Below are 288,358 nucleotides of genomic sequence, written 5' to 3'. Positions count from 1 at the left end.
AGACAAAAAACTCCAAAAATGGCCTCAGTGTTTAAGGGGTTATCAGTGTAAACCACTATTTTAAGATAAAATATATATTGCATCTCTGGCTAGTTTTGAGACTTCAGTCACGTGTGCAATACATGCTGTGTACGTCAATATTGGTTAAAAAGCTGCGGTCAGAAAGGATGTGTGTTTTTGCAACTGTATTTACTGCTTAATACAGATACAAAATGTATAATACAAATACAAAATGTATTTGCTTTAATGCAAAACTGGCTGAAAGCATTAATGAGACCATCAATGTGCAGTTTTGTGGTCTTATATTTGCATGTGAATTGTGCAACAAATTTTGCTGACAAAGTCTTTTAACCTACCAGCCATAATTTAAGCTGTAGACAGCAAAAATACTTTGTTGGGTTATAAGTACTTTTATTTATTCTTTTAAAAGCGTAAGAGCATTTTTTTTTTTTTTGTTAAAATACTCCGTAAAAGATACACACATCATGCATTTTATAGAGAATATAGGACACGATGCCCCCTGGTGGCATCATGGTAAGACTGAGCAACTCCTTTTATCATAATCTCTAAATTTGCAAACATTTATTCCCCATAATTCTGACAAATAAAATGAGATCATTCATTAAATATAATTTAGCCTAATTTTGAGCATGATTAACAATGAACTGGTAACTAAGGTTCTAATTTGAACAACAATAATAAGATTCATACTTAAAATCAGAGCTGTAATAACTATCCCAAAATTATTTTAAAGACATTCATCAGCTTTATACACAACTGAAAATCATTAATTTCCAACTCCAGTGAGCTGTTAACCGCTGCAACCGGATTGCTGAATCAGTTGGATTTCTGAATGAATCAGTTTTCAACCAAAATCCAAAGAAAGAATCAGAAATGTTATGACTTTCTTTTACAGTTTGCTTTCTCTTTTTCTTTGTGCAGCGAATGCAACCTTTTTGTGTGCAGTGAATGGGACCAATGCAACCCAGATGGAAGCCTTTTCAAGCATTGAAATCTTCAATATATGCATATATTTTGTCGTCTTTGCTCTGGGTATCGTTGGAAACGGGCTCGTCATATTTGTGACTGGCTACAAAATGAAGACGACCGTCAACTCCATTTGGTTTCTCAACTTGGCGATTGCAGACTTCATCTTCATCTTAATCATCATCCTCTACATTGTTACTGCCTTTAACAAGATGGCTTGGCACTTCGGTGACTTCTTGTGCAAGTTTGTCAGCTTTGTGACGGTGCTCAACATGTTTGCAAGTATTTTTTTGCTGACCGCTATCAGCCTGGACCGATGCCTGTCCACCTGGGTGATTGTTTGGGCTCAAAACAAACGAACTCTGGTCAAAGCCAGGATCATCTGTGCATTCGTGTGGGTTTTATCCATCCTCTGCAGCATCCCCTTTGTCATCTACCGCTATGTAAATAATAACCGGTGCATTTATTATGATGAACCCTTCAAGTCTTTGGTCGTATACAGGTTTATGGTGGGTTTTCTCATCCCCTTCCTGATCATTGCATCTTCATACATTGCTATCGGAGTGCGTGCCAAACGTCTCAAAAGGGGGAAGAAGCTCAAGCCTTTCCGGGTCATCATATCTGTGATCATGGCCTTTTTCATATGCTGGTTTCCTTTTCATGTTCAACAGCTGTCCACCGTAATTGCAATGGAGAATAAGTGGTGTGACTTTGAAAAAGTACTAAAACACATAGGACCTTTCGTAAACTGCCTGGTTCATCTCAACAGCTGTCTGAACCCCATTCTCTATGTGTTCATGTGTGAGGAGTTTAAGAAGAAGCTGAAACAGTCTCTACTCCTGGTGCTGGAGACGGCGTTTGCTGAAGAACATCTGCCTATCCGATCATCTCTCCCTTCCACTTGTTCAGGCCTCTCAGAATCACAGGGTCTCAAGATGAACGACACAACCTTCTCATCAACTGGCAGCAGCCAGGACAACAAAACATGCGTTTAGAAAATCAGTCCCAGAGATATTCATTCCTTGTATTAGTCTGAAGTGATCCGATAAAGCATTAAGAAGCTTTCCACTTTGCCGCTTTGAACCCCTCATCCCATGTCAGATAAGCAGTGATTCAAAGACTTGTTTGTTCTAAAGTCAATCCAAAGGTGTAATTCATGCACCATTAAAATGACATTTCAGGCAGGTTTCTCAGACACGCCCCTTGTTTTCCATTGGTTGGACTAACAGATAGCTCTACCCCAAACTCATGCCATTGGTTGAGTTAGTGTTGTTGCGTCTATACTGGTTGGGATGATACACATATTTTGTATTGTTTATGCTTTTTATGGGAAATCTACAGATGTTTTATTATATAAAAAAATATTTCATACATTTGTAATGCATTTCTTTTCCATTGATTTGTTTTACACAATCTTTAAGCCACGTTGTAATAGGCAACTGCTAATTTAGTATACTATTATATGTTTATATAGTACTATGTTTATTTAATCACCAAAACTTCCTCTTTCTATGCTGTCTGACCTTTATTATTAGGCATAAAACAAAGTCACAATGTTAAACTTTACCATGCTTTTACAATGACAAATAATAAGTGTTGGGTGTAATTTATTGCAAGTAAAGCAAGTCAAAAAGTAATCAGAAAAGTAATCAAGTAACTAGTAAAGTATTCATTACTTTTAAATTTACAACAGGTGATGTTCAAATAAGTAATGCAAGTTTGTTTTCCCATGTATTGACTGACAGCTCTCCTGTCCCCATGTTGTGTGTGCTGTGTGTGAACATGATGCTATTGTAGTTCTAGACTAAATGTGAACATGCATTTACTCACCTCACTTGCACAAAAACACATTCAGTATTCATCCAAATAAATAATAACAGTGAAATGCAAACTCAGAATATTATGAAAAAGTGCGTTAAATAACACAAATGTGACCCTGGATCACAAAACCAGTCTTATGTTGCACGGCTATATTTGTGGCAATAGCCAACAAAACATTGTATGGGTCAAAATTATAGATTTTTCTTTTATGCCAAAAATCATTAGGATATTAAGTAAAGATCATGTTCCATGAAGATATTTTGTAAATTTCCTACCTTAAATATATAAAACTATTATTTTTGTGAATGGATGCTGCACAATCGCCAAAAGAAATGGACAACTTTAAAGGCGATTTTCTCAATATTTAGATTTTTCTGTACCCTCAGATTCCAGATTTCTAAATAGTTGTATCTCAGCCACATATTGTCCTATCCTAACAAACAATACATCAATGGAAAGATTATGTATTCAGCTCTCAATTTAAAAGAAAATACACATAAGACTGGTCCAGGGTCACAAATATACTTTATGTATTTAATCTCACTTTAATAACCAATGTCTTTGCTGTTGACCTTAATGATCCAATTAAACCATACAAATAAGCAAAAATGATTTTCTTTCTTTCTTTCTCTCATTCTTTTTTTTCTTTTTTATCCAAGAATGGCACCACAGATGAAAGGTTTGTTTGAGCTGTGCCCTCTACTGCATGATTTTGCATTTGCACTTTTACATTTGAAAAAATAATAAAGACAAGCAAGCAAGCCCAGCCCAGGTGAGAAAAGGTAATGCAAAAGTAGCACATTACTTTTCATTAGAAGTAATTAAGAAATGCAATTATTTACTTTTTAATAGAGTTACACAATAGTGCAATGCATTACTTTAAAAAAGTAACTTTCCCCAACACTGCAAATAATAATATTTTGAAGGGCAGCTCAAACACTGACTATATTATATGGGCGATTGTAATTAATAATAAGAATAAATAAAATACAGAAGCATAAATCCATCCATCTATCCATCCGTCACCACATGATCAGAACCATTTATTTTCAGACTTGCAAAGTGAACAGAGAAACTTGGGTTTCTTGTGCAAGAGCAGTGTTTACCAACCCTGAATAAGCACTATAAATCACCAAGTCTGACGTGTGTTTGTGGAGTACCTAAAATCAACAACACATTGAGAATTGGCATTACTAAAATACAATTCCTCTTATGGCGAATACTTCTAAAACAGGTGCTGAAAGAAAATATAAACCAGACAAAAAAAGAATTGCTATCTTTCAATTGCTTGCTCAAGGAGGAATGTATACAGTATGTCTCAATGTTGTTGTTGTTGTTTTTTTGTGTTTTTTTGTTGTTGTTGTTGTTTTAGAAATACAGGTCAATAAACACTAAACTGGTACTAATATGTTAGAGTAATTAGAATTATATTCCTAGTAAGTCATGGCGACCTAGTTTATTTCCTAAGAATGAGCCGAACGCCTGAATTTCTCATTAATGAGCCGTGACAGAGTGAACTTGGACAGACTTCAGAAAGCATGATGCAATTGATTATGAAATCACAATTTCTGAGTTTCCAGTGAATATGATAAGCGAAAAGACCATCCCCTTCTCTCTTACTCTTACAAGAATATTTAACTGTGATCACGGATAAGTAAAGAAACATGTACTGACCGCTTTCCAATCAACTCACATTTCTTATTATTTACCAGGACAACAGGTATATTATTGGCCTTTTCACTTAAGTTTAAATGTTTAGCATGTTTAACAGTTTTTGCATTGTATTTTAATTCATTTACACTTTGTATTTTAGTTTTTGTTAAAAAGTGTCTTAGTTTTCTCACATTTTCTTCCTTGATGCTTTCCAAATGAATTAAGTGGATTATAATTTGTTTCTTTAACCCTATGTATTTTGAAAATTATTTAAATTCAGGCTCAAATGTTGACAATGCTCTGTTACAGATATAGTTTGGCTAAAAAGATTTTGGTTCATATTTTTTGGGTATATTTGTTTCAGCTTCTTCCACAAATATAGTCATAATGAGTAAGTACAGCTGTGGTTCTTACTAGCAGTTTAAATTAACAGAGTTTGCAATATCATGTTGAACTTCTCCACATTTCTAATGAAATATCTAGAAATACAATGTGCATGCATACTTGTCTTTGTGTGTTTCTATCCATTGTCTTTTTATATTTCAGACCAAACTATAGCCCCATCCAATATGACAACATCAACCAGCAAATGCAGTTGTCACAGTGAATTCCTTAAGGAAAATCAGTATTATCCTCCACTGTATAATATTTGTGCTTGGTGTTGTTGGGAATGGACTGGTCATCTTCATCACAGGCCTCAAAATGAAAAGCAGTGTCAATACCATCTGGTTTCTTAAGCTGTAGCAGACTTCTTATTTTCATTCTTCCTGATCTTTAATATAATTCACAAATACCGTGAGTTCGACTGGCCTTTTGATAAATTTATGTGCTTCTTGAGCAGCCTGGTGACCTTGTTGAATATGTTTGCCTGCTTCCTGCTGACAGCGATCAGTCTGGACCGCTGCCTGTCCGCCTGGGTTGTGGTGTGGTCCCGGACCAAACGAACTGTCCTGAAAGCAAGGATAATTTGCCTGCTTATTTGGTTAGCGTCAGTTGCTTGCAGCCTGCCTTTAGTCATCTCTCAGAAAACGATTTCCCTTTCAGCACAACAAACGCTATGCATTCATGACATTCAGGAACCAGAACCATATTACAAGAGGCTGGTACTGTATAATGCGAGTGATACAATGTACATAATGAGGGATAATTTACATCCAGCCTCTGCTTCGCGTCGGGGTCCAAATCACCCTGTCAGGGGTTATTTTGAGAGAACCACCGGCTGGATGTATTATCCCTTACGTATGACGTAGGCGTAGCGCAAGCTTAGTTTAGAATAGACGCCACTCGCAAAAAAAGCGTAACTCTCTCGTGAACACGTGTATGACCTTCTTTGGAAGCCAGTGATTATAGTTTAAATAGTTTAAAATATGGATTTACCAGATTAACCAGAAATTGGTAATTGTATTGTGTATTTGCATGAGTTCTGTATGTTCTTTATATGGACGCTTATGTTGTTTTTCATTGGGTTCCCATGTTTCCTTCCGGTCTTCCTGTTCCTTTCCCCTTTGTTTTGTTGTTAGTTGGTTTCTATAGTTACTCATTGGTTACTTGTTTGTTTTCACCTGAGTCTTGTTTGGTTCCTCATTTAGCCATGTATATAAGCCTTCATTTTGATACTTCTCTTGGTCTTACACTGTCATTTTATGTTTGTGGAGCTGTTATGTTGATTCATGCCTCCTGGATTGGATTGCCTTCTTTTTCTTTTCTTTTATATATATATATATATATATAAATAATAAATATATATATTTATTTATATATATATATATATATATATATATATATATATATATATATATATATATATATATATAACTTTTTCTGTAAATAAACTAAATCTGCTGCAATGGAGATCCTCTGCTCCTCTTCCCTTGCATGCACCATGATGGTATTGTTATCTAATTTTCATGGGTTTATCTACATACTGAAATGTAGGCTATTGTCTTTGCTTTGCAGATTGTTTGAATAAATCCCATGTAGAATTAACTATTTCAATAAACTTAATAAAAATGAAAGGCAACATTAAATCAAATATTAATGACTACACAGTAACAATAATTTTCTGATTTAGTTAGGCCTATTTCAACTTATTTATTGTGTGTGTGTGTGTGTGTGTGTGTGTGTGTGTGTGTGTGTGTGTGTGTGTGTGTATAAGTATACTTAATTAATGTTCAAGTATATTTTAAGTATACTTTATGTAGTAGGCTAAGTATACTAATGTCAATATACTAGTAGTAAACTTGTAAGTGTACTATTTCAATACTGCTTGGGACTAAATTTGCCTACTTTTAGTATATAAAAAGTATATATTTAAGTGCACTATAAGTGTAACAGTAGTAAACTTTAGGTGCACAACTATTTCACAACTACGTTTTTCACATCTGTAATACAAGTGAACAGTATACTAGTAGTTTGCTATTTTTATACTAGTAGTACTTTTAGTTTATGAAAGTACACTTTGAAGAATACTCTCAGTAAACAACTAGTTTAGTAGTTTTATACTCAAGTATACTTGTAAGTTTTCTTTAAGTGAACATAACATCATACTTACTATTTATATATTATTTTTTCACTTTAAGCACCTATAAAATGTTCCTTAGGTATTAATTTTATATACTTGAAACCATTAAAAACATTGAATTGTATTGTCATGCTGTCAGGGTTCTTCTCTGACATTTCTGTCAGTCTTGTCTTTATTTAATGTGTCTTTGTGTTGTGCTTGAACACATGGCTCTGTCTTTCTTTGTGTTGGCCATGTGCTCCTGTGTTCCTGCCTCCTTGTTTCCAATTACCACGCCCTCTTGTTTAGTCATTTATTAAGTCTTCATTTGTCTGAATGTGCTCTCACCTGTTCCTTGTCCAGTGTGCTCACCCTTTTCTTATGGTCTCAGCTCCTCTTTTGTGTGAATGGGTTCACCTGTTTCTCGTCTGAGTATTGTTACCTGTTCCACGTGTTTTCTGCTCCCTTTATAATGTTTGCTATTTCCCTCATGTTTGGCAGATTTGTTAAACATTATGCCTTTGTGTAGTGATGGTGAAATGAAGCTTTGTGAAGCACCGGGGCTTTCCCCTCTGTATCTTAAAATGGTTCATTACTCGAAGCTTTTCAACATGTTGCACACTAACAACATCTTGTGGTCAAAAGGTGGAAAAGCTGTCTTTCTGTCCCAGAAGACCCATACATTTTTTTGATGGTTTCATGTAATACATCACTTTGTGCTCTGTAAACCACAAAGCAATAAAATTAATCATCATAATTCATGTGTTTGTGTTGATGTAGTTCTTACACGATGTATGAACAAACAATTGTATGAATGCATTTATTTAAAAAAATATATATATATAATAATAAATGGGACAAATTAACTTCTACAGAAGCAATTCTTATGAATCTGCGTTGATCAACAAATGCAGCCTTATTCACATAAACTTCAGCCTCAGTCCTAATCTTACGAGTTCATAGGCAAGGCTCATATAGGCATATATAATCAAAATAAAATACAATTATTGTGGAATGGTGAAGTGCTTGTGAACTGGGGAGCTGATATTTTATTTTGTGGGTAATTTAAGAAATTAAAGATTTTTTATTAAGGAACAGGACTTGTTCAACAGTGTGAGGGCTAAGTCTATTTCTTTTTATTTTATTTACTACTACCGAAGGGCATGACACTCGAAACCTGCTCAAGGGGTTCGTGCTATTTTTGAATCTGAATACGAAGCAGTCACGTGACGTGACCGTAGGGTCTTCTCAATATCCTTCCTCGTTTCCTCGCTCCTCCATCCTACCGCCTGTCATCTTGAGCTAGTTACAGCGGTTGCTCCTCCTGCTTACCTGTCATCATGTCCTGTTCCCTGTCTACTGTTTGGACTGTTATCACCCCCTCTTCCTTACTATCTTGTCTCGTCTGCTGTTTTGTCAATAAACACCTGAACACTAATTCTTCATTTGAGTCTTCCCTCAGAGATCCATGACACATGCATCCTTTTTAATCATCACTTGAATGTGGGTAAGTTTAATAAATAAATTAAAAAAAGTCAACACTTTAAACAAAAAGCAGAGAAAATTGATCAAAAAAGATGCAGTATCGAGTCCATCAACACCCCCAAAGCTTCACAGTCCTACACCTCGTCCTGGGTCGACATTTCAATCTACTATTAATTGTTTCTTCTTCACCAGTGTTTTGATCCAGAGATTCTGTACTCTTTTAGAAGATGTGTAACAGTGCCCCTATCGTATAACAGTGAAAACACTGATAGCCTGAAATTTCAGTCAATGGCGGGGGAAAAGTTAAGTAGATTTTAAGTAAATTCCCAAGTACTCTACCAGTGGACTAGCCTACACACAAATTCAAGATACGTAGAATTAGGAACATATCTGTTTTCTTTATAGAACATATCTATATGACAGTATGTAAAACTATGTGAAAAAGTATTTACAGTTTTTCTGAATATCTTAAACACATTTCTTGAAACCATCACTCACTTTCTCAAAACCTTAAACACAAAACCAAATTTTCAAACCACATTCAGAGAACCTCTGACGACTGTGGAAAAATCAAACAATTGCCTCAAAGCCATTGTATCTGTGCTCAAAATTAAACAGTGCTTTCAGATCATACACACAATGATTCAATATTATAAACACTACAAATCATTCATTAGACACTACATAAAAAATTGGAGAACACAGAATCCAAAGCATGAAGTTACAGAAAAAAAAAAGTATATTATAACAAAGTAAACACATTTTGCAATTACGTAAAAAAAAGTATAGTAATGCCAACTTACAGTATAAAGTGAATAAATTGTATACTGTATGCACTGCAAGTATATTATTGTACTGAATATTGTATAGTATTGAATGTCTGTATATTCAGCACTTGCATACTGTGAAAATACAGTGATCCAAAAAAAGCCAAAAAGGTTACAGTAAAAAACTCTAAATGAAAAGCATGTTACAGTCACTCAGAAGAGTTGTGCAACTGCAGAATCAAGGTCAGTGAGAGAGATTGATTCTGCTTCAGCATCATGTCTTCATGTTGGGACTGGCCAGAGGACTTTGTCCACATCACAGGCAATATCATCTCTGCAGGCAAAGGGAAAAATCAGATCAGCAGCACCAGCTGCGGCTTATCAGCTCTGCTATTTAATGTCTTTGCCATCCGCCTTGTGTTTGTCAGATTATTTGGAGTTCCCGGTGTTCTTGTCCTGGTCCTGGCTGTCTTTGTGGTTCCTGCGTTTCGTGTCTGGATTACGGTATCTGTCTTCCTGGTTGCTCTTCCTTGACTTTCACGGAGGACTGTGTTGCCCATTTGCATCCCTGCGCTGCCAAGACAGACTATTCCCGGGCACCTCTATTCATCTGACCCACGTCATCTACTCTTATTGTTTTCTTAAATAAATACTGTTGTTTTCACACTCGCTACTGAATCCTCTTTCAAGGATTGAAAGAGACCTCTAAATCTAAATATAAATCTAAATTGTTTGTTCAAACACAATATCCGGTACTGATTGCCATGTAATGCGTGAGGACAATGCCCAAAGTTTCTTATTCAGTAGCATGAACAGTCCCCTTATACATGACAAGACAAAATATTTCTTTAAAGATGAAAATAGACAGCAGAAAAAATGTGAATTACCGTAGTTTATGTTAAATATCTTTGTCAGTTTATCCAAACATAAATGTTCTTGGTTCTTATCACGTTTTATTTAGGTTTTTTATCCCCCAAATCTCAAGAAAATAGCATTGTGGTGTGTTAGCCTAAACTGCATGGAAATACAGTATTATGTTGCACAAGAAACACCACAATGTTAAGGTAATGCATCCGAAACAGACTCAATAAAAGCCCTCACCTGTGTTTTCTCTCTTTTTTTTAGAAGCCACAAGTTTTGGACCTGAAAACTTTACCGGAGGCACAACAGATTATACCACTATCCAGCCTGATGACTCAAGCTTTCAGATTTTTTATATATGCATTTACACTGTCACCTTTATAGTGGGTTTCATTGGAAACAGGCTTGTCAAATTTTTGACTGGCTGCAGAATGAAGACGACAGTCAACTCTATTTGGTTTCTCAACTTGGCGATTGCAGACTTCATCTTCATATTATCCGTAATTCTTATGACATGTATTGACTATTTTTCATTGAACAGGTTCTTTATAGGGAAATGGGTGTGCTTTTTGATAAATGGCATTATGGTTTTGAAATTTTAGTTCAAAAGCCTGGTTATAGTGTTTAAGCAACCGAGAAAAACTGTAATAAACACTAGAATGTAATGAATAACTACTAGTATCTTTTACAGTTTTTCTCAATTGCTAAAACACAATTTCTTAAACCTCGCTCCTTTTTCTGAAAACATTAAACACAAAACCTCATCTTCAAGCACTATTTACAAAACCTCTGACTCCTCTTGCAAAATGAAACTTTCGCCTCAAAACAGTTTTACCTGTGTTCAAAATCAAACACTGCTCTCAAATCATAAACAAAGTGATCAAAATGATATACACTATCAAGCAGTCAGTAAACAATACACCAAAAAATAGAAAACACATTGTTCAAAACGTACTCGGTTACTAACGTAACCTCGGTTCTCTCTAGAAGAGGGAACGAGTACTGCGTAAGATATCTTACGCTAGGGGAAAATCCTTTTCCGCGAGATATTGAAGCCAAAAATTATCCTTAATTTTGTAATAATGCAAAACGCGTTGCAGCAGCAATGCAGACATAGGCGAGACAGCTCGCGCGCCTATTGGCTGCTCTGCGGCAACTGCAGCAGCCTATCGAGCGAGGCCTGGCGTGACGTCAGACCCAATCAGGGCACTTCGCGCCCGCTGCGTCACGTCCCGCCGAAATGGGCGTGGTCTAGGCCTATAAATATCGCTCGCAGGCAGCTATTATCTGGTTTTTCATCATCGAAGCAACCAGAGCGTGTGCATGCACGGCAAGATACGCAGTACTCGTTCCCTCTTTTAGAGAGAACCGAGGTTACGTTAGTAACCGAGTACGTTCTCTTACGAGAGGTCTCTCGTACTGCGTAAGATATCTTACGCTAGGGGACCCAATGTAAAACGCCGTGCATGCTGAGATCTGACACCAAAGACCCAAGGGCGAAAGCCCGGGGTACATATAGTGCACAATCACTCAGGGAACTCACAGGGAGTCCGGGAAGAGGGAGGGGTGCAGCCTCACTCTTCCACATATAGCAGCGTCGATGGGACGCGAATTTCATCATACAGACAGGGCGGGGTACGGCCTGAACTGATGGGGAAATGTGGGTCTTACACAGTTTGCCCAGCTTTATACTGTCGAACATTGAGCTGTGCTCAGCAGACGCAGCATTCTGAGCTGATCGCATCAGGTCAGATAATACTGGTAAATTTAGACCGACAGCAGCCTGGCCTGCAGGGCGGGAACCTCTAGGTTATAAAACCTTATAAATGTAGACGGGGAGGCCCAGCCTGCCGCCATACAAATATCTTGCAAGGCAATCCCACTTGACCAGGCCCACGAAGAGGCCATGCCTCTCGTGGAGTGCGCTCTGACACCCAATGGGCACTGCATGCCCTTGGAAGCGTATGCCAGCGCTATAGCATCAACTATCCATCTGGATAGGCTCTGTTTCGACGCGGCTAGTCCCTTAGAACGTCCGCTAAATGAAACAAAAAGCTGCTCCGTCTGTCTGAAAACAGACGAGCGAGACACATAAGCTCGTAATGCCCTGACTGGGCAAAGGAGGCTCGCGTCTTTTTCCTCATCAGGGACCGGTAGGGCTGACAGGGAGATAACCTGTGCCCTAAACGGTGTGTTGAGGGATTTTGGAACATAACCGTGCTTAGGTTTGAGTATAACTTTTGAGTCATTGGGCCCAAACTCCATGCACGCCGCGCTCACAGAGAGCGCGTGCAGATCCCCTATGCGCTTCACTGAAGCGAGAGCCAGCAAAAACACCGTCTTGAAAGACAGGTGTTTCAAATCGATTGACTGTAAAAGCTCAAATGGCGCACCTTTCATGGCTTCCAGAACCGTAGAAAGGTCCCATACGGGGACTGAGGGAGGTCTGGGAGGATTCAGTCTCTTAGCCCCTCGAAGGAAGCGGATGACTAAATCGTTCCTTCATATTGACTGACCACGCGTTGTTTCTGAGAACGCTGCTATAGCCGCCACATAAACTTTGAGCGTGGAGGGGGCCCTGCCCCCATCCAACAGCTCTTGTAGGAAGGAAAGCACCTCCGTCACACCACAGTTTGTGGGTGACACACCACGGGCTGTGCACCAGCCCGAAAACACCGACCATTTCGAAGAATAGAGTCGTCTTGTAGACGGAGCTCTAGCCTGCGTGATCGTGTTTAATACTCCTTTAGGGAGTCCAACATGTACCCGTTGATGGCCCAGACATGAAGGGACCATAGTTCCGGGTGAGGATGCCAGATCGAGCCGCGGGCCTGTGAGAGGAGATCTCTCCTCATTGGTACTGGCCACGGGGCAGTACTTGCTAACTGCATCACGACTGGGAACCAAGGTTGGTTTTTCCAGAACGGTGCTACCAGCAGTACTGAGCATCCTTCTTCCCTGATCCGTTCTATCACCTGAGGCAGGAGAGAGACGGGGGGGAAAAACATAGAGCGGGCGGCGGGGCCACACATGGGCCAGCGCGCTCCTGCTCTTGGAGAAAAATTCTTGACAGTGAGCGTTTTCTTGAGACGCAAACAGGTCCACTTCCGCTCTGCCAAAATTCTTCCACAGCAGATGGACTGTCTGTGGGTGTAGAGACCACTCGCCTGCCGGAACATTGTTCCTGGACAGTCTGTCCGGTCCTATATTCAAGATCCCTGGCACGTGCGCTGCTCTGAGCGAGCGCAGGTTGCACTGAGCCCATACCAAGAGGCGTTCTGCCAGCCTGTACAGTTTCTCGGATCTGATGCCGCCCTGGCGATTTATGTAGGACACCACAGACATGTTGTCCGAACGGACCAAGACGTGGTGACCTTTTATTTGGGGACAAAAACGCGTCAGCGCGTTGTCTACTGCCAGCTTTTCGAGGCAGTTTATGTGCAGGAGCTTCTCCCGTTCTGACCATTGGCCGAAGAACGGTCTGCCCTCGAGCAGCGCTCCCCATCCCGAGGTGGACGCGTCCGTGGACACCACTTTCACCCTCGAGGAAGTCCCCAGGCTTACACCTGATTGGTACCAGTCGTTCGCTTTCCAGGGTTTCAGAGCTGTGACGCACTTCTGATTGACCCTGAGGCGAAGCAAACCGGGTGCCCACGCTTCGCGTGGGACTCGCGCTTTCAGCCAAAAACTGCAGCGGGCGCATGCGGAGCAGGCCCAATTGGAGCACTGACGATGCTGAGGCCATGAGACCTAGCATCTTCTGAAATCTCTCTCGCGCTGTTGTGATAGTCGCGCTATCATGGATAGTGAGTCCAGTTCTGTGCCCAGGAAAGATATTTTCTGACTGGGTGACAGGGAGCTCTTCGCCCAATTGACACTCAGACCCAAATCTGTGATCGAGTAAAATGGTCGTGTGTTCTATGAGCACTGCGCGAGATTGCGCTAGAATCAGCCAATCGTCCAAATAGTTCAGCACTCGCATGCCTCTCATTCTGAGGGGTGCGAGCGCCGCATCCATGCACTTCGTAAATGTACGGGGTGCCAGGGACAAGCCGAACGACAGGACTGTGTACTGATATGCCTGGCCCTCGAAGGCGAATCTCAAATATCGCCTGTGACGTGACGCTATCTGTATTTGAAAATACGCGTCTTTCAGATCTATTGACACAAACCAATCTCCTTGGCGAATCTGCACAAGGATTTGCCTGGTCGTGAGCATCCTGAACTGTCGCTTCACAAGCACTTTGTTCAGTTGCCTTAGATCTAGTATGGGTCTGAGACCCCCGTCTTTTTTCGGTACCAGGAAGTATCTGCTGTATAGCCCTCCTTCGCTCTGAACTTGAGAGAGAGGCTCTATGGCCCCTTTGCTCAATAGCTTCGCCACTTCGGCTCGAAGTAAATGTGCTACTTCTGTTTTTACCGTGGTCTCGACGCGCGCCACATAGCGGCGAGGGCGTCGGCGAAACTGTAGCGAATAGCCTCCTTTTATAATGTTCAGCACCCACTTCGAAACCCCGGGCAGCTTTGCCCATGCGTCCGCATGAATAGCTAGGGGTTGAATACGAAGCGCGCTCCGCTCGCTCAGCGATGGAGAGGCTTCGGAGTGCTGTAACACAAGCGTCGCGCTCGTGACATTTGAGGCATGGGGCGCGCTGATAACAGCGGGCAGATTGCCCGCGCTCGACTCCTCTGCGGTGGTCAACCGCGAGGGGGAGGGCTGGGCGGTTCCCGTAGGAACTGTCATGTCTATGTGTGGATGTGGGCGCGGGACAGCGGGCACATTTACCACACTGAAAGCATCGTTCGCTTGAGTGAAGCGAATGCACGTTGGTTTCGTTTTTACAGAAACCGTGAGACATGCATAACGTGGTGTTAGTGGGCACATTCACCATGTTTGAAGCGCAATCGATCTGAGTCGATTCATGTGCGCGAGCCCTGTGTGACGGGCTGTGCTTGTGTGTAGAGATGGGCACTGGGCAGTGGGCATTCTTCTTACACATAAAGCACCATCGGCCGTGGCCGGGACACCAGAAAAATTCACACTTATGGGATTTATCTGGGTAGCCGTAAAAACGGCGTTTGTGTGCAGGCAAGCGGGTGACAGAACCGACTTGTTTACTGCAGGATACACTGGAACAGTCACATTTACTGGAACTGAACGAGCGAGAAGTTGCCATAGAAACAGAGAGCGTCAACATGCTGGCGTTTATTGCAGGCCTGCGTGCATTACAACAGGCTTGTTCACTGCAATATTGACATTTCCAGTCGCCTGAATTCCAGAGGGGAATGGGAAATGTATAGGAAAAAGGAGGTTGGTCCGTCCGCAGCGGGACCAGAAAAACTCCCCTTTTTTCCTTACGCCAGTGACGCACGGAACACCATAGAAACGGTGTTTGGGTGCAGGCGAGCGGGTTGTACAACGCGCTCGTTGGCTGCAAAATACACATCTGCAGTCGCCTTTTCAGGGAACTGACAGAGCGAGCATTGACGGCATAATTTTATCTGCCGGAGAAGGAGTCTCGGAGAAGGATGCCAGGTGAGTCCTCAGAGTCACCATAGGCAGTAACTAACTCGCAGTGAGGGCAGTCGCCGTCAGCGAGTGCGAGAGCTGCGTGATCAGGAAAAGGGGCGTCTTGAAAAAGACGCCCAGCTCTTTTAGTGCAATGGGAGTGTGTGTCGCGGCGGCGAGCACACACACATACATAAACACAGTAGCAGAGAAAGGATATAATGCCGGAAAGCGCAGCAGGAAGGCAAGGAAGGCGGCGCGGCCAGCGACTTCAGTGACTCGTCCCTCTGAAGGTGCTCTCTTTCAGACGGCGCGGCTTCTTATCCAGCTCCAGCGATGCGTGTGCTTCGCATGAAGGATGAAAAATCAGATAATAGCTGCCTGCGAGCGATATTTATAGGCCTAGACCACGCCCATTTCGGCGGGACGTGACGCAGCGGGCGCGAAGTGCCCTGATTGGGTCTGACGTCACGCCAGGCCTCGCTCGATAGGCTGATGCAGTTGCCGCAGAGCAGCCAATAGGCGCGCGAGCTGTCTCGCCTATGTCTGCATTGCTGCTGCAACGCGTTTTGCATTTTTACAAAATTAAGGATAATTTTTGGCTTCAATATCTCGCGGAAAAGGATTTTCCCCTAGCGTAAGATATCTTACGCAGTACGAGAGACCTCTCGTAAGAGAACATATAGTTCTCAAAAGATATCTATGAACTGCTATTCTGTTTGTAGACTTACCCATGACACCTTACTGTACCATCAAAAAGTTCAGGGAGAAGTACATTTTTAATCTCAAAATAAATGTCATCTTTTTCTGTCATTGTCTTTTGATGAACGGAAACATGTTCTATCATAGTACCTCAAAATTGATCAGAAATTACTCTGCTTTGCTCTTTGCATTTTTTTTTTTTTCTCCTTGTATACCCCTATTTTTACAGTACTGTACCCTGCATCTCACAAACTTGTCCTTTGTCTCTATGATACTGTAATTCTTGTTCTTTGTTGATATAAACCTGCAACCAGTCAAAATATATTGAGCAGTCAGTACTGTTAACAAATGGAAAGCACAATGTTCAGGGCCATACAATTTGTTTATTGTACACAATATAATTGTTATATTATATAATATTTATATAATTGATATAAATCAACACAAAAATGTGTTAGGGAGCACAAAATGAAGCTTCTGCCATGACCATCCCAGTTCCCTGACCTGATGAGTGGAGTGAACTGAAGAGAAGAAGCATCAACATGGATCTGGGAATCTGAATGATCTGGAGAGATTCTGTATGGAGCAATGGTCTCTGATCTCTTGTCAGGTGTTCTCCAAACTCATCAGGCATTATAGAAGAAGACTCAGAGCAGTTATCTTGGCAAAAGGAGATTGCAAAAAGGTATTTACAGTAAAAAAACTGTAAATACCTTTTTGCAATCTCCTTTTGCCAAGATAACTGCTCTGAGTCTTCAGACACATTTCGCCAGGACACATTTATCAATACTTAAGTCACTTTTTCAAAACTCTTCACACAGTGAGCACACCAGGAGTATATGTGGGCTAAACTGTGGATCATTTATCATTGCTTTGGCACAAAATGCATTCAATGACTACATCTTTCAAATTACATTAACTCTTTTCTCACTTCGACACAACAACCGCCAAAACTCTATGTACCTACAGGCCAATTTGCACATGCTTACATACTGTTTTCAAAACTGTTAAACTTATGTTCAAAACAATAACATAATACAAAACTGAATAAGACAGCAATTTGCTCCATTTCTACAGTAATATTTTAATTAAATATATTTTACAGTAAAAGAGCATCCATCCATGAAAAAGGTGCATCTATCCATGATAAAAGTGCATCTATCCATCATAAAAGTGCATCTATCCATCATAAAAGTGCATCTATCCATGATAAAAGTGCTCCACACGGCTCTGGCAGGGTTATAATAGCCTTCTCAAGCGAAGCGATGTGTTTGTGTAAGAAAAATATCCATATTAAAAACTTAAAATTAAATAACTAGCTTCCGGTAGACGGCCGTACGCATCTATTTACGGAGAAGAGTAACACTTTAGTTACATAGCCCGGCCTGGGATGCAAGATAGCCTTAATATCGCCTGGAGCAAACTTCAGACACCACTGTCTGAGATAACAGGTCCCATGTGGGAACTCTTGTACGAGCGGCAGGTCTCATCCTCCAAGCCCCACGGAGGAAAATGTACAACCAGCTGATGTCTCCCCAGGGGCCCATCACCCAGAGGAGCGTGGAAAAGCCGCAATGGCAGCCACGTACACCTTGAGTGTGACCTATGTCAAACAAGACTACATGGACTCTCATTGTAGAAGTAGAATGATATAGTTACTTACCGGTTTTCCCTCTGAAATGTGCGGATAATTGAAGCCACTGTGGATCTGTTTATATTGGGCTGAACTCTCTGCCCAGCTTCTCTCAGTGAGAGACCATGATTTATGACATGGTCAATAAGTGTGGCTCTGATTTCATTTGAAACACGTGTGTACCCTATCCTTCTACCTCTCCTCCCTCCTCTTACACCTTGCCCTCCTCTTACACCTTGCCCTCCTCTTCCTCTCTGTCCATCTCTTCTTATATTTTCTACTCTTTCTCTTTCCACTATACCATTGCCCTCCAATCTATCCATCTCTTCTCCCTCTACTCTATCTTCTCCTCTTCCTACATCCTCAGCTCTTCTTTCTCTTACTCCTACATCCTCAGCTCTTCTTTCTCTTGCTCCTACATCCTCAGCTCTTCTTTCTCTTGCTCCTACATCCTCAGCTCTTCTTTCTCTTGCTCCTACATCCTCAGCCCTTCTTTCTCTTGCTCCTACATACTCAGCCCTTCTTTCTCTTGCTCCTACATCCTCAGCTCTTCTTTCTCTTTCTCCTACATCCTCAGCTCTTCTTTCTCTTGCTCCTACATCCTCAGCGCTTCTTTCTCTTGCTCCTACATCTTGAGCGCTTCTTTCTCTTGCTCCTACATCCTCAGGTATTCTTTCTCTTGCTCCTACATCTTCAGCTATTCTTGCTCCTTCTCCTACATCTTCAGCTCTTCTTGCTCTTTCTCCATCCCCTCCTCCTCTTCTTCTCCCTCTACCATGTCCACCACCTCTTACTCTTACACCTCTTCCTTTTCCACTGCTCATTCTTCTTTTTATTGTCTTTTGTCCTCATTCATCTTCTTTGTTGTTTTTCTCTTCCCCTTTTGTAGTTGTTGTAATTAAGACAGCTGTGTGAACAATTAGGAAATTGGCTTTTTCTGGGTTGAGTGGATTACTAACTCATCAGATATCAATTTGGGGTTAATTGAGGACATAAGGTGTGCAACTGACTATTTTACAATTCACAGAGTTTTGTTTGTTGTGTTTTGGAAATGGTACAAAAATGCTTGTGATCTTTGTGAAGACCAATGAAAAAGATGCAAATGTTATAATATTGTTATAATATAATATAATATTGCAGACAGCTGGAGCACTGAACAAACACGTGAGCGGGACAACGCCCACTCACGCAAACTCACAGACATGTAAACAAACAGTTACACGAGACACAGAGGAAACGATGAATTATCAACCGTGACAGTATGAACTGCTGTGATAACATTAGCGAATTTTGTGCACAGTGTTTTGAGAAAATTATGCTTTTGATTTGTAATTTGTATGAAATGAAGGAGAATTTTCTATCTGTATAGGACAATTACAAAGTGTTAGATTGTAATTACAAATTACAAATTAGATCACTGTGTTAAATGTTTTGAGAGCAGTTACCTGAGTTTGGAGAAATGTACCAAATCAATTGAGAAAAACTGTAACTTTGCCTGTGTTTAGCGTTTTGAAACATAAATACATCACAGTGCAAAATATGTTTTAGTGAGTGAGAATGTGTTTAGAGTTTTGCAAAAAGAGTGCATGAGATTTGCAAACAGTGTTTTTTTGTTTTTTTTAACTACCTGAATTTGTTTAATTTTTTCCAGAAAAAGTGATTTATTCGACACATTGGTTTAGGCTATTGAGAATTTGGTTCAGAGAATGGGATTTAGTGTTTAGCAATTCAGAAAAACTGTAAACACAACTACAAGCCAAGTATACTTAGAATACTTAATTATACATTAAGTATATCTCGATCAAAAGATAGGTACAAGTAGGCTAAATATAATTAGACCTTTCTGTCAGTGTAAGTCAAGTATACCCACTGTAAGTGCAGCTTCAGCTCAGTTAGCACATATTACCCAAGTGGAAACACAAAGATTCAAAATTTATCACACACCAGTCAGAACCTTCAATAGATAAAATGGGCAGAGTCATTTCATTCAGTTTTGGAACAATGGATCCATAGAGACATGAAGGAAGAGGTCGAGAACACTGGAGAGAAGGAGGAGGAGGAGGATGAAGAGTAGTAGGGGGTGGAGGAAGTGGTGAAAGAAGAGGAAGAGTTTGAGGTGGAGGAGGAAGAGGAAGAGTATAAGGTGGAAGAAGTGGAGGAGGAGAAGGAAGAGTAGTAGGGAGTGAAGGAAGAGGACAAGGAAGGGCGAGGGCAAGGAGACAAGCAGTCCCGGATGAAATGTGGATTTTACCCCCACTGCCTGGCTTGGGCCAATTTAATGCTGACGAGATTCTCTAGCCTGTCCAAGACCAAAGACAGGTTTTTTTTTTTTTTATGTTTGTTTGTAAATTGTGCAAATGTATACATTTGTTGTCTTTTGTTGTGTTTAACATGTGAAAAGGTTTTAGAGGGGGAGAAACACAAGCAACATAACTAGTGTATTTTTGTAGTATTGTTTTGAATTGATATCACCAGTGTGTAAGACTATGTTGTAGTGTGTTTTTGAGGGCTTTTGTGTGATGTCTGAGGGCAAAGTTTGGTTTTTCAGCAAGATTGAATGTTTTTTGAGTGGAGAGCTTCATTTTGACCTGAAAATAGGATGTTTGGGGAAATGGGTGAGAAGTCATGGATTTGTGTTTAGAGTTTCAAGAAAAGGAGGCACAATTTCAAGAAATGTTTTACCTAAGCAATCGAGAAAAACTGTTATTCATAATGGTTTAATACCAATGTGATCAAATTATCTGAATTAGTGGAATTGTTGCTGTTTTTACATATGCCGCAGAACTGTGCCAGACCAGATGAATTGTGTTCTACCAGAAAGACTTGGGAGGCAAAATAACGTAACAAGTATGCATTTATTAACAGCCCAGCAAGCATATAAAGTTATTTGGCGTAGGCCCCGTCCGTAGCTCGCAATCCGAGGGAACGGAATAGATGAGAAGGTTATGGGAGCATGTCTATGTTCCCACAGCCCTATGTTCCCACAGCCTTATGTTCCCACAGCCCTAACCCTAACCCTAACATGCCTAAACCTACTTCTCACAGGAGGGAGACTTGTCTGAGATGTTATGGGCTATCCCTGTACCAGTACAAGCACTAAAACCTACCCTTCGTGGGGGAATTAGGCTTGATTGTTTGACATACCTAAAACCTACCCCTCACAGGAGGGAGACTTGTCTGGGATGTAATTGGGCTATCCCTGTACCAGCACAAACACTAAAACTTACCCCTCATAGGGGACTAGGGCTTAATTAGTTAACATACCTAAACCTACCCCTCACAGGAGGGAGACTTGTCTGGGATGTAACTGGGCTATCCCTGTACCAGCACAAGCACTAAAACCTACCCTTCATAGGGGACATAGTTAAATGAGAGAACATAGGACTGTGGGAACATAGGGCTGTGGGAACATATGGCTGTGGGAACATAGGGCTGTGGGAACATAGGGCCTAATTTAAAAAATGTTCAGTAAAAACAAAATTCTTAGAAAGGAACATAGGGCCGTGGGAACATAGGGCTGTGGGAACATAGGGCTGACCCCAAGGTGGGAAGTGACTGCAAATTTCATAACAACATTTCAAAATATCCTGTGGTAATTCTACGAATTGCTAATGAAATATTTCAATAAACATTTAACATATACACTTGTCTTTGTCTGCTTCTAGATATCAATGTTTCCTTTTTACTGTTAATGGAGATGATGATTTTGCAATTATACTGCCTTGATTAATGCTTGATTTGCTTTATATTGATGTAACCTAAATAGTAATAATGCTTTTGCTTTATTGCTTTATGCATGTTACCCAATTACTAATGCTGCACAGAATATGTATTGTGTGATTTCACTATTATTAAGAAAGCTACTTACTTGCATGAAATGATTTAGAGTAGAAAGCACTTATGTATTAGAAATAGTTTTTATGATAAATGGAAAATGTATTAGTTAAGGTGTATGTTATAGACGATCAAGAGAAGAAAGAAGAGAAAACGGGCTCGAAGATACTGGAAAGGAATGCACCGTAAAGAACTGAAGGCATTGGTGGAGGATTTGGCAGCACTCCATGTGATGACATCAGAAGTATAAAAGACTGAGAGAGAGACTGAACGGACGGATACTGAATAACGCAGTGTCCCTCGACGCCTGAAAGCAGCTGATTGTACCTTGATTGAAACTTATTATTGTAACTTTACTATTGTACTTTTATATAACTTTTGTTAACTTTAATAAAACTTATATTATATTATTGGCAAGTTATTGTCTACCAGAGTAGTCATTTAAGAGCCTTAATTAAGCAAGAACTGACCACAGGGAAGTCTGCTGAGCAAATTGCAAGTACTTTTTGGAATGCTTATAGTTTTGTCCAGATTCGACTTTCCTTACCTACCTGAGAATAATAAATAAATAGGTAAAAGGTGTAAAGATTAAAGGACACACCATAAAGCATTACTTCAGACCAAACATAGCCTGGTATTTTTGTTACTTTCAGATTACAGTTTTTCTTGATTGCTAACACACTATAACTGATTCAGTTGGCCCAGTTTCCCCAAACCATTAATTTCATTTCTGTTTTCACACACAATGTTGTCTGCAAAACTCCTCTAAAAAATACATGAACATACTCTAATTTTTGCAAAGGTTTAACCGTGTATAAAGTACACGGTAGCAGTACTTTAGATGAGAGAACTTTCACCATTCTATGTACAGTAAATACTGTAGCCTATGTTGTACACCCTCAAACTCGTAATTATCAAACTGATTTGTAGCCAAGTACTTTCTTACATTTAGTATTTTTACAGAACTGAGAGTCGACTGCCTAGGGGAGGGAGAGAAGTCTTAGTCAAAAGACTAAGAAACTGTTAAAATATGGCAAATATGGTCATTATCAGTGTGTTTATTTTACTGTACTGTAATTGACATATACTGTTGTATTGCAGTTCCATGTTCATGTTCAATTCTTTGGTATTTCAACTTCTCCTTTCTAGTGCTTTTCATCTACTATACGATCTCTTTACAGTGTAATGAAAATAAACTTTTCTTTAAGCTTATTGTTGAATTTCACTGTATGTTTGTTGTATACTGTAATAGACATTTCTTCAATATCTGACGCACAAAGCACCCTTTAGCGTCCATATGAGACGCATAACCCTACCACAGACCTAAACCTACCCATAACCGAAGCGTCACATATTGACGCCAAGGGTGCTTTGTGCGTCGGATATTGACGAACTTTCGAAAGCGTCAGTTAAATGACGCCTAAACCTACCCATAACCGAAGCGTCTCATATGGACGCTAAATTTAAGGGTGCTTTGTGCGTCGGATATTGAAGAATGTTTGAAAGTGACGATTTGGGGATGAGAATGCGTTGGATTTTTGTAACAGTGTTTTGAATTGATCTCACCAGTGTGTAAGTCAGTGCTGTAGTGTTTGTGTTTTTGAAAGTTTGTGTGTCATATCTGAAGGCAACGTTTGATTTTTCAGCAAGATTGAATGGTTTTGAGTGGAGAGCTTCGTTTTGACCTGAAAATAGGAAGTATGGAAATTGGGTAAGAAGTTATGGTTTTGTGTTTAGAGTTTCGAGAAAAGGAGGCATATCTTCAAGAAATGTGTTTAAGCAATTGAAAAAAAAAACTGAAATCACTGAAATATAATTGTATGATTCATTTCACCTTGGCACTTTTATTCAAAACAACTTACAGCATATACATGTTTATCAGTATTTGAATTGAAGTCTAGCACCATGCTCTGTGTTTGAGCTTCAGGAACATTCTGTGGTGCAGGAAAGGTTTTGCTGTACATGCCCACTTCATACTGTGATGCTAAATAAAGCTGTAATCATTTCATCAAGTCTGATGATGGCCACTATGAGTAAAAGCCAACCAGTAGGGGATGTACATTTGCTGTCTGGTATAAAGCCAACAATCTGTCAGCAAGACTGAGAAGATACCAATATCAAGACTCGGCTTGTCCCAGTGCATTAACAGCTCAAAAATGGGTAAGAACTGAATATGTGTATTATTTATATATTTATATTTATATGTTTTTTTAAACACCTCTCAATAGTAAATGCAAAACTGTTTAAGAGACAGTCATTACAAACAGATAGAGTGCCTGCTAAAACCAATCAGACCATCAATAAGTATATCATGCCATATAATTAAGATATAATATTAAATAATATTTAAAAAGTATTTTAAGAAAATAGTTTTTAGTCTGTATGAAAATGTATCCCATGAATATATTTGCCTCACAGTTTAAAAATTACACTTAGAGTATTGTTGAATGTACAAAATATATAATGTTCTGTTACATTTTTTGCATTTACAAAAGGGGCATTTTATTCTTCAAATGAATAAAACTGGACAAGAAATAAATAATAAATAAATAAGAACAAACATTAGATTACAGATTATAAAGGTATTAAATACATTTTGGTGCCAGCAACATTTGTCCAAACAATGTCTTCAAAATGTAGCCTATAACTGCTGGATTAACAGCAATTTATTGGGACTGAATTTGGTCTTCTTTCTTAAATATATTTGCATTCAGAATTGCATTCTGTTTGTGACTGATCTTCTTTATTGTATGTAACCACCTTTACACAGCAAAAACATAAAAAAAAAAAATATATATATATATAGTACTGCTAATAAGTGCATTTTTCAATATTATTTAATATTAAGTATGTTTTCAAAACTCAGACAGAAACTCTTTTTGTGGACTCATTGCTTTGATTTACAATTCACTCATGAACACATCCATCACAATTTGTAATATTTCACAAATCTCCCCAAAATCAAGTTAAGAAATCTAAATTGTTTCTTCAAACACAGTGGTCAATATCCGGTACTGATTCCCATACAATGCATGAGGACAAAGGCAAAAGTTTCTTATTCTGTATTATGAACAGACTCCTCATATATAAGACAAAATATTTCTTTAAATATTAAATCAAACAGCAGAAATGATGTGAAGTACTGTAGTTTGTTAAATATCTTTGTCAGTTTATCAAAAAATATTTTTTCATTTTGTATCACATTTTATTTTACACAAAATTGCATTTTTGTGTGTGAAACTGCATGGAAAAATGAAGTTGCTTATGAAATGTGTTTCAGAAATGTGTTTCTCTCTTTATTTGTTGTGTAGAAGCCACAAGTTTTGGACCTGAAAACTTGACCAGAGGCACAACAACTTATACCACTATCCAGCCTGATGACTCAAGCTTTCAGATTTTTTATATATGCCTTTACACTGTCACCTTTTTAGTGGGTTTTATTGGAAACGGGCTTGTCATATTTCTGACTGGCTGCAGAATGAAGACGACAGTCAACTCTATTTGGTTTCTCAACTTGGCGATTGCAGACTTCATCTTCATATCATTCGTAATCATTTATTTATTTTTGAACATCAAAACACCAAATCATCAAAACCTTTTTTTTGCACATGTCCTTTATGTACGTTTACTACGTGATGATTACTCTAGATCTATTTGCTAGCGTTTTTTTCCTCGTAGTTATCAGTCTGGACCGATGCCTGTGCACATGGATGGTTGTTTGGGCTCAAAATAAACGGACTGTACTTAGAGCCAGGATCATCTGCATGATCGTGTGGGTTTCATCCTTCAGCTGCTGCATCCCTTTCTTCATTGAGAATGTATTTTCTTCTATGCCTATGGTCACATATGTTGTTTGTGTGGGCTTTCTCATCCCCTTCATGATCATTGCTTCTTCACACATTGCTATTGGAGTACGAATCAAACGCCTCAAAATGGGGAAGCAGCTCAGTTCGTACAGGGTCATTTTGGCTGTTGTCCTGACTTTTTTCATTTGTTGTTTTCCATTCAATGTTTGCCGGTTTTATATCATAACGAGTGCCAGTGATGAAGTACTTCTGAAAGCAAAGATATTTAGTGTCTATCTGTTTTTTCTAAACAGCTGTTTAAACCCAATTATCTGTGTTCATGTGTGATGAGTATAAGAAGAAGCTTAAACAGTCTCTACTGCTGGTGTTGGAGACGGCGTTTGCTGAAGATCATCTGGACTTGAGGAAGGTAGAAGGACGAGCAGAACAAGACAAACCCATTTGAATTATTAGATATGTAGAAAAACTTTTCACAGTCTCTAAATGGGACATTCTACCAGAAACGTACATTTCCACTTTAAAAAATCTTGGGGAAAAAAATATATTTTTCTTAAATCTGAACGTTGAGACATATGGAGGACATGTTAAACTATGAGAAACACATATCATCCCATCTCAGCATGTTTTTATGATTAAATAAAATACATTTTTATACGCATTTCACCCCTAAAATGTCAGGCCCTGTCACAGACAAATTTGTATATGTTAGAATGGTTTCCTAATGAATTTCTTTGATACAGATAGCATTTTCTTATTGATCACATGTCCCTGATTGTATCTAACATGGTTTTATAATTCCTTTAAGAAATATAAGTAACTTTTCGGTCAACTGTAGTACACAAAATCACAGAATACCCGCAGGCACTCATATAGTTGTAAAATAACTACCTTTACATAGGAGATTTTTATAAAAACATAGTAGTGGATATATACCCCCACCTTCATCTACACAGTTAAAGAGATTAATTAATTAATATTTCCTCAAATAGTACACTTTTATCATAATTTCCTGTGTGACAGGACTGACCATGGCGTGACAGGACTGACGGTACTGTGACAGGACTGACTTTATGGATTTTGAGGATGCAGAAAAAGTTATGTTTTGTGTTCTTTATTTAAGTTTTGATTGGCATTTCTTTTTAAAATTATTATTATAATTTTAATGTTAAAGTAATATTAGACTATGGTAAAATTCAGCCAAGGACATACATAATATTGCCAAAAGTATTGGGACAGCCCTCCAAATAATTGAATTTAGGTGTTTAAATCACTTCCATGGCCACAGTTGTATAAAAATCAAGCACCTTGGCCTTCATTTTACTATTGCATGCGTTAAATACATAACATATGCAATAAATGTAATAAAAAAGAACAATAACATTAATTTGTAAGGTCGTGTCACACAGGAATGTGACAGGGCCTGATGTGACAGGGCCTGACGGTTGGCCATTGTAAACTGCCATTACTCAGCCTGCTAGCATGCTAGCATAAAAACTGTTAACATGCAAGCAAGGAATTTCAATAACCTTTTTAGACATGTTTTGGATTTAAAACATTTTCATTATTTTCTGGAATGTTTAACCGTGACAGGGCCTGACCCTTTAGCTCGTCTTCCTAAAAAAAACATACAAAAACAAGCTTAAAATCATACAATTCAATGAAACAATTCAGCCTTAATCAATGTAAGCTTCACCTGGGTCAAATGATGTCACTTCCTCTGAGTGATACCCTTAAAGGTGTATTTCACACATTTTATGTAGAGTTTTATGTAAACGTGACAGGACTGACCAAAACATGGGGACAGTTGTAAAATAGAATTTATTTGTAGAATTTATATATAATTTTATGTTTTTGATCAGTTGATGTGAATGATAACAGCTTAAACTTGTTATTGATGAGTTTTTTTTTTTTAAATAACAGTTTGTAGCATAACAAAACTATGAAAGCTGTAGCTCCAATTTGGCTGAGGACAAGGGCATGGACAGGATTTGTAATTTTCAAAAGTGTTTTTAATAAAGAAAAAAATATCTGAGAACCTAATGAATGACATATTCCTTTACAGAACAACTCACAGAAATCAACTATGAGCCAGTTTTAGAAATTTTTGGATGAAATACTTTTTTATTCACTGTAACAATTCAAGGACAGATAATGTACGTTTCTGGTAGAATGTCCCAAATGATTGTGACCACCATAACTATATGAATCTCTTACAACAACCACTGAAGAAGTCCTTATCTATCAACATATCAACAACTTATGCTTTTAACAAACATCAATTTCAAAATTCATGTTTATGGTATGACTGTATAATTTGTGTTGTAGAACCAAATGGGGAAAGTATTTCCTAATGATTAAGGGATTATGTTTTTGAAACTTTTTATAAATCCAAATATGCAACAGCTAATTTTGTTATGCTGATTTATGTTAGAACTTTATTCTGAATAAAACATCAAAAATAGGCTACATACATTTGATTGTAGTTTCCTTAAGGATTTTTATGATCTCACAGTGAGGTTCAAGATGTAGCGCGACTTTACCAGCTCACATGGTGCGTGGAAGCAGACAATAGGCTTGTTTGAGATGAACAAAATCTGCGCAGAACCGATCACCGGTGATCAGCGCGAGATGCATGCCGGTTAGAAATGTGTCCGAGTGCGGTCCGCCTGGCTCTGATGTCATGCCGACGTATGTCAAAAATCTCTCGCGAGCGCAAGGCGCACGTGTCGGATTTTGCAGTCGAGCGCAGTTGCTCTCCACCGACTGCGCTGATCAAAAGCACGATGGGAAACGACTTGCTGACGACACAGCTTAATGCTCATTGGTTTAAACAACTGTGATGTATTGTTCTCTTTTAAAATGTTTGATTTTAAAACTCTAATATCAGGTTTTATGTGTATATGTTATGTGTGAATATTCCCAAACTATCTGACAGTGCGATCTCTTTGGGTTATGCAATTTAATTTTTATAAAAAAAGAAAATAAATAAAAACACATATGTCTGTATTAAAGAAAAAAAAAATATTGATAAACATGTATTTGGAATGGAATTAAATAACAAGTACTTTGGGTGTCTTGTTCATTTTATTTATTTTCATATAAAAGCAACAGAACTTGAATTACATCCAGTTTATTAGCAACTCTGCACGAGCGTGAATCCCGCGATATCCATCTTTGATCTCGCAATGGTCAGATCCACTGCGAGAAGAGAGATCTGTCCGGCTTGCCTGCGCTTTTTTCACTCCTCCTCTCACTGCAGCCGCCTACTCTCGCATACATTTCAGGCGAGGCAAGGCGCATCTCAAACAAGCATATTTCTAACCGGCATGCATCTCGCGCTGATCACCGCTGATCGATTCTGCGCAGATTTTGCTCATCTCAAACAAGCCTAATAGGCTTGAAAAACATTTTCAAGTTACTAACATAAGTTAGTCTGCATATTTCAACACTGTCCTCTACAGTTCTATAATCATTCCTTCTTGTTAAAACCATTACACAGCTCTCTATACCATTTGATTCTGAATGGTAGGGGTGGGAGGGAAAATAATTCGGATAAATTCTTAGAATGTTTGGATTGATTGAGATTTTCAGAATAGATTCTGAGCTTAGTTTTTAATTCACATACAATTGTTTTAATTTAAATTACTGTAGTAAGTAGTGTAACGATTCATTTTAACAACGATTCGATTCGTATCGCGATCGTGGTTGTCGATATGATTCAAGGACGATATTGGTTCATTTAGAACGATACGATCCGAAACGATTCAGTGACTTGAAATCGATTCAGTGACTTTTTACCCAAAAATTCTTGTAAGGGAATCAGGTATCAGATACAGCGCGCCGGCGCATTTGCGCGTGCAATGAAAGAGTGCACGATGACAGGACATGAAATTTCGTTTTTCTGAGGTGAGAGACTTCATTTCGTTACAAGTTATGAAAATAATGATAGAATAATGACACGGACATATAGCCTGACAACATCATCTGACCGCATACTGAATCTGGAATTTTTTTTTTATTTAAAACGTAACGACGTTGCATGCTTGTAGTTTATTTTGTGCTTTATTATAGTGAAGCGATATAGGCCTAGTGCACGCTACTGCAGTATAGCGGCTGAGAGGACAGGAAAGTCCGTTTTTCTGAGGTGAGAGACTTTGCGCTGCTTGTTGTCTTTGCTGCTGCTGGCGCGTCACGTCACAGATAGGCAGACTGAATCGAGTAACGTTTAACGCCTTTATCATTAAAAGTGCTAAGAAAAAACATCCATATAAAGTCTGACGTGCTTAAATCCAATATTTCCTAGTATCGATATAATAGATTCATTACCTTTTAAAACGATGTTAGATCGATATATGTCGTCCGGAAGGCCAACTTGCCGAGCACAGATCGATGTAGTTGGATCATAGGAATATAAATCGATACATCGATGTAGTTGATGAATCGTTACACCCCTAGTAGTAAGCCATATATTGCCGAAAACTACTGTCAGGAGCAATTTGAATCATTTTGCTATTGCAAATAGTTGAAGTTGAAGGGATGCACCAAAATAAAAAATTTGGGCAGAAACCAAATTACTTATTTTTTTATTAATGTCCATTTTTAAATGAGTTATTAGACTTTTTAGATTAAATTAGGGATGGGCATTTTTCAAAAATATTGCATTCGAATATTCGGGCTCATAAAAATCGAATATTCGTTTATTTAAATGACGTTTAACGAAAATACAATATTTTTTAAGTTCATTTTTTTTTAAAGTTTGTCACCATTCCTGAACAAGCTTACGAATAGGCAATATACACAACAAGCTTACAATATATGTTAAAGTTTTATTTTAGTTGAAAACATTAAACAGTAGGCCTATGTGTAAACAAAAAATATAAAGAACAAAAGGATTTAAGCAGAGTGGGCAGTGACATTTATAGTGCTGATTGCGGTTATCACACCTGTGACATTGGCACAAGAAGTTTCCTGATCTTTCGTCCCAGAACTCACCCTCGCTGGGAAAAGATCCTCAAAAGATTTGGAGTGTACTCGTCAAGCTTTTGGAAGAATTTTGAAATCAAGGGCACAGTTGTGAGACATGCAAATTGTCACGATCCACACACGGGAAACAGGGGTTAGATCCAAAAGCAGTTTTAATAGGGAAATCCGTACTCACAAACAGTCCAGGCAGGGGTCAAAACCAAAGAAGCAATCCAAAACATAAAACAATACCAAACAGGCAACAAAGCAGAACTCAGAAGTGGTGTGATAATAGACAAGGACTCCATGACAAACACTGAAACAACCAGGGTATATATACACACAGAACTAACAATGAAACAGGGAACAATAATGACGGGGAACAGCTGAGTGCAATGAACAGTGATTGGTACAGACAAGGATTGTGGGGAATGCAGTTCATATGTGGATGACACCGTGGGGAAGAGGACCTCTAGTGGACACCAGGAATACACAAACCACTGTGACACAAATTCAGCACAGACCTGTGGAGACCCTTAAGGAGATAAAGAAGTCACAGTTTTACAGTACATATAAAATTCAATGTGCAAATAGAGCCTAAAATGAACCTTTACTAAGCACTAAATGAGAGTAAGAATTGGTTTTGGTAAGAAATGTAAAAATACCACTTAAAAGCATTCAGCTGAGTTACCTCATTTTCTTGAAACAAAGCCGGCCATCTGTTCTTGAAAGCAGCAATGAGTGAAGATCCTTGGATTACTTCTTGTCTCCTGAGCGCAAAGGTACGGTCCATTAACCGCTGCAATATTTGCTCATTGTTTTTCTTTTTGACCTCAGAGAGAATGGAGACTCTGATAGTCTCAAGATTGTCAACAGTTTCACCTGTAGGATACGATGGACAGAAGTTGACTTCAGCCTTGCAGGCTTTCTTCACTCCAAATGCCGGGTTTGTGGTGCCCTCGGGTTTGTGCTTCATTGAATTAATGGTCACTTCAGAACCACCAAGATTCTGCAACTTTGTTCGCCAATTTGCCATTTTGTACTTAAGACTGATCTTCCAGCCGCTGCAGCCTGTTACCGATCCCGGTTCTTTGAGGCAAGGGTGCTGTCTTATAAGAGCTTCAGCCACTTCACTGAACTCTGAATCTGACAGATAAACTTTGAATTTAATGATTTCTTCAGCAAGTCCGTCCAAAATTACTGATTTGAGCTTGGGATCTGGATTCAGCAAAGAGCCATTTGTTCTGTGAGCTACATTGCCTTTCCCAGTCTAATTTCTGCATCGTAAGAGAAACGGGGCACAACAAAAGTGGTTGGCCAGGAAGACTTGGCATTTGAGGCTGACCCTAGAGATGAACTATGCGTGTGTTTATATTTGAGACATGCCTCACTGCTGCTAAGCGTTGCTTGTTCTTCACTTGGAAGGGACTCTTGTACGGTTTCTGCACTGGAATACACATATTATCTTCGTTAATTTAAAATTGATCAGAAGAGGGTGCAAATGTAACGGTGGGCTGGAGTAAATGTCCAGTATCTACCTTTCAGAGAAAACCCAAAAGTTCTCAAGAAGAATAAAAGCCCACCATCTCTGTATGTTTGGAAAGTCGCACTGAAAGACAAAAATAGAGAAATCTTGATATATCAACTGCTACAACATCATAAAGGTCAATTACTTGAACTGGAAATCACTTAAAGATGTAAAATCAAAGGGTGCTCCCAAGACAAGATGTAGAGCATACTGGAAAACAGCAAAAATTAAGGAACATTATCTCTGTAAACATCAAATAAAAAAATTGGTTCCTTGTTCCTTTTTTTTTTTTTTACTCACAATCATTGGTTTATTTATATCAAAACATAATGTCTCACCATCAACATGAAGACTCCACAGTCTATACCACCAATCTGTTGGGGGATATCCTAAAAAAAGTACTAGTACCTAATGAATAACTACTAGTATCTAGTACTAGTCACAATTGGAAACATACTAGTCAGAACTGAATAGCTGATATCTGAATGACAGATCCCCATAGAAGTCAGTGGCAAAAAAAATAATTTGTTACTAGTAACAACAGAATAGTTACTAGTCACTATTGAAATAAGTACTAGTATCTAATGAACATGTACTAGTATCTATTTAATAGGTACTAGTATCTAATGAATAAGTACTAGTATATAATAAATACGTACTAGTACCAATTTACAGTTTTTCTCGATTGCTTAAACACTATAACCAGGCTTTTGAACTAAAATTTCAAAACCATAATGCCATTTATCAAAAAGCACACCCATTTCACTAAACTATAAACACAAATCTCTTCATTTCTCATTGCCTACACCATGTTGTCATGTATAAAGCACTAGTATTCAATATTGTTCACTCAAGTCAGCACAGCTTCAGCTCAGTTAGCACACAATTACCCAGGTGAAAACACTAAGAGTCAAAATTGTACACGCATCAATCAGAGCCTTCAATAGATAGATAAAGGAAGGAAGGGCAAGAAGACAAGCAGTCTCGGATGAAATTCAAGCCCACTTTAGCTGACCGTCTTTGTCCATGGTATGACTATGAGGGAGGCTTGGCTACGAGTAAGGACAAATTTGAGTTGCTTCACCGTCACCTCCATCATCAGAACCTTCAGGGAGGTGTGGTGGAAAACACAATTCTATCACTGAATAAGAGACAAACATTTCCAATTGTCTTTGATCGGGACCACAAGCAACATAACTTACCAGTTTTGAAAATGTTGTTTTGAATTTATTGCACCAGTGTGTAAGACTATGTTGTAGTGTGTGTGTGTTGTGAGGGCTTGTGTGTGATGTCTGAGGTCAAAGTTTGGTTTTTCAGCAAGAGTGAATGGTTTTGAGTGTAGAGCTTCATTTTGACCTGAAAATAGGATGTTTGGGGATCTGGGTGAGACATTATGGATTTGTGTTTACTGTTTTGAGAATACAAGGCAGCGGACTGACAATCTGTGCGTTCTGGAAAAGTCCAGAACGGCCGTCCAACCGAGGGCCGTCGGCACAAAAAAAAGTCTAATAAAGCAATATGAACAGCCAACAGCAGGGGCACTAATACGATCACTTATATGCTACGTGTAATAAAAAAAGAGTCGGCCTACTAGCCACTGACTTAATAGTTTTATAAGGCTTACCTAGGTATTGCACTTTTAAATTTGCTTGCATTATATTTGAATAGTTATAAGTTATAGTAGGCTATATAGCAGTGGTCTCCAACGTGGTGGCCGCGGGCACCTGGTATCCCGCGTGGTGCCTGTGAGTTGCCCGCTAAACACATTCTATAAATAATAGCCCCAACTTGCCAATAGCGATCCACTGTAAATCGAGGCTCCAGACGTGCCGGTGCAACTAAACATTTGCACTGTTGCCACTGAATTACCCAACTCTCTTTAATTTATACGCTGTCATTTGTGTTGCGTCTGATAAACATCAAATGGGAAACGCTCAAAAAGCGGAACGAAACTTGTTTGATCTGTGCACGGCCAAAGCAAGCAGCTGCTGATCTCGATAACGCAAACATTACACAGAGCTGCGCGATCCACTGAAGCATTTCAATTCAGCGCAGAATACTCTATCTCTATTATAAACCCACAGATGACTATGTGATTTAAGTTAGTTAAAAGACAGATGAAACAGCCCAAAAAACAGGCGAAACATTGTTCCAAGAACAAACCAGTTTAGAAAACATTTCACTCCACAACTTTACTGTAGTAAAACTGTAGTAAAACAAACTTTTTTTGGCAGAAATGTGCCTGTATATATTAATATTAAAAATGCTTTTATATATAGTCATGTTATTAAAGTTATTAAGTTGTTATTAAACGTAATGTTATTAAATGTAATGCAGTAATGTTTTTGTTTAGAAGTTATGGCAGTTTATTTATTTTGCATTTATATTAATACTAAATATTTGTTTTTGATAACACATACTATAGGTTTATAGAGAATAAAAAAAAATAAAAAAATCTATATATATTTTCATATTTTTTCAGGAATTGTTTAAAACTGTCTGAACCAGAACCAGATCTCAAGATATTTTATTATTTCGCATATTATGGTGAAAAGTAAAAAAATAAATAAAGTTAAAGGTAAAGTTAAAAAGCACCATGTTATATGTATGATACATTGATACATTTGAGTTTAACAAACAAGTAGCCCTTCTAGATTATTGTATCCCTTGAGGTAGCCCACAAAAAGGTTGGAGACCCCTGGTATATAGTAACTATATGTTTTATAATTACAAGTTTGTATAATTTGGGGTTTCTGTGGGCAGTGACATTTCATTATTTTTATTTTATTTTCAATGCAGATGTAATGGCATTGTACACATTTTTAATGTTATTTTTATTATATTTTTTATTTGAAGGCTGAGGCTTCATTAATAAACACAACCCCAATTATCATCATTGGTTTTGAGATGTTACTTGCTTGTCTGATAGGCTACAGTATGTGGCATAGTATTAGGACATCCTGGCTATCTGTCGCACACGGCTAGGGGCGAATGGCCGGATGATGGGCCTATTTGGGAGAAAGTCCAGGGCTGTTTTTTAGCCCCAGTCCGTCCCTGATACAAGGCATAGTTTCAAGAAATGTGTTTGAGAAAATTGAAAATTGAGAAAAACTGTAAAAAATGGCGCTTGTTATGTTGTCATTCCCCTTGTAGCACGCGCAAGTGACGATACTCTGTCAACCAATCAATGTTCTGCAGTGAGTCTTGCTCCACCCTTTCGGCATTTTGGTGCCATTCACAACTTTTGACTGTGGAAACGGAAATAATTGCGTACCGTACCGTACCGTACTATACTGTACTGTACCGTACCGCTCAGTGGAAACGAGCCAAAAGAGTCAAAATTGATCACACACCAGTCGGAGTCGGAGGACGACTAGGACTGTAATGCTAACGAGATTCTCTTGCCTGTCCAAGAACAAACACAGGATTTTTGTTGTTTGTGTGTAAATTGTACATACACATTTGTTGTGTTTTATGATTTAAATGGTTTTTGAGGGGGAGAACCACAAGCAACATGATTCACATATTACTGTTTTTTGTAGTATTGTTTTGAATTGATATTACCAGTGTGTAAGACTAATGTTACAGTGTGTGTGTTTTTGAGGGCTTGTGATGTCTGAGGGCAAGGTTTGGTTTTTCAGCCAGACTGAATGTTTTTGAGTGGAGAGCTTCATTTTGACCTGAAAATAGGATGTTTGGGGAAATGGGTGAGACGTTATGGATTTGTGTTTAGAGTTTCGAGAAAAGGAGCCACAATTTCAAGAAATGTTTTACCTAAGCAATCGAGAAAAACTGTAATTCATAATGGTTTAATTGCAATGTGATCAAATTATCTGAATTAGTGGAATTGTTGCGGTTTTTACATATAGCATCAATGCAATGCAGAACTGTGGTTCTTAGAAAGACTGCAAATTTCATAACCACATTTCAAAATATCCTGTGGCAATTCTACGAATTGCTAATGAAATATTTCAATAAACATTTAACATGCACACTTGTCTTTGTCTGCTTCTAGATATTAATGTTTTCTTTTTACTTCAGACCAAACATAGCCTGCTATTTTTGTTACTTTCAGATTACAGTTTTTCTTGATTCCTAACACACTATAACTGATTCATTTGGCCCAGTTTCCCCAAACCATTCATTCATTTTTAGAAACAAAGACGCGTTTCTCAAAACATTTAACACATTTCACCTGTTTTCACACACAATGTTGTCTGCAAAACTCCTCTCAAAAATACATGAAAATATTCAAATTTTTTAAGTACAAAGTACACGGTAGCAATACTTTAGATGAGAGAACTTTTACTATTCTATGTATACAGTAAATATTGTAGCCTATGTTTTTACACCCTCAAACTCGTAATTATCAAACTGATTTGTAGCCAAGTACTTTCTTACATTTAGTATTTTTACAGAACTGAGAGACGACTGCCTAGGGGAGGGAGAGAAAGTCTTAGTCAAAAGACTAAGAAACTGTTATTATGGCAAATATGGTCATTATCAGTTGTACTGCAATGCAATTTGGCACTACTGTACGACCTCTTTACAGTGTAAAGAAAATAAACTTTACTTTAAGCTTATTGTTGAATTTCACTGTATCTGCACCACTCTATGTTGTATAATGTAATAGACATTGAGCTGTAAAATGATACCTGATTTTTGTAACAGTGTTTTGAATTGATCTCACCAGTGTGTAAGTCAATGTTGTAGTGTTTGTGTTTTTTAGAGCTTGTGTGTCATATCTGAAGGCAAAGTTTTATTTTTCAGCAAGATTGAATGGTTTTGAGTGGAGAGCTTCGTTTTGACCTGAAAATAGGAAGTATGGAAATTGGGTAAGAAGTTATGGTTTTGTGTTTAGAGTTTCGAAAAAGGAGGCATAACTTCAAGAAATGTGTTTAAGCAATTGGAAAAAACTGTAATCACTGAAACATAATTGTTTGATTCATTTCACATTGGCACTGTCATTCAAAACAACTTACAGTATATAAATGTTTATCAGTTCATGTATTTGAATTGAAGTCTAGCACCATGCGCTGTGTTTGAGCTTCAGGAACATGCTGTGGCAGGAAAGGTTCTGCTGTAATAATTTCATCAATCTGCTGATAACCACTATGAGTCAGCCAATCAGTCTGTAGGGGATGTACATTTGCTGTCTAGTATAAAGCCAACAATCTGTCAACAACAAGACTGAGAAGATATACCAATATCAAGACTCGGCTTGTCCCAGTGCATTAACGGCTCAAAAATGGGTAAGAACTGAATATGTGTATTATTTATATGACATGTTTTTTTAAACACCTCTCAATATGCAAAACTGTTTAAGAGACAGTCAATAAAAACAGATAGAGTGCCTGATAAAACCAATCAGATCATCAATAAGTATATCATGCCATATAATTAAGATAGAATATTAAATAATATTTAAGTATTTTAAGAAAATAGTCTTTAGTCTATATTAAAATGTTTCCCATGAATATATTTGCCTCACAGTTTAAAAATTACACTTAGAGTATTGTTGAATGTACAAAATATAATGTTCTGTTACATTTTTGGCATTTACAAAAGGGACATTTTATTCTTCAAATGATTAAAACTGAACAAGAAATAAATAATAAATAAATAAAAACAAACATTAGGTTACAGATTATGAAGGTATTAAATACATTTTTGGTGCCAGCAGCATTTGTCCAAACAATGTCTTCAAAATGTAGCCTATAATTAACAGCATTTTATTGTGACTGAATTTGGTCTTCTTTCTTAAATATATTTGCATTCTGAATTGTGACTGATCTTCTTTATTGTATCTAACCACCTTTACACAGCAAAAACATAAAAAATATATATATAATATGTCTGAGTTTTGAAAACATACTTAATATTAAATAATATTGAAAAATGCACTTATTAGCAGTACTATATAGTACTGCTAATAAGTGCATTTTTCAATATTATTTAATATTAAGTATGTTTTCAAAACTCAGACAGTAATATTTCACAAATCTCCCCAAAATCAAGTGATGAAATCTAAATTGTTTCTTCAAACACAGTGGTCAATATCCGGTACTGATTCCCATACAATGCATGAGGACAATGCCAAAAGTTTCTTATTCAGTATTATGAACAGACTCCTCATATATAAGACAAAATATTTATTTTAAAATTAAATCAGACAGCAGAAATGATGTGAAGTACTGTAGTTTGTTAAATATCTTTGTCAGTTTATCAAAAAAAATATTTTTTCGTTTTGTATCACATTTTATTTTACACAAAATTGCATTTTTGTGTGTGAAACTGCATGGAAAAATTATGTTGCTCATGAAATGTGTTTCAGAAATGTGTTTCTCTCTTTATTTGTTGTGTAGAAGCCACAAGTTTTGGACCTGAAAACTTGACCAGAGGCACAACAACTTATACCACTATCCAGCCTGATGACTCAAGCTTTCAGATTTTTTATATATGCCTTTACACTGTCACCTTTATAGTGGGTTTTATTGGAAACGGGCTTGTCATATTTCTGACTGGCTGCAGAATGAAGACGACAGTCAACTCTATTTGGTTTCTCAACTTGGCGATTGCAGACTTCATCTTCATATCATTCGTAATCATTTATATTTTTTTGTACATCAAAACATCAAATCATCAAAACTTTTTTTTGCACATGTCCTTTATGTACGTTTACTACATGATGATTACTCTAGATCTATTTGCTAGCGTTTTTTTCCTCGTAGTTATCAGTCTGGACCGATGCCTGTGCACATGGATGGTTGTTTGGGCTCAAAATAAACGGACTGTACTTAGAGCCAGGATCATCTGCATGATCGTGTGGGTTTCATCCTTCAGCTGCTGCATCCCTTTCTTCATTGAGAATGTATTTTCTTCTATGCCTATGGTCACATATGTTGTTTGTGTGGGCTTTCTCATCCCCTTCATGATCATTGCTTCTTCACACATTGCTATTGGAGTACGAATCAAACGCCTCAAAATGGGGAAGCAGCTCAGTTCGTACAGGGTCATTTTGGCTGTTGTCCTGACTTTTTTCATTTGTTGTTTTCCATTCAATGTTTGCCGGTTTTATATCATAACGAGTGCCAGTGATGAAGTACTTCTGAAAGCAAAGATATTTAGTGACTATCTGGTTTTTCTAAACAGCTGTTTAAACCCAATTCTCTATGTGTTCATGTGTGATGAGTATAAGAAGAAGCTTAAACAGTCTCTACTGCTGGTGCTGGAGACGGCGTTTGCTGAAGATCATCTGGACTTTAGGAAGGCAGAAGGACGAGCAGAACAAGACAAACCCATTTGAATTATTAGATATGTAGAAAAACTTTTCACAGTCTCTAAATGATTGTGACCACCATAACTATATGAATATCTTACAACAACCACTGAAGAAGTCCTTATCTATCAACTTATCAACAACTTATGCTTTTAACAAACAGCAATTTAAAAATTCATGTTCATGGTACGAATGTATAATTTGTGTTGTAGAACCAAATGGGGTCTGAAGAACCTAATGATTAAGGGATTAGCCTATATATGTTTTTGAAACTTTTTATAAATCCAAATATGCAACAGCTAATTTTGTTATGCTGATTTATGTTAGAACTTTTTTCTGAATGAAACATCAAAAATAGGCTATATACATTTGATTGTAGTTTCCTTAAGGATTTTTATGATCTCACAGTGAGGTTCAAGATGTAGCGCGACTTTACCAGCTCACATGGTGCGTGGAAGCAGACAATAGGCTTGTTTGAGATGCGCCTTGCCTCGCCTGAAATGTATGCGAGAGTAGGCGGCTGCAGTGAGGGGAGGAGTGAAAAAAGCGCAGGCAAGACGGACAGTTCTCTCTTCTCGTAGTGGATCTGACACCTGCGAGATCAAAGATGGATATCGCGGGATTCACCGGATTCACGCTCGTGCACAGTGTTGCTAATAAACTGGATGGAATTTAAGTTCTGTTGCTTTTATATGAAAATAAATATAATGAACAAGACACCCAAAGTAACCTACTTATTTAATTCCATTCCAAATACATGTTTATCAATCCTTTTTCTTTAATACAGACATGTGTTGTTTTTTTCTTTTTCTTTTCTATTCTTTTTTATAAAAATTACATTGCATAACCCATAGAGATCGCACTGTTAGATAGTTTGGGAATATTCACACATAACGTATACACATAAAACATGATAGAGTTTTAAAATCAAACATTTTAAAAGAGAACAATACATCACGGTTGTTTAAACCAATGAACATTAAGCTGTGTCGTCAGCAAGTCGTTTCCCATTGTGCTTTTGATCAGCGCAGTCAGTGGAGAGCAACTGCGCTCGACTGCAGAATCCGACAGGTGCGCCTTGCGCTCGCGAGAGATTTTTGACATACGTCCGCATGACATCAGAGCAAGGCGGACCGCACTCGGACACAATAGGCTTGTTTGAGATGAGCAAAATCTGCGCAGAATCGATCTTCGGTGATCAGCGCGAGATGCATGCCGGTTAGAAATGTGTCCGAGTGCGGTCCGCCTTTGCTCTGATGTCATGCTGACGTATGTCAAAAAACTCTCGCGACCGCAAGGTAGATAGACTTGACTCTTTGGATTTTAAATCTCGATGTAGGCTATGCACACCCGCGAAAACCGGGTGTGGTGGACACACTTGCCCTATGAAAAAGTGCGGGGGACGAATTTACATTTTATAAAAAGTGGGGGGGACACGTCCCCCGCGTCCCCCGCGTAATCTACGCCCATGCTATATGGATATCAATGATCACTTATCAGTTGAGAATAATTACTTCCTCTGAACAAATGCGAGTTTAGTTGCATCAATGCAACAGAGCTAAACTGACCAATAAGGTTAACCAGCATATCCCACTGTCCACCATCATTGTAATTATTCTCAACTGATAAGTGATCATTGATATCAGTCTCTACTGCTGGTGTTGGAGACGGCATTTGCTGAAGATCATCTGGACTTTAGGAAGGTAGAAGGACGAGCAGAACAAGACAAACCCATTTGAATTATTAGATATGTAGAAAAACTTTTCACAGTCTCTAAATGATTGTGACCACCATAACTATGAATCTCTTACAACAACACTGAAGAAGTCCTTATCTATCAACATATCAACAACTTATGCTTTTAACAAACATCAATTTCAAAATTCATGTTTATGGTATGACTGTATAATTTGTGTTGTAGAACCAAATGGGGAAAGTATTTCCTAATGATTAAGGGATTATGTTTTTGAAACTTTTTATAAATCCAAATATGCAACAGCTAATTTTGTTATGCTGATTTATGTTAGAACTTTATTCTGAATAAAACATCAAAAATACATACATTTGATTGTAATTTCCTTAAGGAATTTTATGATCTCACAGTATCTTAGTAAGGTTAGATGTAGCGCGACTTTACCAGCTCACAAGGTGCGTGGAAGCAGACAATGTAAAAAGTTCAAAGGGCAATCTAGCAACGCTTGTGGTAAGGGGAACTATTTTCAAAAAAAAAATATCAATGTGTTTCGGCTTAAGAGCCTTATATGACACAATACATGAACATTTAAAGATATTTAGATTTAAATTTAATGCATAATGAAGCCGTGTAGACAAAATTTTAACAGTGTGTTTTTTTGTTTTTATTTTTAATTTTTTTGTGAGGATGGATGATGGAATCTGATGTTCTTCAACACTTGAAGTTTAAATGAAATATAGAATCAAATATTTACATTATATCAAATTACAAAAATAAAATAATATGCTAATTTAACATATAAAGAAGCAGTGTAAACAAAATAGTGTTCTGTGTTGTTGTTGTTGTTTTTTTGAGCATGGATGATGGAAGCTGATGTGTCAACAAAAAATATAGATTTGTTGCGTCATAAATGTATTGAAGGGGGTGGATTGGAATCCACTGCTGCTTCAATGTATATGTAATTAGATTTTAGATTTTACTTTGTTATAGAAGTTACCAGTGTGATTACTGAAATGTTCTTTTCATGTATTCTTTAATGTCAGTATTTGATATCTGAATGCAGCTTGCTTTTTTATCCCGGCTTCCAGAAATGAAATAGGGACATGCTTTGTGTTTGAGAAAGGTCTTCAACGTGGTAAAACATATAGGGGTCACTGAAGTCTATAGTTTAAGGGATCATTTCTCAGTTAAAGCCTATATTTTCCATTTAGACTAAAGGGTCCTATCCTGAGAGAAAGAACTTGTTATCTTGATGTCTTGAGACGAGACTCCTGTTTAGAGCCTGGCCAAATCCAACCTTGGAAAAGCTGTGTGTCGGTGTGTGTGTTAGTCTTCTTAATTACAGGTTAAGGAACCACTGGCATTATTGGAGATTGACTGAGTTGTTGTTCGGGACATGCTGGCGCCCAGTAACCCAAATCTGCGACCAGGAAGGTCACAACGTGCCTAACTTCAGGGTCCGAGTGTCAGCTGCATAATCTATGTAGATATGCTTCAGTCTATCTGTATATGTGTGGAAAATTACTGTTTATCTATTTCTTAGCCAATGAGATTGAATCATTCAACCTGTAAGCAATGACGTAGCTTAGACCTTGGTGACATTGGTGAAGGGTATAACTGCTGTGATCTATGTAACTGTAAGCGGGGCGGCCTACGAACTCCTGTGTGAGTCTTGAAGCTGACTTCTGCTGATGAAACTGCAAACTATCTTCAGTAAAACTTTTCTTCAATTTATTATAATTCTGACTCCGGGTCTTCTTTCAAACATCTGGTCCTTGGGTCCTAAACTGTTAACCCCTAACAGTATAAATAGCTGAAATGCATGCCTTACCAAAAGGTTAGTTCACCCAAAAATTGTATTTATCCCATGATTTACTCACCCTCAAGCCATCAGGTATATATGACTTTCTTCTTTCCACCGATGAAAAAAGTTATATTAAAATAATATTCTGGCTCTTCCCACCTTTGTAATAGCATTTACAGTTTTTCTTGATTGCTTAAACACCAGGCTTTTGAACTAAAATTTCAAAACCATAAAACCATTTATCAAAAAGCACACCCATTTCCCTAAACTATAAACACTATTCCACTGTTTTGACACGAGTCAGATTTGTTGAACTGTCACTGTGGATGAGGAGGGGGAGGGGAGTAGATGGGAATGGAGAAAGAGGTGAAGGAAGAGGAAAAGTAGGAGGTGGAGGAGGAGGAAGAGCAGTAGGGAGTGGAGGAAGAGGTGAAGGAAGATGATGAGGAAGGTGAAGGGGAAGGGCAAGCCCAAAGAGACAAGCATGTCTTTGTCCATGGTATGACTATGAAGGAGGCTGGGCAACAAGTACAGCCAAACTTGAGTCACTTCACCGTCGTGTCGATCATAAGACCCTTCAGGGAGAAAAACAGGTAGATGCACTTCGGACCGCTCTCTACTGTAACTTTTGAGTGCAGTACACTGTGCTGTTATAACACATACATGTACTGTAGCTGTTGCCCTATAACACTGTAATAAAAAGAAAGGCATCAAATTGCCTCACATACAGATAGAGTTTTCTGAATGCTTCCATTTTGTAAAAAGGATGTGTTACAGAGACAGTAATCAGTACTTCTATTTTTCTAGGACACAGAGAAGATGAAATGGAAGAAGCCTGCCAAATATTTCAGTTGATGCGTGCCAGCGGGGAACAGGCATGCAAGTGGATTGTATTCCCCCACTGCCTGGCTAGGGCCAACATAGCCTGTGATGCTGACAAGATTCTTTGGCCTGACCCAGACCAAAGACGGAATGCTGGGGCAGAGTATTTTATGTTTGTTTGGTGTATTGTACTGTACAGTACATTAAGGAATATAAAAATGTGCCAATGTATCTATTGGTTGTGTCTTTTGTGTTCATCATATGAAAAGGTTTGTGGGGGGGGGGGGGGGGGGGGGGGGGGGGGACCACAAGCAACATAACTTACCAGTTTTGGAAATGTTGTTTTGAATTTATTGCACCAGTGTGTAAGACTATGTTCCAATTCCTTTTAACCTCTTGATGATGCTCACTGGCTTCTTTAGTTTAGCAAACAAATCGCTCGAGTGGGTGTAAATACCACTCACTTTCATGTTTTTTTTTTTTTTGCACAACCTGCAAAAACCGCTCGAGGCCATTGCTGCTTCTGCAAACTGCTGACCAATGCTACAAACCAACACATTTGTTGACACGTTTCCTGCCTGGAGTTTTTGCGTCACTCTGCAAAGAACATCACCCGGATCGTTGGTCTGATTGGTTGAAGGACTATCCAATTGCGTGCCGAGTCATTTGAACTATGCCCGTTGATCACGCCTCTTGTGCAGTCGAAATTTACAGGGCAGACTCCCCAGACTAATGTTCGATCTTAAAAGATTGAGCTTGGTCTGGTGATAGCCAGACTAGGATGTTTGGGGAACTGGGAACTTGTTCAACGTCAACTGAACAAGACTTTATGGATTTGTGTTCACTGTTTTGAGAATACGAGGCATAGTTTAAAAAAAAATGTGTTTAAGCAATCGAGAAAAACTGTAAATATCTGGATAAACAATTAACAGGAACACTTGTCTTTGCGAGATTCTTGACAACAATGTTTCCTTTTTACTTCAGACCAAACATAGCCTCCTATGTTTGTGACTTCAGTGTAATCACTGAAACCTAATTGTATGATTCATTTCACATTGGCACTGTTATCCAAAACAATTTACATTGCATTTAAGGTATATACATTTGTATCAGTTTGTGCTTTCAAATTAAATTCTCACACCATGCTCTGTGTTTGAGCTTCAGGAACATTCTGTGGCGCAGGAACGGCTGTGCTGTAATCATTTCATCAAGTCTGCTGATGATTGCTATCAGTAACAGCAAATCAGTCTGCAGGGATGTAGTACCAGGGTTTGCTGTCTGGTATAAAACAACAATTTCTCAGCAAGACCGGGAAGATATTCCAAGATCAAGACTCAGCTTGTCCCAGTGCATTAACAGCTCAAAAATGGGTAAGAACTGAATATGTGTATTTTTTTCCCCAAACACCTCTCAGAATGTAGTAAATGCAAAACGGTTCAAGATACAGACCATACATGCAGATACAGTGCCTGCTAAAACTAAAATGAGATAATCAATTTTATAATATAATAAAACTATTCTTGATTCTGTATCTAAATGTATCCCATGAATACGTTTGCCTCACAATGTAAAAAATACATTTACAGTGTCGTTGAATGTATAAAAATAATGTTACATTTTTATAATTTATAAAAATTATATTATTATTATTATTATTATATATAATGAATAAAACTGGACAATAAACAAATCAATATATAAATCAATAAATAAATAAATAAGCACAAAAGTTAGATTACAGATTTTGGTGCAAACGCCATTGGCATTGTTTTGTATTTGAAATGTAGCCTATAACTGCTGGAATGCCAACATTTTAATGTTAGACTAAATTGCATTTGGTCTTTTTACTTAAATCTATTTGCTTTTTTTATTGTGATTGGTCTTCTTTATTGCATCTAACCCCCTTTACAGTGCAAAAAAATCTTGAATTTGTTACTGCTAATAAGTGCATTTATTTTTTATATATATTTTTTTAAATGAAGTTTTATTAACTAAGTTCGGGAGGAGCACGTTCAGATAATTAACACGAGTGGATAGCACTCAGCAATCAATGATAAGAGGGTATATATAGACTCAGCAGTCTTACCTCACCACCCCTTCTCCACACTTCTAGTTCTAAACACTTACATGCGGGGGGAGTACTCTGGGTTCGTGCTGAATTCCGAGCTCGGAGCCCTCCCTCCGGACAGCACGCCAAATACGCATTAAATCTTACTCCCTCAAAATTATATGTAAGTGTGAACTCGTGAATTTATATTTTGCATGTTTTAAAACTCAGTAAGCCGTGTGGACTCATTGTTTTGATTCACAATTTGTAGTATTGTCTCAATAAAAGTCAAGTGATTAAGTGACTGATTTCCACATTAATAACTTATTGCCACAGTAATGGCCAAAAGCATTCGTACAATTCCAAAAGTTTCTTATTTAATAGCATAGACAGAATCCTCACGACAAGACAAAACATGTTTATATTAAATATCCTTCTTACTTGTCAGTTCTTCATGAAATATAGCATTTTTTGTTCTTCAGTGGACAATGTGTATGTGTCATCTCTAGAGATGTGAAAAAATCTACTTACGTTTGGCCGAAATTCTCCCAATGAGGCTCCACCACCTCGGGGTGGAGTCTCAATTCCTAGGGCCTCAACCCCTGCCTCGATAGGATGTTTGCTCCCTGATTTAGATACCTCGGGATGTATTCTGCTCTCAGAGAGATCAGCTTCCCTTGGGCCCACAGGAGTATCTGGTGTGCCAGCTTGAATAAGGGGCGCGACCGCAGACCCCCTTGATGGTTTATGTAAGAGATCACCAATGTGTTGTCTGTGCGATCAAGAACGTGATGGCCCCTTAGGTATGGGAGGAAATGTTTCAGAGCCTGAAACACGGCCAGCATTTTAAGGCAATGTGCCATGAGAGATGATTGAGCTTGACAGATCTTGAGCTGAGCGACCACTCATGATTGCCCCCAACCTGAGAGGGATGCATCCGTCATTAGCGTAATGGGACGACAAGGAGCCCCCTGCACAGGTCCTTGGGAAAGCAAGCAAGGTTTTTTCCACATGACTAAGCCATGAAGGCAGCGCCACATGATTTTGATCATACAGAGCAGATTTTCCCTCGGGGAATACCCCTTGGCTTTGAGCCACCACTGCAAAGGTCTCATGTACAGCAGGCCAAAAGGTACCCGACACAGCTACGTTTCCGGGAGGAAGATGGGATAAGCACTTGATGGGAACTGCTGCGGCCCGAGACACAAGAGATGGCGGGATTGGCAGAGCGCCCCCCTGAGGGCACTTGTAGGGCTGAGCAAATATGGGCAGAACTCTTTACTGCCCTAGTACTTCAAAAAGCCTTTTAAAGGTATGCATGTGAATTAAACGTGGCACAATGGCCTTCATCATCACAGTATGCTAATGCCTATCTAGTACAAGGGCTTCATCAATATGCTGATTGAGGACAGTTGGGACACTCCAGGCACAGAATGGTTCTGTCGGGAGAGACAGAGTTGTTTGCACCTCAATGACACGTCTGTACCATTTGCTTCACAGGACATATGCTTTCAACTACATACTGTTTATTTACTAGTGTGTTCTAATATGTAACTATGCCATGTTTGGTCTCATCTGACAGCCTATAAACTGAAATGAATGGTGTTGAACTTAATAGAGATATTAAAGTATACTAATGTTCAATCTAGGTACTATTGGTTAAACATGCATTGAGGAGAATATGTTAATGTTCTTCTCCCCCTCTTGATCACTACCCATTTGCCTCATCTTTTGGTTTCCTGTCGGTTGGGTTTGGTGTTGGTATTCCACTCATGTTTAACAATGCTTTGCTCAGGGTATAAGAAGGAAAGGTAACTGTTGATATAGGAGAAAGGCTTTAACCCCGCCACTCCCGCACACCGGTGCGTAACCTCATATTACAAGAAAGGCTTTTACAGCCTCTTCTGCACAAGTGCATTATTTGTTACAACTAAGTTTCTATACAGTATGTTGTTCCATTCTACTGTCTGTATATTTAAACATGTAACTTAATAAATAACTTTGCCTGCTTTAAAGGTTTTGAGAATCTTTCCTTTTATCACTGATTATGTTGAAAGCTAAAGTGATTATAACTTTCGTTATCTAAAGGTTAAAAGGTTAAATCCTACATTTTCCTATTAGTTCTAAGAAAGACCTTTACCTTTAAAGAATAAGAGGTTAAAGAATAACAACAACTTTAAATGGAGTCAGATTAATTATATCGGAGTCAGATAAATATTTGAATTATACACGTCATTCTTCAACTGCCTTTTGTTCCGATTATTGGTTCAAAATAGTAGCGTAAGCTTCCAGCCTTACACACTGTATAATGAGGTGGAAACTCTCTTCCCCCAGAGGGGTCTGCCCTCAGAAGCATGACACTGATGGCATCAGGACTTTTTCTTTGACGAAGCCCCCTTAGCGACAATAACAATCCTCAGATCTGTTTTGCCCTTCAAAGGCTTTGCCTGAGAGCGCTGCCCCACATCCCAAACTTTTTACGGGGGGAGTACGGGTCTCCTGCTCCGGAGAGATAAATCTGCTGCTTGACGCAGTTCGCTGATTACGTCAGTGCTGACCTTCTCACGGTCACCCAGGTCTTTAAGCAGGTCAGCCTGGTATGCCTGCAAGATAGACATTGTGTGCAGATTGGACTAGTTGCACATGCTTCCAGAGGCGTAGTCTCTCGGAAGGGAACAACTCAGGCCTTTTCGGGTCATAGCTGTGGTCCTGGTCTTTTTCGTATCTTGGCTTCAGTCGTTTGTTTTTTTACTTTTATATAGCATTTGCAGCTGAAAATAGGTGGCTTGAAAGTGTTTCAAGGATATTTTTAATAATTGCAGCAATAGCTGAACACCTGATTATGTTGAACAGCTGTCTGAACCCCATCCTATATATGTTCATGTCTAAGGAATATAAGCAAAAGCTTAAACAGTGTCTACTGCTGGAGACGGCATATACTGAGGAGCATCTGAACTTCAGGGTCAAAAAGCAGACAAAAGGCACCAGCACCTCCACACCTAACAGATGCCAGGACACACAAGACTTTGAGAAAATCACTCAAAATGTGCTTTGCAACATAATCATTATATGCCACTTCTATGTACCTTTAGCTATTTTGTTCCCTTTATTCTGAATAAAAGCATGTAAAAAAGCTTTGAATGGGACTCTGGTATTAAAAATACTGCATAAATGTTTCCCAATAGTTTCATTAATGTGCTATCTCAGGATATTACGCATGCAAATAGGTGATAGACAAACACTGAGCATTGAAATAGCTAAGGGTAAAGAACTGTCATAAAGAATTCATTCAATTTATTCAATAAACACATCAAATTCACTTTCAGTACTGTAGATTTATTCGAAACCCATGTTATTTTTTTTTTGTATTTAAAGAAAAAAAAATTACAAAATCATTTACTCACATATTTTATGCTAAAGTTCAGCTCAGTTCAACATGTTGGTTACAACTATTTCACTCTCATTGAAGGCTTCCTGCCTTGACATTTTTGTTTAATTCCTTTAACAGATTTTCTTCAGATGCACTAGGGATGCATGTGAACTAACGTTCATACATTTCCTTAAGGATTTTTATGCTCTCGCTGTATCTCAGCTGGTTCTTGCTAGACGCCTCCTTCCACCTAAAACACACAAGAAACAAATGATAAAGAACATATGCATAATTTCATTTGTAAATACCCATCCCCCATAAAAGAAAAGAAGTGGAAATGAATGAATGATGAGAAGTTATACTTTTGTCTAATTTTCTTCCAGCGTTTGATGTGACTGAAGATAAGAGTTGAGGTGCCTGCTGCAGTGTCTATGGACTGAAAAAGAAAAAGATCTTGCAAATACCAAAATCACAAATGGATATGGCCACATGAAGCACACAATTTAGCAACATTACAGTATTGCAAACTTTAAATAGGACCTGGTATGCCCTTATACAAAGTCTTGATTTTGTTTTGGGGGTCTACAAGAATAGGTTTTCATGGGTGCATGTTAAAAAAAAAAACATTTTACATTGTTGCAGCACCTCTCTACTTAGTCTGTCAGTAATGTTCTGGGGGTGCGTTTCCCAAAAGCATCGTTAGCAAACTACGGTTGGAAGTTCCGTCGTTATCAGCATAGTTCAACGAGTCGGAACTACTGTTTCCCGAAAACATAGTTCCAACGAACAATCGCAAACAGCATCGCAGAGTCGTGTGGTTGGAACAACAGTTCTCGACCTGTGGTTAGAAGCATAGTTTCTTGTTTGCATGACATGTGGACTCAATAAATACTTATCTTGAGCCAAATAAGCAAGCTGACATTCAGTACAATCTGTATATTTTATTTAGAATACATACAAATGTCATTTGTGTCTTTTAGTTTAATTGATTTAAAGCGTCATTTTTGAATAGTGCACATGCGAACGGTGCTCTACTACGTAAGAACGAGCCTATGATTGAATCTGGAAATAAAGCAAAATAACTGAGAAAATTTTGAATTAGTCCTCAGGTGCCATGTCCATAATTTAGAGCAAAACATCTAGGTTAATTCGATCTCAAACAGATTCATTAAAAGTAGTTATTACTCCACCACATGTGTAACATCATTAACCAACGTGGTTGAACGACCAATTTGCAACAATACGGTTTCGGGAAACAGTTGTGACTTGCTAGTTGATTTCTTCAACGATGCATCGTACTATGGTAGTTAAGCAGTGAGTTGCGTCGTTGTACGGGAAACTAGGGCTGGGACAATATATCGATGTGGTTAATCAATTTTTTTCCGAATGCATCGCAAATCGATTCTGAGCTTAGTTTTTAACAGCACGCTCAAATGCTCACGTCACGCCCCTTACCATAACCACAAGTTTCACCACACTACTAACGCAACTCAACTAGGCATCAACCGCATTATTTTGCGTATGCCTTGGGTGGGAATTATTTAATTGAGGAATCTCAAGACTACAATTGAGGTGTTTCAGGGAGTTCAGAATATAGAGAATAACTCCCTTTGGAGTGACTTTGTGCTTTATGATTTTGCAGAATTTCTTCATGCTCAAACAGCAACATTACACACTAAAGATACCTGAAAATGTAAAAAAGCATAATAGGTCCTCTTTAAATTATGAATTCCGTCATTAACGTGATGAATAACCAATCAATTCAGTATGCAAACAGGTTTACTTATCACATTCCTAACAAAGATTGGTAAAGGGTTAAGCAGAAGTGCTTGAAGGCAACTTTATCTTCTGTCATTTAACAGTTCATGTCAAAAGGATTGTTTGAATGCAGATCCTCAAAGAAAGATAAGCGTTTCCTGTACACCATGTACGGCACAATAGTTGCTATAGCCCACCTGGCTCTCTGTTGGTTTCTCTACAGGTGGAATCCTGAGATTAACAGGTTCACCAGCTGAACCTACTGGACAGGAAACAGGCGGAGGAAGCCTGTACAGGTTCTGTCCTTTGCCATTCAGCATGTCAGTCATCTGAAAGAATAAGAATCAAAGAGCAGTTTCCCTCAATTGTGATGCTTGTTGTGGCATAAAGTACTCTATTTTTCAAAGAAGTGAAGCCAAGGACAATCCTTAGTGGTGAAAGGAAGCCAGGGAAATTCAATGGAAAAATATGAATTTATTTATCCACTGGGTAATTGAAGTCAGAAGGGAGAGTCAAGCCAGATGTTGCAGGATTATTTATAACAACAAACTTTGAAGTTCACAACTAAAAATGTAACTGAATATTTATCTAAGATATTATACTGCAGTGGGCCAAGACATGTTTATAATTATTCTTTTGCTCCAAGGACAACGAGGACGAAGAACGAGGTGAAGGTCAAGTTAAATACAACTCAAGCAGTCTGACATGATTTACAAATATACTGATTTTGTAAAATCAATTATAAATGCTTTTACAGGGATGCCCTTGCAGAGAAAGTCTATAGTGCAACAATAACCAGAATAAACACTAAAATAACCATATGTAAGGGTGCTTGAATCTGTTTACATCAGGGGTACTTGACTTTTCCGAGTCAGACTCTATGATAATTTAAAAAAAAAATTTTTTTGATAACTCTCACATAGTTTTTAGTCAAAGAAATACTGTTTAACAACAAATGTATCTTGACTGGAGACATTTTAATGACTATTTTTTGTCTCTAAATTAAATTTTTGGAAATTTCCCGTTTCTTGAATCGTGGCGTGGGAACTTTTTTACAAGGAACTTCATTGCCAGAATTATATAAACAAATGTTCATCCACCAAGAAAAATAGTCCCACTTCAAAAAGATGATTTAGACAAACATTTTAAACCTACACATTTCAAACACAAGTGCTCTAATAAAAATATTAACTTAAAGTAATTACATTAATGTAAGCAGGATTTTGTTTGTCATTTTCAGTGGCAAATAGCAATGTCAGAGAGAGTTTATCTTGCATTTAACTTGGAATATGCCCATCTTCAAAGTACAGTCATAGACCAAAATACAATGGTGTTATTTTGAGTAGTTCAATGATCTTAAAAGGATTTGTATTTAAAATAATTGCGAAGTGAATGCTGGGTGTGACCTCTTCCTCCCCGGAGCTGTGAGGGGGGCTGGGCGCAGTTCTCTCTCGCATAGAGGGGTTGTTTCTCATCCATGCCCGACAAATGGGATACAGCGGCGTAGTAGTGCTGAACTGAGCCAAGTCCACACTGCGGTCAAATAACTTGATAATATACGCATCTGATGGAGAAGATGAGATGTGGAGCACATAAGAAAACAGGAAATGGGTCTTATGAAATGATGATAAAAAAAAAACCCATCCAAATTAAATTAATTTCTCTAGAAATCCCTCAAGCCACCACAGAATGTTCTCTGATATGAAAACCCAACAGCGCTTCTCAGAAATGATAAAACATGTTATTTATCTTAAAGATGCAAAGTTACCAATATACATTTATCAATTTCAAATTGACCTGAATTCATCCTATATCATAATTTGCTTTTTCCCTTATTTTGTTACTTTGACTAAATATAGATACACACAATTATAAAATAAAGATAAGTGAGCAGCTGCCTGCAACAACAGCTAGTAGATCAGGCAAAATTACTTGCCAATGTAAAAACAAAATGCCCTAGTTTGGCTGTTGCTGAGTGTTAATTTCCCGAAAATGAGAGTAGTAGACAAAGCTGATCTATCAATTACTTTGTTTGTGCTGGTTGGTTTCTGCCAGACCATCATCCATCTCTTTACGCTTCTTCCTTCTGTGTTGTGGGAATCGTGATGATGGTCTGTGAATGAAAAAAGAGGCTCTTACAGGAAACTCTACCAAACCATTTAGGAATGAATACTGTTTTTTAAGTATTACTATTGTAAATATTTACAAAGCACCCTCAAATGCTGAAGAGCTTTAAGTGGTTAACACGCAGCTGGTAGTAAGGCTAGGCGACATATGTTGATTGATATATTGCAATGATTTTGCTGCCGATAGAAAACTAAAGGGTTTGTTCACACAGAAACGAAAAATTGTCATCAATTACTCTCACTGTCATGTCGTTCCAAATCCGCAAGACTTTCGTTCATCGTCAAAACACTAATTAAGATATTTTAATGAAATCTGAGAGATTTTTGTCCCTCCACTGACATTCTACGCAACTACCATATTGTAGCTTCAAAAAGTTCATTAAGAGATTATAAAACTAGTTCATATGAATTGAGTGATTTAGACCAAAAAAAAAAAAAGAGACTCAATTGCTTTATATGATGAAAAGATTGAATTTTCATCATTATCCACATGTAAACATTGATCAGCAAACATAAACAGAAGCTGAATCTCAAACATGCTGCGTAACACGAGAATGAACCTCATTGGTTCTCGCTGAATCTCAAACATGCTGTGTAACACGAGAATGAACCTCATTGGTTCTCGCTGAAGCTCAAACATGCTGCGTAACATGAGAATTAACCTCATTGGTTCTCGCTGAAGCTCAAATATGCTGCGTAACATGAGAATGAACCTCATTGGTTCTCGCTGAAGCTCAAACATGCTGCGTAACACGAGAATTAACCTCGTTGGTTCTTGCTGAAGCTCAAACATGCTGCGTAACACGAGAATTAACCTCATTGGTTCTCGCTGAAGCTCAAATATGCTGCGTAACATGAGAATGAACCTCATTGGTTCTCGCTGAAGCTCAAACATGCTGCGTAACACGAGAATTAACCTCGTTGGTTCTTGCTGAAGCTCAAACATGCTGCGTAACACGATAATTAACCTCATTGGTTCTTGCTGAATCTCAAACATGTTGCGTAACACGAGAATTAACCTCACTTGTTCTTACGGAAACTGAAACATGCTGCGTAACACGAGAATTAACCTAATTGGTTCTTGCTGAGCTCAAACATGCTGCGTAACATGAGAATGAACCTCATTGGTTCTCGCTGAAACTCAAACATGCTGCGTAACACGAGAATGAACCTCATTGGTTCTTGCTGAAGCTCAAACATGCTGCGTGACACGAGAATGAACCTCATTGGTTCTTGCTGAAGCTCAAACATGCTGCGTAACATGAGAATTAACCTCATTGGTTCTTGCTGAATCTCAAACATGTTGCGTAACACGAGAATTAACCTCACTGGTTCTTACGGAAACTGAAACATGCTGCGTAACACGAGAATTAACCTAATTGGTTCTTGCTGAGCTCAAACATGCTGCGTAACATGGGAATGAACCTCATTGGTTCTTTCTGAAGCTCAAACATGCTATGCAAAACGAGAATGAACCTCACTGGTTCTTGCTGAATCTCAAACATGCTGCGTAACACAAGAATGAACCTCATTGGTTCTTGCTGAAACTCAAACATGCTGCGTAACACGAGAATGAACCTCATTGTTCTTGCTGAAGCTCAAACATGCTGCATAACACGAGAATGAACCTCATTGGTTCTTGCTGAAGCTCAAACATGCTGTGCAAAACGAGAATGAACCTCACTGGTTCTTGCTGAATCTCAAACATGCTGCGTAACACGAGAATGAACCTCATTGGTTCTTGCTGAAGCTCAAACATGCTGCGTAACACGAGAATGAACCTCATTGGTTCTTGCTGAAGCTCAAACATGCTGTGCAAAACGAGAATGAACCTCACTGGTTCTTGCTGAATCTCAAACATGCTGCGTAACACGAGAATGAACCTCATTGGTTCTTGCTGAAGCTCAAACATGCTGCGTAACACGAGAATGAACCTCATTGGTTCTTGCTGAAGCTCAAACATGCTGTGCAAAACGAGAATGAACCTCACTGGTTCTTGCTGAATCCCACTGGTTCTTGCTGAATCTCAAACATGCTGCGTAACACGAGAATGAACCTCATTGGTTATTGCGGAAGCTGAAACATGCTGCGTAACACGAGAATTAACCTCATTGGTTATTGCTGAATATCAAACATGCTGCGTAACACTAGAATGAACCTCACTGGTTCTTGCTGAAGCTCAAACATGCTGTGTAACATGAGAATGAACCTCATTGGTTCTTGCTGAAGCTCAAACATGCTGTGTAACACAAGAATGAACCTCATTGGTTCTTGCTGAAGCTCAAACATGCTGTGTAACACGAGAATGAACCTCATTGGTTCTTGCGGAAACTCAAACATGCTGCATAACACAAGAATTAACCTCATTGGTTCTTGCTGAAGCTCAAACATGCTGCGTAACACGAGAATTAACCTCATTGGTTATTGCAGAAAACTCAAACATGCAGCGTAACAAGAATGAACCTCATTGGTTCTTGCTGAAACTCAAACATGCTGCGCAACACGAGAATGAACCTCATTGGTTATTGCGGAAAACTGAACATGCAGCGTAACAAGAATGAACCTCATTGGTTCTTGCTGAAACTCAAACATGCTGCGTAACATGAGAATGAACCTCATTGGTTCTTGCGGAAGCTCAAACATGCTGCGTAACACGATAATTAACCTCATTGGTTCTTGCTGAAGCTCAAACATGCAGCGTAACACGAGAATTAACCTCATTGGTTCTTGCTGAAGCTCAAACATGCAGCGTAACAAGAATGAACCTCAGTGGTTCTTGCGGAAGCTCAAACATGCTGCGTAACACGAGAATTAACCTCATTGGTTCTTGCGGAAGCTCAAACATGCTGCGTAACATGAGGATTAACCTCATTGGTTCTTGCGGAAACTCAAACATGCTGCGTAACACGAGAATTAACCTCATTGGTTCTTGCGGAAACTCAAACATGCTGCGTAACATGAGGATTAACCTCATTGGTTCTTGCGGAAGCTCAAACATGCTGCGTAACACGAGAATTAACCTCATAGGTTCTTGCGGAAACTCATACATGCTGCGTAACACGAGAATTAACCTCATTGTTTCTTGCGGAAGCTCAAACGTGCTGCGTAACACGAGAATGAACCTCATTGGTTCTCGCACGTCAAGCAAGCATGCTTAAGCTTCCATTTAATATAACTGATGTGTGCACTGATACATATATATGTAAATAAAAGCCTAAATTCAATCTGTTCATCATATAAAGTGATGTCTCTTCAGAAAATTTTGAATAAATAGTTCCAACATATGGATAAACAGATGGACTAGTTTTTCAATCTCTTTTTGATTAACTTTTTGAAGCGTCAAAGTGGTAGTTGCGTAGACTGTCACTGTTAAAATAACTTAATTTGTGTTTCAAAAGTGAACTTGAACAAAATGAACAAAAATGAAAGTCTTACGGGTTTACGGATTTAAAATACTAGCCAGAAGATTTTCCTTGCCTTTTTCCTGCAGAAGAAGGTGACAAATCCCTGCAAAAAAAAAAGAAAAGAAAAAAAAGTGTGCATTACATATGACTGTTAAATTAATCTTAATTAAACATTTACATATTTCTAGCTGGGAGAAGACTGTGTTTATAACAGTAACGTAAACATCCTGTATGTGCATACTTGCTCAAAGAGTCTGCCACCATTTTCCCAGAATCCTCTTCATTCTGCTCTCTATGCAGGAAAAGTAAGGAAAAAGCACAGCGGATTATACAGATGCCAATTTCCCCAAAACAACTGCTCCTTAATTTCTGAAAGCCATTTATTGCCAATATTTACACAATTTGATTTTCCTGAATAATTTATCTGAATACTTTGCAAGGTTCTCAGGGAACAAATTAAAGCATTAGTGCTGATGACCATTAATGTGATTTTCCACGAAAACATGCTAAGAAAACCCATCTCTTCCGTGAGCACTTAACCTCATTAACAAAAAAATAAAAATAAAAAAAATAAATAAATAAAAATAATAATAAATAAAAATAAAAATTAATTGTTTAATCCTCCCTTATTGGGCTTATGCTACTCTGAACAATGCCTAAATTGTTATGGCAGGGCGACTGGGTCAGAGTATCTCTGAAACAGCAAGGCTTGTGGATTGATCTCAGACACCAGTGGTGAGAATTTACAAACAGTGTCCAAGGAGAGACAAACCACAAATCGGCGACAGGGTGTTGGGTGCCCAAGGCTCATTGATGCACGAGGGCAATGAAGGCTATCCCGACTGGTCCGAGCCAACAAAACCCTCTACGGACATAATGAAACTTGAGTCGCCATTAGCTAGCACATTTTGACCCCTGTCCAATGTGGAAAGCGCCTACAATGGGCATGTGAGCGTAGGAACTGGACCTTGGAGCAGTGGAAGGTCACCTTGACCGATGAATCCCGTTTTCTCTTACATCACGTTGACGGCTGTGTATGTGTGCTGTTCACCTGGGGAAGTGATGCACCAGGATGCACTGTGGGGTGATGACAAGGAGCAGGGAGTGTAACAATGTTCTGCTGGGAAATCCTGGGTCTGGCCATTCATGTGGACGTATTTAAACATTGTTGCAAAGCATGCAGGTACATCCCTTCATGAAAATAGTGTTCCCTGCTGGAAGTGGCCTCTTTCAGCAGGATAATGCACCCTGTCACACTGCACACATTGTTCAGGAATGGTTTGAGGAATATGATGAAGGTGTTGCCCTGGCCTCCAAATTCCCCAGATCTCAATCCAAATGAGCATCTGTAATGTGCTGGACCAACAAGTTCCATCCACAGTGTCTCCACCTCGCAACCTACAGGACTTGAAAGATCTGCTGCTGACGTCTTGGTGCCAGAGATACCACAGAACACCTTCAGGGCTCTTGTAGAGTCCATGCCTCAGCGGGTCAGCACTGTTTTGCCAGCACACGGAGGACCAACAGCATATTAGGCAGGTATATATCATAATGTTTTACTTTTGGCTCATAGGTGTATCACTTTATTTGAGTATACTATATGTATGCAGGTAAAGTTGTATGTATTTATATACAATTTTATATATAGAATTGTACAATAATATAGTTAAAATTTAGCAACAATATGTTTAAGTAAAACACTGTGATGAATTTATTGATGTATTGATTGAATGATGCATAAACACTTATTGAATAAAAGTCTAGGCACTTACAATAGTCACTGATACTGTAGATCATACATCAATCATGTTCTGATTGGCTGTATTTTACATCTTGCAGCACTTAACAGACAAATTACTATACAGTACAATATTATAATGTTGCACCTGGTTAGTGGTTAAAGGACAAGTTCGGTATTTTACACTTAAAGTCCTGTTTTCAGATCGTTTCTGATGAAATACAATGGTTAAGATTGAAATTTGGACAAATGCTGCTGGCCCGAGAATTTTCGGTTTCTGTGGTAGCACCCCCCCCCCACCTCCACAATGGTTGCATAGGTGCACTGGAATAATCCTTCCTAAAACGCATTAAACTTTCGTTTACAAAGACGTGAAACTCACCGAGTGGTCAGGGGTGTTCACTGATATGCTCACACAAATATCGCTGCAAAAGATGCTTTCCAACAGGTTTTATCGTAGTTTTTCATCCAATACAAGTCAATGGAGTCAACAAGATTCTTAACCATTGTATTTCATCATAAACGATCTGAAAACAGGGCTTTAAGTGTAAAATACCGAACTTGTCCTTTAAGACACAGGTACTGTTAAAGGAAGTGCAGTTTCAGCACAGTCAGAACAAACTTTACAGCTGTGCCATTGCTCAAACACAATGCAATCACTAATGTCAAATAACAACAAAAGGACACAACAGATTTATGTGGGAGTACATCGTGTGATTATGCTATTAAGTACTGCTAGACATTCTGGAAAACTGACAGTTTACAAAAGTAGACTCATCACTAATGAGCTTTAATTGCCTAAGGTCCATTTGCAACTTCGTTGTTACAGCCTGGAGCTTTCAATGCTCAAGGCACATTAATGCACTAACCTCTCACTGTCACTCCTCTCAACCAGACCTTGCAATACTGCATCAAGGCGGTTTCGAGCCCCAGCATCTGCAAAAGAACCATTTCACCACATAAATTAAATAATTTTTTTCAGGGACACACCACGTACTAAAACAGAAATGTAACAAGAAACAATTGTTTGCAACCTCACCTGTTTTTTCAGTCTTGATTTTACAGTGAAGCATTGTGACAGAGTGATCCTCACACAACAGGGATTCTTTACCTGTAATATCATTCAGATGATTTAGTGATTTGGTACTTACTTATGACTAATATAATTGAAATGGGTTCAATTAAATGACAATGAAATTAATATAAAATCAAGTGGATGCGCTCCAATTTGATATGCTATCTTGAGGGCATATTACAAATATGAGGCACCTACATATAGGTAAGTTATATAAAAAAAATGTCCCAATCATTGGGGCATTTTTGGCACTTTTGATGTCCCAAGCCCTAGTTAATTTCAGACCCTTCTTTTTTACATCTGCAATTATTTCAATTATTATTACAATTATTTTAAACAATTATATTTGTATGTATGTATGTGTGTGTGTGTGTGTGTGTGTATATATATATATATATATATATAGTTGTTGTTTTTTTCGGTAAATCAATAGAAAAGTTTGAAAAAGGAAAATCACAGGGGTCATGAAAAAACAAAAACAAAAAAACAGTAACGTTACTATTTTGCTAATCAGCTAACAGTTAAGTTAACGTACAATGATATAAACAGCTGTCGTTAGCTAGCTAGAAAACCACTTAAATCCCTGATTAACGGCATTTAAACTCTTCACCGACTTCACAAACGCCTTAACAAAAACATAATACAGTAAATAATATAACTTGGGAAGGTAGAAATACTTTATAAACACCAAACAACACGTCATTCACCTTTCAATCCTTAGCAGAGAGACTGACGACGAGACGCTTCTGTCACAATCCGACTTTCCTCTTCCGCGCGCAATGAGATTCCCGGCTCGTCATTGGCTGCAGCGGACGAGAGTGCATCGCTCTTATTGGTTCAAATGGCTGTCGATCACAAAATACTAAACGTGATTGGTTGGTCAGCAGTTTTCGACAACAATGTAAACAACCGTGTTCGGACTGCATATCCCAGGATACAACACGGTCACACAATTCGAAAAGTAAGCGGAGATACTTTCTTGAAGCAATATCTGACTATACAACAAATTTGCAATAAGATTGTGTTTATATTCGGATATGTATTGTTTTTAAGATTTAAAATGGTGTATATCTTAACAAATACTGTGCTAAATGACCGTTTAATTATCCCTTAGTAACGTACTCACGCGACGGTTAAGATACAGTCCATGCTCGTGCAACATAAACACTGTTCTTCGAATCAAAATGCAGTTTCACTAAATTGTGTCTTTATTTAGATAGTCATGGATCCTACATGATGAAACTCCACTTGCGTGTTTTGTTTTTATTGAGTAGAACAGGTTTGCATGAAAACTATGAGATCAAGGTGGGTTGGATGTCAAATGCTGTCAGAGTATCAGATTAAACTGGTTTACATCAGGTTGATTTAAACACTTTCTCACTTTTATTAGCAGTGGAGCTGTTTTCACAAGACAGAATCCATTTCCTCCAGACCCTCCTTTGTCCAGGAGCCACTACAGCCCATCTAGATCCAGAAAAATCCCAAAGCAACAAAGAAGGCTGGTTAGAGAAGTGACTTTGCATTACACTTTGTTTTATGTTTCTTTAAGTATTTTGTGACACTTTCAATGGTTGTAGATTGCAATTGGCAGACAAATGTTTGGAATAGCATACTGCTATCTGTAGGCTATAATGTACACAGCATGTGCATTTTGAATTTGAAACAAAATTTATTTTAAAGTACAAAAATGACTATATGGTAGAGTATTACTGCTTGAAACCATTGCATAGTGACTTGTGGTTCACATACTTTTTTTAATAGTAGGCAGTATGCACTATACTGTGCACTATTCAGTTAATGGTAAACTTGATTTCTATTCAAAAGAGTCCTCATCTGAACATCAAGTCATCATGAAACGAAAGTTGCGACAGTCTTTTTTTCCCTGTTGTGACGTGTAGTGATGGGTCGATTATGAACGATTTGTTCATTTTGAACGAATCTTTAATATGACTTTGGAATTATGAGTTGTCTCAGAGAGTGATTTGTTCATTTGGTGTTGACCGCACATGCACAACATCTTATAGGTTTTGTACAGGAAACAGAAATGATTAGCCCACCTCCTGAGTCTTCGGGTTTGGGTCCAAGTCGGTCGCTCATCCCGTTACAGTCCCATAGAGGCTATGCTGTCTGTACCGGAAAGAGAAATTATTAGTTCACCTCTCGAGTCTTCGGATCTGAGTCGTTCATTCTTTCGTGACAGCTGTATTGGATACAGAAATTAGTTAATAATTTCCAAACTTCCTTACAAACAAGCGCGTGGTCAGTTTTTTGTAAACTCTTACAGTTATGTGTCTTTCTCGTATAACTGTAACAGATGCGCTTCTGGTCTCAAATTGTAGCTTTTTTATTTCTTACAGTTCATAAATTTGTGAATTTCTGTCATGATGGTTCTTTTCCATAGCATTGAATGTGGTAAAGAGTTGGGAAATGCTTTAAACTTTATTAGTGTGATGGATAAAATCACTTTGATAAAGCAAAGATACCCACATTTAATAACAACACACAGTAACTTGACAAAAGAATGAACGACAGGGTCTTCAAACCCAAATACTCAAGAGGTGAACTAATCATTTCTGTTTCTGGTACCGACTACATAGCTTCAGTTTATGGGGATGTGATGTGACAAAAGAACGAACGACTCGGATCGGGTAGTGAGGTAAACTAACAGACTTCATAGCCTGAAAACCCAGATAAGCAATGAACAAATCGTTTTCTGTTTCTTATTATTTGGCCTTGGTTGTATTGTAGTTTTTTTCTTATTCAAAATGTGATCAACAAGTAGATGTGTTGGGGGTATTTGGCCATTTTGTTCATTCTGCTGAAATGAACAAAATGACTTGGGGAAAAAAGATTTGTTCATTTTGATAAACGAGATTTAAATATAAGAGTCAGTAGTAAAATGATCCAAACTTCCCACCACTAGTAACGTGCATCAGTGCGGTGTTTTCTCAAACTAGAAAAAATGTAGGGCAGGACTTGATTTTGTCCATTGGGAATTGGATGGTGGGATGGTTGTGGTTTGCTATTGGTCGATCTCGTGAGTGACAGATTGTCCCGCCCTCACAGCAGTAAACACATTATCAGAGAAAAGAATGTCACTGCAAGAGGGAGGGGAAGTTATTTTGATTAAAGATTATGGGGGCACATTCATAAACATTTTAAAAAAATAGACTCCAAATATTCCATAAAAAAACAAGAATTGTCCATTTTGATTTCATGGTGACTTCAACAAGTGATTGGTATCTCAATGCAATGATAACTGCTAACTGCAAGTGCTGAGATTAGAAAAACATGGCTTTAACTGACTTTTTTTGCATTGCACATTGCAGGCCTTGAGTCCTGTCCGGTTTGCTGAGCCACCCAGTCTTCCAGATCCTCCTACTCGGATATCACCGTTGAGGACGGAAGACCAGGTTCTCCATGAAAGATCACGTAGTGTCCTGCTCTGCCCTCCTTCGTCTAATAAACGCCAGCTGAACTTCTCAGAGTCTTGGCCTTCTACTGACCCGAGTTGCTCCACAGACGACACTAACGCTTCTCCTTGCTCTGAAGCTCAGATGCAAGCCATGAGAAACATGGTTTCACCAGTGACAACGGGGGCAAAGGAACCCTCAGTTCTTGCAAAGTAAGAGACCTCTCTATTGGCAATATTACCATTGATTTTAAATAAACTAGTGCTGTCAAATTGATTAATCGAGATTGTTTATATAATGGTGCTTTTTCACTGCAAAAGTTTTTCAGCAACTTTAAAGCTGCTCTAAGCGATGTCAGGGGTGGATGAGGAGGAGGGAGGGTCGAGGTAGCTTACGTTTTGTTTGACAATACTTCGAACGTCAACAAGAAGTGACGTCACCCAACATCGCTTAGATCGGTCTATAATCCCACCCACTTTGAAGCGGTACTAAACTGCAGTGGAAAAGCAAACCGAGCTAAAGCGAGCTGAGTCAGTGGTGCCGAGCCGTACCATGCAGTGGAAAAGCGCCATAACACAGAAATTGTAATATTTCTCATGGAATTTGTTTTAGATTTGTCATCTTTGTTTTCAGGTTTAAAGTAGACTTTTGAAGAACAGATTTTACACCTGGTTATTCATGTGTTTTTTCACATGACTTCTTTACTATCCGTTTTGTTAAAAGTGTTCCACTTACACATGGCAACATAACTGCATCTCTGCAAATCTAATATTAATTGAATTTTTAATTCATGTTCACGTCAATGAAAGCAAGATATGAGCTGCATTTTATTTATCACTAGCTAATTTCAAGAGTGGCATCAGCACTGGAAAGATAATTTAGTGTCACTACTTTTAATGAAGACAACTGTGTGTTGAGCTTCAGGATGTGAGCTAAACTTTCAGTTTCATTTGCGGCAGTTTGCACGTCGGCTTGCTGAAGAGATTCTCAGCCATATCTGTGGCGATGCGTGTTACAGCAGCGCTGTCGCATCTGTAAACCGGAAGCCGTTATAACGCGCTCTCGCATGTTAATTTTTTACCATTTTGGGAGGAGTAAAATGTACATGTATGTGACTTCAACAAGCAGATGTATTTTGTTCAGTTTCATCTGGAATATGAAAAAGTGTCTTCCGAGGGCATTTACCTCACGATTGGATTTGAATAGGTTTCCGATATACACAACCGTTCAACAGTTTGATGTCAGTACGATTTTTTTATATAAATTATTTTATTCAGCAAGGATACATTACACTTGAAAGTGATACTAAAGACATTTATAATGTTACAAAATATTTCTGTTTCAAATAAATGCTATTCTTTTTAACTTTCAAATCAAAGAATTGTGAAAAAAATGTATGTAATCATTTCCCATAAAAATATTATGCAGTACGTAGTTTTTTTTAATGTTGATAATAATGATACAAATGTTTCTTGAGCATCAAATCATATCAGAATGATTTCTGAGGGATCATGTGATACTGAAGACTGGTGTAATGATGCTGGAAATGCAGCTTTACCACCACAGGAATAAATTACAGTTTAAAATATATTAATAATATATATTTACTGTATTTTTGATCAAATAAATGCAGCCTTGTTGAGCATAGGAGACTTCTTTCAAAAAAACATTTAAAAAATCTGGGTCACGGACCACGGTTGGTCTGTTTTAACATTATTATTATAAATGAATCGCTTTTTTACATCTGGAACTGGACTTTGGACAGTAATTTCACACACCATTTTGTATGTAGTAAACCATGCAATTGAAATGTCAACAGTAGCTTTCCTTATTAAAGGAAAACTGGTGTTCTAGAGTAATGTTGCCACATGTGGTGAGTCTGGTGACACATTAATTCTCAGATGAGCAGGTCCGGGACATTTAAAACACCCTTTTGTCTACATTTAAGAATATATTGTTGCTTGTTCATTATGTGACATCCTTCTTGCAATTAAATCCTTCAAGGTACATTGAACGCTTCCGCTTTGGAAGGCCACAGAGTCGCGAGGAAAGACAGCTTCAGGCAACAGAGGGAAGAGATGATCAGCCGTTTTGGTGGATGTCCACATCCCCTCTATCCACTTCAACACCAACACAAACATCAGAAAAACTTATCAGAGGTGTGCTGAACCCAGTTGATTAATACAGGCCTATACTACTTCGAATAATACATCTGTTTTTTTTATTAAAAAAAATGTATTGATAAAGTATTTGAGATCACACATCACACTTTTCCTTTGTGTGTGTATATCTTGTGTTTAGATCCACTTGACCTCATGAACGATGGCCCTACCAGCTCCCAGAGCCCAATCTCAAAGCCACTGCATGATGAAACCACACTGTCTCCAGCTAGACACATGCTTGACCTCAGTATGCTGGTAGGTTTTGCATAAATTTGAACAACTGATTTGCCTGAAAGAGCTGAAGTCATTTTGACCGTATGTTAAAGAGAATGCTAAACGATTTACAGTTTGTTATATTGATTATATTGATGTAGGTCTTCTATATGATGCCATTGCGGTTGAATTGTGTTTATGATGTATGTGAGAAGAAAACTAGGATATTTCCTCATGTTGCCAGATGTGGTTAGGAAGTGTGGTGGATGATTGTTGCCATCTAGTGGTGGTAGCTGGGAAATCTCCCTCCATGGGGGTTCTTCATTTAGAGCAGGATGTGACCCTGGACCACAAAACCAGTCACATGGGTACATTTTTTGAAATTGAGATTTATACCTCATCTGAAACCTGAATAAACAAGCTTTCCATTGATGTATGGTTTGTTGATAATACAAACCTATTTGGCCGAGATACAACTACTGTATTTGAAAATGTCAAGTCAAGTATATTTGTATAGCGCTTTTCACAATACAGATTGTATAAGGTTTGTTTCAAGTGGAATTTATTGATTTATAAAATTAAATTAAATATCCCCAAAATATCCCCATGTATCTGGAATCTGAGGGTGCAAAAAAAATCGAAACATTGAGAAAATCGCCTTTAAAGTTGTTCATTTATGTTCGCGAATGTGCTGCATTCACTCACAAAAATAAATGTTTTATATATTTACGGTAGGAAATTTACACAATATCTTCATAGAACATGATCTTTACTTAATATCCTAATGATTTTTGGCAGAAAAGAAAAATCGATCATTTTTAACCATACAATGTATTGTTGGCTATTGCCACAAATATACCCGTGCGACTTGTGACTGGTTTTGTGATCCAGGGTCAATTATGTGTACTGTATAAAGCTTGGGGTCAGTGAGTTTTTTTTCCCTTTTTTTCTTAAGAAATCAATACTTTTATTCAGCAAAGATCCATAAAATTGATCAAAAGTAAAGACATTTATAATGTTACAAAAGATTTCTATTTCAAATAAATGCTGTTCTTATGAACAGTTATTTTAAATTGTAATGATATTTCACAATATTACTGTTTTTACTGTTGTTTTTTTTAACAAGTGTACTGTGTGTGTGTGTGTGTGTGTGTGTGTGTGTGTGTGTGTGTGTGTGTGTGTGTGTGTGTGTGTGTGTGTGTGTGTGTGTGTGTGTGTGTGTGTGTGTGTGTGTGTGTGTGTGTGTGTGTGTGTGTGTGTGTGTGTGTGTGTGTGTGTGTGTGTGTGTGTGTGTATATATATATATATATATATACACACATACAAAACAAAATTGCACAGATCGGCAGGAACGATATTGTAATGCTTTGTGGAAAGGAAAGGAATTGGAAAGGACTCTAGAATACCTTAGCATTAAAGGAAGAAGAACTCACTCGGATAATCAAACCACCTGATATAAAGCAGTGTCTATTGAACATCAAATGTTATGTATTTATAAATTCCCCACAACAGAGAGTTGTTATGCAACCCTTGGCACACATTCCCTGTTTTGAGTTGCAAGCCGTCACTCGTGGTCTTGTCCTCAGCGATGATTTAACATGCCTGATGGAAACTATCCCAGGCTGTCCTTAAATGTCAGTAGTCAGTGGTGCCTTAGTGACTGTTTTTACTGGTGACGGTATTAGAGTTTTTGATAATCTTATGGATCTCCACCACAAAATTCTGTCCAGACATCATCTTAATTATCTGTTTTAGGCCTACATTTTAAAATATATTAAAATAGAAAGTTATTTCAAATTGTAATATTTTTCAGTATTACAGTTTTACTGTATTTTGGATCAAATAAATGCAGCCTTTTTGACTGTACCTATTTTCTATTTTAATATATTTTAAAATGTGATTTTTTCCTGTAATCTCCACCACGGTGTGCTACCAGTCATTATCTGAGTCATCGCACTGTGACCAAGAAGAACCAGAGATACTGCAGCTACAGGAGCGGGCCAACCGTTTACTGCAAAGAAGGTAAGACCCCCGCCACACATACTGTAAACACACACTCATTCACTCAAGGGGGAAATGTCATTTCACAAGCGATTAATGACCACCAACATGTTCAGTTTCCTGGACTGAATGTTCTGTGTGGAAGTCAATACAGGAGTTTCACAATCAAGTGAGCTGTATTATTTTTATTTAGCAAACATGCATTACATTGCTCAAAAGTCAAGGCACCTTTATTTATATAGCGCTTATACAATAAGCTGTAAAGCAGCTCTAAAAAAAAATGATGTCATTGTTTAGCTGAGGTCAGTTCAGTGTTGATTTAGTTCTGTTCAATAACTGTGTAAAGATCGTCAAATTATGAAATAAGTTAAATTAATCTATAAAGCAGCTCTGTAGAAAGACAAGTGACAATAAAGACATTTATAATTACAAGATTTCTATTTCAAATAAATTTTATTCTTTTGAACCTATATTGTCATAATATCAGTCAAAGGTGCCGATTCCGTGAATGGCCGAGCACCCACGGAAAAACACGAGATCTTCACCATTAATTTTATCCAATCAAAAAATCTGCTGAGATTCGGGAATCTCTGATTGGTGGATCTTACATCGGGTCCCGGCAGGTCTTAATACACACAATTCTACCATTCAATTAGGCATTTCAACATAACAACCAGACACAAAAAGCTTGTGCTTTCTGTAAAAACATTTTTACACAATAGTAAATTGCATTTACGTAATTAACTCTAAATCATCGGGTATATTAGCGAGACAGCGACTTGTGACAACACTCGTGGAAAAAAATATTTTTTGGTTTGGTTGGTAATGTATTTGCAGTCCGAGTGTTTCTCTTAAAAACACTCTGACAAAGACTGAACTCTTGAAAAACACCAAGTATAGCCCATTTATTCATGGAAAGCAGATGTGAATAAAGATGTTTATATTTGGTTGGTAATGTATTGTGATGGCAATTGACCAAATCAAAGTCCAATTGACTAGTTTAGATTTTAGACATTTAATTCTTGTGTTTTTAGCGAGCATTCTCTCAGCAGTGGCTCGGTGCCTATCAGCTCTGAGGGTTTGGGCTGCTCCGATTTCTCCTCCCCCGTGAGCACTGATGAGCCGGTCCGAAGACCAGTCGTGTCCACCTTAACTGGCTCAATCAACAGTAAGTAACAGGTGTAACACACAAAAAAAAAAACATCAACACATTTAGTATATGTCATGTAACATGCCGCACACTATCTATCCTTTTCAGAACATCTTTGTGTTGCCGATTTCAAAAACACATCCTTATCAGATTATAAGTCACCGACACTTCTTACCACAGATGCTGTAAAAAGAAGAGGTGGTTTTGTAAACATGCTCAGTTAACTAAAAAACAAACTGAAATGGTATAATTGACGTTTTGGCCTGCAAGGTGTTTATATTAGAATAATAAAATTGCATGAGATATTTTTGTTTGTTTGTTTCTGTCTCTTAAAGTAGTTTTAGAGCCCAGTTTGTGTGAGGGAATGTCTTTTCCACCAGCAGTCGGTTCTGAGGGGTCAGGTGTCCGTCGTGAAGATGACATCCTGTTTCAGTGGCGTCTAAGGAGGAAGATGGAACAGGCCAGACGATGGAGTCAGGAGGCCCCTTCCCATAATTCTCTTCTCCATATACCTCTATCACACACTATAGTAACAAACCAGGTGAATGCCTGATGCCTCAGTGCACATTAGGGTTACTTTGTTTATTTTTTATTAATATGTACCAAAAAGTCAGATCTTGCAGATCTTTATATTGCAGTTTCCTATAATATAATATGATAAGAAGTGCCATTTTAACTAATTAATATTTTTTGGGACATTTTTTGATGCTATGATATGATGCATTAATATTGTTTTCACTTTTCTTTTTTTAAATAACATGGGAATTGTTTGATTACTTGTTTTGCTGTCATAAATGCATGATTATATATGGTTGTATAAATTGCATTTAACATTGTTTTTCCTCCTAAATGGGACCCAAATAGAACCTGTGACAAACCAGTGTTAGATTTTCACTTTTTCTTTCTGCAAACTTTAATGAATACATTTTTCTTCTGTTTGCTTTCAGAAGGTACAACATAGCACTTTAGACAGCACGCCTCATCAGAGAGCAAATCTCTCATTCACTCCGGTCACCTTCGCTAGCCTCGAACCTCCAGTCCCTGAGTCTGCTCTCCCCATTTCAAGCCCCAGCATCTCCAGACTTCAGCCTGATGTCACCCGGGAGCAACCAGACCGCAATATCCAACCCAAACCCCTTCCCCAGCACTCCAGGAAGACTGTCAAAAAGAATCTTGAAACCCCTTCTGCCCAACCACAGCATCACAATCAAATCAGAACACAAGTCAGCATCCCAGAAACCACAGAAAAGCACGGCAGATCGAAGAGGTCCTCTTCTCCATCTCCTCAGACTTCTGATAGCACAGAGGACCGGTGGCCGGCAGTCACAGCAGTCAAAAGACAGACTGAAAACGAGAGACGTGAGAACAAACCTTCAAACCAAAAGAAAAAATCTGAACGGTACTTTAGATGTTTTACATAATTGTACTTAACAGACTGTGACCAAACCAGGCATAACATGGCAAGTGTTTAATAACATGTAATTGTACTATTAATGTTTAATATTAAACATTTCCTAATTATTTTCTTACATTTCTAGACATAGTGGCGAGCGAGGCAGCATTCCAATGAGGGCTAGAAATTCTAGGGGTCATGAAGGGGTCAATCGCAAGCCGGAGGAGCCGAGTGTGAAAAACAGGTGGCAGGAAGAGGGTCAAAGGTCGACACGAGGAAGACTGCCTGGAAATCAAGCACCACCACCCTCACCTATACACAATGTTCTAGGACAGGTTTGTGTGTTTGTTTTATGACACATTAAACATTTTTGAAGATAAGATTTGAAGATTGTTCATTTTGTTCAAGTCTCGATTTGATTCACAATCTCCATTCAATTCATTTCCATATCGATTAATTTAGATATTTATCAGTTGCATTACATTTTTCTCAAGGAAAACAAATTGCACATAATGCAGTTTTTATAATAATAACATTATAACAATAACTTTTAATGATTTTTTTTTTCTTAATTTTTAGAAATATATTTACTCGGTGGGTGGCATTAAAACTTATTTTCATGACAGATTTATTCAAACATGATTTAAATATTGAAGAACAGATCAAGTAAAAATATGATGTATGTGTAATAGTGTCTGTATTTAACAATGCTCCTCTCAAGAGTGTTATTCTATCTTTCCTGAGGTAAAAATCTGTCACGCCACATTCAAGATTTATTGTTTGAATTTTGAAATAAAATTGACAGAATTCGAAAGCTGAGACTTTGTTTCATATCAAAAGTATCAAAGCACAAAGCTTATTGTGATAATTGGATGGGAGGTGCGCTACAAATAATGTTTACTGAACGTTTGGTCACGCATCAACTGAAAAAAGCAGAAGACTAAAAGATTGATGCTTGGGATTTAAGAATACATATCAGTTCATCAAAATGAGAATCGATTAAAATTGAGAAATCAATATTTTCATCCAACTAGCTGTATCTCATCCTGTTTATTATACGGTCAACAATGGTAACTGTACATGATCTCTTATATTCTTGTGAAATAGACTAGCAAATAGTAAAACGCTGTTCTTGACATTGACAGGTTGTCTCTGAGGTGCTTTTTGCAGAGACAGATTCCCCAACCCTGTACAAAACTGAGAGTTCTTCAGATTCCCCAACATTTACCCCACCTCCACCCCCACAATCCCCTGTTGCCTCTTGTTCCGGTGTGCAGCAACCCTTGGAGGTCATAGATCAACTCATGCAGGATGCAGAAGGTATGACAGCTCTAAAACTGTATGACAACATGTGTTTAACTGGTCACATAAGACTAGAGTTGAGTGTTTTAGCCTGAACCTGTTATAAATAGCACCATCTAGGTGTGCTTGGAACAACAGAATTCATTAATGCTAGAACATTGTATGTCAGAAAATGACAAAATATTGTACAATTCAAATGTTTTGTTTTTTCAAATTGTTTAATGTTTTACTTTAAATATGTTAATATTATTTATTTTTCCCCTATTTATTTGACTATAAAACAGGTCAAACGTTTGGGGTTGGTACGTTTTTTTTTTTTTTTTTTTGTGTTTTTTTAAGATGTCTCTAATGCTCACAAAGACTGCATTTATTCAACCATACAATAAAACAGTAATACTGTAAAATATTGTTACAATGTCAAATATCTGTTTTCTATTATAATATATTTTATAATTAAGTCCTGTGTTGGCTAAGCTGAATTTTTATCAGCTATTACTCTTCAGTGTTGATTTGATGCTCAGGAAACATTTTTTTCTATTATCACTGTCGAAAACAGTTTTTTGCTGCTTAATATTTATTATATATGTGGAACCGTGATGTTTTTTTCAGGATTCTTTGATGGATAAAAAAGTTTAAAGGGGTCATCGAATGCCCATTTTCCACAAGTTGGTGTGATTCTTTAGGGTCTTCGTGTAAAGTTTGTAACATGCATAAATTCCTCAATGGTTGTGTAAAACAACACCCTTTTTACCTCCTCAAAAACAGCTCTGTTCACAGCGACCTGTTTCGGTGCATGTCTCTTTAAATAATAATGAGCAACTGCTCACCCCACCCCTCTCTTCCATGGGGGGTGTCCACACAAGACTGCCTTGGTGGACAGTATACAAATGGCTGAGGGGGAAATATGCTAATACGGGACAGTCCGTCAATGGTTGTGGGCGGAGCATGAGCAATATAACATCATAGTGCTCAGAAAATCCAAAGGCTTGATTATTGAGATTATTTAGGCTTTTTGAGGATTAAAAAAATAATAATAATAATTTTCATTGTATGGTGGTTATGTCCACACATGGCAAAGACACATTTATATGCAAACACAATAAAAAAGTGAATTTTGCATCCAATGACCCCTTTAAAGAATAGCATTTTTATTTGTAACAGTCTTTTCTGTCATTGTTTTACAATATATATATATAATTTTTTTCTTTTTTTTTTTCTTTACTTACTGACCAGAAACTTATGTATGGTAGTGTACATAAATATAGAAACAAATGTTTTCACTCTTCCCTTATCCTGATATCACATATCTTACATAACAGACTCAGATGGGCAGGAGTTTGAAGACGATCCTTTGTTGCAAGTCCTCAGAGACCAAAGGAAATGGGTGATGGAAAAAATTTGGTGAGAATATCTACGCTTTATCTGTTAGACACAGTGTTGGAGGTAATGCGTTACAAGTTATGTGAGTTACCTAATCAGATTACTTTTTTCAAGTAATTAGTAAAGTAACCCATTACTTTTAAATTCACAAAAGAATATCTGAGTTACTTTTTCAAACAAGTAACTCAAGTTACTTTGTTTTCTCATGTATTGACTGACAGCTCTCCTGTCCTCATGTTGAGAGAAATCATGAGTAAGTGCAGAGGAGTTGTGTGAACATGGTGATTATTGTAGCTCTAGACTAAATGTGAGCATTTACTCATCTCACTCGCACAAAAACACATTCAGTATTCCTCAAAATCAATAAAAACAGTGAAATGTGAACTCAGAACCTGCAATAACATGTTAGATTACACAAATATATACTTTATGTATTTAATCTCACTTTATTAACCGATGTATTTGCTGCTGACCTTCGATGATCCAATATGCAAAATGACTGTAGATGAACATCACATTTGTGTTTCATTATTTTGTTTTTATTGCTGAGAGTGTTGAACTTTCTCCACCTGCGTCCTATTCTTCTGCAATCCAGAATGGCAGCACAGCTGAAAGGTTGTTTGAGCTGCGCCCTCTACTGTAAAGACGTGAATTTGCATTTCCTTCAGCCTCAAGCTTATTCATTTCAACAACCTTTACATTTGCCAAAATAGATATTTTTTTAATTGAAAAACAAGCAATCCCAGCCCAGGTGAGGAAAAGTAACACAAAAGTAACGTAATGCATTACTTTGCATAACAAGTAACTTAGTAACACAATTAGTTACTTAGGGAGTAGCTCAATATTGTATCGCATTACTTTTAAGAGTAACTTTCCCCAACACTGTTTGGACATACATTTACACAAATCTGCATTAGTGAATTACTGCAACTTTAGTGACTTGATTTTTGTTTTATTTTCCAGTGAGGTTGACATGATGATCCAGCAGCTCTGAGGCACACGTTTAATATATCAAAGATGCAATTATCAGTGACAAACACATTATCATGTTTATTTTTGCTACTATTTATTAATGCTGTTTTATGTTGTGGATTCAAACATGTACGAATGTATTTCTAAATAAAGACCTTAGCAAATAAACAAGCGTTACACTATATTTATTTATATTCAAACTGTACATCACACAAATATTAGATGAACAAAATAACATAATTATTTAAATTTTAAAAATATGTACAATCCCCACAATGAGCAAGTGTGACATTATGCGAAATAATTTGGGTTTGTATGTTTGACTGTGTATGAGCTTTTGGATCAGGGGATCCGGTTAACATGCGGACTATTGCAGGCTGTGTGCTAAACCGACAGCAAGTGTGAAGAAAATGTGATACAATCTTCTTGTTGGCTTGGAATCAAGTATGTTTGGAATTAGCTGTTGATTTGAGGAGTCCACTGCCACAAGGGGGAGTGAGAGGAAGCAAGTCTGTTTTGGTCTTTTTACCATTGCATTATGTGAGAAACCGAAAAGATGAGCGCTTTAAGTGCCTTGCATTAACATGTTAAGAGAGCAAAGAATCCAAACGTGTGTGTGTGTGTGTGTGTGTGTGTGAGAGAGAGAGTGCGGACATCATGGTCCGGTGTGATTTAACAGTCTGGAATTGTCTCCTTGTGCCAGAGGTGCTGAGATGACTAGCATTCCTTCCGGTGACACGGCCGATTCCAGTGCCATGATGTCCACTCCATTTGGGATCCGGTATCGCCGGTTAAACTGACGTGTCACCATTCCTGAACCATCCTAGGATTGAACGAACACATATATCATGCTCTTAAAAGTCATGTCTCAAATGTCCAGTACAGAGTGTTTTATTGGAGGGGTAACATCTGATAATCCTAAGGCATGTTAATGCATCAGCGTTACAAAGAAACGCTGGGTGTCTTACCTTTTTTTGTTCATGTTTTCCCTCAACCACAACATAATCTCCAACCACTTTAACCAGCAGCTCCTCGGGACTGAAGTGTTTCACATCAACTTCCACAGTAAACCCGTTCTGATCACAGGTAACCTGAAAAGAAAGTGAATTTACATTTTTACCTCTACTCCATAGAGAGAGAGAAAAAATTCATCCAAATTTTGCCATTTCTTGTAATGTATGGTAAAAAAATATATTTACATTTTTTTATAGACTGTAGCTTTTTCTTTTTATTACCACTTGTCCTGTCCTGTTACTAATTCTGTATCCAATGTATTTTATATCAACTTAATTTAAAAAGTTTATTTACAATTTACTTTAGAGAGAGCAAATTTTCAACAAGTAGGCTATATTTGTCGTTTTTAGTTGTTTAAAAACATAAAATAATGAATGTATCTACAGTTAATGTAAAACACTTTAATTTATTCACTTTTATACATTTATTTAATAAAATATTCATTATTGTGTGTTTGTTGACAGTTGTAGCTAATAACAAGTCACCACAGATTTATCTTTACTGTGGAAATAGTTTCCGTGGTGAATTTTTATAAGAAACAGGATTACTCTACCTGTGCTGCTCCGGTGTGTTCGGAAACCGGGATTAATAGTTCAGTCGGGGTCCATGAGTGAGGTCCAATCGTCCCGTTCAACCGGGGGAATAACGGCGGGAGAACCCTGTCCCATGGGATGCCGCTCAACGGGAGAGGAGGCAAGTCGAAGTCCATTCTTTTGGGATGAATGTGGAAAAACAACCACCACCAAATAGACTAATACTGCTGCAGAGAAATCGGAGTGCTTGGTTATTATAATGGGAGTCTATGTTGTCGCGCAGCTCTGGAATAGTAAAGCAGGAAAGCACTTGCTCTTCAAGTTTGATCTCACTTAGGAGGTTTATAAAGGCTTAAACGCCGCCCCTTCTCGTGAGTTCTTCCTCAAATGCCATAAACAAATGCCATAAATAAGTGGATTGATGGTGCTGTCGAGATCTGAGATACTTAATCATGGAGCACCAAATGTGTTTTAAAGCTGCATGTTGTAGCCTAATGGAATGCCAATGACAGGAGTAGGATTTAACCCCTCCCCTTATTCCCATGATATCCACATTATGTAATGATTCGATGTGGAACATGATGGTCTTCATTCAAACGGTTCCCTTCTCTGTCATCACCTTGCCTGTTTTATATTAAGCAAAGAGAGACATTCAAAAACTGAATGTGCGACTATTCAATGTCAAAAGGTCGTTATGTGTGTGTGTGGCCGGCTATAAATAAGTAGGAAAGAGTGCAATCGCGCTGGTCCACATGACATAGCACGTGAGGGTCAAAAAGTAAAAAGAGGGGTATGCAATGCATTATTTTTCTATACAAGAGCGAGTATTTACATTTCCAGCAAAGTTTTCAAGCACTTTCAGTAGGCCTACAAAATAAAAAATCAGCGGTCAGTATGCTATTAATTTGTTTTCACTTTATTGCACTTTTATATTTCGCAAATAGCCTACATCACAAAAATGTTCTTTTTTATATTAATGTTTGCGTTGGGGCACCAATTGTACAATTTGGTCGTGTGGAGACATGAAAAAATCCTGACTGAAATTCTTTTAAAATGTTGAAAATTAAACAACAAAACACTGCTGTAGATAACACACATTTTTGTCTAATTAGACTTTTGACTCAAAACTTAGGCTATAGATACCTGACATATAGCCTTGTGAAAAGAAGTTAACTTTGTTTTTGTTGTTGTTTGTCTGCTTGCTTTCGTGTACCTTACGAAAATGGTTTTAGGCTATTGTAGTAAAAGTGTCCCAGACAGCAACCTAGTGTCGGCCCAGATTTGGGCCACATCTGTTAACCTACATGTGGGCTGGATCGTGGCGGACACTATGTTGCTGTCTGGGGTAGTAACCATGTTTTTTTGCCACATTGATTACTATTTGTTTTACTGTGAATACCATGGTTTATCTATGTTAATCCATGGTAAATCTATAAAACCATGGTTAGTTATGGGGTGAATTCAGCAAAAGTGGGACATCAGCTAAAATGGGACAAATAAACGTTTTGGTGTAGTGCTCTTTAAAGAAAATTGCGATCATGGTGGGTTGTCTTGAAATGTTGTCACAACAGAACTTAATTTGAATATCATCATTTGATTGGTCAAATATAAACCATAGGGCTGTGGAAACTACTCAAGTGCTGGAAAGCATGTTAAGTGTCCATACATAGTATAAGTCTAATCAAATTGTTAAGGTTTAAATTCTAATACAAACAGCATTTCAATACAATATACATTTTATTACATCTGTTCATGTGATAATTACATTTTATGCAATGATGTGCAAGTTTATTCGTTCTATTTAAAAAAAAAAAAAATCAAGTTTTGTTACTGACCCAATTTACCTTAACGTGTTAGATAAAATGGGACAGTATTCAACTAAAGTGGGACATCATATAAAATAAAAGATAATACATTGCTTAATGTGAAATGTTGTTTTGTTTTACAGAAAATGTCACAAAGCTATAGGCAGAAAGGGAAAAATGGGAAAACACAGCCATTAGGTACAAGGTGAGAGGGGAGACAGGCCAGGAACCTTGACTTTGTTTTTTGGCCAGGGCATGGTGTGTTCCAAAATCCACCCTTGAAAAAAAGAGCGAAAGGTGTTGTGAGCGCAATGTAGTCTTGCCTCTGGCAGATAGCCATTTTTGTCCGAATATTTTTTGAATATTTTCTTTGTTTTTGAAGCTTTTGAATATGCAAAAGATATGGAATTAAATGTTTTTTTCTGAAAACAAATACAAAGCAGTTTATTGCTGGTTCCTACGTATTTTTAAAAAGGAACCCAGAGCTGTGCATGAAACATCATCATCATCATCAACAAGAACACAATCCGCTAGTGTGTTTTAATAAAGTTTTTAGAAATTTGAAAAAAATTCTATAAAAAAAGGGATTGGTACAATATCCTGTTGCAAGCAATTGTATTATCCAAGCACAAACTAGATGAAAATGTGTGTCCCACTTTACCTGAAAACAGCTGTAGAATAAAAATGGGTTCTTATCATTTTTTAATCTCTGTATATTTTAAAGGGGTGGTATAATGCCCTTTTCACAAGATGTAAAATAAGTTTTTGATGTCCCCAGTGTGTATGTGAAGTTTTAGCTCAAAATACCCTACAGATATTTTTATATAGCATGTTAAAAGTGTTCATTCTTGAGGGTGAGCAAAAACGCACTGTTTTGTGTCTGTTCCTTTAATAGCAAATGAGCTGCTACTCCCGGCACAGAGGGCGGAGCTACAACAGATTGCACTGAAAATTTCTAAACCTTTTAGCCTTTTATGTTCAAAGCGGAGTCAGACAATGATGGAGAGACTCAAGAAGTGACAACATGTAGAATGCAACAGGACATTTCTGAATGGTTAGTTGATGAATTTATATAGCAATGTGTAGTTATCTTCTAGTCATTGATTAGCATATTCTGTATGATAATCTATAAATTGTGTTTCGGGGGCGGGGTTTATGTCAATTTTAGGGTTAGTGATGTCACTAACCCGGGAAGAATGTCGTGTAGTCCCTACCAGCCTTATGTTATAGTCCTTAAAAAGCAATTTCTTTAAAAGCAAATATATCCCTTTGCTTTAAACTTTGAGCGTTGTAACTTTGCAGATGTTGTTTATGCTCAAACAGCAACATTACACACTAACTAAAGTTAGAAAAGTGAAATCATAATCAACCACCCCTTTAAAAAACCACCCATATTCCTTCAAAAACCATAGTTGAAGGTACAAGAGACCTTAAGCATTTGTTTAAAACATTAATAGTGGAGGTAGAATAGATTTATTTGTATTTAATACACAGTTTACCAAAAAGTGTCCCGATTTTGCTGACCCTGTTAGTCATTTTACACAAGCTAATCTGCAATTAAATTAAACCTGAAATTATAAAGTAAATAATGTTACTTTCATTCAAGCAGCATTGAAGTAATTTAACTTGAGGCTATTCTAGAATCTGAAATTGTAGTTATTCTGCAATATTGAATGGACACTCCCGCCTGCCAGTCGTTGGCATTTTCTATCTTAGTGTTAATGAAATGTGGTTGGCAGGCATTCCTAAGAAATGCATGATGCCATATCGCTATTAGTCTGTTTATCAAGTAACACGTTGAATGCCATTACATAATACAAATCCTAAAATGTAAACACATCTATTAAAAAAAAGTCCTGAGCTAATGATGGAAAGCGTTTTGGGCCTGATACATTACGGGAGAAGTCTTTCAGTAAAAAGGCAGCAAAATCTACACATTTTGACATCTGTTGAAAAGTTTTCAATCTGTCCAGTCCAATGGATTCATATTAACAGTATTATGTCACACTAAACAGTGTCCTACTGCTGACCTCCAACAACAGAATAACTCACAGCTCATTTCTAAGGACATCTTCTTCACATGGATCTTCATCAACTGTCTAATGACCACACGTGGCCTATGAAAGGTACTTTCTGGCCCTTGGATTTAAATCATGACCAGTGTACTGGCAGGAGTGCAAGTCATTGGAGCTGAGGATAACATGTCCTTCTGCTGTTGCCATCCGCTGGTAGCAGAAGCAGAACTTTGTCCGTGCACTGGCTATAGGCGACTAAAAACAGCACCCAAGAAGATCCACGAGGGGCTTAGCGTTCGCTCAAAAGTTGGATCGAATTTCATAATAGGCGCCTGTAAGGGGTTACAAATGAGACAGAGGCTTCATGCGTCGATATTACAGAGTCTGGTATGCAGAGGGTTTAAAATGATTGCAAGCTGTGTTGATTAGTAAGCAAGAGAACAAGGGAATTCATTCATCGTGTGGATTTTGCTAGAACCCTCTTGGCCATTTGATGCTTTCATTTTCCACTCACAACAAGCTCTAAAAATGGAAAATGAGAGATAGATTTTCTTTTCAACGTTGCACTTTTTTAGGTTAAAATATATCCATTTGTATCAAGAAAAGTGTATATTTGTGCTCTTGTTAAGATTTTCATCACTGATTTCTTACCATGTGACATTTTTAAAGTACAAATATTCCATGTAGTTTCTCATATTTAATATCATGATTTATATTTGTATAATACAATTACAAAAATACTTTTAAAAGTAGTTTTAGATGGAGTTATATCACACACCAGGACATAAACAAGGTAGAAGGCCATGTTGACATATTGTTTCTAACAGTGATAATCCTATATGCTGCATGCACATAAATAAGTAAATTATGACTTATTTTTGGCTTGTTAATGCCCAAAATCTTCCACCACTGGACCAAACAAATAATACAATTTAAAAAAATAAAACTCTGCCTCTTAACTTACAAGCTTAAAAAGATTAAATAAAATAAAATAATTTAAATAGTTCATTTTCATATGATAAAGACAGTGACACTGCAGGAAATTTTCTGATTTTATTTGAAATGGTGCAAAACAATTTTTATTAATGGACAACAGAGACAACAGTGGTCAAATTAGCGAAGGAGCATCATGTCGATGGGAGGAGAATTAAAAAAAAAAAAAGGTATTTTAAAGCAGCGCCATCTGATCAGGCTGTGCCGAGCGGAATGGTGAAGGAGAGGTAGTCTCCCACCTCACCCCACCGTGCTCTGAAATGCTGGAAAATGGTGATCCACGTCGTCAGCACGGCCACCCACAGTAAAAGCCCCATAGCTGACTTCTTTACATCTGTTGAAGGCGGAAGAAGAAGCAGTATACATTACATCCTAGATGTCAAACACTGAAATGCATATACACCAGTCATGTCACAGACAGCACAGCAAACTCTATTAGTCGTGGATAACTGTATTTAACCTTATAAAAGCCTACTATATCATATCTGATACGCCTCTAAATTATCAACATGATTAAAAAACGCGTCTTTTTGCTGTGAAATCTATCGATTTTTGTAAAGTAAACATTTATATTGTTTGTAATATTTCAAGAAGAATACTGGACTGAAGCACCTTAAGTTTACTTGAATATTCATACATCATGTTTAAATTTGAGTATCAAATATGATACAACAGGTTGAGGAACATTTATTTCTCAATCATCGCATTACATGTTTTGCTCCTCACAATTAAAACTACACTTCAATCATAAAACTAAGCAATTCAATTAAACATCTTACTAAAACATATTATTGGGAGATAAGGAGTGACAACTATATGCATTTTATGCAAGTAGTCTGCTATACTGTCAGAAAGAGCTCATTGATTTACATTACAAGCCATCAGAATCTTAGCCATATAAATATCAGCAACTGTACTAAATTGCATATTTTTGCTCGGTTTGGACTTCTGAATAAAACTTAGATATTTTCCCCCTCCTATATATCATACTATATGCATAAAATATGATAAATAAACAAATGTACGCCTTTTTTTTTTTTTAAGATATTGTTATATTATACCTAATCAATTAAATGAACTGTTCCATATAAAAATATGCACAAATACAATATTTTAAAAAAAGGTATAAGGCAATTCACCTATTCCCTTGTGTAATACACATCTAACTGTCTATAAAGGGCAACTCAGCTGGCTTAAAAAAAATTGTGTTTTAATGAAATATTGTGCTATTTACATTTATGCATTTGGCAGACGCTTATATCCATTTTATCAGTTAATAAATTCACTATATAGTAGCAGTTGTTTAAAACAATGCTCACCATAATGCAGAACAATATTCACAATACAGCATGATTTCTCAAACCTTATTGCTTAAATATAGCATTATATTTAACACAAGTGATTGATGAACACAAGTAAATCCATAAAGTATTTCCTGGACTTAAAATATGCCCTTAAAAGTATGACGACGCTTGCATATAAACACACTGGAGTTTACACAAACTCGGCTCAAGAATTCCAGCGAGGGAACAGCATCTCTGGCTTGTTCATCTTTGCAATGTGAATATCCTCTGGAGGGTTTTTTTGCAAATCAAATGGCAACGAGACTCCCTCCTGACTTAAAATCTGAGTTTAGACTTTTTTTAAAGAGACATTTTAAAACAGGTTGTGGGAAGAGTTGTAAGGAAGAATATCACCCACAGCAATGCGGTAAAACACAAGTTTTGTGAAAAAGTGTGACTCATGACATGTATTGTCACATACTCACAAGATTTGAGCTGTGGTTGTTCTGTGTACGCGGGTTTTAAAAAGGCCTCTTTGAAAAACCACATCACATTAACCAGCCAGAGAAAGGGGAGGAATGCAAAACCACCTGAGGAAAAAATGAGCACATTGAAGACAACAACACTTGTACACAAAACATTGAAGCGTGTCATGATATCCCATTGTCACAGCTTACCTAGGTAGTATCTTCTGCAGAGCTGAAGCTTCTCTTCATTGGGAATCCGTTCAAGATTCATAGTTGTGATTTGTTGTGATGGTGGTGGGCTTTCTGTGAAGAAAAGAGTTCGTTGATAAATCCAGACGCGGAAATCTAAGTGAACTGGTCAATATCCTGAAACATTGCTGCCATCTGCCTATTCAAAACAGTACTGCCATAACACAGTGATTCACATGATCGCTACAGCTCAGCTAAAGGAAAATGGGGATTACTGTGAAACATCATGCATTTAAGCCCCCGTCACAGCTTTGTCATAAAACCTAATCATCTAATCATCAATACAATTAAGACACTGCTTGGAAAACAGTCAAAATGACCAGAGCAATAAGGTGGATTTTCTAACCTACACCTCAGTCAAAAACAGCTTTACTGGACAGCGAGCGAACAAAAACCGATCGCATACGTCAGACTGTCTTCTCTAAAACCTTAAACTGATCGTTTGTTTTAATGAAGGTGGGTTGATACCTTAACAGCCGAGCTCAGATGAGAAAACGGAGGGTTTAACACAACAAAGGCGAGGGGGGGAAACAACTTTTATGGTTCCGCTTCCTGATGAAAACTATGACGTGACGTCACTCTACGGCGTTGCATGATGGTTAATGGAGTTTTCTAGGACAGGCGTGAAGCGCGTGAGTGGTATTCAAATCATGGGTTATACAGTATAATCCTTTGGTCTAATAGCGTAACTGGCGAATGTTACAAAAAACACGTTTAGGTCGCATTTCACCCCAGATTCAAAAGACACAAAAACCTATATATATTTATATATTTTTTGCTTCAAAGCAATGCTTTTTGTTGTTGCTATTTTCCATTATTTTCATTACAATTCCCCATAAAATTATCTGTTCTATAATGTGTCCAGATGCTTCATTTTTTAATTGCCTTTATTCTTACAGTATTTATTTGTACAGTATTACAGTAAAAAACCATTGTTACTACAATCAAATAATATTTAAAAGCATAAATAACAGTAAATACTGACATGATGTAAATAAACACCTATTAATAATACTAATACTAAAAATACTATATTTAAATAGTATTCAATATTTAAATAGTATGTTAGTTATTTTCGCATTACAATAATGCAAATATACATAAACAATGTGCTGATTGTGAAATCAATAAAAAAAAATTTTTAATACTAGAAGTTAAAAAATACATGCATGGAAAAGGATTAACCTGATTCAACACAGGAGATGCGCACGGAGGCTCTTTTTTGTACATTTTGTCTATTCAAATGGTTAAAATCTCTGAAATGTTATAACAAATGAATGGAATTAACTATAACAATATTATTTTCCACACTAAAAGCAAGGCCTTACTTCTTCTGACCAATAGAATCATTCATTTTCCAAATAATATTTTCGCCACAATTATCTATTAAATAAGAAATAACAATTATAAATGCATTATGTGGTTTAATAAATACATAAGTAAATAAATAAAAACTTTGTATGTATCAACTTACATCCATTCTTGTATTGTATATATTGACAAACTTTTTTTTGTAATAAAACAACGATATATTAGAAATAATGTATATTCAACATTTGCCAGATGTTGTGGAAGTACACTTCATTCCCAGCCTACACTTCCCATAGTGCAGCGCGCGTCCTCCCCCCTCCCATCAGCGCTTTCCCTCTTCTCGCAGCCTGAGTTTCTGTCTATCGGTGTTGTTGTTGATGCGATGATGGCGGCAGCGGGATGCGGATCAGCAACCGCGGCTGCCGTTGTGGGCGCAGGCGGTGTGGGCGCGGCGCGGGGTCGCTTCCCCGGTCGGCCTTGGTCGTCGCGGAGCCGTTTGCGTTCGGAGAAGCGATGGCAGCTCGGCCGCTCTGGCACAGATCTAGACGAGATCTCCTCCAACGGAGGCCCGAGGCCCACCTGCCTGGTGCTCGCGCTGAACGAGGACCAGTCTCACTTGCGCCTTCTCGGGCTAGAGGCGAGCTACAAGAGCCTGGGAGAGGCTGGGTACAGCTCGAGTGGGAGCGAAGAGGTGAGTGCATGGCTCAAACTGGCGGTTTTTACTGTAGCAATCAAATGCACCAGTGCGAGCTTGTTTTTACGCGACCGTGTTTCATAGGAAGGAATAAGAATACAAGTAGCGCGAGCGCAGTGACTGCCGTATAGCGTTACATTAAAACACGGAGGGGGAGGGGACAGTTACTGTAGCATTGTAGCTCACAGCAGATTGTGGGTCAGAGATCATGCAGTTTGAATTTTTATGTATTTAATTTAATACTGTTGTAGGTGCTGCATATAAACACCACTGTATGCGTTAACTGATCCTCTTTGCACGTGCATATTGTCTTTCTATGCATACACATACATACACCAGTTGCAACACCCAGTTTACTGGACTTGATTCTTGTGACAGATTGCTGATAAGAGCATTCAGTGCTGCTGGATCACCTGCAGTGAAGAACAATGATGTTACTTTAATGCTTAGAAGGTCATTCCACGGCAGTCAATGAATATATATGTGGGTATCTTTATCAATGCATAGCTGACACAAACTTTCACTGTGTGTTACTTATGCTTTGTGGGATTTGTCTTAACACATCAGACAAAATCCAGTAAATTAATTGTATTTCTTATTTCATTTGCATCTTCTTTTTCTATTATGATGCATATTAGTCTGTCCCTAGTCAGTGTTTCCAAATTCCCCTGTGTATTAGCAACAAATTATGTAAATTCATATTGTAATTGTAAAAAATATGTAGATTTCAGTCATAATATTTATGGATAATTATATGGGTAGATTTTAGACCTTTTATATGTTGACTTTAGGTATAATATTATATTAAAAAGAAATACTTCCCAGGTTACGGTATATCTAAGGTAGGCTATGTCTTCTTACCTTCATTACCAGCAAAACCATATTCTATTAATTCCTATAATGACATCACGTCTTGTTCCGATGTGAACTTTATCACACATATATATTTAGTTAGGTGTGTCACTAGTTGACGATTTTAAATTGTGAGCCCTTTTACTATGGTTTTGTACAGTAAACAACTAATTATCAAAAACTGGACATTTGTAGCAATATAAGTGTTTTTTTCTGTAGCATCATCATAACCTTGTGCGCAAGGCTACTAAATGAACGATAAAATTGACAAAACTGTTGTGTTTTTAAAGGCATAGCTATGTCATATCAACATAAATGCCTATTAAATGTTGAAAACTGATGTATTTGATGTGGATTGATGTGTTATGTACAGGGTTTCCACGATAATGGAAAACCTGGACATATTATGAGTTGTAAAACTGTGATTTGCACACCTGTTAAATTCATGGAAATGTGTGTAGTTTTAATACTTGGCCTTGGCCAGAAATTGCTCTTTGTGGGTGCAGTGTATGAATTCTTTCTAAAAGTCCTTATCCTGTAATCTTGAACGATGAGAAAAGTCACATGAATTCATTGGTCAAGAGGCATGGGAACCCTGTATGCAGCTTTTTTCTGGTGCACTTGTTTAACCTATGCGTCATGTATCATTGGCATGGTAATGTGCTATGGTTACTTGTGTTGTGTTTCCTGAGCAGAAAGGTGCAACTGAAAAAAAAGAAGAAAAAAAAAGATGATCAAGGTCAAAGTTTTGTGGACTTTGAAGGCTTGAAGACGCTCTGACACTTATGTAGATACATATAATACATTGTCTGTGTATTAGCTTCTGTGAGGTTTACGGTTTCGGTTTTCGGTTAACAACTTCTGTAAACTTGAAGAAATGTGTGCAGATTTGACAAGTTTGCAGGGTAACTCTCTGCCAACATACTATCTTTTGTAATATTGTGTAGCCTTTAGGATGTGATATTAGTCAGTGCAGAGACATATATTTGACTATGCTGCGTGTAAACTTATCAAAAGACATATTTTTTTATGTTTCAAAGAGATGTTAAAATAACAGAGATTGTGAGTAAACAGTACTTTACCTGAGGGCTTTTTCTTAATACTAAATAATTAATCAGTTATTTTCAAGTTTACTAGGGTGGTTAACAGCAGAGTTGTTCCAGTTGCGTTGTTTCACACAACAGAATAGTTGAGTTGTTTCAGTTCAGTTCTTTCTTTGTCATTGAGCATGAACAGTGTTCTGTGAAGTGTGAAACAAGAGAGTTAGCCTGTCTTCTACAGTTCAGTGTTTAAAGTCTTGTAAGGCCTAATTCTAATAAGGCCTTAAATCTTTGTCAAACACAGAAATGGCATTACTTTGTTGTTGTGGTGTTCTGTTTCAGTACATTATTGACAAGGTGAATCTTAAACAAGACATTCGGCTATCCTATGATGCTCATTTATGCAGAAAAGTGCCACAAAACGTTTATAAATAATAACCCCTTTATAAATGCTCAGTGGTCTCTTAAAAATATGTACTACCTGTTTTAAAGCATCAGCAACATTTGGTAAAATATGCACATTTTTATATTTGTATGTCTTGTTTTTCCTTTTTGTTAAGCCTTTTTAACTGACGTTTTCATGTACACTAACGTTGATAAATTTGGGTTCTGTAAGATTTTTTAAATGTTTTTGAAAGAAGTATCTTATGCTCATTGCTCACCAAAGCTCCATTCTTTTATCAAAAATACAGTAAAACAGTAACAATTTAAAAGAACAGCATTTAAACATGTCTTTACTGTCAATTTTGATCAATTTAGTGTGCTCTTGCTAAATAAAAGTATTAGTTTCTTTAAAAAATATCCCAAACATCTTACTGACCCCAAACTTTAGAACTGTAGTGTATTTATGTGACGTGTACTATATCACAGTAAATTATGTAAAAACTAGTAAAGTGTAGACTTGAAACAAGTTACACATGTTAAATTCAAATCTCTTTTTGACTTTCAGGGAGCTGAATTCAAAGGATTTGATGTTCAAAACGAAAATAGCAGCGCCCCAGTTCGGGCTGGACGAAATCCATATAAACGTAAGTGTGGCTTCAAATGCAAATAATTCAGAAAATCCCAAAGTCTGTGTTTGTATTGTTGCTTTTTTTACCATAAAATGATCCCATATGATTTAAGTAAAAAAAATACAAAAAATTATGTACTTTTTCATCTTGTACAACAGAGCGTACTTCATTGACTCGAGAACAAACAGTGTTGGCATAGCTCATTTAAAAATATACATGTTCTTATTTCAATCTCCACTTGATAGTCTCTGGAGCTTAAGCCCTAACATGTTTGAATCACTTGACCACTGTGGAATGAATATAGCCTAATTAAATTAAATTAAATCTTGAATGGTCTGTTTCAGGTGATCGTGCTTCAGCAAAGTCGTCAAGGAGGATACGTCAAAGGCTGACTCTTCCAGTCTCTCCTTTAGTGGAAAACACAGGTTCAGAAGATCCTCAAAATGATTCATGTTCTGTTCAGCAACTACACAGTCAAGAGTCTCTAAAGGACACATCAGTAGATGATGATGGTGGTGATGGAGGATCAGAGAAGCCCACCAGGAGAAAAAGGGGGTCAACAAAACGGGAGACCCAGTCAACTCCAAGGATCACAATCAAGTTGGTGGCCAAAAAGACAGTGGTTAAAGTCCAACGTAGATCTGGTAAAAAACAGAAGGAAATCAAATCTGAAGTTACAGAGAGTGAGTGTGCCCAAATCTCAAATGCTCATGTGAAATTAAAGACGAACAAACCAGCCAGTGAAATCAATGCTGGTGAGGCAAAGAATGAGGTTTGTACCAGAAGGCGAGGAAGATCTGCTGACAAGAAATTAGAATCCCCTCCACAAACAGATCCTAAAAAAGAGACCAATGACCAAAAACTCAAGCTGAGGAAATCAACTCGAAGGTCTCAAAATCCACCTCTCAATGAAACTATGGAGCCAAAACCTGATGATAAGTCAGAACAAGAGGCATCAGAGGTAAATAAGCTTGTGATTAGGAGACAACGCAGAAGGTCCTCAAATGTTCCACAGGAATCTGGAAAACAGAGTTTAGCAGAGTCGCTTTTGGAGGTCTCAACAATTGATGAATCCAGGTCACCTTCAAAGAAGAAAAAAAAGAAAAAGAAGAAGAAAAATCGTAAAGAATCTGAAAGGAATCAGGAGCCTCATTCACCATCAGCAAAAGATCTAGGCCACTCAGCTGATGATCCTCAAAAACTCTCTTTTGACAATGACTTTGTCGGAATTCCAGGTTTGAAACTGACCAGAATACGAAACCCCAAAGCCCGGTCTCGCAAGAAACGCTGCAAGTTTGTGTGGACTCTTACACTGGTGAAAAGCAAAAGCAAAGATTCACACATCCAAGAGAATCCAAACAAAACCCAAGAAAGCAAAAGCAAAAATTCCCAAGTCCAAGATGATCTCAACGAATTGCAAGAAATCAAACCCCAAGAAGTCCAAGAGAGTCCAAGCAAAGCAGGTGAAAGCCCCAGCACAGAGGCTGAACTTGCTTCTAAATGTGATGAGGAAGTAGATGTTTCTACAGAAGCAGAATCCATATCTGCTCCTTCCAATTCCTTGGAAGCTAGCTCTTCTCAGGAGTTGCAAAACATAGAAAACACTGCCAGTGACCTATTTCCTGAAGGCCCCGAGAACCCAGTGGCCATTGAGAAGGTTGAGGAGACCCTAGAAAAGGAAAACAAGGAGGCTCTTGAAAAGTCAGAAATTGCAACAGAAGCACATCCAGATGAGGCCACTCAGACGGACCCTGAAGATCTGATAAGTAACGATACCGTTCCACCACTTCAAATCAAAGTTGTCTCCTCACCAGGTAAAAACAACAGTTTAAAGCAATCCTTTTTAATTCAGCAAGTTACAACTTCACCTGAAATAAAAGAACCTGCAAAAGTCGAAGACCATCAGCATTCAGAAAAGACTGAGAATGTGTTGGAAATTACTGCTACCACTCCTGCCCCCAAAGTAAGGAACAAGCTATGTCAAAACACTGCTCGGAAGAAACGTACAAGACGCAATCACTGGACAATTTACAGACGAAAGTGCAGGCGGAAGGGCAAATTGAATGAATCTCAAGAAAACCCTGCTTCTGAAATTGCAACTGAAACTGAATCTCAGGTGGAGGAATTGCCAGTATCGCCAACATCTGTGCCAGCACCTGTAGAATCCAAACCAAAAAGGCATTTAAGTAAAGTTGCGCAGAAAAAAGGTAAAAGGTCCATTCCACCAACTACAGAACCATTACCTGAAGCAGCTGAATCTCAGGTCATTGAACAAACTGTTGAATCACCTCCAACCAGTCCTTATCTTGGGACAGAACCCCAGCCAGAGATAAAACTTGAGACAGCATCAAATGAAACTGAAGAGGTTCTAGTTTTAGAGCCTTCCGTGAGAGATCACCCACAGGTACCTCGTCCCTCACATAGGCAAATAAAACGGGTCAAGCGTAGAAGAAAGTCTTTGATTGGACGGCGAATAAGAAATCCGAAATTGCAAAAGAAGAAGTTGGTTGAGGTTAGGGACGATAGCCCAACGATGACGGGGTCTGAAGTAGGAGAGTCTAAACTAGTTGGTATATTCTCAACAAAGTACAAGAGGAAACAGATTTCGAGTCTTCAGTCATTAGAGGGGAGACGGAAAAAAGCTAAGCTCTTATCCAAGCAGTTGGAGAACGCCAGCGGTGATCAACTTTCTGATCAGGCAGAAAAGGATTCTGTGAATGTGAAAACAGACCAAGATCAAGACATCCAACGCAGCAAAACGAAGTTCGTGAAAACCATCAGACATTTCATAATGCCAGTTGTTAGTGCCCGATCCTCTCGGGTTATCAAAACACCAAAGAGGTTCATGGATGATCTTGGTATGTCAGATCTTCCCCGCAAGAACTCCCAAAAGAAGCTTGGTCTACAACTGAAATCAAAGAAACCTGAATCCAATGAATGCAGTGAACTTGGATCTCTTCAGTCTCAGGATGAAGACGAAGTGAGTGAAACTGATCTTGATTTGTCTTCCGCTTGGGACTCAAAACCTAAATCACCTGATGATGCTGAGATCTTCAGTGAGGAGAAGCAACCTGGGAAAAGGCGATCGCTACTCAGAGATCCGGGTTTCAAATGGGGAGTGCTGGAGCCTGCTAATGACGATGTGTATACCTTTGATGAAGATCTTGACAAGGAGTTGGAGACCTTGCTATCTGCCAAAGATTTTACAGTGGACTCGTTGCTTGATCCCGTCCAAAAGAAGAAAAAATCCTCAAAATTCAAAGCGCAAACTTCAAAATTTAGGTTATACAAAAAGCATAAACTCAAACAGAGTCTCTCAAGGTGTAAAAAGACCCCAAAGGACAAAATAGGCAAAGTTGTATCATCCCCTGCCAAGACACAGAAGAAGGAGTTGGAAGAAGGGGCCAGTCTAATAAAGTCTCTTAGAGACATGAAGAAGGAGAAAGCAAAACTCAAGATTGAGGATCTCAACACCCCTGGGGTTGTTCGCAAAGTCTCCATCTGTGTCCGAGCTCTGAGTGCCAAGTTGCTGGCACAACACCAGGCAAAAGACATCCAAGAGGATGACCTGCCAGATGAGTTTTCCATTCATACAGACATCTCTCTTCCCAATAAATGCAAAGGTAGGCAAATATTTTATTTATCTAAACCTTTAATTATAAATAAATGCTGTCTACCTTAAAATACATGACACCAGAATAGACTTGTAAAACATATTCCTGGTCTCATTATAAATGAATCATCAGTTCACTTTATTCCAAAGAATTTTCTTCCAAATTTTCTTTCTAAAGTGTTCCTGTTAGTTAACAGTTAATTTAACACAGTTCATGGTTTCTACAACCATTGAGTATTTTATGTCAAATAATGCCATTTCATGTTAACTTCAACGTTTGTTAGAAAGTACTACTTGGCAGTATTTTGTTCTCAACATGTCCATACACATTTGGTCTTTTTCAGACTTTGATAAGATGCATCTCACAGAATCAGAAGGACTGGTTTCTGAGGACACTCAGAAACATGCCGTTGACATTGAGGAGAAAACTACCACCCAGCGCCCTCGCCTGACAGGAGCCAACAAGCGCATGTTCAACCTCCTCAAGAAAGCCAAGGTTCAACTCATCAAAATAGATCAGCAGAAACAGCTGAAATCATCTGGGGTAAGTCCATTTATCTAAATGTGTACCTTTCCATTAAGATTTACTGTAATCTTATCATGGGGTAATGTGGATTTTTTTCTTTTTATTCAGTAAGGATGCATTCAATTGATCAAAAATGACAGTGTCCACAAAAACATTAAGCTGCACTACTGTTTTCTACATTGATAATAATGAGAAATGCAGCAAATCTGCATATTGGAATGATTCAGCTTTGTCATCACAGGAATAAATTGCATTTTAAAATGTATTAAAGTAGAAAACGGTTATTTTAAATTGAAATAATGTTTCACAATAGTAATGTTTTTGCTGTGTACAATAAATGCATCCTTGGTGTGCAAGAGACTGCTTTCAAAAACATTAAAAATAATGACCTCAAACTTTTGAACAATAATGCATGCTTTAAGAAATTCAGCAGTTGATGCTTTTTGACCATGTGTATTATTGAAGTGCTATTAATATTGTTTTCATCTGTTTTCACACTTTGTTTGTGGTAGCTTTTGCCAGAGGGTAGAATTACTGCAACAAAGAGACAGAGACGAAAACCGAAAGAACGGCTTGAAAATGCCTGCCCCAACAAGACTGATGCGTCTCCAGAGCAGGTATCAGGTTTTTCCTTTTTTTTTTTTTTATCAAATAAGAAGAATCCTACTAAATAAACAGAGTTTTGTGTTGTTTTCAGTAAATGCACTAGAATCTTATTTGATTCTTATTTTATCTCATTATATGTATTGGTATTAAAAATATGATAGAAATTCCATGAGCAATGTTGTACATGTTCTTTTAAGATTTTACTAGGTCAGTAGGTAACTAGGTTATCACATAGTAAATATGTGCACACTAATTGTAATTATTGACATAATTTTGGCAAATATGATGCCAGTCAAACCAGTGTGATAACAGAACAGAATTTGTTGAGTGCTTTTGTTTTTATACTTTCCAAATCTCTCCATAAGGAACCTGCCAGAGGGGGGCCTCGCATTAAGCACGTATGCAGAGCTGCAGCTGTGGTTTTGGGTCAGCCTCGTGCCATGGTCCCCGACGACATCCCCCGGCTTAGTGCGCTACCCATGCACGAGAGATCGGACATATCCCCTTCACCTGCAGAAAAAGGTACCATCACTTCCTCTGCAAACTGCAAAGATTACCAATAAACCCAAGAGAGGATCTCATAATAGACTTCAGTTAGTGTAACTTTTTATAAACCATTCTTTTAGATGTGTTTCTACCGATATTTATAATTTAGGATGCTTTCTTGTTAATCTGCTGTTTACTGTTTATATGTTCAAAATACATTTCTGGTCTGTTCCAAAGCCTTGTAAGCTACAGTTAAAAAGTTAGACAGCATGGCAGTTCACTTGCACTAATTGGTTGATAGTATTTGATACCTTTTGTTAATTATGTATCAAGCCTGTGTTTTGAAATTTTTTATCACTGTTGCAGGAGTCGAGTCTCATTCTGACCCGGAAAGCCCTGTATTACAAGAACACAGGACACCAAAGTTTCGTCGCGGTAGAGGTCATTTCTTTGGGAACCGGTCCCGACGGTGTGGGGAGTGTAAAGGTTGCCTGCATGAGGAGGACTGTGGCAGGTGCATCAACTGCTTGGACAAACCCAAGTTTGGTGGCCCCAACACAAAACGGCAGTGCTGTGTGTAAGTATGTTTATGTTATTTTACCCAGACTACTTGACACTCAGTTCATAGTTTAGTCTTTTTCAGGCACTGTAGTTCATGGGAGAAACCAGCTTTTTTCCCTCACTTCTCATTTTATATTAAAGGTGCTGTATGTAATTTTATGACTGTACTGAAGCATACAAATATCATATGTTTGCAGAGATTTAGGAAACATGCTAAGTTCACATACTTGTTTCTCTGAAACACAATGCTACAGATAGTTATTCTACTTTGAAAAGTGAGTCCCGTGTCGGAATGTCTGTTTTTGTTTTGGTCTGTGTGATCTCGCCCGCTGCCAATTTGCCCAATAGTATTTCGACACCCCGGATTGCCAGTTGGCGGGAAACATAGGGTATTGTAGCCATGGAAACCAGTAAACGAACTGGGTCAGAGATCGCAGGTTCTACCTGACCTGAAAAGCCTTAGCATCCATCTAAAAAGATCTATGACCAGAGGCATATCAAAACACAGATACAGTACATTAGCTGATCAGCTTAGAGTGTAGGGTTTGTCAATTAAGCTTGTTCGTGTTGTGTGTCCTCAACCTGGCAACTCTCCAACATTTTGAATTTGGACTGCAATACCCATTTCAAACACTAGCTGTCAATATTGCATAATGCACCGTTCAAGTGGGACTCTTTACATTTTGTAAACAATTATATATATATTAGGGATGTCAATTTTCACAAATTTCCATGATCGATCGTCGTTTAAATTAACGATCAATTAATTGATTAATCGTTAGCCTTAATACTGCGATATGCGTCTACTGCAGTGGCTATGACAGCATGACAGGGTCTGCAAATGCTGCTCAAAACGCTATGTTCCTCACCAAATCAATTAGAATGGTTTTAAATATAAATAAAGGGCTAGTAGGATTGTAAAATGTTTCGATGTGATTGATAATTAAATTAATTATTTAATAATCAAATATAACTACTAATACAACGTGTCACCAACGCCGCCTCATATGCGCTTAGAATGTGTGACTGTTGTGGACGCGCTCTTCCTGGAACAACTGCACGCGCTGAATGAATCTGCTACCGTTAAACTGGAGCACTTTGCTAGCACGTTATTTATCTAAAAGAAACGCATCCTATATGAGATTAATCAGATATATTCAAAATAGACATAATATTACAAATTATATCTGCACAAAATGTGTTCCTGGAGCAACGCGACACGGCAACTAAACCCAAATAATTCACAATGTTTTATTACAATATTGTTCTCTTTATAATGTTATGTAATATTACAGTCCCAGTAGTCATTATTAGTCGTGCACTGCCGTTTGAGCTGCGCGCGCTGAAGCTGACGCTTTACTACAGAGTTAATTCTTAACCAAATGCATCCAATATGAGATCAGTCAGATATAGATAGGCCTACAGAAAATAAACGGTATTACAACTTACATTTGCACAAAACAAAAGGCTGCGAATGCACACGCAAACTTATAGTCATGATGAAGGTGTAAAATGGTCCCAAACATAACTTTGGCGCGCTCGCTTTACATGTTTCGCGGTTGAGCAGCGCGCACGCGCATGAAGACCTGCTTAATCGATGATCGATAAGTTGTATCGATTAAATGTATTATCGACAATTAATCGATCGTCGATTAATAGTTGACATCCCTAATATATATATATATATATATATATGTATGTATGTATGTATAATTGTATAATTTATTGTATATATATATTTTTTTTTTTAATTGAGGAAAAGGTTACTTTTCACTACTAGTTTTATTTTAATATTATTTATATACTTTCAGTTTTCATTTTTATTTTAGTTGAATTTTTAGCAATTTGGTTATGTGCTTTTGTTGTTTTTTGTGTGTGTTTTTTTTCATATATCTGTAGCCTTAACTTATTTTCATTTCTGTTTTAGTGGTTTTAGTACATAAACATTTTTATTTCAGTTAATTGCCAACACTTATCATTTTCATTTAGGTTGCTTTGGCAAAGTTTTTCATCTAATATGTATATCTTATTTTATTTCATCTTAATTTCAATTTACAAAAACACTTTGTAATAGTTTTAGTTTTGTTTAAAAAATAACAACATTGTCAACAACCACCATGCATACAGGTAAAATGTGTTCAAAGGAAATACCAAATTATTTGACAAAAAAGGCAATTATGGTTAACATTCTATATTAGGAATATATAATATATTAGTAATCAATGTGTTACATATCAAACCATTCTAATTAATCACAAATTACATTTCCATTAAGTGCCCACTTTCGTTACTTAATGTACAGGAATCCATCTAAAAAAGGGCATTATCAAACACATTTGTTTCAGTTTGTTAGTTTTTTTAACCTGTGTTTTACAATAAAATGTATTTGTTTAATGTCTGCCCCTGTTATAATTACATTTTCTACAACAATTTTCTTGCTTTTGTCTGATTCAAGGTCCTCATATTTTTCGAACTTGGAATCAACGCAGTCCTGTCCAAATTAAACTACTCTTTCTTATTATTATTATATTTTTTATTTTATTTTAAGATACAAGAGATGTGATCAGGTTGAAGAAAGGAAGGCCATGAGGCTAAGCGGCAAGCTCCAAAAAGGTAAGAACGTGTTTTAGAGTGAAAGCCGGCATACAAAATGAAATGCTATGTTTATTCTTTGTATGTCTGCTATAAATGTGTCATCATTTTCAGGGCATGGGAAGAAGCGCCGCTCCTCGATAAGTGTGGGTTACTCAAGTAATGAAGAAGGTGAGGGCGGCGAAGGGATCGGGCGGATGTTTCCACCCTCTCTAGGCGACAGTCCATCTGTGCGGAAACAGCCGCGGCGACACGTAAAACCACGTTCGTACTGCGACCTGTTGGATTACGACTCCGACTTCGACTGGATAGGAGCTTCAAATTCCACTTCCCCAGGCCGCAGGAGAACTCCTGGTCTTCGAAACTCGGGTTAGACCTTAGTGATCAGGAAACTACAAATGTTTTTTTTGTTTTTTTCATAACTGGTTCTGTTTTTTTTAAAAGTGGAATTGAAACCAGAATCTTAGTTATTTACTTGCATTATTGCTCTCAAAGTCACAGTTCTGTTTGTATTAAATGCACAGATTTTGTGTCATTGGACGACTTCATCGGTGAGGCTTTTGACGAGGGAGTGCGCCATCGCAGGCCTGGCTTCCACAGGGTTCCACCCATCAAACGGAAAGTTGAGAAGGTATTCATGTTGTTGATGCCGGTGGACTCTCTCAAAGAGTCCTGTCCTCATTCAGCCAAAATGTCATTGAAGCATCGAAAGCAGCGTCCATTGTTCCTTTGTTTGCAGAGCCCTCAGGAACAGACACCACCCAGTGTCCTTGCAGCCCTTGCCAATGGTTTCGCAGAGAGAGAACAGGAGCCTGCAGAACCCACACATAAGATCCGTGTTGATTTTAAGGTAGATATCTATGTTCCTTTACAAAACGGAGTATAAAAATCAAGTTCTGTTTTATTTGTAATCTACACAGATCTTCAGATATCAGCACTGAAAAGGTTTGCCACATGATGGCAGCACTGGATTCTGTTATGGAATAATCAGGGCGTGATCAAAGCATGCAGCAGAAACTATGTGGTGCTAAAATTTCCTTACTCCTTTCTTTTTCTCTCCACAGGAGGACTGTAGCGTGCAGAGCGTATGGACGACCGGAGGTCTGAGCATCCTCACATCTGTACCCCTCGTGCCCCAGTACGCCTGCCTGCTGTGTGCCAGTAAAGGCCAACATGAGGTACGTCCTGACTGCTTTTCATTTCAGCAACACATTAAGAATGTAAAAAATGTTTTAGTTTATCTTGCCACAAAACATCTTTCCAAGCGGGATTTACTGGTTTTGTGAAATCCTGGAAATAAAATCTTACGAATTTTCATGGCAACCTTATGTTGTGCAGATGCTGTACTGTCAAGTCTGCTGTGAGCCTTTCCATCGCTTCTGCTTGGACCCTTCAGAGCGTCCACTGGAGGAGAACAAGGAGAACTGGTGCTGTCGTCGCTGCAAGTTCTGCCGCGTTTGTGGCTGCAAGAATAAAGAATCCAAGGTAGTTTGAGACACTCCAAAACACGACACCAGAGGATGATAATGTTGTGTTTGTTCCAAGCGCGGTTTTGTCTTCTGTCGCTTTAAATGCTCAAGCTCTTTAATGCTGGATGGATTCTGGTTGGCTGTCAATATTTATTAATTTTTGTTCATCAGCTGGAAAAGAAAATCATTCTGAAAATGATTCCAACAATATCGTTTCTTTGTGCCATTATAGTTGTGGTGTGAACTCTTAAAACAATTTTTAGAGCTATATCTTTATCGTTATAGTTATTGCCCTTGGTGTGAATGGACCTTAACCCTAATTTAAAGGTTATAACTGAAATGGTCAGTTATAGAACTGATAAGAGTTTAAAAGAACTGTTGCAGCTGTTACTCCAGTCTTCAGTGTCACATGATCCTTCAGAAATCATTCTAATATGATGATTTGCTGCTCAAGAAATGTTTCTTATCATTATCATTGTTGAAAACCGTTGTGCTGCTTAATATTGTTGTGCAAACTGAAAAAAAATTCAGGATTGTTTGATGAATAGAAAAAAATAAACTGTTTATTTGAAAAAGAAAACTTTTATAACCTTTTAGATGTCTTTACTGTTACTTTTGGGCAATTAATACATCGTCCCTGAATAAAAGTAGTAATTTATTTGGGGGAAATAATCTTTTTGAGTTCAAAATTTTGAACAGTAGTGTACACGTGTTGTTCTCACAAGAGGAACTTGTGACATTAGTCACTTTCAATGGAAACAGATGGTCTGTAACAGCTTTGATGTCACTGGTAAATGTTTTTTGCAGCCTCTGCTGGAGTGTGAAAGGTGTCAGAATTGTTATCATCCTGCCTGTCTGGGTCCAAACTACCCCAAACCCAACAAACGTAAGAAGCCTTGGGTAAGTTGTCCACCGAGGGACTTTCCTCCACTTGCAAAACCTGCAAGGAAGTCTTCGCTTCTATGGCATTGCCTTTTCTTTAGAATGTCAGTGCAATCAAAAAAAAAAATGTGCGGCATAAGAAATATAGCACTTCAGTTAGTATCAGGGGAAATAACAAATGCAAGTATAAACATTGAAGTATAAATTTGTGTTTATATTGTATAATTCAGTTGAAAATTCTGTACAAATGTGTACACACTGTACAAAACCCTATTTGTCTGAGGAATATTTGACAGGAACATTTTGAACAAACATTTACAGTGGCCAGAACTTCAAAAAGCACCATAATAGTAGACTGTACACTATGTATTTTTTATGTATATATTTTTAGATTATTTATATAAAATGTTTATAATGACATGTTTTTATCATTTTTGGTCAAACTGTCATTGTACAGTTTCTGGATGATGTTTAAGTTTATGCAGGAAATGTTGATTGAGGGACATTTGTTTTTTTTAAGGTTTGTATGACATGCATCCGGTGCAAGAGTTGTGGTGTGACTCCAGGAAAGAGCTGGGACACTGAGTGGAATCATGACAAGGGACTTTGTCCTGACTGCACTAGGCTGTTTGATCAAGGTGAGACTTGTAGCATATTTTATATATGCCTATTAAAAATTATGTTGATAAAAAAAAAATATATATATATATATATATATATATATATATCAGCTGTTCCAGGATCTTTCAGAGTGTCTGTTAGATATTTCATCACCCATCCAGTCAGATTAGCTCAAGCTACAAAATAATGTACCGTTAATAAATACAAGTTCTTGAGGATTTTTTATTCTTGGCATAACATGATGATTTAATTTGGCCTTTGCCTAAACTCTGCAGTAGAGTTGTCAAAAGTACCAACTTCGGGATTGAAATAAAAAAAATGTGACGATACCAGCATTACTCAAGCATTTTGAGCGCTGTTGAACGGATTCCTTAACACCTCTGATTGGCTCAAGGCTGCATTTATTTGATCGAAAAAAGGGAAAAAAACTGAAATATTGTGAAATATTATTACAATTTATGATGATGGTTTTCTATTTTAGTATACTTTAAAATATAACTTATTTCTGTGATGCAAAGCTGAATTTCCAGCATCATTACTCCAATCATCAGTGTCACATGATCCTTCAGAAATAATTATTATATCGTCACCTTCCTAAAATAATTGCCTAAGTCATTTTTTCAGGTTTCTCAGAAAACACAAAAACGGAACCAATAATTGAATATCGTCACCTTCCTAAAATAATTGCCTAAGTCATTTTTTCAGGTTTCTCAGAAAACACAAAAACGGAAGCAATAATTGAATATCGTCACCTTCCTAAAATGATTGCCTAAGTAATTTTTCAGGTTTCTCAGAAAACACAAAAAAAATGAAAAATAACTTCAGAGGTTCGTTCTTCTTGATGCAGCTCCCATCTTGAAAAGCTTGTAAAATTGGCTTTTAAAATTTTTTAATTGCTTGTAAAATCTTTTGACTTAGGCCAAATAAAACAGCCTAAGTCACACTCTTGACATAGGCCATTACACTACAGGGGTAGAACTGCATGATCTGTTCAACTGAGGATGTGGGGATTTTACCAGAGGTGGCCAGCATCATGAGGAGATGACTTATGCAAAAAAATCTTTTTTGTCAAAAAATGACTTAGCCAATTATTTTAGGAAGGTGACGATATGCTGGTTTGATACTCAATGTTGTTTTATCAAAGTTATTATCAATGTTGGAAACAGTTGTGCTGCTTAATATTTTTTTGGAACCTGTGATCCCTTTTTCAGGATTCATTGATGAATAAAAAGAACAGCATTTATTCAAAATGGAAATCTTTTCTAACAGTATAAATCTTCGCTATCACTTTTTATCAATTTTACACATCCCATCCTTTTCAAAAATAGAAAGAATTAAAGAAAAAATTACTGACCCCAAACTTTTTTTTACAAAAGATTTCTATTTTTACGAATTGAGTTCCCTTTCACAACTTCTTGCGCTTGAATATTTAAATGAGCAAGGCTTAAACTTTCGTGACGGTACAGCACTGGCCTGTCATCTGTCCCGAGTGTCGTTCATTCACACTGATGTTCTCACAACATTGCAGTGTTAGGATTCATAAAAATGTTACCGGCCAACAGGTGACTGATACCGTTCCATATACTCAATTTTTACTTTCATTTTCCGCTTGACAAGTGTTAATATTAGGCCCTGGCTGTGAAGTAAATCTCAAATGGGTGGTACGATCTCATGAAACTTGTGAACGTGTATTTACAAATGGACTTAAAAAAACAACAACATTTTATCAGTCTGCCACACTGACCTTTTAATAGCTAACCTTTATGTGAAAATCACCCCATGTGACAGACACATCCACAGTATGTTTTTCTCTGTGTGTAGGTAATTACTGCACCATGTGCTTCAAGTGTTATGAAGATAATGACTACGATAGCCAGATGATGCAGTGCTCCACTTGTAACCACTGGGTCCATGCTAAATGTGAAGGTCTGACAGGTGAGTGACCTTTTTAGATCTTACCTTCTGGTAAAGGCTCGGCAGAGTGGGATGGTCACATGGTTTTATTTTATAGATTTTTTTTAATTTAGTTTTTTAACAGATTTTTTTTACATTTATTAATATTATTTATTTTAATCTTAATTTATCTCGTTTTATTTTATCTTAATTTGTTTATTTTTTATCAATCAAATGTAATACATTTGGACTTGTAATCTAAATCTGATATGTTTTTTTAATGACACTTAACCAAATTCACAAAACAGAAAGCTCCAGAGAACATCGGTTTGTAAATAAATATTTTATACTTATTTATTGTGCATTATAGGATAATTAAATGATTTATTGTGCTTTATAGGAGAATAAATATATTTTTTTATTTGTATGTGGCTGGAATATGAAAGCATTCCTACATAAAATGTGGTTTTCCAAAAAACTTGTCATGGAAAGGAAATTCCTTCCACCATCTCAGTTGTTTTTGAAAAACATACTGAGTAATGCGAACTCTTGCATGATTTCACCAACCCGAATGAAATGAATGAAGCATTCTCAGGGAGTTGCTGAGGAAAAACAATTAGACACCGATGACTCTCAATATTCAGTGAAAATACTCCACTCTGAATCATCAATGGGAAATCTTCCTCTTGCATCTGTGGCTGACTCCTCGAATGTTTGTTTTCTCACAGATGACTTGTATGAAATCTTGTCGAGTCTACCCGAGAGTGTGGTGTACTCCTGTCAGCCGTGCTTACAAGAGCAGCCCAATGGAGAGGATGTTAATGGAGCGGGGTGGAGGGAACTGCTCAACCAGGAGCTGAGGACTGGCTTAGAGAGGGTGCTGGATTGCCTGCTGAACTCCACCCTCACCAAGCACCTGGTCACCTGCAAGAAGGTGGGCATCCGATGATCTCTCCTAAACCTAGTATGCTGTACTTTTAAAGCTGCAGCAACCAGATACTGTTGATTGTTCAAACAGCAGCTAGGATTGCATAAACATTTTGATAATATGATAAAAGTAGTTCCAAAATGTTTATTATTACAAGCATGTTCCTTCCCAGGCTCAGGGTTTCCACGGTCCTGAAAGTTATTGGAATGTATAGTCTTTGACAATCAAAGAAAACTCATAATTCCCGGTGTTTCCGGTAAATAATCAAGACTCTGGCAGCCCACCAATGTGTTAATCTGTCCTGTCCAAATACAAAACAGATTGTTTCAAAGCAGGTTTACATTGATAAGACATTATTGTCATTATTCATCAGTGTAAAGTTCGTCAATGAACCAAAGTCTCACAATTAACCTAAAATACACTTTTCATTATGACATAAATGGTTTTGTCAAAGCATCTGTAAATTGAACTAAAATCAAAAGCGTGATATGGCTTAGTGCCCTTATTAAATAGCAAAAGGATGCGATTTAATTAAGTATATAGGCTGTTTTGCTCATCATGTGTTCAGCATGTGATCCAATGTTTTCCATGGCCCAGTTCACAGTGAGTGCAGAGAACTCCGTTTTTTTTATCGTGCATTTGGGAAAGCAGTGGAACCAATTATTTTCACATTCACATACTTTTCAAAAAAAATTGGACAGATGATTACAGCATTTCACTAGATTTGTTTTGAGACGCGCCGGTTATACAGAAACTGCCATTTTCTGCTAAAATGAAAGCTCAAGAATTTAACTCTTGCTAATGAGAAAATTAAGACAAAATTATGTAAAGTATACTTATTATTAAATTATTTTACACAGCTGTATTACAATAGTAATACATTACTGTCTTAGGAATAATAAAAGTATTATTATTAATATATTCAAATGGTATTACTTCCTAAAACTTTACACTTTATCACAACTCAAAAGTGGTTTGAATCCACTTTAAGGTCAATGCACTTATTATTAAGGAAGTAATAGTTAAGACTAATTACTTTGTTGGATGCTGAAAACGGGTTGGAGTTCTTAAATTTTAACTCTAGTTCACCAGATTGATGCTTTTAACATTCCAGCCCTGCCTCATGAGGCCCAATTAAGAGGAAATGTCATTATATTGTTGTATTTTGTACAAAACATTTGAAAATGTATGTGTAAACAGTTTACTCAAAGCGGGGGAATTTACAGGAAATAAACTGGATACATATAAAAAGGAACATTAATCATTGCTTGATTAGTTAGCAATTCCTAGTGCTTTGTCTTCTTTTGTAGTGTGCTGCACTGGGTTCTCCGGACACTGGAGTTGAAGTTTTGCCTGTTTGTGACCTCCGTGCAATTGGAAAGAAGTTTGATGAAGGCCTATACACATCCTTGGTCAGTTTCTCTGCTTTTCAAGTCACTTGAAAATGTGTTTGTTTTAGGTCTGAGATCAATTTGAGACCCCAAAAAAGTTGAAAGAATTCTAACCAAATGGGAATGTAGGGTTGAAAAGTACCATCATAAATTGCTTTGTTTACACTGTAGTGCTTTTACCAAATATTCAGTCCACGTTCCTTGGTTCAGTGTGGCTGTGCAGCTTCACTATGCTTTTCGAGTGTGTGGTATCCCACATTGTTCATAAACTAGGGATGTATGCGTCACTGAGCAATTACTGTAAATGTGATTTTGACATTTCAACATTTCAAAAACAAAAAAATTCCTTTCTCTTGCCTGATAATTGCTAGTATCTCTGATGGCACACATTAGCTAGTCGACCTCAAACTGAATCCTCAAATTATCAGGATCATTTTGTGTTTTGGTTTCAGAATGAACAGGATATCGAAAGGAAATATTAATTTGATTTGTGGTTTTGTTAAGCAGAAATCCTTCCACGAGGATGTGGTGAAGGTTATTCACAGTCACTTGGAGGAAGAGGATATTTTACCTGAGGACCAAAGACCCACTGCCCTCGCCCGCTCACACTATCTCACGGTCAGATTATTGTGTATTTATTTTTTATTTTCAAGTTATTTTCACTCAACCAGTCAGAGTAGCTTAGGTCATCTCATGAAAAAAAATTAAAAAAATTATTCTATTCTAAATATCAGCCTAGAAATACTCATAAGATACTTATTTTTTTGGATTCTTCAACTTGGCTTTATATTTGAATGCATTTATATAATTTCAATCCTTTTCAGATCTTAGAGGAAGTTTATGGTTGGTTCAACAGTCTGGACCCTAAAGTATGGGATCCACGCTCTAAACATCTGCCAGCGTAAGTGTCTAATAATTCTTTCCAGTCTCATTCTTTTCAGAAACATTGTATATTTTATTCATCACACTTGCCTTCCTTTCCATTCCTGCACTCTCACTTGTGCTGCAGTGGGATGCTTTCACATGCCGTGATGCCACCAAATTATGAACATGTTTATGCTCAATGGCGTGAGAGAGATGGCTGCAGCAAGGCTTTGGACGGCACCCCAAAAATAATGGGAAGACACGTGGATGTTAAATTGGGAGAAGAAGAGGATCTGTCCACACTTTTGGACCATAACCCTAAAGGTCATTTTATGGACATAAGGGCATTACGAATGAATATGAAAGGTAAATAAACACATAAAGTATAAATTTATATATAAAGTATAAAATGACAATTGTAACCATTGTTTCTGAACATATGGAAAACCTGTGTTAAAAGCATCCTAACTTTTTTTATGCTTTCTCTCAGGGAAAAAGGGTCGGACAGCTAAAACCGAGCTGGACACAGGCTGGTCGAAAGACGACGAGAGACAGTGCGTTCTGTGCCAAAAATATGGTGATGCAAAGTCCAGCGTAAGTACTTTTTTTAGACAGTAACTCACAGTATACTCCGTATTCTACCTCATAATAGCTTGTTACTACAAGATCCTAATAGGTTTTTAGGGATGTTACAATGGTAATATCATGTTTTCTAAGTGTTCTGTGTTCTTTATAGTACTATTTAATTATTGTGGTTTATGAATATAGTAATCATAGCTATCAATATGGTATGCATAAATGTAAGTATCATGGCATTGCCATCTGATAATACCGCTGTACCATGGTACTGTCGCAGTTCTTTTTGTACGGGTGCTTACAAAGTTGTAATTTTCATAATATTATAGCATAAAAGTCTTACTCTGATCTGTGAAAGATATTATTAGTGTCAGCCAAATCTATATTGCAACCCTTTGTATTATACATTTCTCTTCCCAGGATGCAGGGAGGTTGCTCTATCTTGGGCAAAATGAATGGGCTCATGTGAACTGTACCATGTGGTCTGCAGAGGTGTTTGAGGAGGATAATGGCTCACTTCTGCATGTCCACAGTGCTGTTGCACGAGGTCGTCTAATGGTATGGTATTAATCTCATTTAATTCTGGTTCAACAGATCCATTGGTGACGCTTTACACTGCCTTGAATTAATAATTAGCAAATATCATACTTAATGGATTTTAACTATATGCCATACAAATTTTATATGTAGTATTTAAACAAACAGTATACTTGCATCTGTTAAGCATAATATAATGTTTGGCTTTGCTAATGTTCCAACTTTCCTTCCACAGCGCTGTGAACGGTGTAACCGAACTGGTGCAACGGTAGGTTGCTGCCTTTCTTCATGCCAGAGCAACTACCACTTCATGTGTGCCCGCTTTCGCAACTGTGTCTTCCAGGATGATAAAAGAGTCTTCTGTTACAAGCACCGTGACCTTATAAGTGGAAAAGTAAGCTTTGTTTAATTGCGTTTAATTTAGCTAAATAGCTGCTTATTTAGTTGTGGTTTGTTATAGTAGCTTAAAATTAAGTCAAATAGAGGTCTTATGTGCACATTACACAGCTGGTTTGTGAGAACAGTTTTTATTTTTTTTCTGTATTTTACCAGGTCATCACTGGTCAAGGGTTTGAAGTTCTTCGGAGAGTTTATGTGGATTTTGAAGGGATAAGTCTCCGCAGAAAGTTTTTGACTGGATTGGAGCCGGAGTCAATTAATTTAATGATAGGTTGGTGTTTTTGTCTTTTTAAGGTTACAAAAAATAAATGTGCAATATGTAAATGTAATGCATTGTTGTACAAGGAGGTTTGAACAACGTTTTAAACATCATTTTTTTCAACTGTTAGGTTCTTTGCTAGTAGAAAAGCTTGGAAAACTGAGTGAGTTATCTGCCTGTCATGGAAAACTATTCCCTGTGGGTTATGAGTAAGTAGCTTCTTGAGATTTCTTGAGGAGTTTGCTCCTCACGTAATGGATGTATTAGACTTAGCATTTCTTTTTGCTTGCACATCAACAGAGTTTTTGTTTCTTCTACTTTTAAGATGCTCTCGCTGGTATTGGAGTACTGTAAACCCCCTTCGTCGCTGCAAATACACATTTCGTGTTACGGAGGTCCGGCCACCTGTTCAGGAAAAACCAGTGGAAGAGTCGCCTGATCAGGGAGAAAATTGCACAATTGCCCACAGTCCATGCCCGCAGTCAGGTGAGTACTGCATAATGTTACTTCCTGCAAAGTGATGTCTTGTACATTTTTGAATATTGAAATTCCAATATATATTTCCATTAGAATCTGAAGCCCTCGAAGTGGATTTGTCCTCCACAAATCCTTCCAGTGAAACAAATTCCACTTCGGTATCTGTCTTTGCCAAACCAGACCTTGGTGCCCGCCCCAAAATCCCTTCATACCCCCAAAACAGAAGACCTGCCGGAGGACTATCCAGACCCCTGCCTTCTCCTGGTAATCCAAATCAATTTAACAAAGTAGCGTTGCACATTTGAATTGTCTTCACAAAATTCATATAAAACATTTTGATCATTGATTATTTACTTCTTTTTTTTCTCTCTTTTTTTTTTCAGGAGCTGCCCCATCCAAACCTCACCACATCCTGACTATCAGTGATTTGGATGACACTCGAAGGCCACGAAGGCATAGCCCACACACCCAGAATAGCGGTACCCGCAGTCACATGACCTCCCCTACTCTTGGATCCCATGCAGGCCCAATTGCATCTAGAGCAGGTGGTTCCCACCACCTTAAAACCTCCCAGCCTACCTCCCCAGTTTTCCCCCTTGGTGCTACTGAAAACCTGCTGACCTCTTCCTCAGCTCGGCCTGTAGGTCGAAGTGCTTCCTCAGTCCGGGGTTCTGGAATATTGACGCCCCATTCTACCTCAGGACTATTTTCACAGTCCACAAGGCAAGTTGGCATTGGCAGCACCCCTTGCACCAACCGATCCCTTACATCTCCCACCCATTTCTCCACAAGACCACGGCCTTTTGATTTTAATCAGATAGACTCTGTAGAACTTCCACACAATTTTATAGCATCACCACAGGAGCATCCAGCAGAAAATGGTGCCTTGCCATTAGGTGACCCTTTGGGTACACAAAAAGGTAATCATCTAGACAGTGAGAGAGATTTCCCTTACACATCCTTCCACTTAGAGGCAGACCTGACTGAGGCACCTGAGCTGAGGACCGAGCTTGAAATTGAAGAAACAGTGCTGAATGAAGGTGTAGCTATGAACTGCAGTGCACAAATTGTAGTTGAAGGTGAAGACAACCAGGAGGACTTCTGGGAGCCAAATGAAGAGAAGTCCAAAATGTCTACGCAGAGATTGTCTTGCACTGTTGATGCTTGTAGAGAAGACTGGGGTAATAGTTCTTCTGATGAGGACATGGAGAACTACTACAACTTCACTCGCACAGTGGTTACGTGCAAGGCTCAAAGGGATGCCTCTCAGACACCTACATCTCCATCTTTGAGGCATATTTCCCAACTTGATGGTGTGGATGATGGGGCAGAGAGTGATACAAGTGTGGCTAACAATGACCAGGGTGTGAAGTTGTCAAATCAAGCCCAAAAGTCACACAAATCACTCAACTCTGTACCTCATGAACAGACAGCTAGCAATGGGCTGTGTTTGACTTTTCCAAGCCCTGTATCTGATATTTCGTCCATTAGTTGTCGGTTAGAACCAGTGTCCAACTCCGAGGCTGCTGCTGGTCAAAATTCCTTTGGTCTAACCCAAACATTGCAGTCAAACCTTGGGGTGGTTGTACACACACAAGACCCTATTACTCATTTTGTTGAAGCAAAGTCTTTAAACCCCTCATTTTCCACATATGAATTCCAATCCCCTCATTTAATTGTTGAGCCAGAGATGCCTTTAATTCTTGAGAGATGTGATCCTCTTTCACCTAATGCACATTTCACAGAGCTGGTCCCAGTCCAGGATTCTCTTGGTGACCCACAAGAATCTAAAGAATTGTACTTAGATCCTAGTAGTGGCCACTTTGTGTCCTCTATGGATGACTCTACAGTTTATCCAAACAACCACTTGCAAGAAGTTTCTCCTGACTTGAGCCAAGTTAATGGAATTCAAACTCCACTGCAACCAAATCCTGTTCCTTTCACAGAGTTGCCCAAATCTGCATCCACTTCTGAACCTTTATCCTTAGATTCCTCTGTGCAACTTCCTTTTGCAACATTCCCAAATCAGGCACCTGCTGCAAATGTTTCCTTGTACCCTGTCCAAACTCCTGAGGGTAAGACTGTCTTGCCGCCCATGGAGAGTTTCAGAACCAAATTACACCCACCTGCTGAACCAAGGCATCCTGCCCCTGCAGTTCCTGGAGGTGCAATGCCATCTGTCCCCACAAATGTACCACAGAAACCAGAGTCAATGTTGTCTGTGCCGTCAACCACTGGTGTACCCCTTGGGACTTATGGGCCAGTTTCTGGTACAGTGTCTGTCCCATTGCATCCCACTTACCCACAGCCTGTCAACTCTACAGCAGTTGGTGTAGTCTCCTCATCGTCTTCTGTATCTTCCCAACCATCAGTTCAGTGCCAAGCAATGCCTACTGCCATTCAGACAGCCTCTGCTCCAGGTGTCATCAATGGATACAACACCACGCCTATGCAAAGAGAAACTGCTCCAGGACGAACTATTTCCATCAATTTTTCAACCCCCAGATCAACAATTGAACCCCAACAACAGTTGGTTACTCAAGCATTACCAGGTCATGCTATTCTTACTGTAAAGGAAGTTGGTGGACCTAATGTGGATCCCACACCACATGTTTTACTTGTTAACCGTCTTGGTCAAATTTTTGTCAAAAACCCAGAAAGCAACACCTTCCAGCTGCCGACTCCACACTCCCCTTCATTCAACTGCGTTACCCAAATCGCCAGCCTCTTGCAAAGCAATGCCTTGTCGGCAACACTTGCAGCAGCTGGGAACTTTCCCACAGTTGCGGGTGCCACCGTTCCAACCCAAATCCACCAAATTGTGACCCCATTGGTTCAGACCTCCAATACCATTACCCAGCTACTTACCACCAGTAGTAACGGAGCAGCTTCACTACCAGCAGATGTTAAGAAACCACGTAGGAATGCCAAAGCTTCTGGAGATGGAGTGAAAAAAGCACGAAATAAGAAGGAGTCTTCCACACCTAGAAGGACAAAGTCTGCTAGCACACCTGGTCCCTCTAGCAAACAATCTATGAGTCAAGTAACAACCTCCTTAGATACATCTAATCAAGCAGAGAGTGCTCAATCTATCATCAACCAAGCCATGGCTGGCTATTATGATCCCAACAAAACCGTTTCCCATGTTCTTACTCCCTCATCACCTCGTAACACTACCGTTGTTGGGCGAACTCAGAAAACAAGTTCAGTTGTTTTACCTGAAGGTATCCTTGTTGAACCAGAGACAAAGACTTCCCCACCAGCTACACCAGATGCAGCCCCTCGACCAAAGCAGGTTCGAATGAAAAGAGTGTCCTCTCTTTCTGACCGTATTGCCACCAAGAAATCAAAATCAGACTTTCTGGACCTGGGCCGCCCTAGTGGATTGGAAGAGCCATGCAAGTCAAACTCTGTATCAGCCAGGTAAATGTAATTTACTTAAATGTAAGGATATTTTCTGTTATTTCAAACTCCGCAAGGAATATTCAATTGACTATTTTCCACTGCAGGTATGGAGTTCGCATTAAAACCCCAACCGTCAAGGGAATTCTAGACTTGGACAAGCTGAATGAAGAGCGAAGTAGTGACTCTGAGAGTGCAAGGTGAGCCTTTGAATGGAAATTGAATTTGTATTGCCCGTTTTTTGCAATTTTTAAAACAAATATGAAAAGTGTTTTTGTTCAATATCAGCAGGACCTACCCTTAATTTTGCTTTTCAAACGCTAAATGCATTGCATACAGTACATTACATTGCATTAGGGATGCACCGAAATGAAAATTCTTGGCCGAAACCGAAAAAGAGGAAACTAAGGCCGAAAACCGAAACACCGAAATAAATTATGCCAATTATTAGTACCATTGCATTTATGGCTATGACTGTGTACTAACTTTACTATAATCAAGGCATTGCATAAATTAATATTAAAGTTTCATAGAATAAATCAATTAAAATGTTATGCAAATATTTATTTAGCACATTGCAAAGTATAAAATTAAATGTTTAACTTGACCCCACTCATGTGTACATTAAATAATAATGTAAAAGCCTACTGGCCTGCAGAAAGGTTTAAAAATGAAGTGTTCTCTCATAAAAACAAAGTGCATTTAGGTCAATACTGCCATAGCCCATAATAATATCTGCAGCTATATGCTCATGGACGTGAGTTGCAAAAACCATAAACAGCTAAGGTAAACGCACACACCTCTGATAAATGACGGCTGCTCTGCACACACACGCAAGGTCTCTCGCTCCCTCTCTCTGCCGCGCGCGCGCTACGTATGCGCGCTCATGCTCGCGATTCCGGGAGATTTAAACTAATTTGCGGGCATCAGGGAGCCGCTATCAATACGCGGGAGACTCCCGGAACTTCCGGAAGACTTGGGACGTCTGTGTTTTGAAAATCGCTGTCCGTGGGTCACTCTCAGATATATTGAAATACGTCCACACCGCAGATATGTTGCTTCAGACAAGCACGTGCAGGTCGCGGTATCTGCTGTTTGCGTCATCACAACATTTCGGCCGTATTGTTTCGGTGATAAAAGTCTTTCGGCCGAAAACCGAAAATGCACTTTTGGGCCATTTTCGGCCGAAAATTTTCGGTGGCCGAATATTCGGTGCATCCCTACATTGCATGTCTGTTTAAAAATTCAATGCAAGAATACTAAATACTTTCATAGTAATAATAACAAATACCACAGTATTTATTTAACGTGGGTAATTTGTTCCACCATTTCCACTAATTTATGTCATTCGATTGAGTGGTGACTATATTATTGCAATGGAAAGAATATGTCAGACACTTAAATGGCCTGACTAATCCATTAATATGTGACCTATTATTGATTTTATTTTAGGCCTGGGCCTTGGGATCGCCTTTCATTGCCTCGAGGTGGAGACAGCAACAAGCCAGCAACTTGGGATCCTGCTAACCGTAGTGCATCTGACTGGAACAAATACTCAGGTATATTTTAATGTAATTTAAATGTAATCTTTTTTTGTTGTTGTTCTATTTTATTTAATTTTGCTCACTTTAAGGTCTTTCAATGGATCAAAGAATGAGATGTTAAAAGATATATTCTTTCTTTTTAGGGATGCTGTCCTGCTCAGATGATGAGATGCCTCCCTCAGACGGTGAAGAGAATATTCCTCCCAGCCGAGACCATCCCCACCTACGCTTTGAGATCGCTAGTGATGACGGCTTCAGTGTAGAAGCAGACAGCATTGAGGGTAGGTCGTCAAGGCTAATTTAAAGGCTATAGTCTAAAGGCTCATTAACACTGCACTGACCAACACTGTAATCAGATTACAGTACTTCACTTATAAACATATATTAGTTTATAGAAAACCAGTAAGAATTTTTTTTTTTTATATATAAATGCACTTTTTTTCTCTCCCGAAATTCCCAACAGTGGCTTGGACCACTGTTATTGAGGGGGTCCAGGAAGCCCGTGCTGTTGCTGGACTGAGGCAACTCACTTTTTCGGGGTTGAGTGGTGCTCGTATGATGGGAATGCTTCAAGATGCCGTAGTATACCTGGTGGAACAGCTCCAGGGGGCCAAATGCTGCCAGCGCCACACTTTCCGCTTCCACAAGCAGGCCAGTCAGGAGGAAGATCTGCCAGTTAACCCAAGTGGCTGTGCCCGCTCTGAAGTCCACTTAAGGTCAATTCACTGGTTTAACTGTTAAATAATATATGAAGTGGTGGTAACATAGTGATTAATAATTTAAAAAAATTTTTTTAATTGATGATGATGATTTATTATTATTTTACAAAGCGACAAACAATTTACTGACTTCTAAAGTCTCTTTTTGAAATGTCTATTCAATGCTTAACTTGTCTGCCACAATAATATAGTACTGTTACTACTTAATATTGATGATAATTTATTATTATTATTATTATTATTTAAGCGTCTTTCCCAGCAGATTGATAGTTGGTTATTTACAGTTTAATTAATTAACTTGTCAGCCGCAATACTATAGTAGTACTACCACTACTTAATAATAAAAAAAAAAACTAGCGAAAGAAACCTAAAATTCTCGGGACAGCAGCATGTGTCCAAAATTTTATCTTAACCGTTCTATTTCATCAGAAACGATCTGTAAACAGGGCTTTAAGTGTAAAATACTGAACTTGTCCTTTAATTTAAGGGCTTTTCCCAGCAAGTTGATATGTGAATATTTGCTGTTAATTTGATTAATTATTGACCTTATTGTGTAATTATCTCAATTGTTTTATAATCGATTGACAGTCCTAGTTCACAAACTACAATCCAGTTACTGGGATGAACATTGTGCCTTAAGGCGAGACACTACAGGTGAATAGGGTAAAATGTTAAAATAATTGAAACTTGAAACTTCCTCAGTTGATTACTTACACAAGTATATATATAAAAAAAAAAGTATTACAAGTTTTAGACATTTGTATGTTTAATTATGCAAATTTGCATATATTTTCGGTAAATAGATCTGAACATATGATAAAGCCAGGTGCAAAATTCTTTTTTCATTTTGTTTACACACAAGATGAAAAAAAAAAAAAATTCAGAGGGATTTCAGGATATATGCTTTCATTACCTAGGAAATCAAAGTATACTGTCCATAGCCTTACATCTTTTTGCCATATTTGTTTGATTAAAATTTCACATAAATCAGGGCAGGAATGATTTATTAACAAATCCCTCTGAAAATATCTTCAGAATATTGCTAAGTGTATAACTGGAAAGTTTGGTGTACATAGACCACTAGGCTGAGATGTTTATACTGGAGAATGACAAAAAACTCATTTTGAGAAAACGGCAGAACAAGATTTAATAGCTCTAAATGATATTTCGTCATTAGCTTTAAATCCCCCATTAGACATTCACGATTGGTTACTGATAGAAAGGAAATGCCCATATTTGGGTTACATAGCGTTGTGCAGGAGACTCAGAGCTTTACAACGATACTGGTCATGAAAAACTTCAATAAACAGACGGAACTCGGCATGACGTGTTGGAATGCTAACTTCTGGGTAAATTCGGGAGAAACTTACTGCCACAAGTAAACAAAATGTAATAAAATAAACATCTTAATGTATCTTTTCAACGTTTTCTTTATAGCAGCTTGAAAGAACACATTGAAGGAGTAAACTAGCCCAAAATCTCAAAACTGACCACTGCATGAAAAATCAATGTTTTTGCCTGCCGTGTCTCGCCTTAAATAAGGAACTTTAGAGTGCGTCAATGTAAGGGGTCTGTCCCTATATCATTAGCTTTTATAAAAGGCATTTGCTAAATGACTAATACCTAGCAACAAGGGAGTAGGTGTTTTGCTTCTTGGTTATCTTACCAATGTAAGGAGGGGGTTTAGACATAGATTTGTCTTAGAGAGTAACAAGTGATGTTATCTAGAAGCCATAGTTCCGTGACTTAATATGTGCGTGCCTAAAAAGGGATCTTTTCTGGTTGAAACTGCTCACACCCACTTGTCTGTTTCACAGGAAGTCTACCTTTGATATGTTTAACTTCCTGGCGTCACAGCACAGACAGCTTCCTGACACCGACCTGTATGATGAGGAAGAAGATGAGGTTCTTCTCAAATCCACCAGGTCAAATAAGAGTTAGAATTTTACTGAATGAAAGTTTTGTTTCTTGATATGACACAAAAGCACGTAAAAGTTACAGAAAAACCTGATAGAGGTTCACAGTAAAACATCTATATTGTTTCAGAACTACTACACTATATGCATGATGTATACTTTTTCAGTTTTTTAATTATATTTTTTTAAATTGTATTTTTAAAGTGCCCCTATAATACTATTTTAAAGATTCCTAATTTAGTTTTAGAGGTCTCCTACAATAGGTTTACATGCATTCAAGGTCAAAAACACTTTAATGTTCTCATATACACTGCATCGACTCTTTTCAAAGGGTGTCTTAAACTGTTCGATAAAGGATCTGGTCTCCCTAAACCCCTCCTTTCCGAGAGTCTACTCTGCACTGATTGGCCAATGACCCAGTCTGTTGTGATTGGTCTACTCTGCTCTGATTGGTCAGATTAAGCTAGTCTGTAGTGATTGGTCTACTTTGCTCTGATTGGTCAGATGGCCCAGTCTTTCGTGATTGGTCGACTGCTTACAGCTCATCCCAGAAGCGAAAACGGCCATTACCACAATTGAATTTCCACTCCAGATGCTTCCTCGGCGCATGATACACAGTAATACAAATAAAAAGTGGATTTGCTTTTTACAGTGCCAAAAACAGCATCTTCTTGACATGTCGACAACACAAACCAAACTAGTCCAGGCCTAAGCTACAACTACAGTGTTTAAGGGCGAGTCAAAGTAGATGCTGTTCACGGGCACCCAATGAGGACCATATTATGTGAATTTGTTACAAACCTACGCAAGTTCATGCAGAAAAGATTTGAATTACGGTCGACTCATTTCAGGCAGTTCAGCTCTTTCTTTTGGGAGACAATAATGGCATTTGTCGTGCACTTCGATCTTTGAAACTTTGCAGACCCTTTATATTTCAAAACAGCTATAAGACACACTGCATGAAAGGTAATCTCTGAAAAAGCATAATAGGGGCACTTAAAAGTATTTCAATGGGGTCACCATGAGCACTAAAATACAAATGCTGATATTTTTGCTTTTGTCTTATGGACTGAAAAATATACATTTGCTTTTGATGACTTGTTTTTTGGGGATTTTTTTGTCATGACAATGTGCCTTTCATATTCCTTTCCCCTTTTTTAATATTTCGTCGCTGATTGTAATTCCTCTTTCTTGGCTAATTGTCTCAGTATTCATATTTTTGAGCGATTTATTATGCAACTATAGCTTGTTTCACATGACGAATAAAATCATTTGCACTTTACAGACGTGCAACAAGTTTGGAGCTTCCTATGGCAATGCGCTTTAGACATCTGGAGAGGACATCCAAGGAAGCGGTTGGTGTCTATAGGTGAGTTAAAAGTTTTAACCCAATTGAGGAACTGAGTCATAGTTTCTGTTCTCTTCTTTAACCCCCACAATTTGAGCTATATCAGTAGAAAAGTTTAGTTTAGATCGAATCCACCAGTCGCAGGAAGGAGATGTTTAGGTTTTGTTTCCAGGTGATCTCCCAATAATAAACCTGTGAAAAACCCCCTGTTGACATTTTAAGAAATGCACGCCCTGGGATCTATTAGAAATATTTGTCTTCCTTTTTATCCCTGTAATGACACATTCTAAAGTCTGGGTTTAGTCTCTTTGGTTTACAAATGGGAAATGTTTTATCATCTTTGGAGTCTATTCTGCAACCCTTTGCCAGTATCTTCTTTTGCTTTGTTGTATTTGCAATGAATGAATAAAAGTTTGGATAATAAAATGTACAATATTTTCCTTCCCGGTTCCTTGGTTGTGTTGCCAGTGTTTTCATTCAAAACAAGTCACATTCACTGTAACTGTTATTGCCGTCATAGGTCTGCGATTCACGGAAGAGGCCTTTTCTGCAAGCGAAACATCGAGGCAGGGGAGATGGTCATTGAGTATTCAGGCATTGTCATTCGCTCTGTTCTAACGGACAAGCGTGAGAAGTATTACGATGGCAAGGTAAGTGGAAAAGTGCTGTTTTAAAATAGTAGTTATTAGGGATGTCCCGATCCGATGTCAAGGATCAGTGTTGGGGGCGATTTAGCATTTATTTAACTGATCGGTATCGGCTATCCTAAGCCTGATCCTTTATTTTATGTCATCTGTCATGCAGGTGTTGTGCAGTAGGTGGCAATATGCAGCTTTTAGTTGGTTTGTCAACCGCCATTAAAGGTCCTCTAAGTGATGTTGGGTGACGTCACTTCTTGTTGACGTTTAATGTATTGTCAAACAAAACTGAGGCTAGCTAGACCCTCCCTCCTCCTCATCCGCGCACTAACCCCCCAAACCCCACCCCCAAATCCTTCTTGTTGGTTATTGGCTGGAACAGTTTATGTTTAGCCCAGTTAGCCCAGGTTAGCCCAGTTTGTTTTTCTTGCCGTTTGTGGAGCCTGGGGTGTATCGCGTTTAGGCTAAAAATAGGTTCGGCGCTTATCGCGGTTCGGAAAGGAACTGCATCTTGCAGTACATTTTAAACAAGGAAATATAGCGATTTGGCATGAAACGTTGATGGAGCAGTGAATAGGTTCAGTACACCGCAAAATGACATGACAAACTCTTTTTTTTTTTTTTTTTTTTATGCCGTTTATCGCGTTTTGGAAAAGAGCTCTTCATTTGTTTATATGTCTTATTTATGTTTAGATTATTTACTTATTTGTTTTACATAAATACATCTTTTAGGATCACACTGTACTAGATTTGGGTCATATTATCAGTCTAATACCACTTCTTTCCTCTGTTCTTCCTACCAGGGCATTGGATGCTATATGTTCCGCATTGACGACTTTGACGTTGTAGATGCCACGATGCACGGCAATGCAGCACGGTTCATCAACCACTCCTGTGAACCAAACTGCTACTCTCGAGTCATCAACGTGGAGGGTCAGAAGCACATAGTCATTTTCGCCTTGCGGAAGATCTACCGTGGAGAAGAACTGACCTATGACTACAAGTTCCCTATTGAAGATGCCAGCAACAAGCTCGGCTGTAACTGTGGTGCAAAGCGCTGTCGACGTTTCTTAAACTGAGGAAGAGTGATGGAAAAGTTGCAGTGCAACTGCACAACAATGGAGCTAGACGGGTAAAAACACTGGGCCGAGGCTTGACGGGTAAAGGGGGTCCAAGCAGAGGGTTTCAAAGCTTAACAGCCACCTCTTCAATTTGAAAGTCCTTCATTTAAAAGGACCGCTAACTTTTAAACAGCTGTTGTGGAGCCATTCATGTCCTTGAATCGTGATTCCTGCCGACCCTTAGACATTCAGTCCAGTAGAGCAGATGACGCATGATTGATGATGTGTGGAAACATGATCATGGCCTTTCAAGAACATTTTCCACTGTGCTGCATCCTTTGTGGTTCACTAGATGTTTTTTCTGAATATTACTGGTTTGGAAAAGAGTCTCGGTCTCAGTCATAGCAATTTTCTTTTTAACCAGTTCATAAGCAGCGAAGTAAAACAAAAAAGCGGCACAAAGGTTGAACTTTAGCCAGAGTCGTTATATATTTTGCAGCAAAATTGTGACTACTTTTAAATTATTCCTGTAGGCTTTTTTATGCTTTTTAAAAGCTGAATAGAAATGGCCGCTGCCAAGATTTCAGGACGTTCTGTTCCCGTAACTGTTAAATTTCAACCCTTCTCCCTTTTTCTTCTTCGAGCCGACCTTAAATTGCTGGATTCTCAAGATCTGAACAGAAGTTTTCAGTGCGGACCACGTAGTTTGTGAAAGCTTAGCGGCAGTGAAGATACTCTGTAAAAACATGCATATTACTAATCAAATGATGTGAACGTATTCATTCAGATCTGTATCTATCGACTTTATTTTAGATCACACTTTTGTGTTTAACTGAGAAAGACTCACACACTGCTCAGGACAACATTGTGAACCCCTCAGTATAACCCATGGATCCACTCATCGTGCATGGCAGTCGGTAACAGACACGTTCTGTTGAAGCATCTAGTGGTCTTTTCATCCGTGTCAGATTTTTCTCTTGAAAACCCCTATAAGGCTTTTATTTTTAACCTTTTCATTTCAATAATTTATTTTTATTTTTCATTTCATTTTTATAGTCATGTCTAACACTTTCTGTTCACCAAAAACTGTATAGGTGGTTTTTAAACTTGACCTCCATGGTGCTAAAATCAAACACAAGTCCAAAAGGGGGAACGACTTCCTTCCTCTTTTTCATCTCTTGTTAGATTACTGATGCACGCTATAATGCTGCAACGATACTAAAATAGCAAAGTAAAACCAGTCATGCTTTCTAACAATGTGCCCATATATGTCTATGATGTGTTCAGATCCATTCCGAATACTCGAAGAGCAACGTTTTAGCATGTTTGTGCTTTTTATACCTCTTGAGAGCCTTGTGTCGAAACAAAATCATGCCTGGAGAGCGTAGAAGTATATTCGTGTTTCTTTTCATCGTGTTAGTAGAGGACACTACTTTAAACTAATTGTGACTAACCGCATCCTCATTGCGTCACAGCTTTTAAAGGTGTGATGACGTCGTGGATTGTTCCTGCAATAAAATCATTTTTGCCACAATTGCACATACAATTGGAGCTCTACATTTACTGCTTAAAGTGTCCTATAGATGTAGGACCGCAAAGGCGATGTATACTGGTGACTTACAGAATCTATATATATTTATAGAAGAGTTATTGAAAGTTTTTCAGCAGATGGTGGCACTCGGCACCTTAATTTTCCTTGAAAGATTTGGATTTGGTTATCTTCTTCGTGTAGGAAAAAAATCAAGCTGATGCCATCGTTCATCGAAGCGTATAAAAGATTGTTCGGACTTTAGAAGCGTTCTATTTATTCCTGTTTGTCTTTATGGGAGTTTATACCCATAGGTCTGTGCTTTTTGTATGTGACCATGGTCTTATCAGAGTTTTCTTCAGGGTTTTTTTTTCTTTCTTTTTTTTCTTCTTTTAAACCTTTTCAACATTTTCTTTCCTTTTTTTAACTTGGAACATTGAGGATGAGTTCTTGCAACGTGGCCTTTTTAAATGAGGTGATGTTTTGAGCCAGCTGTTTGTTTTATGTCTTAGTTGTTTGCTTTTATTTAACCTCCTAAACAGCAGTTTTCTTCCCCCCTAAATCACGCTATCGTCTCCTGCTTTTTACTTTGTTTTGTGTGTTTTGCTTGGAGTGGGCGTCTCCATCAAGAACCTGAAATTTAGCAGATCTCAGATTTTAATCAAACCACCCCAGACTTGCAAGGATTCTACCTCAAGCTGTTCAGACAACGTCAAGTAATACTAATGCAAAACTAGATTTGCTTGGTCTGTTCTGTCATGCAGAGTTGGCTCGTGTGCAATGAAGGATGCGAAGCACTAGTCAGGACCTCCTGTGATGATGCGTTTCCCAGAGCTTCTTGGGAAAAGAAAAATCTGTCTGTTCCTGTGTAGGTTATTTTAAAAAAAACAACAACAACGTTGTGTTGAAAGACTTAAAAAAAATAAAATAAAAAAAAAGTGTCTTTGCTACCTTGTACAAACGACCCCTAAGTTTGTAAATAGTTGTATACATATTTCTAAACCTGTTTAATTTTTCTATGCACTTTTTTATTTATAATGTTTTTGCTTAATAAAGATGTACATTGTTTGAACAAAGTTCTAGATTTATTGTGGTCTTTGAGCTGAACAGACAAAAAGCATAAAGTGCACCACTAATAACCAAAGATAATGCTTATGGCCAAATCCTGATTTTTATAAGATGGGATTAAATGAGAATAATATATAATATTATAGAATAATTAATATTATAGAAATATATAAAATATATATATATATATATATTTCAGGAATTGTAGTAGTAATGTAATAAAAAGCCAAAAACATTTAACAAAGTTGAACTAGAGTGAAAACGAGATACAAAAATTGTGCAGTAAAAAACTTTGTTTGCTCCTTTTGCCTCCATATACCCACACACATTTCTTTGTTCCAACACACATCTGTTACCTATTAAAGTAGTTTTCAGTCCAAACAACTCTGGAGGTTCACACTGTGTGCGTCTAAAATAACTGCTTTAACAACTCGTCATCAAATACTGAAGTTTAGTGTGCAAAAAATATAACGCAATCTCTTTATATATATATATATATATATAATTTTTCTTTTATATATATATACCAAAGTGTAGCATGTTAAAATGTTAACTTTTTGGGTGGCTGTTTTCGTGTGTGTCCCTTTTTCTGCACAGAGGGCGGAGCTTCAACAGCGTGTGTGTGTGTGTGTGTGTGTGTGTGTGTGTTAGCAGCTCCAATTACCTCACACAAACACCACTGGAAATTTCTAAAACTTTTAGCCTTTTATGTTCAAATCGGAGTTGGACCATGATGAAGAGACTCAAGAAGAAGTGACAACATGTTGAATGCAACAGGACATTTCTGAATGTTTAATTGATGAATTTATGTAACCAGGGAGGAGGCTCGTGTAGTCCCTACCAGCCATTTGTTGTAGTCCTTGAAAAGCGATTTCTATAAAATAAAATATCTCCCTTTGCTTTGAATTTTGAGCGTTGTAACTTTGCAGATGTTGTTTATGCTCAAACAGAAACATTACACACTAACTCAAGTTGAAAAAGTGAAATCATAATCAACCACCCCTTTAAGGGTACTGCCCCAGTGACAAGCTGTTGTAGGCTCCCCCTAAAAGTAAAAATACTATATAGAGAAGTTTAATACTGCGTTGTTTTCTTACAAAACCACGTTAGTTATTCTTCAACACCAGCAGGGAGCTTTGCTAAAATCTCCACGGCATCGTTGCGACCGATAGCGGTTAACAGCTCAGCAAGGTGGCCGACGGTCCATTCTGGGTTCTTGGTGACGACACCCTCCAAAACGGCGACGAGGGGACTTTTGTGGTCCTTCATGGAATATGCATAATTGATCCAGGCAAAGGAAAAAGAGCACTGGGCGGCAAGGTGACGTGTATTTTTAGCGCCAGAGATGTCCGGGTCTAAAACCAGCACAAGCTCCTCCAGGACATCCAGGTTGTTCAGCACAGTTTTCAAAGGCGCACCCTGGATCTCAGGAGCTATGAATATAAATTAAATTAGGGGTTAAACTTCATTTCGATAGTCCACTGCTAGAGAGTTTGCAACTACATGTCAACTAACCCATTAATTTACCATTATTAAATTAGAGTTAGTAGAATAAGTTGAACTTAATATAGTAAAAAACAGTAAATTAAGCATAGTAACTAACCTAAACCAAACCCTGACCGTAACTCTATATTACGGTACTTACGAGAGTAAGTACAATGTAACTACACGTCACCTTAAAATAAAGTGTTACAGAATAAGTTGACATGTATTTGCAAAGTAATTACAGTCAGTAGGATGTCTGTAGGGGGACCATTAAAAATAAAGTGTTAGCAGATATTAAGCAGACAGTCTACTAATACTCTAATGACTGCTAGTTAACACACAGATGCAAAGTTACTTAGTTAGTAGAATGTGGACTACTGAAATAAAGTGTTACCGAATGAGATGTTTATGGAAAATCACCACCTTCTCCCAAGGAAATTTACTGTAAACACACCTGAAAGGAGTGGTTTCATCTATGGTCAAATGAAACTAGTTTGTTTTTTTCATATACCCACCTAACAGATACGCCGATCCAGTCAAGTGATCGTTATTATCGCTTTCTCTGATTATGTTGTATGAGATTGTTGTATTGGACTGTTCATATCCCTTGATGCCCTTTTTGGACAGGCTTTCTCGAAGTGATCCATTACGTTTTTGAAATTCTGTGAAACAAAAGAAATTCCGTTTCTTTAATCTTGTGAAATACATATTGCTTCATAGCACTCAAGCCTTTGTGATGTAGCAATTGCAATAATGTAATAAGATAACAGTCATTTTTTAGCCTTTTTTTTTTTTTTTTTTTTTTACTGCCACTGTAATCACCAAATGGGTTTATGTCACCAAATGATGATTGTTTCATACAAGTTTACAAAACACACACCCATATTACATTCCCAAAAAATAAATAAAATAATAATCCTCCCAAAAACAAACTAAGCCTAGCGGATGTTTTGAGAGAACACACTTCTCGGAGGAATCAGTTTATGAATGGCTTACTTGTTTTGTTTCTGCATGTCAGCATCTAAAACTAATTATGAAACTATTTCAATATAGATATCGGATCAGCCTTGAAAAAACATTCATATTTAACTTAGAGGATATCCTTCAAATATTTCGTCCTGCGACTGACCTTCATTCAAATGTTTTGTCCTCCTCTTGATGACCAAGAACAGACATACCAGAATGAGAGTGGATAAAATCCCTAAACATACATAGATCCCTGCAAAGAAAAACATCAAATTTACTTTTGTTTTACATTGAATCCAACACATTCTATTTTTCTTTCTCTCATGGTGTGTGTTTGTATTGAAAAGGCTACATTTTAACATGTACTAGATAGAGAAACAGATCAACACCAAGCACTGAATACTGATACTGTAAATATGTATTCTACTGTTCAAAAGACTGGAGTGAAAATTCAGTATTTTTGATCAAATAAATGCAGCCTTGATGTAGCCTACTGGAAGATAATTCTTTCAAAAACATATCGAAAAATCTTACAGACCCCAAATTTTCAACAGTAGTATATGTATGGGAAACTGTTGTAGAGATAAAGATTGAAAACACTAAAATGCAAAACAAGACCTGTCACATTTATGACATGAGGAGAGTCTTGAGACTGAGGGATGATGGTGCTTGAGTTGCCAACAGAGGCAGAGGCAGCAGCAGTAGTAGTAGTAGTAGTAGTAGTAGTAGTAGTAGTAGCAGTAGTCCTACTCAAAGTCTAAAAAAAAAAAAAAAAAAAAAAAAAAAAAACAGTTTACACTGTGAAAATGGCGTATCAAGCTTTTACTAAAGCTTATATAATATCTCTCAGCTTTAGATGAGAGCTGTTGGACAAAGGGAGAGCCAACTCGAAGATAAGTTACAATCTTACTGTTATCACTGTGGTCTGCAACGGCTTATGGATGCATTTTCCATCGAAAACTTGCTCCCTGCAAAAAAGACCAGGAACATCCGATAATATCAATAATTATAGGAATAACAGACAAGCAGATTTAAAGCTCACTTTTATCCTACTGTATAGCGCTACTTAAATGGGATCAAAATAATAGGCAAACCGTTATAATTAACTATTTATATAAATAAACTTTAATTAACAATCGGCTACAGTCATGTTTGTACAAACATAAAAAAAAAAAAAATAATAATCAATAAAAATCCAAGTAAAACGTACCCTTGTTTACAGCAGATGGTGTCAGATGTTGTGCTACATGCAATAGACGGCGTTGTGCACGAGGAACATGTTTGGCATTTAGCGTGAGATCCGTCGTTATATGTTCCATTTTTGCATGGTTTGTAAGGTGAGTGGATTTCATGTTGCTCGTCGGACCAGCCGCAGTTTTCAGTAAATTCGAAACCTGCCGGCAAAACAACTATATGAGATTTTTTTTGTTTCACTTATTATGTTTCAGTGTTTTTTTCCAAAGTTTAAAACGATTAAAATTCGCGCATTTTTTCGGTCCCAAATTACTTTTACATAGGCCTACGATGTCTAACATATCCACTTTATTATGTTTAGGCTACAACACGAAACAAAAATCGAATGTTTTATTTGAAATTCTTTTAGAAAGCTGACTATTAAATGACTGCGCTAGAGTCGAAAATATTTGCTTTAGGCAACAATTACTACTTTGACTAACCTCGCCACGAAATTATAATCATTCGTTTACATGATTAACCGAACACTGAATTTGAGACTTACCTGCTATGATTGTATATTTAGACTTGCATGGCTCACATTTATGCGGAGCACTATTCCAGAATTCCCCATCTATACACCTATCTGAAGTCATTGACGCTGCGGATGTTGTAGCTCTGTGAACGTTTCCTTGACTGCACTGAAATTCCGACTGTCTGAAGATAACCAGCAGAGTAGTGGAGGAGGAGTTGGGTGGGCGGGTGGGTTGTGAACTTTTGAGCAATGGCAACAACATAATAGCCTATACTGTCTTAAACTATTAGGCCTATGCATAACCAATTCAGACATAGTTAGGCTACTCTCAGTCAATCAAGGTCTAACGAATCTGTGATATCAGCTGTCTGCTATGATTTTAAAGTTTTTGGTTTATGAAATATTTTTTTCTCTTAAAATATTAACATCAACTGTTTTTGATTTTCTTTTCATCTTTTCATCAACTATGATATATCCACAGTCGAGACATCCAGAACGAGGATGTCCTCAGTTCTTGCTTGTGTGACCAGCTGCCCAATGTCCAGTGCTGCACTACTTGGGTAAGACAAACTTCTTTCTTCATTGTGTTCGTGGGGTGCCCTATTTTAATTTAGCCTGGGTCAAAATTGCTAGTAATTCAATAGTCTTGGTTTTATTTTATTTTTCAAAGTACTTTGCTCTATTGAAAGGTTTGTTCAAACAATTATTTTCCTGCTTATTTTTTTATGCCAAAAAATATTTCTTACTCATGTTTTTGTTTTTCTTTCCAATACAAAATATCTAAATATTCTTAAATCAAGATACATTTGTTTTCTGAGAAAATAAAGAAAAATATATATCAAAATTTGTGCTTAAACAATCTGGCAGTGGGATCCGAGAAATAAACTTAATCTAAGGGGAGAACAAGATTATTTTTCTGACCCCATTGGCAGATTTTTTAAAGCATAAATTCTCTTAATTTTGATACATTTTTCAGAAACCAAGACTTAAAGGGATATATCACCCAAAAAAATTAAATAATGATATCCTCATTTCCCTCAGATTTTTCTAAACCTGTATGAGTTTCTTTGTTCTTTTATTACAAAATATATTTTATAGAATATGGGTAAGAGTTTCTGTTCCCCATATACTTCCATAGAATGAAAAACCTATGGATGTCCTAGGGAACAGAAACTCTTTGGTTACCGACATTCTTCAAAATATGTTCTTTTGTGTCCAATAGAACAAAGAAACTCATACAATTTTCATTTTTGGGTGAACTATACTGAATAAAACTAGACTTAATTATGCTTGCGCTGACCCACCTAATCCTCAAAGTATAGCCTACAGTCGTAATTTCTGTGGGAAAGTATTTATGCTGCACCTCTGAGCAACAATAAACAGTCCATGTAAATTCCACTTCAGAGGTGCTTTTGTGCCACCAGAATTTAATTTGCTGATGTAGGTTTTTACCTTTTAGCAATGTCATCATGTAAAAAAATTTAGCCATGGTTGCATTTAGCAGTTAAAAAACCCCAAACTGAAATACGCAAGCAATCACAAGTTAAACCCTTTGGCATGCCTGTGTCAAAAGAGTAAAGTTTATTGGAAACTCATGTAAGCATATTGATGTCTATTTCCCGCTGAGCCAGCAGAGGAAGAAGCTTAGACTGTCTGTTTCCTGTAAGGATGTTCCATCCTTAGTTGCTTTACATCCCGTGCATATTTTTTTCCCTTTACAAATCGTTTGACAAACAATTATTTAAAAACTATTATAATTTTGTAAAATGGAAATAGGCCTACTTCTCTAGCATTTAATTAAACAGTGATTTTATACATACATTAACATTAGTTCATACTATAGATACATTTTTGACAATCTCTTCTCTTTGGCAACGTTTTGGATTCAGCTTCACCTCCTTAGCATAAAGTAGTGCCATATTCAAAGTGGGGACAGAAGCAGTGGCGGTTCTAGACCACAGTAACTGGGGGGGCCACTTGTGCTTTGAGGGGGCACACCTTTAACAGTCATCTTATCCTATTTTCAGTATTATTTCAAGTCATTTTTCACCATGTCATGCATGACTGCAATCTCTAGAAAAAGCTAATAAATTATATTAGCTAAGCTAATAAAACTATTTCAATTCAAATGAATGTTTCATTATGTTTAATTGTAGTGTGATATAATGATCAATAATAACACATTTTTAGCATCTAAGCACATCTAGGCACTTTTTACACCTGGGCGATATGGCAATAATATCATATCACAATTTTTTTTTTTTTTTTTTTTTTTGGAAAATCACGATTTTATCACGATTCTTTTTTCATGTTGGTTTTACTATTTTGCATGTGACTGAGCATTACAGCCAAACTAATGTCCCTATTTTAAAAGCAAAGCCTTATAGGTAACAAAATATAGGTAACAAAATATAAAATAAAAAAGAATGGCAGACATTTAGGCCAAAGTGGCGAAAATAAAAATCTTTGTCACTATTTTCTTTGTTATTAAAAATTAAGAACAGAGATACATATTACACATACACCAGGCTCTAGAGTGAGACCAATTTGGTCGCACATGCGACCAAATTTTGTAAGGGTGCGACTAAAATTTTTCCTAGGTCGCACCGGTGCACCTAACGTCCTCGCATCCGCTGCCTCTCCACGAACTAAGTGTTTGTTCTCCTTTGACGGAACTCACACACTCATGGGAACTCACACTCTTCTCTCACGCTTAATGAGTGATGACGGAGGACAGAATTAAACATTCAAACGTAGCCTGGTTACACTTAAGGTCTGTGATATTAGTCTGATTTTATTTTAGATTTCGGCTTCCAAAGATTATAAAAAATAATATATTGAGGTAAAACCATTAAAAACTATAGCCGCATTCTATCTAGCGCAACTTCTTCCCTTCGCAGCATTACACTGTCATTTCTCCCTAAAACTCAAACCTAACGACAGAATCAGCACGATCGGTGATTGTTGTAAAATGCAGTCTAGCTACTGTTGCTAACTTGCGAGACGCGTTAAATAATTAAAAGAGCTATTAAAAGCACAAAATCTGCGCAAGAGATGTTGTTCGCAAGGCGGCACGCGCTCCGAAACCGAAACCGAGACAAGCAAATTATAGCCTACTTTGGGTTTAATGTGCGTGTCTAAACGATCAAATGTACACAAAAGTATGTCAAAATGACCGGCTTGGAGATTCACTAAAAACAGTTTATGTCTTAAATGGACGTAGTTATGGAAATAGTTGGGAGAATATGGTGCATCAGATCAGTAGCAGATCTGCACTCGGTCTTAAAGGGGCCGCAGTCTAGTAAACATGCGGACGATTGCGCCATTACTGCGAATCAAACAACAAGAGAAAAATCACTACAAAGCTCTTGAAAGAATAACTTCAGCTTTATTAAGCATTAATCTATTTATGAAAAATTATGCAGTGTTATTTTACATTTGATTACTTTATTAGATTTCTTTTTAGACTAATATATATATATATATATATATATATATATATATATATATATATATATATATGTGTGTGTGTGTGTGTGTGTGTGTGTGTGTGTGTGTGTGTGTGTGTGTGTGTGTGTGTGTGTATGTATATATATATAAAAACAAAAAGAACCGATAAGAATACAGTTAAAGTACCGGATCGATAAGCAGTATCGGTAAGAGTAGGAATACCGTTAAAACCCTTTACTCCCCGGTCAATGCTCCGACAACAGCCCAGACATGAAGCTACTTCAGCCACCATTCTCCCCAGTCCCTGGTAAGATGCCAAGCCCTGGTCTTTCGTCGGAGATGGCATCCGACTCAGAGACGGAGGTAGAGCCTATACCGCGCCTGAGCTAGAGACTCAAAATAGTTAGTTTGGCAGCTCAGTGAAGCACTTTAAATTTTTTTATTTTTTTTTTATTTTTTTTACCTACACCTTATTCTTGTTTAAAATCATTTACATAATATGAATGTATATAGAGCGTGATAAAAAGGTGACCTTGAAATTGTGGCGTTAAAGGTGACGCGAGCCGAGAAAAATTTTCGATGCACCCAAATTTTGTAGCCTGACTACGTCAGACTTCGTACTTCCGCTCAATTTCATTTCGCTTCTGTACTCAGTCTGAGACAGCGTCATAGCTTTCCGTTTTCCTCCGGCCTGAAAACAGCCGGCCAATCAACGAACAGAGGGCGGGCTGAGAGCCGTGACGTAGACGCTGATTGTACCGTGGATGCATAGATTTACTTCACATAATCTGCAGAAGTCGTTCACAGCCATGTTCACTCCGGTATTTCGCTCGATGGTTTTTGTTTTCGCATCATATGTGTGTTTACAGTGGAAGTTAGATGCGGCTGAGCATGCGCATAACACACGCCATAACCAAACATTATGTGATTGGCTTACGGGTAACCAATGATTTTAAACTTCAGACAAGCGCCCCCCCCGCGAGAGAGAAAACACTTCTCTATTATGCCATTCCAGACTCTGTCTACGAAGCAAAGCGAAGTAGCAGAGTTTGGTATTACCAGGCTACAAATTTTGTGCTGGTGCACCTAAATAAAAAAGTTAGGCGCACCAGTGCAACCAAGGCAAAAAGTTAGTCTGGAGCCCTGTACACAACTTAATATACAAATGAAATAAACAGTGCTTTATTTTTTCAGCTATAGGTGTATTTAACAGTAGAATTGAAGAAAGTAATTAAATGAACAAATATGAAAATAAAACACAACAGACTTAAAGTTCTCAGTCAAGAGCAGTGAATGATTTCCTCTGTGTGTTTTGTTGTTTTATTAACATTAAAGGGATAGTTCTCCCCCAAAAAGTCATAATTTACTGTCTTAAGTTGTTTTAATCCTGAATAAGTTTCTTTCTTCTGTTGAAAATAAACGTTATTTGTAAGAATGTGAGTAACCAAACAGTTGATGTAGGCTACCCCTGTGACTTCCATATATATATATTTTTCCTACTATGTATGGAAGTCAATGGGGACCAGCAACTGTTTGGTTTTGGGTGAACTATCTCTTTACTTTATGTACGATAATTATCGTATTTGTACGATAATTTTGACCTCTGTAGGCTACGATGTACGATCAATAATGAAAAAAATCCCATAATGTACGATAATTTCAGAGTTTTCAGTCATTCGTCCAAACACACATCCTACCGCTTCTCTCTGACCCCGAATCATTTCACAGGCTCGCCTGCCTGCACGCAAGCACACGTATACACACACCACACGGTGTCGACCGCACGTCTACACACACAGTTTTGCCGAAGAAGACAGTTCAGTTTAGATTAGTTCCATGACGGCATCCAATCTGTACCGTAAAAGGATTCCCCAACCAACAACATCTGCCAACACAGCACAAGTGGATGTGGCATCCAATGATGACAGTGACTTAGAGATCGAATTTGAATCTTTCTAGTGTTAATTGTGCACTTTTTTCTCTCTGTATCATAGTTTAATTATGGTCTAGTTCAAAATGTGGACTGTCGGCATATCTTTTGCACTTTGGCAAAAAAAAGCTAAACAGCCATGCAGACTTCCTCCAGTTAGTGTGAGCGTAAGTTTGTTTAAATTGGCTGTAAAATTATTTAATTATTTATTGGAAAATTAAATTGTGGGAAAATAGCTATATTTTATGTGTTTGTTTCGTGTACGATCATTTTTCTTAAAAAACGATAATTTTGAGGTTTTGGTAGCCTACGATACTTCGACATTTCTAATCTGGCAACACCTGTGAGGACGGTTTTCTCGTTCGAGAGACCGGTCGACTGATCAGTGTGGTTCGCTGCTTTTATGATCTGGCAGTTAGATCAGTTCTCTTTGTCTGTGCTCTTGATACGTGCTTGCGGTGCCTGCTAAATGTTTGTTGCTGTCATTAAATCTTCATATCATTTCACCGTCCAACATTGTGTAGACTGACGGGAGAGGTTGTGAGTCAGGTTTTCACTTTAAGCTATTGTCATCATTGACTCATTCTTAAAGAGAAAGATTACATCAAAATGAAAATTCAGTCATCATTTACTTACTCTCCATGTTGTTTCAAATCATGCATGACTTTCTTCTGTGGAAGGAAAGACTTAAGATATTTCTCGGTACAAAAAAAATAAATAAAAAAATCACACAATGACAGTGAATGGGTACCAATTTTGTTTTTGAAATATTTGCTTCTGTGAGCACTGTATAGAAAGAAGGTCATATAGGTTTGGAACATTGAATTCTCATTCAAAAGACATTAAAGAAACTTTTCTTTCTTTTTTTCAGTCTTTTGTGGAGCAATAAATAAAAAATAAAATAAAAGAATAGAAAAAAATTCTATATACCAAAATCAGCAGCATTAAAGTGGTCCATATTGCTTATTTGCTATATTACAAGTCTTAACTTTAAATTACAAGTAATAATTACAAGTAATAATTGTGTGCGATAAAGTACACACTACAGTTTAAGACCTTAATGAATGACAATGACTGTGAAGACCAGTCCACAGCAAGGACTAAAACTATATAATATTTTAATAATATTTCTAATTACATGAGAATAGCAACGTTCACACCACATCTGTAACGATAAAAACGCAGTGGAACGATATTGTTGGAATCACTTTCCAGATGATGAATGGGTCATTCCTGGTATGCGGTGACATTTTGGCTTCATAAGTGTTGGGAAAAAAAGTACATGATTTTCATGTTTTTAGCATTCTACCAAAATAGTGACATGTTTAACTATAAGGAATACATATTGGTCAAGCTCAGGGACTCAAAAAATAATTATTATGGGTAGATTGTTCAGACACTGTCCATGAAAATATTCCACCCTGTTAGGGACATATACATAGTTATCACAACATGTTAATAATGTAAATGTTAAACAATAATGAACTTTTCTTGGGTAGTATATGTCCCTTATACCATCTTAGATTTTTTTTTTCTTCTTGAAACAAGCAAAACAATTTTTGATGAATAGTATATGTCTTGATTATTAAAAACAGGTACTTTTTGTGCCCATTTTTGCAAATAGTATAAATATTTTTTTTTAAATTGGCTCAAAAACATATATAGCCTATGCTGTTCGTGCTCCTCACCTCACAAAATAAGACAAAAGTATACCAAACATTTAACGTTGCTGTCAAATTATTATTTAAAATGACTTGTCTAACAGGGTGGAAAGGAGCATAACAGGGTGGAACGGAATATAACAGGGTGGAACACCAGTGTTAAAAGGTTCAGTGGATGAGCTTTTTGTCATTGTCCTGCATGGTTTGCCATCAGTAATGTGTGGAACTGCACCTATATAATACTGTTTCAAAACAATAAAATAAAAAAAAATTCAAATTTCCTTTGGGGGAGGGACACAAAAAATAGCTATGTGGTTCCTTATCACAATCAATCATGGTGGCAAAACAATTCTCTCTTCAGATGGCTAGAGAAATATTTACAAATTAGAGAAGACAGACATAATAAATTAAATGTTTATGTATTTATATTTGATTAAAAATAAAGATACTATAATTCATTTGAATTAACTAGATTAAGAAACGTATACAAAATTCTATTAGAATTTCCACCCTGTTAGTTTCACATTCCACCCTGTTAGGTTTATAGACCTAACAGGGTGGAATCTAACAGGGTGGAAAATTCTGAGCTAAGTTAGTCATAGCTCTTTGAGTGATCAACATTTAGCTAGCTAACCTTCTACAGATGAACAGAACTTTTATAACTATGTCAGATTTGTTTTTACATTTTTTTTGATAGGACAAACATTCTCAATAACATAGCCTAACAGGGTGGAACTTTAAGGGTGGGACAAGCAGGATAACATTTCAAAAACTATAAAAAAAGTTAGGAGTGAGAGTTGAAGCTTATCTCAGTTTGTACAGTTGAATTCCAGCGGGAAAAAGAAATGATGTCACTTCTTGAAAATGGTCTCAATGAAATTGCAGTCGGATTTGGAAGGCAGAAAAGTACATACTATTTAAAGAAAAAGACCTATATTTTCAAATGATTTATATGTATGATTAGAGGCAGTTTAGCCTAGTCAATAACATAATTAAAAAATATTTTGAGGTTTTTGTCATTTCATGGTTTATATTTCTTGCAGAAGTTGATTACTGTGCACTGAGGACATGATAAAATTGAATGCATACATCAATTAAAATTGTGTAAAATACAAAATAGTATTTTTAATGTCTATTATCTCTGTTTAAATGGTAAAGAATATTTAAATCTACAATTTAAGCCATTTATTATAAATATGTGACTCATTTTAGAGAAAATATGAGTAAATAAATCATTGGGACAGGAAAGGCACCGCATACCAGGAATGACCCGAATGATAAAAACATTGACAGCAATCAGGAATCCACCCAAATTTAAAGAGCTTGAGCATTTAAAGCAGTGGACGACATCACTGCACGCTTATTAAAAAACGATGATAGTTATCATTCTTGGTGTAAATGGCCCTTAACTCTCACATCTACATATTTACTGTTCCATTTAGCAATCGGCCACAAGATCCAAGAGAATAAATAGCATTTAACGTCAATGAACATGTCGTGGTTGAAGCCTCTTCGTGCTTTGCATCATTCAAACTTGTATAATATTAAAAGAATTTATGATTTCTGAGGCTTGACTAAATCATCCAAAACTCCAGTGCAATGACAAAAGTCGCTACAGTGACATTTTCTTTACACGGATTTGCTAAGAAATGCTTAAAATCAAAAAATATTTATGTCATCATCTCCATGTTCTTTTCCAGAGTCTCCCTCAGAGCGATAGTCAACCCTATTCAACAGGTGGCAATTCCCTTCCTTTGCCGAACATCATGCCGAGCCAGGCCTCTAAACCATGCGTGTCCATGCTCCGCCACAAGAGTACCACAGATTTGCCATACAGCCCACAGCGTGGGTACGTCCGAGACCAGAGACCCTCTATCTGTGCCCCCACTGAGGCTGAGCTGGCGATGATGAGGTGTTGCTTCTTACATGAGGCGAATGTTCGTCCATGTTGTCGCCATGCTCTTAGTGTTCCCAACATGGCAAGCCAATGCACTAGCCCTCTGTGCAGCACCCCTGTACGGGACGTGGAGTGCAGTTCTAAAGCACGCAACAATCTAATCGTGAATGAGAGCGCGCGGACTCCTACTTGCCCCCCGGAGTTTCGCAAGCAGTGCCGCTCCGTCTCTAAAGATGGGAAATGTTGTGTAGACTTTGCATACGTGGCTGAGAGAGAATGCTTTCTGGCTGACATCTTCACTTCATATGTGGACCTTCCGTAGATGGTTTATCTTTGTTTAATGATGTGCTATGCAGTCACCTGGTTTATATTCGCAGGGCTTTATTTGCTAAATGCATTCCTGCGTGGAGATCTTGAAGTTCCTGCAGACACTGATGTTTGCTAGCCCAACGTGGATGGTTTGTGTCAGCGCTGCTCTTCTCGGTGGAGACACAGAGGACTATTGGTTATGGTGCGCGCACGGTCTCGCCGAGCTGCTACGGAGATGTGCTTTTGGTCATGGCGCAGTGCATTGTGGGATCCATGATCGACGCCCTCATGGTGGGCTGCATGTTCGGCAGAATTTCGTGTCCCAAGAAACGCGCCGAAATTCTTCTTTTCAGCCGGACTTCAACCGTGATGACCGTCTCTGCCTTATGTTCCGTCTAGGCGACCTGCAGGAGAGCCACATGGTGGATGCCAAAGTACATGTATGCTAAGTCTCGGCAGATGTCTGAGGGGGAATTTCTTCCGCTGGAGCAGTCTGAGATCGACCTTGGCTATGAGAGCGGCTCTGACCATCTGTTCCTGGTGGAGCAATAATTTCGCATAATTTCGCAAATATTAAGCTTTTTTTTTTCTTTTTCTTTTTTGTATATTTGGGACATTTTATTATTTTTATTTGTTGATTTTTTACTAAATCTGCAATCTGTTGAGAAGTGGGAGAAGCAAAGTATTAAAGTATATTGTATATGTAATGGGAACAACAAATTAAATGTTACAAAAATTAAACATTTGCCAATTCTCACATTTGTGAATCTAACCGAAACTTGTCATGAATATATTTATAGTAGGTTAGTAAAGTAGTAGGCTATATACGATTAGTGTTTTTTTGTTTTGTTTGTCATCTAACACTGATATTTTGTTTCTACTATATATCAGTAGTTTTAGTCAACAACACTGATCACAGCAATGAAAATGAGAATTACTATTAAAAAAAATATATATATATATATATATAAATAAATATAGCTGCGAGCAGCGATTGCGGGCCCAAGCGGGCCCAACCTCACAACACCCTCCCCCTGTCGTCGGTGATTGGTTGGAACACTATTTGTTTTGGTTTTGAGTGGTTGGTGAAACGTCTCAGGTTACGACTGTAACCTATGTTCCCTGAGAACAGGGAACGAGACACTGCGTCGAATGACGCTTTGGGGAACGCCTCAGGCGTGACAGGTGTCTGAAATCACTATCAAATCACGGCAATCATAATGAACGGCGACAGCCCGTGAATCATTAACGTGAACGATTAACGTGCGACCTGCAAATTTAAAAGGGCGCCTTGCAAACATGACAAACACCTTATCGTCTGAAGGGACTGTTTGGTAGGCAGGCCCCGAGGCATGGCAAGGAGACGCAGTGTCTCGTTCCCTGTTCTCAGGGAACATAGGTTACAATCGTAACCTGAGACGTTCCCTTTCGAAAGGGAACTCGCACTGCGTCGAATGACGCTTTGGGGAACGATATACCAACGCCACCATGCTAAGGGGAGTGCCTGCCAGGCGGCAGTGACAACTGTCAGAACTAGCAAATTCAAATGAAACGCTAGAACCACTCACCCTCAGGTCACACTGGGCTGTCAGTGACAGCACTCCCTACGGTCATAGCCCAAGCTATATGATACCACAGAAAACCTCCATAAACATAGTTTAGTGAAAGGTCTTTCTAGGGAATGTGGCTAGGGAACCCAAGGGAACCTCAGCCAGTCACTATTCAGGGGAACGTGCCACCTGAAATGCCACCAGGCAGGCCTGACCTGGTGCCACAACATAAGACACTACAGTCTGGCCACTTCCTGTCTGTCTGAAGACAGAGCCTCTGGACACTCGCCTTTAGGAAGGCATCCAACCCGAGGAACTGCGAAGCAGGCAGTGAACCACTCGGCCCGGATCTCAGAGACGGGATATCCTGGAGAGTATGACTCAGCATAGTGCTTAACAACCCTTGCCAGCGAGGGGAGTTTCTCTACTCGATCCCTGGATCGACCCAGTGTTTGTGTTTCAAAACACTGAGGAGGCCTGATCTATCTGGGAGGCCTCATGAGAGGCCTACGACCGACTGACCAGACTCAGGAGACCACATACTCATAATGACCCTCAGAGAGGGGAGCATAACATCTACCTGATAGGCAACCAGGCTGTAGCAGGATAAAGAGGTTCCAGGAGGGAACCCGTAGCAGAGAACAAAAACTTGGGTCGAGCCAGGGCACAAGCTCACCTACGGTAGCTGCCTGATAAGGACTGCTAAACTGATAGTAAGCGGCCACTAGCTTACAAAACCCAGCACCACTGTGAAACTACTCTCAGGGAGACCTGGAGCGGCCTACTACCTGACAGCCACAGTATGTGGGAGCTCACCTTCAGAGAGGCCTGGTGAAGCCTACTATCTGATAACCACATATGTGGGAGTTCACCTACAGAGAGGCCTACTACCTGTTACCAGATAACCACCTTAAGTGGAAACTTAAAGTAAGTTGGAACTCAACTTCAGGGAGGCCTAGTGAGGCCTACTACCTGACAACCATGACATGAGGGAGCTCACTTTCAGGGAGGCCTGGTAAGGCCTACTACCTGATAGTCACAATATGTGGAAGCACACCTTCAGGGAGGCCTGGTGAGGCCTGCAACCTTATAACACCATACCTGGAAACTCACAGTGTGCGGGAGCTCGTTCTACTATCTGACAGCCAAGACATGAGGGAGCTCAACTTCAGGGAGGCCTAGTGAGGCCTAAAAGCTCATAGTTCAAAAACGGGAATTCAATTCCAGGGAGGCCTGTGGGGCCTGCCACCTAGTAACCACAGTATGTGGGAATTAACCCTCAGGGAGACCTCCTTCAGGGACTACAGCCTACTACCTGAAAACAGTCTAACAGCTGGATACTAAGAGCCCTAAATCCGGGTGCTTACAGTCCCAGGGCGGCCTGCTAAGACCTGCCAGACTGGGCTACATGGTGACTACTGCTGGGGACTCGCCTAACAGGGAGGCCTGGTCAAGTCAAGTCAAGTCAAGTTTATTTGTATAGCGCTTTTCACAATACAGATTGTATCAAAGCAGCTTCACAGTATTAAATTAAAATAATACAACAAAGTTTGTTTCAAGAGGAATTTATTGATTGATAAAATTAGATTAAATATCCCCAAAATATCCCCAAAATATCCCCAACTGAGCAAGCCAAAGGCAACAGTGGCAAGGAACCGAAAAACTCCATCAAGTGACCTAATGGTGTCCTAAAACTCCATCAGGTGACCTAACGGAGAAAAAAAAACCTTGGGAGAACCCAGGCTCAGTCGGGGGCCAGTTCTCCTCTGGCATTTATGAGCTAGAGGACGGATTGTAGTTTGATCTGTAGGATTATATGAATGCCTGGCTGAAGAGATGCGACTTTAATCTAGTTTTAAACTGGGAGAGCGAGTCTGAGCAACGAACAGTATCAGGAAGACTATTCCAGAGTTTTGGAGCCAAATGTGAAAATGCTCTCCCTCCTTTGGTGGTTCTGGATATCCTAGGTATGACCAAAAGCCTTGAATTTAGTGATCTTAAAGAGCGCGATGGATTATAGGGCGATAGAAGATCCGTTAAATAGACTGGAGCTAAGCCGTTTAGGGCTTTATAAGTCAGTAGCAATACCTTGTAATTAATACGGAACTTTATAGGTAACCAATGCAGTGATGATAAAATCGGTGTTATATGATCATATTTTCTTGATCTCGTAAGAACTCTAGCGGCGGCATTTTGGACTAACTGTAGCTTGTTTATTGAGGATGCAGGACAACCAGCTAATAAAGCATTATAGTAATCCAGTCTCGAGGTCATGAATGCATGAACTAACTTTTCTGCATCAGAAACTGATAGCATATTACGTAGCTTAGCAATGTTTCTAAGGTGGAAAAAGGTAACATATGAAATATGATTTTCAAAAGACAGGTTGCAATCGAGTATAACACCCAGGTCTTTTACTGTAGAGGATAAAGTAACAGGACATCCTATGATGTTAAAGTTGTATTGTGCGAGGTTTTGTGGGCGGTTTTTTGAACCGATAAGTATTACCTCTGTCTTGTCTGGATTTAATAAAAGAAAATTACGCGTCATCCAATCTTTTATATCTTTAACACACTCTGTCAATTTGGAAAATTTAGCGTTTTCATCCGGCCGTGATGAAATATATATTTGAGTGTCATCAGCATAACAATGGAAACTAATTCCATGTTTCCTTATAATATTTCCAAGTGGCATCATATATATGGAAAATAACAGAGGGCCTAATACAGATCCCTGCGGCACTCCATAGTTTACTGGAGTTATGATCGATTTTTCTCCATTTAAATAGACAAAATGGTAGCGGTCAGATAGGTATGATTTGAACCAGCTTAGTGCTTGTCCTTGAACACCAGTATAATTTTGTAGTCGATCTAAGAGTAATGTATGATCTATAGTATCGAACGCAGCACTAAGATCAAGTAAAACTAGTATTGAGATACAGCCTTGGTCAGAAGCTAAAAGTAAATCATTTGTGATTTTAACGAGCGCAGTTTCAGTGCTATGATGCGGTCTGAATCCAGACTGAAACTTTTCATAGATATCATTTTGTTGCAAGAAAGAGCCCAGTTGAGCAGACACCACTTTTTCTAATATTTTAGACATAAATGGAAGATTTGAAATGGGTCTATAATTTGCTAGATTATTATGATCTAATTGTGGTTTCTTAATGAGAGGTTTTATAACTGCCAGTTTAAATGTTCTTGGAACATGACCTAAAGATAAAGACGAGTTAATAATATTGAGGAGAGGCTCTTCCACTACAGGTAACACTTCTTTCAGTAGTTTAGTTGGTATAGGATCTAATAAACATGTTGTTGTTTTAGATGAAGTGATAAGTTTATTTAACTCTTTTTGTTCTATAGTTGTAAAGCACTGTAATTGTTCTTGCGGGGTGATAATTGAAGCTGAATTATAAGGCGCGATTGAAGATTGAACGTTTACAATTGTGGTTCTGATGCTTTCTATTTTCTCAGTGAAGAAAGGCCGGGCCTACTAGCTGATAGCGAGTCTGTTCTGCTACTTTAACGAACACTGCTGGAAGCATACCGAATTAAAAAACGTATCTATCGTTTTTTCCCTTAATGTATGTTCCACAATGTTGGGACCCACCTCCGAGGAGGCCTGTTAAGGCCTACTACTCGGCAGCGAGCCTTCCGCCAGAACTACCAGGGCCAACCAACAAAGGTGAGCTGGCCTAGGAGCCCTTTTTGGGGGCTACCCGGTCAAGGAGGCCTGCTGGGGCCTACTACCTAACCATGCAGCCTTCGTGGCAGAAAGCTGTTACTACAGCGCTTACAGCATCCTGGTACCTAATCACATTGCCAAAGGCAGTGTACTCAGCAAAAAGCAATACCCTTATAGCAGGGGAGTACAACATACGCCACTCTGCCTAGTGGAGGCCCCACTTTAAGGGCCTACCTACTATATGCATGGGCGTCAGCTCATGGCAATGCTCTGGCTTCAAGGGAGCGGAGTTCAAAAGACCGGAATGAAATGCAGTTAGAACTCCCTGCTCAACCGGAGCCATCGTGGTGTGAGGTAGATAATACAGAGCTGAGAATGGACTACTCAAAACTACCCTGAGTTAGCAGGGGAGTAACACCATATGCCCCTGAAATGTTAGACAGGGAGCGGGCCTGCAAGTGGCTCCAAAGGGTGACAGGGATTTGTCCTGTGCCCAGCCTAGGGGAGCGGGGGCTTGCTTGCAAGCCAACCAACTTTCACCCATCGTTCGAGCGGTTCAGCTCAACAGGCTGAGTGAAGCCAGCTCTAGAGGCCTAATAATAAGTAGCTCTGTTCGGCAGGGTCTGGCAAACTATCACATCGCAGAGCGAAAGACAGCCTAACCCTGCCTGAAGGATCATACCTCAACTACCACCTTGCATTACTCTATCACCCCTGAATGCAGTGAAAGGGGCGGGCCTTGGCCAACAACTCCCATTTAAGGGAGGAGGCTGAAATAAAGGGGAGGAAGCCTAACACCTGATGAGTGCGGCAGCTATACTTAGCAGAACGCCTCCAATACCCCTAGCATAGCCTAGGCCAGCTACAGAGGCAGCCCGGGTGAGGGCCGACCTACAAGCATAGATCTACCTGAGGGCTCGGAGGAGCCACAGCCTACTAGATTGAGAGGCTGTGAAACACTCAACCTACTGAAACCTTAGAGCTCAGGGGAGCGAAGTACTCAGGATACCAATGTCACAAACCGATAGGTAGGACATAAGATCTATCTGAAGCGCCAGTGTCAGTCTAAGCCTAAAGCAAAAAAGCTCTTTTTTTTTTTTTTTTAGGAAGACCAACTACTCTACCCCTGGGTGGCTAAAAGCCCTGAGGCTAAATAGAAATGAGTGGTGGCCCACCACGCATATCAAATGTTATGACAGGAAGGCCATCACATACTCAACACGGGAGCCAAATCTTTTTTGAGCTTCTCCCTAAATCGTTCTAGCCACAAGCTGGGGGGAGGCTTCAGGGCCCTGAAGTCCAATACCTTACCTCATTGCTCCTCTAGGAATGACCCCCTAGATCTATACAGGGAACAAGGTCTGTAGAGAAATACAAATCAGTGTTAGTATACACACAGAAATTTTTTTAAAAACCAACCAGTTCACCTGTGGCGTGCGGAGTGAAGACTCGCCAGAGAGTTCTTTATGAACCTGGGGTCCATCACCTTACATGCCTGAAAGAGGCGCTCTCACCAACCAAGCCGAGGCGGGCCATCAGAACTTTGTTCTCATCACAGGCCCAGCCCCAGGCCTGGTGTAAGAAACGCCTGGGGAGTCGGGAAAAAGAGGAGAGGCTGGGATTGTACCGCCCTCCAGGAGATGATCCATCACCAACGCTGTGATCGTTTGTATTGGATCACCTCCCTCAGATCCTTCTTTTTCCTGCGGGAGTTACGCCTCCTCTGTGACCTGCTCCTACATGGAGGGGGTGCACGAGAGGCGACACTAGCCCTCTGGCCCTGTCTACGGCCCTCAGGTCTGTCCCGCCTGTCTGGGCTCGGACCCGGATCTCAGCGGTATACAGGTCCTAAATGCCGCTGAGCGCGCCTTCGCCTCCCTGAACTTTCCGACCACCGCCTCCACGGAGGTGCCAAAAAGTTCAGAGGGCGAAACCGGTGCATCAAGGAGAAAGGCCTTCTCTTTCTCCCCGATGCCAGCCAGGTTCAACCACAGATGCCTCTCTGTGGCCACCATTGCCGCCATCGAACGACCGATCGAAGCGGCAGTATGTTTAGTGGCCCGGAGAGCAAGATCTGTGGTGCGGCGCAGCTCAGCCACCGCCTCAGGGGACAGCCCTGCCCCCTGGTCGAGATCCCCCAGCAGGTCGGCCTGGTACGCCTGCAACACCGGCATAGTGTGAGCAAACGTCTCGTCAATGGGCAGCATCGACACATGCTGACGCAAACGTCTCGTCAATGGGCGGCATCGACACATACCCATACTCGCCGATCCCCTCAACATCAGCGAAACTAGCCCGCTGATGTCGGTGGATCCGAGCAGAGTATGGGTTCTTCCATGCCCTCTCGATCTCTGTATGGAGATGGGGAAGAAATGGAAGGCTCGCCTGAGCTGGTGGTCTATGGCCGGGGAGAAATCGATCGTCCAGCATGCTACGAGCAACTTCTCCCCTAACGTGCCGCCATGGCAGTTGCAACCTGTCAGTGGCGCGTTCCATTACATCCAGCAGCTCAGCATACACGGGGCAGGGTGGCTGAGAGGGTTCAGGGTCCACCTGAATGACCTCCTCATCATCCATCACCTGCCCGTCCTGAAGAGCACTTGTTGCAGGAATAGTCGGAGAAAAATCCTCTTCGTCATCCACCTGCAACTCACCCTCGTCATCCGCCGAATCATCTGAGAGGTTAACACCCCTCTCAAGGCGATCGGCGAGATCCCTCTGGGAACCCCATGACGCGAGTCGCCGCTCTGCCTCAGCGCGAGCGGGACCTGAGCCACGAGGTACAGATGGTAAGCCCTCCTCACTCGAGAAGAGGGCTAGACGAGAGCGGAGCGTTTTCAAAGCAAAACGCTCACAGTTTGCACAGACGGCTCCCTCAAGAGCCGCCTGTGCGTGCTCTTTGCCCAGACAGAGAACGCACAGTTCGTGTGTATCACCCGGCGTCAAATACCTTGGGCACGGATCCGCACACTTCCTGAAGCTTTCAGCCTTCTCCGTGCGTTTCATACTCTTTTCTTTGCCGACTTTTTTCCAGCGATAATCAAACAGACAGTCCCTGAAGACGAAAAGATGTTTGTCATGTTTGCAAGGCGCCCTTTTATATTTGCAGGTCGCACGTTAATCATTCACGTTAATGATTCACGGGCTGTCGCCGGTCATTATGATTGCCGTGATTTGATAGTGATTTCAGACACCTGTCACGCCTGAGGCGTTCCCCAAAGCGTCATTCGACGCAGTGCGAGTTCCCTTTCGAAAGGGAACCAATTGTTTTTGTGTGCAGATCTCAGAGCCTAGGCTGCCTACAGAGACGTGTTTTTTTGACGGCATGCTTATGGGGCGGGCAGCTAGCGGATCGTTAGGAAAGAAAAAATTGGGGCCTGAAATCACTGATACAACCTTTAAGAGGAAAATTCAGAGGCTGATTTTGCAAAAAAATCCACATTCAAACCAAAATATCTGACTTCCTGTTGCTCGGAGCTAATGACTGTAAATTAGAAAATTGTCCGGCTCGATGAGACCAATATGTGTACTGATTTTTGTGACTGTACATAAAATTAACCCCCCCACTTTTGTCAAAAGCATTTAGAAAGTGACACACTTCCTGCTGCCAGTTGGTGGCACTATAACTTTGACTAACAATAGTTACATACAAGTGATCGGCCTCTTACCACGAACACACTGCTGAAGTTTCATCAAGATCAGTTAATGTATGCAGAAGTTATAACACTTCGTTTTGATCTTTTCTCGCCATAAATTCGTTTCCTCGCCACGGCCAAACCGTTCGAGATATCAAAAATCCGTCCGCAATTTAGCATCCTCAATGTCTTTACTTCATGCTGACCGAGTTTGGTGGCAATTGAAAGAATTGCCTAGGAGGATTATTTCAAATTCCAGAGCAAACGACCAAACAACCCATAATAGCCGACTTCCTGTTGGGCTGGCGTAAAACTTGACCAAGGGAAAGTTGTTTGGCCCGATGAGATCTATACGTGTACTGAGTTTCATATTAAGGCGAGACACGGCAGGCAAAAACATCGATTTTTCATGCAGTGGTCAGTTTTGAGATTTTGGCCGAGTTTACTCCTTCAATATGTATTATTTCAAGCTGCTATAAAGAAAACGCTGAAAATATACATTACAATGTTTATTTTATTACATTTTGTTTACTTGCGGCAGTAAGTTTCTCCCGAATTTACCAGGAAGTTAGTATTCCATCGCGACATGCCGAGCTCCGTCTGTTCACTGAAGTCTGTCATGTCCGGGATCGTTGTAAAGCTCTGAGTCTCATGCACAACGCTATGTAAACCAAATATGGGCATTTCCTTTCTATCAGTAACCAATCGTGAATGTCCAAAGGGGGATTTAAAGCTAATGACGAAATCTCATTTAGAGCTATTTAAATCTTTAACTGCCGTTTTCTCAAAATAATTTTTTTGCGTTTTTTTGTCATTCTCCAGTAGAAACATCTCAGCCTATGTAGCACCTATGTACACCAAACTTTCCAGTTATACACTTAGCAGTATTCTGAAGATCTGTTCAGAGGGATTTGTTAATAAATCATTCCTGGCCTGATTTATGTGACATTTTAATTTTAAAAAAACTCGAAAAATCGATATTTTAAGGCTATGGACAGTAAATTTTGATTTCCTAGGTAATGAAAGCATATATCCTGAAATCCCTCTGAACATCTTTTGTCATCTTGTGTGTAATCAAAATGTAAAAATAATTTTGCGTCTGGCTTTATCATATTTTCAGATATATCTACTGAAAAAATATGTAAAATTGCACATATTTAATGAGATAATACCTAATTTGCATAATTAAACATAAAAATTTCAAAAACTTGTAAAACATTTTTTGTATGAACTTGTGTAAGTAATGAACTGAGGAAGTTTCATGGTGATATCTATTATTTTAAAATTTTACCCTATTCACCTGTAGTGTCTCGCCTTAATTAATGCAAGCGTGTTTGATCTATGGACCAAGTTTTCAGACCCCGTTCAAGGGGGAAAAATCCCCCCCACCCCTCACACACACAGAGACAGAGAGAGAGAGAGAGAGAAAATTCTCCAGAAAAATCCACATTCAAACCAAAATATCTGACTTCCTGTTGGTCGGAGCTAATGACTGTAAATTAGAAAGTTGTCCGGCTTGATGAGAACAATACTGCCCTACAAAGGCAAAACGCCGTAACATCATGTTTGGTCAAAAATGAGTTAGTGTCATTTTTGTGGTATTTGAGACCTCCTTTATCATGTGAATAAATATCGTGAGTCAATTTGATTGTTTTAACGAGAAAATAAAGGGCCATGACAACCGTAACTTCCAAAACCATACGAGAAACCACAGCAGAACGCCGTAACAGTTGTTACGGCTCTTTGCCTTTGTTCCAGCACGCTGAAGTTGAGTTACGGTGTTCTGACTTTGTTTAGCCTGGCATCAAGAGAGATGTTACGGTGCCGCTGTGATGTTACTGTACTCTGGCTTTGTCATACTGTCAAAGTTTGCCTCTCTTTAATCGTCACCAAACCACGTAACATGCACACAATATATCTTTGGCCAGACAAACTGCTCCAAGTATGCAATCAGAAACAAAGCAAGGTGAACAAGCCATACTTAGATGGTATGCAAGCTAATAGGTTGTCATAAATGTTGTTATTTTCGTTCAGGGCGATGGTTCAGATCTATCAATGTCAGTGACAGCCCGGAGCTAGCTAAATTTAATCTGTGTCACGTAAGTTAGCGCTAACGTTGACACTCGCCTCACATCAGACGCCGAAAACCAATTATTAAATACACAGGCATCCTACCTTTCCATGCAATCCGATATAATCCATGGAAGATGCATAATCCATAGCAATGCACGTCATCTGCTGTATCCACAACAATCCATACGTGTTTGAGCCATATTTCCTTCTTGCAGGTGTTCATGTCAGATCTTACACAAATCCATATAGCACTAAGCTAGTTATCGCTAACGTCCGTACAAAGTAGGCTAACCTAAATGGTAAAAGTAATTCCAACTTTTTTTCGGTTGACTCTGTCTATATTATCTCAGAATTAAAAAGCAGTAATCCAAGTCGAGTTCGTTTACTGTGCATCTTGAGCAGTTTGGTGGCCCTTAACCCTTTAACTGTCACCGTCATTTTAATTCAACCTCTAATAAGTTGTATAATGGGGATATTTTGGGGATATTTAATTTAATTTTATCAATCAATAAATTCCTCTTGAAACAAACTTTGTTGTATTATTTAAATTTAATACTGTGAAGCTGCTTTGATACAATCTGTATTGTGAAAAGCGCTATACAAATAAACTTGACTTGACTTGACTTGACTTAATAAACGCATAAAAAGAGCATATATGTGCGTTATAGCTGGCAGCCGCATCACGAATCGAGAATCCATAATATTTTTGTTTATTTATATATTTTTTTAAATCTGACTTTTTTTTTTTAGATAATTTAATTGGTGTTATTTTTTTTAACTCTTGGTATAAAAACAAACTGAGCTTTCTACCAATCTTTCATTATTTTTCATGTTTATTGCTATTTCAAAATAAAGGCCTAAACACGCCTAATGAATATGAAATATTCTTGTTGCAAATTGATAAATTACTGCTCCTCTGTAATTTATAAAAAAAACAAACATTTGTATTCAATTATAATTAAATTATCTTTATTGTGAAAATATTTCTTGCATTTATTCATACTGTACTGTACTGCAAAGTAACTTATCTGTTTACGTTTTACTTATCTGTTTATCTGTATCTGTCATACTGTTTAACTTTGTTAGTGTTGCCGCACTATCCTGATCATTATAGCACTAAATAGGAACAACCAAAGGTCTTCTATATAATTTAAAACACATACCATGATGACTAGACCTTGGTTAGGTGTTATTATAATGGATGTAAGTATGGGGGACAGCAAGCAAATATTGATTATATGTCAGTTACTGCCTTTTGCCTTTGCACGACTCCTTATTTTTGGCATATGATACAAAGGCAGAGTACAGTAACAGTCAAGTTTGAGCTCAAGATTTTTTGCATACAAACATTTCTTCATTATAGCAACTAGTTGTCAAATTTTGGGAGTCCTACCTATAATACTTTTGTCTGGACAAAACATAAACTTTAAAGTCATTTTTCTCAGTTTCACACTCTAGCGAGTTAAGGTCTTTTGCCTTTGCAGGGTGGCGCTACTGAGCCATTCCACCACACCCGTTTCTGAAACTTTTCACATGTTTACTGGCTAATAAGTGTGATGTGTCTGTCGAGTTTCATCCAATTTGAAGCATGCTAAGAGTCTCAAAAGCATCCGAAAAGAATATTAAAGTTTGATGCATTGCCACGGAAACAGTATCTAAGATATCAATAATCCTTCCACAGGTCTACATCTGCTGTGTGTCTACATTATACACATAAAGTTTGAAGAAAATCGGGTTAAAGTAAGAGAGTGATTTCAAAGCATTTTGAAAGTGACAAACTTCCTGCTACCAGTTGGTGGCGCTATAACTTTGACTCACAATAGTCACGTCCATGTGATCGGCCTCTTACAACGAACACACTGCGGAAGTTTCATCAAGATCAGTTAATGTATGCAGAAGTTATAACACACTTCCTGTGTCCCATTATTCGCCATAAATTCGTTTCCTCGTCACGGCCAAACCGTTCGAGATATCAAAAATCCGTTCGCAAGAATTCATCCTCAATGCCTTGATGTCATGCACACCGAGTTTGGTGGCGATCGGATGAATTCCCTAGGAGGAGTATTTCACATTCCATTGTATGCATTTTCCAAACGACGTATAATAACCCGTCCTTCGGATGAGACGTTAAACCGAGGTCCTGACTCTCTGTGGTCATTAAAAATGTGCCCCTTGGCCTCTGTCGATCATGGCCTCCTAATCATCCCCATATACTGATTGGCTTCATCACTGTCTCCTCTCCACCAGTAAGCTGGTGTGTGGTGGGCGTTCTGGCGCAATATGGCTGCCGTCGCATCATCCAAGTGGATGCTGCACATTGGTGGTGGTTGAGGAGATTCCCCCATCTATGTAAAGCGCTTTGAGGTCTCAGAAAAAGCGCTATATAAATGTAACAAATTATTATTATCAATAACCGACTTCCTGTTGGGCTTTTGTAAAACTTAGAGCACGAAAGTTGTTTGGCCCGATGAGATCTATATGTGTACTGAGTTTCATATTATAACATGCAAGCGTGTTTGATTTATGGAAAACGTTTTCGGAACCCATTCCAGGGGGCGCTGTCGAGCCCCCCTGCCACGCCAGGGTACCAGCTTCAGTCCGGCCCTGATGGCCGCAGGTTCTGAAGTTTGTGCAAAATTTCAAGAGTTTTTGAGCATGTTAAGGGCCCCAAAAGTAGTGGCAAAAAGGCAAAAAAAGGCACAAAAAAAAATCCTTCCGGAAACAACAGGGCCTTCGCCCTTTCAGGGCTTGGGCCCTAATAATCCTTCCAGAAACAATAGGGCCTTCGTCCTTTCAGGGCTTGGGCCCTAATGAGCTGAGAGTAATGTTACAAAGGGGTGGACTGGCCATCGGGCATACCGGGCACTTTCCCGGTGGGCCGACGTGCTTTTTGGGCCGATACATCTCATACTCATACATAATTTTTTATTAGGGCCCAAGCCCTGAAAGGGCGAAGCTGGTACCCGGGCGTGGCAGGGGGGCTCGACAGCGCCCCCTGGAATGGTGTCCGAAAACTTGGTCCATAAATCAAACACGCTTGCATGTAATAATATGAAACTTAGTACACATATAGATCTCATCGGGCCGAACAACTTTCGTGCTCTAAGTTTTACAAAAGCCCAACAGGAAGTCGGTTATTATACGTTGTTTGGAAAACACATACAATGGAATGTGAAATACTCCTCCTAGGGAATTCATCCGATCGCCACCGAACTCGGTGTGAATGAAGTCAAGACATTGAGGATGAATTCTTGAGAACAGATTTTTTATATCTCGAATGGTTTGGCCGTGGCGAGGAAACGAATTTATGGCGAATAATGGGACACAGGTAGTGTGTTATAACTTCTGCATACATTAACTGAATCTGATGAAACTTCCGCAGTGTGTTCGTTGTAAGAGGCCGATCACATGGATGTGACTATTGTAAGTCAAAGTTATAGCGCCACCAACTGGCAGCAGGAAGTTTGTCACTTTCAAAATGCTTTGAAATCACTCTCTTACTTTAAACCGATTTTCTTCAAACTTTGTGTATAATGTAGACACACAGCAGATGTAGACCTGTGGAAGGATTATTGATATCTTAGATACTGTTACCGTGGCAATGCATCAAACTTTAATATTTTTTTTCGGATGCTTTTGAGACTCTTAGCATGCTTCAAATTGGATGAAACTCGACAGACACATCACACTTATTAGCCAGTAGACATGTGCAAAGTTTCAGAAACGGGCGTGTTGGAATGGCTCAGTAGCGCCACCTTTTGACCAAAGTGGGGGGTTAGATTAATCTACAGCAACAAAACTTGGTATGTATATTGTTCTCATCAAGCCGGACAACTTTCTAATTTACAGTTATTAGCTCCGACCAACAGGAAGTCAGATATTTTGGTTTGAAGGTGGATTTTTCTGGAGAATTTTCTCTCTCTCTCTCTCTCTCTCTCTCTAGATGTTTCTCAATCTCAAGGATACTTCCTTGGCAGGACTGGTCCTTCCAAGTCACTTCCTTCAGAGGCTAGGCGAGGCTCCTCTTTAGCATTTGGAGAACACGTTTTTCAACGGCTCTGGAACAGGCTAGCAAGTGCACGTCATTACGTCAGTGAAAATGAAAAACAGAGCGTTGCTATGGACGCAGTTCTGTTCACTCAGGCAATATAATCGTTTTTAAATCAATAAACTCCTTTTCAATCATATTGATTCTTTGACTGTCAAGTGTTTAAACAGTGCGGGTCAATTTGATCCATAACATAATGGATGTAATAATTTTTTTAAACAAATGTTTGGTAACGTAAATATACTTACATTTGAAAGCATATTGCCCCGTTAACGCTCCGACTCCGTTAACGTCCGACATTTAGAATTTTTTGAAAAAGATAGCAAAGCTGCGCGCATAGGATTGTGGGTGATTTGAGAGCGCGAAGAGCGCGAAGGCTACACATATGCATCCTTTCCTGTATATGGGATATTTTTCGAACGAAGGACCAAGGACGAAGGTCCTTGGTTGAAATTCCGAGGATCCTCGACATTGGAACAGTCCTTCGACGGATGTCGATGACGTAGTATCCTCGAAATTCTGGCTTCCGAGGATCCTTCCTTGACATTTATTTATTTTATTTATTTATTCATTTATTTGACATGGACATCGCAATTAAACATAGTACAAACTGCATACATTAACTGATCTTGATGAAACTTCAGCAGTGTGTTCGTGGTAAGAGGCCGATCAGATGGATGTAACTATTGTGAGTCAAAGTTATAGTGCCACCAACTGGCAGCAGGAAGTGTGTCACTTTTAAAATGCTTTTGACAAAAGTGGGGGGGTTAGTTTTACAAAGAGTTACAAAAATCAGTATGTATATTGGTCTCATCGAGCCGGACAACTTTCTAATTTAAAGTCATTAGCTCCGAGCAACAGGAAGTCAGATATTTTGGTTTGAATGTGGATTTTTTTGCAAAATCAGCCTCTGAATTTTTACCCACTCCTCTTAAGTGGTTTATTTTATTCCCACCAAACTTTTTCAACATGATGAAAATACATTAAAGATGCTAAATTGTGAACAGATAATAATATTTTGCTATGGCAAGGGATTAAAGTAATGTCAAAAAAGGAAACACTAAAAGCCTCATATCTTCTAAAAATGTAATTATACACCATTTATTTCTATATAAAATTATACAAATATCACAACTAAACCCATTTTATTCTTATTTAAAAAATAATTTTATTCTAATTTTATTCTAAGTTTTAAAACAATAATAGTGGGAAAAAAAACAAGTCATACATAGGGCTATACTGCCCTCTTGTGTTCAAAATCAGGTAGGCCTGTTGTATCTATATAAAAATATACTAGGTATGTGACGGTGAGAATATTTTACCAACGGTTAATCAACGTGTGACACCGCTGGGGGCTTTTGAATTGCTAACTTAAAAAGAAAGTAAAATATGTTCGTCCGCACGGACATTGATAATGGTGCGGAGCAGAGCGAGCGTTTTCAATGAATTCCTATGGAAGTAGGAATGAACTAAAAAACGTTCGCTCTTCTCAGCTCGTTCCTCGCCGTGGACGCGCACCATTATGAATGCCCGTGCAGCCGTGAGCATTTTAGTTTCATTTTAAAAATAGCGCCATTTCGGGGGTGGGATTGCTTGAATGTTTTTTTACAAAAGCACAATGTTGTGTTTTATTGCGAGTGTACATAAATATAAGTAAACACATTGCAGTTTAAATGATGTCCTATATGAACAAAATGACGGAGTAGCCTATGTTTTTATGTTTCCACTGTTCGATCGCCCGCACCTCACACACACACACACACACACACACACACACACACACACACACACACACACACACACACACACACACACACACACACACACACACACACACACACACACACACACACACACACACACACACACACTGTGCATTCCAGCATTGCAATCTTGACATCGCAGCCGGTTCATTATAGCCGTAATAAAATATAATAATAAAATAGTCAACCTATTTGTAGCAAATTATAGTAGATTTCAGATCAATATATTTGTTTTCCTTACAATTTTAATTAACACTAACTTTATTCTCATCTCAATTATAAATAATTTATTTCTGTATAAAATAATACTACCGATTGAATATATAGTATTTCCAAAAGAGGGCAGTATTGGATTATTTTTAAACAGGGTTGGATGAATCCTTGAGAACAGTGTTTTACTGTAAAGAAAAGCAGAGCGAAGTGAATCAGAGCGAGCGTTTTCAATTAATTCATATGGAAGTAAGAATGAACTAAAGAACTAAAAAATAATCACTCTGTTCTGCTCGCTCCTCGCCGTGGACATTGTTATGAATGCCCGTGGGCAGCAATATACCCTTGTTGCTTCATTATTAACACTCCCTGTGATATATTATCCCCGCGTCAGTTTTGGCACTCTGCCAGCTAGATGCATGAGTGTTTCAACCAGGTCCTGTACCCGGACTGCAGGGGCTTTAGCTCTTTGTTGTGTTAATCTGCTACGGCGTGTGTCACATTTTTCTGTCAACTCTGCATATATCGATATTAAATGAAAATAAATGCCTTAAGCCTTGTGTTTTTTAAATAAGTTAGATTTTTATTTTTTTATATATTATTTTATGCCTAAACATACCCAGTCACAAAAAAATATTAAAGCTATCCTATGGCTTTATATCACTTTAACACGGTAAAGGGCTCATACTGTAGGCCTACATTTTGGCTAATTATTTCCAATGCTATCATGGATCATAACCTCATCATCTAGAAACTGCCACTCAGAATACATACATAGGACATGAAGACATCATAGGGGATTGTGAACATATTTCACCGGAACTTCATCTTCATTACATATATATATATATATATATATAATTTTTTATTTTTAAGTGACAAGACAGAGAATATTACTTGTCTGATATATATATTTTTTTGTTTGTTACATTTATATATATATATATATATATATATATATATATATATATATATATTTATATATAGCTGCGAGCAGCGATGGAGGGCCCAAGCCGGTGACACCGCCACCCCGGTGCCTTTAGTGTAACTAAAGGCACCAGGGTGGCGGTGCCACCGGCTTGGGCCCGCAATCGCTGCTCGCATCTATATATATATATTTTTTTTTTTTAATGGCCCATAAAATTTGTACATCGAAGGCCCATTCGTTTTGTTTTGTTTTGCTTAATTGGCGGCGCTGGGTTTGTGCCGGTGTAATGCATTGGTTAAAAAAAGTCAGCGTTAGTTTCTTTTTCTTTTTCTGACAGACCAGCCCATGAAACACGTAGATCAGCGGCCCATTGGTTCTTTTCTTGATTGACACTGGGCTGGCCCAATCACAACTTTAAACGAGTGAGCGAGCGTGCAGCAGTGTCAGTGTGTGTCTGTCAAAATAGTCAGCGAGATGGAGAAGAAACGCAAGGAATGTGCAGAGAAATAGCGTGAAAAAATAGAAACAGGCCCTTAAAGCAGACACTGTAAAATGTGTCAAATATATTATGTTTTCTGACAGCTCCTGTGGCAGATGATGATAGTGAGGACGATCAGGAGAAAGTGTAGAGCCTGCGGTAAGCAGAACTACTTTCAAAACACTTAGGCTATGTCACGTGTAGGAACCCATAACCCAGTTATTATAGATTATTCCCAGATCTGCATAGTTGACGATTACCGCAATTCACTAGAAAATTTAATGAGAGGCGTTCGTAAACCATGTTTCCTCCCAAAATAAAAGCTTGATGCAGTTTGCATCAAAATAAAAGATCATATGCTTATCTCTTTCAAGTAGCCTATAGTACAAAATTATGAAAGTTTCCTTTATTTTTTAGTGCATTTGTTTTACAAAATATGGCTATTACTGTCATTGGATTAATAGTTAACTATTATTATGTAGTAGGTGTAATGTAAATAGACACTGTAACTAAAAGAGGTTTGAATTTTTCTTTGTTTAATTTGCACACTGAATATGGGTTGGAGCTTTTAATTTTGAACTCTCAAAGTGCACCATATTGATGAATTTAACATTAAAATGCACAACATTTTCTTACGGGGGGCATGCCCCCAACCCCCCCTAGAAGGACCGAGGTCCACCCACCACAGTTTTACCAAAAATCCTCTGAGAAACACTGGTATTGCTATGCCAATGCAGCTTATAGATTGTTTTAGGATTCATCACTGTGGAGTATAGTTCAACTGTATTAATAAATGTCAAATTTTTACTTATTTCATCTGTTAACTCTCACTCGTTCCTATACTCACTCATTACATGGCATAGTGGTTGTAACTTAAAATTGAATGATTTCATGATTTCGAATTAATAAATGAATAAAATAAAATAATCTGGGCATGCTTTCATGATATTCTCATACGATATTCTCACCCAAATAAAATCTAATCTACTGAAGTGGAGTCACAGCTCAGTCAATAAGTGATTTATTACATTATAGTGCCATCTTGTGGTCAAGGTTAACGTTACGTTAGAGTGTCACTTTAATAAGACGCAATGCTTTCTCAGATCGTTTGACAACTTTGTTTTGACAGGAAAGGTGTGCCAAGCAAAGACGTCCTATATCGAGACGGAGATCGAATGGGGAGCCAGCTTTGAGCCGTGCATGACATTGGAGAAAGGGGCGTTCCGAGTCGACCTGAGACGGTTCCACAGCATATATCCGGTGCCTCTTCCGCAAGATGCGCTGCTTCACCTACAGACTTTGCAAGTCGGACTGGAGCTTCAGGAATCTCTCAAAGAGAGTGTGAACTGGAAATTGGGGGGTAAAGAAGACGAAATCGTGAAACCACCAGGAGCATGTACTTTCACTATCACAACATTCTCTAGTTGTTTTGACTGCGATAGTAACTATCCACTTTATGGATGGTTTTCATGTCGAAATGACGTCCTCTTAGACCAGTGGCGGTTCTAGACCACAGTAACTGGGGGGGCCAGGCAGGGGCCACTTGTGCTTTTAGGGGGCACACCTTTAACATTCATCTTAACCTATTTTCAGTATTATTTCAAGTCATTTTTCACCATGTCATGCATGACTGCAATCTCTAGAAAAAGCTAATAAATTATATTAGCTAAGCTAATAAAACAATTTCAATTGTTTCATTATGTTTAATTGTAGTGTGAGATAATGATCAATAATAACACATTTTTAGCATCTAAGCACATCTAGGCACTTTTTTACATCTGGGGTGGGCGATATGGCAATAATATCATATCACAATTTTATTTATTTTTTCAGGAAAATCACGATTTTATCACGATTCTTTTTTCATGTTGGTTTTACTATTTTGCATGTGACTGAGCATTACAGCCAAACTAATGTCCCTATTTTAAAAGCAAAGCCTTATAGGTAACAAAATATAGGTAACAAAATATAAAATAAAAAAGAATGGCAGACATTTAGGCCAAAGTGGCGAAGATAAAAATTTGTCACTTTTCTTTGTTATTAAAAATTAAGAACAGAGATACATATTACACATACACAACTTAATATACAAATGAAATAAACAGTGCTTTATTTTTTCAGCTATAGGTGTATTTAACAGTAGAATTGAAGAAAGTAATTAAATGAACAAATATGAAAATAAAACACAACAGACTTAAAGTTCTCAGTCAAGAGCAGTGAATGATTTCCTCTGTGTGTTTTGTTGTTTTATTAACATTAAAGGGATAGTTCTCCCCCCAAAAAGTCATAATTTACTCTCTTAAGTTGTTTTAAACCTGAATAAGTTTCTTTCTTCTGTTGAAAATAAACGTTATTTGAAAGAATGTGAGTAACCAAACAGTTGATGTACCCCTGTGACTTCCATAGTATATTTTTTTCCTACTATGTATGGAAGTCAATGGGGTAGTTCACTTTGAAATTCATTTTTGGTATGTTTTAGCTTACCTCAAGGGCATCCAAGATGTAGATGTCTTTGTTTCCGCAGTAGTTTCAATTTTGATATTTTTAGGTCAAACCGTTCTTATCTGTCAGTCATATAATGCAGGTTTATGGTCACGGTCTCAAAACACAAGCACAGAGTCCAAATTAAAACAATTCCCCGTCGTCCAAATTAAACAATTCCCCATCGTAAGTACACATTGATGGCCTAAGACACCAAACGAGCGGTTTGTGTGAGAAAACGAACAGTATTTATATCGTTTTTACCTTTTATACGCAGCCATGTCGAAGTGATCTGATCTGACGTGTACGCAGACTGGTGCATAGATATATACACACTAGATGTCGCCTTGTCTACGGCAGTTCATTGGAACGAATGTCTTAAAGGCGACATCTAGTGTATATATCTATGCACCAGTCTGCGTACACGTCAGATCAGATCACTTCGACATGGCTGCGTATAAAAGGTAAAAACGATATAAATACTGTTCGTTTTCTCACACAAACCGCTCGTTTCGTGTCTTAGGCCATCAATGTGTAGGCCTACTTACGATGGGGAATTGTTTAATTTGGACGACGGGGAATTGTTTTAATTTGGACTCTGTGCTTGTGTTTTGAGATAATGACCATAGACCTGCATTATATGACTGACAGACAAGAACGGTTTGACCTAAAAATATAAAAATTGAAACTACTGCGTGAAAAAAGACACCTACATCTTGGATGCCCTTGAGGTAAGCTAAAACATACCAAAAATTAATTTCAAAGTAAACTATCCCTTTAAGGACAAGCGGCAGCATGTTTATTATTAGGGCTACTGTCTCTTTAAGAACTGCACGCGACGCGTCTAATATACACGCATATGACAAGCAGATTTTAATTAATTTTCTCTGTTTGCTTTCACTTTAGACATAACCAACTTTGTTTGTGTAAACATTGTCTGTATTTGACAGTATTAGCGCAATATAAGACTCAAAAGATAACTTAGTCCAGTAACAGGCTTTTAGTGCATGTGCGCGTCGAGTGTACGCGCTCAGTAAAGCGCATGTTTGAACAGCGCATGTTTGAACAGCGCATCAGCAGCGAATGACATGTTTAACCGGCAAGGCTTTAAAGCAAATGCAAATACGTTCCTCTGCGTTAACATTTGATGTGAATATACGTCGTGCTGCAGTGTAGCCTATATAGATGAAGGCGCCGCAACTGATAAAATGCGCAGTTGTTTGGTGTGATTTTACGATTCCAAATTTAGGGGGGCCAGAGGGGGGGCCAAGCTTGGTGACACGGGGGCCCCCCCGGCCACCCCCCTAGAACCGCCACTGTCTTAGACTCTTAGTTAGAACATCTAATTACAACGGGTATCTCCGAATTTTCTGAGCTAATCCTTTTTTTAAACAAATCATTTTGTTTCAATCAAGTGTTAAAAGTTAAGGGAATGGCTTTTGAGTGTTCTCCTGAACCATCAAAAAAAAAAAAAAAAAAAAAAAAATTCCATAATTGATGCAGGCTATATATGCCAAATACCATTATTTTGTGCTCATGTTTTGGTGTTATAAAAGACCAGATAACTTTAAAATATATATATTTTTTGCTCATACTTTTGAGAGAACCTTGCCAGAATGTCCTAAGAACGTTCCCTGTTGGCATTATGGTAGCTAACACTTTTCGGTTCCAGGATGTTCTGGGAATGTTCGATTTTGGTTCGTTGTACTTTCCTCGTTTCTTGAACGTTCTTATTTGGTTAAAAAAACATCAAGTGGGAACGTTCTGTGTTTGCTGGGGACATTAGCCTATTACATTGCGTGTAGGCTATGCAACATTTCTTAGTAGTCCAGCTTCTGGAATGTTCCCATATATGTGACCCTGGACCACAAAACCAGTCTTATGGGTTTTTAAATTTTTTTATTGAGATTTATACATCATCTGAAAGCTGAATACATAATATTTCCATTGATGTATGGTTTGTTAGGATAGGACAATATTTGGCCGAGATACAACTATTTGAAAATCTGGAATCTGAGGGTACAGAAAAATCGAAATATTGAGAAAATCGCCTTTAAAGTTGTCCATTTCTATTGGCGATAGTGCTGCATCCATTCACAAAAATAAATGTTTTATATATTTAAGGTGGGAAATTTACAAAATATCTTCATGGAACATGATCTTTACTTAATATCCTAATGATTTTTGGCATAAAAGAAAAATCTATCATTTTGACCCATACAATGTTTTGTTGGCTATTGCCACAAATATACCCATGCAACATAAGACTGGTTTTGTGATCCAGGGTCACATATTTTCTTTTTAGGCTTCAAAAATATTCAGTAAAGAATTCTGTAAAATTTAATCAGTGAGACTGAATCAATAATGCAATTATTTTTATGAGAGTGTGTGCTGCTTTTTTTTTTTTAAAACAGGCGTCCACTTACCGAATTTGCATGTAGGCCTACAACATAGGCTATTCGGTAAGTGGATGCCTTTTTAAAATCTCAGCAAAAGAAAAACACTCATAAAAAGAATGGCATTATTGATCCAGTCTCACTGAATAATTTTACAGAATTCTTTACTGAATATTTTTGACGCCTTACATTTTTGATCTCCGACGCTGGATCCATTTGAAGCTAAAAATCTGAGTCTGCCATACACGATTTTCATGAAATATGTAATAATTGGTAACAATCCTTCCCATGACTATAGTGACCTAAATTAAATTTAAAGTGCTAAATTTCTCTTTAAAAAAAAAAGGAAAGAAAGAATAAATATGATAATGAGAAAGAGACCAACATTTAACTAGTATTTTTCTAGAAACATAACAGTATTTTTCTAGAAATTCTTTTCTATGCTGTTTTAAACAGAATAAATCAATCTATTTTTCACACACACAAACATTGTTGTGAAATGTTTGCTTATTCTTGACCTACAGAGTTGCAGTAAGCTATGATAATCATCAAGGTGGTGTTATATGGTGAAGGATCTGTGGTCGCCAACTAAGAGGTCACACTTTCAAGACACCATTTCGCTTGGCGGTGTGCACGGCTTTTTTTTTTTTTTTTTTAAAGGGCGCGCGGCTCCGTATCCGAAGATGCACAACTTCGAGCCAATCTGGCCGAGCATGTACGTCTCACCGCACCGGTGTTGTGTATTGAGTTACGTCTTAACCTGTAGAGGGCGCTGTATTGCATATTCACTGTGGATGCTAAAAAGAACGAAGAAGAGAGAATAAAGAAAACAAGTGAAGTTGATGCTAGCGTGTGGCTCCCGTCTGTTCTGCTGTCATTATTATAAGATAAAATACAACAAATTGGCGACGAGGATGGCGACTGCCGGTGTGCCTCTTCCTGCATTGTTCCTGCCATGCAGTGGACAACCCACTATCCCGTTCGATATGTGGATGAAAATGTTCGGGAATTACCTGCTCGCTATTCATGCGGAGGGGGATGACTGGCCCGACACAAGGAAGCGTGCAATTCTCCTACACTGCCTGGGCACCGAAGGCCAACGTGTATTTTATACACTCACGAACGTAGGTACAACCTATGATTCAGCAGTAGATGCACTGCGTGCACATTTCAGTCCAGCAATAAATGTCGTGGTGGAACGACACAAGTTTAGACAAAGAGTACAGAGACCACATGAGACTGTAGCTGAGTATGTTGGCGCGCTACGTGAGTTAGCTACAACGTGCGGGTTTGCTGGTAATACAGATGAAATGATACGGGACCAACTTATTGAGCACGCTAGCTCTGTAAGAATACGTGAAAGACTTTTAGTACAAACGGAGGCAGATCTCACTCTGGATAAAGCAGTAAAGTTGGCGTGTCAAGTGGAAGCAGCTATCGGACATGCTCAGACTCTAGCTTCGGAGCCGCATGCTCCAGTGCACGTGGTGAAGGCAAGACCGAAACGTACATTCAGAACCAGAGCAAAGAAGGCAGTTACTCCGCAGAGCCTTCAGCAGCACTGAAACAGGATCAAAGCTGTTTTAGATGTGGATCAGCAGCTCACATGGCAAATGCTCAGGACTGCCCTGCAAGGAAAGTAACATGTCGAAACTGCAATAAGGTCGGACACTTTGCTCGTGTATGTAAGTCCAAACAAAACACGGCCAAAGTAGGAGAAGTGGTTATTCTGGAAATGAATACGGTGCGAATGAAAATGGACAACGAGATGTAAAAATTACATGCACAGTAGCCATAAATGCAAAGTCAGCTTCCCGTACTGTGGAGTTAGTGGTGGATACGGGATCGGCGGTGTCAATCATTCCTGAGCATCTCTACAGAGCGTATTTCAGTGGTGTGCCACTTGCTGAACCAGAAAAAAGATTAGTGACTTACACCAAAGCTGATGTTCCAGTGCTGGGTTGCCTGCCAGCTACAGTGCAGTATGCCACCATTACAGTACCAGCTACACTGTACGTCGTGAAGACAGGCACAGCTCTGCTGGGAATGGACTTATTCAGGGCACTGAGACTTTCTATTAATAACAACATCGTGCTCTCACCTGCGGGCCCAGTGACCGAGATCAGAGAGATCAAAGCCGGATTAGTGACTGGGGAGAAGCTAGGTCTTGCTAAAGGTTTCCTTCACCGTGTAAAAGTCAGGGAAAATGTCCAGCCTGTCCAACAAAAGCTGCGGAGACTCCCTCTCTCTGTTAAACAAGCTGTCTCTGCTGAATTGGAGAGATTGTTAGAAATGGAGGTGATAGAGAGGATTGATGCATCTCCATGGGTTTCACCCATCGTGGTCACACGACGAAAAAATGGTCCAGTGAGAATGTGCGTGGACTTACGTGAACCAAACAAGGCGGTAGTGATGGACAGTCACCCACTTCCCCATATGGATGATCTCTTCTCTGAAATGCGTGGAGCCACTGTGTTTTCCACCATTGATTTAGCAAATGCTTATCATCAGGTGTTACTGGCAGAGGAAAGCAGAGATTTGACGGCATTTATAACGCATGAAGGGCTGTTCAGGTTTCGTCGGGTTCCATATGGACTGTGTTCAGCTCCAAGTGCGTTCTCTAAGATGATGTCTCTGGTGCTGAAAGATCTCAAGGGGGTCCAGAACTATCTGGATGATGTAATAGTCTATGGCACAGGAAAGGAGGAGCATGATCGTAACCTGCAGATGGTGCTTGCTGCGCTAAAGGAAGCTGGCCTCCAGCTCAATAATGAAAAATGCCACTTCAACCAGACCAGCTTACGGTTCCTTGGACACACCATCTCAGCCCAGGGTTTGCTGCCAGACAAAGATCACCTCAAGGCTATAACAGCTGCTCCAGCGCCTAGCGACGCCACTACACTGCGCTCATTTCTGGGGCTCACAGCATGGTATGCAAAATTTGTGCAAAACTATGCATCTCTGGTGGAGCCCATGCGAGACTGCCTGCGTGATGACTCATTTCAGTGGACAGCAGCGGCACAGTCAAGCTTTGACACGGTCAAGACTCGCATTGTAACCAGTTCAGCGCTAGCCGTCTTTGACCCCAGCTTGTCTACAATAGTGTCTACAGACGCTTCGGATTACGGTTTGGGGGCTATACTGACACAAATGCACCCTGATAACACAGAGCGTACAGTTGCTTTTGCCTCACGTTCACTTACCCCTGCCGAACGTAAATATTCCATTGTAGAAAAGGAGGCGTTAGCCTGTGTGTGGGCTGCGGAAAAGTGGAGGACGTTCTTATGGGGGACAAGATTTACACTGCGTACAGATCATCAGGCTCTGACCACACTGCTACACACAAAAGGACTTGGGCGCGCAGGAATGCGTATTGCCCGGTGGTCAGCCAGACTTCTTTGCTTCACGTATGACGTGGTGTATCGTGCAGGAGCACACAACTATGCTGCTGACTGTCTCTCCCGTTTGCCTTTACCCTCAGAAGAGAACGCAGAACCAGTGACTGAGCCTGAACTTGTAGCCCTGCTGGACACAGAACTGAAAGCTCTCTCAGTGAAGGAATTCGCGGTGGCATGTGAGGCATGCCCAGAGCTTACTGCCATCAGGGCACAGATGAAAAAGGGGTGGCCTAAAACAGCAAAGTCTCTACCTGCAGTGCTCAAACCCTACTTTAATACCAGAGATGAACTCTCAGTTCAAGATGTGACAATATACAGGGGCCCTCACCGACGGCTAGTGCCGGTGGCCCTGAGAAAACAGCTGGTGGACCTGGCACATGAAACTCACCAGGGTATTGTGCGCACCAAGCAGAGGCTGCGCGACTTATACTGGTGGCCCGGCATGGACATGTGGGTGCAGGACAGTATTAGTGCATGTGTGACCTGCCAAATGAATGATAAAAGCGCTAAGACGCACGCTGCCCCACTTCAGCCAGTCTCACTGCCAGGCGGTCCATGGCAGAAAGTAGGAATTGACATCGTCGGACCATTTGAGTCAGCGAACTGGGACTGCCGCTATGCAGTGACTCTGATTGATTATTATACAAAGTGGCCGGAAGTAGCTTTCACACACTCAATTACAACCACGGCTGTCACCACCTTCCTGTCTACTGTGTTTGCCCGCTTCGGTAATCCCACAGAACTCATTAGTGATAATGGGACACAGTTTACCTCAAGCGAGTTCGCAGAATTTCTGACAGTGAGGGACATTACGCACAGGAAAGTGTCTTTGTATTATCCGCAAGCTAACGGAGCTATTGAACGCTGGAACCGCGTTCTCAAAGAGACACTTCTTACTGCCGAGCAGGAGAGGAAATCATGGAAACCATTCGTACAGGATTTCTTGCTCACATACCGTGCAACTCCACACAGTACAACAGGAGTGTCACCATATGAACTCATGTTCAACAGGAGAATGCGCACAAAGGTGAACATCGGTCCAGCAAGCAAAGCTACTCTGCTGACAGAGAAACAACTGCGCAACCGTGTCTTCTCTAAACAAAATGCATCAAAGGTTTACACAGATGTGAGGAGAGGTGCACAAGTACCAAAGATCAAAGAGGGAAGCCTAGTAAGAGTACGGAAACCCTTCCATGTCAAGAAAGGACTGTCAAAGTTCTATAGACCTGCCAGGGTGGTACGGAGAGCTGGTGCAAATGCGTATGTGCTGGAAGATGGACGCACCTGGAACGCTACTCATATCTCACTGGTTCCTGACAGGGTAAAAGATACAATTGACAGTTCTGTTCCGGTTCCTGTGCGGGGACCCGCACAAATGCTGGATGTTTCAGTACCTGAGTCAAGATCTGCACAACCCTCCGGTGATGTGCGGAGGTCTGCCAGGGAAAAAAAAAAGCCGGCATGGCTTAGTGATTACGTACAGTAATCCTTCTCATGGCCTTTGGGGGGGAAACTAAGAGGGAATGAGAAAAAGAAAAAAAAGATTGAAAATGTGACTGAAAGAAATCTATAATTGAAATGCTGTTTTGCTGGTGAAATTTGTCTACTTAATTTCGCTTAAGGTTAACGCTTCTGTTAGAAGGGTGATCAACATAAGGTTGCATGTTATAACTGTTATAGGGTTAGTAAAAGGATGCTAATGTTAAGTATGTGTAAGGAAACTCTTAAGTTGCATTATATCAGTTAAGTTTGCATTATATTACAGCCGAGGTCTAAGTGATTTAAGAGATGGCATATTCATTTTTTATTTTACCTGGTAAGCTTCCTAAACAAGAGGGGAAATATGTTGTGTATTGAGTTACGGCTTAACCTGTAGAGGGCGCTGTATTGCATATTCACTGTGGATGCTAAAAAGAACGAAGAAGAGAGAATAAAGAAAACAAGTGAAGTTGATGCTAGCGTGGGGCTCCCGTCTGTTCTGCTGTCATTATTATAAGATAAAATACAACAACCGGCACCCAGTTTGTGCGTCTTAAATTAGTTGCTTACGTTTACAAAATGAGCCTATAGCAGACATAAGCCATTTTAATAAAAATAAAGGTCCATGTTTTATAAAATGTCAACGAAACTTAATGAAATGTTTAGTGAAATTAGAAAATATTTAAGAGATCGTTAATTTAGTTGTATAGCCTACATACATGTTTTTATATCCACATTTTGTTCTAATGTCACAAGTAGCCTAATAATCTCAGGGTTTTACTGGATTTTACACGATTCTTTTTGTAGTGTGGTGGTGATGTACTAAAATAAACATTGTCACGTGTGGACCTTTCTTCTTCTCACCGTTGATTCCTGATGGTTAAGAGGACAATTACCTGAGTCGCCCCCTGTCGTTTCACAGAATAGTACAACGGCGAGCGCGAAAGTATAAACGAGGCTTTAGGACGTCCGCACACCCTGTCCGCGTGCAGCCCAATTTTTTGCATTTGCGAGTGACTTCCCAGATTCCCACACATACGTCTGCAAGATGTCTGTTAAAGATCACTTCATCTGGAAAGCATCTGCTGTTTACTAACATCTGATAGACATCTTTAAGATGTCAGTTTAACATGCATTCAGTTTAATTATTACATCTTAAAGACATTTTCTAAACGTCTATTTGACATCTGGCAGGAAACGTCCTATAGACGTATTGCAGATGAGCAAACACTCTAAAAAATACGTCTTCTAGATGTAAACACGCACATCAAATAGATGTCTCCGTGATGTACGTGTGCTATCTGGGTTGAGCGCTTGAAACTAAATCCACAACATAGTGCGCACGCGCCGGACGCGTCTTTCCGCCCTCACAGCTAAATTACTACTTTGAAAGGCTCGAGCCGAGCGCCACGCTGAACTCTGCGAGAGACGGAGCGGAACCGAGCGGAACGCGGTTTACCCGAGCCAAGCTCTATGCATTAATTTGACCTGTTTGTCTGCCCCTGCTGGTTGATGCCACAACTACACCATTAAGGATCCTTCACCATCAGTGGCCATTAAAAATGTCTGTACTTTCGCCAGTTTTATTGTTACTTTGCTAAGCTTTTCATTTTAAAATCTGTTATAATCGTTGTAAATGAGAAATTTTGTATTTGAATTCCAGCAAGGATATATAAATATTTATGTAGGCTATGCTTAGTTTTATCTTTACAGTAATTGTCAAAAGTGCAGAAAGCTAGAACAATTTCATTCATTCATATCAATCATGACAACTCTGAATAAATTTAAACAGTATTTATTGATAATGTACATAGGCTTTCTTGGCAGACTAGATCTGCTGATGATGACGAGTTAAAGGGATAGTGAAAATTCTGTCATCATTTACTCACCCTCATATCATTGCAAACCCATAAGACTTTTGTTCATTTTCAGAACACACGTGAATATATTTTTTATGAAATCAGAGATTTCTGTCCCTCTATTGACAGTCTACTCAACTATTACTTTGACCTGAAAATAATCCATATGAATCAAGCTTTTTAGTCCAAATTTTCTGAAGAGACATGATAACTTTATATTATGAACAGATTGAATTTAGACTTTTATTCACATATAATCATTCATCAACTCACACATCAGTTGCAGTAAACAGAAGCTCATGCATGCTCTCTTGTCGTGTGAGAACCAGTGAGGTTTATTCTGTGTTGTTACATAGCAAGTTTGAGCTTCAGCAATAACTTATGAGGTTCATTCTTATGCGTCAAGCTCAGTTGAGCTTCTGTTTATGTTCACTGATCAATGATTATATGTGAATAAAAGCCAAAATTCAATCAGTTCATCATATAAAGCGATCGTTTCTCCAGAAAATTTGGACTAATCCGCTCAATTCATATGGATTAGTTTTACGATCTCTTTATGAACTTTTTGAAGTGTCAGAGTGGTAGTTGCGTAGCTGTCTATGGAGGGACAGAGAGCTCTCAGATTTCATTAAAATATCTTCATTTGTGTTCCGAAGATGAAAGAAAGTTGTACGGGTTTGGAATGACATGAGGGTGAGTAAATGATGAAAACATTTTGGTGAACTATCCCTTTAAGGCTTCTGCTGAAACATGCAATAAATACAGTGAATAGAATGCGAGCTGCCGCGAGGAAAGTAGGGAGAATCCCCTAGCAGATTTAAGCAGGTGGTGATGGGGAAGGTGGAGGGCTTGGAAAATTCCCATGTCGAATTGTTTTGGAACAGAAATAAATAGGCTACACAGATTGATTCCCCAAAAGTGCTCGGCTGACAACAAATCAGCTGCTTGGAAAAGATTCAAGACTAAACCATGTATTTATTCAGAATATAGGCCAACTGTCATACTCTTCTTCATAGGCTTTCATGTAGATTAATTTGCATATTTCCAGACACGGATTAAAAAAAGCCACAAACTCTTTCAGTTTTAATCATAATGCTTTTATTAAAAGATTGCATACAGTGTGTAAATAGATCACATAGTGAGTGCTTAGATAAATGTTTCAGATTTCACCAGCTCAATAAATAAACATGTATTTTGTATGCTATTTTGATGATTGATATTTCACAAAGAAAGTAAGCAATGGCAAATTACAATCTACATCATCTAGACGTCTTCAAAGAAAACATCCGTCATTGGCATAAATGTCCCTTGTATGTAAATTAAATATATTATAACATTTGTAAAATGGCTTGAAAATAGATTCATAAAAAAACTGTATTAAATGTTCTATATCTACACATGTTAACCCCCTGGACTCAAATGTCCAGTTTTTGCATGGTCAGGTGTGGCAGTTGTACAGGTATGTGCTGCTCAGGCTCCAGTCTGGAGGGAAGTCCTGCGTGGAGTGATTCTTCAGGTGTTTCTGCATGGCTGCCAGGCTGCTACAAAACTCCAGGCACAGGGTGCACTGGTACGGTGTGGCGCCGCCGTGAGTGCGCAGGTGCTTGATCATAGCCGAATAGTCACGGGAACGTTGGCCGCACAGCCGACACTCAAATGGTTTTTCACCTAGAAGAACAGAAAATATAAAAGGTTATAATACTAACTCAATGCTACTAAAACAGCACTGATTCAGATTACAGATCTTATCTTGATACAGTGAAAAACAATGTTCCATTTCTCAGAAAGTGAAAATGTTCAGGATCAATACTCTGCAGGAAGGCTCTGCTCATGGGTTGAAATGTTGGTTGTACCTGTGTGGACCCGGTGATGAGTGTCCAGCTGGTGTTTAAGGCTGAACCTCTTGCTACACTGTTTGCACTGGTAAGGCTTCTCTCCCCCGACACCCCTCCTGAGCGAGCGCAGAGATCGCCTGTCCCGTCCACCTCGGCCACAGAACTTACACCTGTACGCCATCTCCCCCGAACCTGCCAACGGGGTGATGACAGAACAACAGTAGGTGAGTAACTGTGAACAAGTGGACTAGAAATAGAACACTTCTCTGTTATCAGTGGACGATCTTTTTAATGCAGTTTCATTTCAGAAGAAAACCACAGACAAAGAGGTTTGAACAGTCATATGTGGCTCAGTTTACATATAATCTTCAAAGTCTATTTACCCGTTTTTTTACGCATTATGTTTTTATTTTGCATGAATGCAGATTCATTTTTTAAAATTCATTTTAGCACTTAATCAAAACCTAAACATTCAAAGGTTTGCGGTCATTAGATTTTTAAAAATATTTTTGAAAGAAGTCTCTTCTGCTCACCAGGGCTGCATTTATTTGATCAAACACAGGAAAAACAGTAATATTGTAAAATATTATTACAATTTATTCCTGTGATGTTAAAGCTGAATTTTCAGCATCATTACTCCAGTCTTCAGTGTCACATGATCCTTCAGAAATCATTCAAATATTCTGATTTGATGCTCAAGAAACATTTCTTCTTCTTCTTCTTCTTCATGTTGAAAACCGTTGCTGCTTATTTTTTTAATTTATTTTTTTTGAAAACTTGTGACTTTTTCCCCAAGGATTGTTTGATTTAATAGAAAGTTCAAAAGAACAACATTTATTTGAAACAGAAGTGTTTTGTAACATTATAAATGTCTTTACTATCACTTCTGATCAATTTAAGGCATCCTTGCTGAATAAAAGTATTATTTCTTTCAAAACAAACAAGCAAAAATCGGACTGACCCCAAACTTTTGGGGTCAGGAATGGTAGTGTAAGTTTTCAGTTCAAATATATGCCTGTTGTCTATGCATGTTCTTTTAAGACAGAAAGAGTGAACATTCGACTAAAACTCTCCACACATCATCATGGTCTCTGAGGCAAAAACAGTTTCAGTGCTTGACGAGAAAGCAGGGTTATTTTTGGTCTGACGCTGGTCAGCTCTTTGGCCCCTCATATCTGCTCAAATATGTTTAAATTTGATGTGCTGCTGGAGATGATTGTTCCATCCTGTTAAAACACCAGTTAACCACGCGTGAAAGTGAAAGGAGACTTAATATAAAAATAAGGGTAACATTCAAATAAGGTTCCATTTGTTATAATTACACTACATTAGTTAAAATGAACAAACAATGAAAAATATACTTCTAAAGCATTTGATAATCTTAATGTAAATTTCAACATTTACTAATACATTATTAAAATCAAAAGTTATGTTAATATTATTTAATGGGCTTGAGCTAACATTAACAATTTTTTCATTATTTTTTTTTTATTAACTAACATTAACAAATGGGACCTTATTGTAAAGTGTTACCAAAATAATAAATGATATTATCACAGCAATTTGAGTGAACTGAATTTCACACTTTTAGACATTTATTAGTAGGCTAAGCCTTGAATGACAGCAGATCTCGAGCTGCACGAACATTCGCAGGTTGAGCATCTTGATCGTTTCACTAACTTTGTATACAAAGTACATTTTCATTTGGACCACTTTCAAAAGACCACAACTTTATCAGCATTATCGACATTATCGATGTGGTAAATCTCATTTCCAGTCGACCTGAGATGTCTGCACGATGTTTGATTAAATGGTTTGCAGCTGGCCAGAGAAATATGTTGTACAACTTTCTTAAGAAAAATATGTATGAAGAATAATGTATGGCATTTCAGGGCTTCTGTACAGTATTCAAAAGTATTCTTATTAATCTCAAATTCTGTTTAAAATGTTTTTGTTTAAACTATATTCTGTTTAAGATGCTCAACCCGTGAATGTTCATGCAGCTCGAAATCTGTTGTCATTAAAACAAAAGATGGACAAACCAAAAACTAATAAATGTCAAAGTGTGAAATAAGTTCACTCTAATTGCTGTGATGATAATATAATTTGTTGAGGAAATGTTTGTATTAAATCAGAAAATGCAGAAGATGCATTTTCATCTGTGCTATCAGGCTTATTTTCTTTTTATAAATGTTTTAGCTGCATTTTTTGTGAACTTTGTGAACTAAAACTTTCTCTTAATTTCCATGTTTAAATTAACCTATGAGGACCTTACTATACATAATAGCTAATGCTAATATGCTTAGACATAAAAAAAAAATTAAAAAAAAATTGTATTAACTGTCCGAATGATGACTGAGAGAGATACCAACAATATCTTGACTTGACTAAATGTTTTTTTTGTGTGTATATTTTGGATTATTTTCCTCAAGTCAGACAAAAAAACATGACACTGCTTGTTAAGGAATCTTCATCGGAAAGAAATCAAAACATGATTTTAAATTCTAGCTGTTAAATATCCAGTTCTGTTCAAATAATAAACAAATCTTATGTTTATTTTATATCAAATGTAAAAAAGTCAAGATTAAAAGTGATTTATGGTCAAAAATAAAGTGACATCTAAGCTTTGGTAGTGCGCAGCCGAGGGGCCCAATTTTAGATAAACACATCCTGTGGCAACTTGGTGTGCGGCCTAGTTTATAGCTCTCCCTGTCCCCACACACACACATACACACACACACACACACACACACACACACACACACACACACACACACACACACACACACACACACACACACACACACACACACACACACACACACACACACACACACACACACACACACACACACACACACACACACATTCACACACCACATCCTCCCCTGTAAAGCTCACAGTGTGAAAAAAAAGCATGGTTAACACTTTCTGCCTTTATATTCGCTAAGAGAGCGTTTATGACAATCATATGGACACTTGCAAGGTTGTGTAAGCTTACACTTCAGAGCATGCTGAAAAAAAAGCAAACACAAAAGTAATGTGAAACTAAAGCAAACATACGTGCTCATGACAGACATTGTATTCACACATATGTAAACACCCACACATTCCCACATACCCCACACTCTCTCACACAACACTAAACCAGGATGCAGCACAGTAACATAAAACTGCTGCAGAAACTTGCGCCGTTACAGCACAAGTTTGCTGTTTGAATAGGTGACATCGTACAATGTGCCCAACCACTCTTAAAACTGCCGGCTAAAATTATCGAATGCATTTTAATAAAACCAAAACCCATCTGGACACTTTGGAAACTTTGCCGCTGGTACCCTAAAATGATTTGAGTTGGCTTAACCAAATGTTGTCAGGTTGAAAGAGTCATGTGAAGCACATTTTTAGGTTTTGTGACAAATATTTTCATGGAAGTTCATGGAAGAAAATCTTATATTTCAGAACTTAATGTATAGGTTGTTGACATGCTTTTCTTCTAAAATTACTTTAATAAGTATTAGACATGCAATTGCGAATAAATAAGGGACTACATTAGAATGTTTTTTTTTTGTTTTTTTTATCCACAGGACAATTTCAGTTAATTGCAAAAAAGCTGCATTCCCTAAAATATACACTTCACCTTTTAATTAATAGAAATATGCATTTATATTTATTTTAAAACTAAAACTACCCACATGTATGTGATAAACTAAATACAGTATAGATTGCATAGTCTCTTATAGATAACATCTCATAAAAATGTGTTACTATCATTCTCACCCCAAAATGATCCGACGTGCACACAAGCTCGACACATAAAAAGAGCTCTAACCCCAAATTGGATGAAAAAAGAACAAGTCGACACTTCTCTTTTGGTACTGTATTCAAACCACCATGGAGCACAGAGCCAATCAACCGCAGGACTGTGCTGATGCACCACGAGAAGCCACAGTTTTCTCTCGCACACAGCTTTACACCCCAGTTTAGAAGGTAAGGGGTAATTTGGTTCTGTACAATGAGAGAACACTATGTGACCTAGGACAAAGCACAACCAATATTGTGACTACACAGTCACCCCTAAAAAAGTATTTGGACACTTAAGTAACTTACAATGCATGAATGTCATTGCATTAGATGCCAAGCGGCATCTGAAAACAAGTGCTGCAGGAGTGTTTCTCAGTAATAACTTTTCATTTCATGAACATTTAACCAACAGGTGTCAATGTGATCTTTTTTTTTTTTTTTATCTGATGCATGAAGTAATTTCCCTTCAAGTTCACACATTTGTTCTAGCAGATTAACCACAGGTTTATTGCAGAGCTTAATTGCATTAATGTCTGATAACGAGAAAAAAACCCCAGAAAACTCTAAATACTGTATCAATTTGAATTTTTTTATAAATAAATGCATTAAAATAAAAATAAAAATTATAAAAGCAAGTTTATTATTTGCATTGTTGGGGAAAGTTACTTTTAAAAGTAATGTGTTAAAATATTACGTTACTCCCTAGAAAAGTAACTAATTGTGTTACTTAGTTACTTTTTATGTAAAGTAATGCGTAATGTTACTTTTGCTTTACTTTTTCTCTCCTGGGCTGGGCTTGCTTGTTTGTTTTTAATGACACAAATAAAAAAAGGTTTATTAGAAAAAAATATTTAAAAATAGGTTACGTTTTATTTTTGGCAAATGTAAAAGTCCTTTCACCAAAAGTGAAATGAATAAGTTTCAGGCTGAAAGAAATGCAAATTCACGCCTGTCCAGTAGAGAGCGCATCTAAAAAAAAAAGAAGCTGTGCTGCTATTCTGGATTGCAGGAGAATAGGTTGCAGAAGAAACTTCAACTCTCTTACTTCAGCAATAAAAAAAATATTGTGTAGTAAAGCAGAGTCTGCATGGGGAGAGAGAGCGAAGACGAGCGGTGACAAGTGCATGATGATTAACACCTGTCTCTAACTCCAGTAACTGATGGAGAGACAGGATAAATAGAGCCTGCAGACTCTGAGGACATGTTTTATGTGTTGGAAATCTTTGTTACTGTATATTGAATGCGCAAGATCGCTTTTATTTATTAACATTGTTACAGTGGTGCCGAAGCCCGGGGCGAAGAAGTGTGCACGCCGCCATGCAGCCAGCACAAATATCACTTGCGGAGCTGGTCAAATCGCTCACCGGTCTCCACCAGACACAACACCAAGCCTTTATTGACCTCAGACTGGAGCGGGAGGATCGATTCCGGGGACACAAGGGGACGTGTCCGAGAGGGCCGGAGCCTCCGCGTCTTTTTCGCCTCTCCCCTCTCTCTGTCAGTCTCTTGGCCAACTTTCTGGCGGCGGGGCGGTGGGAAGGCCTGGGCCTGTCTGCTGGAGATGCAGGGACCCAGGTCATTTCCAGGATAAGTGTCCAGTCATGGAGCTGCGGGGACTTGGATCCGGGTCCCCGACTACCCGCAGGCTGGAACACATCTGCATCTCAGCATCTGGAATAAATGCGCACTGTCCTGAGATCGCTGAGGGTGGCGGGACTCACAGCAAACTCAAAGAAGTGTGCAATTGGGAGTGTGGAGGTACAGTATCTGGGCTTCCACTTGGGACATGGGCAGGCGCGTCCCCAAATTGATAAGACCGACGCGATTGCAGCCTGCTCAAATCCCAAGACCAAAAAGGAGGTGAGACAGTTCCTGGGGCTGGTGGGATATTATAGGAGGTTTGTGCCAAATTATTCTGAGCTCACCGGCCCGCTGACTGATCTTAAAAAAAAAAAAGCTCCAAATCTGGTCCAGTGGATGGAGCTGTGCCAATAGGCTGTAACCAAAGTGACAGAGCTCTGTGTGACGCGCCACTCTTACAGTCTCCTAACTTTGATCTCCCTTTTTTATTACAGACAGATGCGTCGAACAGGGGGCTGGGAGCCGTCCTGTCCCAGGTGGTCGGAGAAGAGGAACGGCCGGTGCTGAAATAACTTCCAGTAAGTGAAAATCCTGCATAATGCACCTTTAATCTCTTCTCTTTTCTGATGACATGTTTACTGGAGCAAGGGCGGGACAACCCGTCACTCAAGTGAGATCGGCCAGTAGCAAACCACAACCATCTAACAATTCCCCATGGACAAAATCAAGTCTATCGTTTCAGGCCACTGTATGTCTTCTACAAAGTCATTGTAGCATTTTAACTCATCTATAATGCTAGATGCTAGCATTTATTTACATGTATGCATCTGACAGACACTTTTGTCTAATGTGACTTGCATTACATCACAATTTATCAGTAATGCATTCCCTGGAGATCAAACCTATGACCGTGGCATTGTTAGTGCCATGCTGTGCTGTTTGAGATATAGGAATGATAAAAAAACCCAAAAATTAAATAAATAAATTATTTTTATATATATATATATATATATATATATATATATATATATATATATATATATATATATATATATATATATATATATGTGTGTGTGTGTGTGTGTGTGTGTGTGTAAAATAAATAATAATAAAATAAAGCTGAATAAAAAAGACATAAATAAAACCATTTCCATTGATGTATGGTTTGTTAGGATAGGACAATATTTGGCCAAGATACAACTATTTGAAAATCTGGAATCTGAGGGTGCAAAAAAATTGAAACATTGAGAAAATCGCCCACAAAAATGAATGTTTTATATATTTACGGTAGGAAATGTACAAAATATCTTCATGGAAAATGATCTTCACTTAATATCCTAATAATTTTTGGCTTAAAAGAAAAATCTATAATTTTGACCTATAGGATGTATTGTTGTCTATTGCCACAAATATACCCGTGCGACTTATGGCTGGTTTTGTGATCCAGGTCACATATATAGGTAAATAAAGATTTTTAAAAAATAACAAACTTTGCATTTCACCTCTGCTCTACCTTGTTTCATAGTCTAGCTTTCCACTCTTAGAATAAAATGTTCTATATAGAACCCCAGGGTTCCTGACTTAATTTTAAAGATGGCTTTATACCAAAAATGTTTTAAATGATTGGATAATACTTTCATGTTTTAAATGTTATTTAAATTTTTGTCTACTGAAAAAAGTATATTTATGATCCATTTATTCAAAAAGTTTAATTAAACAAAAAAAATGAATAATAAAACGAAATAATTCATTAAAACTAAATCCATAAAATGATCATATAATGGGACCATCTAAAAGGTTATATATACAGTATGAAGTGCCTGACAAAACACTTTAAGGTTCTATATACAAATTTTATTCTAAGAGTACATAAACCTGGCATTGACTATAAATATTGTTTGCCTTTTGACGAATAGCTTTGATCTTCTATTGTAAGATGCTTTAGATAAAAGCATCTGCTGAATGCATAATTGTACATGTGAATGTAAAATAAAATAAAACCAAATGGTAAATTCTGGCTGAAAGATTACATAGGAATCAAGTTCAACTGATAGATGCATGAATTTTACATTTCAAAAAACGTTGTCATTTTTTCCACTGTCGTCTATCCTTTCTTTTACTGCTGTCAGAGGAAGGGAGGCAACGGCCATCATCTCTACTTTAAATTGCTTTCAGCTCTTTGAGAGATACACAACATTTACATCCTGTTGCGGGCATCCATTCCTCTGAACTACGAACAATGTCAACGCATCCAAGGCAAAATCAAAATCAGTTTGTGTTTCTGCAAGCTTCTGCATGAGTATCTATATGCCTTCTTTATTCTGTGCAGATACGAGTGTATGCAATTATTCCAGATTCATTTTTGTGCATTTACACAACATATTACCTGAGGTTGATGACCCAGTGGTTGGCCTCCAGGGGTTTTCCAGGGCCGGCTTACCGCAGTGTCTGCAGCATATCTCCCTCTCCTCTTGAACCTTTGGCTTCCTGTGGAAAATGTTGTCATGTTAACGCTTATTCAAAGATGTCCATATTTTCCATGCATAACTAGTGACATTATCTTTTAGGACTTTATTCATCATCAACTTATAGCTTCAAAAACCGAGTCACTGCATTTTCCTCTGGTGTTTTTTTTAACCACTTGTTGATCTGGTCAGCTAACACCTGCACATTGAGATCATCTAGAGATGTATTTCAACACATTCAAGTGCTTTAGCTAGACCACAGCTAATTATTACCAGCAGGTAAAGGTCAGTGAGAAACCCACAAGCTTTAAGGTGTTACTGTTGATGCTCTCTGTTAGGTTTAGTGTGTCACATTTGTGCTATTATTTAGGAGAAAGTGCAAAACCAGTTCAAAGTTTTAAAAGACACATGCCTGAATTTGTTTCACATGCTCTTAAAAAACCTTTGATCTAAATGCTGTAAGCAGTTCCTTAGACAAATATAAATATGCTCAGGTATGACTTTCTTTACTACTTTATTTTACCTTTTAATCAAGTAAAGTGTCAGCTTATATGTATATTCCTTCAACGCTTTAAAAAGCATCTCAGGATGCACCTGATCAAGTATAAAAATAATAAGAAATGAGTAGGTGTGAAGAATACGAAGAGGAAATTTATGAACAAAACTCGATATACAGCGCTCTGTAGCCTCACACATGTAGACACACAAGGCGGCAAAGTGCCATTCAAATGCATCTCAAATCTGTTTAATCAAACGATTAAGACATATCAATTATCAATTTAGACTTACATCACCTCCTTCTGTCTAAAACGAGACCAAAAAGTATAAGAACAAAGGTTTTGCGCTCAGGTAGCAGGAAACAAAGCAAGTCGACAATGGTTTCCTCTGCCAGAGTAAAACAACCTGCAGTGCATCTACAGTATGAAGAAAAGATCATCTGATTTTATATCCGATTCAAATATTTAGAGCCAAAATAATAATAGAGCTCTTCAAAATATAAGAAGTGATATTCTATAAGAGCCTTACATTATTTTTGTTTTTGTTTAATCATGAACTTGATGAACTGGTGAGTGGGTGGTTTGTACTGTTTCTATGTATGTGCATGCATAGAAAAGAAAGAAAAAAAGTTTCAATTTTACACTCACATTGAGCAAAACAAGCATAAAGATCTCTGTCTGAATGGGGCACCTGTTTTTGTGTGTGGCGAATTGGGGAGTGGAACAGATTTGGGCTAAAAATGAGCCTGAAATAGAACATCATGCTCTGAGGGTGGAGATGACTTTCATATTTGCTGTTTCTAATGTCGGGGATAATTGGGGGGGCTCCCCTCAGTTTCAGCCTTGATAGTAAGTGTTGTTTTCCAAAACACTCCCCCGACATATCCAGTATTTAGTGCACATGATGCTTCTGTGCTTTTATCCTGGCTCAAACACTTAAAATATCGACTAACATATCGTTATGACCACAAGCATATCTATATACATCATGCATGTCTAATTACGAATAAAAGTAATCATAACAATATTTATTATTCATATCCATAATTGTCTTTATTGAACTATTATTCCCGTGCCACTGAACCAGAGGCCGTTATTAGTTCCCCTCAATTTAATGGAGTCCGTTGAAAGACTATTCATGTAGGAGGAACAGGGGGCTGGTTGGGGAAAAAGTGTCTGTTGGAAAGTACAGAAAGAGAGCATATACACTACCCGTGAAAAGTTTGACATGCTTGATTGAATTTGTTTCTCAACTTAGCACTATAGACATGCTATAGAATACTGTTGTTGATGTATACAACGCAAATACATCAAAATTTTGAACAAAAACTATTTTTGATAATTATGGACGGTGAAGAAAAAAAATTGTGCGCATGTGAACTTCAATATGGTTTAAAAAGAATCTCAGAGTACTTTGAGTTCTATCAATTTTTTTATAAAGATAATTTAGAAACAATCAGGATAAAAGTCTATTTCGAGCAATCGTGGTCTTCTTCAGTATAGTATTGCATAGTAGTAAACCAGTCCTTTTTTTAAAGTAATGCAAAGTTGGATTTTGTGGTGTTTGCTTTGGTTATGACTGTAAATGTGTTGTTGCATTGGTGAAAAACGTGTTTACCAGACTTATGGTGTTCCGTTGAAATTAACTGACTATAATGTGGCTTCCTGCCGAAAATATCGTTGTAAAAAGAGATTTCTTTCACCATGCTGACAATACCCAGATGTCTCATAACCCTGGACTTCTCCCGGAAAAAAAAACTATGGACACTGGACTGCTGAAGGTCAAAGTTTACAATATATATAGTTTCGTAATGTTTAAATGTTATTGAATTGTTACTGCTCAGACATACAGACAGCCCAAAAGTATTTGAACACTTAAAAGAGGTCACTTTCTTCACGAAATATATTTGGAAGGATGTTGGTATCCAAACAGTTTCCACTGTATGGACAAAAAATATTATCAAAAGATAATATATATGATGTTCCACAGAAAAAAAAAGAAAGTCATACAGGTGTATAATTACATGAGGGTGAATAAATGATGACAGAATTAAAATTTGTGGGTGAACTTTCCCTATAAGCCACCCGTTAAACATGAATATCATTGCATTAGATAGCAAGCATCTTAATGTGATCAATATCTATTGTTTACCATTTAAAACCAAATTTTTTGTAAAATGTTTTGCTTGAAAAATGTGTACATTGATATTTATTGATAATTAAGCACGAGTGATAAGTTCAAATGGTAAGATTGCGTGAACGAACTCATTTTATTTATTGGCTTTTAGTTATTTATCTGTTTATCCATTGATTTAATCATTCATCAATTTCTTTATGTATCTGGCTTTATGTTTTGTGTGTATATAGAAAAATATATATAATTAATAGTACAAATCACTATCAATATGACAAAAAAAAAAAAAAAAAACTTTTACCTTAAATGAACCGTAGCTATTCTTATTCACTTCCCTTTCTTTAAAATCAGTTTCACATGGTTGGATATTTGATCAAATCAATAACATTTTCATTTCGTTTCAACATCTAACGTTTCAGAAAGTCGTTCCTTACCTCTCTTGACTTTCTGACTCGGACTCTGTTAAAGCTGTACTGATAGAGGTGTTCTTTCCTTTAGGACCCGAAACAAAGGGACTGTCTTGAGTCATCTGAGAAGAGTGTATGAGAGGGTGATAGGGGTGAAGCAACCCGGGATAACCCATAAGTGAGGAAGAGACATGTGGTTGGAGCGAGCGGTGCAGGAAGGGGTACATGGGTGTGGGGTACGGGTACGCTCGGAGCGAGTGGAAGGTCATAATTTCTCTACACACCATGCTACGAGATGGGCTGACTGGGGGCCAACAGAAGCGAGGGGTCGAAGATGGGGTGCTGGAGGAGATGACGGGTTCTCTGGAGAACACCAGAGGCTGTAAAGACACAGGAGAACAGCTTTTCTTGTGTGGATCATGGACCGACCTCTTGTGGTCTTTATTGGTGGAAGAACGCTCTTCTTCTAAAGAACAACCGAGGTTGTCTTTATCCGTAGAGTGGCTTCTTTTGGACAACTCGGTGTGCTTGAATGTTTTGTCGTCTTGGAGTGACTTTGCCACTTTTGTGTCTGTCTTAGTAGGGGAATTTGGACTACTTAGTTGTGCTTGACACTGTTCCACCAAAGACTCCACTTCCAGGTACTCAGCACCCCTCAGCAGCTCTTCCAGGTCATCTTTGGGCACCTCCACCGATTCGCTGTACACATAGTCCAAGATTTGCTTGAGTGTGTGGGGAGAGACACTTTCTATTGGGCAGCTGTAGCCTGGACCTCGACCATGCTGGTTTGTTAACTGACGCTTGAGCCGCTTGCTCGCCAGCGCTAGGATCAGAGCGTGGGCTTTAAATGAAAGGCCTTCCGCGGTGAGAAGTGTGTCACAAAGGGTCCCTGCCTGACGGAGCTGCTCCGTCTGATGCAGAAAAGGCACGTGGTGAGGGTTATGAATACGGATCATCTTCAAAGAGCGAAAGGGGCAGCTGAAGTGAGATGATCGGGTTTGATGTCGAGCTGCAAAATCTCATGTCAGCCTTTGGAAGGGAAAAAAAACAGAGGTTAAGTTTGTCAAGGAAAACTTGTTTAAATTTGTCAAAAGGAATCGTAGTCGATGTGAAAGAGAGACAGACAAAAGGTTCTCAGCTACAAATCTTAAAATAATCTCTCATGAAATGAAAATAAAAAGTAATTGCATATCTGTTGTTGTATATAACAAAATATGCTACATTATTAGAAAATAATGTCTTGACCTGGTCTGAGATGAGATAGCAATATCTCAATGGGAATTTCCTGGCAAAAAAAAACAAACAAAAAAAACAATAAAAAAAAACACGTCACAAATAGTAATAAATAAAAACACTGAAAAATATTTAAAATTAAAATATTACATTTTCTATTGATAATTAAGTAAATCTGATCATGAGTGCAATTGATAATGAGATTTATTATTTTATTTTTCAAACCCATCTATCTCTCTGATGCAAACTCAGTTTATTTATTGGCTTTTAGTTATTTATAGATTTTTTTATTTACTTGTCAGGTTGAGAAATAGATCATTGATAGTCCAAATCAAGCCAAGAAAAAAATCAATTACCCTTTTTTTTTTTTTATCTAGTTTCCTAAAATCAAATGAACTGTTTTGTCACAGCTATTCTTGTCCATTCATTTGAGGGCACGCGGTAGAGTGTACAAATCATATCAATCTCTATTCAGCTCTATTCAACCCAATTCTAGTCATGTATAAAACAAGAAAATAGTTTAATCCTAACCAGTATCATTGCCATTTTACAAGCACCCAAAGATTAATCAATCTTTCATAGTTAAGGTTTACAGACAGACAGACAGACAGACAGACCGAAAGAAAGAGTGAAACACAGATAAGCCCGAAGCTTGAAACTTTGCATTTCACTTAATTTCAGAGATTGTGAAAGACATATTCAGAAGAATCAGTAGGGTTGGTTTTTTTCGGAACTCATCAGCGTCACAACACCTTCAACCTACTTTCAGGCATCAGGCAGGCAAACTAATTCACAAAATGAAACTCTAGCAATGTTTAATCATTTCTATCTCACAATACATTCAACCATGAACTGGAATTGCATTGTCTAGGTATGGCACAGAGCGGAGGCGGGCATGTCTGGTCATGTCAAGGTGCAAGGGCCTTTCGAATTTTGCATCACCTTTGAAATTCTGTGAAGTACTGCGATGAAGCCACAGACCTCTTCAGAATGTGAAACTCTGACTAATGCCGGTACGCTGAGACTCGTAAGAGTTCAAGTTTGTTTGATCAACAACAACAGTATCAAAGCCATACAGTAGGTCGGTTTAGATATGCATCTACTGTAGTAGCAGTGTGATGTGGTGTCTGGTGGAACGTTTGATTACAGTAGGCCTACATCGCAGCTGTGTACTAATTCCTCACAATCGCACAGATAGTGGACACACGATTTCAATACTCGATCTTGAAGTGCGTGCAAAGAATGACTCTCCAAATATCATTACCATTCTGGATTAAAAAATGGCCGTTTTTAGATATTATCATTGAGATGTACATGATTCGAGACGCAAGTATCTCAATCGGCGATATTCCTATGATCCATTGTCTGTTTTTGGTCATCGATCTCGAAATTGCGTACAAAAGAAAGTAAGATTACCGAATGCCTGCAAAAACTTGCTGATACGATCACTCCCCCTCAGCGCAGACGCAACGGTGACGGATTGTGGAACATATTGTTCTGAGATGACGATGCTTAATGTTCTAATTACTAGAATTGATGCTAAACTGGCTAAAAGTGAGACACACACACACACAGACACACACACACACACACTACATAGCATGAAAGAACAACCGAAACAACCTTAACATTAATACTGTAAAACATTTATCAAACAGGTGTGTGCAGATACTTCTTTTATCATAACTGTCCAAATTAACTAATGGGAGTTTACACCCTCAAAATGCATGTTCTTATCGATGAGGTGTTCTGGAACCAAATTAGCCTATTTAAAGCGATAGTTCACCCAAAAATTTAAATTGTCATCATTTACTCACTCTCACATCGTTCCAAACCTGTATGACTTTGTTTTCTTCGGCAGAACACAAAAGAGGATCGTTAAAGAACATTGGTGTCTAAAATCATTGAATTTTCAAATCACAGAGACATTTTTCAAAATGTTTCGGATGACAAACAAGTGTGAGTAAATGACCATTGAATTTTTTTCGGTGAACGGTACCTTTGACAGTGAATACGCTCGGCTAAAAAACAGAGAAGGCTTCTGTGGTCCTTTGCAACTTTATTTGTAGCATTAGCTTGGGTGTGTGTGTGTGTGAGTACCTTTTTTTTTTTTTTTTTTTTTTGTATGAGTCACATTTTAAGCTACAATATTAATAGTCTAGTGTATTGTAATATAAGTGAGTCATATTACTGTACTAAAGCTACACCATAAATGCAGCGAACAGTATGTCATAATTAGTGTTTAAACATGCAAAAATGAATATCAAATAGCCAAAAGCTACTAAGTTTTTGCTTTTCATAAGTCACAAAAAACAAATAATCCAAGCCGATTTGGCAAAAATGATCTAGTTATGTATTGTATGTAAAGCATATGGGATATGCTAAGCATATTCTACATTTTAAATCTAAAATAGTCGAATAAACATGAACTGTTTCATGCATTACTGCATTTACTGTATATTCTACAACTATCGTGATCACAGCAACTGCCAAGAAACAGGTCAGAGGTGCAGAAAGTTGTTTCTATGTGTATGACTATAGTACGATTAGTAATGCTAAATGAAATGCATATGGATACACCAATAACTTATTTTGCTTTCTTAAGGTTTTGCTAAATTATTTCTAAAACCAATTTGTTTTGCATTTTAATGCTCGGCTATTACACGCTAAATAAAGAGTGTCACATACCTCACCAGTTCCTATTCTTTCTTCGCCCACTTCTAAAGCCCTAGTGCAGTTGAATTCTCATTTGAGCGTGAGAATAAGAAGAATGAAACTGAGGAAAAGGCTATGTAGTCTATCTAAAACTGCAAATTCTGCAGTAGTGCAATGAGCAATTGACTTACCTGCCGTACAGGCCCGTGAATGTCTTAATGTGATACGAAAGTTACGCTCTGTCCCATCACCAAACCAAACCCTTCCCTTCATTGTACGAAACTACAGTACATCAAATGTCAAAACTATTATCCAATGACAGACATTAGCCCAGGCCACAAAAATCTATGAGCGACAAAAAAAGTCACCTATAGATTGCACAACAGACAGTCAAATGCAGGTGATAACTTTAGAAAACTGCACAAGTGCATCGGTCAGACCCACATAAAGACACAGCGAGAGAAAGAGGCCCATGAGTAACAGGGGAAAACCTGTCTGCACAGTGACACATCCTCTCCGGGCCTGCAGTCAGAAAAGACCTCAACACACAATCAGACACTTGCACGGATGCTTTTGTAATCAAAAGATGTTTTTCCAGATATAGAAAGCAAGGCACTTGGTGATGGGGGAGGGGAGGATGTAGAGAGACAGCAGACAAGATGAGAAACAGCAAGATGACACTAAACGATGGAAAAGAAGAAGAGCCTGACTCACAGAAACTTTCAAAGACGTACCTATGAGCTCAAGGTGGAGGCTGCGTCCTGCCGCGAGCAAGTCAACAGAGACGCATTACCGCGCATTGCGACCTCAACCAGAGGTGTCATCGACCAGTGGATGCCTACATGTGGGTGAGATATAGCAAGGCCACCTCTAAACTCAAGCCAGCCCCTCCCCTTGCACCTCAGACATCTGTGATTGGTCTTCTCCTTTTTTTTCTTCCTTTCTTTCACCATATTTTTTTCTAGAAATCAAGTGCATCTGTGCTGTTGACTTATTTATCCATCAAAACCTTTTATGATAGCTGCAGAAATATGGACTTGGTCAAACTCAGAAAAGTGATTAATGATAATATTTCCAATTAAATAAACATTTTATAAGAGTAATACAATAAATTAGTTTTCATTTTAGAAATTGCACATCTGCTCAAACTTCTATGTTCACTTAATAGCGATACTGTCATAGAACGAAGCTAATATGATTTCCATATTTCTAAATTGTGTTTAATATTGTATCTGATACATTAAAACATATGCGATAGAGACATGAAAAATACTTTAACTAATGCCCAACTCACTGTAAACAATATTTATAGTTGCAAATAAAAATTGTAAAAAAAAAATTACATGAAAATACCATTTTAGTCTTTCTACTTCAAAATTTCATGTTTAATTCAATGTGTTACTATTTGTAATTATTTAATGAATAATTATGAATTAACTAGCAGTTTCTGAGTGAAAAAATTGTTTCAAAGCAAATCCTACACCACATTTTTTTCAATCTAATAAGATTTGTCATGGGAGTGAGGTAAACAATCAATTGTGTTTTAGTTGTTGAACAGGACTAGATTAATAAGCTTAATATAAGTGAATAGAAATGAATAGTGGAAACGTTGTTTACTTTTACTGATTGATAGGTTTGCCTTAATTTTCACACTTTTTCGTGCCCTTTTTTGGTGCAAATGCCCACTCCTTCCCATGTTCCATACCATAATCACAAAATATCATGTTATGGAAAACAGCCAGTTTAACATGAAAGGAAAGGTGAGATGCAGAGGTAGCTGTCGCTCTGGCCACAAGTGAAACTCACAAAAAAACTGTTGAAGACTCCCCTCTTCTATCATCATCTCACCTCTCTGAAGATATATCAGTGCACACATGCATCTTCCAGTACCCACGCTGATGATACAATCATATTTTTCTAAATTAATGCCATTGGTTCAAAAGCAACTCAACCCACAAGATAATAACAATTCCAAGAAGAAAAAAGTGAAAGTGAAGGAGTGCAAATTAAGTAAAATCATCTTATCAGTCATTGCAGTGGAGGCTGCAGATCTTATCAGTTTATGATGTGCAATACTTCAATTTTTAACGGAAACTATCATTATAATGTGCATTTTCTTCATTCTAAGGAAAGGCCTGTCTTTCCAATGGTGTTATGGGGTCCCTAGAGGTTACAGTCAGAATTATAATCTATGCAGAACATGAAAAGGCCAATATACTTAATTAATAGTGCTGGGCAAAGATTAATCGCATCCAAAATAAAAGTTTGTGTTTGCACAATATATGTGTGTGTACTGTGTATAATTATTTTGTATATATAAATACACACATATGCATGTATTTATTTAAGAAATATTTGCATGTATATACTGTATATGTATTTATACATAATTTATATTATATATAAATATAAATAATTTATATATAAATAAAAAAAAATCTTAAATATATACATGCATATGTGTGTATTTATTTATATATACAAAATAATTATACACAGTACACACACATATATTATGCAAACACAAACTTTTATTTTGGATGCGATTAATCTTTGCCCAGCACTATTAATTAATTAAATGAAGAAAAAAAAGAAGAAGAAAAAAACCACAACCACAATTGCTCACAGTTGAGTCATCGTTAAATGATAATTTTTCTGTCAGACTTAACTTAATTTCTGTCTCTCATAATTGTAATTTGGCCTGACGTGAATATAGCTCACGTTACAGACCAGACTACTTTTGCCTCTTTTTTTTTTGTAATGAGGTGACACAACGAGTCAGAGTTGTCTTTTTTATGAACCTTTAGAATATTTAGCAACTTTTGTTTGCTTTCAATGACTGAACTAGAATAGTTCAATTTCTTTCTTGAAGACTGTGCTGACAACTTTTGAGCTTGGATTGAGAATTATTGACACAAATTTCATGATTAGATTCATAAGCTTGCGAATCAATCTCGATTTGGATATATACATGGATATATGCTAATTTTTCCTCAAGAAAAAAATATTTCTCAACTACTGTAAACTACAGGGAATCATGTCAACTATTAAAATTTTAAATTAACAACTGATTTGCATACAGTTGTTTAATACAGTTGCAGTTCTTGTTTAATATTTCGTAATAGAATTTACATAATTTGAAAGCTGAGACTTTGTTTCGTATCAAAAGTAACCTGCTCGGTCATGTCTGTCATACGTTGTTATGTCCTCTTTGCTCCGCGATGTTTTTTCACTGTGTGAGAAAATGGACGTGTATGCGACCGTTAGAACCGGTTAGAACAGAGTCTATTGCGTGTTCCGGGTTCAGCTTGAGAGTTACAGCCGTATTCATAAAACTAAACAGGGCATCAGATTTAGTTCTTGATCGCTGGGTTTTGTTGCTGTCTGTTTTGGTTGTTGAGCGCAGGGATGATGCGTCTAAAATGTGCATCCGAAAAACATGTGACAATCTTGATGACAACCAGTTTTTCATAGGCCAGAGTTGATCTAAAATCCGGCAGCTCCTCAATAATTTAATTGCGTTTGAGGAACAAATAAAATAAAATAAAAGCATTTTACTCATTATGTGTGCGTAATTTAAATACGTGACGTAACGTGAATTTTTGTAATGTCATAACATAAAAAGGAGAGGTTCCTTGTGCCAAGTGACCTTAAAATTGTAATTTAGTTCCGGTTTCTATTGAAAATGAGAATAAAAACGTATAACTAACCACAACTGTGGTTTCGGGGATGTCCGAAACAGTGACTTTTTTGGCCATCAACACACGAAGAGCAAAGGTTGGGTTGTTCAGCGCATCATTGATTCAACCGCCGCATCGCCCTGATTTGAAACTGTAAATAGTAGGCTAAGTGATAATGGATGAATGATACTGTAGGACGTTTCCCCAGTGCTATGAGTGATTTTGATATATTATTGCCCTTGACTGAAATTGTGTTCAATGTCTATTTGCAAAATCTTTGAGGGAAGATTGGACTGATATGTGTGCTTGTTTAATTTCATAAAATGAAAAATTTGGATTAAATTGTGATGAATAAAATAACTGAATATTAAAAATCGATTTTGCAAGATTTTGCAACCAAGTTTTGCTAACCTTTATTATTTATATATATATATATATATATATATATATATATATATATATATATATATATATATACAAAATAAATTGTTTTGTTCATATTTATTATTAGTAGGCTTATTTTCAGCTCCCCCTGTCAATGATAGTGTCCCCTCAGCATCCTTGTTCAAAATTATCTGGCGCCGCCCCTTCTGTCAGTACAGGTCAAATAACATATAAGTCATAAGGACAATGGCAAAACGATGGCGTAGCAGGTGGCACATGACAGGAGGCCCTTATTTAAATTCAATACTTTTTAAATATATGCAGGAATTGACAGTCCTGATCACTGTTTCAGTGTTTGATTGCTTTAAGGACTGTTCACACCAAGGACAGGAACTATAACAATAAAGTTTTAAACAAAGTTAAAAACACTGACAGCCAGTCCATCCACTGACTTTGCAGTGCGCTTTTAATAATGAACGCTATTATCCATTGGGGTGGACGGATGCTAATATAGTTATAGTTTATAGTTTACTTCTTGGTATCGTTCTTAGTGTGAATGGGACTTTATTCTCTTCCCACTCATTCAACACCAGTAGGAGCACCTGCGTACTGATTATTCACAGTTGCATTGGTGCAAACAAGGTTTTAAAGCTCTTGTTGTAGATATGCTTTTTGGGTTCACTGCATAGGCTATTCTGTTCTGAGCAAATGGACATTAGTTTTGCTCAGTTATGTTAATAATGAACATAATGAAATGAAGATTTGACAGTCCACTTTCGGTTTATATCTGGTTTCGCTCAGGTTCTGGAAACACTTACTTGATGAAACCACAACTGAGAGAAGTAGCTTGTAAAGTAGCTTGCCAAAAGCAACTTTTCACAAACCATATATACTTTTTAAATGTGTTTAGGCTGGGTTTTATGAGTGAAATATGTGCATGTAGACCTAATTTTTGAGTGCTAGATGCCAACAGTTTTAGGTGGGTGGGTGGGTAGGTGGTTGGGGTTGGGGTGGTGCTAGTGGCTCGTCTGGCAGTTGCAACTTTAATGGTCCAGTAATTTCCAGACTGGCTCCCCCCACCCTTCGAAATAAATGTCAAGTTTTGCATACTGTACGCAACGGTTTTCAGAGCCACATGAACATTGTGATGCACAATGAAACTGTACTACAATGACTGAAACCCCTCAGGGAACCTAAATCACCTTGAAGACACCCTCTACTCCTCTCTTTCTCTGATGTGTTTTTTGAAAGAAGGGTATCCCCACCGCTAAGGTTACATATTTTAGATGTGTTTCTACTGGGGGTCTGCCTATGTCATGTTCATGCTCAGCTTGGGTTCATTTACAATCAACTGTTTTAAGTGAGACAATTGAAAATTTACTGGAAAGCATTAAAGACCCATGGCTTCATATTTTGTCACTACTTGTGAAGCAATACTGTGTAGGTGTAATTTCTATTGAAATGGGAATTTGAGGAAATACACATATTATGTATGTATGTTTATTTGGCTGCCCCCTATTATTCGACTAATCGTCGTTAGTCGATTAGAAAAGTCTTAGTCAACCAAAATTGTATTAGTCGGTTGGTAAAAAAAAAAAAAAAAACTATAATTGAGGGACAGACTGTTAACTGCGGGTTCTTGTGGTAATTACAGTATGTCGGGCAGGAAACCCCAAAGTTTGCCTATCATCCAACGACCTCAAATATGGCTTTTAATTTGAAACATGCAAGAAGCATCTTTACATGGCCGCTCACTCCAACGTTAACCTAGATAAATGTGCCCTATTATTAGGTGCATATGTGTTCATGCGGAGTGTGGAGGGGAGCTAAAGTAGCCTATAGCGTGCTTACTGCATGACAAGGAGGCGCTGGCTCGATCACTTGCATTTTTAAGAATCAGGTTTTTTTTTTTTTTTTATAGAGATCATTTCTCTCTCACGATTCTTCTGCATAGACAACTAAACAAAACAACATGTAATTTACTAGAGGTTCTGACAGTAGTAATTTCTGCAGTCTATTACAAATATTTGATTTTTAAGTATTGTTTTTTAATCGTTTGGATGATTCAATGACTCATTCAAAGACTTTCCCTGCATCCCAATGTCCATACCCATCCTTAATAGTATGTGAGATTAGAATAAGTCTGTCCCAAAGCATATGTTGAAAAGAATATGTTAAAAGTCCCCGGATGGTCTTCTATTTCCGGTAGATTTTCGAAGTGTGGACAGAGAATGTCTAATAGGAAGAGAATTGGCACTCTCTGGTTACTTCCGGTTTCTGGACTGGCTGCAGTAACACGTCTCTGTCCATGCGGGGGCGCTTGCAGGCGAGTGCAGAATGAATGGAGGTCTATGGCGCTATACCCATCAAATTCCACTTTTCTCAGGATATAATTTTTTGTCTAGTAATTTGAATGTTGTATTCGAAAGGAGATGCAAAGAAATTACACATTGCTGGGTGTTAGCTTTTTTAGAGTCACTTGTTTGCTTTAAAAAGTATTTTAAAGTGTCAATGACGTCATACACATCGTACGACCAGAGATACTGCTTTACGGCAATCCTTCAGTCACTTTGGTGATTTTGCGCTCTGCACTTTCTTTTCTCTCGAGGCATCGACAACACAGCTGACACAGATAAATACACGTGCTAGAAGAGTTTTTGTTTTGTTTGTTTCTGGTCCCGCTTTGGATGCCACGATGCCATCAAGCGGCATCTCTTGTCGTAATCAGTCCTTCACTGACCAATCAGCGTTCATTAGCAGAATGCTAGTGTGTTATGGGCAACAACAACTCAACCTGTAAGAAATCGAAAGGCCATAAGTACTCGTTCATTAAATTTTCGACCTATAACCCATGTTGATCCAGCAAAACCTACAATAAAATCTGAGATTTCTCAACGGCAATCGGGTGAAAGAGACAAATTTAGCTGTCTAGCCCCATTGATTCAGTCTGCACTCGCCCGCGATCACCTCCAGTGGAATTCTAATGGAACTACAACCAAGATCGATACAATGGGGCTCTGGTGTGGATCCGTGCACACTCTATAGGCTAATATTGCCCACAACCCATTGCGCTTTGGAGGAGGAACTACAAACACGAGTAAAAAGTGTTAAAAAAAATACACCGACGTGTATCGTGACCGACGGTGAGACTCAGAAAGGTTTGAGTGACTAATCAAGTGATACATTTTTTTTTTTTTATCTAATGTTATCCGTGTTATATTTTTATCTGCAATAACAATGTGGACTTTTATAAAGATATGTTTGGCTATTAACTTTTATGCATCATTATGCATTAATATGAGGAGAGTCTCCGCACGAAAGACCCTCGACTGCAGATCAATGTGCTACTGCATTTTTCTCCGATTCATTAGGAAATTAAATTAAATGAAATGTGGAGGATTTTAATTGTGACAAGATGATTGACATGCCAGTTTACTGAAACAGGATGCGACAGAGAGCAACCGTTAAAGACGCAATTGTATGACGTGATAGTAGGCCTATTTCCCAAAGCTTGTGTATTATTTTGTTACACACTCAAAAGGATCTACGTACTTTTTCTTCACAAAAAGAGTAGGCTACATACTTTTAGGCCGTAGTGGCTTTATTTCGACTTTATTTCACGCAATTCTGACTTTATATCTCGCAATTTTGAGAAATAGTCAGAATTGCGAGATAAAAAGTCGCAATTATCTTATAAAATGTTTTATTCTGTGGCGGAAACAAGCTTCCATACCTCCTGGCCTCTTTCTCCCATCCATCCTCCCTGACGCGTACCGTTACGGTAGGGCCGGCCCAGCTATCGGTAGGCGGTGCCGCTGCCGCGGTAGCCTACCTGAGAAAACGGTTTGGAAGGAAAAGACGGGCTATGGACCCAACCAACTCTATAGGAAGGGAGGGGAGAACTTCCTCACATGGTACAACCCATGCAGAGGCTGCGCGCTGCGGTGTCAGAATGCGGAACGTGTGTAGCCTAATGTAACTAACGCATAGGAACTAACGTAACAAATGTAAAAAAAAAAAAAATCCTCTACCGGTCATAAAGTGAAGCGGCCCACCGGGAATTCTCCCGATTCTCCCGATTACCCACCCCGGGGCTGGCCGTAGTATAAGTCGGCGAATTGAGACCCAGCATACCTTCATTACTGGATGACGCAACAAATCTCTTGAATAAATACAAATCTCTTGAGTCACTTGTCGCCCTACTGGTGTCAATGTAATTTATACAATCTTTATCTGAAGCGTCAAATTACTTTCAAAAGGTGATTTATTCTACCGTAGACATCAGTGTTTATATTCGAAATATAAACTTTTATCCAACTTCTGCGATCATTTGGATTATTGTAACACAGAAACAGGCTACTGTGTGAACAAACTGTTTGTGAAGCTGTTTTATACCGATCCATGACAACTGCTCTCTCTGGCACAGCAGCAGCATCAAAGCAGATCTGAATGTTCGCTGTAATTGTACTTGACAAAGGTTTAATAATAAACATCTTTTAACGATTAATTAAAAGCTCAAATGTCAAGCTTTTTATAGTGAGCTTTTCCCTCAGACATTTTATATTTTTCCCTGTCTGCTTTCTTTGACAGTATAGGTTAGACTCAAAGTTGAAAGACATGGACTAAAAGGCACAAAACTCAATTGGGTCAATAAAAGTGCCAGGTTGGAGATTATTTTAAAGACGATGTCCTCTTAAAGGGTTAGTTCACCCAAAAATGAAAATTCTGTCAGTAATTACTCACCCTCATGTTGTTCCAACCGCGTAAGACCTTCGTTCATCTTCGGAACACAAATTAAGATATTTTTGATGAAATCTGAGAGCTGATCACTTCTCCGTAGGCTGCTAGGTGGCCCAAACTTGCTGGCCCAGAAAAGTTATTAAAGAGATCGTTAATATAGTCCAAGTGACTACAGTGGCTCAATCTTAAGTATATCAAGCGACGAGAATACTTTTTGTGCGCAAAAACAAACAAAAATAACGACTTTATTCCACTATTCATTTCCTTCTCTCTGGGCCACTAGTTGGTTCGCGTAGTGTTTTTGCGCTGCGCGTCACACACATGACCAGCGTCGGCCAATAGTGAGCCTACGTGGTGACGTGTAACACAGACGCGCTGCGCAAAAACACTTACGAGGCCCAGAGAGAAGGAAATGAATAGTGGAATAAAGTCGTTATTTTTGTTTGTTTTTGCGCACAAAAAGTATTCTCGTCGCTTGATACTTAAGATTGAGCCACTGTAGTCACTTGGACTATATTAACGATCTCTTTAATAACTTTTCTGGGCCAGCAAGTTTGGGCCACCTAGCAGCCTACGGAGAAATGATCAGCTCTCAGATTTCATCAAAAATATCTTAATTTGTGTTCCGAAGATGAACGAAGGTCTTACGCGGTTGGAACAACATGAGGGTGAGTAATTACTGACAGAATTTTCATTTTTGGGTGAACTAACCCTTTAACATGAAATGAGGCCAACTAATATTATTCACCACCTATGTGGTGCTCACAAAGATGATGTGATGGAAGCTTTAACAGTGCAGCCAGTTACTACAAAAAAATTGTTACAAGGGCAAGAATTTATTTCATAGGTCTTTAATTTTGCATTTGATGTAATTTATGTTATGTTTTTTTTTTTTTTTTTTGCAAAGAGGATTCCATGTTTTAAGATTTTTTTGTTGCTTTTTTTTTAAGTAAATGTTTTTTAAATAATTACCCAACAAATATATGAGGACACCAGTTACAGAGGTTTATGCGTTTTCATGCATACTGAATGACTTAGTGAACTTAGAGTTAATCAGTAAAAACTGTATGAGGGTGGTCTGATTAAAGTCCCTGTAAACCGGAAGTTACGTCAGCATTGTGACATAGATCTAAGTGAAATGGAATATTGAATAGAAGGCAGGGTTTTACTTTAGTGCACCTCCTCCCCATCCCTCGCTCATAGCAGACTGAAGGTTGGAGGGGAAGGGTTAAGGATATTCAAGCCAAGCCGTCAAACTGACACCATTCCAGAGCGGAAGCAGCACATTTTCAGATTATGATTAACGATTACTACGACACAATATATTTTTTTTGGTGTGTATTAACTTGAACGGATTCATTGTTCACCACAAGACTTCCCTTTAACCTACTATATCTAAATTGGGCTAGCTGAGGAATTTAGATCCAAAATTACATTTTAGTTAAAATGACAAAATAATAAAACGACATTTTTTTTCTCTTTTTGTAAAGAAAATATGAGTGATGCTTGTGCAAAACTCTTTGATGATAGAACATTGGTATGCAGTTGCAAATGTATTCTGGATTTGTTGCTATGTTGTTGATAGGGTGTTCTATTTTTTTTTTTTTTTTACTTACTGGCCCTAGTCACAAAAAGCCCAACCCCTAAGTCACATCATCAAACATCTAAAGTAATAGCAACCTGCATAATTTGAGGTATCATTGTTTGTAATACAGTATGATTATAAATAAATAACATTACAGAATTGTGTCTGTAACTTTAAGCATGACATTTTTAAACATGGTTACACAACCTGGAAAACTGACTGTTCTGAGACTAGCCTTACCAAAACCACTGCCAGCACATAACTTGATTAGCAAACGTTTATGGTTTAAACAAGAAGGTAGTGTGCATAATGTGTTTAAATGTCATTGTAACTACAACCGGAGAGCAGAGACCACCAGTAAAGTAAGTTAAGGGGCTTGACATTAATATCAAAAGCCACAGTTTACAGATCGCACAAGGACATTAACACATACGTATTGATGCCTACACACATATTGATACCTACACTTGTGAATTTGACCACGACCCCGTATGCAGCTGAGTCACTTTGAAATAGACTGCATCATCTATCATCTGCATCATGCGTATGTGGTTTAGTGTGTGTGTGTGCGTGTGTGTGCGCGTGTGTGTGTGTGTGTGTGTGTGTGTGTGTGTGTGTGTGTGTGTGTGTGTGTGTGTGTGTGTGTGCAAAAAAATTGTGTGTGAACAAACAGGAAAAAAGTGAACAAAGTCCTCTGGAATTAGGGTAGGAGTTGGGGTTAGCAGTGGTCTAAACAATTCTATATTTAAACCCAGAGTGGTCCAGTAAGGTTCCAACTTTTAGTTTACTATTAATACTTGATATTAAAAATGTCAGCAAGATGATTGCAAAGGCTAATGGATGACACTAGAGCTCACCATGACTGAAGGAAACCGCACGGACATCATGCGTAATTGTCTGTATTACTTGTAGTGAACATTTGAACTGTTCGTTTTTTTTATATATATATATATCTGCAAATATAAATCTTGAGCAAACTTTTCTAAGGTGCAAACATTCTAAGATGTTTATTTAATCTCCAAAACGATTCTCAATGCTCATAGATGATTAACCAGGTGCATAACCGTAAAAAAAAAAAAAAAGAAAACTTTTTACTTTCTGTTTTCCTCTTCTTTTATTCTGACACTTAACTTATAAGCTCGCTTAGATAATATTTGTATTTCTTTATTTCTGTCTGGATGCCCTGAAAGGGTTGTAATGATATTTAACTTTGGAATTGCTCAAATCCTTCTTTTCTTTTTTTTTTCCTTTTTTTATTAAATGAAGGATGATATTCAAGCTTCGACAGATCTCCAAATGAATTCATTCATAGTGCTTGCTAAGGCTTAAATAGTTTTTCTTTAGCTACCTGTAGACAACAAAACTGAAATCCCTTAGACATTTATAGTCAAAATTAAAAGGGACAAATCATGAAAGTCGGACTTTTTCCGTGTTTAAGTGCTATAATCGGGTCCCCGGTGCATCTACCAACCCAAAAAACGTCTCCGGTTACTATCGTAACCTCGGTTCCCTGAGAGGCGGGAAGAAGACATTGCGTAGCTATGCTGCGGAAACTCCTCCCTTCTCCACTTTTGTTGAAATATTATGGGCTAACGCCAGCTTGGAACAGCTGGCCAATTGTCGCGAAGTATGCAAATACTGACAGGCTCGCGGGCAGTATAAAATGCAGGGGCGCAACAATTGCGTCAGAATCACGTTTGAATGCTGCACAGCTGATCGAACAGCGAACAAGGCGGCTAAGGCAATGTCTCGTTCCCGCCTCTCAGGGAACCGAGGTTACGATAGTAACCGGAGACGTTCCCTTTCGAGAGCGGTAACTCTACATTGCGTAGCTACACTGCGGGAACTGAATTAAATCCCGCCGTGAGAGTAGTGAAGATAAGCCCGGGGAAAACGGGGCCAAGTTACACCAGCCACGGAAGAGGCAGACAGTCAGCCAATAGCCGCGCCGCTAGGAGTTCTCGCATCTGATAGGCGGAACTAGACCAATGAGACATCATCCCTAACCCTATCAAAATTTGCATATACAAACGCAATGAAAGCGAAGGCTTGCACTGATCCAGGGCAGACACAATACAATAAGCACTCAAGCATGAATGTAAACACAGTGTCACCGGCTTTTGCGGTAACAGCTGTATTAAACACTAGAAGCCATATGCACAGAGTCAACAGCATAGCGTACAACTAGAACAGTTCACAATAAATGAGTAAGGAACTTAACTCACCGAAAACACTTAAGACACCACAGACGGTACATCCATCTTGTAAAATCTGGCTAAGGTGTTCTGAGTAGACCAGCCAGCAGCAAAACATATATCCTGGAGCTGAGATCCGTGCCTAGACACAAACAGACGGGCACAAATGCACGGCATTGGTCTCCTCGAAGGGAGGCATGTGCATAGAGCCGTGGGCTTCCGCCACGTCCCTTTAGACGTGCGCCGATTGTGGTGCAGACCACGACTTCACTACATGCTCGTGGACGTCGTTGAAGAACTGAGGCCTCCTCCTCGAAGCAGCCTGGCGCGGCGGCTTGACTGGGTCTATTTGACCAAAACATTTCACAGCTGTCTTATAAAGACCTCAGGGAACTGTCAATTTGTGTAAAAGTTAAACATTACGGTACATGCAAGTCAATGAGGTGAATCAATGTAACTCCACAACAACTACATAAATTTATCCACTAACCATTCAGAAACGTCCAGGTGAAGTCTAAAAGTTGCAACCTCTTCCTGAGTCTCTCCGTAAGGCTGCACTCTGCTACTGGTTATTTCTGAGATTTTGGATGACTGAGATTCGTGTGTTTTGTTATAACAGGTGTTACAATATATTCGGTTCCTGAAATATTTGGTTCCAATGGGTGGAGCTACCATGAATATTCACGAGACCATATCGTGGGCCAACAGAAGGTCTAAATTTTAATGATGCTTACTGGAGGAATGTGTCATAACACACAGTACATCGCACTCAATCATATCATATGATGACCCCTGTCCACCATCGAAAGCATCTACAAATGGGCATGCAAGTGTCAGAACTGGACCTTGGAACAGTGAAAGAAACCGTCTGGTTCAATGAGTCCCGTTTTCTTTTACATCACGTGGACAGCTGTGTATGTGTGCGCCGTTAACCTGGGGAAGTGATATATCAGGATGCACTGTGGGACGACTACAAGCCGATGGAGGGAGAGTGATGCTCTGGACAATGATCTGCTGGGAAACCCTGGGTCTAGCCATTCATGTGTATGTAAACAAACATTGCTGCAGACCAGGTACATGCCTCTGCGGCTTGGCACAGTTTTGGCAGCACGTGGAAGACCAACGGCACATTAGACTGGTGGTCATAATGTTTTGGCTCATCAGTGTATGTTTTATTTTCTAACATTATCTTTGAACTTGTTATTTGTAATCAAAATGTCATATCTCAGTCTTCTGGTGAAACAACAGACTTCTTCTTTTGAGTGCAACACCCATATTTCAAACTCCAACCAACATCCCATGGATAGAACCATGCCCGTCCTACTTTTTTATCTTTTCTGATAATCCATTACACGTGGATGCACATCACTACACAGAAGAAAAAATCTGTTGCTATACTTCCATTTCATCTTTAAGAGGACAGTCATATCTAGGGAGAATAAAGAATGACTGTTTTGACTTAGTAACCACCCAGAACACTCTAGAAACCATGTAGGATCTAAAATCACCACTCAGAACACATGAGCAACTGCACAGAAACACTAAGGCAACGTCCACGTATAGACTAACAGTGAATTTTGCACAGACAATAATTACTCTTTTTTTTTCAGTAGATGTAAAAAATCTACTTTCATTTACATTAAAAAAAATACACTCCTTACAACACTCCTTACAATAAAGGTTTCAAAGAACCATTATGGTTTCCCCGAAGAACCTTTCAGTGAACAGATTTTAAAAGAACCATAGTTGTAATAATCTGAATAACCTTTTTCCACAATAAAGAACCTTTAGTGTCATGGAAAGGTTCCATTAATGTTAAAGGTTCTTCGTAGAATGATCAATGCTAATAAAGAAGTGTAAAGTTGTCACTTTTTTGATGGTTGATGTACAAAGATTCATAGTACAAGTAGTTATCTAAATAGTATATTTACCATTTTGGCATTTGCAGTTAGCTGTCAGACCTTAAAGGAAGACCACATAAGCAGGTCATCTCTACCTCAAAAGTTAAACTAAAGTGGGCCACTGTTTAAAATGCTCGGAAGTGGCAGAGTGAGAACAGAGTCCAGTTTGACTCAACTGATCAAAACTTTCTAAAACATTGCAGTTTGCAAGAGCCGTATAAAAGACACTGGAAGGAACCGATCAAATTGTCATCTTCTAAGTCTGAGTCATGCCCACCACATATATGTGTTAAACATGTAAATACTGCCCTTCCAAGGGTCCTAATGAAACCTAAATAAAACAAGTCTGCCGTGGGTCATCAGTTCTCAGAAACCTTTATGTACGCCCCCTTTCAGCGTGACAAGCTTCCTGAGCAGATATAAAGACATGCAGCTTCCAGCTGCAATTAAAATTATTATTGAGCTCAATTTATATTCGTATGACAAGCCTAATCAAAGTGTATGTGATTAGTTTCATTCTCTTTAATTACGTTTTATTTGCACAATACATAAAAATCTAATTCTAATCAGGCAGGTTAGTACGACTGGAACAAAATTGAATAAAAGTCTATGGTAGTTTACTTTGAACAAGAACAACTATCAAGATGACTAGGACTTACACAAAATGCATGAATGACAAGTAGTTTGTAGTTACCACAACATGACACCAGACTGATCTCCGTAAACACAGCCTAGTCAGAAGAGCAACGAATGTCAAGAGTTGTGGTTGAAAGAAACGCAGAGTGAGAACGAGAGAGAGACAGAGAAGGAGAAAATAAGTGAACACTGAATGTGTCATGAATGAATCTTGAGCGGGGAACTCTCCAGTCGTGGTTTAATCATGAAATTCTCTGTAATTTGTGGGTTTGCAGCAGCGAGATGTAAGGGCCAATGGAGATCAACTTGGTTACTTGTCAGCAATGCCGGTGTACGGGAACTGTGACAACTAAAATGCGATTTTTCCGTTTCATGCTTAATTGAACCTTTCTTTTTACGCACTGTATTTTGAGGTTGTCAGTGGTGTGGCCTCATCTTCAAGTCAAAGGATGTGATGAACAGAGCATGCAGTTCCTGTTTAGTTTGCAAGTGAAATGCCATACATCTGAAACCTGGACTGTTCTATTAATGTAGTGTGAATATCTAGGGTATTTTGTGTGTGTGCATGATACTATAAACTAGAACATGACTAAATGTTTTTTTTTTTTTTTCTTGGAGGCATATGTTGTATGATACCTGTGAAACAGTTGTCTTCTCAGCTTATCTGACATGTTGGAATTAGTTTTAAAGATATGATTGGTTGTGTTTAATAAAAAAAATAAAAAATGTGTTGTGTGGTTGTGTTAAAAATGTAATTATTGTAACAGCCTGTCTCAACCTCATACACCACTTTTCTTTTTTTTATGAAATAGGATGCTTATAGGTTAAAATGAAGTAAAACAGCTTTTGCTATTGTTTGCCTTTATTACATTACTGATAACCAATATACAGTATTGGTACATGTTCTGACACCAACAACCATGCCATGTTCAAAGTCACTTTAATCACCTTTCCTCCCCATTCTGATGCTCAGTTTGAGCTTCAGCAGACCGTCTTGACCATGTATACATGCCTAAATTAAATTGAGTTAATTGTAACCATTGAATGCAATAGTATTTTTTTCTTACTATGGAAATCAATGGCTACCCTCAACTGTTTGGACAACTTGAGGGTGAGTAAATGATGACAGAAATTTCTTTTTTGGGTGAACTATCCCTTTAATATTGGTTTGTTTCTATTAGGGTTGGATTATATATATCTGTACCATAACAGTTATCCACCAATATTAGAGGTTTTTTTATTATAATTGTATTGGTGTTGGCTGATATTGAGTATTTAATACTTCTGTAATGCCTAAATTCATTAGTTCCATTTAAAACTAATGACAGTTTTAGTGTTGTACTTTGTACTTTTCCAGAAGAATAAAATAGAGCATATTTTGTTACCTTTTGGAGCTTGGAAGGGTTCGATTTGAGCAGATGTTTTATACCATTATCACTGTCCTCATCAGAGCTCATTTCCCAGAGCATTCAGCATCTGGCTCATATTCACAATCTCAAACATTTTCTCAAAACTATCATTTTTCAACATCTGACAGCTGACAGCTTCTTCACCAGATCCACCATCAAGTGACAGTGACACTAATATTTGATTGCATTCAGTACTTTCTTCTTGCTTCTTGTTATATTGTTTATATTGAATTGATTGTGGAATATTAAGAAGGTTGATGTCTAGGGTTGTGAATGACGTCCTAGGTCACTAAAGACCCGAGATATGCGTTTAAGGGATATATATATTATATATATATATATATATATATATATATGTATATGCTCATCAGCCACTGTATAAGGTACACCTTGCTAGTACTGGGTTGGATCCTATTTTGATTTCAGAACTGCCTTAATTATTCGTGGCAGAGATTCAGCAAGGTGCTGGAAACATTCCTGAGAAATTTTGGTCCATATTGACATGATAACATCACGCAGTTCCATCCATGATGCAAATCTCTCATTCCACCACTACATCCCAAAGGTGCTCTAATGGATTGAGATCTGGTGACCGTGGAGGCCATTTGAGTGTAGAGAACTTCTTGTCATGCTCAAGAAACCAGTTTGAGATGATTTGAGCTTTGTGACAGAGTGCAATATCCTGCTGGAAGTAGCCATCAGAAGATGGGTACACTGTGGTCATAAAGGGATGGACATGGTCAGAAACAATACTCAGGTAGGCTGTGGTATTTAAACGATACTCAATTGGTACCAAGGGGTCCAAAGTGTGCCAAGAAAATATCCTCCACACCATCACACCACCACCAGCAGCCTGAACCATTGATACAAAGCAAAATAATCCATGCTGTTTACATCAAATTCTGACCCTATTAGACCAGGCAACATTTTTCCTATCTTCTATTGTCCAATTCTGGTGAGCCTGTGTGAATTGTAGCCTCAGGTTTCTGTTCTCAGCTGACAGTGGCACCCGGTGTGTTCTTCTGCTGCTGTAGTCCATCTGCTTCAAGCATGTTGTGCATTCAGAGATGCTCTTCTGCAAATCTTGGTTGTAACGAGTGGTTATTTGAGTTACTTTTGCCTTTCTATCAGCTCAAACCAGTCTGGCCATTCTCATCTGATCTCTGCCATCAACAAGGCAACAACTGCCAATCACTGGATATTTTTATCTTTTCGGGCCATTCTCTGTAAGACCTAGAGATGGTTTATCCCTTTGATGGAACTATCCCTTTAATATTGGTTTGTTTCTATTAGGGTTGGATTATATATATATATATGAAGAGTTCAGATGCAAAAGCCTCTAAGTGCCATCTGAAATTTTCTTCTAGAATGATAATTTTTATCAAGCTCGTATATTTAAGTTCAGTAATTTCACTTAAATGACAATTAATAGGTCATTTTCATTTCCATTTAAGTGAAATTACTGAACTTAAATATACGAGCTTGATAAAAATTATCATTCTAGAAGAAAATTTCAGATGGCACTTAGAGGCTTTTGCATCTGAACTCTTCATATATACCATAACAGTTATTCGTCAATATTAGAGTTTTATTTTATTTTATTGGTGTTACTGATATTGAGTATTTAATACTTCTGTAATGCCTAAATTAATTTGTTCCATTTAAAACTAATTACAGTTTTAGTGTTGTACTTTTAAAATTATTTAGAAGAAAATAAATAAAATCACTGGTTAACCAATATATAATATTAGTTATCGGCCACATCATGTTAATTATCAGCTTATCAGAATCAGGCAGAATTTTCTAAATTCTAAATGTACAGGTCATTCACCCCTATGACTAAAACAATAGCCCAGAGGCTTAAACAATAATCTACCAGAGTCCCATAGTGGGTGATCAGCGTCAATATGGTTTTAGGAGGGGGGCTGCCCCAGTTTAAACAAGTGGAAAGAGTAGCCCCTTGGGTGAGTAATGCTGTCCACTGACACATCTTTGTCTATGGTCACATCTACGTCTAACCTTTTGTAAGGTAAAAAGCACAACGTCTCACACGATTCCATTGTGTCATATACTGCCCTTCTTTGAGATCTGACTCTAAATTGTGTGAAACGATAGACAATACAGCTTTGAAATGTGCACGATTTCACCAAGCTAAGCTGGATTTTCTTGAGAAAATAGTTAGTTTTGAAATAACCCTCTTTTTTGCATGAAACACCCCCGACCCACCCACTCCTTAGCTGTAGTGTTAAGTTTCTTGTTCCTCAGAAACGCCAGCACTCACCACACCTATAACTTGCTTCAGAAGAGATCACTGAATGTACAGTAGTGTTTCCCAGAGTTGTGGTTTGACTGGAGGTATTTCCCTGCACGTTCACCCCAAATTTACATCATGTATACACACAAGCACCACATTCACCACAGTTGTTTTTGACATATGAACATAGAGGAAAAGGTCTACATGCTCCCACAAGTCTATGTAAAGAAAGGCAGAAAAGGGTGATCATTTTTTACATTATGTAATAGATGTATTATATAACATAGATGGACAGCCACATTTTATATTATAGGCCTACACATTTTATATATTACTTTATATGGATGGGCAGTCTGACTGTATTACCCTAATAAAAGTGGTGACACCCTTTGAGTATATTTTCTTTTATGAAAATAGTTTAATCACAGGTACAATGTCAAGAAAAAAGCTGGAGAGAAGGTCAAACTTTTATTGAACCCTGTGTGAGGGTCTGGAGAAACCCCCCTTTTCAGCCCACACATGGCTCTGCTAAAACAATGCAGTGGCATGTGGCATATCTTTCAGTTTTATTTTCTATAAAAGTTGGATGGTAACCCCGTACATTTCCTTTACAAAATACTAGACCATTAGGTGGAAGTTTATGCAGTGGCATGTGGCATATCTTTCAGTTTTATTTTCTATAAAAGTTGGATGGTAACCCCGTACATTTCCTTTACAAAATACTAGACCATTAGGTGGAAGTTTACATTCCATGAAGCAATGTGCAAGAGTCCCTCAAATTTTTGTCACAGTTATTGAGGTGTGGTTTTGTCTCGAGTATAAACCAATCTTTTATGAAGTAATCATGCTGTTTTTTTCTGTACAACTATAAGGAGCATTTACACAATTTGGATAAAGAGGTATTGCTAAAATACACATTTGAGAAGTGACTGTTTTAGTTAAAAAGTGGGGAAGAATAGGTGGGAACTTATGAATATTGCGAGAGTGGTCAGTTAGGAGGAGTTAAACAGGAAACAATAATTCTATAGTCGACAGCGCTACCCAGAATACACCATATACACACACTATACCTCACCCGGCTGCACATAGAAAAAAAAAATCATTGACGTCCTAATGATCTTGCAGATGTGTTACTGTAAAACATTGTGTATTGGTTTGTGTGATGTAACAAATGTTTTTGGAATGCATTAATAAAAAAGAAATAATTTGTAAAGAAACTCCCTTCTGTTTTTGTTCTTTTTACTTGCTTCTTGTTTTTGGTCCCCATGAGGAAAACAGCTTATACATCTTACTAAATGAGTAAAGCGAATATCGTTGATCATCTCCTAACAAGGCCACTGTGCCACTGCCACATATTAAAGTTCCCCTATTATGCTATTTTAAAAGGTTCCTAAAGGTTTGTTTTGGAGGTCTCCTAAAACAGGTTTACATGCATCAAAGGTCAAAAAACACTTTCATTTTCTAATAACATACATAGTACATCACCTAATGCACCTAATGAACTAACCTCAAAGAGCCTGAAAACGAAAGAAGAAACAAAAAAACAAAACAAAAAAAGAAAGAAAACGATTCGTTCAAAAGATTCAGTCTTTCTAAGTCCTGCCCTTAATAGAGCTACTCTGCTTTAATTGGTCAGATGGCCCAATCTGTTACCAAAACTGAATTTCAGTTCCGGAGGCTTCCTAAATCCTCAGCTATTGTACACACTATAAAGACAGTAACGATGGCTTCAATTTTACCATAATTCAAGAGCTAGTTATTCAACTCGAACCTTCATTCTCTGCAAACAATTTATCTGGGCGGTACGTTTTTACTCGGTATGTCGTACATTGCAACATATTGCAACTGTAATTCCTCTAAATTAGCATTAACAAGTGAATGTCCATCAACAAGCCTGTGTGTATATTTCTAATTTATTGAGGTGCACATGTGGGAAGTGTATCATTAACCATAACAATGACAGGGCATATGTTAGCCGAGCACTAGCATGAATGACTGATGCAACATTACAGTTTGTAAACCAAATCTTGCTCAATCCTTTATCATTACTCATTGTAGTAAGAACAACAGACAAACTGCATTAATTGACCCAGTTTTATGAACTGTTATGTATGAATGTTACGGAAGTAAGACTGGAATTACTGACCACTCCTTTTTGGCAAAACTTTTATTAACACTTAAACTAATAGCACTCAGGAGATCGCAGAGAAATACAGGGGAATGCAACCACTACACATAAATGAGACCAAACAAAGAGCTGAGTAAAGTAAGGGGCTGTTTACACAATACCGTTTTCAACTAAAAATGTAAAACTTATGCGCTTTGGCCTTTCATTTACACGGCAACAGCGTTTTGGGTGCCCGAAAACCCAAACTTTAGAAAATGGGTTTCAAAGTGCAATTTTTTGAAAACGGTCAGTACAAACAACAAAAACGCGAATCTCTGAAGACGATGACATCATGTACATGCGTATTAGGGTGCAGTCTATAGAGTGTTACATCGCCATCTAATGGCCTTGCAGTAGAATACAGCGTTTTTAGTCGTTCTCTTACGAGAGGTCTCTCGTACTTGCGTAAGTATTTTACATATCCTTTTCTCTGCTACTGTGTTTTGTATATGTGTGTGTTCGCCGCCGCGACACACACTCTCATTGCACTAAAAGAGCCGGGCATCTTTTTCAAGACGCCCCTTTCCTGAGGACGCGCAGCTCTCGCGCTCGCTGACGGCGACTGCCCTCACTGCGAGCTAGTTACTGCCTATGGTGACTCTGCGGACTCACCTGGCATCCTTCTCCGAGACTGCGCCTCCGCCCCCCGCCCCCCCAACCCGCAAAGCTCGCCGGTGCGCCCGCTTGCCTTGCCTGCTTGGAGGATGATACCTGCTCTCCCTCTGTTCGAGCCGCGCAAACCGCGCCGTTCACAGGGGATGTCAGGAGCGGACGGTCACAGGGCTAGCTTTCTCTCTCCCTCTGTTCGAGCCGCGCAAACTGCGCCGTTCACAGGGGAGGCTGGAAGCGGACGGTCGGGGTTAGTTTTCCTTTACGTACAAGAAAGCTATACCCTGCACCCCATTCACGCGTCACTCACCGGCGAAAGGAGAAAAGAGCGTTTATAGTCCCGCCGAAGCTGGACTGACCTGAATTTTCTCACACATTTCTCAGTTCCCTGATCAGGCGACTGGAAATATAAATATTGCAGCGCCTGCAAACAAACGCCAAAGAAAACATGTTGACGCTCTTATATGCTCGTGCATCTGAAAGCCTTTGTGTTCCCCCCTGTGGCTCAGTGGCGGAATCTTTGGTTTTTCGCACGAGAGACCGGTGTTCGAATCCCGGTCTAACGGCAGATAAATTATGCCTCCAATGCTTCGCTCTGTCAGTTCCCTGAAAGGCGACTGCAGATGTGCATTTTGCAGCCAACGAGCGCGTTGTACAACCCGCTCGCCTGCACCCAAACACCGTTTCTATGGCTCCCGTGCGTCACTGGCGAAAGGAGAAAAGAGTGTTTATGTCCCGCTGCGACCGGGCCGAATTCTATTTCTCATACATTTCTCATTCCCCTCTGAAGTTCAGGCGACTGGAAATGTCAATACGGCAGTGAGCGAGCCTGTTGTAATGCACGCACGCCTGCATACAAACGCCAGCATGTTGACGCTCTCTGATAATACTCGCGCTAACTAAACACCTATGTGTCTTCCCCTGTGGCCCAGTGGCAGATTCTCAGGCTATCGTGCGAGAGACCCGTGTTCGATCCCGGGTCTACCGGCAGATAAAATTATGCCGTCAATGCTCGCTCTGTCAGTTCCCTGAAAAGGCGACTGCAGATGTGTATTTTTGCAGCCAACGAGCGCGTTGTACAACCCGCTCGCCTGCACCCAAGCACCGTTTCTATGGTTTCCGTGCGTCACTGGCGAAAGGAGAAAAGAGAGTGTTCCTAGTCCAGCTGCGGCTGGATCTACCTCCATTCTCACACATTTCTCTGGAAATGTCAATATTGCAGTGGACGAGCCTATTGTAATACACGCACGCCTGCAAACAAACGCCAGCATGTTGACGCTCTCTGTTTCTATGGCAACTTCTCGCTCATTCAGTTCCAGAAAATGCAACTGTTCCAGTGTATTCTGCAGTAAACAAGTCGGCGACACAGCCCGCTTGCCTGCACACAAACGCCGCTTTTACAGCTACCCAGATAAATCCCATAAGAGTGTATTTTCTGGTGTTCCGGCCACGGCCGATGGTGTTATGAGTGTAGACAAAATGCCCACTGCCCAGTGCTCATTCCTACACAGAAACACAGCCCGTCACACAGGGCTTGCGCACATGAAATCGACCCAGATCGATTGCGCATTAAATGTGGTAAATGTGCCCACTGCCCACAAACACTACGTTCTGCATGTCTCAAGGTTTCTGTAAAACGAAACCAACATGCATTCGCTCTGCTCAGGCGGACAATGCTCTCAGTGTTGTAAATATGCCCGCTATCCCACGCCCACATTCACACATAGACATGACAGGTCTTACGGGACTCGCCCAGCCCTCCCCTCTCGGTTGACCACCGCAGAGGAGTCGAGCGCGGGCAATCTGCCCGCTGTTATCAGCGCGCCCCCTGCCTCAAATGTCATAAGCGCGACGCTTATGTTGCAGCACACTGAAGCCCCTCTGTCGCTGAGCGACCAGAGCGCGCTTCGCATTCAACCCCTAGCCATTCGTGCAAACGCATGGGCAAGGCTACCCGGGGTTTCGAAGTGGGTGCTAGACATTATAGAAAGAGGCTATTCGCTACAGTTCGGTCGACGCCCGCAACGCAAAGCGGCGCGAATTGATACTATGGTGAAAAAGGAAGTAGCACACCTACTTCGAGCCGAAATAGCGAAGTTACTGAGCAATGGGGCTATAGAACCCTTATCACAAGCTCAGAGCGAAGGTGGCATGTACAGCAGATATTTTCTGGTACCCAAAAAAGACAGGGGTCTCAGACCCATTCTAGATCTAAGACGACTAAACAAAGCACTTCTGAAACGACGGTTCCGAATGCTCACGACCAAGAAAATCCTCTTGCAAATTTGCCAAGGGGACTGGTTCATGTCGATAGATCTGAAAGACGCTTATTTTCAAATACAAATAGCGTCACGTCACAGGCGATTTTTGAGATTCGCCTTCGAGGGTCAGGCATATCAGTACACAGTCCTGCCATTTGGCCAATCCCTGGCACCTCGCGCATTCACGATGTGCATGGATGCAGCGCTCGCACCCCTCAGGCTCCGAGGCATACGAGTGCTGAATTATTTGGATGATTGGCTGGTTCTAGCTCGATCACAGTCGGAGCTCATAGAACACAGGACCATATTACTCGATCACCTCGAGAATTTAGGTCTCACAGTCAATTGGGCGAAGAGTTCGCTGTCTCCCAGTCAGAAAATATCTTTTCTGGGCACAGATCTGGACTCGCTGTCTATGACAGCACAGCTGTCGCCGCAGCGCAGACTAAGTATTCAGCGCATGACAGAGATTTTTCGCCACAGCGCTTTAGTCCCGCTCAAAAAGTTTCAAAGGATGCTGGGTCTCATGGCTTCAGCATCCTCAGTGCTTCAGCTGGGTCTGCTTCGCATGCGCCCGCTGCAGTATTGGTTGAAAGCGCGCGCCGTGCAGAGCTTGGACCTCCGGTCTCGCGCGCCTCAAGGTCGATCAGAAATGCGTCGCAGCTCTGAAACCTTGGACAGTGACCGACTGGTACCGGTCAGGAGTAAACCTGGGGACTTCCTCGAGTGTGAAGGTGGTGTCTACGGATGCCTCAACCTCGGGATGGGGAGTGCTGCTCGAGGGCAGACCGTTATTCGGCCAGTGGTCGGAACGGGAGAAGCTTCTACATATAAACTGCCTGGAAATGATGGCAGTCGACAACGCGCTGAGGCGCTTTTTGTCCCCAGATAAGACACCACGTCTTGGTCCGTTCAGACAACATGTCAGTGGTGGCTTATATAAATCACCAAGGAGGTATCAGATCCAGAATCCTTCACAGGCTGACGGAACACCTTCTGGTCTGGGCTCAGCACAATCTGCGCTCGCTCAGGGCAGCGCATGTGCCCGGCCATCTGAATGTGGGACAAGACAGACTGTCCAGAAACTATCTTCCGGCAGGAGAATGGTCTTTACACCCACAGACAATCAAACTGCTATGGAGGACATTTGGCAGAGCGAAAATAGACCTATTTGCGTCTCAAGAGAACGCTCATTGTCAGGAATTTTTCTCCAAGAGCAGGGATGCGCTGGCTCACGTGGCCCCGCTGCCCGCTCTATGCGGTTCCCCCTGTCACGCTCATACCCCAGGTGTTAGAGCGAATCAGGGAGAGCGGATGCCCGGTGCTACTCGTCGCCCCATTTTTGGACAAACCAAGTCTGGTTTCCAGTCCTGATGCAGCTGACGAGTACCGCCCCGTGGCCGATACCGGTGAGGAGGGATCTCCTCTCGCAGGCAAACGGCTCGATCTGGCATCCTTACCCGGAGCTTTGGTCCCTACATGTGTGGGCCATCAACGGGTACCCGTTAACCTCCCAGCGGGAGTGTTAAGCACGATCACACAGGCTAGATCTCCATCTACGAGGCGGCTCTATTCCTCAAAATGGTCTGTGTTCACTAGCTGGTGTACAGCGAGTGGCACTTCACCCTCACGCTGTGGGGTGCCGGAGGTTCTCTCCTTTTTACAAGAGCTTCTGGATAAGGGCAGAACCCCATCCACGTTCAAAGTTTATGTGGCGGCCATAGCAGCGTTCGCTGAACCACCGCTTGGCCAGTCATTAGAAAGGAACGATCTGGTCATTCGCTTCCTTAGAGGAGCTAAGAGGCTGAACCCTCCCAGACCTCCCTCAGTTCCCGTTTGGGACCTTTCCACGGTTCTGGAAGCCATGAAAGGTGCCCCATTCGAGCCAATACAGTCAATAAACCTGAAACTCTTGTCTTTCAAAACAGTGTTTCTTCTGGCTCTCGCTTCAGTGAAGCGCATAGGGGATTTGCAAGCGCTCTCAGTGAGCGCGACGTGTATGGAGTTTGGGCCTAATGACTCGAGAGTCATACTCAAACCAAAGCACGGATATGTTCCTAAATCCCTCAATACACCGTTTAGGGCACAGGTTATCTCCCTGTAGGCCCTGCCGGTATCTGAAGAGGAAGGGGACGCAGGCTTCCTTTGCCCGGTCAGGGCGTTAAGAGCCTATGTGTCTCGCTCATCTGTTTTCAGACAGACGGAGCAGCTCTTTGTTTTGTTCAGCGGACGTTCTAAGGGACTAGCTGCATCAAAACAGAGTCTATCCAGATGGATAGTTGATGCTATAGCGCTAGCTTACACATCCAAGGGCCTGCAATGCCCGATAGGTGTCAAAGCGCACTCCACAAGAGGCATGGCCTCGTCGTGGGCTTGGTCCAGTAGGATTGCCTTGCAAGATATCTGTATGGCGGCAGGCTGGGCCTCCCCGTCTACATTTATAAGGTTTTATAACCTCGAGGTTCCCGCTTTACAAGCTAGGTTGCTCTCGGTTTAATTTTTCAGTATTGCCCGCCCGATGCTATCGGCTCAGGATGCTGAAACTGCTAGAGCGTCGATCACTGATCGTCTGTATACTTCTGTGGGCAGTGCGTAAGTCCCCCATATTTATCAGTCCAGGCCGAGTTCGCCCTGGCTGTGTGGAACACTTGATATAACATGCTCTTACCAGAGCTCCATATTACAGGAAAGATGCTATTCTAGCCCCTCTTCCCGGATTCTCTGTGAGTCCCTTGTGATTAGGCACTGTATGAGCCCCGGGCACCTGCCCTTGGGACTTTAGTGTTATGTCTCAAGCACGCACGGCGTTTTACATTGTGTTCCCCTAGCGTAAGATACTTACGCAAGTACGAGAGACCTCTCGTAAGAGAACGTACTTGGTTACTAACGTAACCTCGGTTCTCTCTAGAAGAGGGAAGGAGTACTTGCGTATCTTGCCGTGCATGCGTCATGTTCTGATTCGCTTCAGCGATGAAAAACTGACCAAACCAGCCTCTCTGGGCCGTATTTATAGCCCTAGCCCCACCCGCTTTCGGCGGGACATGACGTAATGGGCGCGAAGCACCCTCATTGGTTCTGACGTCATGAGGGGCCTCTATCGATAGGCTGGTGCAGTTGCCGCAGAGCAGCCAATGGGCACGCGAGCTGTCTCGCCCATGTCTGCATGCTGCTGCAATGCGTTTTACATTATTGCAAAATTAAGGATAATTTTTGGCTTCAATATCTCGAGGAAAATAGGTTTTCCCCTAGCGTAAGATACTTACGCAAGTACTCATTCCCTCTTCTAGAGAGAACCGAGGTTACGTTAGTAACCGAGTACGTTTTCACGGATCAGTGTGAATGGGGATCGTTTCGGCAATGGTGTCGTCTGTATGCAGAAAACTCTTTGTTGTGTAAACTGCCCCTCAGTGTTTAAATACACAGTGAGACATAAGGGGCTGTTTACACCTGTCCACTTCATGGGTTTTCTCAGATTGGATAGATTGGATCTGATTTATCAAAACGATTCCATTTACACCTGGTCACATAAATGTGTTTTTGCAAAACGGATTTAAATCCGATCTTCAATTCCCGCGCTACATGCAGATTTAATGGAGCGCACGTCACAGAAAGCAACAGATATGAGTTGCATTTTATTGATCTTCAGCTAAAATTTCAAAAACAAAGACCGCATAAGAGAGAGCGGCAACAGCCCTGGTAAGATCATTTCGTTTTTTAAGTATTTACTTTTAACGATGGTGATTGTGTGTTAAGCGTCTACTACTTACTTTCACTTTGATTTGCGATAGTTTGCACATTGGCTTAATGAATAGATGCTCAGCTTCTCACTGAGGACTGCGGTGATGCGTGTTCCATAGCGTCGTCATATCTGGCTATAACATTACATATAGTACAATTTACATATGTGGTTTCAACAACCAGATGCATTTACACTTGTCCAGTTTCGTCTGGAATGCGGCCCAGACCACCTCCTGAAGTGGTTTGAGCGATCGGATTCAAATCCGTCTCGAATGCGTTTCGGAGGGCATTTACACCTTTCACGATCGGATAGCAATCCGATCTGAGAAAACGCATGAAGTGGCCAGGTGTAAACAGCCCCATAATGATCTGAACAGAAACAGGTTTGTGGAGCTCATTTTCAACCAAGGAAAGAAACTAACTAGGAACAGGAACAGAACAAAGTGAAAACTAAACCATAACTGGCTATACTTGTTACAATTAGATGGTAAGCAAACAATGATTTCTCGAAATCAACACGTTGGATGCAGGAGAAATGGGCAGGAATAAAGATCTAAACGACTTTGAAAAGAGCCAAATTGTTATGGCAAGTGACTGGGTCAGAGAATCTCTGAAATGGCAAGGCTTGTGTCGGCAGTGGTGAGAATTTAACAATCCCTTCATGACAATCTTATAATGCATTTTAAAATTAAGTGAAAACATTTGCATTGTTGTATTAATATATTTAATTTGATATTTAGCCTATACAAAATAATAATTTTGTAAACAGTATTAATATTTATTGCTATTTTTGTTTTTTGTACACCCCTATTTTTATTCTGTTTAATATGACTGATCAGAGTTTTGAAAAAAATTCTGGCCTCACCCTTGCCAAACTCCAGGTTCGGTATCTTAATAGATTATTACCGACCTCTAGTGGTTGATCAGGAGAAGAGAGAATGAGATTTATAGCTGCAAGAAATGTATAGCCATTTATAGCCGTATTTCAGTTTGCTTCAGTGTACTCTAGTGACATTTTTATTTTATTGTATTTTAATCATATTTTTTTTTTTCTGCAGATCTTCAGGATTTGTGCAACTGAAATAGGAAACCGGTAATGTGAAGTCATGGCGATGAATCACTCAAATGGACAAAGGTCTGCATAACTGGCCAAGAACTGGATCTTCCAGATTGTTGCATTGTAAGTAAATCTTAACCCTGAATACCAAGAATAGACACCAGTTGATTGTTCTCAGGCTGAGTGTATTTTATGGTTGAGATTTCCTTCTTGTCAGCACCATTGTTTTGGGGCTTCAGGAATTTTTCCATTAGTCAGTACCAGTCTGTGGACTACACAGAGAGTGGCACATATTATGAATTGATTGCCTCTTTTTGGATATAACAAAGAATATATGGTTGCTGAAAAATACTACAAAGTTTAAAGTAGGATTATATACCATTATACTGTAAAGTGTATTAATATTTTAAATTTGCTTTTGTATTTATTTTTTATTTCAATTTTACTTAAAGTTTTAGTAAATTTTATGCATTTGTCGTAATTTTTTTAAAATATTACTTTTTAGCTTTAATTTTCATATCAGTTTTAGTTTAATACTTTCATTACTTCAACTTATTGTATTGCAGTTATAGTTGCCAAGCAACATTTTAATTTTTTTTAAAGCTTTTCATCTAATATTTATATTTTAGGTCAATTTCAATTAATGCATTTTAATAGTATTATTGTTATTTAACAAAAAACACACTATCACTCAATATGCAAATGTTGTTGGGCCTGGCAGATATATTTTATTAAATAGTTAACTTATGTTATTTTTCCATTTAATCATGTCATAAGGTCAGTGTGGGGTAACGCATTTCAAGCAATGCGAGTTACATAATCATACATACATTCAAATAAGTAAAGCAAGTTACTACCAAAAAAAAAAAAAAAAGAAAAAAAAAGAAAAGAAAAAGGGAATAGAGCCAAAAAACAACAGTAGCAAATATCTGCGCATGCCAGAGAGTGTATGGCGATGTGAATGACCCAAAGGCCATGAGGACTGGGTGTGCTGTTATCAGTGCAATTTATGGTACTACGAGAGCTGTGGAGAGGATAATGGCATCTGTGATGAAGATGGTTATATCTGCAAAGACTGCCTTTGAAGGGAATGCAGCAAAAGATCTAACTTCCCTGACTAGGTGCGAATCGCAATGTTAAGACCTACAGTATACAGGAAACGTTGAAGTGTTTGTGTTTTGTTTTGTGTCAAAGATTTCCTAATCTTTAACAAAATGTCTGACATATTTGAAAAGCATACATACACACATGCACACAAAAGACATTTTTTTAAAAATGTTTTATCAAATATTCGTTCAGCTTTATATTTTCTGAAATTCATTTATGGTGTTGTTGCTATGGCACACTAAAGACACTAGTGCCAATTTACTGTGTAATAAAAATTATTTCAGCCTAAACTACCTGTGTTGTTCTCTTTTTATATTGGCCCATTTTAACAGAACCTGCTGATACTCTAACTCTTATAATTTTAAAACAATTACACTTTGTTTAATTTTTTTATAAATAAAATAATAATAATAATAATAATAATAATATTTATTTATTTATCTATTTATTTCAATAGACCCATCCTATTTAAAAAATAATAATAATCATTAGATCTCATGCATAGCTAATTTGATGGTATTATAAGTAATTTACCAAACCGTGGCACATTTTACCTGACTTCACCCTAGTAGTAGTGTCAGGAGTGGTTTTCTTGTAGGAAACCACACACATATAAACACTCTTCTCAAACAGCATCTCAAGATTGTACATATAGCTATCAACTGAATTAGTTTTTGGGGGGGAAATCTGGAGTATTGCACCTCTTTTTAATTGAAGAGCATGCGAAAGAAGCCATTATACTGTAGTAAACCTTTCAATTTCTTTAAAGAGGTTTAACCAGATTTTTTGGAGGACAGAGGGTACATCACACACAGGACTTCATGGAAAAATATCATTCCCTTTCAAGGGAACTCGCGTTGCGTCGAGTTTGACGCTATGGGAACGCTTTGCGTGATGATGTCTTGAAGCACATGTAAAATCAGTCCAATGGCGTGGCGGAACGTCAGGGTCCTGGAGGGTCGATCCTGGAGGGTCGCTCATCTCAAGGTCTGTGGGAAGACCATCATCGTTCCTGGCATATCAATCGCCTAGAGAGGTTAGCTGTCTTCCGGGCTCTGAGGAGCTTTATCACAGATCTCAGGGGACACCATGTGCTAGTACATACGGACAACACTTCGGTAGTCGCCTATATAAATCACCAAGGGGGTTTGCGCTCGCGCCCATTATGCAATCTGGCACGCCATATCCTCTTGTGGTCCCAGGGGAAGTTGCTGTCTCTCAGGGCAGCTTACATCCCCGGGGTCCAGAATATAGGAGCAGACACTCTGTCGAGACAGGGGCTGAGGCCCGGGGAATGGAGGCTCCACCCCGAGGTGGTGGAGCTGATATGGAGGGAGTTTGGCCAAGCGCAAGTGGATCTGTTTGCGTCTCGAGAGACGTCTCACTGTCCACTTTGGTTCTCCCTCACGCATCCAGCTCCTCTGGGACTGGATGCTATGGTGCAGACGTGGCCGAGGCTACGTCTGTACGCTTTTCCCCCAGTTGCTCTGCTCCCGGGAGTTCTGGAGAGAGTTCGCAGGGACCGGGTTTGCCTGCTTCTTATAGCCCCGCGCTGGCCGGGCAGAGTATGGTTTCCCGATCTTGTGTCGCTCCTCGACGGGCCTCCTCTGGAGCTACCCGTCAGGAGGGACCTTCTGTCCCAGGCAGAGGGCTCGATATTTCACCCTCGGCCAGAACTGTGGAACCTGTGGGCTTGGCCTCTGAGGGGGCCCAGCTCATAGAGTCAGGTCTCTCAACTGAGGTTGTTGAGACCATTCTACAGTCCAGAGCTCCCTCCACGAGGAAACTTTATGCCCTGAAGTGGAGAGTATTCACTTCTTGGTGTAGTGACCGTCGGTTGGACCCAGTTAACTGCCCAGTTGGTACAGTGCTGGAGTTCCTGCAGGACCGGTTCACTGCAGGTCTGACCCCGTCCACTTTAAAGGTTTATGTGGCGGCCATAGGTGCTTACCACATTCCTTTGGGTGGAATGTCTGTGAGGAAGGACCCTCTGGTATCTCGTTTCCTTCGTGGCACCTGGAGGCTGAGGCCTGCAGTTCGCTCTAGGGTGCCACCATGGGATTTGTCCATTGCGCTGCAAGGCCTTTCCCTGGCCCCCTTTGAGCCTATTGAGGAGGTTCCCGAGAAGTTCTTAACTTTGAAAGCTCTGTTCCTCCTAGCCATTTCCTCTCTTAAGAGGATAGGGGATCTCCAAGCACTGTCGGTTGCCCCGTCATGCTTGGAGTTTGCTCCGGGCATGGTGAAAGCTTTTCTGCATCCAAGACCGGGCTATATCCCCAAGGTCCCCACTAATGTGGCCAGACCTATTATACTGCAGGCCTTCTGTCCTCCTCCCTTTCAGAATGCGGACCAGGAGACTAATAATTTGCTTTGCCCAGTCCGGGCATTAGATGCTTATGTCCACAGAGCTGCCCTGTGGCGTAAAAGTGATCAATTATTTGTGTGCTTTGGGTCCCCTACCAAGGGATCTCCAGTGTCTAAGCAAAGAATGAGCAAGTGGGTGGTTGAGGCTATTTCGCTTGCTTATGAGGCGGCCGGGCAGCCTTCTCCTATGGCTGTCCGGTCACACTCTACAAGGAGTATGGCGGCCTCCAAGGCCCTTATTTCAGGAGTTTCTCTCCAGGACGTGTGTGATGCGGCAGGCTGGTCCTCACTGCACACCTTTGTCAGGTTTTACTCCTTGGACCTGGACTCTACACCAGGGTCTCAGGTCCTGTCATCCTAGTGCTGCTCTTTATGATTTCACACAGGACAGACACTTGTAGCTATGGTGGCGTTGGTATAGACGTTCCCATAGCGTCAAACTCGACGCAACGCGAGTTCCCTTGAAAGGGAACGCCTCGGTTACGACTGTAACCTCGGTTCCCTGAAGAGGGAACGAGCGTTGCGTCACCTTGCCATATCTCCTTCATGCCTGTCAGCTGCTACTTCAGACTTTACGAAGCTGCCGCTCTCTGTTTTCATTCAGGCTTTATAGTTTCCTGGTACGTGACGTCACCCGCATCTGACGTTCCGCCACGCCATTGGACTGATTTTACATGTGCTTCAAGACATCATCACGCAAAGCGTTCCCATAGCGTCAAACTCGACGCAACGATCGTTCCCTCTTCAGGGAACCGAGGTTACAGTCGTAACCGAGGCGTTTTATTGACAAGTTCATTTAGAAAAATATAGCCATTATGTAAAGCAGCATTTAAAGAAGTTTAACAAACATTTATTCAGTACGCTCCCACTAGGACAAACGGCTGAAACTCCAAAACGTCACTACACTGCACTCCAGTGGTTCTCCTCAGCCCCACACGGCACAATAGAAATCGTGATCAAACAGCAATCAGTTTACTAAGTGGGAAAATCAGCACATCCCCAGTCCAGCGTACACGAAGTATAATGTCCATACAACTTCTAAAACTCAAAACTACAACATACACACTCACACATGAAATAATTAAAATATAAAACACTTTCCCGTTTCCAGGAAACAAGACCCCATCCCGTACCCTGGTAATCCAGAGCACAAGTTGAATTTGCTTAGCGAGTTACTCTGGTGTCGAATAATGATGCTCATTAAATATGCCCCTCGATCTGAGCTGCACCAATCACATCGGGTTATCTGATATAGGCGGGCCAGCCGCCAGAGGCGAGCTAAACAGATGACGACAGCACTGTGACGAAGTCATTAGTAAACATTGCAAGATGGCTATGGATGAATACCAGTTGTTTGAAACGGCTTTGGCCGCTACAATGAACGAGTTAGACTTGGCTTTTTATCTATAACAGGAACAGAAGACGGCGCTCGAATCGTTCCTTTGCAAGAAGGACGTTTTTGCTGTTTTGCCGACCGGATACGGTAAGAGTATAATCTACCAGTTAGCTCAGCTGGTAGCTAAGCGTATGGGTTTATTGTTGTGATTGGTCGTAGTGTTATCCAATTGCGTGCAGTAAGATTTTCAAATGCATGCTTGGTGCCGCCCCTCGAGCTGGCCGATTGTCATTAGTCGACGCCAGACCATTAATCTTTTAGATTTAGGTCTGGATTTCCAGACTATCCATCCCGGGGTCTAGGGAAAGGAATAAGTCGTGCCAAATTGTCCATAGAGAAAGCACGCGCTCTTTTTCGCGTTATTCCCGTTCCCGCAGTCACAGCAATTAATCACAATGGCACTGGCATTAATTATTCCTCTTTGCGCAGCACACTTCTCTTTGGGAATCACAATGACTACGTTTACAAGCTGTTAAAATTCGGGTTATGGTGGGGTAAAAGGTCACTATTTGGGTTTCTCAAACATTCAGAATAACCCGTTTACATGCGTGAGTAGAGAGAGTTACTCCTGTATACATGGAATTTGTAATCAATTGGCAATATCCCGATGTAAACGGCGACGCACGGTTAGCGTCTGGACGCACGGACAACGTTAAGATGCAATGTGCGTCATTTCCGATTCTTCTTCCTGTATCCAAAGGCAACAACAACAGCAGCAGCACGCGGATAATGAATAGTTCGGGGCAGATAGCGATCGCCTTTGTTTGCGCTCTCCTCCTCGCTCCAAAGGTGTGGTGCTGTGCTGTGCTGCGTCTCGCCATGTTTACCTCTACTTCTTGTTTACTTCCGGTATACTGCACGCGGGTTTTTGTATGCACCGTCTCTACTCAAAAGACCAAGATTCCTTGCGAATAGAACATGCGCAGAACACAAATCAATGTTCCTTTTGATGGGGATATGCCGATACGCGTTTACATGACCAAATATTCGGGTTAGAAAAGGGGTACCCCAGGGATAATATCCGGGTTTTTAAAAACCGGGATATGAGCATATCCGGGTTTTTGCCGGTGTTTACATGGCCGTGCGCGACCGGGTTATTGCTAATATCCCGGTTTTGAATGGGTTATTGGCTGCATGTAAACGTAGTCAATGTCTCTTTGGGCAACACAGCTCTTAAAACTGCTCCTGGAACATGTGGCCAGCGCTCCTACACACCCAGTCCCACTATTATCTAACTACACCGATGCGATCTATCTAGCTAGCTAGCTAGCTAGCTATCTTCATTGCCGGACAAACCCTAACGGTCTCGAGCAACACCAAGCGTCCCTATTTCTTTGCCGAGCGCGGAAAGCCAGTCACTTTCACCACTGTTGAGCCCGCATTCTCTCACCTCTCCTCTCTTAACCCTCTGGAGTCTGAGCGGTTTTTTGGGCCCTGGGGGTGTTCTGACATGCTCTGACATTTGTGCTTTTTTCAGTTGCTTATAAACATATTAATGGCAAAGGTGTAAATTCACTCTATATAGCACAAACAGGACTACAATAATATGTGAGCCACATGTATGTACATGTTTTCATTTTTGAGAGAATAATGTTTATGCGTGGTTATCGAAAAAACAAAAAATTTTAGTTTTTGAAATAAGGCCACAAAACACATACTAAATATGTGGCAATAAGACTTTTGACTAATGGATGTCGTCGCCTATAGTTTTTTCTTCAAAATTATGTGAAAATAGTCTTGCTTTATCGTTCACATAAAACCATACATTGATTTAAATTGATGTAAAACAGGTTTTGCTTGGAAAGCCAATATGCGAGGGGGGCGTGAACAAGGAGTGGTTTACACCTTAGAATACAATGTCCCACCCACTCTGCATAATGATGAGCCATTCACTCAGGTGTGACACTGACTGAGCCACCATGCAAGGACAAAAGATATATTTAGAAGACTTATATTGACCATTTAAGATTTTGCTTACATCTATCTTGTAAATATGTTTTGCTATTTTATTAAAACGGTTACAATTACAACAATAATTACAATTTCAACAATATTTCAAGTGTACTCTTTCTTTGTAAAAAAAATGATTATAGGCCTACATTTTATCTATGTATTCATTAGTTTGAATATAGCCAACATTGGAACAGCTAACATCTTAGTTGATGACTTTATTTTTGACAAAAATAGTATTTTATATATAGAAATTGCTAAACAAAAGCTTATTTGATGTGGCAGTATATTCTACAGAAAAAACTGTACCCAAATCTACTAAACAAAATGTTGTCTTTCATATTTCGTCTGAATGTAACGTTTTTACTCATCTCAGTATAGCAATACAGTTTGCTAAAACATCATCATTCATTCACACACGCGATTTAAATTTAAACTGTCTTTGCCAGCTGTGGTAAACAGCGCGCATCTCTGCCGTTTATTCATTCATAAACAGAAACCCACGTGAAGAAATTCACGTGAGAAGGAAAAAACTTACTAGTATTCCTCAGCTCGCTCCTCGATATACCCGCACTTCTGAGGGACATTTTCCATTAGTATTATTCCTCAGAGCGCTGCAAGACGGTGTAAACAATGATCTAAATAAACTTGTGTGTTTTCTCGAGCTGATGGGGGCGTTCACAGGATTGCCTCAGCCATTTGCGTTTGAATAGCGCGCGCTCTCCGTGGGCGGAGTCACATTACACCTGTAATGAGGTCGACTGGAATCGCTCTCTTTTAATACAGATTTCACAAGATGAGAATATTTGTTTTTTATATAAATTACTTCATTTAAAAGAAGAGAATTCAAGCTTCATGCCCGTGTGTCTGTATGCCTGTTTGACTGAGTATTCGCTGAGTTAGTTCATTTTCGGACGCGTTTCAGAATGGACTTCACTGGCAGAGAGAAGGCAGAACTCGCTTCGTGTTTATTTTTCTTTATTTGGCAAAAAGCACAACACTTTGTTTTTATTGTGAGTATACACAAAAATAATACACATTTAACAGAATCGATTGATGTATGAAACTCCTATGGAAAATCAAAGTCTACAGAGTATTTATGAGTTTCTTTTACACTAATAAAAAAAAAGCGAGCTGATATCGCCGGCGATACCGTCGACCTCAGGGGGTTAAAGAGCGGTGTCCGGCCACGGATTTGTCTCTCTGGGCTACTAAGGAGACGACCGGTCTATGGCAGCCCTAATGACTGCAGAGAGGCATCTCTGGTTGAATTTGTCCAGTATAAAAGATAAGGACAAAGCCTTTCTTTTTGATTCTCCGCTCCCGCCTCCTAGCCTCTTCGTGACGCTATGAACATGGTCATTAAGAGGTTTCAGGAGGCTAAAATGCAGACGGCAGCATTCAAGAGGTACCTCCCTCGCCGGACTCAGGTCTCTTCTCAACCGTCAAGCTCCTCACACAGAGCTCAACAAAAAGAGAGAGTTACTTCTCGTTCCCCCTCCTTATAAATCATAGGGGTTGGGGCAGAACTCTCAGCTGAAGCCTCCCAAGCCGAAGACGGAAGGCTTCAGCTAAAAAGAAGTCCTGACCAGTGTCGTCAGACTTCTGAGGGAAGCCCCCTCTGGGGTGGAGTGGTGTACACCTCAGTATAAGGTTCCCATTCCTTCTCTGTGCCCTCAGAAAGCCATTCTGCCAACCCCGCCAATCATGGTGCCTTGGCACGCAACAGTTTCCGGCAAGCGTTTCTCTAGGTGTCCACCACAAGACATTGCGTCACTGGGACGCTCGCACCCTCCGAGGAGGTAAATAGAGCAGTCCGGTCGGTTGTTCCCTGCCGTTTCACTTCAGGGCACCGAAGTGGCTACTCAGAGTACACCAAAGGCCAGCCTTGAGTGGCTGGTTTCCTTAAAAGATCATCTGGCAGCATGGAAGTTTCTGCCAAATGTATCTTAATGGGTCCTGCAGACTGTAGAAAATGGTTACCGAATCCAGTTTGGGTCTCGACTGCCACGATTCAACTTGGTTCTGCTTACATTACTAGACACCAAAAAGGCTCTGGTAATGGAGCAAGAGGTAAAAATACTCTTGGGCAAGGAAGCCATAGAACGAGTTTCTCCACCCATGAGAGAGTCCGGGCTCTACAGCTGGATCTTCATTGTTCCAAAGAAGGATGGGGGGGGGGGGGGGGGTTGCGTCTGATATTAGATTCACGTCATCTGAATCATTCAGTTAAGAAGCTCAAGTTCAAAATGTTGACTTTGAAGCAAATCGTGATTCAAATCAGATCAGAGGACTGGTTTGTCACGATAGATATAAAGGATGCATACTTCCACATATCCATCCTTCCACAACACAGGAATTTTCTGAGGTTTGCTATCGGGGGCGAAGCACACCAGTATCAGGCTCTTCCCTTTGGTCTAGCTTTAACATTAAGCAATTTCACGAAATGTGTGGCTCTGGCTTTGTTGAGACTCCAGGGCATTTGCATGTTGAATTACATAGACGATTGGCTCATTCTAGCTCAATTGGAGCATATGCCAAGATCAAGGGGTTTCCCTACACATGATCAAGGTTACGTGCAGGTGTAACCTCGCACCTTAGTGATGTGAATGAAGCCTTGGTTCTTGTCCCAAGGTCCTGTGTTAGGAGCTCGTTATCATCATGTCACGCTCATGACAGATGCTACCCTCACGGGCTGGGGAGCGGTCATGGAAGGCCACTCAGCTCGGGGTCTGTGGAGGAGTCATCGTCTCTCATGGACATAAATTGCCTGGAAATGATGGCTGTCTTCCTAGTGTTAAAGCTTTCCTCCCATACCTAAGAGGCCATCATATGGGATCCAGTGGGATACAGTTAACTGCCTGGTTGGTTCAGTGCTGGAGTTCCTGCAGGATAATTTTTCCCCAGGGCTATCCCCTCCCACACTGTAGGTGTATGTTGTGGCCATAGCTGCCTTCCATGTCCTTTGGGTGGTGTATCACTAAGGAGAAACATTGGTGACACGTTTCCTCCATGTTGCTTTGAGGCTGAAGCCTGCAAGTTGTACAGAGTTCCAGCTTGGGTCCTGGGGCCTGATTTATAAAACTTTGTGTAGGATTTGCGTCAGAAGTGGCGTATGGATGAAACATATGGATGTGCGTACGCACAGAAATATTCGGATTTATAAAACCATGCGCACGCACATCCTACGCAGTTTTCCCTTAATAAATCACAATCAATTCTAAACGTAGCGCAGCTTTTGCGGCTTCATGTCACGCCCATAGATGCCCATAAATAGTCCGTGAAACGCCCACAAGTTAATATTCATCGATTGCGAAATCATGGCAAACACAGAGAGGAAAACCAAGAAACGTAACTTCACTCAATGTGAAGTAGAAATTATTGTTGGCGAGGTGGAAAAGAGGAGTAAAATGTTGTTTGGAGGGCACAGTGTGGGCATTACTAATGCCAAAAAGGCACTTGAGTGGCAAAAGGTTGCAGACGGCGTTAATGCTGCAGCCTCACAACCTCGGACCGTGGCCGAAATAAAAAAGAAATGGTCGGACATCAAAGTCGATGTGTAACGGAGGTATTTTTCTCTATGGGGACTTTTATTTTGACGTGTTTTTCTTTCTCCGGCGTGTTCGCGGGAGATGCAAAGACGTCTGGGAAGAAGAAGAGAGCGCAATAGTTTTACGCTGTCTATGTCTATGGTTTTACGAGGCAGACACGCCATGATTGCTGTAGAAGAGATATTTTTCCGTTGACGCTGTAATGTAAAACAGTGGTGCACGTTCGGATTAAGTTTCGTGAGTTTAGTGTAAATCAACATTGTCATGTGAAACTGTAGACGGGCAGATGACGTGACGCATGTTTTTTCTGTAATCAAGTGTAAATGTTTATTGAACTGCATTTCTCAATTAAAACAACACATGCCAGTGGGGCATAGAACATCATTTTATTTAAATATTATGATTTTGGGACGTAACATTTATTTGGTGTTGTTCATATTTCAAGGTGAATAGCAAAATGTCCTGCGGTGTGACTGTAACATTGATGACTCATCAAATGTAAATATTAGTCAAATAAAGCAGGTATGCTTGGAGCAGCTAATAAATGCCTTGGCATTTTTTTGTATGCATTTACTTACTTAACTTAAGTTTTCAAAATGCTAAAAAGTACTAAAATAATATTTACAGTACATTTAGTTTTGAAACACAAATGCTGTCCTGCAGTGTGACATAGGATATTAGATTTTTGTACTGGCAGTTACATGGACAGCCATAGGGGTCCTTTAGTCAAGCCCCCTACCAGGAAGTCCCCCAGATGTTTGGATGTGCTAAGGAGGTTAAAATGTGAGTGTTAATCTCTTATTAATTTGATATATTTTATCATTTCTGTCAGACCATGAACGTGTCCATTTTTGATAGTCCTGTGGTGTGACTGATCTAGACTGATCTAGTTCGAGAAAAAATAAAAATATTTTTAAAAAAGAATCATATTCAGGTTTAAAACAATGAACTTATTCAGTTACTGTAATGCCCAAGGTCAGTCTTGTATAGCAATTACTCAAAATGGCTGCAAAGGTGAAAAAGTCATGTGGTGTGACAGCCCGTCCTGTAGTGTGACATAATTAAATCAGATGTCTAGCTAGATTCTCGTCTGTTATGTTTGCAATATTAAACATAAATATAAATATATCTCTGTCTCTATATATATATTAAACAAATATTGTAAATATTATATATAATATACCTATATTATACATATATTAAACATAAATATATATCTGTCTTCATTATACATAATATACCTATATTATACATATATTAAGCATATATATATATATATCTGTCTTCATTTGTTTGTTGTATGTGTTAACAGTCACTGATCATTGTTTTTAAAGTGATTTGTCAGTTTTTAGGCATGAGTAAAGAAAGGACAAGGAGGTACAGGGAAATGATGAAGTCAGATTTCTCTTGTTCACTGGAATCTTTGTTCAAAGAGCTGAATTGATGATTTTAACATGCTTTTAATTATTTTAGCATGATTTTAATGACTTTCCCCTGAGAAACAAGATATTTGTTTAGTCTTTTAAGTTAAAAATAGAAATGAATGGTCTTTATGACTGGGTCTGATCTGACACCTCCAAAATGTTAATTATTCAGTATGTCTTGTTCACTATGTTTTTAGTTCAAATTCATTCACTAAGTAATAAGATTGTACTGATATGGTGGATTTTCATTAATGTTCAAATAGAGATGCAAATGAATTTGTTTGTTACAAAAGTATTCAATAAATTTCACCATAAATGTTCATGCAGTGTCTCATTTTGTCCTGTGGTGTGACGGGATGTCCTGTGGTGTGACATCACTTCAAACACAATTAAACGACTTTTACTATGTTAACTAGCTTAAATAATTATATGCATTTGAAAACATTGCATAATATAACTATATAAAAAATAATAAACATTTTCAAATATTTTTTCTCATTTTAAACAATATTTCCACTGGAGTGAGTGGTAAAAGATGGCACAAGCAAAGAATATAATCGAAAAACAGCTGTGAAAAAAAAATATATGCAGAATTTTAATGATCATTCTTTAAGAATACTTGTTAAACATAAAACATACCTGATTTGTATTTGAAATTAATAATATTTCAATATTTGAATTTTATAGTAATGTCATGTCACACCGCAGGACATATTTTGCCTGGAGCTGTGAGAAAAGCTTAATAAATTACATAATGAGAAAAAAAATCTGCTAACCTCTAACAGTTTCAAAAACAACAGTATTTGTACTTTACAAATTCATACAATTCTTAAGCAATTTAGAACTTTGTTTTAAAAAATGCTGTTTCACCCTTATTTGTCATCTACCCAGACGCAGTTGAAACAGAGGTTCGGTCGATTGCGTCATCGGACGGAGAACGGTGTTGGAGACTGGCTGAGAGCACGAGAGAGAGTTGCTAGAGCCGTGAGTTTCATTCAGAACACTTGTTTTTCCGTTAGTCTGACTAAGAATTTTTGAGCGTCCTGCTGTTTATCTGGGTGATCTACAGACCGTGTTGGAACGACATTTATTTTTTTCTGAGAATCATTTGAGTGCACTTTTCAGTGCGCGAAAATGCTTATGTGAGCTGATCGATCGATCTTGAAGGAGTGATTCGTTTTTGGGAGACTGACGATCGTCAATGGTGAAGATTTGTTTTTGAAAGAGTTTTTTTTTGTGTGTGATCCAGATCATTTGATCTATGCGTGCCGGGTGCGAGCCGGGCTGAGCTGCGCCATTTTGTTCCAGAAAGTTCCTGAGTTTTTCCTGAGCCGCGCTGAAACTTTTGTGTTTTTTTTTTTCGTTTTTATTTGCCCTGCCATCCTTACGACATCTCACTGTCCTGTCTCAGCTGTTCATTAAATCGTTACAGCTGTTGTTCAAGTCATCGCAAGTCATCGCAAGTCATCGCAAGTCATCACAAGTCATCACATCAAAGTTGTCATCGCCACAGACTGGTACAACAGTTCGATACGCACACACACACGAACACTTCACTGAGAACGAACTGAGTGTTTGAACGAACTGAGTGTTTGAACGAACTGAGTGTTTGAACGAACTGAGTGTTTGAACGAACTGAGTGTTTGAACGAACTGAGTGTTTGAACGAACTGAGTGTTTGAACGAACTGAGTGTTTGAACGAACTGAGTGTTTGAATGAACTGTTTGAACGAACTGAGTGTTTCAACTTTCAATTTGTACTGTGCTTGTGATAACTGAGTCGATTGGAGACTGAATCGTAAAACTGATTCATAAGAATCATTTAAGTGAAGTCAGTGTTATCTATTCTATTCAATTGAAAGAGGTTCTTTGAAGTTAATAATTTGTGTTGAACTATAAGGGTCATCAACATCCAATGTTGTTTGTAAATGAGTTTGTGCCCCTATAGGGACGTCCCGCGTGACGTCACGCCATTTGGAGCAGCCATCTTGACGGAATAGAAAATGCTAAACCGCTGGTGTTAATACAGCTCGTCGCGAAATATTCATCTATTTACCAACCTTTGCGGTGATGATTGAAAAATCCTTCCCCGCTGGCGTCCAAATCAAAGAGTTGCTGACCCATCCGGACTCGTGATACCGATAGCCTGCTAAGCTTTTGTGTGCTTTTAATGAAGCTCCGGTGTAGCGTGATGGGAAGTGAATAAGGTAGCTGTAAATGTCACCGAACTCAATGTCAGGAAGTTTTTCTACACATTTAATGCCTGTAAAAAGAACTCGTGGTGCTTCATATCTATGATTCCTAATTATTTTATCTTCCTCTTGTATATTTCTTTTTATGATGACATGACGTGAAGAGTTAGCTGACGGCCGCTGCGCTAATAATAGATAGTGGCCAGTGACCGCGACGCTGAAGTGTGTGAGAACAAATGAATAACATCAGTGCGAACCACGAACATTTATTTATTTGTATTACATTTTTAAATATAAAATTTTAATCATTCTGTGTCATTTTTCAATGTCTTTTCACTATTTACATGTTTATGCCCAAAATGCTATAATATTCAAAGTAGTTGACTGTCGTTCTCCTCTACCCTGTGTATATTATTGATTAAATAGCCTAACGTTAGCCTATTTAAAATCGTTACAGGCACCTCGCGAGCATTCATTCATTCAACTATTTTAAAAGACTGGAATGAACACCAGCACACACAAGCAATCTTTTTTTATAGTCAATTTAATAAAAAAATGTAACAACAGGGTATGAAATGTCAGAAAGAGAAAAAAAACTTAATGGCAAGACGAGCATAGACTGCTGCAGCTTAGTGGATAAATATATTTAGCCTATTTATTATTAAGATTGCACAGTTGGAAAGAAAATATATTTATAGGAACATTTCAGCAGGCTCAAGATAATTAATACAGTGACCATTATTCATTATTTTAATCAATTCGCAGCTATAAAACGTGATAATCCGCATTCTCATGTATGTGCGCTTGTGCAATAGTATTCCGTCAAAATGGCTGACACGCGGCTAGGGGTCACGTGACTGGGAGATCCCTATACTGACATTCATTTTGGGGAAACACTTTTGAGGTGTTAAAAGAGGTTTGTTTTGAAAGTGTAAACCAATTGAAGGTCTTTCAAGAAAACAAAGAATTTAAAACTGTTTATTTTGTTACTTTTTGGTATTTTATGCTATTGAAACAGATCCTTCCAGCAGAAATATAATTTACAAAGAGAAGGAAAATAAATGACTAATTGTTAAAACGTAAGACATTTGACAGTTATTTTTGAATTTACCTTGGGGTAGGGGCGTCTCACTTGCACTATTAGGATTAGGTGGGTGGGGATGTGAATTTAAATTAATTTTTCATCACATGCACTTCAGGAAGCCACCGTATTGACATACTCACCTGAAGCCTACACTGCCTATTCCTGTAGTCTATCCTCACATAGTGTAAGGTAAAACATATACACATAACGTGCATATTGAGGCTCAAAGCACCGGAGCGGGGACTAAGATCCTTTCGCTTTTAAGTCTTCCAAGGTAGTGTTTTAATTTTCCCCTACGAGACGAGACTTACAGTCCCGTTACAGATGCAAAAAAGCGTATAGCGCTCCATCGCCAGAGTGTGTCTTCCAGGGGTGGGGGAAAGGGGACACCGGATACATCCATTTGATTGCAGCTACAGATGTGTTATGAGGAGGAATTGCATAACATGACAATATTATTGCAGAACATATTTCACTTTTCTTTTTGCAAATATGTGTTAATTTGCATTTCTGTTGTAATCTTCGTTTGATTGTTTGTTTTACACTGCAGATCGATCAAACGGGTGTTCGTGTAGGCTGTTAATTGTAAGACTTGCTTTGTAAAGTCTTCATGTTATTTATGAGAGGCAGTATTGACATTTCTTTTACACAACGGTCTACAGTTTAACACACTTTCACACACTTTCACGTGTTTCTTCCATCTGCCGACGGTGTCGCCATTTCTCATTTCACCCGTTTTTGTGCGTACGCCTGAGTTTGCGTGAAGGACCGCACATTTTCCCGTCAAGTTTGCTTTTTATAAATACCAATTATTGCGTAGAGAGCGGCGTACACCTTCTTTTGTGCGTACACAAAGTTTATAAATGAGGCCCCTGGCCATTGTGCTAGTGGGATTATCTACGGCTCCTTTCGAGCCTATCGAGACTGTTCCAGAAAAGTTTCTGACCCTGAAAACTTTTTTTCCTTCTAGCAATCACATCTCTTCAATCACATGTCCCGGGATAGTTTGATTTTGGTTCATTCACACTGCCAGTGATTTTCCGGAATCTGTGAGTGCATTCACACTAGGGATGTCAACGATTAATCGACGATCGATTAATTGTCGATAATACATTTAATCGATACAACTTATCGATCATCGATTAAGCAGGTCTTCATGCGCGTGCGCGCTGCTCAACCGCAAAACATGTAAAGCGAGCGCGCCGGAGTTATGTTTGGGACCATTTTACACCTTCATCATGACTATAAGTTTGCGTGTGCATTCGCAGCCTTTTGTTTTGTGCAAATGTAAGTTGTAATACCGTTTATTTTCTGTAGGCCTATCTATATCTGATGTATCTCATATTGGATGCATTTGGTTAAGAATTAACTCTGTAGTAAAGCGTCAGCTTCAGCGCGCGCAGCTCAAACGGCAGTGCACGACTAATAATGACTATTGGGACTGTAATATTGCATAACATTATAAAGAGAACAATATTGTAATAAAACATTGTGAATTATTTGGGTTTAGTTGCCGTGTCGCGTTGCTCCAGGAAGAGCGCGTTCACAACAACTGAATGAATGGCACGTAACTTAGTTCAAGTTCACTTGTGCATGAATTTGCGTCATTTTGTGCAGATATAATTTGTAATATTATGTTTATTTTGAATATATCTGATTAATCTCATATAGGATGCGTTTCTTTTAGATAAATAACGTGCTAGCAAAGTGCTCCAGTTTAACGGTAGCAGATTCATTCAGCGCGTGCAGTTGTTCCAGGAAGAGCGCGTCCACAACAGTCACACATTCTAAGCGCATATGAGGCGGCGTTGGTGAGACGTTGTATTAGTAGTTATATTTGATTATTAAATAATTAATTTAATTATCAATCACATCGAAACATTTTACAATCCTACTAGCCCTTTATTTATATTTAAAACCATTCTAATTGATTTGGTGAGGAACATAGCGTTTTGAGCAGCATTTGTAGCCCCTGTCATGCTGTCATAGCTACTGCAGACGCATATCGCAGTATTAAGGCTAACGATTAATCGATTAATTGATCGTTAATTTAAACGACGATCGATCATGGGAATTTGTGAAAATTGACATCCCTAATTCACACATCCCGTAAAGATACCGTAAAGACACATGACGTCAGGATGTGATGTGTAACGTACGCGTCGAAAACATGCACACTAACACATCGCGTACCGTTTCACAAAGTTGGCGAACAATCTCAGCTTCAGCACAGATAGTAAAGAGCTACTAAAGAGATAGTAAAGGTAAATTGGTTTACTCAAGTAAAAGCAGAGTGATGGGACAACAGCGGGAACCAGACGATGGTGAAAGGATGGTAACTTGATGATAGGTGATGAAGACTTAACTGGCAATTAGTGATGTGACATTTGAACCGAGGCGTCGGAGGTTGTGTCGAGAAAAAATGGGCGTGCCAGATGAAGCACAACGGATCGATCAGTAGAATAAATAAATAAGTAAGAATAATAAAATTATATTCGAGGCTTGTGTTGTTAACGTGAAAATTACGTGACTGATGACAAACGAGGCCTCGGTTTGTGTGGATACGTCATCGGTTTGGTCTGAGTGTCGCTTCCGGATAAAAGGCGGTTCGAAACTCACGCCACCTTGTGGGTGTTGTCAGCAGTAGTAAAAGCAGTTGTAGTAGTGTCACAGAGTCAGAGAGTTAGATAACTATCATTCATTGTCATTGTCGTTATTGTGTCATATATGTGTTAGGGCTGTATATTATTACATTATCAGGTTAGAATAGTTATAGTATATTGTTATTATTAATTATAGTAGGCTTAGCTATATATAGTCTTGTTATATTAATTAGATAAGATTATTTGGATTGCTCTGGATTTTTTTATTTGGATTGTCCTTTTGGATTTGTTTGCTTTTTGTGACTCTTCCTTTTTCCTGGTAATGGAGCCAGCAAGAAAGAGGGAATCCTCCCCTGTCTGGGCTCAGCAGAAGCATCAGTATCCTCATTTATACCAGCTGGCACTGCCATTTTTTAAATAAGTGTGTTACCCCAACACACTTGAAATAATTCTGTTTCTCAATAAAAATAGATTGTAATCCTTCCTTCCAGACTATTCTGTTGCAGTTTACTTTATTACACTCCCTCCAACATAAGCAGAATGAATGAATTTGTCTGCTATTTCTTTGCACAGTAGCTAGGTGTCACTAGTGAGCAATGCTGAATGAAGCTTCGAGTAATGAACCTTTGGCTGAAGCAATGGGCTGCGAGGTATCAGTGGTTCAGGAAGCCTCATTTTGCCATCACTACTGGCAATGACTAAAGTGGAAACTCTGTGCAGGTGAAAGATGAACACAATGACTGGAGATCTGGATCGGGATGACGGACAGGAGATAGACAGGAGACTTGACAAGGATGATCTCAGGTGAGTGTTCAGGTAAGGAATCTGACTGTTTTCATAACAATAACATTGACGAGACCAGACACTGATATGAGCGTGATGCAGGTTGATATAGGCTGTGTTGATGAGGGAGTGCAGGTGCAGGGAATCAGTATCTGGTGATGATCAGCAGCAGGTGTGGTGATGGCTGACTGAGTGCAGGTGGGGACCAGAAGGGATGCTGGGGAGTGTAGTGCAGACAGCTTACAGAGTTGGTGACTGAGCTGGTGACTGTCAAGTCAAGTCAAGTCAAGTTTATTTGTATAGCGCTTTTCACAATACAGATTGTATCAAAGCAGCTTCACAGTATTAAATTAAAATAATACAACAAAGTTTGTTTCAAGAGGAATTTATTGATTGATAAAATTAAATTAAATATCCCCAAAATATCCCCAACTGAGCAAGCCAAAGGCAACAGTGGCAAGGAACCGAAAAACTTCATCAAGTGACCTAATGGTGTCCTAAAACTCCATCAGGTGACCTAATGGAGAAAAAAACCTTGGGAGAACCCAGGCTCAGTCAGGGGCCAGTTCTCCTCTGGCATTTATGAGCTAGAGGCCGGATTGTAGTTTGAACTGTAGGATTATATGAATGCCTGGCTGAAGAGATGCGACTTTAATCTAGTTTTAAACTGGGAGAGCGAGTCTGAGCAACGAACAGTATCAGGAAGACTATTCCAGAGTTTTGGAGCCAAATGTGAGAATGCTCTCCCTCCTTTGGTGGTTCTGGATATCCTAGGTATGACCAAAAGCCTTGAATTTAGTGATCTTAAAGAGCGCGATGGATTATAGGGTGATAAAAGATCCGTTAAATAGACTGGAGCTAAGCCGTTTAGGGCTTTATAAGTCAGTAGCAATACCTTATAATTAATACGGAACTTTATAGGTAACCAATGCAGTGATGATAAAATCGGTGTTATATGATCATATTTTCTTGATCTAGTAAGAACTCTAGCGGCGGCATTTTGGACTAACTGTAGCTTGTTTATTGAGGATGCAGGACAACCAGCTAGTAAAGCATTACAGTAATCCAGTCTCGAGGTCATGAATGCATGAACTAACTTTTCTGCATCAGAAACTGATAGCATATTACGTAGCTTAGCAATGTTTCTAAGGTGGAAAAAGGCTGTTTTTGTAACATATGAAATATGATTTTCAAAAGACAGGTTGCAATCGAGTATAACACCCAGGTCTTTTACTGTAGAGGATAAAGTAACAGGACATCCTATGATGTTAAAGTTGTATTGTGCGAGGTTTTGTGGGCGGTTTTTTGAACCGATAAGTATTACCTCTGTCTTGTCTGGATTTAATAAAAGAAAATTACGGGTCATCCAATCTTTTATATCTTTAACACACTCTGTCAATTTGGAAAATTTTGCGTTTTCATCCGGCCGTGATGAAATATATATTTGAGTGTCATCAGCATAACAATGGAAACTAATTCCATGTTTCCTTATAATATTTCCAAGTGGCATCATATATATTGAAAATAACAGAGGGCCTAATACAGATCCCTGCGGCACTCCATAGTTTACTGGAGTTATGATCGATTTTTCTCCATTTAAATAGACAAAATGGTAGCGGTCAGATAGGTATGATTTGAACCAGCTTAGTGCTTGTCCTTGAACACCAGTATAATTTTGTAGTCGATCTAAGAGTAATGTATGATCTATAGTATCGAACGCAGCACTAAGATCAAGTAAAACTAGTATTGAGATACAGCCTTGGTCAGAAGCTAAAAGTAAATCATTTGTGATTTTAACGAGCGCAGTTTCAGTGCTATGATGCGGTCTGAATCCAGACTGAAACTTTTCATAGATCTCATTTTGTTGCAAGAAAGAGCCCAGTTGAGCGGACACCACTTTTTCTAATATTTTAGACATAAATGGAAGATTTGAAATGGGTCTATAATTTGCTAGATTATTATGATCTAATTGTGGTTTCTTAATGAGAGGTTTTATAACTGCCAGTTTAAATGTTCTTGGAACATGACCTAAAGATAAAGACGAGTTAATAATATTGAGGAGAGGATCTTCCACTACAGGTAACACTTCTTTCAGTAGTTTAGTTGGTATAGGATCTAATAAACATGTTGTTGTTTTAGATGAAGTGATAAGTTTATTTAACTCTTTTTGTTCTATAGTTGTAAAGCACTGTAATTGTTCTTTCGGGGTGATAATTGAAGCTGAATTATAAGGCGCGATTGAAGATTGAACGTTTACAATTGTGGTTCTGATGCTTTCTATTTTCTCAGTGAAGAAGTTCATGAAATCATTACTACTGAACTGTAACGGGATATTTTGTTCGGGTGACGTCTGTTTATTTGTTAGTCTAGCCACGGTGTTAAATAAAAACCTTGGATTGTTTTGGTTGTTTTCTATTAGTTTGCGGAGGTGCTCAGCCCTGGCCGCTTTTAGGGCCTTTTTATAACGTGACATACTGTCTTTCCACGCGATTCTAAAGACCTCTAAATTAGTTTGTTTCCATTTACGCTCTAAAATACGCGTTTCTCTCTTTAAAACATGCGTAGTATTGTTATACCATGGTGCTTTATTTTTCTCTCTGACCTTTTTTAATTTAATAGGTGCAACCACATCCAATGTTCTAGAGAGAATGGTGCTCATAGTGCTAGTTAGTTCTTCTAGTTCATCTGTTTGTTTGGGTTCAGGCAGCAGCTGAGACAGATTAGATAAGCAATTTGAGAAATTATCTATGGTGGATGGGAGGATTGTTCTGCCTGGTTGATAACGCGACGCCGCATGACATATTACAGCAGTACGTAATATGCAAGTTACCATGTAGTGATCAGTGACTTCATCACTTTGTGGAATGATATCTATATCGGTTGGATCGGTTCCATGTGATATAATTAAATCGAGTGTATGATTAAGACGATGTGTTGGTCCGGTGACGTTTTGCTTGACCCCAAATGAATTTAATAAATCTGTAAACGCAGCTCCTAACGCATCATTTGGATTATCTACGTGTATGTTAAAATCTCCAACAATTAGTGCTTTATCGACATTGACTAATAGGTCTGAGAGAAAATCTGCAAACTCTTTTAGGAAATCAGCGTAAGGCCCTGGCGGTCTATATACGGTAGCCAAGGCTAGAGATAATAGGGATGTTTTTCTAACATCTAAGAGCGTAACATTTAGTACAAGTACTTCAAATGAAATAAACTTATAACCCGTTTTCTGGGTAACATTTAGAATATCTTTATAAATGGTTGCAACACCTCCGCCACGACCAATCAGACGGGGCTCATGCTTATAACAGTATCCAGGAGGAGTAGACTCATTAATACCGAAATAATCATTTGGTTTAAGCCAGGTTTCAGTAAGGCAAAGTATATCGAAGCTATTATCTGTGACTATTTCATTTACAATAACTGCCTTAGGTGTGAGTGATCTAATGTTTAGAAGACCTAGCTTTAGAAATAGTTTTTGTTTACTAATAGCAACATTTTCTGTTTTAATAACAATTAGATTTTTCCTAGATCCTGCATTAGATTTATTATTTGATCTCACTAAACGAGGAATAGACACGGTTTCTATGCAATGTTCTACACTAGTATTTATATCAGTTGAATTGGTGCAGCAGAGACTATGATTTGGACTTTTGGTTACTAGTCAAAGGGTATTTAACATTTTGGAGATGTTATCTGACAGAAGATCCGCTCCGAATCTGCTTGGGTGTAAGCCATCAGCACGGAAAAGCCTAGGACGCTCCCAAAACAGATTCCAATTATTTACAAAGAGCAGTTTCTGCTCATTGCACCATGACATTAACCATTCATTTAGCGCAAATAATCTGCTGAACTTTTCATGCCCTAGTCGGTACGTGGGAAGCGGTCCTGACACAATGATCGTTGTTTCAGGCGATGTGCTGCGTACCGTATCGATTAGATTCCTGAAGTCTTTCTTCAGAATCTCCGTCTGGCGCAGCCTGATGTCGTTCACTCCCGCGTGCAGGACCACAGTTCCGACGCGCTCGTCACCGTTCAGGATCTCGGGAACGCGAGCAGCGATTTCAGAAACACGAGCACCAGGAAAGCAGTGACTTTGCACCTTACTTTTACCTAACGTAGCGTGTACATGCCGAACGATGGAATCGCCGATGATCACAGCATCGCGTTCTGTTTCGCGTAGAGGGGAGAAGCGGTTTTGTGTCGATAACTCGAAAACCGGGAGGGTCGGAGAAAGTCTTGGTCTAAACCTGACTCGCGTCTTCCGCTGCGGAACCACCCAGGCTTCGTGGTGGCGTGTTGGAGCCGGAGTGAACGAGACCATGGCTGATTTCGACCGATGCTGAGGAACGCACGGAGTAGACGCGGTCGGAGTCAGCGGGTTAGTAACGTTAAACACTGATTTGTGTGCATCGGCGCGTGATGTTTCAAGAGCCAAACACCGGTCTCTCAGCTCGGCCTGTCTCAATAAAAGGTTGTGGATCTGTTTCTCAACAGCTTCCAGCTCAGACTGCAGTGCGTGAAGCTCAAATGTGTCCTCACCTGCACCAAGCGGTAGACTACTTACATCTGATATATTCGCCATTTTAACAGATGGACAGTGAGTTAGCAACGAAGCTACCAGTGATGCTATCAATATTAATACTAATTTATATTATAAGTTTGTTTGTAAGTGAGTGTGGAGAAGACGCGTTCAGCCGTGATCCATGGACGTAACCTTTAAGAGTATGCAGCGTTGGATCACTAATAGGCTTGAGACGCGTCTGCTCAACAGTCCGCGTTGTAACTATGAGGTTTTTTAGGTTTTTTAGTGGTAGGGGTGTAGAGTAGACGCACGATAGGCGAAAAAAAATGTTTGTTTATAAGTGAGTGTGGAGAAGACGCGTTCAGCCGTGATCCACGGACGTAACCTTTAAGAGTATGCAGCGTTGGATCACTAATAGGCTTGAGACGCGTCTGCTCAACAGTCCGCGTTGTAACAATGAGGTTTGAGCAGTAACATTAGTGCTTCTCAGTGAGGAAAAGTAGAAAATGTTCGTTGTAAGCGAGTTTAAAGAGAAAAATCAAGAATTATAAATCAAATCGATAGAGCTCCAAAAACAACAACGCATTCAGACGCAACGCATGATAATAACAGGACAAGACATTACTCACCGTGTTTGTTGAGTGTTTCTTACTCACCTGAGCTTTTCTGAACTCAAAGGCGCGAGAGAAAATAAATAAATAAAAATAGCTGAGCGCACACGGGTGGCGTGTTTACAGGCTAGCGAATTACTAGCGTGTTGTGCTAGTAGTAACGTAAGCTAGCGATGTCAGGGTTGGGTAAGCTGTATTTCGTAGTAATATAAACAACTAGAAATTGTAGTAAATGATGGTTCAAAACAAGGAAATACGAGGCTAAGACGGAGCTTACAGCACCGAAGCAGACACACTCACAGCAGGCAGCGAGAAAAATCAAGAATTATAAATCAAATCGATAGAGCTCCAAAAACAACAACGTATTCAGACGCGACGCATGATAATAACAGGACAAGACATTACTCACCGTGTTTGTTGAGTGTTTCTTACTCACCTGAGCTTTTATGAACTCAAAGGCGCGAGCGCGCGAGAGAAAATAAATAAATAAAAATAGCTGAGCGCACACGGCTGGCGCGCGTTTACAGGCTAGCGAATTACTAGCGTGCTGTGCTAGTAGTAACGGAAGCTAGCGATGTTGGGTAAGCTGTATTTAGTAGTAGTATAAACAACTAGAAATTGTAGTAGATGATGGTTCAAAACAAGGAAAATACGAGGCTAAGACGGAGCTTACAGCACAGAGCAAACACACTCACAACAGGCAGCGAGGCAGACAGGAGCAATCGAGTGACTGTCACTTGACTGTGACTACAGGGAGCCAGTGTAAGGACTCCAAGATAGGAGTGATATGATCGTCAGATTGTTCTAGTCCTAGTCAGGAATCTAGCGGCAGAATTTTACACAAACTGTAATTTATCTAGGGTAGCTTTTGAAACCCTAGCAAGCAGAGCATTGCAATTATCAATGCAGAAAAAAATAAATATTTTTTTTTTTAACTTTTCAGCCACAGGGAAAGACACAATGTGGGCATAGTCAACATTTCTAAGATACAAATAAAAAAAGATGATGTTTTGATGTCTGGATGTAAGAATCAATTGTTAAAATAACCTCAAATATCACCCCCCATTTTTTTACTTTTTGTTTGAAACTCCAAAGTAGAGCCATACACATTAAGGTTAAAGGCCCAGCTTTGTGTAGCTGGTGGGGTGAGCCGATGAACATAACCTCAGTCTTGTCACTGTTAAGACCAAAAAAAAAAAAACCCTCCTACAACAGGTTTACATGCATCAAAGGTAAAAAAAACTGTTACATTTTCTCATAATATACATTTGCACATCACCACATTTTCAATGATTCTCAAATGACCTGTGAGATGAATCAATGGCCCTGTCCCAAATGGTACACTTCATACTGTAATGCACTTTCGGTCTTGTGGACTTACAATGGCTGCCGCGTGCGCGTGTCCGTTAAGTCCGTGAGACCGTAGCGTAGGGTGTCCCATTTGTCATTTTAAGCCTCAGAAGGGTGCTCACGAGTTTCGCCCTTTGTGGTCGATATGCGCCCTCGATGCGCACTTTTGTCGAGCCCGCAGCCGACTTCTTACGACAGTCAAAGCGGCATTATGTCACGAAAGTGCGGACTCGTAGGAAGACCACGAGTGCTTATGGTGCCATTTTCTAAATCCCTCCTTTCCGCGAGCTACTCAGATTGGCCAGACAGCTCAGTCTGTTGTGATTGGTCTACCACGTACAGCACGTGTCGAAAACAAAAACGCCCATTGCCATAACAACGTCCGCTTCCTACATGGTAAACTAAAGACAGTAACAAACAATGATGTCAATTTTACCATATCAATCCGAGCGCGAGTCCGATGATAAAACATTGGAAGAACTGTTATTCAACCCGAACCTCCATCGCAAGGACGACTCGAGCAGGACTCAGGCTGCGTCCGAAATCGAATACTTCCCTACTATATAGTATGCGAAAAACAGTACGCGAGCAGAGTAGTATGTCCGAAATCATAGAATTCGAAAAACAGTAGGCGAAAAGTACCCGGATGACCTACTACATCCGGCGAGATTCTGAAGTGCGCATACGATGGACACTTTACTATCCCATGATGCCACGGGAGAGGTCGTCGTTATATTTGAAAATGGCGGAAAACGGAGACGCGGCTGTTTTCAAGTGTAAGTACTTTACAAAACACTTTTTGTTTATTTGAGGTTAAATTGTATTCGTTTAACATCATATAAGTAAACGATTGACTTGTTAAAAGTTTAAATAATGTAAATCGAGGGTACAAGTTTGTGAATTGGCTGCAAAATGACAATTTTATCATCATTATTATTACCGAACAGAACGAGCTAATGCCTGTCAGCTAGTTAACACTGTTTTATTTAAACAACGACGTTGTTTCTCAGTTAAATGAGAGAGTTACAAAACTTTTACTTTTTAATTTTACAACGATTTTATTTCTCCTTTACCAGTGTTGATGTGTAATATGTGTTGGCTACGTAGCAAGCTACTGTTTCAAGTGTAATGTACCTCAACTTGTCCATGTAATATTAATATAATAATAGATTGACCATGGTTCATCACTAATGTTAAATTCTGTGTTGATTTTGCAGGGGGCTGATGAACACACCTGTGTTCTTATAGAGTGGAGAGTGGCTAATGAAAGGGAGGAAAGAAAAGAAAGAGCGACGAGAGAGAGGAAAGATTCCTTCAGCTTTTAGAAATAATTGCTAAAAAAAACATTAATAAAGAAAACAAATGTTTCACACTCTCTTTCCATTTATTTGTTAGTAAGTTCATTTTCTAATGCTGTTTTAGCAAGTTTTATTATACAAAACACTTAATTCCCAGGGATTTACAGTAGTTAGATTGTCAGTTGTAAAGTGTTTAATATGTGGCATTAAGTAATTAATATTTTTAAAGGGTGTTGTGTGTGCACTTATTTTGTGGCAGATTCCAGATGTTTTTTGAAACAAGCAAATTGCAGGTATATCTGAAAAATATGAGTGCTGCACTATAGAGAAATACCCACACACTCCAGACACCTTTAAAATGTATTTGCTTTATTTTTGTATATTATTTAACTTTTAAATGGATACAGAATACAAAGCTTAAAACAAAATCACAAAACTTTGGCACAAAGTAGTATAATAGACCTTAAAGAACCACCAAAAGCAAAAGTTTTAAAACTTTTTTTTATTATTAAAGTGTCATCTTGAGGGAAGAAAATGAACTTCAGCAGCTTCAATAAGGTAACCTTCTAAAAGATCTAAAGGGACTTTCTAACTAACAATCTCATTTGTTGGGCATCACTTTAAAATAATTCAAAATCTGTTTCTTTAAAAGCATGTGTACAAGATGAGAACTTAACACCCTTGGTAATTTTTGGATTTACACTTGAATTTTTCCTACCCAAATTTAAAGTAAATCATTTGTAAAAAAATAAGCTCAAATATGTGATATGTAGTAGCTAGAACACCAGCACCTCGATGTCCTTTTTTTCCACCCATGGTCGCAATCAGTGACTGGATGGACTACCATGAAAGTCGGAGGTCAGGGTGGAGGTCAGCTCCATCTTTAAAATATAGATGAAGAATTGGCGCAGTAGGTTGTAGGGCTCACAATCTGTAAACGTGTTTATAGTTTATTTTAGATACAATTTGAATCGACAAGACACTTGTTTTCTGTGTTGGATTATTTATAAATATATGTATGTATGTATTATATGTATATGATCCATTTCTTATGTATGTGTGTGTCACAGTGTGTATATATATATATATATATACACACACATATATGAATACTTAAGATGTAAAAGCCTCTAAGTGCCATCTTCTAATTTTCTTCTAGATTGATTATTTTTATCAAGCTTGTATGTTTATGTTCAGTTATTTCACTTTAATGGCAATGAAAAGGACCTATTAATTGTCATTAAAGTGAAATTACTGAACCTAAATAATACAAGCTTGATAAAAATGCTCATTTTAGAAGAATTTATTTATTTTACATCTGAAGTCTTCATATATACATGTATATGAATGTGTGTGTGTATTGTATCTGACCTCAGTGTGTTACCCAACAGTTCACTGTGTGTGTGTGTGTGTGTGTGTGTGTATGAAAGCGGAAAGAAGAACTAAAAACATTGCAGTCAGTGGAACGGGCTCTTTAAATTTTCGCGCTGATGTGACCGCGCATGTCACGTGACAATACCAACATGGCGCATGTAGTACGTCCGGACTCCATTCATACTACGGTATTCATACTATATAGAACGTACTTTTTTAACGGTCGCGAAGTACGTTCTAATTTAAATGTAGTACCTACTCACATAGTACGCGATTTCGGACGCAGCCTCAGTGTTTCTCAGTGATACACTACTCAGTTTGAGGTACATTATGGGATGTTGCAAGTGCAACTGTAATTAATCACCATCAGCATTAACAAGTGCATGTCCATCAACAAACAGATTATTTAACTTGTATTTATTTATTTATAGATTTTATTATACTTAGTTCATTATTGAGTATTTTTCTAATTTATTGCGGTGAACATGTTGAAACTTTATCAATTACAGTGCATACATTAACCAAGCTCTAGCGTGAATGACTGATGGAACATACACGTTGGTAAAACAAATCTTGCTCCATGCTTAATCTTTACTCAAAGTAGTAAGAACAACAGACAATCTACATTAATAGACAGAGTTTTAGGTAATAGTGGCTCACAACCAGGCTTGGGAGGGTTACTTTAAAAATGTATTCCGTTACAGTTACAAATTACTTCATAAAAAAAGTATTCAGTAACGTAATCCAAGTACTATAATATGAAAGTAATGTAACTGATTACTTTTGGATTACTTCAAGGTCACATATATAAATAAAGTCAAGCAAGAAGAAATATTATAAATAAAATAAAACAATTTTTAAAAAAAATTTTTTTATTTGGTCCAGTGTACAATATTTGCTAAATATACACACAGGCCTGAATATATATTTATGTAAAGGGCTATACAGACATCTAGTGGCTAATGTATTATAGTATATAATGGTATTACAGATTATTTTGTTTTATTTTTAACTAATTTTTAAATAAAAAATAAAAACACAACATTTAAAATTTTTACACAATCTACATATTTGTTTATTTTAAAATAGGCCTACATGTTGACTAAAGCCGTGATCTTTCTTAATTTGCCTTACTGAACTTGGGGCGTTGGCAGTGGGAGTTCCCCTACGTGCGAACATCCCGTTTAGTGAGAAGAGATTAAGAAAGGACATTTTGGGTACTATAAAAGCTACTCTCCTAATTTCTACAAAATAGCAACAGAATTTCCATGAATTAAAAGCGATTTTAGCATCGTTTCTACTAGCAGCAGTGATTCAATCTGCGTCCAGCCGGTGGCACACGTGAGTCATTCATTACTGGCAACAGAACCAGGAACTATATAATCAAGCAGCGCTTAATATAGTGTTATTATGCCAAAATACTTATTTATTTAGTTTTAAATGAAACCATTGTAATCCTGAAAGTATTCCCCCTTTTTTCAAAATGTAACTATAATCTGATTACTACGTTTTTTGACGTAACTGTAACGGATTACAGTTACTGAATTTTTGTTTCCTGATTACATAACGCTGTTACATGTATTCCGTTACTCGCCAACCCTGCTCACAACTGATTAGCAGAAGTTTTTCAGTAAGACAGAGATAATGTGAGTTAGCCAGTTAGCAGGACACAATATAAAACTCAAAACTAAGTATTTTGAACACCATCTTTCAAGAGCAAGCGGTTTGCGAATCCTGCATTGAACACCAAGATTTGAGAAGCAGTCATCAGTAAAATAAAGGGAACACAGCAAAAGTTTAGGATTATACTGCTGTGGTATCATGTTAAAGATGAATTGTAACCACTGATTCTTCACATGCTTGTCCTTGGGCAGTGAAAAAAACTGTCTTTACCTTCACATTGTAGAGCACAGCTTCTTCTCGACATGATGCTATCCAGTATCCACAGGAATCAGCTGCCGGTTTGAGGTTCAAGTTTTTACTGGTGTCTGTTTTCATTCACTTAGAGCTATGTTACACACTACATGAAAGGTCATTTTCAAAAATCCATAATAGGGGCACTTTAAGAGTTGACCAAGTGAAAAAATTATTACAAAAGGGACCAAAATGGGCTTTATGCACAGCTGCACTACTTCCTGAACTTCAGCCAGCTCTTTGTTTCCTGTCTGCCATTATTGGACAAACTGATTAATCCAGGTGTGCCTGACCTCAGTAACAATAATCAGACACACCTGGATTAATCAGTTTGTCCAATAATGGCAGACAGGAAACAAAGAGCTGGCTGAAGTTCAGGAAGTAGTGCAGCTGTGCATAAAGCCCATTGATCCCTGAGGAACGCCAGATTGCACCACACCTACCTCAGACCTGCAACCACCCATAGTAACAAACTGCTTACAATCTGAAAGGTAGGACTTAAACCAGTTTAGTGCAGTATTAGAAACACCAAAGACAGTCTTTAAATGTGTAAAAGAGAGTGATCTATAGAGTCAAAAGCAGCTCTGAGATCAAGAAGTATCAAAATGTAAAGACAGCCAGTCCTTAGTGACCTTAACTAACGTTGCTGTGGTGTTTACAGAAGCCAGATTGAAGGGGCTCAAAAAGATTATTTGCAGTAAAGATTTGATTGTAATTGAGAAGCAATAATTAGTTCTAAAGTTTTAGTAAAAGGGGAAGATTGGAAGTGGGAAATTATTTATGTTTGCATCTTCTTGGTACTTTTTTTAAACGTTCAGGTTTGGTGGTAAGAGATCATCATTGCTAAATGAAATAATCACTGGAGAGAACATCTGAAAATCCTTATATGTTTGAAAGTTACTATGTATAGGAACACCTGCATTGTATCTTGCTTCAAAATTTCTGTCATTGTGAAAGTGGACTTGTTTATTTATATTATACTTTAAAATGCTTTACTTTAAAGGAGTATAGTATTTTGTCATTGTTTATTATGGCAACATATACATTTATCCCCAGTTTCACAGACAAGGCTTAAGCCTAGTCCTAGACTAAAAAGCATGTTTGAGCTGTTTTAACAGAAAGCAACTTGCACTGATATATCTTAAAATGTCACTTCATTGTTTTGTCTCAAGATGCACAGCAGTAATGTTTTAGCAGTAAAGGCACGTTTATAAAAGTTACTTAAATGTCCTAATTAAACTAAGGCCTAATCCTGGCTTAATCTAAGCTGTGAAACCAGGCCGTAAAGTTCAGATCATTAATTACACTCTGCAACACTCTTTATTATTATTATTTTTTCCATTTTATTTTACTCATCATTTTATTTGACACATTTTTATTATTTGTACAGCTGAAACAGGAAAACAGTATGAAGTCACAGACAGGCAATCAGAAGTCCAGACTTAGTTATATTCAAGAAATATTCAGACTGGCACTCTAATTGGAAGCAATAGTGGTGTCAATCCAGGAGCGCAGTTGGGAGATACGGGCGTAGACTCCAGGGAAACGGGTGTCACAAGTGCGGATGCCCCAGGACACAGACCCCACCAGAGTCCAGACCCCTGAACTCTCACACACCAGAGGACCACCAGAATCACCCTGTGGGAATCACGCAAACACACATTTGAGATCGAAACAGCAGCAACTAGATATGGTAATGTGTTTGTCTTGATATGTCTTCATATACTTGGCAAGATGAGGATCCAGAGGCTCCAGCACAGATCATGGCATCAGTGATTTGGCTCTGACCCCAGATCTGTCTGCACACAGCAGGACTCATGATGGGCAGACCTGTTTGCTGCAGGATTAGAGGACTCGCTGAAAAAAGAGAAGAAAAAATGATACTGGCTGTTCAGACTCATATATAATTATAATCAAATGTTAGTAGGTAGTTAGTAGAACTTTTAAAAGGAATTATTGTATTAGTGGAATGAATATATATGTTGTTATAACATCATATATCAAAATTACATGTGACTTACATGTGGTGGCAGTTCTACCCCATCCAGTGGTGAAGCAGCGAGTTCCAGGCAGGATGTTGATGGTTGATGGAGCCAGACATACAGGAGAGATACGGGGAGTGAAGACAACTGGAGACGCAAGTTTCAGCAACGCAATGTCATTGTTTGTGGTCCTGCTGTTGTAGAGCGGATGGCTGATGACCTGCACAGACAAATAAGGATGAATGGTTACTACTGAAAGCTGACTTTATAAAAGGTAAACTAAGATGTAAGCATTTTTCTTATACCCTATAATTTCAGAATATAGTTTGGATATTTTCTTTTCTGTGTTGAATATGTAGCCCCGCCCCTTTTCAGCGCTGCGCTCGTTGTCTTTCGGTCTGTATTTTCACAGCGATCTTGCGTATTTAAGAATTAACGGCTCGTTTTAAAATCTTAAGACATCTGCTTTAATCATAACAATCCTCTTGATAACTTTCTTTGACTTTACATTAAGTAAATCCACTTCGAAAGCTAATTACTCACAGCAATGCAATATAAATATACAGAGCGACCACAAAAATGGAAGTTCAAAGACAATATTCTAAAGATGGCTGTGCCCTTTCTCTGGCACATACGTGACCTTTAAGTTTTAGGAGAACAATAGCATGCAGGATAGATTACTTCAAATCTATGATTAGAAAAAGACATTTAACTGATATTGTTTTTACCTTTTTTTAAATATACTTTTCAACTTAATTGAGCTTTTCCCATTTTCACCAATTAAAAAACACCACTGTTTAACTTTTTTAATAAAATAATAATAAATTACAAGAGATACTACTAGTAGTAGTAGCCTACTAATAAAATATTTTAAATATTTAAATAAAATATTTATAATAAATATTATGTTTTGTAGTATATTGATCACTTGGTTATTACTGCATTTAAAAGAACAGAGTAAAACAACAATTAAAAATGACCAGTTATTAGATGCTTTGAAATAACATTAATCTATTCTGTATGCAATAGGTATTTCTGCAACTGCAACTTATAAAACTGGTCTCTTTTTTCAATGTCATCTCTGTTCCAGTAAGTTCATTCAACATTTTTACCTTGGAAACTAGTTTGACCTGGATGGGTTCAGCATTGGAGCCACGATTATGTTCTCCAAGAATGACACGATGACGGCCCACTCTAAAAAGAGAGAGATAAAGAAAAAAACTAACTGTAAAGAGAAAAGAGCAACAGCATTTATTAAGCAATATTGTTTGTGACGTTTGTCAGACTTACACGAAACCGCAGTGAGCAGCAGTGAGAACCCAGTTCTGGTTGATCAGGGATCCACCGCAGAAGTGGAATCCGTTGGGTTGCTGTTTCAGAGGTAAAAGCATTGAACACATGACATATACTCTTTGACCAAATCAGGCAAACGCAGGATAAAAGTCGGCCAATACACAGTTACCTGGAGAGAGACCTGCCAGGGCCAAGAACCAGAGATGGCGTTCTGTCCGTTCACAATCCTGCTACCAATCGTCTGTGGCTTAATCGCTGGCACTCCACAACCTGTAGATAAAGAACATAAGTTCATGGCACAAGAATAAAGCTCTTTATTTAGGTTTTGTATTTTGTAAAAAAAAAAATATATATATATATATATATATATTCATTCACCCTTCACTTTTCTTGCAAACTTCTAAAGAAGACACTTACCCAGAGCAGAGGCCACCAGGGCAAGGCAGGTGATGGTGAAGATCATGATGTAGATTTGTGATGTCTCACTGTTGTACCTGTAGATGCTCTCTCTCTCTCTCGCTTTTATATCATTTACAGCATCTATTAAATGTGGGACGTGATCAACGTCCATCCCCGCAGCTCCAATGATCTCATAGTTGCGGAATGTTCATCGAACATCAATCTACATCTCCATTGTTCAGAGCTGGTGTCTTACGTGCAAAGAGGATTAATTCTTTATTCTATGAAGGGGTTTTTGACCTCTGTCTATTTCCTTGATAGGCATCATGATTTCACCTCTGTCATTTTATGTTGTCAAATGTTTTGAGTGGGAAGGTTTTGTTTTTGCTGTTGTGAAATTTCATTCATCATATCATGAAAAGTTCTTCCTTAATGAAGTTCTTCCTAAAAGTTTTTCAGCAATACTTGCAGGAAATAATCTGCTTTCCCATTAAATATGTGATTTTAACAAATCCCCTATTCAGCCTGGCAATCCATTCAAGCTGATACTGAAGAGGAAGGGAGTGATTATGTCACAATATGATTATATCAGTTATAGGAGCTGGGCTTAAGTAAACTTGAAGTAATAATTTCAGTTTCTATAACACCACAAGCAGTTAAAAATAAAATAAAATGAAGGACAGTCGAACAGGTTCTTTTAAAGTGGTTCTATTATGGCCTTTTACGAAGTTTTGATTTTGTTTATTGGGGTGTACGTTTGTATGTTTTCATGCTTGATTGTTTAAATAAATGCATTATTTTTCACATATTTTACATTATTACAGCTCCTCTCTCCCCAGTCTGGTTGAACGCATTGTTTTCGATGAAGCCCCTCCTATTTCCGATTCTGAAATATTAAATGTGCTGTGATTGGTTAGCTGGCCCAGTGTGTTGTGATTGGCAGCGCTTGTGTGTTCAGGAAATGTCCCACCCCTCCATAACTGTGAGTTCTTCTCTAGCGTAAATATTAATAATGGCATAAATTTCAAACCAATTTGAGCCCGATTCAGACCCTGACAATGTTAACGAACAAGAGGATCGCGCAGAACAGATTTCATGCATAGACTTTGCAAGCACGGATTTCACAGGATGTTTCAGACTTCAGAGTGGAGTGTTTTTTGTAATTTTATTATACATTATACTTACAATGAAAGTATGTATAATATGTAAGTTATACAGAAAGTATGTATAATAATATATAATTACATACAAAAAGCAACAGAAAACAAGCTGTTCTCCATAAAATCGGCAGCGCACAGATAAACATAGGGGTTATAATGTCCAGGAACAGTGTTTAAAATAAATGTTAATCACTCTAATTTCATCAGCCTTATAGGAAGGTTAAACAAATGAGTTTTGGAAACGGGGTGGACAAAACAGCATCTCTTCATGAGCAACAACACTGTCTTCTCTAATGCAGCTCAACCAGGCCTCACACCTTTTTTGCTTATTCCGTGGGAGGAGATTATTTAAATGAGTAACATGACTTCATAAGATCCGGAAAAATCACGTTGTAGTCCAAACAAGCCGTTCATTGTAGTTCTTAAAAAGTGGATTATGTTACATAAAATATCTCCCCTTTGAGTGGACTTTGAGCTTTGTTACCTTTTTTATGCTCAAACAGCAACATTACACACTAACTAAAGTTGAAAAAGTGGAAAAGCATAATAGGGACCCTTTAAGACATGCTGCTGGAGAGAGTGTGCTTTTCTGCAACATCACTTAAATTTCATGTGTTATTCTCTAGAAAGCATTATAATCCAGTAGTTCACTCAATTTTCTTTACTGATAAAATTAAGTAATATTTGTTTCATAGTGCTGATACAGTACTGACAATTTTTTTATTGGTTTGGTGTATTTATTGTTTATTAATCTTTTTTTTTCTTTGTTTATTGGTAATCTACAAAAAAAAAAAGTCAGTTCTCTCCATTGGTTATACACATTTATGAGTGGAAGATAAAGCCAGTTTGATGCAACTCTGCAAAAGTTTAATGGGTCTTGGTCAGTTTTATTAGAATTCCAATGTTTAATAATCAGGTAACACTTTATTTTGATAGTCAACTTAGACATTCTCCTAAATACAAGTAACTTTGCAACTACGTCAACTACCAGTCATTAGAGTATTAGTAGACTGTCTACTTAAAGGGATAGTTCCCCCCCCCAAAAAAATTCTGTCATCATACTCACCCTCGTGTTGTTCCAAACTTTCTGACTTTCTTTGCTCTGTTGAACACAAAAGAAGATATTTTGAAGAATGTTGGTAACCAGACAATCGATGGTAGCCATTGACTTCCATAGTATATGTATTTTTCTTACTCTGGAAGTCAATGGCTACTGTATGACTACCGACAATCTTTAAAATATCTTCTTTTGGTTGCAACAACTTGAGGGTAAAATTTTAATTTTGGGTGAACTATCACTTTAATATCTGCTCTTTAACACTTTATTTCGATGATCCCCAATCCCCAGACATCAGATTGACTATAAGTGACTTTACAAGTAAATGTTAACTTATTCTACTAACCCGAACCCTAACCTAACATTCTACTAATACTCTGAGAGTAAGTTGACATGTACTTGTAAAGTTATTATGTCCAAAGTGGACTATCGAAATAAAATGTCACCAAAATCATTTTGATCCAAGCTGAATTAAATGCTAGCTGTTTAGGTTTTATTTTGATATTAATGTTGTTAACATTATAATGCGTACAATATATTCGGTACAATTTGATCACAATGCAGGAAAAGACAATAAAGCCTCTTTAAGCTTCCTCACAATACAGGTACTTAACCACTGAGAAACCTGTGAAAACCCCTGCTTCATTGTTTCATTGTTTCATTCATTCACACTTCTGAGCAAGAGGAAATCTGTCTACTCAGAGACGAGGAAGAACATTTCTGCCAAAGAATTTATATATTTATCACGTCTCTCTCAGTTCTTTCTTCAAACCATCAAAAAACAGCAAAATAATGTGGCTCATATTTTGATCCAGCTTGATTTGTTGCCAACATGACTCCACATGTTTTAATTGAGTTACCAAAACTGCTAGCCTTTTTTTCCCCCCGAAGTTTTATCGATCTTCATGCCTTAGTGTTTGATGGTATGGGAAAATCATGTGCATGTTAAAAATGTCATGTAAGATGATAAACATTTGACCAGATCTGTATGTATAAACAGAGCTGTCACTAATTTTGAATTGTTATTTCTTTCACAGGCATTTTTATCTGAAGTTACAAATGGGGTGAAACAACAGTATCATAAAGGAACCACTAGTAGTAAACCAGAATGGTACACGTTTTACTTTTTTCTGTATAATTGCTGTAATTCACAGTCGAGTTGTGCATGATATCCTGTTCACTTTATGGCTGATTTTATTTTATTTTATTTTTTTATTTTTTTTAAATGATGCTCTCAAGCTAAATATTTTTTACATTTATCGAGTCAGCGATCAGTGTGTTTGTGTCTGTCTACATGTGCAATTTCAACTGTTGACATGGGACATCAATGACAGTGAAGAACAGTTTGCAAGGCTTCACAAAACTATTGTTGGATTCCACATGGCACAAAACATAGTAGCCTAATTATTGTGCAGTCTCTTTAAGATCATTCAATTTAAAATACGAGTACAGCTAAAAGTGGGTTTAGTTTCAGTTTTAATCATCAGTTACATCTCAGATATTCACAAATGTTCTGTGACAACATTAATGTCCTCTCATTGTTGCATGTCTTTAAACATTTAGCTTTGAGAAGGAGGATTTGTGGTTATGAGGAAGTTTCTAAAGGAATGAAATTAATTAAACACTGCAGCTTGCTGGAAAATCTTTGAGTTTGTCACTAGTGGAAACGCCTGTCACACTTTGGCTGAGTGTGTTGTAGGTATGACACAAGAACGAAAAGTTTATTAACCGAAAGAGAACTACACCAAATAAGCATTTACGAGAACTGAAAAATGAGAACTAAAACATAGGTATATTTATACTAAGTGAAAACAAAGATGATAGGATTAACACAGGTGATACAAACCAGGGAACTGATGATGAGTAAATATAAACAAACTAGAATGCAATAAGTAACCTAGGAGACAAACAAGTCATGAGAAACTGAGAACAAAAGAGATGTGTGACTGAAGGGAAACAAATTAAGAGTCCATGAGGGTGAAACTATGAATAATCATGACAACGCCAAACTTTACATATCTTTATTTAATGTCATAATGTTCCAGCTCCTGCTCATTCTGTTCATCAAAATGAAAAGTTTGCAAAATTGTAAAGGTAATCAAAATGTAATCCCCCCCCAAGTTTCTCTCCAGTTTGTATCTGGGTCTCTTTGGCTTCTGAGTCAAGACATCACACAGGTTTCAGAACCATAGAGGATTAAACAGATTGATCTGTGTCATCTTTGCATGTTTACAAAAGTGAATACCAAAGAAGATTTTCAACATGATCATGTGATCAGAATTATTTTTTTGTGGCTGTCTTTATCAATCTTTATGCCTGTATGTTTGGTGGTAAGAGAACATCATGTGCATTTCATTACCTTTGGCAAACTGTACAGATGAGAACATCTGATAATCCTGACTTGTTTGGAAGTTAATATCTAGTAGCTTTTCATGCACTGTTGTTAACTATTGCAACACTTTTGTCTGTCATTTGTTACTGTGAAAGTGGAACACAGTTCCCTTTCGAGGGAACTCGCGCTGCGTCGAGAATCGACACATTGGGGAACGCTTTCAGCGTGACGCGTCTGAAGTCTGTATAGAACTAGTTCAATCTTGATTGGTGTTGCGTCATGACGTCACTCGTGACGTTGCATGTGACAGTGATGCGGAAGCTATAAAAGGACGCCGGAACATAACCGCGTCAGCTTCTGGTCTTCAGCAAGCGTTCTGTGTCTACCGTATGTCTTATTTTGTGTTATTTGTCCCTTTATTAATAGTATGGCGAGCAAAAGCAAACAATTCAGAAAGTGTGCATCCCCTTACCCGCGTTATTTGAGCGAGGGTGATACACGCTCGCTCTGTGTAGTTTGTTTGGGAGTGGAGCATGCTTGGGCAGCGCTCGAGGGCGCTGTCTGTGCAAACTGCGATCAAATGCCACTAAGAACGCTCCGCTCCCGCCTGAGCCTGTTCGATGAATCACTCTTCGTGCTCCCTGTGGCGCGGTGCCTGCATTCATGGGGATCGCAGATGGAGTTGGCGGATAATGCCGAGACGGCCTCGGCCCTTTCTCAGCATTCAGAGGCCAGCTCCATGGATCCTGCTCAGGGATCGGAAGCCGGCTCTGCGGCTTCTTCCGCCCATGAGGAGGATCCGATGCTCGAACTATCTAGCTCCGAGGAGCTGGATATTTTGAGCATCGACGCGGGAGAATGCGAGGACTCGCCACCCCATTCTCCTGCCTTTGAGGAGCTGCTGGAGGTTGTGACCAGGGCAGTGGCTAAGTTAAACATCGAATGGCCATAAGAAAAGCAGGAAGAAAAACATTTCCTGCAAGCCCGGTCACAGCCTTCGCGCCGGAGCCTCCCGTTTTTCACCGATCTCCACACTGAGGTATCGAGATCGTGGAACAAGCTCTTCTCTTCTCGAATTATGAGCCCTAATGTCCACCTATATTCTACCATCCTGGGCTTGAAAGAGAAGGGCTATGGGATGATGCCACGGGTAGAAGAATCATTCGCTGCCCATCTCTCGCCCGATTCTGCATCGTCCCTAAGAGCTCCGGTGCTTCCCTCCAAGCCCTGCCGTACAACATCGGCCTTGGTTGGGAAGGCATATATGGCGGCAGGTCGGGCTGGTGCATGCCTGCACACGATGGGGCTGCTGCAGGCATACCAGGCCAACCTCCTCAAAGAGGTGGACAACAGTGGGGAGGTCGCCCTCGATGACATTAAAGAAATGCGTCGAGCGGTCGACTTGTCTCTCCGGGCTACCAAGGAGACGGCCCGCGCCATCGGCCACTCCATGGCAGCTTTGGTAGCTACGGAGAGACATCTGTGGCCGAACCTGTCGGGCATCGGGGACAAGGACAGGGCCTTCTTCCTCGATGCCCCGATTTCGCCCTCCGGCCTCTTCGGCGAAGCTGTCAACACTGTCGTCGAGAGGTTTCAGGAGGCGAAACGACAGTCAGCCGCTCTCAAACATCTTATCCCCCGCCGTTGTCCTAGGTCTCGTCGGTCTGCTGCCAGGGGGCAGTCCCACGAGGCAGCCGCCAGCTCCTCATACCTGCAGCAGCAGAAGGAGAGTGTCTCGTGCTCCCCGCAAAAGGCCTGGAGCCAGAAGCAGCACTCTCAGCCGAAATCTTCCAAGCCGAAGGCAGATCTGAGGACTGTCATTCAGGCGAGGAAGGCTTTGGCAAAGAGGTCCTGACGCGATGCGCAGGCCTCTGAGGGCGGTCCCCCCCGCGATCGCACACCAACATCTCGCTCCTTTGCGGAGCCCTCAGGAAATCGATGTTTGCCTCCCGCCACTAAATGCACCTCGGGACGCATCGGTTTCCAGAGAACGCGAATCGCAGAATATGCCCGAAAATACTGCAGCCCTGCTGATTTCGCGCCCTCTCACGAGACATTTCTTTCCGAACCTCAGAGGCCATCATGTCCTAGTACGAACAGACAATACGTCGGTAGTCTCATATATAAATCGACAGGGGGGGCTGAGATTGCGCCCTCAATGCAGACTGGCACATCAGATTCTTCTGTGGTCCCAGGGCAAACTTATTTCAGTCAGAGCCATGTTTATCCCTGGGGATGAAAATGTGGGAGCAGACATCCTGTCGAGGCAGGGGCTGAGGCCCGGGGAATGGAGACTCCACCCCGAGACGGTGGAGTTAATATGGAGGAAGTTCGGCCAAGCGGAAGTGGATCTGTTCACCTCTCACGAGAACATCCAGTGCCCGCTCTGGTTCTCCCTCACTCATCCAGCTCCCTTAGGACTGGATGCCATGGTACAGACGTGGCCGAGGCAACGTCTGTACGCATTTCCCCCGATCGCTCTGCTCCCAGGGGTTCTAGAGAGGGTCCGGAGGTACGGAATCAGCTTGCTCCTAGTAGCCCCGTACTGGCCGGCCCAAGTATGGTTTTCGGACATCATAACTCTACTTGCAGGCCCTCCGTGGCAAATCCCGATCAGGAGGGACCTTCTTTCTCAGGCCGAGGGCACAATTTTCCACCTTCGGCCGGAGCTGTGGAAACTATGGGCCTGGCCCCTGAGGGGGACCAACTCATAAATGCTGGTCTCTCAACTGAGGTTGCTGAGACCATCTTAAACTCTAGAGCCCCCTCCACGAGGAAACTGTATGCATTAAAATGGAATGTATTCAATTTATGGTGCAGAGAACATCAGTTGAACCCAGTTAACTGCCCAGTGGCTTCAGTGCTGGAGTTCCTCCAGAGTCGTTTCTCTAACGGGCTCTCCCCATCCACGCTTAAGGTCTATGTGGCGGCCATAGCTGCCTTCCACACGCCTTTAGGGGTAGACACCTTGGGGAGACACCCACTTATAGTACGTTTCCTTCGTGGAGCTAGGAGGATGAGGCCTGTCGTCCAGTCCAGGGTTCTTGGTGGGGTTCTTGAGGGGTTATCCCTGGCACCCTTCGAACCATTGGACGAGGTGTCCTGAGAAATTTGTATCTTTTAAGATAGCCTTCCTGTTTGCTATTACTTCATTAAAAAGAGTGGGCGACCTACAGGCGCTATCCGTTGCTCCCTCTTGCCTCAAGTTCGCTCCCGGCAGACTGAGAGCTATTTTCCACCCCAGACCTGGCTATGTACCTAAGGTGCCCACAAATGTGGCACGGTCTGTAATTCTTCAGGCATTCCATCCTCCACCGCATGTGTCGGATGAGCAAGAGAAGCTACACCTATTATGCCTGGTCCGAGCCCTGGAGGTCTATGTCCGAAGAACCTCGGGCTGGAGAAAATCGGATCAGTTACTTGTGTGTTTTGGGTCACCTAAGAAGGGTTCCCCTGTTTCTAAACAAACTATCATCAGGTGGATAGTAGAGGCTATTTCTTCAGCTTACAAGGCGCGCGGTTTGCCTTTGCCTCTGCTAATAAGAGCCCACTCAACCAGAGGAGTGGCATCCTCTAAAGCCCTGCTAGCAGGGGCTTCCCTTCAAGAGGTCTGTGATGCTGCCGGCTGGGCCTCCCCACACACCTTCATAAGACACTACAGTCTGGATCTGCCCTCTACACTGGGTTCACAAGTTCTCCCGTCTTGAGTATGCCAAATTGCTTCACACCAGGGCGTCTATCTCTCAGTGTGGGGCAGTGGGCATTTCGTTCCCCAATGTGTCGATTCTCGATGCAGCGCGAGTTCCCTCGAAAGGGAACGTCTTGGGTTATGACTATAACCCTTGTTCCCTGAGAACGACTTGCTTCGACCAATCAGAAGCTGACGCGGTTATGTTCCGGCGTCCTTTTATAGCTTCCGCCTCACCTTCACATGCGATGTCACGAGTGACGTCATGACGCAACACCAATCGAGATTGGACTAGTTCTATACAGACTTCAGACGCGTCATGCTGAAGGCGTTCCCCAATGTGTCGATTCTCGACGCAGCGTCTCGTTCCCTTCTCAGGGAACAAGGGTTACAGTCGTAACCTGAGACGTTTTTTAAATTGCAATTTAAATGTATATTTTAAAAGTACTTATATTTTTAAGGAAAATATTTTATATTTCATTTTGTTTGCTGTACTTTATGTGGATTATGGTAATTTATGTTTTAAGGTCAGATAAATGTTTACACTTCGTTACAATTTATTGTATTCATTTCATTTTATTTTCATTATTTCATTACCAGAAATGTTCATTATTTGTTTAAAACCGTAACATGTAACATGAACCAAAAACAAAACATTAAACTCAACAGGCAGGTCACGGGAGCCCAGACTGACACAAGACCAAAAGTCATAAATAAAAAAAAACATCAACAGGGACCAACTGTAATACAGATTAATGATTAAACTCTGCCTTTGCCTCCTTTGAAGGGTAAATGCTCAGACTGACGCTCTAGTTGGAAGCGATAGTCTTGTCGATCCAGGAGCGCAGTTGGGAGATACGGGCGTAGACTACTGGGAAACGGGTGTCACAAGTGCGGATGCCCCAGGACACAGACCCCACCAGAGTCCAGACCCCTGAACTCTCACACACCAGAGGACCACCAGAATCACCCTGTGGGAATCACACAGACACAAACACACATTTGAGATTGAAACAGCAGCAACATAGAAATGGTAATGTGTTTGTCCTGATCTGTCTTCACATACCATGCAAGATGAGGATCCAGAGGCTCCAGCACAGATCATGGCATCAGTGATTTGGCTCTGACCCCAGATCTGTCTGCACACAACAGGACTCATGATGGGCAGACCTGTTTGCTGCAGGATTAGAGGACTCCCTGAAAAAAGAAAACATCAGACAGACTGTTCAGAGTCATGTGGAAAAAACAAAACAAGTAATATACAAGAGTAATTTTTGCAATTTGTCTTTGTCTAACAGGTCTTTGTCTAACTTACATGTGGTGGCAGTTGCGCCCCATCCAGTGGTGAAGCAGCGAGTTCCAGGCAGGATGTTGATGGTTGATGGAGCCAGACATACAGGAGAGATACGGGGAGTGAAGACAACTGGAGACGCAAGTTTCAGCAATGCAATGTCATTGTTGATGGTCGAGCTGCTGTAGAGCGGATGTGTGATGACCTGCACAGACAGAAAGAACGAAAAAGATGGACGGTTACTAGTGGAAGCTGAGTTTGTGGAAGGTTATCTAAGATATACGTGTAAGCATGTTTTATTTCTTCTTGTCGTCTTAAGCTTTTCATGCATTTTCCCCTTTTACCTTCAGCATGAATGTTTATTTGAGAATATGGTACAGATGTTTTCTTTCCTATGCTCAATTTTAAATCTGTAAATCTATTTGGATATTTTTTTTAGGGGTAAACTAGACTTCATAAACTGACAGACATGGACCAAAAGTTAATCTAGAGATAATACCTATTTCTTGACTCAATTCAATTTAACAGGTCAAATTTATCAAGTAATTTAAAAGGATAATAATGGATTCATAATGAACATTTATAGTGCATATTGTCACGGGGTGACAAGCGGCTGAGCGGAACCTTTTTTTTTTTTTGGAGAACGTGTTTCCCCCGGGGAGTGCTTCCGATGTGACATTAGGACGGTTCCGGTTTCCTATGTGAGTAATGATAAGTGCTGCGTTCCAGTCCACTTTTAGACATGCACTTGCGAACTTCCCTAAGCACTTCCCCTCGGGGGAATCCCTGCCGCCATTTTGAAGTGCGTTCCACTTCGTGAAGTGGACGAGGGAAGTTTAGATGGACAGACCCTCGTTCCCTCGATTTTGACCGAGGGAGCGAGTCTACTTCATATGTACACTTCAGGCACCTATATGTCCCACAATGCAGTACGATTGTGACGTCACCACAGATCTCGTTTTATCACCACCACAACAGACAACTCTATGATATATTATATATATATATATATATTTATTTAAAACAACCCAAACACACATATAAACATTTGGATGCTGCATTAAACAAATTCTTAAAGGGAAAAAAATGTAAATAATAAATCAACTACATAGCTGATTCCAAGTAATCAAGGGCTTAGGACGTTCCAATTCAGCCCATTGCAGTTTCCGCCAGTAGTGGGCACTCGCAATGACGTACATCCGAGTGAACGAGACGGAGGGAAGTTAGCAAGTGAAGGGCATGACAACTTTGGACTGGAACGCAGCCAAGGAGGCTTGATGAGGAAAACTCGCGGCAGGTGGGAGAGGAGAGGATATAGAACGGTGATTGGGACACGCATTGAAGGAGAGGTTTATAAAATCTATTCTGGCGGCAAGACAAGGGACATGAGGCACGCAGCAGGAGAGAGAGAGATATTTATAAAATCTATTCAGAGAGAGAGAGAGACTCTCTGTCTGAGTCCAGTGAAGAACCTGCTAAAGCTGTGAGTCATATGTAGCCTATCCCCCACTCTCTGTCTGAGTCCAGTGAAGAACCTGCTCCTCGAAAAAGAATGCTGAAGAGACTTTAGACTGTTTTTATTATTTAATAAAGAACATATTTATTTTTTATTTTGTGTCTGCCTCCTTCGTGTCCTCGGTCAGCTCCTCAGGGGCGGTACGCAAGCTAGGGGTGGGCGGCCCGCTGGCGCTCGCCCCGGCCTGTGACAATATTATTTGTTTATTGTTCTAGTCCAGTGATCTCGTTTTATTATTGTCAAGTGAAGTCACCTTTATTGATATAGCACTTTATACAATATTGATCACAGTAATAAAAAGGAAAATAACAGAATCAATGATGCAAAATTCACCAAATATAAGAGACATTCAAATTCTGCTGTAAAGCAGCTCTAAAAACCACAATAGTGTCATTATTCAGCTCAAGTCAGTTCAGTGTTGATTCAGTTCAGTTGTGTGAAAAAGCAGAAATGAACCAACAATTAAAAAACGTTCAGTTATTGAACACTGAAATAAATAGTATGAGCTGATCTCTAATTTTGATATTCATTGCTGAAATCAGTCAACATTTTTACCTTGGAAACTAGTTTAACCTGGATGGGTTCAACATTGGAGCCATGATCATGTTCTCCAAGAATGACACGATGATTGCCGACCCTAAAAAGAGAGCGGTAAAGACAAAACTAACTGTGAAAAGAAAAGAGAAACATCATCTTAAAAAAAGCACCATTGTATGTGTCATTTGTCAGATTGAAGACTCTTACAAGACACCGCAGTGAGCAGCAGTGAGAACCCAGTTCTGGTTGATCAGGGATCCACCGCAGAAGTGGAATCCGTTGGGTTGCTGTTTCAGAGGTAAAAGCATTGAACACATGACATATACTCTTTGACCAAATCAGGCAAATCCAGGATAAAAGTGGGCCAATACACCGTTACCTGGATAGAGACCTGCCAGGGCCAAGAACCAGAGATGGCGTTCTGTCCGTTCACAATCTTGCTGCCAATCGTCTGTGGCTTAATCGCTGGCACTCCACAACCTGTAGATAAAGAACAGAAGTTCATGACACATGAAGCTCTTTGTGTAGGTTTTGCATTTTGTAAATATATGTATACACCTAATAATTTTCTTGCAAACTTCTAAAGAAGACACTTACCCAGAGCAGAGGCCACCAGGGCAAGGCAGGTGATGGTGAAGATCATGATGTAGATTTGTGATGTCTCACTGTTGTACCTGTAGGTGCTCTCTCTCGCTTTTATATAATTTACAGCATCTATTAAATGTGGGACGTGATCAAGGTTCCTTCCCGCAGCTCCAATGATCTCATAGTTGCGGAATGATCATCGATCTGCATCTCCATTGTTCAGAGCTGGTGTCTTACGTGCAAAGAGGATTAATTCTTTATTCTCTGAAGGGGTTTTTGACCTCTGTCTATTTCCTTGATAGGCATCATGATTTCACCTCTGTCATTTTATGTTATCAAATGTTTTGAGTGGGAAGGTTTTGTTTTTGCTGTTGTTAAATTTCATTCATTATATCATGAAAAGTTCTTCCTTACTGAAGTTCTTCCTAAAAGTTTTTCAGAAATACTCGCAGGAAATAAGCTGCTTTCCCATTAAATCTGTGATTTTAACTAATCCCATATTCAACCTGGCAATCCATTCAAGCTTATACTGAAGAGGAAGGGAGTGAAATTGTGGGATTATGTCACAGTACGATTATATCAGTTATATATATCAGTAATAATGTCAGTTTCTATAACACCACAAGCAGTTAAAAAAAAAAAAATCAGATTCTGAAATATGAAATATCCAGTGTGTTGTGATTGGCAGAGCTTAGCGCTTGTTCGGGAAATGTCCCACCCCTCCATAACTGTGAGTTCTTCTCTAGTATAAATATTAATAATGGCATAAATTTCAAGCCAATTCGAGCCCGATTCAGACCCTGACAATGTTAACGAACAAGAGGATCACGCGGAACAGATTTCATGTATAGACTTTAGAAGCACGGATTTCAAAGGATGTTTCAGACTTCAGAGTGGTGTGTTTTTTGTCGTTTTATTATACATTATACTTATAATGAAAGTATGTATGTAAGTTATACATAAAGTATGTATAATAATATATAATTACATACAAAAAGCAACAGAAAACAAGCTGTTCTCCATAAAATGTGCAGCGCACTGATAAACATTGGGGTTATAATGTCCAGGAACAGTGTTTAAAATAAATGTTAATCACTCTAATTTCGTCAGCCTTAAAGGAAGGTTAAACAAATGAGTTTTGGCGCCGTCAGTCTCTGCGAACTCAGACAAATGTAAGTACCATTCTTTTATACTGAGAGTGTTAACACATGATTGGTTAGAAGTGAGTTAATGACGAGCTGATTGAGTCTTCCTGGCAGAACTTAACGCTGAGCTTACATTTCATGCGTTATTCTCTACAAAGCATTATAATCCAGTAGTTCACTCAATTTTCTTTACTGATAAAATTAAGTAATATTTGTTATATACTGCTGATACAGTACTGACATTTTTTTTTATTGGTTTGGTTTATTTATTGTTTATTAATAATAAAAATGTGTTTCTTTGTTTATTGGTAATCTTCCATAAAAGTCAGTTCTCTTCATTGGTTACACATATTTATGAGTGGAAGATAAAGCCAGTTTGATGCAACTCTTCTTCTAAATACAATTAACTTTGCAACTACATGTCAACTACCAGACATTAGAGTATTAGTAGACTGTCAACTTAAAGGGATAGTTCCCCCAAAAAATAAAAATCTGTCATCATACTCACCCTCGTGTTGTTCCAAACTTTCTGACTTTCTTTGCCCTGTTGAACACGAAAGAAGATATTTTGAAGAATGTTGGTAACCAGACAATCGATGGTAGCCATTGACTTCCATTATAGTATATATATTTTTCTTACTTTGAAAGTCAATGGCTATACACTGATTTCACGCAGCCGCCATTTTGAAATCGAAAGTGAGGCTCCGGTGGGAAGAACCCCGGAAGTAACGATAAACAACAATGCCTTGGATTACCAACCTGAAGCTGCTGCCGCGATTTACACTATTGGATGTTAATATCCAATATAGGATATGTATATAGTTCATTCCTGCTTCTTTTTTTACATTCTGAATTATATATAAAAAAAATATTTTATTTATAAATTAATTTCACTGTATATAGTCTAAAGTATGAAAGAAATGTATGTACATTTTTAGAATTGACACAACATCATTAAACACAACAATACGCCATCGCATTCACGACTCTCCTGTGATTAAAGGCCACACTTCCGGTTTTCTTCCCACCGGAGCCTCGCTTTCGATTTCAAAATAATGGCTGCGTGAAATCAGCGTATTGTATGACTACCGACAATATTTAAAATATCTTCATTTGTTTGCAACAACTTGAGGGTAAAATAAAAATGTTGGGCTGAACTATCACTTTAATATCTGCTACCATTTTATTTAGATGGTCCCCACTCCCCACACATCAGATTGACTATTAGTAACTTTACAAGTAAATGTTAACTTATTCTACTAACCCGAACCCTTCCTAACATTCTACTAATACTCTGAGAGTAAGTTGACATGTACTTGTAAAGTTATTATGTCCAAAGTGGAATTTCGAAATAAAATGTCACCAAAATCATTTTGATCCAAGCTGAATTAAATGCTAGCTGTTTAGGTTTTATTTTGATATTAATGGTGTTAACATTATAATGTGTACAATATATTCGGTACAATTTGATCACAATGCAGGAAAAGACAATAAAGCCTCTTTAAGCTTCCTCACAATACAGGTACTTAACCACTGAGAAACCTGTGAAAACCCCTGCTTCATTGTTTCATTGTTTCATTCATTCACACTTCTGAGCAAGAGGAAATCTGTCTACTCAGAGACGAGGAAGAACATTTCTGCTAAAGAATTTATATATTTATCACGTCTCTCTCAGTTCTTTCTTCAAACCATCAAAAAACAGCAAAATGATGTGGCTCATATTTTGATCCAGCTTGATCTGTTGCCAACATGACTCCACATGTTTTAATTGAGTTACCAAAACTGCTACCCTTTTTTATTATTACTGATCAAGTTTTATCGATCTATGGGAAAATCATGTGCATGTTAAAAATGTCATGTAAGATGATAAACATTTGACCAGATCTGTATTTATAAACAGAGCTGTCACTATAATTTGGGAATTGTTATTTCTTTCTTTCACAGGCATTTTTATCTGAAGTTACAAATGGGGTGAAACAAAAGTATCATAAAGGAACCACTAGTAGTAAACCAGAATGGTACACGTTTTACTTTTTTCTGTATAATTGTTGTAATTCACAGTCCAGTTGTGCATGATATCCTGTTCACTTTATGGCTGATTTTTTTTCTTTCTTATGCCTCTTGATTTTATTAAAAAATATTATATAAAGTATAAAAGGTAGTATACATCACACTTATACCTACTTACTATAAGGTATAAGTGTGACACTGGGGATATTTTGGGGATATTTAATTTTATCAATCAATAAATTCCACTTGAACAAACCTTGTTGTATTATTTTAATGTAATACTGTGAAGCTGCTTTGATACAATCTGTATTGTGAAAAGCGCTATACAAATATACTTGACTTGACTTGACACTGTCACACCCATCATACATATTAGTTACACTAATGTTTATTTGTTATCATTAAGTATTGTCATTGTCAATTATGTTTTTTTTTGTAGTGTCGAGTTGAGTTTCAGTTGTCCTTATCTTAACCCTAGCCCTTGAGTTATCCTAACCATAGCCCTTAGCCCTAATAAGGTGAATAATAACCTTGGCACTTTGTCATTGCTATCAACTCTGACTCACTCAGGGCTCGACATTAAGCCTTTTCATGTGCTTGTCCTTTGGACAAGTAAATCTGTCATTCACTTGTCCTAGTAAAAAAGTTGCTTGTCCGGAATGTTTTTGGCGTGTGTGTGCTGTAAATATAATTTATTCTGAAGAAATATCCTCATCTGTGTTAAATCAGCTCTGATATATTTAAACCTGCATATTGTCATATCTGCACCTTTAAAGGGCCACCCCCCACCCCCCAAATCTTATTAAATGTATGCTTCATCTTTAGTTTTAAATTTTATCAATAGATTAAATTGGAATAGCCTAATAAGATAATATAGGGCTGTTGTTACCCTAGGAAGGGCTGATCAAATTAAATCATTTACACTGAAAATTTACAACTGCATTAAATATTGTTATGAATATGAGATCGTTTTAAATATTTTTGAATATACAAATAAGAAACGTTGGAAAGAATGATGCTTTTAAACATGAAAGTAAACCGCCAGTAGGAGGCGGCAAGGGACTGTCTTAATGAGCGAGACATTGAGTCATTCATTCAAACGATTCGTTCAAACAACTGATTCATTCAAGAATGAGACATGTTTATGAATGGGACATTGAATCTTTAACTCAGCCAATTCGTTCAAAACGCTGAATCATTCAGTAATGAAACACGGTTAAGTGTTGCGGTGAGATGCGTTACGGTTCTGCTGTGATATTTGTTTGGAACTATTTTTGCTGCTGAAACAGAACAAAAACAGTCAATATTGTGTCTAAAATGTAAGTAACTTAATTTGAACTGTTTATTGAACTGTTGTATCAAAAGCAATGTCACATTTTCAGTCGTGATGGTACTCAAGAAAACAGCACTCGTCGTGTGAGGTTGCTAAACTGTTTCATATGTTACAAATATTAAAGGTGGGGTATGTAATTCTCTTTTTTGGCCATTTTTTCAAAATCACTTGAACTCCTATTCCTAACTTTTTTTACTACCAAGTCAAATTGCGTTTGTTACCTTTTACTACCTTTCAAGGGCCTTAATTTTGGTAGATTCTTTTTACTACCTTTTACTACCGCGCGGACACCCTGAAAATCTTTGAGTTTCTGTCACTAGTGGAAACGCCTGTCACACTTTGGCTGAGTGTGTTGTAGGTATGACGCAAGAACGAAAAATTTATTAACCGAAAGAGAACTACACCAAATAAGCATTAACGAGAACTGAAAAATGAGAACTAAAACACAGGTATATTTATACTAAGTGAAAACAAAGATGATAGGATTAAAGGTAGGGTAGGTAATCATTTTTCTAAAAAAAAAACATTCCAAATTTGTTTAAACTGTCTTTATATACCAATACATAATTAAAATGTAAGTACTCTGAAAAAGAAAATATAAAAATCTGTGACTGTAGACCTTTTAATCTGCAATAAACACAGCTCATTATTTCCATTCACTCCACCCCCTCCCTTCTGAGCTCCTTCCAAAGCCACGCCCCCAAAACACATGAACGCGCGACGCCAAACGCTCAGGCTGGAACAAGACGCATTTATTACCTGAGACGAGTGGAGAGGAAGGAGCGCAGTACATACAGTGACATCATGTCAGAATCACATGTAATAAAATACCTAACTTTATCACTATGAATATAAACAAATAAGATTTCTTTTAGTACTCACTATCAAGCTAGCACATCGATAATGGTAAAGTTTCATTCGGTAACGAGCTATATTTATAAGTCAAAACTAAAAACAGGTTGCATTGATACACGTTTTTCCATTACCATCAGTTACACTGTGATGAAGATGAATTTCGTGTAAGATTCATAACATATACGGTGTTTTGCATGTAAGAGTTTCCATGATGAAAACATTGTTGACTCTAATGAAGACTAACGTACACTCCGAGTCCGGAGACAAGTACCGCAAGTACCGCATCGTCGGTTCGAGGACAGGTCCGGGGTTGAGGGCGAAGCAGAGGAGGTCGTTCAAGAGCGCGGGCAGGGTCCGAGGAAGTAGTTTTTGCCTTGTTTGCCTTCGCTGACTGCATATGCAGGTGCTTTGAGCTGAATATTTCCGGGAACGGTGACATGTGATGAGTGCACGCCGGGCAGCGCGCGCAGTGGGGCTCGGGGCGGGCACGAGACATGAAGGCATCTGATTGGTTCTTTACATTCGCACCGAATGGCAGTGATTGGTCAGAGTTTTTACTGTCCTGCAGCTGCTACAGAGGTCTGATTTTTTTCATTCCTTTTTCTAAACACATAATGTATTGACTACTATCAGGATGGAAGGACCATTTCACCCAGTATAAAAAAAAGTGTTTCTGAACAGGATTACCTACCCTACCTTTAACACAGGTGATACAAACCGTGGAACTGATGATGAGTAACCATATAAACAAACTAGAATGCAATGAGTAACCTAGGAGACATACAAGTCGTGGGAAACTGAGAACAAAAGAGATGTGTGACTGAAGGGAAACAAATTAAAAGTCCATGAGGGTGAAACTATGTAGCCTGGCTAACGTCAGACCTCGTCTCATTGAGACGTGGTCTGGGAACCACGTTCATTTTCTCGTATTTGAGGCGTGGTTTACGAATGCCCAGAGCCGTTTATTGGGCGCTACGAATGTCTATCAAATGCGCCTGTACGTACCTCATAGCCAATCATTTCAATTATACCAGATGACGTATGTAGAGCGACAGAAATTCGACGAGGAAGAAGACTAATGCTGCTTTCCACTTTTAGACACGCACTTGCGAACTTCCCTAAGCACTTCCCCTCGGGGGAATCCCTGCCGCCATTTTGAAGTGCGTTCCACTTCGTGAAGTGGACGAGGGAAGTTTATATGGACAGACCCTCGTTCCCTCGATTTTGACCGAGGGAGCGAGTCTGCTTCATAATATGTACACTTCAGGCACCTATATGTCCCACAATGCAGTACGATTGTGACGTCACCACATATCTCATCTAATCACCACCACAACAGACAACTCTATGATATATTAATAATATATTTTTTTAATTTAAAACAACCCAAACACACCTATAAACATTTGGATGGTGCATTAAACAAATTCTTAAAGGGAAATTTTTTTTAAAATAATAAATCAACTCCACAGCTGATTCCAAGTGATCAAGGGCTTAGGACGTTCCAGTTCAGCCCATTGCAGTTTCCGCCAGTAGTGGGCACTCGCAATGACGTACATCCGAGTGAACGAGACGGAGGGAAGTTTGCGAGTGAAGGGCATGACAATTTTGGACTGGAACGCAGCATAAATAAACTTGCGTTCTAAACTACTTAGGCCCTGTCCCAAATGGCACACTCCGGACTTATGGACCTCCTCAGAGTCCACACTTTGGTAACGTCATGTAGTGCAGACCTATAGGGCCCTTGGCTCGAGTCCACGAGAGCGCATTGAGAGGTATTTTTGGGACAGACTCGATCGTCACGCCGGAAATAACAGTCTGGTTGTTGTTGGACAGGAGAAATCACATTTTTGCGCTTGGACGTCTTATCTCCATGTCCACTACACAGCCGGCTTTTACAGTTCTATATTTTGATATTGTGCATGCCCACCTGGGCATTAGACAATAGATACATCATGCTTAATTAAATGATGTATACATAATAATAATGTTCCATTTGAACTAAGATTACGATTTTACATAATGAAAATGTGCATGAGTTTCAGATGAATTTACAGGTTTCAATATTCATACTATGTTTATATATGACTCAGTAAAGCCCTGACATTCGGTTCTATTTATTTAATGAATCATAATGCGATCATATTATTCAAACGCGCTATTATTATGTTTGAGACATCAACCACTGGTCGATGACCATAATGTTTGTATAAACTGTAGGTAACAACTGGTCAAATGTACATCTAGGTCATAAAAACCGTAATATTTTCTTCTCAGCCATGTCATCAATTATCCGTGAGCGAAATCTCCTCCCATCCGTTGTCTGATTGGCTTTTCGCAAGGATTCCTGTGTAGTTAAAGTGTGTGGAGCCTGCATCTATGCGGGCTTCGCAGAAGACCGCTTCAAGGGTACATGGCAAATTGTAACAACAAAAGTTGTGCAATTTCAACTGTTGACATGGGACATCAATGACAGTGAAGAACAGTTTGCAAGTCTTCACAAAACGCCTCGGTTACGACTGTAACCTCGGTTCCCTGAAGAGGGAACGAGCGTTGCGTCGAATTGACGCTATGGGGAACGCTTTGCGTGATGATGTCTTGAAGCACATGTAAAATCAGTCCAATGGTGTGGCGGAACGTCAGAGGCGGGTGACGTCACGTACCAGGAAGCTATAAAAGCCGGCCCGAAACAGAAAACGAAAGCTTCGTAGAGTCTGAAGTCGTGCTGACAGGCATGAAGGAGATATGGCAAGGTGACGCAACGCTCGTTCCCTCTTCAGGGAACCGAGGTTACAGTCGTAACCGAGGCGTTCCCTTTCAAGGGAACTCGCGTTGCGTCGAATTGACGCTATGGGGAACGTCTATACCAACGCCACCATAGCTACAAATGTCTGTCCTGTGTGAAATCAATTGCGCAGCACTAGGAAGACAAAACCTGAGACCCTGGAGTAGAGTCTAGGTCTAAAGAGTAGAACCTGACGAAGGTGTGCGGTGAGGACCAGCCTGCCGCATCACAAACGTCCTGTAAAGATACTCCTGATATAAGGGCCTTAGAGGCCGCCATACTCCTAGTAGAGTGCGGCCGGACAGCCAAAGGAGAAGGCTGCCCAGCCGCCTCATAAGCAAGTGAGATAGCCTCAACCACCCACTTGCTCATCCTTTGCTTAGACACTGGACCTCCTTTGTTAGGGGACCCAAAGCAAACAAACAATTGATCACTCTTACGCCACAGGGCAGCTCTGTGGACATATGTGTCTAACGCCCGAACAGGGCAAAGCAAATTATTCGCCTCCTGGTCCGCTTTTCGAAAGGGAGGAGGACCTCCAAGTGCCACGAGGGAAACGAGATACCAAAGGGTCTTTCCCCACAGACATTCCACCCAAAGGAATGTGGTAAGCACCTATGGCCGCCACATAAACCTTTAAAGTGGACGGGGTCAGACCTGCAGTGAACCGGTCCTGCAGGAACTCCAGAACTGTACCAATTGGGCAGTTGACTGGATCCAACCGACGGTCACTACACAAAGAAGTGAATACTCTCCACTTCCGGGCATAAAGTTTCCTCGTGGAGGGAGCTCTGGACTGTAGAATGGTCTCAGCAACCTCAGTTGAGAGACCTGACTCTATGAGCTGGGCCCCCTCAGAGGCCAAGCCCACAGGTTCCACAGTTCTGGCGGGGGTGAAATATTGAGCCCCCTGCTTGGGACAGAAGGTCCCTCCTGACAGGAAGCTCCAGAGGATGCCCGTCGAGGAGGGACACAAGATCGGGAAACCATACTCTGCCCGGCCAGCGCGGGGCTATAAGAAGCAGGCAAACCCGGTCCCTGCGAACTCTCTCCAGAACTCCCGGGAGCAGAACCACTGGGGGAAAAGCGTACAGACGTAGCCTCGGCCACGTCTGTACCATAGCATCCAGTCCAGAGGAGCTGGATGCGTGAGGGAGACCAAAGTCCCTCCATATCAGCTCCACCACCTCGGGGTGGAGCCTCCATTCCCCGGGCCTCGGCCCCTGTCTCGACAGAGTGTCTGCTCCTATATTCTGAACCCCGGGGAGGTAGGCTGCCCTGAGTGACAGCAACTTCCCCTGGGACCACAAGAGGATATGACGTGCCAGATTGGATAATGGGCGCGAGCGCAAACCCCCTTGGTGGTTGATATAGGCGACTACCGACGTGTTGTCCGTATGTACTAACACATGGTGTCCCCTGAGACCTGTGATAAAGCTCCTCAGAGCCCGGAAGACAGCTAACATCTCTAGGCTATAGATATGCCAGGAACGATGATGGTCTTCCCACAGACCTTGAGAAAATACGACCCTCAGGATCGCTCCCCCAACCCGTGAGGGAAGCATCTGTCGTTAGCAGTTTGCGACGACAAGGAGCTCCCAGCACTGGGCCCTGGGACAGGAACCAAGGTTTCTTCCACATAACCAAGGCACGTAAGCATCGCCGCGTGACCTTGATTGTGCGAAATGGGTTGCCCCTCGGGGAAAACCCTCTGGTCCTGGGCCACCACTGCAGGGGTCTCATGTGCAGTAGTCCAAAAGGTATCACGTTGGAAGCTGCTGCCATGAGACCCAACAGTCTCTGGAACTGTTTGACAGTGAGTAGCTGGCCTAGCTTTACACTTTTCACAGCTGCAAGGATGGAATCTATGCGTGGCGGTGACAGGCGCGCCTGCATCGACACTGAATCCCAAACCACGCCTAAAAAAGTGGTCCTCTAAAATGGAGAAAGCACACTCTTCTCGGCGTTCAGCCGTAACCCCAACTCTTTCATATGGGCGAGAACAACATCTCGATGTTGAACCGCCATCTGATGCGACTGAGCTAAAATCAACCAATCGTCGATGTAGTTCATGATGCGAACACCCTGGAGGCGCAGAGGCGCCAGAGCTGCATCCACGCATTTGGTGAAAGTGCGGGGTGATAAAGCCAGGCCGAATGGAAGAACTCGATATTGGTATGCTTTTGCCCCCGAAAGCAAACCTCAGGAACTTCCAATGACACGGACGGATGGAAATATGCGTCCTTGAGGTCTATCGTGACAAACCAGTCCTCGGACTAATCTGTGGCACGATTGTCTCAATGTTAACATTTTGAACTTGAGCTGCATGACTGACTCATTCAGAACTCGAAGATCTAAAATGGGACGCAATCCCCCGTCCTTCTTTGGAACTATGAATTACCGGCTGTAAAACCCGGTTTCCCTGTCGGAGGGAGGTACATATTCTATGGCCCCTTTCTCTAACAGAGTGTTTACTTCCTGTTCCATTAACCAGAGCCTGCTCGGGGCCCACCACTGTGGGCAGGACCCCCATAAACCGAGTTGGGCGTTTCTAGAATTGTATCTGATACCCTTTTCCCACGGTCTGCAGGACCCAACGAGAAACATTTGACAGTAGCTTCCACGCTGTCAAAGATTCTACTAGAGGTACCAGCCTCTCGAGACTGGTTTCTGGATTGTGTTGCTGTTGAGTAGTCGGTTCGTCGCCCTGTAACGGCGCACCGGCAGGGAACGACCGAACAGACTGCTCTAGCACCCTCCTCAGAGGGGGCGGGCATCCCAAGGCCACTACGTTTCCGGGTGGACCTTGAGATATGTGCTCGCCGGAGACCGCTGCGCCCTGTAACACCGGAGGCGGCAGGGTTGGCAGAACGGTCCCCTGAGGGCACCGAAGAGAGACGGGCACCGTGAAAAAGAGGTGTTAACCGCTCTGCTTCGACTTTTTCCCAGCAGCCTTCTTGGCGATAATAACGGTCCGCAGATCCGTTTTACCCCTCGAAGACTGCTGGGTTTGAGAGCGCCCTCCGTGTCCCCGAGATTTTTGTGGGGGAGCACGGGAGGAAACGCTCTGTTTCTGAGTGGCACGGTGCTCAGCGCTCTTTTTTAGATGAGTGAGGCTGCTCCCGCTCAGCAGCCTCATAAAAAGAACGGCGGGGGAGAAGTTTCTGAAGTGCAGCTGCCTGTTTTGAAGCTTCTTGTGACTTCGCTACAGCACTATTAACTATCTCTAAAAAACTTTATTACCTTTGGGTTTACTCTTTGTGAATGAGACATTTGTACCAGTCGCACTGAGACATCTCAAATGATACCAAACAAGTGTAATACTGTATGATAATTATTCACATTAAACCATATAGATTCTTGGGTGGATTCAGGTAGGGATGGGTGAAGGGAATGATGTGTAAATTGGGAGGTGATCAACTCAAGTGTAATCAACCCAAGTGTGATTTGATTTCTCAGAGAATAGCCCTCTCTTCCAGTTCTTCCAGTTTCTCCACACTTACACAGCTAAAAGTGGGTTTAGTTTCAGTTTCAGTTTTATTCATCAGTTACATCTCAGGTATTCACAAATGTTCTGTGACAACATTGCAAGACAACAATGATGTCCTCCCATTGTTTCATGTCTTAACGTTTATCTTTGAGAAGAAGGATATGGTTTTGTGGGTATGATGAAGTTTCTCAATGAAGGAACTTAATTAAAAACACTGCAGCTTGCTAAAAATATCACAGATTTTCTGTCACCAGTGGAGACGCCACACTTTACATATCTTTATTTAATGTCATAATGTTCCAGCTCCTGCTCATTCTGTTCATCAAAATGGGCAGTTTGCATTTAAGCAAAAATAACCAAAACAATCACAATGTAATTTTTCCCCTCAAAGGCATTTTGTTCTATTGACAATGAGCACTTATCTGTAAAATTCAACCCCTCCCACCCCCTTTTTTTTTCCGTTTCAAATCTTTATTTTAAGTTGTGCTCATAAGCTAATTTTATAAATCTGAAAAACAACAGAGTATTACTAAGTCATCCAATTACAGTAGACTAACAAACAGCCATAAAAGTAGAGCTCATAAAAGTGCATCTAAATCTATAAGCAATCAGAATTATTATATTTGTGCTATGACTTAAATGTTAGTGATTGTCTGAATCAGTATATGGATCATCAGTGTTTGTCATATTCTAATGGAACCTTTTCAACAAGTTTCTCTCCAGTTTGTATCTGGGTCTCTTTGGCTTCTGAGTCAAGACATCACACAGGTTTCAGAACCATGGATAGAGGATTAAACAGATTGATCTGTGTCATCTTGGCATGTTTACAAAAGTGAATACCAAAGAAGATTTTTAACATGATCATGTGATCAGAATGTTTGGTGGTAAGAGAACATCATGTGCATTTCATTACCTTTGGCAAATAGTTTATCTGTACAGATGAGAACATCTGATAATCCTGACTTGTTTGGAAGTTATAGTATCTAGTAGCTTTTCATGCACTGTTGTTAACTATTGCAACACTTTTGTCTGTCATTTGTTACTGTGAAAGTGGAACACAGTTTTTTTTTTAAATTGCAATTTAAATGTATATTTTAAAAGTACTTATAAGGAAAATATTTTATATTTAATTTTGTTTGCTGTACTTTATGTGGATTATGGTAATTTATGTTTTAAGGTCAGATAAATGATTACACTTCATTACAATTTATTGTATTCATTAAATTTTATTTTCATTATTTCATTTCCAGAAATTTTCATTATTTGTTTAAAACCGTAACATGTAACATGAACCAAAAACAAAACATTAAACTCAGCAGGCAGGTCACGGGAGCCCAGACTGACACAAGGCCAAAAGTCATAAACAAAAAGACCATCAACAGGGACCAACTGTAATACAGATTAATGATTCAACTCTGCCTTTGCCTCCTTTGAAGGGTAAATGCTCAGACTGGCGCTCTAGTTGGAAGCGATAGTCTTGTCGATCCAGGAGCGCAGTTGGGAGATACGGGCGTAGACTACTGGGAAACGGGTGTCACAAGTGCGGATGCCCCAGGACACAGACCCCACCAGAGTCCAGACCCCTGAACTCTCACACACCAGAGGACCACCAGAATCACCCTGTGGGAATCACACAGACACAAACACACATTTGAGATCGAAACAGCAGCAACGTTAATATGGTAATGTGTTTGTCCTGATCTGTCTTCACGTACCATGCAAGATGAGGATCCAGAGGCTCCAGCACAGATCATGGCATCAGTGATTTGGCTCTGACCCCAGATCTGTCTGCACACAGCAGGACTCATGATGGGCAGACCTGTTTGCTGCAGGATTAGAGGACTCCCTGAAAAAAGAAAACATCAGACAGACTGTTCAGAGTCATGTGGAAAAAACAAAACAAGTAATATACAAGAGTAATTTTTGCAATTCGTCTTTGTCTAACAGGTCTTTGTCTAACTTACATGTGGTGGCAGTTGCGCCCCATCCAGTGGTGAAGCAGCGAGTTCCAGGCAGGATGTTGATGGTTGATGGAGCCAGACATACAGGAGAGATACGGGGAGTGAAGACAACTGGAGACGCAAGTTTCAGCAATGCAATGTCATTGTTGATGGTCGAGCTGCTGTAGAGCGGATGTGTGATGACCTGCACAGACAGAAAGAACGAAAAAGTTGGACGGTTACTAGTGGAAGCTGTCTTTATGGAAGGTAATCTAAGATATGTAAGCATGTTTTATTTCTTCTTGTCGTCTTAAGCTTTTCATGCATTTTCCCCTTTTACCTTCAGCATGAATGTTTATTTGAGAATATGGTACAGATGTTTTCTTTTCTATGCTCAATTTTAAATCTGTAAATCTAATTGGATATTTTTTTAGGGGTAAACTAGACTTAAAAAAAACCTGACAGACAGGACCAAAAGTTAATCTAGAGATAATTTGACTAATACCTTGACTAATAATCAAGTAATTTAAAAGGATAATAATGGATTCATAATGAACATTTATAGTGCATATTATTTGTTTTGTCTTTATTGTTCTAGTCCAGTGATCTCGTTTTATTATTGTCAAGTGAATTCACCTTTATTTATGTAACACTTTATACAATATTGATCACAGTAATAAACAGGAAAAAAACATAATGCAAAATTCAACAAATATAAGAGACATAAAAATTCTGCTGTAAAGCAGCTCTAAAAACCACAATAGTGTCATTATTCAGCTCAAGTCAGTTCAGTGTTGATTCAGTTCAGTTCAGTTCAGTTCAGTTCAGTTGTGTGAAAAAGCAGAAATGAACCAACTATTAAAATGCGTTCAGTAATTGAACACTGAAATAAATAGTATGAGCTGATCTCTAATTTTGATATTCATCGCTGAAATCAGTCAACATTTTTACCTTGGAAACTAGTTTGACCTGGATGGGTTCAACATTGGAGCCACGATCATGTTCTCCAAGAATGACACGATGATTGCCGACCCTAAAAAGAGTGCAGTAAAGACAAAACTAACTGTGAAAAGAAAAGAGAAACAGCATCTAAAAAAGCACCATTGTATGTGTCATTTGTCAGATTGAAGACTCTTACAAGACACCGCAGTGAGCAGCAGTGAGAACCCAGTTCTGGTTGATCAGGGATCCACTGCAGAAGTGGACTCCGTTGGGTTGCTGTTTCAGAGGTAAAAGCATTGAACACATGACATATAGTCTTTGACCAAATCAGGCAAACGCAGGATAGAAGTCGGCCAATACAACGTTACCTGGAGAGAGACCTGCCAGGGCCAAGAACCAGAGATGGCGTTCTGTCCGTTCACAATCTTGCTGCCAATCGTCTGTGGCTTAATCGCTGGCACTCCACAACCTGTAGATAACAGAAATTCATGACACATGAAGCTCTTTGTGTATGTTTTGCATTTTGTAAATATATGTACACCCAATAATTTTCTTGCAAACTTCTAAAGAAGACACTTACCCAGAGCAGAGGCCACCAGGGCAAGGCAGGTGATGGTGAAGATCATGATGACGATGAGTTTGTGATGTCTCACTGTTGTAGGTGCTCTCTCTCGCTTTTATATTATCTATTAAATGTGGGATGTGATCGAGGTCCATCCCAGCAGCTCAAATGACCTTACAGCTGAGGAATATTGAGATCTGTTATCGCTGGAGACAATCTGCATCTTTTGAAGGTGTGACTTCTTTCTATATCTTTGAAAATCAACATACTTCCTCTGTAGTTATAGATTATGAAATGTTTCTGACGGGAAAAAGTTTTTGTTGTTGTCTGTTGTGAGGTTTTATTTATTATATGTAAAGTGTTTCTGTAAATGAAGTGAAGACTAAACATTGTATTTCTGAATGTCCACAGTAAATTAGTGGCTTTACCATTAAGTTTTTGACCTGTTGCAAATTCCTTAATCAACCTGGCAAGTCATTTAAGCCAGTGACGCCGAAGAGGAAGATAGTGAAATTGAGTGATTAAGTCACACTATTAGAGCTGAGGGAAAGCAAAACTAAAAATTCTTCATGTTAATTAACCGGTCGAATAAGTTGACACCCCTGTTACCGGAGAGAGTGTTGTGCAACTGTGTGTTTTTCTGCAACATCACTTACATTTACTTTTTGGAAAGCATTATATTACAGTAAACTCTCCACTGATAAAATAAAAATAAAGTTTGTTACATATACCTTTAACACAGTAATGCCATTTTTTGGGGTTGGTTTTTATTTTTATTTATTACTTTTCATTTCCTTGTTTATTGGTATGTTTGTTTATTTATTTATAAACAGAATTATCGTTGGCAAATTGCACTAATAGCCTTGGCATTTTGTACTGACCACTTTTATATATATATATATATATATATATATATATATATATATATATATATATATATATATATATATATATATATATATATATGCCACATCTATTGTCTCTCTGTCCACTGGTTATTATACTTATATTGGTTATCCGGAATTTATGACTGGAAGATAAAGCCAGCTTGCTTTACTTAGTCAGTAAGACTCACAGTATGTGGGCTGATGATGTAATGAAAGTTAGCACTAATTGTTAAATTCAATTTAAGTGTTTTATTAGAATTCAGATTTGTGAAACTCATTTTGATTCGAGCTGAATTAAATTCCAGTCATTTAGGCTTTTTTGAATTGTAATGTTGTCAAAATTATTATGTGTACATTTTAAAGTATTAACATCATTTTGTACACAGTGCTGTGAAAGATAATCAAACTTCCTCACAAACAACACAATAGAATATGAAAGATATTTGACATAGCCACTGAGAAACACGTAAGAACGCCTTTGCTTCATTCAATCACTCTTCTGAGAAAACAAAAGAAAATATGTCTGCTTAAAAAAATGGAAAACTGCTTTTGAAACATTTATAGAATCACCATAATTCTGTGAACCGTAAAAAACCCAGCAAGATAATCTGGCTCATCTTGTTTCAAACACATGAAGAAGAAAAAAACAAAGAAAAACAAGATAATCTGGCTCATGTTGTTTCAAACACATGAAGAAGAAAAAAACAAAGAAAAACAAGATAATCTGGCTCATCTCATTCCAAACGCATGTTCTGATTCTTCTCTTGATTTGTTGCTTATGTAAACTTCCTTTTTTAAAGTTCTTGAGTTGCCAGAAGCGCCAAGATATAAAAAATCTGGATCATTATGTAAAAGATTGTAATAAATGTTAATGATTGGTATAATTACTGTACAGACACAGTCTAGTTGTGCATGATATATTGTTCACTTTATGGCTGGTGTTTGTATTCCTTATGCCTCTTTTTATTTTATTAAAATATTTTATGCTCTCAAGCTAAATTATTATTAACTTGATCGAGTCAGCGATCAGTGTGTTTGTGTCTGTCTACATGTGCAATTTCAACTGTTGACATGGGACATCAATGACAGTGAAGAACAGTTTGAGTCTTCACAAAACTATTGTTGGATTCCACATGGCACAAAACAAAGTAGCCTAATTATTGTGCAGTCTCTTTAAGATCATTCAATTTAAATTATGAGTAGCCCGACTCAGTCGGCCCAAAGGAGGTATCCGGTCAGCGGGTGAAGGTTTTTGCACGCTACTGTCTTTCCTTGTGGTAAAGTAATTTGATTAAATGAAATAAATTTTGTCATATGTATTTTCTCGTTATTTCATCTGACTCCATAAATGAAAAGGTTTTAATGGTATCTGTACATCATTACATGTGAGCGAATGTTTGACTATTCTTTTTAACTCTTTACTGAAAATAATGACAGAGTCAGGTAGAATAAAATCAAAAGTTTACAATTTATTTTGTCAGGTAAATGTATCATGCCAATTTCATAATCAGTTCAAAGATAATTAATACAATACCATTAATATTCTCAGAGATAAAGAGTAAAAGATGTAGGCTAAACCCGACATTTAGAAAAATACATAATGCTGAAGTCCTTGAGGTCCTTCAACATTATGGGCTGATCTGAGTTACAGAATCGCCCTGAGCCTCTTGTTGCATTTCTTTATAAAGACAGACCAAGGCAGAAACCTCTTTTCAAATGTAAACATGAGTTCACAGTGGGAATTTACATTAATCACCATTCCAGACTTACTAGGGGCAGAGGTTGATTTACATGGAAACATTTGCTAACAATGGGAATTTGCATTGAGTTTACACCTTTTGAGAGCAGGAGATCATTTGCCTGAAAGACCCAACCTCCTTTGTGTCCAAGTTATCTCTAAAAAACGTTATTACCTTTGGGTTTACTCTTTGTGAATGAGACATTTGTACCAGTCGCACTGAGACATCTCAAATGATACCAAACATGTGTAATACTGTATGATAATTAATCACATTAAACCATATAGATTCTTGGGTGGATTCAGGTAGGGATGGGTGAAGGGAATGATGTGTAAATTGGGAGGTGATCAACTCAAGTGTAATCAACCCAAGTGTGATTTGATTTCTCAGAGAATAGCCCTCTCTTCCAGTTCTTCCAGTTTCTCCACACTTACACAGCTAAAAGTTGGTTTAGTTTCAGTTTCAGTTTTATTCATCAGTTACATCTCAGGTATTCACAAATGTTCTGTGACAACATTGCAAGACAACAATGATGTCCTCCCATTGTTTCATGTCTTAACGTTTATCTTTGAGAAGAAGGATATGGTTCCCTTTCAAGGGAACTCCCGTTGCGTCGAAAACTGACGCTATGGGAACGCTTTGCGTGATGACGTCTTGAAGCACATGTAAAATCAGTCCAATGGTGTGGCGGAACGTCAGAGGTGGGTGACGTCACGTACCAGGAAGCTATAAAAGCCGGCCCGAAACAGAAAACGAAAGCTTTCTGAGTCTTCAGTTGCGCTCTGTGTTGAATCTGTCCTTGTTATTTGGTGTTGTCTGTCTATATTATATATATATATTCAGTATGGCGAGCAAGCAGCAGTTTAGAGTGTGTGTCCATCCCTGCCCGCGTTATTTAACGGGAGGTGATACTCACACTCTTTGTGTTGTTTGTTTGGGTGAGGAGCATGCCCAGTCAGCACTCGAGGGTGGTGACTGTGTGCATTGCGACGTGCTTCCATTGCGCATGCTCCGATCCCGCTTGGCTCGGTTCAATCCCGATCGCGTTCCCCAGGGCTCGGGTCCCGCCGCTGCCGAGGCACGGCGGCAATCACAGACCTGGGGTTCGCAAATGGATCTATCAGTGGATGTTGAGACGGGCTCTGCCTTATCTCAACATCCTTCTGATAGATCCAGTGCCTCTCATCAGGGTGTGGAAGCACGCGCTGCGGTTTCTTCCCCCCCGATGGAGGCACCAATACTGCAATTGTCCAGCTCTGAGGAGTTGGACGTTGTTAGTATTGAAGCTGAGTCTGAGGATTCGCCACCTCAGTCTCACGCTTTTGAGGAATTGCTCGATGTTGTCACGAGAGCAGTTCACAGATTATCTATTGAGTGGCCAGAGGATAGGCAGGACGTTCGTTCGAAAAGTAAGCTCGACGAACGCTTCCTGCCATCTCGTACACAGCCTCAGCGAAGAAGCCTTCCGTTTTTCCCCGATCTCCACACCGAGGTGTCGAAATCGTGGGGAAAACCGGTTTCATACAGAGTGTATGCACCACAAACATCCCACTATTCTTCCATTCACAAATATAAAGAATATGGTTATGGGGAGATGCCGAAGGTGGAGGAGACGCTTGCGAGCTATCTCTCTCCAGCAACGGCATCTTCCCTGAAAGCTCCTTCACTTCCCTCTAAGCCAGTAAAATTCACATCATCTCTGGTTCATAAATCGTATGCAGCCGCTGGTCAAGCTGCAGCGTGTCTACATACGATGTCTATTATGCAAGCCTATCAGGCAGAATTATTGGGGGATTTAGAGGAGGGCGGGGGAATTGGTCCTGACACAGTGGCTGAACTACGCAGAGCCACAGATCTGTCTCTCAGGGCCACCAAGGAGACCGCTAAATCAATCGGGCGGTCTATGGCAGCCCTGGTGGCCACTGAGAGGCATCTGTGGCTCAATTTGAGCGATATAAAAGAGAAAGAAAAGCACGTTCTCTTAGATGCTCCGGTTTCCACTGTTGGTTTATTTGGTGATGCAGTAAACAGTGCGGAAGCTAAATCTCAGGAAGCTGCTAAACAGGCAGCTGCATTACAAAAACTTCTCCCCCGCCGTTCTTTCATTGAGGCTGCTGAGCGGGAGCAGCCTCACTCCTCTAAAAAGAGCGCTGAACATCGTGCCACTCAAAAACAGAGTGTGTCCTCTCGTGCTCCCCCACAAAAATCTCGGGGACACGGAGGGCGCTCTCAAACCCAGCAGTCTTTGAGGGGTAAAACGGATCTGCGGACCGTTATTACCGCCAAGAAGGCTGCTGGGAAAAAGTCCTGATGTCTGAGGGCTCAGGACAAATGAGGGTAGTCCCCCCGAAGCAGAGCGGTTAACACCTCTTTTCACGGTGCCCGTCTCTCTTCGGTGCCCTCAGGGGACCGTTCTGCCAACCCTGCCACCTCTGGTGTTACAGGGCGCAGCGGTCTCCGGCGAGCACATATCTCAAGGTCCACTCGGAAACGTAGTGGCCTCGGGATGCCCGCCCCCTCTGAGGAGGGTGCTAGAGCAGTCTGTTTGGTCGTTCCCTGCCGGTGCGCCGTTACAGGGCGACGAACCGACTACTCAACAGCAGGAGAAAAATACGGTGCCGTCTCTCTTCGGTGCCCTCAGGGGACCGTTCTGCCAACCCTGCCGCCTCCGGTGTTACAGGGCGCAGCGGTCTCCGGCGAGCACATATCTCAAGGTCCACCCGGAAACGTAGTGGCCTCGGGATGCCCGCCCCCTCTGAGGAGGGTGCTGGAGCAGTCTGTTTGGTCGTTCCCTGCCGGTGCGCCGTTACAGGGCGACGAACCGACTACTCAACAGCAACAAAATCCAGAAACCAGTCTCGAGAGACTGGTACCTCTAGTAGAATCTTTGACAGCGTGGAAGCTACTGTCAAATGTTTCTCGTTGGGTCCTGCAGACCGTGGAAAAAGGGTATTAGATACAATTCTATTAACGCCCACCGCGGTTTATGGGGTCCTGCCCACAGTGGTGGGCCCCGAGCAGGTTCTGGTTATGGAACAGGAAGTAAACACTCTGTTAGAGAAAGGGGCCATAGAATATGTACCCCCCTCCAACAGGGAAACCGGGTTTTACAACCGGTACTTCATAGTTCCAAAAAAGGACGGGGGATTGCGTCCCATTTTAGATCTTCGAGTTCTGTACGAGTACATGCAGCTCAAGTTCAAAATGTTAACCTTGAGACAAATCGTGCCACAGATCAGGTCCGAGGACTGGTTTGTCACGATAGACCTCAAGGACGCATATTTCCATCCGTCCGTGTCATTGGAAGTTCCTGAGGTTTGCTTTCGGGGGCAAAGCATACCAATATCGAGTTCTTCCATTCGGCCTGGCTTTATCACCCCGCACTTTCACCAAATGCGTGGATGCAGCTCTGGCGCCTCTGCGCCTCCGGGGTATTCGCATCACGAACTACATCGACGATTGGTTGATTTTAGCTCAGTCGCATTAGATGGCGGTTCAACATCGAGATGTTGTTCTCGCCCATATGAAAGAGTTGGGGTTACGGCTGAACGCCAAGAAGAGTGTGCTTTCTCCATTTTAGAGGACCACTTTTTTAGGCGTGGTTTGGGATTCAGTGTCGATGCAGGCGCGCCTGTCATCGCCACGCTTCGATTCCATCCTGGCAGCTGTGAGAAGTGTAAAGCTAGGCCAGCTACTCACTGTCAAACAGTTCCAGAGACTGTTGGGTCTCATGGCAGCAGCTTCCAACGGGATACCTTTTGGACTGCTGCACATCAGGCCCCTGCAGTGGTGGCTCAGGACCAGAGGGTTTTTCCCCGAGGGGCAACCCATTTCGCACAATCAAGGTCACGCGGTGATGCCTACGTGCCTTGGTTATGTGGAAGAAACCTTGGTTCCTGTCCCAGGGCCCAGTGCTGGGAGCTCCTTGTCGTCGCAAACTGCTAACGACGGATGCTTCCCTCACGGGTTGGGGAGCGATCCTGAGGGTCGCTCATCTCAAGGTCTGTGGGAAGACCATCATCGTTCCTGGCATTCTATAGCCTAGAGATGTTAGCTGTCTTCCGGGCTCTGAGGAGCTTTATCACAGGTCTCAGGGGACACCATGTGTAGTACATACGGACAACACGTCGGTAGTCGCCTATATCAAGGGGGTTTGCGCTGGCATGCCATATCCTCTTGTGGTCCCAGGGGAAGTTGCTGTCACTCAAGGCAGCCTACATCCCCGGGGTCCAGAATATAGGAGCAGACACTCTGTCGAGACAGGGGCCGAGGCCCGGGGAATGGTGGCTCCACCCCCGAGGTGGTGGAGCTGATATGGAAATTATAAGTGGATCTGTTTGCGTCTCGAGAGACGTCTCACTGTCCACTTTGGTTCTCCTTCACGCATCCAGCTCCTCTGGGACTGGATGCTATGGTACAGACGTGGCCGAGGCTACGTCTGTACGCCTTTCCCCCAGTTGCTCTGCTCCCGGGAGTTCTGGAAAGAGTTCGCAGAGACCGGGTCCATCTACTTCTTATAGCCCTGCGCTGGCCGGGCAGAGTATGGTTTCCCGATATTGTGTCCCTCCTCGACGGGCATCCTCTGGAGTTACCCGTCAGGAGGGACCTTTTTTCCCAGGCAGAGGGCTCGATATTTCACCCTCGGCCAGAACTGTGGAACCTGTGGGCTTGGCCTCTGAGGGGGCCCAGCTCATAGAGTCAGGTCTCTCAACCGAGGTTGTTGAGACCATTCTACAGTCCAGAGCTCCCTCCACGAGGAAACTTTATGCCCTGAAGTGGAGAGTATTCACTTCTTGGTGTAGTGACCGTCGGTTGGACCCAGTCCACTGCCCAATTGGTACAGTGCTGGAGTTCCTGCAGGAACGGTTCACTGCAGGTCTGACCCCGTCCACTTTAAAGGTCTATGTGGCGGCCATAGGTGCTTACCACAGTCCTTTGGGTGGAATGTCTGTGGGGAAAGACCCCTTGGTATCTCGTTTCCTTCGTGGCACTTGGAGGTCCTCCTCCCTTTCGAAATCGGACCAGGAGGCGAATAATTTGCTTTGCCCTGTTCGGGCGTTAGACGCGTATGTCCACAGAGCTGCCCTGTGGCGTAAAAGTGACTTTTGCTCCCCTAACAAGGGAGGTCCAGTGTCTAAGCAAAGGATGAGCAAGTGGGTGGTTGAGACTATCTCACTGGCTTATGAGGCGGCTGGACAGCCTTCTCCTTTGGCTGTCCGGTCGCTCTCTACTAGCAGTATGGCGGCCTCTAAGGCCCTTATATCAGGAGTATCGTTACAGGACGTCTGTGATGCGGCAGGCTGGTCCTCACCGCACACCTTCGTCAGGTTCTACTCTCTGGATTTAGACTCTACTCTAGGGTCTCATGTTTTGTCTTCTTAGTGCTGCTCACATGATTACACACAGGACAGACATTTGTAGCTATGGAGGTGTTGGTATAGACGTTCCCATAGCGTCAGTTTTCGACGCAACGGGAGTTCCCTTGAAAGGGAACGCCTCGGTTACGACTGTAACCTCGGTTCCCTGAAGAGGGAACGAGCGTTGCGTCGCCTTGCCATATCTCCTTCATGCCTGTCAGCGCGACTTCAGACTTTACGAAGCTTTCGTTTTCTGTTTCGGGCCGGCTTTTATAGCTTCCTGGTACGTGACGTCACCCGCCTCTGACGTTCCGCCACACCATTGGACTGATTTTACATGTGCTTCAAGACGTCATCACGCAAAGCGTTCCCATAGCGTCAGTTTTCGACGCAACGCTCGTTCCCTCTTCAGGGAACCGAGGTTACAGTCGGAACCGAGGCGTTTTGTGGGTATGAGGAAGTTTCTCAATGAAGGAACTTAATTAAAAACACTGCAGCTTGCTAAAAAAATCACTGATTTTCTGTCACCAGTGGAGACCCCAAACTTTACATATCTTTATTTAATGTCATAATGTTCCAGCTCCTGCTCATTCTGTTCATCAAAATGGGCAGTTTGCATTTAAGCAAAAATAACCAAAACAATCACAATGTAATTTTTCCCCTCAAAGGAATTTTGTTCTATTGACAATGACCACTTATCTGTAAAATTCAATCCCCCCCCTCCCCTTTTTTTCCGTTTCAAATCTTTATTTTAAGTTGTGCTCATAAGCTAATTTTATAAATCTGAAAAACAACAGAGTATTACTAAGTCATCCACTTACAGTAGAATAACAAACAGCCATAAAAGTAGAGCTCATAAAAGTGCATCTAAATCTATAAGCAATCAGAATTATTATATTTGTGCTATGACTTAAATGTTAGTGATTGTCTGAATCAGTATATGGAACATCAGTGTTTGTCATATTCTAATGGAACCTTTTCAACAAGTTTCTCTCCAGTTTGTATCTGGGTCTCTTTGGCTTCTGAGTCAAGACATCACACAGGTTTCAGAACCATGGATAGAGGATTAAACCGATTGATCTGTGTCATCTTGGCATGTTTACAAAAGTGAATACCAAAGAAGATTTTTAACATGATCATGTGATCAGAATACTTTTGTTTTGTGGCTGTCTTTATCAATCTTTATGCCTATATGTTTGGTGGTAAGAGAACATCATGTGCATTTCATTACCTTTGGCAAATAGTTTATCAGATGAGAACATCTGATAATCCTGACTTGTTTGGAAGTTAATATCTAGTAGCTTTTCATGCACTGTTGTTAACTATTTCAATACTTTTGTCTGTCATTTGTTTTCTGTGAAAGTGGAACACAGTTTTTTTTAGTTTTTTTATTGCCATTTAAATGTATATTCTAAAAGTACTTATATTTGTAAGGAAAATATTTTATATTTCATTTTGTTTGCTGTACTTTATGTGTATTATGGTCATTTATGTTTTAAGGTCAGATAAATGATTACACTTCATTACAATTTATTGTATTCATTTCATTTTATTTTCATTATTTCATTACCAGAAATTTTCATTATTTGTTTAAAACCGTAACATGTAACATGAACCAAAAATAAAACATTAAACTCAACAGGCAGGCCACGGGAGCCCAGACTGACACAAGGACAAAAGTCATAAACAAAAAGACCATCAACAGGGACCAACTGTAATACAGATTAATGATTCAACTCTGCCTTTGCCTCCTTTGAAGGGTAAATGCTCAGACTGGCGCTCTAGTTGGAAGCGATAGTCTTGTCGATCCAGGAGCGCAGTTGGGAGATACGGGCGTAGACTACTGGGAAACGGGTGTCACAAGTGCGGATGTCCCAGGACACAGACCCCACCAGAGTCCAGACCCCTGAACTCTCACACACCAGAGGACCACCAGAATCACCCTGTGGGAATCACACAGACACAAACACACATTTGAGTTCGAAACAGCAGCAACGTTAATATGGTAATGTGTTTGTCCTGATCTGTCTTCACGTACCATGCAAGATGAGGATCCAGAGGCTCCAGCACAGATCATGGCATCAGTGATTTGGCTCTGACCCCAGATCTGTCTGCACACAGCAGGACTCATGATGGGCAGACCTGTTTGCTGCAGGATAAGAGGACTCCCTGAAAAAAGAAAACATCAGACAGACTGTTCAGAGTCATGTGGAAAAAAACAAAACAAGTAATATACAAGAGTAATTTTTGTAATTCGTCTTTGTCTAACAGGTCTTTGTCTAACTTACATGTGGTGGCAGTTGCGCCCCATCCAGTGGTGAAGCAGCGAGTTCCAGGCAGGATGTTGATGGTTGATGGAGCCAGACATACAGGAGAGATACGGGGAGTGAAGACAACTGGAGACGCAAGTTTCAGCAATGCAATGTCATTGTTGATGGTCGAGCTGCTGTAGAGCGGATGTGTGATGACCTGCACAGACAGAAAGAATGAAAAAGATGGACGGTTACTTGTGGATGCTGACTTTGTGGAAGGTAATCTAAGATATACATGTAAGCATGTTTTATTTCTTCTTGTCGTCTTAAGCTTTTCATGCATTTCCCCCTTTTACCTTCAGCATGAATGTTTATTTCACCAGTTTTCCTCCAACGACCCTGCATCAGTGTGGAAAGGCCTGAAAGACATTACCAACTACAAGACACCATCCCCCAGCATCGACAGCAACAAGCATCTTGCGAACGAGCTGAATGTCTTTTACTGTAGATTTGAGACCCCCGATCAGACACCCCATACCCGCCCTGACCATCTCTCTACACAGCCATCAACACCTCCAGCCATCCCCCTCCCCTCCCTCCCTGCACTTCAGATCAGTGAGGATAATGTGCGTCAGATCTTCAGGAAACAGAAGAGAAGGAAAGCACCAGGCCCAGACGGTGTTTCACCAGCCTGTCTGAAAACCTGCGCTGACCAGCTGGCCTCTATCTTCTCACTGATCTTCAACAGATCACTGGAGCAGTGCAAAGTCCCTTTCTGCTTTAAACGCTCCACCATCATCCCAATCCCGAAGAAACCAAAGATCACAGGACTCAATGACTACAGACCTGTTGCCTTAACATCTGTGGCCATGAAGTCATTCGAAAGACTGGTGTTAGCATATCTGAAGGACATCACTGGACCCTTGCTGGACCCCCTGCAGTTTGCCTACAGAGCAAACCGGTCTGTGGATGATGTGGTCAATATGGGACTGCATTACACCCTACAACATCTGGACAAACCAGGGACCTATGCAAGGATTCTGTTCGTGGACTTTAGTTCTGCCTTCAACACCATCGTCCCATCACTGCTCCAGACCAAATTGACCCAGCTCTCTGTCCCTAGCTCCATCTGTCAATGGATCACCAGCTTTCTGACAGACAGACAACAGCTAGTCAGAATGGGCAAAATCACGTCCGACAGCCGCACCATCAGCACCGGTGCTCCACAGGGATGTGTTCTCTCACCACTGCTCTTCTCCCTGTACACAAATGACTGCACCTCTAAAGACACCTCTGTCAAGCTCCTGAAGTTTGCAGACGACACTACTGTTATCGGACTCATCCGGAACGGTGACGAGTCTGCGTACAGACAGGAGGTGGAGCAGCTGGCTCTTTGGTGCAGTTATAACAACCTGGAGCTGAACACGCTCAAAACAGTGGAGATGATCGTGGACTTCAGGAGAAACCCCCCTGCACTCCCTTCACTCACCATCATGGACAGCACTGTGACTGCAGTAGAGTCATTCAGGTTCCTGGGCACCACCATCTCTCAGGATCTGAAGTGGGACACTCACATAGACTCTATTGTGAAGAAAGCCCAACAGAGACTGTACTTCCTGTGTCAGCTGAGGAAATTCAACCTGCCACAGGAGCTGCTCGTACAGTTCTACTCAGCTGTCATCCAGTCCATCCTCTGCACTTCCATCACCGTCTGGTTCGGCTCTGCTACCAAAACCGACCTCCGTAGACTACAGCGGATAGTTCGGACTGCTGAGCGAATCACTGGCACTACCCTTCCCACACTCAAAGTACTGCACTCATCCAGAGTGAGTAAAAGGGCTCGCAAAATCACTCTGGACCCGTCACACCCAGCACACTCTCTGTTTGAACTGTTACCGTCTGGTCGACGCTACAGAGCACCGAGCACAAAAACAACCAGACACAGGAAAAGTTTCTTTCCCCAGGCCATCTACCTCATGAACACTTAAATGTTCCCCTACTGTGGAACAAACATGTGCAATACTTCCCTCAGACATTTCATTATAGCACCTTATAACTTTATATATATTTATAATTTATAATCTTTTTATTTTATTTTTTCTATTTTTTTTATTTTATTTTTTATTTATACCTGTTACTTGTCACTTGTCTTGTCACTTGTATTGTATGTGTACTGGAAGCTACTGTCACCAAGACAAATTCCTCGTATGCGCAAGCATACTTGGCAATAAAGCTCTTTCTGATTCTGATTCTGATTCTGATTCTGATATTTGAGAATATGGTACAGATGTTTTCTTTTCTATGCTCAATTTTAAATCTGTAAATCTAATTGGATATTTTTTTAGGGGTAAACTAGACTTCAAAAAAACTGACAGACAGGACCAAAAGTTAATCTAGAGATAATTTGACTAATACCTTGACTAATAATCAAGTAATTTAAAAGGATAATAATGGATTCATAATGAACATTTATAGTGCATATTATTTGTTTTGTCTTTATTGTTCTAGTCCAGTGATCTCGTTTTATTATTGTCAAGTGAATTCACCTTTATTTATGTAACACTTTATACAATATTGATCACAGTAATAAACAGGAAAAAAACATAATGCAAAATTCAACAAATATAAGAGACATAACAATTCTGCTGTAAAGCAGCTCTAAAAACCACAATAGTGTCATTATTCAGCTCAAGTCAGTTCAGTGTTGATTCAGTTCAGTTCAGTTCAGTTGTGTGAAAAAGCAGAAATGAACCAACTTTTAAAATGCGTTCAGTAATTGAACACTGAAATAAATAGTATGAGCTGATCTCTAATTTTGATATTCATCGCTGAAATCAGTCAACATTTTTACCTTGGAAACTAGTTTGACCTGGATGGGTTCAACATTGGAGCCACGATCATGTTCTCCAAGAATGACACGATGATTGCCGACCCTAAAAAGAGATCAGTAAAGACAAAACTAACTATAAAAAGAAAAGAGAAACAGCATCTAAAAAAAGCACCATTGTATGTGTCATTTGTCAGATTGAAGACTCTTACAAGACACCGCAGTGAGCAGCAGTGAGAACCCAGTTCTGGTTGATCAGGGATCCACCGCAGAAGTGGAATCCGTTGGGTTGCTGTTTCAGAGGTAAAAGCATTGAACACATGACATATAGTCTTTGACCAAATCAGGCAAACGCAGGATAGACGTCGGCCAATACAACGTTACCTGGAGAGAGACCTGCCAGGGCCAAGAACCAGAGATGGCGTTCTGTCCGTTCACAATCTTGCTGCCAATCGTCTGTGGCTTAATCGCTGGCACTCCACAACCTGTAGATAAAGAACAGAAGTTCATGACACATGACGCTCTTTGTGTAGGTTTTGCATTTTGTAAATATATATGTACACCCAATAATTTTCTTGCAAACTTCTAAAGAAGACACTTACCCAGAGCAGAGGCCACCAGGGCAAGGCAGGTGATGGTGAAGATCATGATGACGATGAGTTTGTGATGTCTCACTGTTGTACCTGTAGGTGCTCTCTCTCGCTTTTATATCATCTATTAAATGTGGGATGTGATCGAGGTCCATCCCAGCTGCTCAAATGACCTCACAGCTGAGGAATGTTGAGATCTGTTATCGCTGGAGACAATCTGCATCTTTTGAAGGTGTGACTTCTTTCTATATCTTTGAAAATCAACATACTTCCTCTGTAGTTATAGGTTATGAAATGTTCCTGATGGGAAAAAGTTTTTGTTGTTGTCTGTTGTGAGGTTTTATTTATTAAATGTAAAGTGTTTCTGTAAATTAAGTGAAGACTAAACATTGAATTTCTGAATGTTCACAGTAAATTAGTGGCTTTACCATTAAGTTTTTGACCTGTTGCAAATTCTTTAATCAACCTGTCAAGTCATTTAAGCCAGTGATGCCGAAGAGGTAGAGAGTGAAATTGAGTGATTAAGTCACACTATTAGAGCTGAGGGAAAGCAAAACTAAAAATTCTTCATGTTAATCAACCGGTCGAATAAGTTGACATCACAGTTACCGGAGAGAGTGTTGTGCAACTGTGTGTTTTTCTGCAACATCACTTACATTTACTTTTTGGAAAGCATTATATTACAGTAAACTCTCCACTGATACAAAATAAAAATAAAGTTTGTTACATATAACTTTAACACAGTAATGCCATTTTTTGGGGTTGGTTTTTATTTTTATTTATTACTTTTCATTTCCTTGTTTATTGGTATGTTTGTTTATTTATTTATAAACAGAATTATCGTTGGCAAATTGCACTAATAGCCTTGGCATTTTGTACTGACCACTTTTATATATATATATATATATATATATATATATATATATATATATTATGGCAAGCCGTCCAGGAAATAATTATATTTATAATATGAAGTCTGAATATATAGAATGAAAGTCTGAATATATATATATATATATATATATATATATATATATATATATATATATATATATATATATATATATATATAGAATGAAAGTCTGAATATATATAGAATGAATGTCTGAATATATAGAATGAAAGTCTGAATATATATATAGAATGAAAGTCTGAATATATATATAGAATGAATGTCTGAATATATAAAATGAAAGTCTGAATATATAAAACGAATGTCTGAATATATAAAACGAATGTCTGAATATATGGAATGAAAGTCTGAATATATAAAACGAATGTCTGAATATATAAAATGAAAGTCTGAATATATAAAACGAATGTCTGAATATATAAAACGAATGTCTGAATATATATAGAATGAAAGTCTGAATATATATAGAATGAAAGTCTGAATAGAATGAAAGTCTGAATATAGAAAGTCTGAATATATATATAGAATGAAAGTCTGAATATATATATAGAATGAAAGTCTGAATATATATATAGAATGAAATTCTGAATATATTTTACAAACTTTATTTTTATTGCCGACAAGTCACATTACATGTCTCCATTGGGAATTTGTACAAACATGTCGTTTTTTTTTTTTTTTTTTTTTTTTTCAATAAACAAAGCATATGAATGAACAAATGAACGAAACAACAAGACAGCACGGGGCATTTTAAATGATATACATAAAGCGAAAAAGTACTAACAGGGATAGAAATAAGCATACTTGCAGGTATAACCGCAGTCGAATTTAAACAAGACAAAAATAAAAAATAAACAGATAATAAAAATAAAAAAATTATAAAAAAAACCAAAGCTACATAGTGAAATAAATAATATTCCTGGTCAAGATAACAAAAGCTCTAGTCTGCTCCATGCAATCTGCTGGTTAGTCATCCAAAGACTGAGCGGAGTTAACATAGGAAAGGAAGGGGCCCCAGTGTTTGGTGAATAGGTCTGAGCGTTTTCTCAAGCTGTATTTAATTTTCTCTAGGTGAAGGAAAGACAATAGGTCTTTTAACCAGGAATTAGATGTAGGAGGTTTTGGGTCTTTCCAATGGAGTAAAATGCGTCTGCGGGCCACGAGGGAGGCAAAAGCAATAATGTCCAATTCTCCACGAGAGAAGCAACTATGGTCTGCAGGGACGCCGAAAATAGAAATAGCTGGACTGGGAGTCAGAGGTCGATTAAGAGCTTTTGACATTGTGTCATAAAAAGTTGACCAAAATAAATCCAACTTTGGACAGGAAAAAAACATATGAGTATGATTGGCAGAGGAGACAGAGCACCTGTCTCAAATGTCGCTTGTATTGAACATCTTTTTAAGCTTAACTTTAGAAAGGTGTAATCTGTGGACGACCTTAAATTGTATTAATGTTAGGCTAGCGCAAGGGGAAGTGGTGTTGACCCTTTCTAAGGTCTCGTTCCACCATTCAGTTTCGAAGGAGGAACCCAGCTCTTTTTCCCAGGTACTTCTGACCGCTAAGGAGGATGAGAAAGATGTAATTAATCTCATAGCTGCTGAAATAAATTTATGGTCCGTAGGAAAGGACAAAATAATCTCAGTAAATGAATCAGGTGGTAAATAGGGAAAATTGGGTAGATTGTGGAGTGCAAAATTAAATAAATGAGATTGGGGTAAGTCAAATGTAGTTTTCAGACTGTTAAAAGAAGCAAAGGTCTTATCGATGAAAAGTTGTTTAAAGCAGAATAAGCCCTTATCCCTCCACAGGGCAAAAGCTGAGTCAACTGATGAGGGAGAGAATAGGTGGTTGTCACATATAGATATCAGCGGGGAGGTGGAAGAGATTTTAAAATCACACCTGAACTGCCTCCAAATTTTCACAGTGGATAGAACAACTGGATTAGAGGTGTAGTTTGAAGGGTAAGAATTCAAAGGAGCACAAGTCAGAGTACCTAATGAGACAGAGTTACAAGACCGTGCTTCCATCTGACACCAACTGGTATTAGGGAAGTTGTACCATGTGTAAATTTTTTGGATATTGGCTGACCAATAATAAGCCAATAAATTTGGGAGTCCAAGACCTCCTTCCCTCCTTGGTCTTTGTAGAGTGGCTAAATTAGCCCTGAGGTTCTTTCCCGCCCAAATAAAAGATGAAAGATGCTGGTTAAGATCTTTGAAAAAAGTCTTTGGAAGGTACAGTGGTAGACACTGAAAGAGAAATAAGAATCTTGGGAGTACATTCATTTTTATTGTGTTCACTCTTCCTAGAAGGGACAAGGGGAGGGCGTGCCAGCGCTTGAGGTCGGACTTGATTTGATTAACCAACTTTAAAATGTTATCTTTATAAATAGACGACAAATTATTTGAGATGTTAATACCTAAATAACGAAAACAGGAGGTGGTTAAACGAAACGGTAACGCTTGGGTCGGGATTCTTTTTGCAGCTTCATTAAGAGGGAAACATTCACTCTTACCGATGTTCAACTTGTAGCCCGAGAAGGATCCGAATGTGTGCAAAATTTCTAAGATCCCACTAATGCAGATGGTTGGATGTGAAATGTACAGCAACAAATCATCTGCATAAAGTGAGACCCTATGCTCCATTCCATTTCTGGTGATCCCAGTGAAAGACGAACAGCTTTTAAGGGCAAGGGACAGCGGCTCGATGGCGAGAGCAAATAACAATGGTGATAGGGGACATCCCTGCCTGCAGCCCCGTGTTAAAGGAAATGGTTTGGACCGGGTAGAGTTGGTAATTACGCATGCTGTGGGATTATTGTATAACAACCGAATCCATGAAATGAATTTTTGACCGAGACCAAATCTACCGAGGACTGTGAATAAATACTCCCACTCTACCCGGTCAAAGGCCTTCTCTGCGTCCATAGAAATGACCATTTCTGCTGCTGTTTTGTTTGGCTCAGAGAGTGTTATGTTAAGTAGCCTACGAATATTTGAAGAGAGTTGCCTACCTCTTATGAAGCCAGTCTGATCATCAGAAATAATCTTAGAGAGGTGAGGATCTAAACGGTTGGCGAGAATCTTAGCCAATAATTTCACATCGAAATTGAGCAGACTGATTGGTCTCCAGCTGCTGCACTCTTCTAAATTTTTATTGGGCTTGGGAAGTAATGAAATTGAGGCCTGGGTTGAAGATGGGGGGAGTGCTCCATTCTCCAAAGAGTCATTGAACATATCTAACATCAAGGGGGCAAGTTGATCGGAAAATTTCTTTAAGAATTCAACAGGGAAGCCGTCAGGTCCCGGTGCCTTGCCGTTCTGCATAGATTTTAGGCAAACCAAAAGTTCATCTAGAGAGAGTGGGGCATCAAGGCGGTTTGTAGTGGTATTGTCTAATCCAGGGAAAACTAAGTTATCTAAAAAGTTGTGCATGAAGGTTGTGTCAGATGGAGCTTCTGATTTGTAAAGAGTAATAAAAAACTGAGTAAATATTTCGTTAATTTCCTTTTCCTCTGAGACCAAGGTGGAAGGGGTTTTACGAATTTGAATAATGGATCGAGAAGAGGCTTGGTGTTTCAGTTGCATGGCTAATAATTTGCTGATTCTGTCTCCGTGCTCATAATATGTACTCTTTGTGCGTCTTAGGAGGGACTCTGCCTTATATGTGGAAAGTATATCAAATTCTGTTTGAAGCTTGAGCCTCTCAGTTCTAAGGTTGCCATTGGGAGTCATCGCGTGCAGTCTGTCAATACGTTGTTTTCTCTGCTTATTAATTCTGGCATTATAAGAGATTATCTCACCTCGTAAAACTGCTTTTAAAGTTTCCCACAAGAGGGAGGGGGAGGTGGACTCGGATTTGTTGGTTTGAATAAAAAAATATATTGTCTCTGTTACAAATTTGCAGAAAGCATCTGAGGATAATAGTTCTACATTTAGTCGCAGACCAAAAGACCAAACATTCACAGAGAATGTTTGGGCCTTGAAAAAAGTTCAAGATCCATCAGGATGGGGGCATGGTCTGAGATTACTATAGTCGAGTATTCGCAAGATTTCACTGAGGGTGCTAAAATTTTGTTTACAAAAAAATAATCAATACGCGAGTAAGTATGATGAACCGGGGAGTAGAATGAAAAATGTTTAACTCTTGGGTGGAAAAAGCGCCAGGCATCTACACAGCCGATCTGATCCGTGAGAGAAATAAAGGCTTTTGCCATATTGGACAGGGATAAGTTCTTTGAATTGGATCTGTCAAGTGTGGGGTCAATTATTAAATTAAGGTCTCCTCCGAAAATTAAATGGTGTGAATCTAGGTGTGACAGGTGGATAATCTGGATAATCTGGAGTGTTTGTTTTGGTTCAGTGGAATGGGGTAACTCTAAGTGGTTGCGTATATTTTAATTGGCAAGGCACGCCCACTGGCGTTGAACTGCAGCCGGATAGTGAGAACACCTGTGCGGCACAATTATAGATGGTACGTTAGGTTCTAGGGCATGATAAAAAGCCTGTTTAAGCGGAGCATTGTGATTCCTCTCTGTGTGGTGCCCAGTAATAGGATACCGGTGTATTTTGCTTTGCATCTTCTGGTGAGTGGTTTGCTTTATTGTCCTTTTCAGTCGCAGATTATTATGATCTAAATATAGTCCATGTTTGTCATCAGGAAGGTGTGTGCGTGAAGTGGCAAGTGCAGGGAGTATAACGTTCGCTTTAACTTAATTCCCCTACGAGGTAAGAAACATTATGATCGGTTTCCTCTTCGGGGGTTAACTCAATTGAAAATAATGTAGCCTATTCACGTTTTTATTATAGGTGCGGCCCAGGAGCGCTAGCTGCTGTTCTCTTTTGATACTACCATTGGTGAAATTGATTCGCTGTCCCGTTCGCCTGACTGACGCGGAGTGCTTGGGACTACGGTTCCGACCGCGCTCGTTGTGAGCTCTGCTCGCATATGAAAGGTCATGCTACTGCGCTCTGGGAGCTGTTATATCCAATTACTATGCTGGTAGCGGAGTCTATTTAGCGTCACTTGAACGATTTTAAATATTAGTTTTAATGAGGAAGTGCAATTTCATTGTGACTGTTTGTCATTTCTTTTCTTTTTGTTTTCTGGTTTGTTTGCTGTTTATAAATCTAATTGCCAGTTTGCCTCTATTTGACCACAGCAAGAACTGCGATAGTGAAGCTTAACCGAAGGGGGGAGTGTATTTTCCTTCTTTTTGTATTTGTTTTATTTTTGGGTGTCACCGGCTTTAAATATTGTTTTCTCACAGGTTTGCTGTGTGGGTTGTCCTTTCTGTGAAAGTGAGCTAACTGTGGTCTCTTGTTTAATGTGGGTAACTACTTGGTAAACTGTGAATGAGACCTATTAGATGTTTTTAATTAAATAATTTTCCTGTGAGCAATAAATATTGTACTTTTGTAAGTCACGTCTCTGTCTTTGATGCAAACCGAACCAGCAGGGTCCTTCTCATTGTGGTAATTCATTTGGTTTAAATTTCCTTTTAGTGGTATTTTTTATTATTATTTACTTTCCTGGGTTGAGAGGTAACCTAGGTGGCGTAGTTGGAGTTAATAATTTAGCCAAAGGTTACAAATTGGCGTATAGTCGGCAGGATTTCATTTTGTGTGTGAAGCAGAGACGTGACTGTTATTTTTGTTTGTGATACCAATTTATTTTTTTATTTTTACTTATTGTTTGGAACAGCAGCTAGCGCATTAGAATATTGTATTGTACTTTCCTCTCCTGTGTTTTTTTGTTTTGTTTTTTGTGTTTGTTTATTATTTAGATCGTCACTATGGAGGAGGAGATGCAACAATTGCGAGATATGGTAGCCCAACTCAAGGCTGATAATGAACACCTGCGACAAGAACGCTTAGTGGTTCAGGCAGGTCCGAGTGTTGCGCCCTCTGAATCTAATCAAAGGGGGGCAGGGTTGGACATGGGCTCAAGATCCTCCTCCAATGGTAATTCAGTGGTGACTGAAAGGTTGATTTATGTTCCTAGGGAGAGGAAATGTCCTGTTTTTAGGGGCCGCACCGGAATTTCTTTGGCTGATTGGCTAGAGGAAGTGAAGGCCAGCATGCGTGTTCGCCATTTATCTAATTTTGATAAAGCACATTTCCTGTATGACCATTTAGAGGGGGAAGCTAGGGAAGAAATCAAATTTAGACCTAGTGATGACCGGGAAGACCCAGATAAAGTTATTGAAATACTTACTGAGCTGTATGGCTGCCCAGATTCATATATTGTTTTGCAGGAGAATTTCTTCTCTCGACGACAGCTAGAGGGGGAGACACTCCAGGAATTTTCACATGCCCTTCTTGGCTTAATGTCAAAAGTAATTAAAAATGCTCCAAATGGTATGCCCAATTCTGAGGTCTTGTTGCGTGACCAATTCGTAGAGTATGTGCTGGATTCTGCCCTTCGC

At 39.3% G+C, this 288,358-nt stretch overlaps 15 protein-coding genes, 1 long non-coding RNA gene and 1 pseudogene across 23 annotated transcripts in view; 6 read left to right on the top strand and 11 right to left on the bottom strand.

Moving 5' to 3' along the window:
• The window catches only part of LOC309506863 (C3a anaphylatoxin chemotactic receptor-like), a 6,959-nt gene extending 3,568 nt beyond the window's left edge, over positions 1-3,391 (top strand). Inside the window, exon 2 of the mRNA XM_082180820.1 lies at positions 943-3,391. Coding sequence (XP_082036946.1) covers positions 943-1,982 — 1,040 coding nt within the window. The 3' untranslated portion in view covers positions 1,983-3,391. The remainder of the gene's footprint in view (positions 1-942) is intronic.
• A 20,122-nt stretch (positions 3,392-23,513) lies between these two features.
• On the top strand, positions 23,514-26,038 carry LOC309506867 (C3a anaphylatoxin chemotactic receptor-like; annotated as a pseudogene). The gene is made up of 2 exons (XR_014211631.1): positions 23,514-23,912; positions 25,064-26,038. The product of XR_014211631.1 is annotated as a C3a anaphylatoxin chemotactic receptor-like (transcript).
• An 11,192-nt stretch (positions 26,039-37,230) lies between these two features.
• On the top strand, positions 37,231-40,329 carry LOC309506868 (C3a anaphylatoxin chemotactic receptor-like). The gene is made up of 2 exons (XM_082180824.1): positions 37,231-37,300; positions 38,414-40,329. The coding sequence occupies exons 1-2, from the start codon at positions 37,297-37,299 to the stop codon at positions 39,352-39,354; spliced, it is 945 nt and encodes a 314-aa protein (XP_082036950.1). The 5' UTR covers positions 37,231-37,296; the 3' UTR covers positions 39,355-40,329.
• Positions 40,330-49,008: 8,679 nt separating this feature from the next.
• Positions 49,009-60,009, bottom strand: lin37 (lin-37 DREAM MuvB core complex component). Its single transcript, XM_082179483.1, has 10 exons — positions 59,872-60,009; positions 59,129-59,200; positions 58,959-59,025; positions 56,593-56,643; positions 56,425-56,454; positions 52,849-52,934; positions 52,228-52,385; positions 51,019-51,150; positions 49,426-49,499; positions 49,009-49,313 (listed from the first exon to the last, which is right to left on the bottom strand). The coding sequence occupies exons 2-10, from the start codon at positions 59,160-59,162 to the stop codon at positions 49,235-49,237; spliced, it is 711 nt and encodes a 236-aa protein (XP_082035609.1). The 5' UTR covers positions 59,163-59,200; positions 59,872-60,009; the 3' UTR covers positions 49,009-49,234.
• Positions 53,840-56,417, bottom strand: LOC309505980. The gene is made up of 3 exons (XR_014208607.1): positions 55,989-56,417; positions 54,496-55,329; positions 53,840-54,392 (listed from the first exon to the last, which is right to left on the bottom strand). It is a non-coding gene; the product is annotated as an uncharacterized lncRNA (long non-coding RNA).
• Positions 60,010-60,085: 76 nt separating the features above from the next.
• proser3 (proline and serine rich 3) lies at positions 60,086-73,274 on the top strand. Of its 6 annotated transcripts, none has more exons than XM_082179480.1 (14): positions 60,086-60,125; positions 60,381-60,469; positions 60,555-60,666; positions 62,494-62,789; positions 64,582-64,736; positions 64,879-64,994; positions 66,889-66,974; positions 67,988-68,121; positions 68,487-68,644; positions 69,051-69,502; positions 69,642-69,831; positions 70,642-70,816; positions 72,118-72,199; positions 73,142-73,274. In XM_082179480.1, the coding sequence occupies exons 2-14, from the start codon at positions 60,450-60,452 to the stop codon at positions 73,170-73,172; spliced, it is 2,007 nt and encodes a 668-aa protein (XP_082035606.1). In that variant the 5' UTR covers positions 60,086-60,125; positions 60,381-60,449; the 3' UTR covers positions 73,173-73,274. The 6 variants fall into 6 exon arrangements, with proteins under 6 accessions (XP_082035606.1, XP_082035605.1, XP_082035602.1 ...); XM_082179479.1 differs by having other exon boundaries at positions 68,484-68,644; XM_082179476.1 differs by having other exon boundaries at positions 68,442-68,644.
• A 45-nt stretch (positions 73,275-73,319) lies between these two features.
• Positions 73,320-75,155, bottom strand: hspb6 (heat shock protein, alpha-crystallin-related, b6). Its single transcript, XM_082179484.1, has 3 exons — positions 74,718-75,155; positions 74,119-74,241; positions 73,320-73,973 (listed from the first exon to the last, which is right to left on the bottom strand). The coding sequence occupies exons 1-3, from the start codon at positions 74,871-74,873 to the stop codon at positions 73,806-73,808; spliced, it is 447 nt and encodes a 148-aa protein (XP_082035610.1). The 5' UTR covers positions 74,874-75,155; the 3' UTR covers positions 73,320-73,805.
• Positions 75,156-79,556: 4,401 nt separating this feature from the next.
• Positions 79,557-82,101, bottom strand: psenen (presenilin enhancer, gamma-secretase subunit). The gene is made up of 4 exons (XM_082180825.1): positions 81,978-82,101; positions 81,471-81,563; positions 81,279-81,383; positions 79,557-79,844 (listed from the first exon to the last, which is right to left on the bottom strand). Exons 2-4 carry the CDS (start codon positions 81,529-81,531, stop codon positions 79,705-79,707), a joined length of 306 nt encoding a protein of 101 aa, XP_082036951.1. The 5' UTR covers positions 81,532-81,563; positions 81,978-82,101; the 3' UTR covers positions 79,557-79,704.
• Positions 82,102-83,009: 908 nt separating this feature from the next.
• Positions 83,010-118,331, top strand: kmt2bb (lysine (K)-specific methyltransferase 2Bb). Its single transcript, XM_082180819.1, has 37 exons — positions 83,010-83,511; positions 86,356-86,434; positions 86,764-90,042; positions 90,377-90,576; positions 91,071-91,175; positions 91,530-91,686; positions 92,017-92,227; positions 94,760-94,824; positions 94,918-95,172; positions 95,328-95,434; positions 95,543-95,653; positions 95,868-95,981; positions 96,142-96,288; positions 97,080-97,172; positions 97,675-97,792; positions 99,597-99,710; positions 100,397-100,602; positions 101,907-102,008; positions 102,495-102,605; positions 102,812-102,888; positions 102,997-103,217; positions 103,342-103,445; positions 103,848-103,985; positions 104,200-104,358; positions 104,517-104,634; positions 104,753-104,831; positions 104,948-105,108; positions 105,193-105,363; positions 105,483-108,522; positions 108,609-108,701; positions 109,954-110,060; positions 110,189-110,326; positions 110,509-110,761; positions 112,582-112,689; positions 113,966-114,049; positions 114,549-114,678; positions 115,470-118,331. Exons 1-37 carry the CDS (start codon positions 83,203-83,205, stop codon positions 115,743-115,745), a joined length of 11,340 nt encoding a protein of 3,779 aa, XP_082036945.1. The 5' UTR covers positions 83,010-83,202; the 3' UTR covers positions 115,746-118,331.
• Positions 117,809-122,661, bottom strand: igflr1 (IGF-like family receptor 1). Its single transcript, XM_082180821.1, has 7 exons — positions 122,513-122,661; positions 121,985-122,168; positions 121,685-121,742; positions 121,393-121,531; positions 120,938-121,027; positions 120,324-120,470; positions 117,809-119,756 (listed from the first exon to the last, which is right to left on the bottom strand). Exons 1-7 carry the CDS (start codon positions 122,601-122,603, stop codon positions 119,434-119,436), a joined length of 1,032 nt encoding a protein of 343 aa, XP_082036947.1. The 5' UTR covers positions 122,604-122,661; the 3' UTR covers positions 117,809-119,433.
• A 139-nt stretch (positions 122,662-122,800) lies between these two features.
• kcnj20 (potassium inwardly rectifying channel subfamily J member 20) lies at positions 122,801-132,296 on the top strand. Its single transcript, XM_082179137.1, is given in 7 exon segments — positions 122,801-123,042; positions 131,224-131,738; positions 131,740-131,756; positions 131,759-131,860; positions 131,863-132,087; positions 132,090-132,171; positions 132,173-132,296. Coding segments are annotated over 6 exon segments (984 nt in total). The 5' UTR covers positions 122,801-123,042; positions 131,224-131,289; the 3' UTR covers positions 132,282-132,296.
• A 2,627-nt stretch (positions 132,297-134,923) lies between these two features.
• On the bottom strand, positions 134,924-231,029 carry LOC309505668 (uncharacterized protein). Its single transcript, XM_082179138.1, has 2 exons — positions 225,875-231,029; positions 134,924-134,987 (listed from the first exon to the last, which is right to left on the bottom strand). The coding sequence occupies exon 1, from the start codon at positions 229,974-229,976 to the stop codon at positions 229,056-229,058; it is 921 nt and encodes a 306-aa protein (XP_082035264.1). The 5' UTR covers positions 229,977-231,029; the 3' UTR covers positions 134,924-134,987; positions 225,875-229,055.
• Positions 162,793-179,187, bottom strand: zbtb32 (zinc finger and BTB domain containing 32). Of its 2 annotated transcripts, none has more exons than XM_082179130.1 (5): positions 179,054-179,187; positions 174,459-175,460; positions 171,315-171,415; positions 163,565-163,738; positions 162,793-163,379 (listed from the first exon to the last, which is right to left on the bottom strand). In XM_082179130.1, the coding sequence occupies exons 2-5, from the start codon at positions 175,385-175,387 to the stop codon at positions 163,150-163,152; spliced, it is 1,434 nt and encodes a 477-aa protein (XP_082035256.1). In that variant the 5' UTR covers positions 175,388-175,460; positions 179,054-179,187; the 3' UTR covers positions 162,793-163,149. The 2 variants fall into 2 exon arrangements, with proteins under 2 accessions (XP_082035256.1, XP_082035257.1); XM_082179131.1 differs by lacking the exon at positions 179,054-179,187 and adding an exon at positions 178,511-179,036.
• Positions 231,030-237,782: 6,753 nt separating the features above from the next.
• Positions 237,783-240,239, bottom strand: LOC309505388 (chymotrypsin-like protease CTRL-1). Its single transcript, XM_082178739.1, has 7 exons — positions 240,156-240,239; positions 239,908-240,008; positions 239,736-239,815; positions 239,558-239,639; positions 238,485-238,665; positions 238,190-238,320; positions 237,783-238,101 (listed from the first exon to the last, which is right to left on the bottom strand). Exons 1-7 carry the CDS (start codon positions 240,199-240,201, stop codon positions 237,940-237,942), a joined length of 783 nt encoding a protein of 260 aa, XP_082034865.1. The 5' UTR covers positions 240,202-240,239; the 3' UTR covers positions 237,783-237,939.
• An 8,691-nt stretch (positions 240,240-248,930) lies between these two features.
• On the bottom strand, positions 248,931-252,383 carry LOC309505683 (chymotrypsin-like protease CTRL-1). Its single transcript, XM_082179157.1, has 7 exons — positions 252,316-252,383; positions 252,098-252,198; positions 251,926-252,005; positions 251,737-251,818; positions 249,690-249,870; positions 249,441-249,571; positions 248,931-249,345 (listed from the first exon to the last, which is right to left on the bottom strand). Exons 1-7 carry the CDS (start codon positions 252,359-252,361, stop codon positions 249,184-249,186), a joined length of 783 nt encoding a protein of 260 aa, XP_082035283.1. The 5' UTR covers positions 252,362-252,383; the 3' UTR covers positions 248,931-249,183.
• A 12,738-nt stretch (positions 252,384-265,121) lies between these two features.
• Positions 265,122-267,458, bottom strand: LOC309505670 (chymotrypsin-like protease CTRL-1). Its single transcript, XM_082179140.1, has 7 exons — positions 267,384-267,458; positions 267,172-267,272; positions 267,000-267,079; positions 266,813-266,894; positions 265,886-266,066; positions 265,637-265,767; positions 265,122-265,541 (listed from the first exon to the last, which is right to left on the bottom strand). The coding sequence occupies exons 1-7, from the start codon at positions 267,427-267,429 to the stop codon at positions 265,380-265,382; spliced, it is 783 nt and encodes a 260-aa protein (XP_082035266.1). The 5' UTR covers positions 267,430-267,458; the 3' UTR covers positions 265,122-265,379.
• Positions 267,459-276,877: 9,419 nt separating this feature from the next.
• On the bottom strand, positions 276,878-281,185 carry LOC309505671 (chymotrypsin-like protease CTRL-1). Its single transcript, XM_082179141.1, has 7 exons — positions 281,030-281,185; positions 280,812-280,912; positions 280,640-280,719; positions 280,452-280,533; positions 277,637-277,817; positions 277,387-277,517; positions 276,878-277,291 (listed from the first exon to the last, which is right to left on the bottom strand). Exons 1-7 carry the CDS (start codon positions 281,073-281,075, stop codon positions 277,130-277,132), a joined length of 783 nt encoding a protein of 260 aa, XP_082035267.1. The 5' UTR covers positions 281,076-281,185; the 3' UTR covers positions 276,878-277,129.
• Between the last annotated feature and the right edge of the window lie 7,173 nt (positions 281,186-288,358).

The sequence above is a fragment of the Leuciscus leuciscus genome (genome assembly GCF_965113295.1).
Source record: "Leuciscus leuciscus genome assembly, chromosome: 9".
Taxonomy (NCBI): domain Eukaryota; kingdom Metazoa; phylum Chordata; class Actinopteri; order Cypriniformes; family Leuciscidae; genus Leuciscus; species Leuciscus leuciscus.
This window is presented reverse-complemented; position numbering and strand designations above follow the sequence as displayed.

Bases quoted from the DNA above. Each gene is read 5' to 3' on its own strand.
- lin37 (XM_082179483.1), bottom strand. From the start codon at position 59,162: ATGCTTCACTGTAAAATCAAGACTGAAAAAACAG. The intron at 59,026-59,128 runs GTGAGGTTGCAA...GTTCTTTTGCAG, and splicing joins AATCAAGACTGAAAAAACAG to ATGCTGGGGCTCGAAACCGC. The intron at 51,151-52,227 runs GTCACACCCAGC...TTATTCTTTCAG, and splicing joins ACAGCTCCGGGGAGGAAGAG to ATGACTGACATGCTGAATGG.
- proser3 (XM_082179475.1), top strand. From the start codon at position 60,450: ATGAAAACTATGAGATCAAG. The intron at 68,645-69,050 runs GTGAATGCCTGA...GTTTGCTTTCAG, and splicing joins ACACTATAGTAACAAACCAG to AAGGTACAACATAGCACTTT. The intron at 69,832-70,641 runs GTTTGTGTGTTT...TGACATTGACAG, and splicing joins TACACAATGTTCTAGGACAG to GTTGTCTCTGAGGTGCTTTT.
- hspb6 (XM_082179484.1), bottom strand. From the start codon at position 74,873: ATGGACTTCGACTTGCCTCCTCTCCCGTTGAGCGGCATCCCATGGGAC. The intron at 74,242-74,717 runs GTAGAGTAATCC...CTTTCTTTTCAG, and splicing joins AACACACCGGAGCAGCACAG to GTTACCTGTGATCAGAACGG. The intron at 73,974-74,118 runs GTAAGACACCCA...GTTCAATCCTAG, and splicing joins GAAAACATGAACAAAAAAAG to GATGGTTCAGGAATGGTGAC.
- psenen (XM_082180825.1), bottom strand. From the start codon at position 81,531: ATGAATCTTGAACGGATTCCCAATGAAGAGAAGCTTCAGCTCTGCAGA. The intron at 81,384-81,470 runs GTAAGCTGTGAC...TTTTTTCCTCAG, and splicing joins CTGCAGAAGATACTACCTAG to GTGGTTTTGCATTCCTCCCC. The intron at 79,845-81,278 runs GTGAGTATGTGA...CGCCTTCAACAG, and splicing joins ACAACCACAGCTCAAATCTT to ATGTAAAGAAGTCAGCTATG.
- kmt2bb (XM_082180819.1), top strand. From the start codon at position 83,203: ATGATGGCGGCAGCGGGATGCGGATCAGCAACCGCGGCTGCCGTTGTG. The intron at 91,176-91,529 runs GTATCAGGTTTT...TCTCTCCATAAG, and splicing joins CTGATGCGTCTCCAGAGCAG to GAACCTGCCAGAGGGGGGCC. The intron at 92,228-94,759 runs GTAAGTATGTTT...TTTTATTTTAAG, and splicing joins ACAAAACGGCAGTGCTGTGT to ATACAAGAGATGTGATCAGG.
- igflr1 (XM_082180821.1), bottom strand. From the start codon at position 122,603: ATGACTTCAGATAGGTGTATAGATGGGGAATTCTGGAATAGTGCTCCG. The intron at 121,743-121,984 runs GTACGTTTTACT...TCTTTTTTGCAG, and splicing joins ACCATCTGCTGTAAACAAGG to GGAGCAAGTTTTCGATGGAA. The intron at 121,532-121,684 runs GTAAGATTGTAA...TTTTTTTTTTAG, and splicing joins TGCAGACCACAGTGATAACA to ACTTTGAGTAGGACTACTGC.
- zbtb32 (XM_082179130.1), bottom strand. From the start codon at position 175,387: ATGATCCGTATTCATAACCCTCACCACGTGCCTTTTCTGCATCAGACG. The intron at 171,416-174,458 runs GTAAGGAACGAC...CATTTTCCACAG, and splicing joins GAGTCAGAAAGTCAAGAGAG to GAAGCCAAAGGTTCAAGAGG. The intron at 163,739-171,314 runs GTAATATGTTGT...CCCCGTTGGCAG, and splicing joins CACTGGGTCATCAACCTCAG to GTTCGGGGGAGATGGCGTAC.
- LOC309505668 (XM_082179138.1), bottom strand. From the start codon at position 229,976: ATGGCGAATATATCAGATGTAAGTAGTCTACCGCTTGGTGCAGGTGAG.
- LOC309505388 (XM_082178739.1), bottom strand. From the start codon at position 240,201: ATGATCTTCACCATCACCTGCCTTGCCCTGGTGGCCTCTGCTCTGG. The intron at 239,816-239,907 runs GTAACTGTGTAT...CCTCTGAAACAG, and splicing joins CCTGGCAGGTCTCTCTCCAG to CAACCCAACGGATTCCACTT. The intron at 238,102-238,189 runs GTATATGAAGAC...TGATTCCCACAG, and splicing joins CTGGATCCTCATCTTGCCAA to GGTGATTCTGGTGGTCCTCT.
- LOC309505683 (XM_082179157.1), bottom strand. From the start codon at position 252,361: ATGATCTTCACCATCACCTGCCTTGCCCTGGTGGCCTCTGCTCTGG. The intron at 252,199-252,315 runs GTAAGTGTCTTC...CTTTATCTACAG, and splicing joins CCTGGTGGCCTCTGCTCTGG to GTTGTGGAGTGCCAGCGATT. The intron at 249,346-249,440 runs GTATGTGAAGAC...TGATTCCCACAG, and splicing joins CTGGATCCTCATCTTGCATG to GGTGATTCTGGTGGTCCTCT.
- LOC309505670 (XM_082179140.1), bottom strand. From the start codon at position 267,429: ATGATCTTCACCATCACCTGCCTTGCCCTGGTGGCCTCTGCTCTGG. The intron at 265,768-265,885 runs GTAAGTTAGACA...TTCTTTTTTCAG, and splicing joins GGGCGCAACTGCCACCACAT to GGAGTCCTCTAATCCTGCAG. The intron at 265,542-265,636 runs GTACGTGAAGAC...TGATTCCCACAG, and splicing joins CTGGATCCTCATCTTGCATG to GGTGATTCTGGTGGTCCTCT.
- LOC309505671 (XM_082179141.1), bottom strand. From the start codon at position 281,075: ATGATCTTCACCATCACCTGCCTTGCCCTGGTGGCCTCTGCTCTGG. The intron at 277,518-277,636 runs GTAAGTTAGACA...TTCTTTTTTCAG, and splicing joins GGGCGCAACTGCCACCACAT to GGAGTCCTCTTATCCTGCAG. The intron at 277,292-277,386 runs GTACGTGAAGAC...TGATTCCCACAG, and splicing joins CTGGATCCTCATCTTGCATG to GGTGATTCTGGTGGTCCTCT.